Source organism: Pseudopipra pipra, chromosome 3 (genome assembly GCF_036250125.1).
Source record: "Pseudopipra pipra isolate bDixPip1 chromosome 3, bDixPip1.hap1, whole genome shotgun sequence".
In the NCBI taxonomy this organism is placed as follows: domain Eukaryota; kingdom Metazoa; phylum Chordata; class Aves; order Passeriformes; family Pipridae; genus Pseudopipra; species Pseudopipra pipra.
The window spans coordinates 106,563,434-106,851,791 of NC_087551.1; the positions used below are offsets into that span (position 1 = coordinate 106,563,434).

The following is a 288,358-nucleotide window of genomic DNA, read 5'->3' on the forward strand; positions in this document are numbered from 1 at the left end:
GTTGGGTTTTTGTTTGTTTGTTTTGTTTTAGGTTTTTTTTCTTTTGTTTCAGGGATTCCTAACATTAATTGACTGGAGTTGAGTTTGACCACATGAGCTTGATCTTGATGTTTGGTTTGTTCACATCTGAAATTCAAAGTCAAAATTATCAAGGAATGGGAGCTCATGTGGATGAAACCCAAAACAAATGTTTGTAGGAACCTCTGAGAAATGGAAGTACTGTGTTCACATAGTTCTAATTATAACACTGCATTTGTAAGATTCATAAGAGCTGGGACCCGTGGAAGAGAAACATGAAGGAAAACTGATTTAAAGGGAAGGCAAAATACCCTATGGAATTTGGATTGGAATCTTCTAATGTGAAGGAAATCTGCTGCAGAAAAGAGGGAACTACTTAAAAAACAGCTGGAGAGACCACAAGTGAAATTCATCCTGGTTATAATCTAAACACAGAAAAGGGCAACAAAGGCCAGTTTGGTTAAGTAAGGATATAAATTCTTATCCACCGTGTGCAAAAAGCCCCATAAAGTGTATTTAAATATAAATAACACTAGAAACTACATTTAAAAAAAGTAGACTGAAGCTAATTAAAATGAATAATTAAGAGACAAAGGGGTTCTAATGGAAGGTAAACTGTAAAGAATACTTCATTAATCATCAAAGCTTCTTGCATATGCCCATGGGAAGGCAGAAAACCACCATTTTAATTTAAAATGAAAAAGATCCACTCTCCACGTTGAAATGGTGTTGCTCCTGACTTAAAGCTGAGTACAGTTTTCAATATTTTTCATCACCTTTTCTATCTAGGTAGAAAAGGGACAGACTGTCCACTCATTCAGACACCACCAGCAGTCAATGGAGGTGGGCATTAAAGCTAAGTAAGTTGTCCCACCATGAACTATGAAAAAACCCAGGTGTAGCACTAAGTCTGATGAGAAACTTGTTTGAACATGTCTTAGGATGGCTCTTTGTGGTCTCTTTGTAAACACATGTTTCTTCTTCCCAACACCCCCCACAGCAACTGTTATCTCCCATGCAGGAATGTCCTGGGAAAGGTGTCCTGAGGTGTCCCATTGGTCCTTGTTAACCCTTTCCTGTGATTGGGTGTTCCTGTAAGCCCCTTGAGACTTCTAATTGGTTAACCTGTGATTCTCCCTAACCCTATAAATGTGACATCCCCACCAATAAACCCTCTCTTGCCTCCTCTCCACGCCAGTGTGCTGTCTCTGTGCCTGCCATGGGGCCACGTGGGTGGTGGGGGGAGGGGGGAGCACCTCTCCCCTCCAGGCTCGGGGCCTGAAAAACCCTGTCGCTGGAGTCCCCTTTCCCCGTCCTTTCAAGACGTCGGAATGGTTCTTCAGATGGAGAAGGAACCACAACTGGGCTCTCCCACGTCGAGGGTGGGGAAAGGGATCCAGATCTGGTGCCCCGTGTGAGGAAACGAATTTACTGAACTCTTCTATGAAGATAGGTGATTCCTAAGGCGCAGATGCGACATCTGTGTTCCCCGACGCCCCGAAGTCTTCCCCAATCCCCCTCAATCCGCCGTAATTGGTGCCACGTGGTGAAGGCCAAGATTGTTTGAACTCTTCTGTGAAGATTAGAGCAGTCCTAACGCACAGACTGGGGCGAAGTCGTGCTCAACGGTGGACCGGAGTCTAAGCGTCAAGGTATTAGCAGACGGCATCACCACAAGAGAGCAGCCTGTTTTGAATACCTCAACCTTCCTGAGGACATTCAGGTAAGGAGCAGACCCGGCATATTCCCTTATAAGCAGACTTCGGCATACTCCCTAAACCTCTCCCCCTGTAAACCTGTAACTACAAGAAGCGTGCATGCCTCTTTAAGAGAGAAAAAGAAAGCTTAAAACCATCCGCAAGTCATCTAATAAGACTCTTTTGCTAACCTGAAAGATAGTCCTGTTTCTAACAAGGGACTTAGACCACGCCAGCATGGCGAAAAAAGGGTTAAAGCTGCTCGAAACAGCTCCGCAGCAATCCCCCTGCGCGGCTCCCGGCCCCGGGCCGGCCCCGCCGTGCCGCGGCTCTGGGGAAGCCCCGACATCAGCTGGCCCCGCTCCCGCCGCTCCAGCTCCCACCGGCCGAGCCGCCCGGGGCGCACCCCGCCCCGCGACAGACCGGACCGGACACCCGCGGTACCGCCACCCCGCCGAGACTCCGGCGCTGCTGGCGGCCCCCGCCGATCCCGTCGATCCCGCCTGCGCCCTGCTCCTGCCGCACACAGCACCCCCCACGTCCCACCATGTGGCCGAGGCAGCAGCCGCCGCCGCAGCCCCTCTGGACACCAGGACTGCCTCCGAGAAACAGAAGAAAACAACCATTTGGACTCTAATGAAACTAAAATTAACAGCAATAAGTAGTTTGTTTGGTTCAGCAGTAAATTGGAAGTTTGTGTAAGTGAAAAACTTGTTTATGAATACATCAATAAAGACATTTTTAAATTCTGTTTTATAGGGACACCCTCAGACACTAAGAGAATGGGGTAAATTTAAAATCCATATATCAATAAAGACATATTCATCTTTAAGGAATTAAAAGGGGTGGGATGTAGCACTAAGTCTGATGAGAAACTTGTTTGAACATGTCTTAGGATGGCTCTTTGTGGTCTCTTTGTAAACACATGTTTCTTCTTCCCAACACCCCCCACAGCAACTGTTATCTCCCATGCAGGAATGTCCTGGGAAAGGTGTCCTGAGGTGTCCCATTGGTCCTTGTTAACCCTTTCCTGTGATTGGGTGTTCCTGTAAGCCCCTTGAGACTTCTAATTGGTTAACCTGTGATTCTCCCTAACCCTATAAATGTGACATCCCCAACAATAAACACTCTCTTGCCTCCTCTCCACGCCCGGTGTGCTGTCTCTGTGCCTGCCATGGGGCCACGTGGGTGGTGGGGGGAGGGGGGAGCACCTCTCCCCTCCAGGCTCGGGGCCTGAAAAACCCTGTCGCTGGAGTCCCCTTTCCCCGTCCTTTCAAGACGTCGGAATGGTTCTTCAGATGGAGAAGGAACCACAACTGGGCTCTCCCACGTCGAGGGTGGGGAAAGGGATCCAGACCCAGGTGACTAAAGTTAGGTGTGAGGACAAGGCCCTGCATCTTCACAGGCATGATTTAATCTAGTTAAAAATTTTTGAGGAAATAATTAGTGACTTGAAGTCAATGAAACTTACCAGTTTACAGAAGACATAGGCACCACAGCCTCAAAATAGCCAATTGCAATTGCAGAAGTAATAGGAAATTTGTCCCCAGATTAAAAACATACAGTTTCTGCCCATAAATGGCATCCTTCCATGTCAAACTGATGAATTTCATCTGTGAGTCATTTTTCATGGAATGGTAAAGTTACAAGGGGTAAATGGCTTGTTAAACTGCAGACATGCTCAAAGAGCATAGCTGGAGAGTGGCTGAGAGCTGGTGTCTTTGCAGTTGCAATGGTTAGTTCTGGAGCTCTCCCTTGCTATTATTTTCAACTGTTCAGTGTTATGTCTTCCCACAACACCCCTTGCCTCATTTCAAAGAGTAATAATTTTTCTTTTTCGAAGAGTGATAATATTTGCACACAAAAGATCAACCTGCAGTTCTTTCTTATATTTCAGAAGAACATCGATGAGTCATATGAGGTGTAACCTACATGATTTGCGAGGAGGACCTTGTGCTGATCTGCTCAGAGACAACCATCAAGGAGTAAAGAGTTTCACAACACAGACCATTTTTTTATTAAATTCCACTATTTCATTTTAGTGACATAAATAAATGCTTTGTGAAAGGAAAACTGCAAAGGGTTTGACTTGTGCTCCAAAGGAGAGTCCATTCTGCAGGAAAGGACTTTAGGTTTACAGTAAGCAAAAAGTGTTTGTTTAAAAGTAGCAACACTTGAGATTTTTCAAGGAATCATAGAAGAGTTTGGTTTGGAAGAGACTTTAAAGATCATCTAGTACAGCCCCACTGCCATGTGCAGGGAGGGACACCTCCCACTGGACCAGGTTGTTCAAAGCCCCATCCAGCCTGGCCTTGAACACTTCCATGATGGGGCATCTACAACTTCTCTGGGCAACCTGTTCCAGTGCATCACCACCCTTAAAAGGAAACCCACCCCTGGGTGGACCTGTGAAATCCTGGCTTTCAGTGAAATGGCACTTGGCAGGGATGCCTACAGTTGTTGTCTAGCAGAGTTGTCTGCTCAGTGTGGAGAGGAGGCACTTTCCCATCCTCTGTAGGAAATATACCATGAACGATGCTCAAAATGTTCAACTTAACTGGGGAAAATTTTTGTGAGCACTTATTTGTAAGAACTCTGAGTTCTAGCTGGTCTAGCTGAGAAAATCCCTGAAGGCTCAGCAGTGTTTCTGGATTATGCTTTTATGAAATACAGTAATATTAAAGCAATGGCATGACCGAAATAGATTAACACAAAATTCTATTATTTTTCATGAGGGTGTCCATATCAAATAGTAATAAATGTTGCTTAATAAGTACTTGCTATCAAAATCCTCAACGCTCTTAGAAACATCCTCTCTCATGAACTACCAAAACAAAATAATTTTCTTCCACTGAAACAAGAGGCTTGAGAGTTCCTACTGCATTAGGTCTATCCACAAGTCCTCAAAGTCTGTGGGAAACTTCCACTGACATTCAGGTTCCTATCACAAAGCACAGAGAAGGGAAGGGTCCCAACTACACAGACAATGCTTGTGCTAAAAGAACAGAAGAAACACAATTTTCAGTTCGGAAAGCCCAAATTCAGAGCAATCCTGTCACAACTTAGCTGATGATTTTCTTGAAAGTTGAATATCACCTCTGTGAGTAGATCCAATGGGACACAGCACTGGTGTTTTCGGTCCTGCAGCTACATATTCATGTGCACAGTTTGCATTAGAAAATCTTGTAAAAGATCCTTCAGGTGCAATGTGGGTTTTTTTGGTTTTGGTTTTTTTTTTTTACAGAAGACTTTTTTGTATTTGTTTTGAATAGTCATTAATCAGAGCAGTGGAGAGGAAAAAGAAACACCAGAAATGGAATATCACTTAACAAGCCTGCAATTAGCAGACTAACAAGTTTGTTATTTTTGTACTTTTTCCCACTGTATGACCTAATGGAATGCTAGCAAGCACTAAGCACGCCACAGCTCCATTGTGGTCTTTCACAACGTGCACGACTGTACTGGAAGTCCCTGTGAATTTACTGTTGTAGAGCTAAAATGCACTTGATGTCTTGTCCATCTCAATTTATCATGATTCATATGTCAAGAGTTCAATATTGACAAAGACAGCATATGAGAAGTCAGGCTCTTGGACACGTTCCAGCGTTTAGCATAATAGTAGTCTTAAGGAATTTAGTCCTATCTTGATATTTGAAGAACAATGCAAATAATATCAGATTTCAGATGCATAAGAAATGCTTAACACAGAGCCAAACCAGAGAAACATACAGGTGTCTTTTCCTGATCATTTCCAAAACCTCCCTGTCCCTCTATATTTCGAGTTTAAGCTCATTTGAGAAAAGAGGGGGAGGGCAAATGCTTTTTGATTAGCAAAACTAAGAAGTTGTGCAATAATGCAAAGGGAAGGTCAGAGTTCAAATTCGACATGCTGGATTGCTTGTCTCCCTCAATCCTATTCACTAAATCAGCAGCACTGAATTGCTATGATGACAGGAAGAATTTTGAAGGGGAGGAAGGTTGTACTAGTATTGAAAACAAAAAATAAATCTATAATATTATTGTCTTAATCTCTTTCCAAATGCAGAAGAATCTGTACATTAAAAGAATTAATAACTTTTACCTTCACTGAAAACAGATGAATTTGTGCCTTAAGTTTCAACTATGAATACACATTTCTAAGCTTTGTTTAATTCTAACCCACAATCTGTGTTAGATAGGTAACCTTCCCCAGTAATAAAATGCTTCTCAGACAAAATATCCATTAAAATAAAATATTCTTCTTGAATGTTTGTGATCCAAATACCATCATTATGAGAGCTTGCCACAAAATCAACTAAATATCAACTCTTGCTCAGATTACCAAAAGTACTTATACACTTAGCTTGCATTTAAATTTAGAAATGTAGATCCCTCTGGGACCCTGCACTCGTAAAAAAAGTCAGATCTGGAAAATAATTCTTACTGAGAAATCAGATCATTTCATGCAATTAAGGTATACTCCTATCGAGAAAAGAAATACAATCTCACTGAGAAATTAGCAGAGCAACTTAAATACGAAAAGACTGAGACTATGTAGTTCTTTCAATAATTTTAATTTTTGAAAGCATCAGCAATCATCAAGTGCTAAAACTCGGTGGCAATATATCTTATCTGAATCCCTGAAAATGTTAGGTACAGTTTGCAAAAGCCTTTTAATCTTGCAGCTAAACTACACACTCTGGGCTTCTAATGACAACACCCACCGAACAAAAAAGCAGACTCACGACTCAGAAGGAGTTAAGTTAGGAAATGAGGTTTAGCAGAAACAATGACTTTACTCTGGAGCTTCAAAACGACTGATCCATGCAATGCTGGAACTTATCTCCATCTATGGATCTTAGGCTACAGGGAGTTTCTGTGCACCTGGTCCTACACGAGGAAGAGATGGAGACAGGGGCGTGGCCGAGTGACCCTTCATTCCGAACTGCAATAGTTTCCTCCTACTCCAAAAAGTACCTGGCACAAGAGAAACAGCAGTGAAAGTGGTCTCATCCTTCTCTCACAGGTGAGTCAACAGACAGCAAAGAATGTAAGACCTCTGTTGGTGGGGTAGTGTCTGGTCAGGCATTGGTCCATCCTACAGTCAGAGAGTTGACTGGTGTGAATGGGGGCACACCAGGCCAAGGAACAGTGCCAGGGAAAAGTCTCTGGCGTAACAGCTGCATGAGGACTGAAACAATTCCTGAGATTTAAGTATCTAATATCCACCTATTTCTCCAGCCTGGTCGGCCTGAAGGCTTGTTTAAGTGACTTAGCGCCTTTGAGAGAAGCACCTAACTCACTCTGATTCCAGCAGCAATAACTGCCTGGGTATTTCTCCTTCAGGTGTTGAAGACCCTCAGCTCTCGGAAACCAGCTCCAGCACACAGCCAGACACCCTGGCTGAGATTTACCCCATTAATTTTAAACCCTTCAAAGTTATGTGCCTAGTCTAAACTAGCCACTGATCTCCCTTCTGAAGTCCATGTGAAGAGATAAATCTGTCCAGGGAGGAATGCAATCCATTCATCCTAGACAATTCTCTTAATTTATTTTCTAAGAAATGGCTTGGGTACTGCTTCTCAGGAGGGAGGCTCTATCTGTTTCAGATCCTGCAGATCTCAGAATATAACTACTGAAAATACATTCATCTACTCAATGCACAAAGATGGTTTTGAACCACAAGTAAAAGATTTTTTTTCTCACTGTCAGCATCTTCTCAGTGTAGTCCCACATCTGAGCACACCTTGCTTGTAAAATATCAGCAAGTTGAACACATTTTTAATTGATGTTTTTCTCATAGTTCAAGTCTACATATATTTTTAAGCTGTCTATAAGCATCTATCAAGCTTCCACCATCAATGAAAAATAATTCCTTGACAAGAAAAGTTAAGCTCGTATTTTTTTAAAACAATTGTTTGTCTTTCCTTTTTTCCACAGCAGACAAGAGAAGATCCACAGTTAGAGATTCTCATCTCCCCAAGGTTACTAAAAAAAACCAAATGAACACACACAAAAAAAGCAGTCTGAGGAGAAAAACTGAACTGAAATTGAGACACAAGGGATAATCCAAGCAGCATTTTCAATACAAACCTTGACAATCCCATGTTGTCCTACAGAAAAATATTTTCTTATATATGCAGCTGATATGCAATTCAATGTGTCATTTTTTTGGATGTGATAGCAAGAAATTCCAGGACTCGTTCAGCCAAAGGTAACTGTAAGTATAATATGATGTGTGGGCATAAAAACTGAAACCCCTTATTTTGTGAGGCACTTCACAGAAGATTTGAAAAATCCACCTTTCATTAGAGCCAAATTCCAACCTCAGATACACACTCGGGGCTCTCATTAAAGGCGCTGGGAGCCAGAAGTACTTTGTCGAGGGCAGACTTCAACCGTTTCTGTATTTATCCTCACAGAGCAACTCTGCTGAAGCCTTGATTAGCCAAATGGAACAGAGACATGAAAGTAGTTTAGATTAACAGGGTTTGGATAAGTAGGAGAGGTTTTAGTGTTTTGTTATGTGCTTTAATAGATGTGACCTTAGGCCACAAATCAGCAAGGCTCCTGGGCACATGCATAACGTTAACCATATGAGTAGCTGAGTGCAGTCAGCAGAACTATCTGCACTCTTAAACATAGGCCTATGTGTGAGCACTATGTAAAACTACTCCCTATTTTTGAATAAAAGGAGGACAGAGGTAAACAAGGATTGTGTATTGCTCTGGTTTATTTTTTACCCTAAACACAAGCTTAAAGCAAGCACCCTGGAACAGGGTCTGCTTATTTATGGATGCATTCACATTCATTCCAGACATGTGAATGGAGCTAAACTGACCAGCTAACCTGTACACCTTTGGGTACAGGTGTGAAAGATCTCAGACACCAACAATTCAAAATCCCTGCTAATAGAGCTTAGAAAAGGAATCCCAGCAGGTCTGTAAGTCTGTGATGAACAGCACAGAGGAATTAATTCTCCTTCTCCTTAACTTCCAGATCAGAATAATGAATCCACACTGATTTTTTGTCTCAGTTTCCAAGGAAAATGAGACCATTGGAGGACCTGTCTCTGTTCCAACCTCACCTCAGTAACTTTTGCACCAAGATGTAGAGAAGGGAACAACCAGTGAAACCCTTAAAGTTTCACAACAATGTCAAATGCTTTGATAATGAGATAATAAAGGAGCTAGGATAGCTTTGCAAATTAGTTTAAGTTTACAGTCTTTTATACTAAAAATACCATACTTGTCTATCCCATTATAAAACATTAAGGAGCAGTAGTATGTGCTAGTAAAGGCAAATGACAACCTTATAAAATCTAAAACAGGGATAACAGTTGCAAAAAAAAACGAGCCTGCCCCTAAAACTACCTGGTAGGTTTTCCCTACAATGATTAATAATAATAATTTTTTTCCTGCTGAATCACCTGGATTATTCATACTGACTCACTAATACACTTCATAGGTAAATGCAGAAGCTCTGTGTGCTGCTTTGTAGCAGCATGCATAGGGGTTCCCTCCTCCACACACCATGCCATGGGATGCAGCTACAAACCCTCTCCACACATAGCACTTGTAACATCATACATGAACCAGGAGAGTCTGTCACACTGGCACGAGGCTGGGGTTTACAGGATGAATAATGTTGATCCAGATTTTTTCAGCTTCATCTGATCAGTAAAAGGGAACGATTTGAAAGTAAAAAAAAAAAAAATTAGCTCCTTGTGGATATTTCCATTTGCTAACAAAATAGATATGTGCACAAAGCAGCACATCTTAAGTTCAGAGAGATGGATTTTTTTTCTGTTGTATTATACCAGTCATACAAATGCTTTATTAGCAATTGTTTTAATAAAGGCTCTGGAAAAAAAATAAAAAAAAGACTCCAATAGCAATGTATTTTAGAAGAATAAACATCTGTGGCTTATGGGACACATGCATCAACCTTGGTTCAGCTGCATGACAGCAGGATGGTCAATCTGCCTTTTCAATCTTAACTCCCATTGTGGGGAGTTAAGAAAAAGAATTGGGAGGAAAGGCTGTTCATTTTTTAAGGACAATCAATACTGCATGTTTTAACAAATATGGGGAGACTACAGGAAAAAAAAAAAAAAAGGAAATCCTTTTGTTAAATACTCATGAGTTTAGCCCCTGTATCCCTATATAAGGACCTTTCCTTGAAGCAAAGACATGTCAAGGGAATTCGAAGCACTGCAGTGAAAGCAAGTCAGATGGGGGATGTAACAAGTTGGTGTTGGTAACAACAGAACCATAACAGAGAGAAGCAACACATGCCTTGTCTGTGTGTAGACTGAATCCCTCAGGCCTTCAGCAGAAACTCAGTAGGCAAATAAGCAGGAAAGCTGCTTGCCTGAGCTAGGGTGAAAATTGTAAAATATTCAGTGAAAACAAAAGCTCCTGGGGCTTGAATGAAGAGATAATGAGGAAAAAAAGCATTAATGTGATGAAAGCGGTGAGAAAGAGGAGAAGGAGATGGAGGTAAATATAGGTAAGCACCTGTAACAATATATACAGGTAACATAAGCATCCTAAAAAACAGTGCTACTCAAATGGTGAACTATTCTATTCCTTACTGCTTTCATTTTAGAGCATCCTTCTGTCACTAAACTCAAGCACCTGTATGATCTGTCACATGTATCAGCTGTAGGACTGTTGCAGGTCTGCAGCCCTGTGCCATGTGCTGGGGGATAAAACAACTATGTCTGCCCATTTGTGACCTCTCTCCCCTCAGCACTGCTCCTCAGAATCATCACTGATTCTGACTGAGAGTGATAATGAAACAAGCAAGAATCAAGTCTCTGGGCTTCATCCCAGTGTGCTGCAAAATCAGTGCTCTAGGGGAAAGCACGGAGGAGGGAGGCATGAAAACAACTCTAACCCAAGAGCCATTTGTGCAAAAGGCCGGAAAAGCAGCTCTCTGCTATTGCCAAAGAAACTTTTGTGATTATCTAGAAACAAAGGATTTCAATTTCTTCATCTTTTGTATCAGACAGTACTTTGCGATGGAGCATATTAGTTGGGAAAGGCACAGAAACTGATTTTTTTTTCTCCCTGAGATTTTAAATTGGGATCTTGAGCAGCAATATTTGCAATTTTTATGGGGAATCTGATTATTTCATCTGACCTTCTTTTGTTGCTGATAACACTTCACAGAAGAGTCACATGTAAATGTAGGAAATCGACCCCATAGACTGCAAACTGTGTAGCTCCTGAATTAGATCTCAGTACAATCCCACAGAAAATTAGTCAATTATTGGTTCATATGGTTCTGTGACTATTAAAAAGGAAAAGTCTGTTAGCTCAAGCATTTATTTTTTAGTTAGGAAAAAATACAACATATATATACATATATAATGGCTTCAGCACCTCTCCTTATGAAGACAGGCCAAGACAGTTTGGGAAGTTCAGGCTGGGGAAGAGCAGGCTCCAGGGAGACTTTGTAGCATCTTCCAGCACCTAAACGGACTACAAGAGAACTGGAGAGGGACTGTTTACAAGCCTGTTGAGTGACAAGGGAGAATGGCTTTAAAGTGAACAGGGGCAGGTTTAGAGTAGATATTAGGAAGAAATTCTTTACTGTAAGGGTGGTGAGGCACTGGCACAGGTTGCACAGAGAAGTTGTGAATGCCCCATCCCTGGCAGTGTTCAAGGACAGGTTGGATGGGGATTTGAGCAACCTGGTCTAGTGGAAAGTGTCCCTGCCCATGACAGGGGGTTAGAACTAGATGATCTTCAAGGTCCCTTCCAACCCGAATCATTCCATAATTTTATGACTATACATATATATATACAAATATACATGTATAAATAAAAGAGACAGAGAGAAACATAGATAAAATTAAATAGGGTTTAAGAAACTGAAGGGCTAACTGATAGAATAGTATATCAGAAAAAATGTCTGTGTCAATGACTTTTTATGGTGCTTGCACAACATGTAAGATCCCAGACCTTCAGGCTACACCTGTAAGATTTTATACATTGAATGTACCCTGGACTGCATTCTAGCTCAGAAGCCAACTGGCATGGGCTGTTCCAAATCCATCTTCTCCAAATCTTCTGCCCTCCAAATCAAGATGGCTACAACCAGAGTGTCTGCTGGGAATAATCCTGTTTTAAATGCTGACATTCCTGGGCATTGGTCAGGATGATGCTAGTCAGCATGGGCTGAAAGCATGTCACAGATTACTTAGTAACACTATAAACGATAAAGTTACAGTGCTCAGGGAACATTCCTTGCACAGTTTGATTTACTAGTACAGACTTATCCAAGAAGAGCCCAAATTCAGGACCTTATGTAACTTCACTGGATAGAGCAGTTTTTAAGAAATGAAGCATTGTAAGAATCCCGAATTTCACATTGAAAATTGTGCAGTTTCCCTGGGTCTTTTGTGATCTTCAGGAAAAAAACTAGTTACACTTTAATGACAAGTCCTCTGCAAGCATTTCTGAGGCCCTTGGGATAAAACCATGCCAATATTTTACCTAGCACCATGCTTCATGGATATAGCATTGCACATTGCTGACCCATGAGAGTGGAACATATGTAGCTAAACCATAATTCTTAAATTGATCATCTATTGCTAGCATGAAGAGACAGTAGAGTTCCTAAGTTCTCTCTGAAAGAAGTGCCATCAGTTTCATCTTATGGGAGAAGAAACTAAAGAACACACTAAATTTTGTGTGCAGGAATTTGGAGGTCTTGACCCCGTGTCACAAATGATCTGAGGACCCTCAAACCCCAGTTCCAACTGAGTCTACAAAATACCCCTGTTACCTTCAAAAGTGTAATCTGTGTCACCTACCTAGAGCATGTCAAACTTGGAAGCAGAAATCACAAGTCTCATGTCAGAGCCTCAGCTATGGGGCAAGTTTCCTGCTATCTTTTTCTCTCAGAGGGACTTCAAAAGAAAACAGGTATCACAATTGCTTTGCAAATCAATGTTAAAACGCTGTTATTTCTAGGGTTTTTCACAACTGGAGCAATGGGCCAGAACTGGTTTCGGATTCTGCCAACTCCCATGAAAGTAATGGCACTGTAGAAACAGGGTCCTGCACATCAAGTGTGAAAGTCAGACTCGTGTATGCAGCATCTTTTCCAAGTGAACCCCTGTCCTGCCACGTCTCATCCATCTCACACAAGAACACACAAGTACTATTTGTTATCCTCCTTTTCTGCCTAAACAACTGTGTTTTTTCTGGCATGTATCCACAAAGGGAAAATATAACAAAGAAAAGTCAAGGATGGAGTATAGCTCTGAAAGAGATTTAATGACAAACACATTGGCATTTTCTCTTCTATTTTTAAATTTCATTTTACCAGCTTCATTATAGCATTCTGCTAGGTGACATGCTAAACTTTGTTTGGTACAAATAGCCAAAACCTATGATGTGCTCCTGCAGTACTATATTGCTCCAATACCTCTCAGTGATTTCCCCTCCCCACCCTCCTTATTATTTCAAGCTGATCTTCAAAAGAAATGTCCAGACTTTATAAAAGAGTTTGTGCTTTTTGTTAAAAGCTGTTTTTAAAATCCATCTTCTCCCCTTTTCTCCCATGCCAAATGCACTTGGAGGTGTGAGTATACTAGTGTGTCACATTAGTTTACAGGGAAGGTAAAGAAATGAGATATGGCTGAGTTTCTAGGAAAGGTTAGGACATCCTGCCCGGGAGGCTGGTTTTTGTCATGGAAACTAGGATTATAGACTATTCTTCTGCATCTCCTTACATCATTTGAACATAAAAGTGAGATATCTAAATTGGAGCCCATTTTTCATCTATAACCAACAGATGCAGACAGACACGCTCATTGCCTGTATAGGGAGCTGAGGAGTATGAACCCCTAGGCAAGTTGGTCTGGTGCCTAAAGTTAGATGGCCTGAATCCAAGCTGAAGGTCTTCATTTTGTAGATTGTATTATTTTAATATGATTAAAGCATCTAAGGCATAGGATATGTATTTTTTCCCCACAATAGAAAAAGAAAATGGAAAAACAATGGGATATTTTGAGATATAAACAGAGGAACATGGAAGAAAAGCTCATAAACTCCTGATGGAACCATCACAAAAGCCTTGATAACGAGGCAGAAAATATATTTTTTTAAAAAAAAATTAAGGCAGGAGGAAAAAAGCTATAAGAACATTTAGGTGTTTAAAAAGTCCATCTCTGTTAAAAGATAAAGCCTCAACAGTCAGCCATGCTACTCAGTTACAATGAGATACATTACTTGTAATCTTGCATTTGGTTGTAAACAGATATATGCACATTATAATAGATGTGCCAATATACAATGGGATGCTCTTGACTGTCCTTAACAGAGAAAATCATGCCCTCAGCATGACACATCTGGGCTGGATATCTTCCTCAGGCAGATTCTCCAGTTCAGATGGAGATTCCTGCACTTGGTGATGGGATCACCCCGCAGGGGCTTTATGGCCTAATTAATTCTGGTCAGACAAAAGGTTCCTCATGCCTATAATTTAAGTAAATCTGTGAAAATTCACTTTCTCCTCTCCCAAGCCTCTTTTTTCTCCCACTGATATCAAGAGGAAAAAAAGTGTAAGAAGTAATGATGCAATACAGATGAAGCCACAGAGAGATATAAATGATAACACTAAACACAAAAAACTTTCTTTTCTTATCGAATTTCATGAAGCATTACTGAATCTTCCCATCTCTTTCATAAATCACAGTGAATTGATTAACAGGGAGGTTTTGGTCTTGAGGAAAGAGCTCTAATACAGTGCTGTTATTCATAATAAACTACTTGAGGATCAACTAATTAAAAATACACAGTAGCATGGAATGGGAGGTTAGGTAGGGGGTTTGCATCTCTCACACAGAAAATAAAAATTGGACAGGGGATACTTGTGAAGGTACTGGTCAAAGAATTAGTCAAGAAAAGTGAGTTATGACTTATCAAATTAGGTTCAGACAACTGTTCTCATTACCAGATATTGCAGTAGGTAATCTCATCTTTCCCCCACACATACAGACTTTCTTTCCCCATAGTGCCTTACCCCTGTATCATTTCCTCCTCTTGAAAAGTATTATAGGAGGAATATTCCTTTAAATTGCCACTTAAGTGAATGATTCCTTTAGATCCCAGGTAACAGGAACATGGCTTCTCTAAGGGCAAATCATGCCTGACAAATTTGATGGCCTTCTACAATGAAGTTAGAGTCTTGGTGGATAAAGGGAAACTAATGAGAAACTAATGTCATCTACCTCAACTTGCACAAAGAATTTGGCACTGTCTCGCGTGATGTCCTTGTCTCTAAATTGGAGAGACATGGATTTGGCAGATGGACTCCTCTGTTGTTAAGGAATTGGCTGGGTGGTTGCAGTCAACAGCTCAGTGTTTGAGATCACTGATGAGTGTTGTTCATCAGAGGTATTGAGACTGTCACTATTTAACATCTCTGTCAGCATCATGGACAGTGGGATCGAGTGCACCCTCGGCAAGGTTGTTGATGACACCAAGCTGTGTGGTGTGGTCAACACACTGGAGGGAAGGGATCTGGAAGGACCTGGACAGGCTTGAGACGTGGGTCTCTGTGAACCTCATGAAGATCAACCAGGCCAAGTGTAAGGTCTTGTACATGGAAAGCCAATCATATCCTGGGCTGAATCAAAAGCAGCATGGCCAGCAGGATTTTTCCCCTCTACTCCACACTTGTGAGATTCCACACAGAGTACTGCATCCAGCTCTGGTGCCCACAATATAAGAAGGACATGGACCGGTTGGAGTGAGTCCAGAGGAGGCCACAAAGATGATCAGAAGCTGATCCATCTCTCCTGTGAAGACAGGTTGTTTAGCTTGGAGAAGGGAAGGCTCCAGGGTGATTTTATGACACCTTCCAGCACCTAAAGTTGCTGGAGGTGAACTAAAGGTGCTGGAGGTGAACTTTTTACAAGGGCTTGATAGGACAAGGGGGAGATGGTTTTAAACTGAAGGAGGGCAGGTTTAGATTAGATATTAGGAAGAAATTCTTTATTGTGAGAGTGGTGAGGCACTGGAACACGTTACCCAAAAAAGTGTGGATCCCCATCCCTGGGAGTGTTCAAGGATAGGTTGGATGGGGCTTTGAGAAACCTGGTCTAGTGGGTGCCATTCCTGTCTGTGGGGAGGAGTTATAAGTAGATGCTCTTTAAGGTCCCTTCCAGCCCAAACCATTCTTTGAGCCCATGATCCCCTTGGAAAACACTGATCAACATTTAAGCTGTAGCTGAAGCTGGCAGATGTGCTTGCATGAAAGCTTTAGTAATATATACAGGAAGGAGGTGAAGAGTGACCACAGCCTATGGCAACCCTAGTTTGGAACTTATTCTCCCTTGACCCGGAACAAACTTTGGAACACACCGCAAGGCAGCTTCATATTGAGTTACCGCTCACTGGTTGTTGAAGTGCTTTGCTTCAATTCACTTATCAGTGTATTCATTTCTTGGAATTTATATCAGGACCACCTGGGTCATAGGGATAAACAATCCTTTCACTCAGTGGTTCATAGGGATAAACAACCCTTTTACGCAGTGCATAAATCTAACAAAGCAATTTTAGCTTTACATTTATCTTAAGTTTGTTGATCCTTTAGAATCAGTAGTGAGTGTGGAATGAGAAAAAATGATCTCTATTTCTGTTTTTATTCCAGCAAACCTATAGAAGAAAGCAAATGGCTATTCCAAAGGAATTTTCTTCATGTCTATATACATCATTTTAATTTATTAATTCCAATTAAGGGCAATTTAAACCCCGCTCTTCTGACACTGCAATTAGATCTGTGAAAAATAAAATTAGAACAGTGATAAATTTCAATGCAAGTGCTGAATTAAACAGAGCATTTGAGATTAAAAACACCTTTAGTTCTCTGGATATCATTTTCTTCTGAAGGATTTTTTGTATCTGTAATCAGGCTATGTCCTTGAAATTCTCTTCCCAATTAAAGAATCCACAATGGTGAAAAACTGTGCTATGAGAAGAGGTTCTTTTATTAGAACAAGTCATCAGTTCAGTATGGCAGAATTTTCATTTCATAACATCATGTAGCTCTTCAAGGCTTTGGCACTTAATGCAAGGCAGTTGTGCCACTGTATTCCTGGAAATTACAAAGACCAGTGAGAGATATTTGAAGACCAGAGTAGAAGCTGGTTAAAGCCATGAGAAAAGTAGAACAATCAAACCTCTAAGTGAATGGATTATGTCAATTTTTGTACCTCTCTAAAACTGTATCACAACAAAGATTGATTATGAATAAAAAGATATATGAAGGCACGGAACAGAAGCTGAAGGACAGACTGAAATGCATGTGGATGTTTCTGAATCAGGTTATTACAGGAAAAACTCATTTCTTTGATTATCAAATAAATAATTTATTACTAAGGGAAAGCTTGTGAGCTAATCTATTTGGATTTCACACAAACCACAACAAAAAAAAAATAAAGCCACACTGCGGATTACTAGTTATAACAGAGAAAATAGAAATTTCAGTAATTTTTGTGTGGGTACTTGATTATAACTGGGAGGAGTGGAGCTGACAGTCTTAATCTTCCACTGAAGGTCCTCAAGGATAAGTCTTGCAACCTGTTTTATTTTTAATTATCTGTCTGATAGCTACCTGAAAGCTACCTTAGAGTTGCAGGTGACAGATCCGGGGATTTCACCAATATAGACTTTCCTAACAGGTGATTCTGAGGAGTAGCAGAAAAAGGATGAAAGTTAGCAGTAGTAAGTTTTAGTCACACACACATGAGAGTGAAACTCTTGGTTAACTCAGGTTAACTGCCTAAGCTGGTACTCTGAATCAGTCTGCGAGGCTACAACTTCTCTTCATTCACTTAAAAAAACCTTCATAGACTCTAAATTAGTTTCTAGTTCCTAGAAACAACTTAAAGCCATCAGCATGATTACCACTGTTACAAATGTGTAACTAAATCACTTGCCTGAAGCTGTATGCCTATGGGTTGGAAATGATTAAGATGAAAAAGATCTGGATGAATTGTTCTATGGAAATATTAAAGACCTAGGATGGAGAGGGAGAGGTATTTCATGTAAGGATGAGGAAACTTAAACATCATTGTCAAAAGCAGCACCAGGACATTTGCTGTACTGTCTACAGTCCCACTGACCCAAAATCACTTTTAGTTCTTGACAGGTAACTTACGACTGTAAAAGAGAGTAAAGGGGAGTCATTAGGACATTAGGAGGAAAAGGAGAACATTTCTTATGAGAGTAAATCAAAAGACTTAGTTTGTTTAGTCTAGCAAATAAAGTTTGAATGGCTTGCTCCATAAATATATCAAAAGAGTAAACACAGAGAGGAATAAACACTATTTTACCTGAAAGTCAGGATTAGCACAAGAAATAATTAGCAGCAAATAGCATTATATCTGGCAAGTATAAGGTTTGTAACTGGGCTAGGGTTCTACAACAGTCTTCCAGTAGCAAGAAACCTAGCTAAATCCAGGTTGAAGCTTGATCCACTTAAGAAAGGTTGGATAGAATATTAGGGGACAAGGCATCAGAAGCCAGCAGTTCCTTCCAGGCCTATTTCTTTATTTTTCCTCTCACTAAATCAGAAGTGGTTTCTCTAGAATTTTTTAAGCATGATAGCAAAGTAATGGGTAAAGAAGAAACAGCTGATGCTGTTTATTTGTATAATCAAATAAAAGCAATTGACCCATACAGAAGACTACCATGAAAACTTTGTACTTAATAGCAAACTCTTTATAGTAGGATATACTAAAATTCTGGGTTTCAGAATATAATTCCCCATTCGTGTTCTTTCTCTTTTATACCTGAAGTAACTGGCACAGGACATGTTGAGAAACAGGAGATCAGACTAGATAGGGCATGACATTCGCAGCACTTTGCCTATATGGCAAGTCCTGCATTCTTGTCTCCAAAGGTTATACAGCTGAAATGTATTATCTTAGTCTTGGATTCTTTGCTCTTTCTGTTGTGATTTTCTCTGACATAAACCATAGCAAAAGAGCCTACATGATTTCAACACTAGGAGATTGCAAAGTAAACCCTTTTTACATACCATGTCTGGTAACACTTTAAAATAATAGCCCAGTTAATTAATGATGAACTACAGTGAATATTCTTATACAAGTACATATGACATTCCTATTAGTGCCAAATGAGTTCATCATGATTAATGTTATTACAGTACATACCAGTGAAATTCATAAAAGCCATTACGCTGAATGGTTACCCAGCACCAAAAAGCTCTCCCCTCCAGCCAGCAGCCCACACTCAATAAGGAAGATGAACAAAGTTCTATTCTAAGACCCGTGCAGTTGCATTATTATCAGTTTGGTATGAGATACAGGCCTTTAAAGGAGATCTTCAGAGGATCCTTCATTTTTAGAAACTCTTTCACAGTCAGCCATGGGCTTAAAATTCAGGCAACTGTGGTACCCTACCCAATGTAGGGTACCACAGGGCTTGACTTATCACTAATGCAGGTGAAGGCTATGGAGCTGTACATGCTTATCCTGTTTAGACAACAATCTTCCTATTATGATGTAAAAGATTAAACATGCATGATTGAGAACAGAGGTCAGCCTGGGGCATATGTAAAGAGTGCTGAGTCCCACTGCCTTTTTCTTCCATCAGCTGCATGGCAGGGACAGGCAACATACTTTCCTAGGGCACATGAGGACGGTGCTTAATGTCTAGATTTCACAGCTCAAGGTGAGCTTCAGAGCAATTATCTACATCAATAAACTCAACAAGGCCAGTACACAGTCTGGCAGACATCCCTTCACACTGCTAACCATTGGCAGCACCTCCTGGCAGACTTTAGGCCTGTGCCACATAAGATTCTCACTGACATCATGCCAGCATAGTTCAGGGATCAGCATAGCCAAGAACCATTCCTCACAGGCAGTTTGGAGGTAGCCACTCCATTCTGGGGGAAATTCAGCAAGTTTAAGTGTATGCACACAAGCTATATGATACCAGGTGAATTTAGTGCCAGAGAGCGTACCATGATTCATTTCTCCAGCTCTGCAGATATAGCCAGAAAAGCTGTGCCTCCTAGGACCCATATTGACCCTCATTCTCCACAGCTGCAGAGAGTAGTCTTGGCTTTCCCACGCTCCCAGCTCATGGTAGAAATTGAGAGACAACCTCTTCTGGGAGTGGAAATATGACAGTACCAATGCTGCTATGGAGGAGTAGGAGACAACTGAAGGAAGAGCTAAAGCAGCAGGACACTGGAAATGGTTGACCACCAAAAATGCAAATTTGCAATACTAACACCTGAAGGGTATATTCTTCAATCTTATGTAAAAATCTGTCTGTTTAATTGCAAGATCTGAGCTGCAGCTCTCAGGAATTTCACATGCCAGGATGGCTGAGATACACTCTGTTGGGCTTCACAGTCACTGATAGAAGATTGATGTATGCAAGCTTTTGACACTAAAACTGAATCCATCATGTTTAAGTGATACTAAAGATCAATGTTTAACTTTCTTTGAAACCCGAAAGGAAGAACTAATTTTCCATCTCAGCATTTCTGAGAGTCGGGACATTAATTTTTCAACTGTATTGAAGCCATCATTAAAAGTATTCTGTTAAAGGAGTGAAAATGAAGATGGAGGAGTTTGGAAGTAAGGGTATTTACTTTTGAAATAGCTAAAATTTCAGAGAAAACCAATATTAAATCTGGTGTATTTTAACTGGAAATATTGCCAGTGATATTAATTGTCCCCATCATTTATACTGAAATGTAATTAAGATAATTATGGGGGGGAGTTTTCTCACTAAAATAAGCAGAATAAAAGAGGAAACCTATTAAGAGTATCTTTCTGAGTAAAAAGTAGAGCCTCAAAAATTTTAATGGTGGAAGATAAATCAAACCTTTAAAAACTAAATTTTCTACTAAATAATAAGCATTCATGTAAATTGTTGCCTACTATTGCTCATAACTTTCTTACCTTGTTTTGCATTCTGAAACACCTGCCATTCACACCCTAAAGTCACTTGTCCAATCTCATTTCTTCTGTTTCACCATAACTTCTGATCTTGTGCAGAATGCCCTACACTTTCAAATGTTTAAACATCAGTTTAGCTTTAAGCTTGTGAGTAGTTCCAGTGACATCTGTAGATCTAATCATGCTGATCATGAACACATGGTTAAATACATGAGTTCTGGTAAAGCTTCACTTCAGTTTTCTCTCTTTTTGGGCTGACTTAAACCTTCCATTTCTCCATGCCCTGCAAAATTTCCCTGCAGGCCCCGTTACACTATTGAGGGTTAAACTCAAAAGAAATAATTTACTTGTTACATTTCAGATAACCCAGCAGGAACTGTCAAGAAAGACTCTTCAAATTATCAAAATCTCAAACACGGTGTTCTTTGTATCACAGATCTCATACCACCCATTTTAGGAGCTCCTACATCAAGGCTTATCGAAAACACCCAGTGCCCTCTCTAACATCCTGTTAATCTCCAATAGTGTAACACCATAAAATGTGGTGTCTCAGGTCAGGAGAACCAACATAACTTAGTGCTTTATATGTCAAAATCAACCATCGACTTACAACCAGAAATGAATCTACAAACCTTACAACTGGCCATATATATTCCCTGAGAGGCATTTTGGAATACAGATGTGAACACAAAACCTTCATACACTTGATGTTGTTGGAGGAGGTAGACGTGCAAGAAAAAGGGTGACTGCTGGGGAATCTGACCTAAATTCTCATCTTGACTCAGTCAATGTTTCATTCTAGCCCATATGTGGCTCAGTTTTCTCAAGGGCAAAGCATGGATGATACTTTTCCATTTAAGTAAAGTGCTGTCATGGCACAGTTGATTAGGCAAATGTGTTATGCAGCAATGGGAAAGTCACAGAATTCAAAACTAAATTAATAAAAACTAAGCAAACTCATAGGAGGGGCATGCATTGTCAGGGTCAGTTCTGGAGTAGAACATGAATAATTTTGTGTCTGGTGACACAGCCTATTAAGAAACTTGCCCCAGATTTCCCATTTTTAATTCCCTGTTCGGGGGCTCTCAACCACAGTTTAGCAGTTTTGATTGCTCATTCTGTGTAATAGGTATCCATCACAAACTTATTTTGGTTTCCAGCTAATATGGTAGCAATTCTGGAAAATGAAAATAAGGGCAAAAGTATCTGAAATATCTGTTTCTTTTTTCCTTTTTTCATTTAAGAAACTTGAAATCCGGCATAAAAGAGATCTCTGTATATTGGATGTGTGATTTTACCCTCTCAAAGAAACAGAAATGGTCAAAAAATAAGATTCAGAAAACAGTCTGCATTAGTAACATACTTAGCAAAGATCTGACTCACTTTTAATACAACCATCTTGGAAATCTCCATCCTCCATGACTACCTTATCCTGTATACAAGAAGTTGGGTTAACACAACCTCTATTCTCACCAACATTACCACTTTTAGATTTATTTTTTTTTAATGTCCTGCAAAGCATTTTGGCCCTGTATCTGCTATAGGAAGCAACCATGTATTCCAAGCTTTACCTATGCAGTTGCTGCTAGTGCTGTCTTCATTGTTTGAGTGCCCAAATTATTTTCATAACTGGTGATGACTCACAACTGTCAATAAAGACAATAAGATCTATATTTTGAACACATACAGTCATACACATGGCTGAATTTTGCAATTGATCAGATTCAGGGTGATTCAAATTTGGCATTTAAATTTTGTCATATAAATGTTTACCTCAGTGCCTCAAAGCTTTTGTGATAGTTCTGCTTTGTACCTGAAAGGGACAAGGGGACATTGATTAACTCTCATGAATTCTGGACATATAAAGCCCCAGATTTTAAAGTCATGGACAGGACAGAAAATACCACAGGGAAATTAATGATTCTGACTTCATATTTTAAATAGATACTTAGCCATATGATAAGGAATAATTGTTCCCTAAGTCAGTAACATCCATTCTCTCCCCTTAAAGTGGCAAAGGTCCCACTGAGGCAAGACATTGGATCATGCAATTAGTGACAGCATCATAGGCACATGAGATTTTCATTCTCATTGCATGGGCAAGCAATTTCCAAGAGCTTGAGTATTTGACATAACAACACGAATAATATCTTTTTAATATATCTTTGGGCTGCTGATTTGCATTTAAAGACTCTGGAGCATTTGGGAAAACCACGGATTGACACATTGGTCAAGTTTTTCCTTTGATGAGTGAAATTTTATTTTCTAGTACATACATATTTAGCACTATGTTAACATTTATTCTCCATTTTTCCATACTTACACCTTCATGTCAAGCCGCTTTAAAATTTATTTCCAAAGGAAAGCAGCACAAAGTTCAACCAGAGCAAGCTTTTTAAAAAAATTATGGAAAGCAGAAATTAATTCTGACACATCTGATCAGCAATTTGTAGCATCATTCATCTCAAACTCCCCAGACAACTGAAACCAATGATAATAATTTTTAAGTACAATCTTCAACTGGAAATAATTTTCTATCTTACCTAGGTCCTCTGCTCCCTACCCCCAAAATATAAAGCATTTTACACAGTATTGTCTTTAATCTTTTCTTTTGTCTCCCTAGCACATAACACAGATGGGCTGTGATAGGAAAACCTGGCCACAGTCCACTTCTCTCCTAAAGAATGAGAAACAAAAAATGATTGAAACTAACCCAACCTGCTCAATGAGCTAGTTTCAAAAGAAAAGAATACAAAATATTAACCTTTCTATTTCTTGGCTGTTTTTGTTTGCGTGTTATTTTGACTTTTGCTATTCACATTATAATAATTTAGGGCCCTGAAACAGAGCAGAATGGCTTCAGGCTACTCACCGTGGGAGAGAGGCTGCTCTCCCCTTATAGAAATGCGATATACTCCAGTCCAGCCAAGGCATCTTGTAATCACATTCACATTATGGAAATGGAGGGGGTGCAGGTGAAAGCAGTGGAGGAGGAGGAGAGGGTAAGAAGAGGCAAAGCAGGGGAAAGGTAGCTATTTTTTCCCCTTGAGGTTAAATAGGTGGAGGGTGACAAGCTGGACATAGCTGTCTACTGCTGAAGTCTGAAATCAAGTGGGATTCGCAGTGTCTTCTCATTATTTTGTAAAGAATGATATGTGATGAAATTACAATTTAAAACAAGTACAATCAATCACTTGGCAACAATAAGTAAAATTTCATAAAGGGTGAAGTCCCTGATGAATGTAACAAAGAATATTGGTTTTATCTACATTTATATTTATCTTCACTCTATTAAAGGGCTCTTTCTATACTGAGTTACCCCTTTCCTCTTGACAGATAGCACAGTGATTAACATTCCTTGGCAGATCTGAGAGAAGTTCTGGTGTCAATAAAGTCTCGCTAAATTGAGTTGAGTTCAGATGATAAATGTCTCATTCTTTTGTATCCCAGTTCCATTATCAATCAGACAGTTTGGCAAATAACTCTTTTCAGGTTAAAACTCCAACCTCTCCAGCTCCCCTCACCTCAAAACAGAGCATATGGTAATGTGAGTGAATTCACCCAAAAACACCAGGATACCTGGTTACTACACGCAACATACAAGTTTTAATGGGGCTTATGTAGCATAGGCCAGTTGTACAAACAAGAAAGTAAGATTTAAAACATATTCTATTTTGAATACCACAGTTTCCTTAAGGGCAGTTTAATGCAGCATATTTTTCAGATTTCCTGTGTGTTGCATGCCACTGTGATGTAATCTAGCAAGATGCTCCAAACTGTGACAGACATTTTCAAATGCAAAAAATATGTTTCCAAAAAACAAGGTTACTATCACATCAGACTTCAACAGCAAAGGAAAGCTGGGCTGACAGGTTTGAACTACATTTTGTGATATCTCTAACCTCTAAAGGTATATACCTCTGGTAATGTGTACAGTATAACTTAAATGTACTCCAACAGAGTCAAATGAACATTCTGAGATCATATTTTCTATGTTTAAGAACAGTGGTCGCTATCTGAATGAACACCTTCTGAAATGTCATGTATCAGTAGGAATACATTTAAACTTAGCAAGATTTTAGCTAGTGCACTAGTTCAGAGCACTCTCAGGAAAGCCAAGTCTATCATTGTTTAGTACAGGGAAGGTTGAAGAAATAACCAACTTCAGATAGTGGAATGTCTGAAGCAAGAGGACATAATAACCTGCTCTCTTTGTCTTCAAGAGTGAAAAGTAATGGACTTTAACAGCATTGAGGAAGACTCTTACCAGATATTATGGAAAATTTCCTAATGGTAAGGATAATGAAGCACTGGAGTTGATTTTCTAAGGAAGCTGTAGGATCCCTGGGGGATTTTAAAAGCAGGTTAGGCAAGCATCTGGCAGGAATGACGTACGTTTAGTTGACTCTACCCTGAGCCACAGTACAAGATGACCCCTGGAGGTCTGTCATGCACAGTTTTATTTCCTATGAATCTGTATTTTTGAGAGCTGGAACAGAAATACCAGCTTTCAAATAAAATTTCTCTTTAGGCAAAACTGGACTCAGGTCTTTGATTTGGCCATAATATCTTCTTTTCAGTTTTGATTGCCTCATTGTGTGGCATAATTATTTGAAGGGGCAACTTGACTATGATAAATAAAAATGTATGTGGTGAAGAAAACCAGCAGGGTTTAAAGGACTACTTTAACATGACAATTTCAACAGCAGAATGCAAGAGGTGAATGTTTTCAAAGCAGAAGAAAAGTGTGTCTTGCTAAAAGTATGAGTCAAAGATCGCTGAAAATATCTATCAAGGAAAATGATGGAATAATCTCTCTTGAAGACATGGACTCAAAACTGACTATCTTTCCAGAAGCTAAAATTTAGTCTTATAAATTACTGCATTCGATATAGAAATAATAAGTTATATTACTATAGCTGCATTTTACAGAAGATCAGCTTTTTTTATGTAAACGTTTATTTTCATCTTTGTCTCCTAGTACTCTATTCCTGTTTGAAATAATTTGTTTCTATAATCAAGTAATTTCTCTCTTACATAATAGAACAATATTTTTCTGATCTACTTTTTTTTTTTCCCAAAACAGCTATCTTTCCCATCTAAGATATTCAAAATGCTCACCTGTGAAATTCTGACAACTCTAAGATTTTCATAATTCTTTGGACTTTTGGATTCTCAAATGGGAGGAATATACCATTTTGTGTTTTTATAACTGCCTATTATGAGAATTAGCTTATATTTTAGAAAAATGAGCCATTTTAAAGCATAAAAATGGACTTCATGGTTTCAAAAATATTAGTATGCATTATATCAACATTTTCACAATACCTTTCTGAAGATTCTGCCAAAAAAAAAAAAAAATCAGTCAGGTGAAAGAAAAATTAACAGAGCTTTGATTTCACAAGGCAGCTTTTTCCAATAAAAAATCTATTGTTAAATGTTCTCATTCCACTTGAACTTCTTTTTTAATAAAAGCCCCTACTCTTTTACTTTAATCCTGTCACCAAAAGTCTTTTTTTCTCTAGCATTATTATGACTTGGGGGTTTTTGTTATGTTTTTTTTCCAAAATCTCCAACTCATCACCTTTCTTTTCAGAAACAATAGGTTGGTACTAAGAAGAACAGAACAAAGAGAAAAAATATCTTTCTTTCTCTGGCTCAGTTAAACAAAGTCAATTTTTGTTGGACCAAAGGATCTGGATTACCTTGTGTAATCATCAGCAGAAATCACTTCTACAGTATTTGTGTCTTTCACAGATGTTCACAGGGATAGATCCTCACTTACTTCCATAGCATTGAGGGAAAATTTACATGGCTTTGAAGCCAGATGCCACCATTCTGTAGCTCTACTGAAATCATTTCTATTTAATGAAGGTACCCCCTGACAAGTCTTTTAAGATTTTGTCATAATAGACTCCAAGTTTACCTTCTTGAGATCACGTAGTGCTGATCCCTTAGTCAGAATAATACTTGGTACAGATTAAAACAGTCCATAATGCACTCTGTCTGTGCTGTTACTAAAATCAATTTACTTTGTCATTCCAAAAAGTAAACCCCATTTATTTACCTAAACCTTTTGTTCAGATTTTGGTTACATTCATGGGAAATTTTTTTTTCTTATCAATTGAATTCTGTACCAGACTGTCCATTATTTGAAGGGAAGGTGATGCCAGGTAAACCAGCCTACAGCTGTCTGAATCAACTCACTTCTGCTGTTTGTTTGCTGGCACAATATTGCAATTCTTCCCCTGTTCTGGAGGTTCCCCAAGATTTCAGGACTTATTAAAAATGAACATCTGTGAAACAGAGATGTCCTCAGCCAACTCTTTCAGTATTATTAAGTGTAAGTTAGCCAAGACAGATGATATAAAAATGTTTATCCCTAGCAGTTCTCTATTGTTTTCCTTCAGTGTTGATGAGCTAGGAAGGTGATAAAGTATGTCACAGTATATATTTCCAAATGGAGATGAGAAATCCTTATTACTTCTGTATTTTTTACTTCATCACTGTCAGTTTTGTCTGGTTTCTCTAGAATTAAGCCAGCCTCCACCCAAAGGTTTCTTCTGCTCCTAATATCCTTATCCCTATCCTGTAACCAGGGATTTTGTAATAGGTTTTCTTTCTCTTAGCAATGAGGTTTAATTTCTCTTAACAATACCACAATTTCTAGTTTATACAGGTTGTTTTCAACTATCTCTGAACTTTTTCCTACATGTCAGATATTTGAGGGTGATTATAGCCTAGTTTTTCCACTGGACCAGAATTTATTTTAGCAAGTTACATCCTCTGAATGTGGAATCAAGACTTACTAGCCAAACAATAAACTCTTGCTGAGGTACTCCCTTCTTTCATTCAGATTTTTCCATCTCCAATTTTCCTTGGAGGTAAATTTATTCACCACTTCTCCCTAACTTTCACAAATATGCTAGCTGTTGGGACTGTTCTCTTTTAATATATTAAGTTACATGTTACTTGCAATCAGATTGTGATCATCAGACCCATAGCTATTAAAGGCTGCTGCACAGTGTTTAATTCATCTATATCCATCAGAACAAGATCCAACATAAAATTACTCATTGTCAAACTCAGTATGTTTTGTGTTAGAAAACCATCATCTATCATCCATCATTTTTAGAGGCTTTACTACCCTCTGCACGAAGTGGAGCTTCCATCATTGCATCCTGGATGCAAGTCCCTCATGGCAATTATTCTTTCTCTATATTGAAGACAGGTGTTGCTGTGGCTGGATTCAGTGGGCTGTAACTAACTTACATTAGTGCACGGTCCTGGCCTTTGTTAATTAGCATAGATTCATGGCCATTCAAGGCTGCACATTTCAGGTTTCCCTGCAGACTCACAGTGTTCAAAACTTCAACTCACCATTTTCAAGCCTATTACTATTTAGATTTTTTTTCTGTATTTTTGATGTTGTTCTACAGACAGCTTTACTGAGGGAGAAAGGAAGATGGTTCTTTTTTGCTTAATGAAAAACGTATATGGAAATTAGCCTGTAACTATGAAAACATGCATTTTACATGTCCAAATGAGTTACTTTTAATACACTTCTAGTCATAGACTTTGAGTCCTTAAAGGATTATTAAGATTCTCCCTCCAACTTTCTGAATAACACAGGCTGTTAAACCCCACTGCCTGTTCTTCTCTGGATCAAGTTTATTCCTGATTGAAATATTTCAAAGGCACTGATGATCCTGGTATTGATAACGAACACTTTGTACCAACTTGACCTCCATTCACAAAAGAATCAGACAAAACATCACGTTGTGGAAGCTTGGCATCACTTCTTTAAAATTATATCAGCCAAAAGGCTGAATATTCTACTGTGGATTTCCCCCTCTAAGGGTCCCAAGTACCTAGTTTAGATTAAAAATATCTCTCTTCCATACGCAATTCTAAGTGTGAACCATAAATTCTACCTACATTATGCCAAGGATTTCATCCTCTAATACTATGGTGATGGACAACAAAGGAGTTCCTTAGTAAATGGGTAATGCCATCAAATTAAATGCAACTTGTTACAATAATTTATCATTAATTCCCTTTAGTGTTTCTTAACTGGAATTAGCATAATTCACGTGAATATTATTTTAATCATAACATAATTGTACAGCAAGAGCCTTGGATTCCTACATTCAAAAGAATTTATTTTTTTAAATGCCATGGACTTGTACATTGGAATAGTATATATATTTGACAGCCTCTTAATTTAAAAAGGCTGAAGGCTCCACCATTTTACAAGCTGAAAAGCAATTTTCATAATTATAATTACACAGAAGCATGCACATAAAGTTGGCAATCCCCATCTAAGCAACTAGTTCAGACTAAACTTAAATTGTTAATACTCCTTTGCATTGAACCAAGTCAAAGGGAGCTGTGAGACCTGATTTTGCTAATAAAGCTGATTATCTGAGATAACACCCACTAAACTGCCAATTTTTGTTGCAGCTACAAAGCTCACTAAGGGCAAAATTGTACATAAAAAATCTCCAGAAAAAAAGAACACTGCTTAAGAAAATTTTCCATCTTGGAAATGGTTATATCTGCCCTGCAGACAACATACCCAGACCTTTTAAACCCAAGTTAGTGCCACTGATGAGGTAGCCAGAAGTCATCTTGCTTTTGCTGATGACAAGCAATGGGGCCAAACCAACCGCCACGAACTGAAGCAAGGTGGAGGTGTTCATGTCCTGAACACGACTGCCTTGTGTGGCCAAAAACAGGGAAAAGAATGGCACTGAAGACTCCATGCCAGCGCTCCATGTCTGAAAGCACCGGCTACCCTGATGTGATGGGCCCAGATACGCTGGCTTGAGAGTCAGACTGCACTACAGGTTCAACACAAAACATCCAGGTTACACCAGGGAGTCTGGCTGCAGTTATCCTGTCATGTGACTGAGTCCACACTCTAATGCTATCCACACTTGTGCTGAGGGTAGGAGCACGAAATCCCTGCCCACTCATCCCTGCTAGGGTAGGTCAAGACAAAACCTAAACATTTGCAAGGCTCCAAAGCTTTGTAAAGCTGCAAAATAGACTAAGAAGTAGACTAAGAAGTTTAAACTGCTGCTTCTGAATATCAACAAGAGGCAAAAATCTTTGATAATGATAGCTTTCAGGTTTGAGACTCTGCTCTAGCACCAGTTCATGTTATACTCATCAGCTATATGGTAATGGCACAATATGAAAAACCCTAGTGCCCAATGTTCACAAAATATGCAGGTACAAGTCTATCACAACATGTCAAATATGCTGTTCACCCTGAAAAATTACATTTTCATTTCCCTTCTCACCCATGCAAGGAGTATGACTTGGCTCTCTTAGTCCTTAAATTTCCAGTGAACTGGGGAAAAAAAAAGAATTAAAAAAAAAAATCTCAGCTCTCATTTGTACCTTGCAAGCAGAGCAAATCAAGGTCATGGAGCACTGCCAAATGAATTTTTTTCCTTTTTTTTTTCCAGTTAGAATGGTTTCAGCACTAATTCTTGAAGGAAAAAGGCTACCAATGAACCAATCTGATGCCAAAACTCACATTTGAAAGCAAAAGATCCCAAGCAGCAGTACATGTACTGTACCACCACAGATGTCACAGACAGATTCTGTAACAGGACCTAGATGCTTTTCTGACCCATATCCATCATGGACTATATCCACTCCTTTTCTTTGCATTGTCATACTTCGGGAGCAGGCAGCCCATCTTTCAAGCATCTATATTTTATTTAAAAAAAAACAAACAAACAACATTTGTATATGTTGTTTAGTTTTGTGGTTGCAGGGTGGTACAGGTCCTGTTTCTAATATGTAAGCCCTCAGGTGCTTGGCAGTGCCAACAAGCACTGATGAAACTGGGATTTTATGAGAATACTGATGTCAGAATATTTCTTAGACTAATATATAGCAGATAACATATTTTAATGACTTATGTGTTTTTCAATGGAAGGAATTATTGCATAATACCATTTTAAAACTCCTCAGTGCACTCATTAAAGCAGATTGCAAAGGGATTTTTTTGACTTGAAGTAATCAGCTCAATCAAGCATCATCTACATCTCCCGAAACACCAGCCATTATCAATGGCTCAGGAAGACCTTACTGATCCTTAAGACATTCCCCAAAGACTTAGTCATTCTGCAAGTATCTCTCTGCCCTCAGACATGTAGCTCTGCTCAGTGAGGCCAGCACTTCCAGGCTAGCAAGAAGACATGTTGGTTAATAAGCAGCTGTACTGTAAAAAGGCTGAAGTGGAATAAAAAGAAAAACTATGATATGTTCACCTATCACAAGCATGAATAGTGTCATGGGAACACCTGGATGCACCTGGTACTTCTTGACCTATCCAAGACCCCCCTGCATGTCACAGGGCTGTTTTGAATGATGCATGGGTCAAGATCTGCTTGAAGGTCTGTAAAACTCTTGAGAATCTTTCAAAATGAACCATGTACTTGAAGTGCAGCAGCAGCATCCTAATCCTACACATGACCTAGCTGAGTGATTTCTCTTTGTGGTGATTTAACTAAACTGCAAATTGTGTTTTCCTCAGCAGGTTTATGGGAATTGCAGAAATAAGCCTTCCAAAATTGGATAAAACAATTCTGAAATCTGTTTCTAGTAAATTAATGTGTCTCATTGCATGAAAAAGACATTTTAAAAGTTCATGAAGACAGAACTCATTGCAGAATACTGTTGGCTGACCTTCATATGCTTCTTCTACTCTGTGCCCCAAAAGGCATTATATGCATGTAATTTCCAATATGGGAACAATTTGAGTTGTAATTAGGCAAATCTCAGAAGGTTCCGCCACTGATTTGTTCATTCTTTCAATATTATTCTATAGGACACACCAAAAACATTACATTAGGTTAAAGCAGGAGACAATTAAGAAAACTTTAATCCTGTTACAAGGGTATGTAAACATATCATCACTTCATAATGGTGTTATTATACTTTACATATTGGGCAGATGGGTCGTATTGGTGTTCTGGCATTTAGTATTGCACATGCTGTCTCCAAATATAACTTGCCATATTAACAGACACATTTCCCATTGTAAGACCCAAAGAATGATAGTTTTCTGCTAGAAACTATAATAACAAATCTGTCAAAAGAAGCAATGACAAAGTTAAGAGACTGGGACAACTTTTTTTCAATACGCCTTTTGTTATGATGAAAAAAAGTCAACAGATTACTATTATATTGAGGACAGGTATTGACATAGTATAATTTTTATTTTAAAATGATATGATAAGAGGAAATCATGTCTTTCTTTGATACATGATTTTTTTTATTTTCTTTTCAGGTTTGTAATTTATATGTCATTTCTATGTCACTCATAAATACATACTGTAGGTATAAAAAATATGTCTGTGTGCTTACACAGCTGTATATATGTGTATGTGTGTGTAAGGTAAGGAATATAGAGGGTCCATTACTATATGCACTAGTTCAAGACTAGCTGAAAGTCAGATCTTTTGTATACTGCTTAAAATAACTGAACCTAAAGATATTGGAAAGCCTTATAATATTTACTCAGTATCCATTACTGTAGAATGTTTTCTCTATTCTTTAAACTCAAAAAAGACAATTTCTTCTGCAAATGACATGAGGAAATAAGAATAAAAGAAGCAAACTAATTGCACATAAATATATTATGTTCTTTTTTTCATGTGGTCAGCTACTATAATGCCATAAACTAGAGAGAGAAACGTTCACCTTTACTTGAATTCCAAAGTGATTAATCTCTCAAGGTATCTATTTTAACAACAGAATAGTATTAGAAATCAGCTTACTCAAAAAGACATGGAGTAATTTGGTGTCCATGTAAAGTTATGGAGAAACATAAAAGAAAAAAATTTAACTTGCAAATTTTGTGTGAACAAACTGCTCACAAGATGTAACATGAAATTTGCAATGTTAGTACCCCAAATTTATGATCTGCTTGATGGAGCTTTAACACCAGTTTATATTCACTGTTGTGCTTACAGTCTTCATTTTGCAAAAGAGTATAAACATTAATCTGGGTCTGTGAGCAGTAGAGGATGACTAAGTTCAGAATAATAGGGGAAACAATTCTTGATGCCTCTCTTGGCATTGCTTTCCTGCTGCCAGTAATCAGAGGCATAAGGACTTCCTAAGACAGAGATTATTTCTTCACGTTATTATCCTTTGAGTAGCCTTTTTCCATGAATTCATCTAATTGGTTTCCTAAATTCACATAAACTTTCAAGATTATAAGTGCCGCAGTTTAACTATGGGCTGTTTATTTTGAACTTGCCATCCCATAACCTTCACAGAAGTTCCTTCATGTTTTGCTTTATGATAAACAGTGAATAAACATTCCCTGTTCACTATAATCATGTCATATATGATTCCTAACATGTCTTCTACCTTCCTCAATTATCCAGCACACTAAAATCACAAAACTGGATGCTAAGAGGACCTGAATACATTGAAGTCTTAAAACTAACATTCACTAGTGCCTAATTAGATTTTCTTTTAAAGTTAAAAGTATTTACACCTTGTCTCTGGTAGAAATATATTTTTCAAGGTTTTCCTCTAAAAAGCTGTGCCTCTTTTTTTGAGGCTGTGCTGGAGGATCAAACTCTTGATCAAACCAATAGCAAAGACAATTAATAGCACCACAGTGTGGTTATAACTCAAAGTGTGTGAGGCAGACCTCAGTTCATTTATACAGCACGTGTATATATGTGAAGACTGTCAAAACCAGTCCTTTAGAAAGAGAACAGGTAGCATAGATTTAACAGGTTAAACCTCCTCTGTAACAGGCATCCTTCGGGCATAAACCAAGCAGTGATTTAAACAAACTATTCTCCTCCACCTCCACAAAATGAATCATATCACATAGCTGGTATTTGGGCACCACTAGTTAAAATGCGCCTGTTTTTCCAGCAGAATCTGTCAAAGTCAACGTGATGGTAGCATTAGAGACCCGAGCCAGCATGAAATGGTGAGAACAAAAGAACACATCCTCCCTACCAACAGAAACACAATACAAACAAACAAACAAAACCTGTTACTCATTAGGCTGATGCATGATTTCCAGCTTGGAAAAAAAAAATATTTACTTCAGTTTTCACTGCTGCACTCTGACATGGACTGTCATGTACAATTACACTCTGTAGGTGTTTGACTGAGCATTATTTCCTTCTGCAAAAAGAAAATACTTCCTAACTCTACCAGCCTGCCTTTGAACAGGCTTTGCAGCTTCTCAGTTTTTATCTTTTTAATACACAGCTCCAGCTTATATGTATTAAGACAAAGTCTTCTCTTCATTGTTTTATTTGCAAAAGGGCTCAAGCTAAACCCTTGACTGGAGCAGAGGCAGTATGGAAGTGATTAAACTTTTGCTCTCATCCAGGTCTGTGGCAGAAAGTAATGTTGAATTACCAGATTTGAAGAGCAGAAGCAGAGGGAAAACTGTTATTCCCTGAAATGCTTGGGACTGGGGCCTCATGGGTGTCGTGGAAAAGATGTGCTCTGAACTCTGATCAGCAAATTGCTGTTGCTTCCTTTAGGCTCTGTTTCAAGTTAGTTGGTGTGAGCAGAAAATGCAGATGCATGAGATCAGCTCTCCTGGAGAAGACATTTGTTGGGGGTCATCCATGTGCCCCTGCAGCCCAGCCTGTCCCCTTTCTCATTCTGTGGCTCCACGTGCCAGAGAGGCTCACTGGAATGAAGTCTCATAAACGAATCAGCATCAAACCCACTTGGGAGCCCAAGAGCGTGTGGTGTATTATCTCTCAAATCCAAGAAGGTGATTCCTTCACAGCCACAATTTAATGCTGTCAACTCTCTTCTTTTTGCTGCCTCAACACGCATAGTGTTGTTGCCCAGAAACACACATAGGATCCATCACATGAATTTTCACATATAACAAGAGAAGAGAAAATTTAAAGATGTGCCTGAGTCAGATGATTAGGGAATACTGGTAGGAAGAAGGACAAGGTCTGGCAACCCAGATTGGAGCATGCTCAGGGACTGCTGTCCAGGAGAAGGAGATGTAAGAAGGCAAGAGATAGTTTAGAAACACTACCCAAAGTTTCAAACTCTAAGAAACTATTATAATTGTTACCTGGTTTCTGGTCTTGGAGGTTCATTTTGCAGGAAAGAGAAACATGACAGCCACATCATACCATGGCTGTACCTTCAACATTGTCAGAGTAACACCATGGTCAGGTTTTACAACAAAACTAGAATAATACAGCAATGACCTAGTTATTAGAGTATTTTCATCAACACAAATGTTCCTGACTGATAGTCACAGGCAGCTGCAAGTACACTGTTTTCTCAGGCCACAGTAGTGAAGTCATTTTGGGTTGTTTTTTTTTTCCAAATAGCCAAGTATAAAACTGTGTGCTATATACACACAGGACTTGGGCAACAGAGGCATATACTGGAAATGGATCTTAATTCAGATTACACAGAGTGTGAGATTAACAAATGCAGAGGATTTAATGAAGCTCTAACACTAAAATGTTATTCATTTCAAATTCAAAGGATTAACAATTACCTGAACTGTGACAATAAACCTAACAGTAGTCCATAAGCATTTTTGTGTACAATTCAACAATGTCACCCACCAATCTGATATTAGATCAATTCCATTTAAATTAGTGAGGTTACTGCCTGAAGACAGAGCACATACAGGAAAGGTAGCAATTAATAAATACTATACTAACCCTTTTAGACCTGTTCATATGAATATTGGCAAGATATTTTTTGTAAAACTGACCTGAAATACCAAAGATCTTGCAGATCTAGTTTATCAAACATGTAGACTTTTATACATTGACTTTCTGTTGTTTCTACTTTTCTGCAGCTTTCTTAATTTTTTTAAACATACGCAAAATTTTATTGTCTAATATACCAGATCCACCTTTCTTTGAGTTCTTCTGCCTTCCTCTCTAGTTAGCAAAAATGTAACTTCCAAAGAACATATCCTTTTCAAAAATATAATCAGTGTCTGGTTTGGTCTTATTTCATCTGATTTTTGCATCACAGTAGAAGAAACAAGAGCCTCCCCATTGCAGAAGGCTCTCAAGAGCAATGACTACAACCCTACCAATAAACTCAGCAGATCCAGGCCCTGTTCTCTGGCCCTGGGAGCAGAAGCATGCTGTCATAACATGGCTGCATGCATTTATTGAACTCTCCTGGCCTCTAAAATAGGGAGGCTGTATCCAAACCACCTTTTTGATGGTCCCTGGCCCAGGCTAACTCCTGAACCAGGACCAGGAATAGTACAAGAGACTTTCAATAAGCCCAAGCCAAAACCATGCCAAGGACAGCTCTAACATTTTAATGACAGAAACACCAGGGGCCAAGACCTCTGGTACTGCTGATGTGTTAGCATGGACACCACAAAGGGATATGGTTAATTGCCCAAGAGAGATGGGTTACCCTTGACCATGTCCTGCAGCCAACACTAAAACAGGTAGTACCTCAAGAGCAGCACAGGATCTCTGGGAGTGCTGTAGCAAGAACCCTGGGATTCCTCTGCCCCTCTTAATCCCACCTCAAATGTATTATACACTCCTTTAAGGACTGTATGACAGCACCCCAACCTTACTACTGTCCCATTTTATTTCTTGGTCGGGCCTGCTACTGCTCCTCCTTTCCTCCACAGTGTCCCTCAGCCCATGCCATTATCTGCAGTGCTCTCCCAGCATCTCTGAGCCCACAAACAGGCTGGCAGAGACATAATGCTGGAAAAAGATTAACAAGGCTGAGCATATTCACAGTATGTGGGCACGTGTCCCACTGAAGCCAAGAACTACAGGAAAATAACCAAAGAAAGAATTCACTCCAGCAAGATTTAGATCTGCAGCATCCTCTATTAGGGCAACATCATGAGATTATGTTACTAACAGTGCCTGAAATATCTCCTGCTGAAAGATAGATTCATATTAACAGCATGTGCTATTTGTTGGGAGCATTGTGATAAAAACAACTATCACATTGCTAGATGTTTGATGCTTTATAAAGGTTATGTGTCATACCGCAGTCTTATGTCATCAGTGGGAGAGACTGAAATGATACTTCTTGGCTTCAGAGAGGCAAGTCTAGCACTTAAACTGGAAAAGACACAAAATTCCAGCATTTCACAATGCAGTATCTACTTTTTTGTCTTTCTTCTCCTGTGTTCCCCCATCTGCTGGTGAGACCAGGCTTTTATCAGCTCACAAGGCCACTGCTGATGAGGTTGAGGTGGATGAACCCATTGTTGATGTCACTTAGGGGTGTCACAAGTTTTACCAAGTTCCAGACATATCTGCATTGCTTCTTCCACCTAGAGGTCATCACCCCTTGGGCCAACCTGACAACTAGCTTGAACCCTGCAGTTCAATTCACACCCAGACACCTCAGAAGGACAGTACCTCTTTTAGGGGCAACAGGGGGACTAATGAATGTGACTCTCCAGCCCAGCAAGCAGGGCATATGTGTGTAAAAAAGGTGAGTTCTGGGTCCTGCTCACTGTTGTGAGCTCCAGCACAAACTACTGCAAGAGCCCATGGAAGAGTTGGTTACACTACCTGCTTTCTCTCTCTTCAATCTTTTCCTGCTGAATCTAGCAATTTTTTCTACCTCTAGGAACAGTTTCAAAAACAGGCAGGAGTATGACCCTTCCTATCTTTTCCCCTTTTGCCCACAGCCTAGTGGGCAGGATATTTTCAAGGACTGGAGATGTAGGATCCCCTCTGAAGGAGGACGTCATGAAACCCCAATCACCCACAGCCTAAATAATTGCTCTCATTGCTCCTTAATAAGGAGCAATAGGCAGCATAATATTTATTGTGTATTTAGTTGAACTGGTCCCCCAGTGGTCTAGTGCTTAGGATGTGGCCCTCTCACCGTCGCGGCCCGGGTTTGATTCCCAGTCAGGGAACTCCTCCGGGCAGATGGAGCTCGTCAGCCCTGTAAGGCCATCCATCTAAGAGAAGGTCACTCTAAACAAACCTACATCCTGAGGACCTCGCTGCCACTGTCCAAGCTCACTTGGCCCCGGCAGATGAACTTTAGGATTAAAGGGTGGGCTCAGTTCAGTGCACGCTGTGTCTCACCTAAAAAATCCACTGCGCAGGCTCGAAGGGTAATGACCTTTCCCAAATCTTCATTCGCGAAGACTGGCCATACTATACTAGTTGAACGGGTCATGACAACTTTGTGGGATTTGTGGGCAGCTTGTGGCCAGAGTGTTTTGAGCATGCCTATGGTAAAAAGCATGCCCCCTTGGCCAGAGAATCCAGGCTGGACTTGAGCAGAAGGGCCTCTTTGGGCTACTCTGGCATCTGTAGGATAAGAAATGTAGGTGCACATAAGCTTTGCTTTTAAAAGCCAGGATGGGTACAAACCCATAAACTCTAGACATCCATTTCAGAAGTGGCTGTGAAGCTCACATTTTTAAATGCAGCTCTGTACTTTCTGGCAAGACCCAGACTATGTCCCAAGGCCATTGTTAGATGTGTCCAAATTTATCTAACCAGGACAACAGTTCATTTACTTTATGTATAGTAACAAACAGGTGAGAAACTGGGCATTTATCTAATAAAAGCTTTTAGACAAGTCTAATTTTGGCTACTACTATATTTTGCCATGTTAAAGAAAATCTTTCTTTTTTCCACTAAAGCTTATCATGTTCACATTTATTTTGGTAGTAATTAATAATTCTGGTCTCATCACTAAATTATTTTGTTTGCTATTCTAGCAGCTGGCTCACATTATTATTAAGTAGCATTGCTGGTTTTTTTTAACACAGCAAATTACTTCTCCAAGGGTGACCATTTTAGGACTATTTTCTCCATAAGAACGGGATAGATGTAAAGCTTAACTCACTGCAATAACTCCAGCTGGTTTTGGATCAAGAACCAACAGCCCTTACAGCAGTCAGGTCAGGGAGACAATCTACTGAGGAAACAGCTTTCAAATTAAGTGTCTTCCCAAGGACTGAAAAGAAGCACACAGTAATTTTCTTCAGAACTACCAAAAAATCACCATTGAAGGAGAGCAGTAATATGGAGCACTTGTCCAGAACAAACTAGAACTGTCTAATCCCTAGAATCCCTTACATTTTTGGTACTGTTAGCCAGATCAGATGCTTTTGGATCAGATACGTTCTACTGTTCAGACACATCTCAGAACCCAGGTTCTGACCGTTGTTCTTTGCCACGCCACAACTCTGTGCCATATATGATTTCACAGTTCTTTTCCAGTAATTAACATAACACCAAAGGGCAAGGAGAGGTTGGGGCTGAAAATTAATGCTATAGCAAAGGTCCATTAATCACAGCTTTCTGCACGCCAAATTAACTACAGAAGGTAGTGCTGATAACATGACAAAAATTAACTACACAAAGCTGCTAAAAATATGTAAATACAGTCTAAACCTTTGGAACATTTGCCTTAAAAAGATTTTAAAATAACAAAACAAATATTTTGGTTTAGAAAACAACTTGTCAACCTTTTTTCTATCCAGTATTAGAAACAGGAAAATTAGTCCAACAAGATCTTAATGGATTTTATTCTCTGTTTATTGGTTTCTAATCAGGATCTAATCTGTGAAGGAAAAAAATAGGCTTTCATTTCTGATGTAATCCTGCTGCCTACAGATGTGTATTTATTGTTATTAATAAACAACTATTAACTGTTAGATGGTAGGTAGAGGAGAAAACAAAAAAGTCAAAAAACTTTCCCAGTATAATTAATGGCACTACTTTTCAGTTAAAACTCACATTTGACAGCAGCTGGTCTCTTCTGAATAATGGAAAAATTCACTTCAGGGTTTCATGCACAAAAAAAAAATGTGAAACACCTTTGATCGTAGTTCAAGGTTGATGTAATTAGAAAAATCTGGGGTTTTTTGACCATGGGATGATCTACTCAACACCTGGTCTACTGACACCTGACAGCACCTAACTCGGGGGGGAAAGTGCAAGAGTTCTTAGAGCTCTTTGACAGGGCTTTAAACTAGCTTGGATGGGAGAAAAGGACAAAACCAGGCTTGCCAGTGATGAGCAATTGGATTGTGTGCCAAACTTGAGAAAACCATCACTCATGGCATCCCTCAATTTGCCTCAAGAGGTTTTGGCTACAATGCACCACTCCTGAAATGTTTCTACACCAATGCACACAGCATGAGGAACAAACAAGAGGAGCTTCAAACTTTGGCCCAGTGCCAGAGATTTGACATCACTGGCGTAAGTGAAACCTGGTGGGATGACAGCTGTGACTGGAGTGCCCTGTTGGATGGTTACAGACTCTTTTGGAGGGATAGGCAGGGCAGAAGAGGCAGAGTGGTGGCACTGCATGTAATAGAAGGGTTAGAATGTGTGGAGCTCACAGTTGGCAATGGCACAGTTGAGAGTCTCTGGGTAAGAATCAAGCGGTGAACAAGTAATGTGGATTTCATCATGGGAATCTCTGCAGACCTCCCAGCCAGGACGATGACACCAACGAATTTTTCTTTGAAGAACTAAGGGACACTTCCAAGTCAGCTGCACTTGTCCTTATGGACTTAGTCAACCTTCCAGAAATCAACTGTGAACATCACACAACCTGGTACAAGCCAGGCAAGAAGATTCCTAAAAAACATGGATGATGACTTTCTGGAACAGGTCCTAAGGGAGCCAACTTGGAAAATGGCCCTCCTCGATCTGCTGCTTGTCAACAGAGCAGTTCTCGTGAGCAAAGTGGAGATTGGTGGCCTCTTGGCCACAGTGACCGTGAAGTGATCGAGTTTAAAATCTCTGTTGACATAACAAAAAGTGGCAGCAAAACCTCAACTCTGGCCACAAGGAGAGCAGACTTCAGGCTGCTCAGGGAATTAGTAAGTAAAGTTCCATATGAGGAGGCAATTCCCAAATGCTGGAAGTCAAGCAGGCAAGGCAGAAGGCCAGCTTTGCTGAGCAGGGATATTCTCTTGGAAATAAGGCAAAATAGGAAGGTGTATGCTCAGTGGAACCAAGGTCAAGTGACATGGGAAGAATACAGAGATGCTGCTTGTCACTGTAAGAAAAAAATATGCGCAGTCAAAGCTGAACTAAGTTGTAGCTGCCAGAAATGTGGGGGACAATTAAAAGAGGTTTTTCAAATACATTAATGGCAATAGGCAGTGTAGAAATATCATTGGTCTGTTACAGGATGAGGGTGGTCACCTCACAGAGACAGAGACAAGGCAAAGGCTTCTTTAAGGCTTCTTTTGCCTCTGTCTTCAAAATGGATGACAAACCAAGGGGGTTCCCAGTGCCCTGAGCTAGAGGACCATGACTGCAAGAACAATCAACTCCCAGTTGACCCTGAAACTGTGCGGGATCTGCTGCTCCAGCTGGATACCTACAAACCTATGGGGTTTATACCTACAAACCTGATTCATTCCAGAATCCTCAAAAAGCTGGCTGATGTCATTGCACAGCTTCTCTCAATGATTTTTGAGCAGTCTTGGGAATCTGGAGAGGTCCCAGTTGACTGGAAGTTGGTGAACATTGTCCTCATTTTCAAGAAGGGTAAGAAGGAGGACCCTGGAAACTACAGGCCTGTCAGTCTCACTTCAGTGCCTGGTAAAGTTACAGAGAAGATTAATCTGGGAGGTATTGAAGAACACCTGAAAGACAATGCAGTCATTGGTCACAGCCATCATGGCTTCATGAGAAGAAAGTCCTGCTTATCAAACCTGATTTCCCTTTATGACAAGGTAACCCACATAGTTTATCAAAGGAAGCCAGCTGATGTGATCTTTTTGGATTTCAGTAAAGCTTTTGATACTGTCTCTCACAGGATCCTTACAGAACACAGCTGGATAAACACATCATGTGGTGGGTGAGCAATTGGCTCATGGGTCAAGCACAGAGGGTAACAGTGAATGGGGTAACATCCGACAGGTGACCTGTCACTAGTGGGGTTCCACAGGGCTCCATCTTGGCCCCTGTGCTTTTCAACATCTTCATAAATGACTTGGACACAGGACTAGAAGGGATATTAAGCAAGTTTGCAGATGATACAAAACTGGGAGGAGCTGTTGACTTCCTCGAAGGCAGGGAGGCCCTGCAGAGAGACCTCAACAAATTAGAGGACTGGGCAATCACCAACCATATGAAGTTCAACGAGTGAAAGTGCCAGATTCTACATTTGGGGTGGGGCAACCCTGGATGTACATACAGACTGGGGAATGAGATGCTGGAAAGAAGTGCCACAGAAGGGGACCTGGGGGTCCTGGTCAATGGCAAGTTGAATATGGGTCAGCAGTGCCCTGGCAGCCAGGAGGGCCAACCTGTTCTGGGGGGCATCAGGCAAAGCATCACCAGCCAGTCAAGGGAGGAGACTGTCCCAGTCTGCTCTGCACTGGGGCGGCCTCACCTTGAATATTGTGGGCACTTTGGGGCACCACAATATAGGAAAGATATTCAGTTATTAGAGAGCGTCCACAGGAGGGCAACGAAGATGGTGAAAGGCCTTGAGGGGAAGCCATATGAGGAGTGACTGAGGTCACTTGGTCTGTTCATCCTGGAGAAGAGGGGACTGAGGGGAAACCTCATTGCAGTTACAACTTCCTCATGAGGGGAAGAGTGGGGGGAGACGCTGATCTCTTCTCTGTAGTGACCAGTGACAGGATCTGAGACAATGGCCTGAAGTTGTGTCAGGGGAGGTTTAGGTTGGACATTAGAAAGAAGTTCTTCACCCAGAGGGGGGTTGGGTGTTGAAAGAGACTTCCCAGAAAAGCGGTCACAGCATCAAGCCTGACAGAGTTCAAGAAGCATTTGGACAACGCTCTCAGCCACACAGTGTGACTCTTGGGGATGGTCCTGTGCAGAACTAAGGGTTGGACTCGATGATTCTTGTGGTCCCTTCCAATTTGGCATATCCTGTGATTCTGTGATTCAAAACTCACTGAAGTCAACGGAAAGACTCAGACTTCGGATCACCTTGTAGCTTTTCCCAGGAGAAGTCTCTCTTTTCCTGAGGCAGAAGAAAGCAATCACAATTTCTAAAATTAGCTCATAGAGTAGGCATAAAGAGAGTGGTCTTATCTTTGAAAAGAAACCACATGAGGCACAAAGCATCTTTAGTTTGCAATTTCATGTTTACAAGAATTTCATACAGTAGCTAAATAAAAAATATCATTTCACCAAGTGAAAGATATAAGCTGATTCTCCCTGTAAGCCAATTAACAGTTCCATGGACTTTGAGTAGGATTCATCTGCCGTAGTGTACACATCTGAGAATTAAATGTCTAAGCCTGAACTAAACCCTAGGTTCCCCTTAGGGTCAAAGAGAGAAGCAGCAGAAACTATTTATCTTATCCTATGGTAGACACAGCAGTCAGGGCTGCATGCTGGAGATACCTAACTCTCCGGCAGCTGCAGGTGAATATTTCAATTTACAGATACAACTTCAGATCTATGCAGCTGGACTTGATGACTCACTATAATAATGAGCACTGATGCTTAGATCAATAAATGATACAACTATGTATCAGCCAAAGGACAACAGATCTGTGCTTCTCATCTGCACACAGTGAACAAGAAACTGATTTAGCTCAAAACCTAAAAATCAGCCACTTGTATATTCACTATTTTTATAGACTACCGTGAGGAAAACGATGAAGAAAAACTGTGGAGGGGAACAGAGGAAAATAGAAAAAAGGTGAGATTTTCTACAGAATACTTTTACTTTTGGAGGGAATCTCATTAAAACTCCATTTTCTGCTGAAATTAATTTCATTATGCAAGACAACAAACTGGAAACACTCTTGACACTAACTCTTCACAAACATTAACTTAAAGCTAATTTCTTAAATGGAAAAAAAACCATTTTTTATAAAATTTCTTCAAGTTTAAAAAGAGTTCAACACGAAAGTTTCTGAAATCCAAAGCAGATAATGTCTGCATGTGTGTATGTGAGAGGGAGAAAGAGACAGTCCATCTCCCTTATCAAAAATTATGCAAGAGATTCAAATCAGGCCTTGACGTGAGGCAAAACCAGATGCTTCAGCCCACAGAAAGCTTTTCATAAAATGTTTGAGGTTTTGGTTTTTTTCCAATGCAAAAATGAAAATAAATAGTCATATTTTTAAGGGGCTAAACAGAATCCACCAGAAAGGCTTTTTTTAGCCTGAGCTGTTCTGGTTATATTACAGACACTTGTATCCTCACAGCCACAGGGATGCGGAATGGTGGAGACAACTGACCATCACTGGAACCAGTGAAGCGTTTAATGACACTTTTTGCCCAGGGTTATCCAATACAAACAGTGAAAAGAGAAAGAGGAAGGGGAAACTGCCTGGCAGAGCCCACCATCTCATCCCAGTACAAATGCAGACCAGGTCTTCTGCTGTCAGAAACATTGCTCTGGATCTACACTGGAGTAAATTAGAGAAGAATTCAGTGCAATAATATAAAACTGTTTACAGTTTTAATAGGAAAAATGGTTAAAAACAAAAAGGGAACAGTGAAGCATCTTTTTCACATTACCATTGTTTTTAAAACTTTATCAGACTCAAATTTGGCTTTTAAATGTAGGTCAGAATCAGAACCAGGTTTGAAAATTACCAACACGCCCATGTTTTGTGCTTTCTGATAAAAAGAGGGGTAAGTTTATTAAATCAAAGTTCATGGAACTGGAATCTATAAACTGGAATCTATAAATCCAAACTTACATATCCTGGTCAGTGTTCAGTGTTGACTTGCTCTGTGATGATTTAGAATCACCACAAGGCAAAGCACTGTCTGAAAAAAGAAACTTGGGAAAAGACAAAAAAAAAAAAAAAAAAAAAAGGAAAGAACTTCTTAGCACATACAAATACTTCAGGATCAGGAGAAGAAGTGTGTAGAAATGTATCTAACTGAGAGAAAGCTTATTAGTCCTTGGAGAATGCCACACAAGTGCTATATTCCTGTAAAATTTGAAGGTGACTGAATAACTTTATGCTGGACCAAGTACAGGCCCATTAAAATCGCTGGGAGTCTCTCCATTGACTACAATAGGCTTTAGATCAGGTCTCATCTCCTTTTTTAGGCAAGGCAGCAGGAAGGGGTGAAATCCTATCCCCACTGAAGTCAACGGGAGTTTTGCCACAGACTTTATTTGGACCAGGATTCCACTCCTCCTCCATTATCAGAATATAAAGTGTGTTTTCCAAATCTAATCTGCTGGTTGTAAAAGAAGATAGGAACAAAAAAACTGCAACACTATCCAAAAGACAGCATATATTATGAAATTACAATATTACCATGTTTCCAAGTGGTGTGAGATACTCTAAAGAAAAATGGATATGGAACTTGACGAGCACGAGTGTGTACTAGAGGCTAAATTACCCAAGTTATTTGTCAATGCTTCTTTATATTGCAGATTGTGGCATAGAAATTTTGTGGCAAATAAAAAAATCAGGAGTCACATTTCTAAGAAGTCTGCTCTACCTATCTGGTTCTGCTGGCACTTCTGTGGCTTATTATCTTGTTAAGGTACACAAAAGATCTCAGAAACAAAATATTTGTATCTGATTTTCCATTCTAGTTCTGCACTCTCCATGCCCAAATAAAATACTTAAAAAAAAAAAATCTCCCTTTTTATTAAGTTGTTTTAGATGTGGATACATGAAAAACAGTGCACGTTTTTCTGGTCCATCCAGTTTTGCCAGTTGTTAGGTCTTATGCTTTTTGGGGGTAATGGTGAGATTGTGCTTCTCTCAGAGCAGCCCTTGCACTGGCTCATCACAGGGTCATGGAGACACTGGTCTGGGACAAGGAATGCAGGGAGTAATGGCACATCTTTCAGAACTCACCCCCATCAGTGTAGAGCTCTGGTTAAAGCACAGCTCCAGGTCAGACCCAGGCACCATTAAGGACACATAAGGAGGTGCAGCAACGCCTGCCATGGAGGACACCTTCTCCGACCTCCCAAATGTGTTTGAGTCTGACCTGCTCATCCTCTCAGACCCAATCTGGGAAACAAACCAGAAAGAGATAAAGGCAAGTAGAGAAATGAAACATCTGAAACCTCTGGCAGTCCAGAGGCAGGCACATGAAAAAGGAAACAATACAGAGTGCTGTCTTTCACAGCGTACCCTGCAGATCAGAGCCTGGAGACTGGGCCCCAGATGAGAGCAGCAGGATGCAGCCAGCAATGTACTGACTCATGTATCCACTGACAAGTAGCAGTATTAAAACAGGGCGTAAAGATGCCACAACTCTGCATGAGTGATTCGTCAGCCAAGGCAGACACAAGCAAGAGCATCAGCAAAGCCAGCAGTTCCCAACTGGAAAGGCATGATCCTAGAGCAGATGCAGGGCTGTGTTGAGACCAAGGCTCTATCCATAGCAGCAACATAAGTGAGGGCTTTGGCTTCCCCCACCCAAACTGCACCTAAAGGAGGTTGTTAGCACATGCCCAGGACCACGCTGTCAGTTACACAGGAGAAAGTGGGTGGTCTCAGCCCCCCAGAGCTCTCCTGACTCCTTCCCAGGCCACCATCCTGCTTAACTGCTTGGTGTTACCAATGGAATGGTAACACCTGTGGCTGATGGCAAAAGAAGCACAAACACAGACAACAATCCGGCTCCCTGCCGTTCAGTGCAGAGAAACTCTCTGAAGGGAGAGTCAGTGGTGGTAAATCTGGGAAACACTGAGCAAAATCAGAAGTAGGGGAGAATGGAGAGGCCGAAACAAAACATGAGGCAAGAGAGAAGGAATGTGGAGTCCAAGAGTAGTAGCCTGAGGTCCAGCTACAAGGTGTGCTGAAAACAGAGTCACTCTGATTTCAGGATTCAAGAGCAAGCCTGGAGTCACAAGGGTGTAGTGATGACTTCAGCTGGTTTGCTGTGACATCCTGAACCCTTCGGGGCTCAGAGCAAAGCCAAACCGAAGAAATCCACAGGGAAAAAGTATTAAACATTTCAATCTGAGATGACAACTGGAAAATGAAAAAAAGGGGACAAACTATACTGCTTGTTAGAGTTATGTCTTTGTAGAAAAATAGCTGATGGTTTAAATACCAAGGGCCAGGTGACAGTGGTCACAGTTTTGCAAGTGTTTTTAACTTCATCAGGTATTTAGGTCCCCAGACTTAAGCATGATGGCCTGTGGCATCTCAGCTAGGATCGACATGGGCATAGAGCAGACTCTGCTGGCAGGGCAGTGGAGACGGGCAGCACAGGGGCTGCTGAGAAAACTGCCAGCACGTGATCCCTCCCTGGCAGACAGCAGACACAGCGTAGAGCCCTCAGCTTGCTGTGCCACAGACACCACTGGCCTGGGAGCAGGGTGAGCAAGCATGTGGCACCTCATTTCAGCAGCTCCAAAGCTGGGTAAAATGCAGGCACCCAGGTGGCAGCGCTGGGCTCTGCCTCCCACCTTTGCCATGTTTCAGGGCCTGACAAGGGAGATGCAAGAAAATGCACGAGTGTCTGAGGGACACACAGGGCTGCACTAGTCCATCTGAGGACGAACCAGCATGCTCAGCAGTTTGCCAGTATCACTAATTGTGGATTAACAAATATGCAGGCCAGTCTGAAAGCTGCTTTCCCCCCACACTTTTTTCCTGGATGTGATTTTGGCAGCTAGTTCCCTGGTAATCACATCTCTTAGTCACTGTCTGTCACTATTAAGCCAGTGTTCTTTCACACTATAATTGCATCCCATATGTAAAGTTACTCCTAAAAGCTGCCTTTGATAATTGCTTTTTCTTCTTTGCACCAGGCGAACATTAAAGACACAGGCACAAGTGAAACAATAGACTGTCAGGATTCCTTTCTGACGTATTCCCATGGATGCAATCCAGTTGGCCGTTCACAGTATATTTACCTACCCAGTTCAGCTCCAAGGTAAGCACCTACACTCATTGCTAGAGTGGTGACAGGCTTTATTTACTTATGCTGTAACAAACTGAATTGTGCCACAAAACCCACCTTTGTTAATGGCAGTGGTATGCACAGGAGAAAACTGACACTGCAGAGGTGAACTATGGATCACAGGAATCTGCTACAGGGATCATGATACAGCAGCAAAAAGGAGAGGAAAAATATCACTTTAATTGCATGCTAAAAATAGTATTGCTTTGGGTTAAACATAGCAGTATTGACTCCACACATGGTTTGGAAGAACCTTATGCAATGTGTCCAGATCTGGAATTTGCATTTTAAAGCAGACCAAAAGTTGGAAAGGTTCTGGAAAACACATCTTCCAACAAGAAATGTAAAGAGTTCATTCAGTTTAGGCCCTCAAAGAAACAGAGACCAGTTTTAAGGCTTCTGAAGCAGAGAGTCATGACATGAGCCACCCCTTAACTGTATCAGAGAAAGGCCGTGGAAGATCGATTGTCTGAAAGTGCAAAGTAGAGAAATGTAAACTGAAAATAGGACACAAATTCCTTACAGTGAGAGAGTAATTAATGACTGGAATGTACTACCCAGGGAAGTGGTAAATTCATCATCGCCTGGAGCCTTCAAATGCAGATTGGATGTTTAAGTGACATGTTCTAGTAGTTCAACAACTTAGCAGCCACAGTATCATTCACTTGTCTAAATGTAAAATAATTCCAGTTCCTTGCATTGCAAAACTCCTGCCTGGGATTAGGTGGTACTTATCATACAGTAGGTAGATACACTGGGACAAGTGGCCCCTTTCAGCCTCAAAATCTGTGAGCCCCCAATCTCATTAACGTGTGAGCATTCAAACCATTTTGTTTGTCATACTTCTAACCTGGCTATGTTACACATCATGCACCTTTAATATGTTACAGTTATGTTGCAAGTAAAGTTTGCAGATGAATTAAAACTAGAAAAAATGCATATGTGCAGGCAACAAAGTTAGTTTGAAACAACATTTGAGCTTTGGAATGTCTTACCTTCTCAGCACCAGTTACACAGTCTCAGCACTTCAGTAATTAATTGTAGGAAGTTTTTGCTTACTTTATTTTTTAAACCTGTGAATCATTTGTTGGTGAATTCATAAATCTCAATGCTTCAGCTGGTAGAATATAAAGGTTTCTGTGCTTTGTTAATCAGAAAGACCCAAAAGACTTTACAGAGACATCTTAAATTTAGCTTTTCCTGGTTGAATGAGTGCATTGCCATAAATGAGTATTTTCAATCTGTGGAGCTGCAGTCCCTATTGACCACACCAGAAGGAAGTCATTTATAACGGAAGTGTTCCTAGGTAGTATTATAAGGCAAATCAGATAATAATATAAGATAAATGAGATTAATAAGCTCATGACTGAGTTTTGATATGTCAGAAATGCAGGAACCTGAACAGCAGTGGGTCAATGCAATGAGCAAAGTCCAAAGGAAGTTTCTGAGGAGAGAGGGCAGAAGGCTGTGAGCCACCACAAATGTCCAAGGAAAAAGGGGAATGACAAAGTGTCTGTCTGTTAAAAGGAACCAAATCCATGAGGCACTTCTATGTAGTAACTCTTTATGATGGATAAAGGTGAATTGAATTCTGAACAGTAGAAGAGTACTTGATCAGGAACTTGACCAGCAGGTCATGACCAGTTTCTATTTCTTTCATGTAGGCAAACACAGTAAAAGTCAAATAACAAAAATATTCAGGTACTTCCAAACAGTTATATTCTGACATTGGGAAAACATAAAAGACATTTGGTAATAGGAAAAATGTAGACAAAAATTATGAAAGACAGTGGAGAGTTCTTCAAGAATTCATTAGATGACCAGGCAGCATATGATCAACAGAAAAAGACAGCATTGCCTGAAAGCTGCTTCATTTCAGTGATATACTGGATTCTTGGAACTTCAGAAGTTTTATTCCAGAAATAAGACATCAAACAGAAACCAAACCATAGAGATTAGAAGTTGTAAAGAGCAGAAGGTGTGTAAGACGGCCAAAAGATCCTAAAGGAAAAAGTCATGGTTGGCAAAACTAGTTGTCAGAAGAAATCTAAATATATTGAGATCAAAGAAAATGAATGCAGATTTCTCAGTGACAAGGGCAAAATTCTAAATAGAAATACTAAAAACAAGTAAAAATTGAATAGATGTCTGTTTTCGGTTTGACCGTGATGTGTCCTCATCAGCCAAGTATGATTAGACAATTTTTTTATTTGAAAAAGGGGGAAAAAGGGTCCAAAATAAGGAATTAGATAATATCTACTAAGGATGCAGTTTTTAAAGCCATCAGCCTGGATAACTTGAACCTAGGAGTCATAAAGGACTTGCCTAAAGAGATCTCACTTCTTGCTTATTTTTACTAAATCCCAGAATACCAAAGAAATCTGAAAGCACCAGATGAATGATCATCTTGTGCAAACATTTGAGGGAAGCAAGCTACCTACCAGAGTTGCATTACTGAATATCCTGACATCAACCTCAAACAAAAGACTAAAAAAAACCACATATGGAATTTAACTGATAACAAAATAAAGGAGAACAATATAATGAATACCAGACAACATGAAATGCATTATGGAAAAGAGTGTTGTTTAAACAAACTTGAGTTCATTCTTTAAGAAGTTTTTTTTGGATAAATGTAACTGTGTAGATGTAATAAAATTTTATAGGGTGTTTGACTTGGTACCACACAACATTTTGATATAAAAATCAGCAGTGTATAGTACTAAGAAACTGTATACAAAATATATTGAGAATTAGCCAACTGACATAACTTAAAGTATTTGTAAATAATGTCACCAAATAGAGCTGTTTCTGTGAGAGTCACAAAATAATGGCTATAAACCTGAGACTTACACCATTCTATCCTCAAGTATTTGAAAGGAAATATAAAATTAAAGCTGATATTTTTTGTGGATGATGTAAAGACAGCTGGAATGGCAGACAAAAGCGGGTAGAAGGCAATCAGAGTGAACTGCCAGGTAATCTGGGTCTACTAAAAAAAGGACTTTTCATAAAATCATGTCTAAAGAGAAAAAGAATTGGTTGTTCCTATAAATCAGGAATGGTTGTCTGGAAGGCAGCAGTTCTGAGATGGATTTTAAAGCTGGAATGGATTAGGCTAAGGTCCCAGGACCATGCAAAAAATGCTGCTGCAAACCTGTTAAAATGATGTTATCTATGATTAAATTCCTCCTGTATCTTTTGGGAGGACCAAAGACACTACGCTGAAAAAAATTCTGACATTTTTAAGGAACATTGCATTACTCTTTTCTCCCCTCCTCCCACACCCAACAAGCACAGGCAGAGACTGAAAAACTCTACTGCATAAACCATCAACACATTATTAACAATTATTAAAATTCTGGTAATTTGATGATGATATACACAACCTTATGCAAATAAAGCAATGGATTTTACAAGTGACCTTTAATCTGTCAGAAAAAACATGGACAATTATTGTCAATAGCCAAAACAAAACAAATTTTCAGTTAAATATTTGATTAATTTTAGATAAATCTAGAAACAGGAGAAACAACACATGAAGAAGGTGAACCACTTGAAAGTAATGTGTAGGCACTTCATTGTTCTATTTGTGATTCAGTCAAATGTGACTTTTGGGCTCAGAAAGGGGTTAACTGAGCTATACATAGAGGCCAAATTAAATGATCTCATGGTCTCTACTGAGTTTAGACACAATGGAAAAGGACTTTGTGATTGGAATGAGATGTTCTCAGATGGGCAATCCCAAATTGAGGCATTAAAAACACATCACTGGAGAGGTTCTAATAAGCACATGAAAAGCTGCTGAATTTAAACTTTTGTATCTTCAAAATTAATGATCCAAATTTCTTAGATTTTGTCAGTTTATATTACATTCCCTTTGAGGCAGGATCATTTCTCGCCTATCTATAAAATGCCTTATTCTGAAACTACTTGGAATTTTCTTTTCTCACCATGGAAAATTCTGACTTTTCATCAGAAAATGAAAAATGAAAAAAAAATCTATTTTCAGCCAAAATGCTATTTTTCAGGGGAAGCTTTTCCCCAAGAGTAATCATTTCATCACCAAAATAAATTGCTCTGTCAAAAGTAAAACTTTCATCCAAAAATAATTTTTATGAAAAATTTTCAACCCACCATATCTACAGTATTGGCCGTGTTATAAATAAACACACCAAAAACATTCACTGTTATCACTTTTATCCCAGATAAAACAAATGATTCCTTCATTTTACCCTGAAACTGATTAAATTTGAGCTTTGTGGGATGGATTTAAAAAAATTCAGGTCCTCTCTGATTTGTATTCTGGAACACCTTTTTATCTGCTATCTGTCTACGGGGTTGATCAAAATCTGAACTTTAGCTTAATCTATAAAAAAATTAAATGTGATTTGTTTGCTATACAGGGAAAAGTTAAGTAATCTTAGTGTTCAGATTTCATCTGTGATACTTCACCACTATTGATGGAGCAGTGGGTTTCCTTGGGAGCAGGAGGATTTGAAGTTGTATCCTATGCCATGGATGACCACACAACCTGGATTCTAGCCATGGGTTACCCTTGCAGGCACTGACATCAAAAGCATTCACTGTGTGAGGTTGTTAAGAAATACACTTCAGGTTGAAAGTATGGAAAGTCACCTGCAGTATGGAAAGAACTGGACTAAATTCCTCCATGCCAGTTTCAAATTTAGGTTTCTAACTATCTTGCTTCAACTAATTTGTGTCAGGATTCATATGATTTACTCTATGATCAGCCTTCTATTTCAGCTGCTGCTGAAGGAATAATACTTTTATTCTGCGGATTATCAGGTAACAGCACAGTATATTTCCAGATCAGAGTGTTTGTAATCATAATTTTGCTCCTGCTAAACAATACGGGTTGCCTGATGACCTTTTCCTCTACATAACAAGAGCTTTTTGACTGAACAGTGGCAAGAATTTTCCAGGATAGTAGCTCCTTGTCTCAAGTTCGCATATTTTAGTTATGCAAGTAAAAAAAGAAAAGCACATACGTCACGCATAGCACAGTGCAGTGCACACAAGTGTCACCTGTTAGAAGTCACTTGATCATCATCCCTCTAAGCCAGTCTGGATCCCACTGGTTTTCTTCCTACAGGACAAAAGTCAGTGCAGTCTAAGAGTGTTTGTTCCAGGCTCCAAGAAAAACCGGCAAGATAAAAGAATGAGAACCATATGTAGACGTCTCTAAGAGCACATGTAGGAATATAAAGTGCTGTTAGATCTTCTTAGATAAGCCTATTGCAGCTGGCTGGCAGAAAGAAGAAATTAGGTTTTGCCAATCCTCAAAGTAAAAATAATAATTATGCTGGTGGAAACCCACCTCTTATCTAAGGTTAATTATACCAGAGCACAGTTTGTTATTCGGTTACATGTGATGTCTGGCCACTCAAAATAAACCTCTAATTGTCCAGGAGGAAACAGTTCTGGGCCAAGGATTTTCAGGGTCCAGTGTGGAGAGGTGGAGGACTCATCTCCCGAGGTAATTCCATCCTGCAGATGAATGTCAAGGCTCCTGTGATGGATGAGGGCAGGCAAGTTCCAAGGGACTCTGGGGCAACTGTGGTCTCTGAAGAGGTGGCTCTGAGCTCTGTCTTTGTCTCTCTTACCCTCCTTCTGTAGTGTTTTCTACCCTATTTCCACGTCTCTCTTATTTTTGAACTGTCCATTACAAGGGATCCATCAGCCTGTAGGTTACATTGTAGAAATGACTGATGTTCCAGACCAGGTTCTTGTTGGCAGCACTGGTTTTAAGCATTAGCTGCAGTGACAGGTGCAGCACTCCCTGAAGGCAAACCCTGCCTCCCACCCACAAAACAAACTATCCCTGAAAAGGAAAAGAAAAAAGTTTGGGCAGGCAGCAGAGAAATAAGGAGGGAAAAGTACAAGAGGTGAAACCTTGGTCCTTTCACTGGTTTCAGCTCTTTCCTGAACTGAGCCTTTGTCCTTTAGAGGACACAGCTGCTCCCAGACGAGTGCTGAAGGCCTCAGAAAATCTGGTCACGCTGCTCATCCCAAATGATATTCCAGGTGGCAATTTATTCTTCATGAATTATGAGATTCTGAGGACACAGACATCAGTATCCAAGAACTCCAAACAGTGCAGAGAACTGGCTAACTCCACTCCTTCCACATGGGCTATAGGCCCAGCACACTCCCCTGAAATTCAGACTGTCATTGTAAATTTGGGGAAGAAAGCACTCTCAGTCTACAACCACAACAGTTCAACAGATAGGATAGAAAACTCAGTGGTACCACTGATGTCAGCATGAAGGCTTGGAGAGGTACTTTCAAACCAAGCAGCTTTCACCAACAGCCCAGTCTCTCTGAAACTTGGCTTCTATCAGAGATTTGTTTGCCTCAAGAAACAAGGATAAAGTAAAGTAAAAATTTTCTCTGCACTTACTCGCTCTACTGCCAGTTTATGCTCAGTACAAATTGCAGACCTCAAAACTCTGGATAAATCCAAAGAGACAAAGTCAAAGAAAGGGGGAAGAAAAGAAATTATCTGGCAACCAGCCAGTCACCAATGGAACTGGAGGAAACCCTATCATATGAATCATTTGAAAATAAGATCAGTCTGGACGTAGCACTGGAAAATGTACCGTGGGGAACAGGCTTGTACTGGCGGGGGAACGAACAGGATGAGCTAATCCTGTAGGTCTCTTCCATATCTAGTTTCTGAGGGCCCAGTCCTCAAGGGACCTCACAGGTTGGGCTCACACCACATCAAATTGTTTCAAAAAGCATTGATGAGAGCTAAGATAAAGCTAGGATCTCATTATCACAGATTAGTAAACACATTTGCAAAGGTCTACCAGGCAATAAGACCTGGTCTAAAAGGTCAGAGTAGTTTTGAAAACATTTGATGAAGGGTATGTGAGAAAGCATCTCTTCTTTGACTAGACAGAGGCTCAAGGTTCAAAATCTCTATCTCATATTGTGCCTGTTTGGAGCTGGGATTTTAGTACAACATATCGTTAGAGACAAGGCCCAGCTGTGAAGCTTGGAGCTGGAGACAGTCTACTATGGTATCTGTTTACATCCAGAAATTTGGGTTGGGACATTATCTAGTCAGAAAATACTGGCAACCTGCCTCATTCTATTCAAAACAAATGCCCTAGATATTGCCAAGTCCAAACATCAATAAGAAATCTTTTTGAGACAAGATGATGGAGTAGAAAAAGACTCTGAACCTTCTTCCCCATCACCACTTCAATAAACTGAAGTGTCAAGGGATTGTTGTGATCAGTATCAAAACCTTCTCTTCTCTGCTCATTTTCAAGTCCCTCTGTGTAAATTTGACTGGAGAGGTGAGAACAGGCTTTTATCTACAAAGGCCATGAAATGAGTTAGGGGATGTGAGCTTTGTGTCTGGTTTTAGTCATCACTCACTTTCTCTCCCAGCTCCTTAACTTCCCATTGCAATGGTGATAAAGGAAGCAGTAGTGCCTACTTTTTGTAAAATGCTTTTGAATTCTCAGCTAACTGGTGCTTTCTCAACATGGAGTTCTAGCGGTGCTAGAGAGGAGGAAGAAGAGGAACTGTGGAGGGTGGTTCAAGTGGGTAATGGGACAAAATCAGCAAAGGGATATTTTAGGCTGGAAATCAGGAAAAAATTAACAATGAAACCCATTAGACTGTGGAATAGGTTCCCAGAGGGAACTGCTGGCAGCTCCACCATTTGAGTCATTTCAAACAAGACTGGACAAAGCACTAGAAAATACATTGTAGGGAACAGCCCTGGGCTGACCTTCAGGGAGCGGAGGGAAAGAAAGGGGGGAAATGGACTGTGTGACCTAACAGGTCTTTTCCATCCCTAATTTCTATGAATCTGTTACTGGCTAATGAAAAAATGTGATGTAAGGGCAGCCTGCAGTGATTGGCAGACTAAATGAAGGTCAGGAGTAATTTTTTGGATGCCTTGAGCACAGTGCGTGTCCCAAGCCCTGACCACACTCACTCGGCATGTTTAGCCACCTGGCAGCTCTGCTGTAGCCAACCCAAATAGTTCATATAAAATTGAAGCGAAACAGCAAACAACCGTCATTCTCAGAAATGTTCACTTTTCCTGGGATTTCTTTTTCTCTCTTTTTCCTTTTTTTCTTCTTCCCCCAGACAAACCAAAAACAAGTGATTGAGTTGAGGTACTTGCTGAGTGAACTCAGCCTGGTCAAGGCTGACTGGTGTCTGGTGGAACCATTGTTGGAAACAAACAAGCATTTACAAGAGGAAAGTCCACCTTTTGTACTTGGATACCAGCTCAGGCTACTCCTGGGGCAGCAGATAGCTCCACAAACTTGATAGCATGGTAAACATGGGCTAGAAATCCCCCCATACACAGACACACATCCTCCTAGGCTGTCCATGTTCCTTCCTTGGTGTCTTTTTTTTTACAGAGCCCTTGGAAATAAAGCTGTATGTTGCAAGCACCCGGAAAGTCCTGACTAGATCTCATCCCTCTACACTGCCAAAACCACTCTGTCTCCTGTGATTACCAGTGCTCTCCTGTTCCTAGGGCCAAAGTTTGGTGATTCACATGTGCTAGATTTGCGTGTTTTGCTGGTGCACTCGGATTGCCATTCCTGATCTTGCCTTGGCCTCTTCCGGGTTTGTCTGCTGGAAGGAGGCAGGATGAGTGTTGGCCTTAGCTAATGTAAGAGAGCACTCTAACTGGCAAAGGATCTTAGTAAAGCACCAGGGGAAAGATGGGAAGAAAAAACATGGGCGAGAGGAGGTGGGGGAACTGGAATCAGCCAATAGAAGAAAAGGAGGTATGACTAACTGGGGTGAGCGGAGAGGAGAGAGCAGATAATTGCCAATGGAAGGGGGAAAAAAACTATATTGCTTTTTCATAGATGGAATCTTCAGGGAAAAACACATGAAGGGACAGTGTGTCTGGATCTTGTCTACCACCTGGCTTTAACTATTTGCTTGTCAGAGGGAAGCCAAAACAACTGAAGTCTGTATGAAGTCATGACAAGTATATTTAGTCATTGCCTAAAATTAAAAATGCCAGGTTGTATTCAGAGTCACTCACAGGGCCTGTCTTTTATGTTTATGCCTCTGAAGTACAAATCTACAACCACACCAATGGCTTTCAAGTTTTTGTGACTTGGAAATCTTCTTTCACAGCAGAGACATGGATCTTATCTAGGAAATGCATACCTGATATGTGAGCTGTTGGAATCTGCAAAGAGGAGGCTGAAAACCACGGTGTATTATGGTGGGGAAAACCAGGAGCTGTCTCCTCACAACAGTACACTTTCAAGGTGAGGACATTCAAATATTTTAGTCAGATTTGTTACTATTCCCAAGCTTGATCTTCTTTTTGTCAGTCAATGTCAACATCTTTGGCCCAGGCCTGAGAATGCAGCTAACACCTGCTTTCACACCAGACTTGGTAGGACATCCAAACTCAGGGCTCCAGGGAGCTCATTTGGCACCAGTCTTGGCCCTGTTATTAACTTTCCATGTAGTTCTAGACAAGTCACATCAACTTAATATCCCCCTCCACAGAAGCAAGGATACAATTTCTCCTTCTGCTGATATCTCTGCCACCATAGCTACCGCCAGCATCTGTAGTAAGCTTCTCTTCACAAGAAACCCTCCCCTGCACCAAGATTTCCCAAACAAGGTCAGGCTTTCGTTGGAGAAGACCTCTGGTCTTCACACACACCTGCCACTTGCTGCTCTTGAGCACAATTTCCAAACAAGAATCAAGTGTTGTTTCTGTCAGGCCGAGAGCATGATATGAGAATAGACATGAATCTCTGCCTGCCCAAGATTTAGGGAGCAATTCAGTTTTAAATTTATTGAGTATCAAACAGGTAGAAGAGGACACTGAGCTGTTTTCCATGGTGTTCTCTTTTTACCTGAAAACAAGGCTCATAGATATTTTGATAGCAAAAATCCCCTTTTTCCTTTTCAATCAACAAAATATAAGTCTCTTGCTCATCAGTGAGCTATGCTGTAGCAGACTGTTTTGCTTTTGGTAATGAATTGCATACCATCTTTAGATAGAGATCTCTTGGACTCATTTTTGGCAACTCCGAGGAAATATGCTCTCCACCTGTTCTCTGTCCCATCCAAACACCATTCCCACAGCATGTTTCACTGCTGCAGACAGATCCTGCCACCTAGTGCATCCAGATGTGTACTAGCCCCACAGCACACCTGTAGCAGCTGGCTGGACCCCCACTCCTCACCCGGGATGACCTGATTTCTCCATAATGCCCTTTTCTTCAGTCATTGAAGGAAAAACACTGCTACCAGTGGCAGTTTTCTTGAGAGATGGTCCTGGGCAAATATTCTCCCAGGACCTGGATCAGTTCTTTAAAAAGGCATTTTGATTTTCACTTCTATTTAGAAAATGGCATCTCTGTATTTCTTTGTTAGTAATAGGGAGACCTCACCACAGTCTACAGGTTCCTCACGAGGGGAAGCAGACAGGCACTGATCTCTTTTGCTTGCTGACCAGTGACAGGACCCAAGAGAATATCTTGAAGCTCTGTTAGGGGAGGTTTAGGTCAGATTTTAGGAAAAGATTCTTTACCCAGAGAGTGATCAGGAACTGGAACAGGCTCCCCAGAGCAGTGGTCCCAGCCCCAAGCATGACAGAGTTGAAGAAGCATTTGAATAATGCCCTCAAGCACAGGGCATGATTCTTGGGTTGTCCTGAACAGGGACAGGAGTGGGACTCGATGATTCTTTTGTGTCCCTTCCAGCTCAAGATATTCTATAATTCTATGATAACAAACTAGGTGAGCAGACACATGGGCATCCTGTTTTGTTCTCCTATACTTCTCTGGTTATATCCCTTTTCTCTGGCTTGCTCAGTTCAGGATCCAACAAGGAACAATATTGTCTAGTTTATGGTCTCTTTTTACCTCCTTATTCTGTGGGGTTTCCTCTGTGCCATGAAATGAATGGCCTTTCAGAAAACCCTCAATGCACTAACTTTGTTTCCAGTCATAGGTCAAGCAGTGTGGCTAGTAAAAAGGAGAGAGTACACAGCCAAAGATTGAATTAGAGGTTGTCAGGAAAACAAAATGGGATTTAGGTGTCCATATGTGGCCTGATTCCCCTCTATAAGCTACTCCCTCTGTGTGTGTGTTATGCTGTCTTTCTCTGAAAAATCAGGTCTGGGCCAGTTTCAGAGAGGGAATACCAAACTGGACACAAAAGATATGACATTTGTCAAATTCTGTTTATCAAAGAAAAATTCTCCTTTCTTTTTACAAGAACAGCTTATAAATCTTCAGTCCAGGACTGGAAGTCTTAACGCTTCCACACTTTCCTCCTCACAGAGCCAATGATCTCGTTTTCTGACAGGACAACCATCTAGCTTTTTGCACTCTACTCTGAAAAAATATCCACTTCATTCCTCATCTCTCATCTCTGTGAGGAAGGTATTTGTTTTCCTCCACAGTAGCAATATAATATATTGCTTCAATCCTTCGTTAGCTGCCTAATCCAATTCATGTCAGCTTTTCCTCTTTTCTTCTGCCTTGTGTTTCTAACCTTGCACCTGGAAAAGAGCTGTCTTTGCCATCCCTTTTTTCCAAGGGTTGACCAGCTTTGTCAAAATTTGCACTTTTCTTCTGCTTCATTTCTTTTTCTCCCATGCTTCTCGTGGTAAATAGATTCAAACCAGTGAAGTGGTGTACATTTTTCACACCGTTCATTGAAATGATTGACCAAGAGCCTTGGTAGACTCTCCACCACTTGTGTGGTTTTTATATCAGGTCAGATCCAAATCACAGCAGCAGGTGAGCAGAGCTGAGCCCAGAGCAGGGGGAAGAGAGATCCACAAAATGCCTTCTCATGCAGAGCCAGAAAATAGAGGGGGCATCCCTTTGAGCCACAGCACAGCTCAGCTGGATGCCAGGTTAATGCCCTGATCCTGCCACAAGGAGAGGATTGGGAATGGTAGTGGGGCACAGTTGGAATGGGAAGCAGTTTATGGCCTATCCTGACACTCTCGGCAGCAGAAAAGACCATGCCCTGGATCTCCTCTCTAGGCCTTTGCCTTCCTATAGCCCCCTCCCCATCCATTTGTTTTAGTCTCCTGAGGTGCAGTAGGACAAATAGGAACTGCACAAACTGCATGTCTCTCACCTCGAGGGATTGGTTGGGGCTCAGGCTGGGAGGCTCACACTCCTTCAAAGTGTGGAAGCTGTAATTCCAAAGGGGAAGAGGTCAGATGGGATGAGAGGGGAGCAGAGGGATCTTTGCCCCAAATGACAGTCCTCTCAAACTACCCATGTCTTCTGCCCTTCAGTGAGACCTCTCACAAAAGTATCATCACTTTCATTCCCTCTCTGGTATCCATGACTTTTCCATCTCCAACTTTTAAACCACCTGACCATGTGACCTCCTCCTGAATCACACACCTGCCAAAAAATAACCTTAATCACCTCTATATCTTCTCTGCAATTCTCCATGATTTTTCCTAAGCCTGTTTGACACATGTGGTCTCCAAAAGCTTGCTGATCTCACACTTGCCTACTGGAGTCCTACTGACTGATCCCAACATTCTCATCCCCATCTCCTGAAATCCTCTGGCCCCTTCCAGTCCTTCTTGTCTCACAACCCATTCTGCTGCTGCCCTGAAAAGAAGTTTTACCTACACTGCCAAAAAGCCTTCAGCCATCACTGATCACAATGGAAAACTTTCTTCAAGTACTCTCTCTCCCAGCTGCAGGAAATCCTGTGGGGCCTGTTGAGTGACCTCCATAATGAAATAGGTCAGATTAGATAACCACAATAAGCTTTCCTGGCCCTAAAAGCCTCCTGCAAAACAAATTGCATGATCTAGCACATAAGAACAGAGATTAATAAGGACATTCAGGGAGGTCAAACCCTGTGTTCCTAAAGCCTTTGAAACTCCAGATGCCAAGAGCAGTCTAAACCTATAGATCTAAAGAGAGAGGAAAACAAGTGTAAGTACAAAGAAACGATCTATGTAGCCCTGATAATACCAGCATTAAACCCATATAATTTGTTTTGTATTATTAGACAAGTTACACAGACATCCCGTATTCCCCAGTTTGAACTAGCAAAATGCCAATGGACAAGGAAAAAACCCACAAAAGTTTATTTTTGTAGGAATAATGTGATGACACATTTTCAGCAATATATACTATATTGTCAAGCCCTCATTAGACAAGCCAAATATTTTTGTGTAATTTCTGCAATAAAATATGAAAGCAGCAACATTCAGACAGAGAGGCTGGCTTTTGTTAGAGAGGGGCTCCAAGAATAACAGCTTGTGAATTACCAACACCATTGTTTGGAGGAAGAAAGTTGCTTGATATTAACAAATTCATTAGGCCAAAACTGACATGCCTGTTAAAGCAGCCATTAGTCTCAATCTTTATGGACTTGTGTCCCAAACATGCCAAATAACACCGGTCGTGGGTACTGTGTCAAGTGCTCTGACAGAGTAACCTACAGCCACTGGGGCACAGATTTGTTTTCCAGAAGATCTTAACAGTGATTTATGACTCACATTTGTCCCGTGTACTATGGCACTCATACAACTCATTTGTCCTACAAGCTTGCAAGAGTCATTTCACCCATCCACAGTGCTGGTGAAACACAACCGTCTCTACGGAACAAAGCAAGCAAGGGTTGGAGCTGTTACAGTAGCAGCACACAGGTGTCTGAACAGGTGATAGGGAAAACTTTAATCTGCTAAGAGTCTTCAAGCCTCTCCATAATTCATTCCCTGATCTCCCATTCCAAGTTATCACCCGGTGAACAACTGACCTGCAGAGCACGTGAATGTTACGTTTTTCAGATAGGGAACATGCACAGAGACAGGACATGAGCCCAGACCTAAGTGCAGTCCAGGGCCTCAGCACATGGCAAACCTTTTTTCTTTCTCCAGTAGAAACTGCCAAGAGGATTTAGGAAGATGGATAGCGATTTGCCCAGGAGAAAATTGGCAAGGACACCAGTGTGAACGTTCCAACCTCTCTGATAAACTTCATATGATATTACAGCTTTAGGTATGCAGTATCAGTGTCTGACTACACAAGCACAAAGTTTATTTGCTGCTTGATCTGGGGTTTTTTCAATCTGAAGGAGAGTTTTTCCTTCTCTCCATCTCGTATCTTTGAGAGATCTGATCCCAATAACATGAGGCAAAAATTGTTTCCACAGAATTAGCAAGGCAAATTACAGCAAAACATGTGGGAATGTATTTGAAGCACCCACGTTGCTGAACTTTCCTTTTCCTTGTTATCTGCTCCTTTTCCAAAGGAAATGGTTTGATCTTCTACCTCAGCTGAAACTCCCATTTGCACAGCACACTTCAGAAATCTCATTTATGCTGTGTAACACTATCATGTTAAATACTCAGATTTGGATCTGGAAGGTCATAGAATTGAGTGAACATCAAAATATGTCATGATTATGGTGGAAGTGTCCTTTCCATTCCTTAAAAAAACTGTAGGAACATTGACAGGTACAGAGCCATTGAAAGATCAGTTTTTACAGATATGTTTAATGGAAGCAAACCTTTGGAGGCTCACGTTAGTCCAGGTTTAGCCCACTTCACCAAGATATCTTTCTTGAAGCTCAGATAAATCAGTTTTAGACAAGGATCATGCTAGTTTTCACCTTCTTACCAGTCCACACGTTTCATTTATCTCCAAAATAACACTTTATTGTCAAAAGAGGTACTGTGGGTTGTGTAGAGGCGTGCAACTCCCATCACAGTTAACTGACATCCTACAACACCATTTATGGAGCACTGTCATCTGGAAAACGTTTCTTCCCTGCAGTAGTTTGAAGCTTATATAGAAGAAAAATGTCAGCTTTGGAGTGACAGACACTTTTAAGTAAGACAGGAACTCAAGGTTCACTTTAATCCCTAGGTCCCTGGGAAACTCAGCTGCCAAGTATCTGTCCTACCCAATAGAGAAAGCCAGAGAAGCCCTACTCCTCTATGTCACTGTCTTTTACCAGTCAAACAGAGCTAAGCTTTAGCTGGATTAAAGCAAAACTCTGCAAACCACCAGAGACACATTATCAAACAAACTCTTAGACAGCATGGAGACTACCATGGCAGGATCAGATAGGAAAGATGGATCAGCATTTTATGCTTTTGTGTAACCAAAGAGTAGTATGAAGTAGCAGCAAATCATCTGTGTTATTCCTCCACCCTCCTCAGGGAATGTATGTCCCAATCCAATCCGCTTCTGCAAATCTTTCAAACAACCCATGGAAAATCTGCTTCCTTCTTGCTCTGTCGCCAGTGACAAAACCTGACACCAAAGCACCTGCCAGCATCCTGCAGTAACTGCAGTAGACACATAACAGGAACAGAACGCAGGTATCTGTTATGTTAAGCCTGTCCTGTACCAATACTGATCAATAGCCTATGTGATGTGCCTGTCACTGGCATGCAGACCATAGTGCCCACAAAAAATCTGTACTGTATTGACAATTTCTGCTGCCATCGTCGAAAGAATGACATGGGACCAAAGACCAAACCATAGTAGTCACTGTTTAAAATCCAGTCTATTTTGTCAAGAAATCCTCTGTTGCAATTGAGAATGTAAAGAAGAGTAGATAATAAGACAGTCCCTTATTCTATAAAACATTACACTGGCAAGCACAGGAAAATATTGGCATGGAAGGCTGCTCATGCGAGCACTGCTCCTCTATTGCACTTGTTGTCTGTGTTCATTAAAGCTTGCAGCACACAGGATGCTCACTGTAACACACTTGACCAGCATAAACTCCTGCAAAACTACAGTTAGAGTCAAAACAGAAAACAAATGAGCAACTTAGGTGACTTTGCTATTTGAGAGGTCTGAAGATGATGCTCTAAAACTTCTCAAGGCCATACAGGTTGTAGCACTGGGCTGAAACAGCCTCAGAAAAATTCTTTTATTTGAAAATGTGGGTAGAGTTCCTGGTTTGTCTCCCACTTTGCTGAATCCCTTCATGTACTCACTCTTTCTGCTTTCAATCCCACGTGTAGTGGCTGAGTTCTGGCACCCTGTCCAAGTCTCCCCATCCTGGGAATACCGACCCCTTTGGTTCTGGAATCAAAATGACCACATGGCACTTATAACATTTCCAGACAGACATAAATACACAGATTAGTCTTTTCTGCATTTTTCCTCATAAAAACAACAGCAGCTTCGAAGCACATTGGCACAAGCACTGAGATTAAGTATTGCAACCTGCTATTGTTGGCAGGGTTGCTCTGGCTTCTTCTGCTTTCCCCACCTCCTTGTAATCCTCTCTCGTCTTGGAGAGTAGTTAAATGCTATGTCCATTCATGTCACCACGGAGTAGTCTTGGCAGATGTAAGCCCCAAGGCTGGGATGTTTTTACGAGAACCGTTTTCATATTTCACTGTTTGCCTGGCTGATCCTTTATCTGTTCTAGCAGTTATACAACTAAACATACTGAACCTTCTGTCAGATGATTACATATTCCATGTTGAATTGCAGGATATGGAAATACTGCCAAACACAGTCCTGAACTAACTCTGTCAACTTCAGTGCACAGCTAAGACCTTAAACTCCTTCACACTGTTCCTTGAGAATAAATAGAAGCAAATCATCAGTAAAATGTCTTTCAGTTTGTGCATCTATGCTTTTCTAGACCCAAAGGCTCCTCTGAACACTCTTTAGGTGTGAGTAGCAGGCTTGTATACACCCCCTCTCTGCTGTGAGGTACCTATTGAGGATTTAGAATCCCACAATTTAAAGTTGAAAGCATTTGAGTCTAGAAGCAATGGTTGTCAGGCTCAGAATGAGGAAGGAAAGACGGCAGGGGATGGACTCCTTCCCTTCACTCCTCGCTGTCGACCCAGCCCAGCTGGGAGGGAGATGGAGGTGAGGGAAGCAGGAGCAGAGAAAGGCTTATTTCCCTTCTCCACCTGATAGCACCAATTCCGGGTGCACAGCTCCTAGCAGCAGCTGACTGCACACAGTCATTTGCCTTTTCTAGAAAAATTCAGGGGATTTTCAGGTTGCTTTTAAACATCCCTGAGACCAAGGAAAACATGAGCTGGGTTTTTTTCTGAAGAAGTTTTCATTCCTTTTTTAAGCTCATGATTCCCTAGAGAACTTGCTTCAGGAGGAAAATGCTGATCTGACCTATTGCCATATCATTCAGCTATTGCTACTGTATCAAACCATTAATACAGTTTGAGGGTCTGGTGTGCACATGATCAGAAGTTAAGCAGAAGACAGATGATTGCAGCAAGAGTTCAGGAAGGGATTTTCTCCACGGGAGAATCCCAAGAGAGAACTGACACATGGAAAGAAGGAAAAGCAAATATACTGTTCATATTTTTCAAAAATAGCTATCAAAGTGTTCTGTACCTTTAATTTCAAGATTTTTTGAAAGATACTCTGAGTCCTCCTATTAATATTGCCACCTGGACACCTCCCATACATTTTAGCCAGCTTTATCATGCACTTCTCTGATCCTTGTGAGTTTCTCCGAACTCAGCATATTCTGTGATTCTGTGATCACAACTGCCTACATGCAACCAAGCATTCTTTTGTTTAAAATGTGGAGAAGGTTTGCTTATTTGGTTTTTTGTTTGTTTATTTGTGTGTTTTTACAAGAGTGGCAGCCCCATCTCCTACAAGTGTCAAAACAACATAAAAGAGGCCAACGCAAAGGAAAACTCAGACATAAAAAGATGAGAAGTTTTCAGCAGGAAAGTACTCCAAAAGTATCACAGAGAGTGACTGAATAATTGTCTCCAGCATCCCTGAGTGACTCAAACACTGAATTGCTAAAAAAAAAAAAGTCATGTCCTGCTAATATTAGCATTTCAATTCCTTGGTCTCCAAAGATGGGGACCACAGAGTGGTTCCTCCCCTCAAATCATTTTTCCCTGCAGCTGTACTTCTGTCCAGCTCCTCGCTATCCCAGCTTCTCTGGACCCTAACAATTACTGCTCACAGCAGATTTAATGAGGACTGCATGTTGCTGGCTATTTAGTTGGCTGTAGCTATAATTAGACAGCTGACAAAGACTGGCTTGTTGTGTGCTCTTTTTTTCTGTGATTAAATATCATATTTGGTCTATGTGCAAGACAAAAGATGATTTTTCTTCTTTGTCACTCCCCAAACTCCTCAAGGGAGTTGATAAGTGTATTGGCTGCTTTTTGCCACTTACCTCACTACTAGCAATAAGACACTGTCATCATAACTAAGTTGATAAGTGTGTTGAAGTGACAGGCAGAGGAATTCAGTCAGCCTCCTATCTACGCCAGCATTTTTCCATCTTTTCGAAGAAGTGTTACCTTTTGGGGAGGTAGAAGACCTGATAAACAAATATTTTAATTTTTAAATACTATGCTGCTTGTTTCATGAAAACAGTTTGTTCGACTGCATCCCCCAACACACCGTGATGTCCTCACACAGCACAGGGAAGCAGTGCAAGGTGGGAATTCTGTGACTACAGAGACGCACAGAGATGGGGTCAGGCCCATATGAGAAAGTGTGGACATCAGGCTGGCCTGACATAGCACTTTCTCCTAATATTTTTCCCCTGAAATATTTCCTGGTTTTACTCAAATCTTTGCATTTTTCATGCCCAAGACTCAATCTTCACATGAAATTAGAGCCTTTTAAGGAAAGGTCAATGAAAATGTTTTCAAACAGAATGTGCTAGTAGAACATTTGTTAGTTTATTAAAAAAACACGTTATCTTTATTAATCACTCACAGTAAAAACCTAGACTCCGAGTCAAGCCAGAATAGATATTTTGAGTGAGAAGACAGCATTTCCAAGACAGTTACTGTTCTAACCATAGTTCAGGACCATACCAGCAACAACAAAAGTATCTGTAAAAGCACATAAAGCCATTCTTCATATCCAGTTCACTGAGATGAGCTAGCAGAGTATTATCACCAAGACAAATGGGTAAAAAAATTCTTGAAAAATAAAGACTGATTAAAAAAAAAAAAAGAGCAAGAAAAGACTTTTGATCCCTAGTCTGTGCAATCTCCCAGTAAAGGCAATGGAAATTATACTCATGTTAGGACAAGGTTTCTACTCTACCAAAAAAGGCCATAAACACGGAGAAAGGTCAGGTGGACAGAGAAAGATCAGGTGACAGATACTGACACTCCTCACAACCTGAATTTGCTGTGGATCACACCACATCTCTGCAACCAGAACATGTCCAGAAAAAGATGGAAGGACTTTTTATCCCAAGAGAAGCACAAATCTCCCAGAAGCTTCCCACTCAAACAGATAGAATGGAAAGGTAACCTCTCTGTGGATATTAGCCAAAAATGGCACTGTTAACACTAGGCTTTATTTCACGGCATCAGAGGCAATAGAGGAATGGAAGTGAAGCCTACAAGGCTGCAAAAAAAACCTCCATCATACTTAGACTGTGACCAACCTACCTCCAGCTGCTACACATTTTCTATCAGGTTGCTTCTGGCAAGCGAGCAACAGAAAGTAACTCATTCATTTTAGCAGCTACCACCACTTTCTACCTTTCTTCCTCTGTCAAGAATGCCCTGGCTATTGCTTAGATAGCAAAGGAACAGCTTTCCCACTGTCTCTCCTGCTTCCTTCCACTGTCCCATAATTCAGCACAGCACCTTGTAACACTCAGAAATGATACTCAACGGTATAATTCGTAGCACCTTCCCAGTCCCCCCACCAGCTGCCCCCACTTGCCTTTTGGGCAGACCTCCTCACAAGTCAAGCGGGTTGGTAAAAATAGTTCTCCCTGTCTGCCCCACTTCTGATTCATGGTCCACTTAGGTAACGTCTCTTTCAGCTACATGGAATGGCTGGGGCCTCCTGGACCCCAGGGACATTACATCCTCATAAATAAGGAGATTTATTTACTGATATAAATCAAGACACAACGTTTAGAACATGCTACAGGGAAACAGTAAAATGCAAGGAGAAGGAAAAAAGAATAATCAAAAGTCGAGGATTCTGGCCAAATTCTTCTTAAAATAGCTCTTCCAAGACATAGTGAACATTGTATCAAACGCACACGGGATCTTTGCTTCTTCATGACTCATTTCACAAGCTGGAGAGTAACAATTTCCTCCCTAGCCACCAACTAATATGGCTAAGACCAGGTAGATAGAGCTCAACCTGCTGTTATTGATCAAGTCTCTCTTTAGGGGAAATGATGCATTTCATCAAACACTACTGTACATCAAAATGTCAGCATCCAGAAAATCATCCTCTTCCACACACACCCACACCCTGCACACCCACACACATACACACACTCAGCCTGGTGGTCAGATCATCACCTGCTAGTGTTAACATGCACACAAGCAATTACAGAGCAGACATCTGTTCAGGATGTTGCTCATTGGATCAGCATCTTCGCGCTGAGATGTCTGCAAGCCTTTGAAGCATTTAGTTTCTAACTCTGTGCTGTCTATTAGTGAAGGATAGTTTGTCTATAAACATTCCTCATGCTGGCACAGCATTCACTGGCATGAATTATACTGGTTCAGCACCAAGGCAATGATGCTAATGGGGGAAAGTCAGCCTCATGAAGACAGACAAGATGAAGTCCACTTCTTTCAATTATCACTAAGTGGGAAATATGGAGCCCTGCGTGAGAGATTTTCCTATAAACAATGTCTGTACCATGGTCTGTTTGACAAGATAGGAACCATCTCAGAAAAATCAAATAATGATTTGGGAATTAAAACCAAAACACAAGTCAGTTACAGGGTCCCATCTCAGTTATACTGAAGTTTTATAATGTTCCTCAGAATGAATGCCAAAGCAAAGTTTGAGTTTTCACTGTGATTCCTGAACACAGGCTGATGCAACTCCCTCTGAGGGCATTGGTAATATCTTGAGATTGGCCTTGAAGGTAATTAAAAATTAAACTGGACAGTGGTTGCCAAGAGATGGTAAATGCCCTTGCCAAGTCCCTGGTCCTCTGTCCCAGCATGCTGGTAGTACAGGAACACAGCCCTGGCCAGGACACTGTACAGGTCACCGTGCCCGAACTTCTGTGGCTGCACACCGTCATATTCACAAATGCCAATTCTTCCTGTTCCCATCAGCTATTAAAGAAAAAAGAAAAAATACAGTTGAAATACATGGGAGCTGGACATTACTCTGGACTTCACCATGCCTGACCTTGGGTGACATGAATAACCCATAGGGATCCCAACATCTTCACATATCCACCCTAATGGCCCCTTCTCTTGTGGGTTAAGAGCCAGGCAGAGCAGTGTGATTTTCAGGATGGGCTGTGGTCAAAGTCGGACCCCTTGTCTGTGCCACTGCCACTGTGTTGTCATGTGCCTTTGGGGGTGTCTCTTTGGCTGCACAGAAGATGTTGCAAAAAAGAGGAGACAGATTGGGAGGGAAGAAAGGGAGAGAGAGAGAAACAACCGACACACATATCTAATACACACACAACAAATTTTATACCTCCACAGCTGGCTAATGCTGCCCATGTCAGAAGCTGGAGCACACACACTGAGTTGGACACAGCAGTGGCTGCACCTCGCCACAGCACAGCCCCCAATGCCACAGCCACAGCACCTCAGTGCCAGGTGAGACAGCAGCACTCATGACACTCACGAGGGCACCCACATAGCCACTAGGGGTGATAGACTGATCCCCACAAGCTCTTGAAGGCATTGAGACCACAATGGACAGTGCCATCAGCATGTGTGTTTGCTCCATCCTGAGACAGAGGCAAAGTCTGGGGCCAGTGGCAGGGCAGCCCTGCTGCTGCAGGGCACCTGGGTGCTCGCTCACATTTAATGTCAATGCCATATTCTTATCCTGAGCAGGTACTTCAGGCCCCCTTGCACCGGCCATCGTGCTGCGGTGGCTGAGGTTTGCAGCTCGCTGGGCTGCCGTGGAGCCGGGAGCAGGGCGGGAGGAGGAAGGGATGGCCGACACTTCATTCAGTGATTGCAGCCCTCCTCCAAGGCTCAGACTTTGAAACAAGACATTGGCAGGCCTGCTTAGAGAAATGATTTCATCCACATATGAATTAAGCCAAAGAACACAGTACTTGTCCCTTTGGTGTTTATTTTAAAATAATTATTACATGTTCCCTTTTCTTTCAGGAACATTAAACACAATGCTGCACATGATTTTGTTCAAGAGGGCTGCAGATGGCTGCAATGAGGGAAAGTCAGTGGCAAGTACTGACATATGCACTATGGCAAGTACTCAAAAATGAACTTCTCATTCCCTTCAGCCTGAGGAATGTTGAATTCCAATGCCATTTTGAGGGAAATAAAATCAATAATAGCTAACTGATTATTTGTTTGTTGATTTTTCTAGTGCTGGGCCACCAGGCCTGTTGTATTTGTATTTCTTAAATCGAGAGCAGACTTTTGCAACCAAGTGCCAGCGTTTGGTAGCAAGAGAGGCTTTCCTTAAGCAGCTGTCCTCTGAAAAACATGCAGCAGTTTGAAAATGTGGTTGCAAAATGTGAACAATGTGTGCAGGAGTTATTAAGGTTTGCAAGAAGATGTGTTGTTTCATCTCCATTATGGTCATTAACCACAGCTGTGGCTTTGCAAGCAAGGAATTCTGCTCTCATTCTTAGAGCTCAGATTTGGATTTCACAATTAGAGACACAGGTAGTTCCTAGAATTCCTTTCCCAGCTATAACATTAACATATACAGACCCTGGAAAAAGACTTTCCTTTATCTTAATGGACCTAGCATACAGACTGCAGAAGGAATTCAAAATAAGGCTTTAATGTCAGATGTTTCATATGGACCCTATTTCTCACAGTAAAAAGGGAATAAATATATATATATATATATTTAAAAAAATAAAGAAATGAAAAAGACAATGCGCTGTCCAGGAAAACAAAGCAAGCCAGCCAGCTCTACGACCATTTGACTGGGAGACGGCTCCAGAGTCGTTCCAGTACTGGCAGTACAGCTAAGCCAGAGTTCTCCTATAAGCCAGATGACACACTTGGAAAAATATATTCCAGAGCTTGTTATCCATCCCCTGCACCTGCCAAATTTGCCCATATGGGGCCACAGGTGTTGGCTGAACCCAAGGAGGAAATGTATGGAAAAAGGCAGAGAGATGTAGAATATCAAGATCTCAAGCAGTGAGTATCATCAAGCCAGTGCTGAAGTTGCTACAAATGCCAATTTCTGATTAAAGGATTGTGACCTTCAAAAAGTCCAGTCCAGCTAAGAGGGTGCTTTTAGATACATGCATGGGCAGATATTCAAAAGTTCAACATATAGCATGCAAATCCAGCCTGGGATGCTCCTTTTTTGCACATGTATGAACACAACAGTTGTCAAACGTTTGTGGGCACAGTGTGCTGGAAAGCACAGCTTTTAACTTCAGTGGCACAGGGCCCTTTTGGGCAATTTACCATGAAGAAGCAACTCCCTGAGCACTGCTAAGATAAGCATTGCTACTTGAGGTGATGCAAACAGGCCAACGCACTCTACCCCAAATTCCCAAGCTGCTCCTGTCTAGAAATTGTATCTCTGTGTTAGTGTAGAAGGGTGCCCAAGCTAACTACCATTCTGAAAAGCAGGATATATTATCCAGAGAGCACTGCAGTGTTAACATGGCTGTGTGGCTTCTGGAGCCAAGACAAAGGGACTGAGGGCTCTCTGAATCACACAGATGTAACTAGGGAGGAACTTGCTTAGCACCTGCACAGGTCTGATCTGTCTTCCAGGCAAATGAACTAAGGGAGTGTTGTCCTTGACTAAGTGCAACATACCTGGATTTCAGTTCCACGGGCTGGCCTCAGGCTGCTGGCTGCAGATGAGTCAAATCCTGAGCAGTGCACGGATCAGCACAATATTTGTCATTGGGGATCAAGCATGGGAATTTTAGCATCAAAAGTACAAAAGCCCAGCACTTGAACAGGAACAGCATCTCTTACATTGCCAGCTTGAGCCATCCAAAAGTTGCAGACAGGTTCCCATACTCATGAACTTTAAATAAAAATCACACCGAAAGATATGATTTTAATAACACATTTGGGGCTGGTTGCATTTGCTCTCTAGGGACTTTTTTACCACTAGGGTCTACTTCCAAACACTTTCACTACAGGAAGGCTCAGAATATGCTATTTTATGCTAGTTTTTCAAATGAAAGCTGAGGTTCTTATGCATTCATCTTAACTCCAGGAGCTATGTTTTTTAAGGCACACACCAAATGTCAAGGGACTCACAATAAAATCACAGGAATTGGCAAGATTGCTTTCTCTAGCTTTGGGGAATGAGCAGGTTTTTTTTGGAGCCACACATTACAGGGAGACACACTTGCATGTTCTTAACCAGTGAATTATGCACCGAAGTGTAATGGCAACCCGCCCAGCACTGACATACAGCAACAAGAACAGGATGCACAAAATTCCCAGGCCTCTTAAGATAGTGGAGAAGCTTTGTTAGTTTCACTAACAAGGGAACCAATGACATAACCTGCCATAAACATGTTGGGACCATTATATACACAGACATGAGATATATTTAAGCTATTAAAACCCATTTAATAACCAAAAAGACTGCTGCGCAATCTGCACATTACACTCACAAAAAGGAAATAAAAGTAAAATGAACTGGAACATATGTGTCCGGAGAGAAAAGGGGTGAGAGAAGCCTGGAGACCTCTCAGAGAAATCTAGGGCCTGCTTCAGCAGGAAAGCACTCTTACCCTCCATTCTCCTTGCTTTGTAGAGACCATGTTTTTATAGTTTTACTTGTTTTTTTGTTTTAATAGAATTGCCTACACACTCTCAATGGGATAGTTTTTAAGTATGGGGAGGAAGCTGGGAGCAGGACTTCATTTTCCCCATTGACAGGGAAAACAAATGTGTACATGTCTCTGTGTCCAAATGAGCTGGGTACCATCACCTGGGATGGAGACAAAGTCCAAGAAAGTCAGTGTTATGGTCCTTCGTTTTCTTGCATTGAAGCTCAAGCACTGAGACACAATATGGCAGAAAAAAGGGATCTGTTCTCTTCATCTATCTCTGCCTTTTGCCTTAAAGGCATTGTAGATTTATGTGCAACAGGAAGGGTGACTCAAACATATCTAACTAGGACTATGCTCACAATGTATTTAGGGAGGTTTTTATAAATCATATCGCTTATGTTTTGCATCTCTATGGAGGACATGTTTAGCTGCATAATAACTCACTGAGGTTTTGTCAGGATCAATTTACATTTGTCAGATGCTCTGCAGTCTTCAAACAAAAGCTGTAAATAATGGCACTGCACCAGTATTTCGTCTTTTTTAATGTTATGATTTATAGCCACAGAATGGGAAGAAGAGGCAGTGGAGTGATGTATTTCTCTCCCAGTGTGCAAGAACCGATCTTCTCAAGAGAGGAACCAAACTCAACAACACTCAACAACATCTATCCCTAATACCAAAATAGAGATCGAGAAACTCCTCCGAGGTGCCTAAATGTCTGTATCTAATCTATGGGTAATCTACAATGGGAGTAGATGATATAAAAATGTATACAAATTTGTAGCCTTGCACATCAGGGCAGATAGATATTTTAACTACAAAATAATGAACATGAAGTGTCTTGTGAGCTGCCAGGTAGACATTTTGATTGCCCAGATTTCATTAAACTCAAACCAGAGAGAGCCTGAACTCTTCCAAACATTCTTTAACTCTATCAAGTGTGTCGGTGCTCTACAGTCGATGACAATATATTTCACCAGAGTTGCCAAAAAATTGTTTAATTTTAAGAGATGCCTGTATTGCATTACTCTTACAAGTTAAGCCAGCATGGAGGGCACGATTAACTCCATAGAAGAATAAGCCCATTGCCAATGTTTTCTTTGCATCCGTAAAACCAATTTCACACAGCCATTCCTTAACCAGGGAGAAAGACAACAAAAACAACAATAAAACACTTCTTGTGTCCTTCTCTCCTCTAGTCCCCAAGTCAGCAGTGCTTTTCCCAGCTTTGCCAATCAGACTCAAGCGAATTAAGAGTTACAGAGAATGTCTGTCCTGCCAAGAGCTATTTCCAGTGGACTTTGATCAAATGATGCTGTAATCCCTAATGGGAAGCATACCTCATTTATAAGGTATTCTTTGGTGTTATTCCCAAGGAGCAGGCACACGAGCTATTGAGCAGCAAAGCTCTTTCTCTACAGAAAGGGCAGCACTGCCATGTCCAAGGCAGGTGTAAAGGCCTGCCCAGGTCAGTAGGCTTTCAGTGTTAGCCATTGCTACAGTCAAAAAAGGCCAAGGTGCTCAGGGGCAAGTCGTAGTGCTGGAATTCCTTCAGCCACAGACCTTTACCCAACAGCAACAACTAACACACAGCAGTGTTTTCTGATTTGATCTTTTCCAGCTAGGAACACAACAGCAGCGTGTTCTGACATTTGCACTTTGCTGCAACTTTGTTGAACTTAAGAGGCTCGGGTTGTTCAGAACAGTATTTTATTTTTCCCTGAAGTTTTATTCCAAGACCAAGGACAATTAGCTCACATTTTAACAAGGAAGCAATTGAAGCACATGACATTCATAAAAATGATTTATCATGCTATTAAATTAGGATGAAAATCATCAAAGTTCATAACAGCCAAAGAAAAACAAATATAAATTATCTTCATACTCAGTTTGTACCCCGATGCTTATCAGCCTGAAATGCGTGTATTTATTCTCCAGTGCTGCTGTGCAATTTTGTCATTGTATCTCACTGTTTGGAAAACCCATCATGTTCATTCTGTGCTGAATAGCAGCCCTTTTAATTGAAAAGGGCCCTTATCTGCTTAAAATATCCTCCAAAAATAGCTTAAGCTTCCATAATTAAAGGCATTTTGGGCACCCCCAGGCAAACCTGCTGGAGTCAGGTGTCCCACTGGACACAAGGAAAGCTTCTTGCCACCCAAAATCCTCTGCTTCTTGCATCTGTCCAATTGCCTATGCATTTATGAAAAACCGCTCTCTCATAAATAATAAAAATTTTATTATTTTTGTTGTGCTCTTCACTCTTTTCATTATCTTTTTTCACTGTTTTTACATGCAAACCAAAAAGATTAGGATGTTTCTTCTTAAATGGCAGTTTCAAATCAATACACCCCACTCCCATTTTCTTTCCTGGCATATTTAGGAATGGCGTAGATATCTATTTATTATGGGATATAAATGTGTTTATAAGTCCTCAAGAAAAGAAGAAGCAATGAGAATGTGTCCCAGTGGTAGCAGTATAGAACACGAGATCATGAGTCTTTCTACCACTGGCTGCCTCTGTGACACTAGGAAGAAAAGTTGTCTGTGCCTTTGTTTTGTTAGTGAAATAACAACATATTAACTCCTTCATAGGAGTCTAATCTGAAAAACATTTGGGCACTTTCTACAAAGAAGCATTATGTTCTCTTAGTCAAGGTTTCCCAAGAAATCAGGGTTTCCATTTCATACCAATATACAGAAATCCCTTTTAGTAGTTTTCTGCCCTTCACTAACACCTTTCATTAAAATCCTCCCTGCGCCTCCCTGCCAGCCCCACAAATTTTGACCAGAAAGCAGCTTCAAAGTCTGGCAAAAGCTGCAACCCTGCAAATGTCCCGTTTGCATGAAGTTTAGGGATCCTGCCCTGCTATGAGAGGCTGTAAGCCCTTCTTGAGGTTACAAAGTGATGAGGAAATACACCTGACAGAGAATTGCAAATAAAGTCTCATGAGCGGTAAAATCATCAGGAAAAATCTATCCCTGAAGTTAATGGGTAAAAGCCAGCTCAGATAACCTGTGCTCCTACGCAGGACTTAAATTTGAAGCATGTGGGAAAGAAGATTTCTGAAAGTGAGTGCCTTACTCATTAATTGCTGGAAAGATTCCTGGTTTAGATGTCGGAACTCCATGGCTGCAACAGAGTTCCTTATACATTTAATTTAAGGGAATTGTTCATATACTACCTACATGTTAAATTGATTTGCTGAATAGGGACCCATGTTTTAAAGTCATAATACATTTCTGTTACCATGGACACTATTTCTCTTACTATCACTTGATAAACATGTATTTATTAAAATTTGGATTATACAACTTGCAAGTAATTTTTATAGGTTTCTTTAAAAGGCTCATTCATGACTTGGAAAGCATCACGCATTATCACATCAATGCAAAGAAAGCTAATGAGACCTTAAGTACATCTGTTTTCCAGAAAATAAAATTTAAAAAAATGTGTTTCAATTTCCCATTTCCTTAGCAAATCATCCTTACTTTTTTGAAAAAGGAAAGCATTAAATGCTCTGTCTCCATGATGAGTTTTAAATAGATATTTTCAATGAATTATACTGATTGAGCTGCCTGTCAAGATAATGGTATAAATTGCTTCTTCAATCTGCATTTACAAACTGATTTGAACAGCTTCAGTAGAGTCAGACAAAAGTAAAAGGAATCTGATGTAAATCAACAATGAGATTAGTGTTCAGATCTCCTCTCACAGACAGGCTGTGCTGCAGCTGAACAGACTCATGTTACAGTTTCTTTTCTGTTTTGCTTTAGTTTCCCTATTTCAACTCCGTTCAAATTTAAAAAGTATGAGTGGCAGGCTAGAGAACGTATTGTGAGATAGATAATCAAGTATTTCCAGAAACTCCGGTAATGAGTCTCAAAAATTTGCATTCACCCAATGAAGGACTGAATTCTACATGCAGAAAATACGTTCAAATGTTGAAAAACTCACAAAAAAAAAAAAGGAATTTTAAAAAGGGGGGATTTTAGAGTACCTTACATGTAATATGGACTTAAAAGGCAAAAGTATTACTGTTCTAATTAATGAACCTCAATCTCATACAGAAAATGTTATTTTTAGCTTTTCACTTCCCTGCTATAAAAAAAACCTTTTCTTGCCGTGTTTAGCTTAGTTTAAATCACTTAGTCATTATAGTGATCCCCATTTTATTTTGTTTGCAGTTAAGAGGATTTAGGTGTTCTAGTAAATTTTAACAGCATGTTCCAATACTGTTTTACCTTCTCAATTACTTTACAGTCATTTTAAAAAGGAAAAGGAATAATGATAATTGGATATAAATTTGCAGTATTCATGTTCTGAGAAATGATTAGAAGCCTTGAAAAATGTTGACATACCTCACTATTCTGTTTTGCTCTGTTTTAAATATCGTTGTATTTATTAAAGCTGGTTGGAAAATTTAATCATATATAATATTTTCTTTTTCATCAGATGTGAATTCTTTCCAGGTTTTTCAGGACTCTCATTTTTCTACATATTTCAGAAAATCTGTATTAAATGAGGTAGGATTTATTCCAAGTTATCCAGTGCGTATCTTCAAAGAAGTATGTTATGTATATATCTTTAAAAATAACTTATTATGTAAATAGTCATTAATACTGAATAGCTGGGGAAAGATTACTTTAAAAGATGTTGATCTTTTAAAATGATGCATGAGAGAGATTTAACGAATGTAGTGAATGTCCTGAGTTATAGTTCTATAGTTATAGTTCATGCAGTATTTTATATTCATCAGATTTAACTCTTGAGGTTATTTTCTACATTTTTTTGCCATGGATACACGTAATCTGTTGTTTTCCACAGCTAGAAATTAATTTCTGAAGGCAAGATTTTTGTCTCTTTAACTCACTGCTTGATATATGATTCTTCACTGAAAATAATTTGTACGTGTGGTGCAAAACCCTCCACGTGCAGAATGTGGATGCTCAGACTCTGATCTCACAGCTCTGGGCACAGAGGACAGACGGCTGCAGCCACCCGCGGCCCCACTCGAGCCCGTGGCTCTGGTTCAGGACCCACACAAGGAGCTGCAGCAGGAGCAGCACCAGTTCAGCCACCTTGAACAACCAGCTCAAGGTCAGGGGGACAAATAACCTCACGGGTGGTTCTTAGACATAAAGGCCTGAGGGTATCCCCTCCTTACCCCAGCTTTAGGGGTATAACTGAGGCTAGTTTTGGAGCCCAGTCACTGTAAATTCCCAGTATGGTCCTGGAAGAAAGACAGGCTTTGTCTCCACTTCCAGAGCAGAGCTAAGATGGGATACAATGTCTGGAGGAGTTAAGCTCTTTCTATGGACTGTTGTGGGAGTGTGACATGAGCAGATGCTTACTTAGGCACTTCAAGAAATTTCCTACAGCTCGGCAGAATGGATCCAGGAATAAAAGTACTGCAAGAAAAGTGGCACAGCTGGGTCATAGATTTTGCCAAAGATGCTTATTATAAGAGTGTTTATATAATTTAAGCCTGGAATGAAATCCTGCTAGATATACACTCTGGTATTTTTTTTTTTACCCTCTGAACAGATTTCCCATCAACCTCTGTGGTGGTAACCCAAGGTAAAGCCTGGTCAAGCACTGCTTGTAAACACACAGACATTGAAGTGTACAAGTGGTCCTTCTGGAGCCAATGGACTTGGCTTTTTAAAGTAGGATTACTCGGCACGTGTGTAATGAGCAGAACTTCAAAACGGTGATGCCCAAGCAAAGGCCAAAGGCTTTGAAGGGAGCAAGGCGGGAGGCAGTAGCAGTTCAGTTCCTCTAGGAGAGAGGAGAGACAAATGGCTGTAATTGAAACTGTCCTTGCTACCCATGGAGTTGCCTGAAACTGCCCAAATTCAAGAAACAGGGGGGACCGTGGCCCGTCATTATACTGATTTCTCCTTTGCCAAGGGAACTGAGCTGCTACAGCTTCACATGGGCTCACCCCAGCAGAGAAAATATTCTCAAACTGCTCCAAAAATTGCTTTGAAATTTTGGGTTATGCTGATTTTTGTTGGTTTTTTGTTTGGGTTTGTTTTGGTTTGATTTTGTTGGGTTTTTTTGCAAATTGTACAAGAGCAAAGGAAAACAACCTCAAATAACAAAAGGTCAACTCCAGAGATGCAAAGCAGAAAACAACGATTATCAAGGTCTCAAAGTCTGGCGAACACAGTTTTGATGCAGATCTTGGATTCAGTAGGATAGTGAGTGAAAGGAAAAACAACCTTGACTGAGCTAGTGTTAATTCCAGCTTTACGCATGGCTGCTTCCAAACCTTTTTCCTGGGTTGAGCTCTGTCACTGATTCCAAGGGTGGGTTATCCCCAAGCATAGACTAGGCTCCTCCTAGTAAAGCCTAAGGCTCAGGGACAAGTAGGGTGAGGAGCCAAGCACAGAAGTACATTTACACTAGTAAATTTTAGCTTCCTCTGATTGTACTCATCCCATCAAACTCTCCTGTCTGACTGCAGACCTCCTATCTGCCTTTGCTAACTCTCAGGCTGTAGTGCATAAGTTTGTCCAAGACAGAAGTGTGCAAGTTACCTGTACCTGTGCCCTAGATACCAACTGGCTTAAGATACCAATACAGATGTGCCCAGAGATTCTTCACCCAAGCACCCATTCACTATTTGCTGTGTTACCTGAGTGATCGAGCCTGGGATCCATTTCTCATGTACACAGGACCCAAAGCCATTTAGGCATGTCCTCGTTCACAGTAACAAGAGAATAGAGTTCATATTACGTCAATGTGAGTTTCACTTTTGTATCCTTAATATGCTTCAAATACAAAAGGTTTTGTGTCATATAGAAATTTCTTTGTCAATTCACTTTTCTGAGAGCAGGAAGGTATTTTCATCACTCCTTTGCATCATCTTCATTCTGAAACATGACTGTGGCCAAGGGGGAGAAAGGCTATCAAGGGACAGATCCCATCTCAAGGCTACCATTACCTTTTTGCAGCAACTACTGTTTCCTAAACCCACCTTCCTCTAGCCTGAGGAAGGAAACTCAGCCTGACAAGTGTGTTCCTCATCGGGGTGCTTGCTAAGTGACAAAACCAACAATCCTTTGTCATTAGGATTGTGTCGAAAAGTGACTTTCCTTTTATAAACTGGTGCGAGTCTCTCTCAGTCATGTCTGTTTTCTGTGTGTGATCATTGCAGGGGAGGGAGGGGAGTCAAAGTGATTCAGCGCTTGGAGCCTCATCCAAGACTCTGCACAGCTTGGATCACTGTCATGTTGGGAAGCGGGAGGATGACAGGAGACTGTGCTTAGCAGAATGCCTCAGATTGATTGTCCTTGCACTTAATCCACTCTATACTTCCTTTCATGCCAACACTAGCAGCAACCAGCAGCTTTGAGACACTGGATGTTTTGTGTAGCTCTTGTAGCATATTGTTCTGCTTCAATTTTTCCTCTCATCGTTGGACTTTTTTTTTTCTCTTTTGTGATATTTGTGGTGGTTATGAAAGGTGTGCCTGTGAAAACAATACTGACAAAGGGTTCCATTCAGTTTGCCCAAGAATACAGCGAGAATTACACAGAAGGTATCCAGCTATTGTAGAGTCATGGAATAAATTAGGTTGGAAGAGACCTCTGGAAGTCATCTGGTCAAAACTTGTGTTCAGAGCTTCAAAATTAGATAAGGTTGCTTAGGGCTTTGTTCAGTCATGTTTTGAAAATCTTCAGGGATGGAGATTGCACAGCCTCTCTGGGCAATCATGTCAGTGGTTAACCACTGATCATGAAGGTTTTTTCCTTATATTCAGTCAGGATTTTCCTTGCTGCGGATTGTGACTATTGCCTTCTGCCCTTTTGCTACAAACATCTGAGAAGAGTCCAGTTCTATCTTCTCTGCAACACTTCTTTAGGCTGGACACAACAGTGAGCAGGTACCTGCTCTGCCTCTGTTCAACCTGCTGAGCAAACCCAGATCTCTCAGACTCTCCTCCTACTTCATGATGTGCTCCAGCCCCCAACCAGCTTAGTGGCCTTGGTTGAACTCATTTGAGTATCTCCATGTCATTTTTGTACGGGGACAAACTAAACACAGCACTGCAGCATAGGACAAACAGAAAGGAATCACCATTTCCCTGAGGCTGCTGGCTACGCTTTGGCTGGTACAGCCTAGTGCACAGTAGCCTCACTGGCACAGGGGCACCCTGTGGACTTCTGTCCCACTTGGTGTCCACGACTTATGTCCTTCGTTGAAAAGCTTTTTCCTAGCTGTCGGTCCCCACACATAGCAGCAGCACAGGCACATGGGGTTACTCCTTCCCTGATTTAGGACCTCACACTCCTTTTTGTTGAGCTTCCCGAGGTTCTCGTAGGCCCAGTTCCTCAGCTTGTCATGTCCTCTGGATAGCAGGCAAATCTCCAGCACACTCCATGGTCCCCTCACTTGGCATCATCCACTGAGGTGCATGCCATGCTGTCACCCGGGGCAGTGGTGAGGGTGTTGAACACTATCCATCCCAGTACCACAGCTGAGAGACACCAGCCAGACTTCAGCTCATTAAACACTCACCTCCAGGCCCAGCCAGATTTTTAGCCACCTTGTATTCCATGTCTCCTGAGTTTGGCTACAGCTCTGTTACCTCTCTTGCCTGTGGACATTAGTGCTACTCTGTGGTTGAGGAAGCATTGCAAAAATTCAAGCACAGAGATCAGAGGCAGGAGAGCTGGGCTGTTTCCCAGTCTCTGCTGTGTGACCTCCGGTAAGTGGCCCAAGCCACAGAGACCAGATGCTACATGTTGTTTAAATAAGTCAGCCTATCCCAGAAACTGTAGATGCAGCTGCATCTGGGGCAAAACTCTGCTTGTGTGACAGCTGAACTAACATCACTGCCAACAACAGGAGCTCATGCCCAGAATTAATAAATATATTAAAATCAAAATAAAATTTAAAAAAATACCTCCCCTCCAGCAGCTAAATCTTAGCATAGTGTCTTAGTATCAAGCTTAAGTCCTCCTCTCTACAGAATGGTGACAAGATGACCTAATTTTGTATGCTGCAGGAGTGCCAGTGGTCTACTTCAGTGTTGCATGTGAATTAAGAATAAAATAATGTAATCAGCTATAAAACTTTTAGTGCCATAAAAATCTCCATGCAAGTTGATTTCAGATGAGGAGAAAGCTATGGCAGTGACTGGATGATCTCTGTGAATTCTGCAGCACTCAAGTTGTTGCAGTATTTACCTTCACAAAATACAGCAGTGCTGTATTTTCAGTACCAAATAATATTGGATCAGCAGAAATTCCGGTGTCAAGATGCATGAAACTTGAATAATTTTAGACAGCTCCATGGGATGTCACAAGGGCTACACAGGAGCCAAACTCTTTAGGGCAAAGTAGAATCAGAAATCATATGCAGAAAAAGAGGAAAAAACCTCTCAGCCATCCCACTGCCAAAAAATGCCTTTTTCTCCCCACATAAAGGCTCGGGAATATCACTGTCATCATTTCACATTAGGATTCGGGAGGGGCAGGAACATTCATGCATAGCTTGCTATCATGCATCCCCCTTTCCATGTGTTTTCTTCACCCACTGAAGCACAGTTCCAAACAGGGACAGCACATAGTACCTGTGACTAGGCAACACTCCTTTCTCCACCTTATTGGCTTGCTTTCCGGACACCAGGAAATCTGGGCTCAGCCTGAAACTCCATGGAGGTGTGTTGGATGGAGCTGCAAAGCAAGTTGTATGGTACAACATATATACAGTCCTGTATTCATGGGGTTCTGGTAGACAAAAATCTGGACTTGAGCCAACAGTGCATTCACAACCCAGAAAGCCAAACACGTCCTGGGCTGCATCAACAGCAGCATGGGCAGCAGCTCGAGGGAAGGGATTCTGCCCCTTTGCTCTGCCCTAGTGAGAGCCCACCTTCAGTGCTGTGTCCAGCTCTGGGGTCCTCAGCACAGAAAAGATGTGGATGTATTACAGAGTGTCCAAAGGAGACCACACAGATGATCAGAGGTCTGGAGCACCTCCCCTACGAAGAAAGACTGAGCAAGCTGGGCTTGCTCAGCCTGGGGAAGAGAAGGCTCAGGGGAGACCTAATTGCAGCCTTCCAGTACCTAAAGGAGACATAAAAAAGAAAGAAAGCAACTTTTTACACTGGCAGATAGTGATAGTACCAGCGGGAGAAAACCTTTAGATTAGATATTAGGAAGAAATTCTTTACTGTGAGGGTGGTGAGGCACTGGAACAGGTTGCCCAGAGAAGCTGTGGATGCCCCATCCCTGGAATTGTTCAAGGTTGGATGGGGCTTGAAGCAACTTAGTCTAGCAGAAGGTGTCCCTGCCCATGGCAGGAGGGTTGGAACTGGATCTTCAAGGTCCCTTTCAAATCACTCTCTGATTCTGTGATACTCAGTGCTTTGCCCCTGCCTGCAGGTACACCTGCCTCTCGGGCGGGGATGCTTTCTACCCCGAACGGGCAGGGGCGAGGAGCCCCAAGGAGCCCCTTGGATTACTGTGTGGTGCCTGGGAGGTGGAAAAATGCGGGTGGACATTGCCCTGACAGTGGTGCCAGCGGCAGGATCCTGTTCCCTTCCTCGGCCAAAGAAATTTCCTGCGCAAAAATCCCGGCTCAAAGTCCGACAGCGCGGCCAGAGCCAGAGATTGACCCCGGCGGGTCGCGGTGTCCCGATCCCGGTGCGCCATCCCGGAGCGACGCCGAGGGACAATCTCACGGATCCAACCGGCCTCCCGAGCCCATAAGGAGGAGAAGGGAGACACCTAACGGGAACCGGCGCTAAGAGCGGCCCCGCAGGAGGGAGGGGAAGTCCTGCCGCTGGGAATGGTTTGAGAACTGAGAGGGTGGACAACAATCACCTTGAACGCTGCTTTATGAAATACATCCAGCCGAGGTGGCTGTTCTTCCACCCGCACACCAAAAATGCCATCCAGGTGACAGCAGCATGGTGCGGTAGATCAGCCTGGATAAGTTGGGGACAATCGGCATCAAAATTGTTTCCCTCTAGAGAACAAAAGGACACTGCACCTTGCTCTGCTCTTCCTACTGATAGGAAGGGAAGTCTGACAGGTCCTGTGGAACACAAAAGCTCAATTCCTGTAGAGTAGCACCAATTTAATTCACCAATTTCTGACTGTAGAATAGGCACATAAGGTACCAGTGATATGACACAGTGACTCCATTTCTGACTCATCTTCCGAAACAGACCTCCACTTACAGGGAGGCTGAGCCTGGTGATTTATAGATCCTCTAGAGTCACACTGCAAACACTTCCTGCTAATCCTTCACAAGGGTCCCTGGGAGCAAGTGCTGTTCCCATTTTACAGATTTTACATCCCCAAGGGTATGAGAGGGGCTGCAGCTCATCGGACATGGAAAAAGCACTCACCTCCCTGACAGCAAAATGACAAGACAAATTAGCTGGTGAGGTCGAGCAGTAGATCACCTCCACAGCCAAACAGGCAAGCATGGAGAACTCATGAGAGAAGAGAGCAGCCGTGCAAGCAATTGACTGAAATCGGGAAGAAACCTCACAGATCACTGTTAATGACAGCTGCTCAGCAAGGAACAAAGTGCTTCATACTGGTCATGGGCTGGAGCCCATGGTTGTCCACGCTGGCCCTCATCTTAGACAGATGTACAGTGTAAGCTTGCCAGGGATTTCAAGCTTTTGTAGTCCTAACCCACGTTGCGGTAACCCGAGATAGGAAACAAGAGAGACTTCTTGCCAGCATTCCTGGATGCGCTTCAGGGTGAGAGCTGTCTGCTCCTCTCTGGCCAAGCTGTGCCTATAACTGTGCGACTCTAGGGAAGCACAGGAGTGTTTTTATGGTGAAAATGTGACTCAGCAAGTTCTGTGTTCAGCTGGATCTTGGAGGAGGACATTGGTGTCTGACCAGCTGATGAGCGCTGGCCTCTGTGGGAGGCCACCACTGCTGTGGGTACCTGTTGGGAGCAGGATGGGGGATGCCACAGTACATGGCAGAGAGAGAGCAGAGATACTGCAAAAAGAGATGGAGATGAATAACATGGATATTAGGGGTAGTCAAAGAAAAGGGTACAGGAAAGGAAGCAGCACAGAGCTCTTCTAGAGGAGAACAGGAGAGGGGAAAGATACGAGAGTGGGGCATCTTAAGAGGGAGCGGGGAAATTATGCTGATAATAGGTTGTGGCACTGACTGCAATAAGCACATCAACAAAATACCTAATTCTTTAACACAACCAAGGTTTTTTCTTGGCTCATGCCAGTGAAAGGCTCAGCACCCTTGGAACAGGACACCAGAGGTAGCAGCACTGGGAGAAGCAGGTCTGAGCTTGACATGCCTAGGGTCTGGGAAGGGTTTACTTATGTTTAAATCTTACTGAAATAAATGAGATTTAAACAAAGGCTTAACTGCTGCACTCAATAGAGAAGTTTTCCTGAATCAGGCCCTTCATCGAGAAATGTTAATTATATGTATTTTCTCCTGAGGACATCTGCCTGTGAGGGCTATTTCATCGTCTCTGAGATGCTCAAGTACATTAGTGACAAGGCTCCATAGCCACCTGGGCAGGGAGATCATGAGCCTCTCAGATCCCAGTTCTGCTACTGCAGATCATGAGAAATAGTGTATCTGAAATAACCTCTTAAATAACTACTTCAGCAAGAGTGCTGCTTAATGCAGGACTGCTCCTCATGACAAAGATGACAGTCCCATCTTGGGCTGCCAACTCCTTCATACCACAACTTAAAAGACAACTCTGAAGACCACCATCGTGCTGGCATCACTCACAGGCACTACAGAAACATGCAGTGGATGCTCCTCCTCCTCCACCTGCACAGAAAAAAAGTCATGTGCCTTCAGCAGAAAATAAACCCATGCAGTAAAATACCAGAACAAGGTGGGGGGAAATTCTGACAAATTAAATAGATGGATCAGATTCCAGCACACCCCAAAGGTCACTCCATGCAGGGTCTGCCGGAGGGAAGGTGGGAGCAGCATCGCTCCTCCAGGGAGGGTGCCAAGCTACCAGTCTCTTGTTGATTAATCCTGGGGGAGCAAGAGGCAGCAGAGAACACCCTGCCAATTGTAAATGTGGTGATGGGGCATTGGGGGCATATATATGCATCATTAGTCATCCGCAAGAATTTTGTTTTTGTAACCTCTGCATTTTTATCTGTCACTTCGAGCAATAAATATGCACTCCCGCCAGTGATTTGACATTACACTTGCTTTGGATGGTTGCCTTTCCCAAATATTAATAGTAACTCATTGTGGACACAGCATTGGTATTTAGTTAGATCAGACCAGCTTCTTTTAAAAAACAAGTTTTCGCATAAAGAGAACAGATGTTTTTAATTTACACAAAGAACAAAAACAAAGTTCTATTGTTCAGTTACAGTGAACACAAACATTACAGGCACAGAGAAATTAACACCAATTGCATGTTAAAAAAGAATTAAAAGCCCATCAGTGTACAGGTCTGCTTATTTGTTCTTTTTCCACCACATTAACGATTTAGTGGCATGCAAGTGTTGCTTTTTGGAATTCATGTGCATTTGAGTGTGGCGTATGTTAATGATAAAAATGGCAGTAACACGTGGACACTTTCTAAACACACGTTATACAGATAATAATAATTACTATTATAATCATGATATTTTAATAAAAACAAATGCGGAATATAAACTCTCACAGTTCAGAGCAGAAGCCAACTACCAGCTCATGGGGATAGGAAGAAATTGGTTCTTTGAGCTGATTTTTCTGTAATTGTTATATACAGGTATATTTTCCCCTGCACCATCTGCACAGAACAGTACAGCCTCAACCCTCTGAAACATGACATGCATACAAACACAGAGCAGTGGCATCAGTGAAGTTATTTTGTGGGATGTCATGAAGTTAAACCAGAACTGTCCTTATATGCTATTTTTCTCTGGGGATCTCAAAGCCTTTTGAATGCACTTACAAGCTCATGGCACACATGGGTGGGAGCAGAGCTCAGGCACACACCCATGTCAAGGTGACCAAGCTCATCCCAGAACAGCAGTGCTACTCTGCAAGTGGAGGCCACTTGCACCTCTCTGTGTCTCAGACACCCTGAGAAAATGTTTCTCTGAGATAAATTTTAACACTGTTCTCATTTCTCACCTTCTGAACACACAACCTGGTTATCTAATTCTCATTTTACTCCAAGGCATATCTTTTCCCAGGGAGAAGAACCTCTTCTAGCATCTCCTTCTTGAAGATTTCCTAGAGGATCTCTCTAGTTGACAGGCGCATCTTAGCTCATCTTCTTGGGCAGCTATTTCTAGGTTTAGAAACAATGACATACCAATATTTCTATCTCTATTTCAAATCTGCCAGTCCTGCAGCTGCAAGAGGTCAAGGAGGACAGGGATACCTTATATTGGCTTCTCACAGCTCTATATGAGCAAAGATTGTTGCTCAGAGAAGTTGTGAACACCCCATCCCTGGAAGCATTCAAGGTCAGGTTGGATAGGGCCCTGAGCAACCTGATCTAGTGATCTAGTGAATGGCATCCCTGCCCATGCCATGGGGGTTGGAACCAGATGATCTTTAAGGTCCCTTCCGACCCAAACTATTCTGTGATTTTATGATTCTATGAATCTGTTTATGATACAGTAAAACAAGACTTTGACCCATTCGCTCTCCCATTGTTCACTACTTATTTTTTTGTCCAATAATTGGTGCCATTTTACTCTATCCCACACTCAGACTAAGTATCAAACTCTGAAGCTTAATTCAGATCAACACATGCCCCAGTGGAAAAAACAACCAAAAAAACCCAAATTAACAAAAAATACATCCTTGCTTTTTAACCAGTTGGAAAACTGTAATTAAAAATAAAGTTATAATTAAAGTTATAATATTATCTAAATATGTATATAAATATAATATATACATATATATAAATATAATATATATAACTTTATAATATAAAATTATAATTAAAAGACCTGGGATAGAAAAAATAAAAAATCTATCTCTGTAGTAATCTGAGGATTTCAGTGCCACAGAACAACAGACATACAAACACCATGACTCAAAGGGCTGGAGCCTTTTTCCACCTCTGAAACCAAGCCTCACTGGGAGAAGTGCTATATGTGTGCTGCTCCAAGTGGCCGGTTGTAAACTTCCAATCACATTATATAATAGAACCCTCAGTTCCAGACCCATGCAGGAAATAAAGAGAAACCAAAACATTACATTCATACGGTACCTTTCAGCTTGAAAGAACCCAAGCCATGAATCATCTTCTCCACCACAGAATGCCATCACTTCAAGGTCGAAACGCAGCAGCTGTTTATTACCCTAGGAGAACATTAAGATGGGTGCTCTTGTGCAGCCAAAACAGCGGGGAAAACCGAGGAGACAAATATAATAACCTGGAACGCACAAGCTGATCCTCCCTACCTTTATAATCAGTACCAGAGGAACTTTAGGGACCACAAGCAGCTGATGCTTCCAGGCGCCCAATGCTAACAATGCTTTCCACAGCACTTAAGCGATCCTTGGAAGCCAAAAGCGTTTGACCTGGACTTGCTTTGCTTTGCTTGGTTGACAGTGAGGCCAAGAGCTGGCTATTGCACACTGACCACAATTTCTATGTCACATCCAAAGTCATTTCTGCCACATTTAGAAACAAGATTAATGCCAGAAACAGAGTAACCATGATGGTCTGCATTGTTCAAAGATGGAGAAATTCATCTCACTGCTCGTGGCAGCTAATTTCGGTTGTGTACCTGCCCTGGCAGTTGACTGTTAATTAATAAACTGCAGTCATGCTCTCTCAAACATGGCTCCCTCAGACCTTGAATCTCAGTATCTTAGGGAGATGCTACATGGCTCTTGGAAGTGGCTTATCAAAATTGGAACTGTTTGTTATCCAAATATACTAAAGTTTTCACTCAAAATTTAAAATCTCAGTGTTACACCACACTCATCACTGTGGTATCTGAGTACCGCCATTTCCAGCCGAATTCCAGCCCCAGCTGGATTCAATGAAGAGTCACTCTGAGCCCGGGGACACAGAGGTAACACAGGCCAGGATCATGCAGCGAGTCCTGCGTGGGCCCATGAGAAGTTGTTGCAGAAGTTGGACTTCAGTTCCCTCTAAATGAGAAAGGTTCTTGTGGCCAAAGTACATTAATTAGGAGATTGCTAAAGCCTCTGCTGTTACTGCAGAGGTCCTCCGAGACAGAGGGACAGAGGAAGAAATCAGACCAATTGCACTGTGTCCTGGGAGTGGATGTGCCCACTGGCTTTTATTTATTCTGAAGTGGTGTGAAGGGTGCTGTGAAAATAATCTCAATTCTACAGCACAGCTCTGCTCATGCCTGTGAATCAAAGTAAGTTAAGAATCGTTGGGCAATGCCCCAAAATGGAAATGAAAAGGAAATTGAGCCCTGTGTTTCAATTGCTCAAATGTCAGCCTAGATGTCCTGTACCCACTATGGGTCATCAATGCCACACAAGCTGTATTTTCAGCTCACCAAGCCTCTCAGCCTTCCTGCTTCCTGGGTCACTTGCAGTCCCAGAGCCACAACTCTCATCAGGAGCTAAGACATTCTCTTCTCAGGCAATATCTTTGGCCATTTACAGACAGACCTGCACATGGTCTGACAATGATATCAGAGCACTTCTAAAAACAAGATGTTTTCACCAAAACACTCTCTGATAATCAAACAAATCAAAGGGCGACCTAACTGGATCCACAAAAGCCAAACATGCAGCTGCCAAAGAACTGCTGTTATCTCTGGCATGGCTGGGTCATTGGGACATTTCACAGAAACAAAAATGTATTTCCTGTGTAGACCCAATTAAAACACCTCCAGGGAAATGTTTCATGTGCTCTTAAGACCTGAAGCCAAAGCTACCCAACTGGCTTGTAAGGAATGAGAATACTTCCCAGGGGTTGATGGAAAGCATTGAGTACCCTCTGCTGGTCTCATTACAGTTAGGCTCAGCAGCAGCCTCTGACCTTGCAAATACCTGGCAGAAGGGTGCTGTGCCCTCCCAGTGAGAGGGAGGCTGCTTCCCACTGCCAGGAGTGAGCTCAGATAACATTGAAGGGCACTGCAGGATTCAGCCCAGGTGTCCCTCCACGACAGAAGCCACTGGCCCCTCCTGGTCTACACACAGGGTTTGGAGAACACAGCACAGTCTGTAAAAGGTAAGCTGTACCTCTCCTCCCAGGTCTGACCAAGTTCTGTCTCCACAGCTGTGTCCACTTACTTTCTTTCACGTGGAGAAGGACTTTGATGCCCATGCAGAGGTCTCCAAGGACAGATGGAGGCTGTGGGTCACTCGCTATGCAGGTAACAAGACTTTGGTCGCCACCTCCTTAATTTTCCTTTCTTTTTTTTTTCTCTGTTCACTCCATTATTAATTCATGTGCTTATACTGCAGGATCTGGCTGCTTTTCTTGCTGTTCTGGCTGGGACAAGGGAGGCAGATGGTTCCCCCAGGTTGGTGAAATATGATAAGAGGATAGTGGGAAGAGGCAAGGATGAGAACTTGGTTATTTTGCTTGTAACAGGATGTGCCTCTTCTCTGCCCTTCTGTCCCAATGACTCATCTACTCTATATGTGCTCCCACCAGGTTTTGTAGAGAGCAGTTGCCGCTCCAGAATTTTTTGGATGAAACTGAATAAACTCTTTCTCCAGGGAAAGTTCTTCCAGCTGGAAATCTATGGTGAGTCACAAGTGTCTGCCCCAAATACCATGACGGCTGGGGAATCACCCAAGTGATCAAAGAAGTCTGTGATCTGGATGCTGCTGCCATCTATTGATAATTGGTAACTGACCCCAAAGAACCTGCAGCACATCCTTGTCACCTAGACCTGGCCTCTCACATCTCAATTTGGCCAGTATCCCTACAGAGCACTAAAGCTTGTATCTACAGCCACAACCCCCTTTGCCCCTTACAACTAACCTGCTGAGGAAAGGAGAAAGGATGGTCTGAAGAGGAAGGACTGGCATTTGGCTTTCATACTTTCCTCTGCTGAGCTCTTATATGTGACTAGCAAGAAAAACAAAGCGGACATTGCAGATCGGATATGTCCTGGACAGCACAAATGAAAACAGCACTGTAGGACAGGTAATACCCAGAAAACACACTCTCAATGAGTGCTGAGTGCTGCAGCAATTAAAGGACTTTTTTTTTTATTTCCTTTTCATTTAACATCACAATTGCAGTTAAATACCCTAATTCAGTTTGAACAAAAGGTTTCCGTTTTGCTGGGGAAAACAAAAATCTACCGAACCAAAATGAAAACCAGAAAATGTTCACATCAGATTGTAAAAAGTATGTGATTTCACCCCAAACCAGATTAATTTCTGTTGAGATCAGTCCGTTTTTTTCTGGGTTTTGTTTTTGTTTCACTTGATTTGGAGGCAGAACTGAAAAAATCAAGTATGGAAAGTGTGTGGGGGGAAGTGATAGCATTTATGAGAGCAACTGATACTGCTGGAAACAACAGACCAGCCTTCAGGCATAAAATGTTGTTTGTTTCTTCCAGCTCTATCAGTTGGTCTCATAAAAGCTATTCCTTCTTATTCCAAAGTTATTTCCACTTATCTCCTTAGTCTATCCGCGCTGCAAGCATACATGTGCTCAAACAGCAGTTATAGTACTGTTCTACATATAAAGATGACAGACAAATCTAGAAATTGCACTGGCAGCTAGTTAAACCCTATCTGTTTGTACAGATTCTTGTGTCTATCCCAAGGCTAAAATAGTTCCTTAATCAGAGGGCAGATAATTAACAAAATATGATGTTATTAACTCTACCAACATCAAGAGCTCAGTGCAGCCAGCCCTCATTGTGTCTGTTACTTGGCTCCCCATAGGTTTCACAGCATGCACAGATGAGCAGCAAATATGATCAATATGTAAAAATGCCCATCCGAAACAGGTCCATGACTGCATCCTTTGACAGTAGATTATCAAAGCTTGAAGATTTTTAAAAATGGATGGGCTTAATAGTCCATCACTTTTTTATAGGGAGTTAGGGAGGGAAAAATGTAGGTGATATCTCGGAGAAGCTCTCCGTAATAGCACTTCAAGGTGGCAGTGGCAAAAGCTTCTGGATGCAAAGAAACAGGCACTAAAGTGCACATTACATGGATGAGGTTGAGTCACACCAGACTGTGTCACACATTCTTACAAATGCCAGCACAGTTTCACCAGCTCTTTAACAGCACACATCACCGGAGAGCACCCAGAGAAGAGCTGCATGAGAGGGCCTTAGCACCACTCTGCCCCGTGACCTGCCCTGAGCTTTACATCCCACATATAATTCCCTTTTTCTGTAGATCCTTATGCTGGTCCCATTCTGTTGGATGAGAAACTAGCATCTCGCTGTGGCTACGTGCTGTCAGAAGATGTGTGGGGCAACCCCGTCTTCCGCGCGTCAGTGCTTGGCTGTCATGTGGCCAACGAGGTAAGACCCAGACACAGGCTTGAAAACAACTCAGATTGCACATCCACTCCAAAAAGACAAGACAGACAAGACTGAGAAATTATATGGTATTCTAATGGCACATTTTGAGAATAGTGAATTCAAGGAACCAGTTATGGTAGTGTGTAGAAATGAATAGGCAATGGCTCTCCGCTTCGAGGTTTGTTCAGTGTGACTGACATGGGATTTCCTCTGTCCATGGAATGACACTTAGCCTAATGCTGCTGACTAGCTGCCAGTTCTCAAGCATATCTTTGTAGCTGCTGATTTGCCAGAGAGTTTCTTGAAAGCCTCTCTGGAAAGAAGTAGGCATCTGCTTGAGTGTGATTCTGGCAGATTGTTTCCTGGCTTAATTTGTGTGGTAATGTGCCTATTAACACATGCCTAGGAACGTAGATCACACACGCCTATTAGATCTAGATTTGTCTCATGTAACTTTAGCCATCTAAAAGATAATGTCTAGCCTAAACTAGTTGTTTAGGCTTCCACAATAGTCAATGGAGAGAGGCAGGCATCTCAGGAAAGTGATTCACCCCTTCCAAAAATACATGTAAAAGTGTAGCCTGGACTTCTAATTTCTAAATATTCATTGAGATGAAACATACCCAGAAAGAGAATATATCAGAGTAGAAACTTCATTGCTTGTCCATGTTTAGTCTGGTTGGTCCTGGAAGCCCCACAGAAAAAATATGGTAAAACTTTATGGGCAGAGGTTATGCTAACAAGGACAGGGGGTGTGCAGTGTGCTGTGCAATGACCTGGATTTCCAGGCTGGAAATTTCTCTGGAAAGTTTTTGCCTTTTTCTGTAGAAAAATACACATCTATGTCAGATAGAAGCATGGTCCATGGCTTTGTGTGTGGCTCCTGGAGAGTTGAAGAATCAAAGGGAGTTCTTACCAGAGCGAGTCAAGATAGACTCTAAACAGCATTTTTAAGACAGATCTGAACAACCTACATCAAAACAAAAGGTCCAGTACTTTCTCTCCATGGGGAGGCACATGGGTCACAAATGGGAGAAATGTGAACCATATGGTGAGGTAGGTGAGATCTTCTCTTGACCAGCTGCACATTATAGTGTGTCAAGAATAGTGCTGAGATGTGATCTGAGACAAAGGCTGTGAGTGCCGAAGCAATGTCTCCGGCTCAGAAAGCCCCCACAAACAAAACACTTCAGACAGGATGGTATGTTGGAGGAACTGGCACTACAGCTCTAAACCTGTTCTCATCATTATAAAACACCCTCAGAAACAGGACTAGATGGTCCCATGCAGTCAATCCTGGGACCTTACACAGTATCTACTGAATTGCGAGTTTTTCTTCCCAGGCAGATGAGCTGTTTACTCTGACTGTGAACATCAAGGTCTCCTCATTTTCAAGCATGAGGGCAGCTGTGACCTACACCTACCCTATGTACTGCTCCTACCCTTCCTGGGCTTCAAGAGAAATTGTGTGTGAAGAAAACTACATGGAGGTAAAAATTTTCCCACTGAAGTCGAGGCTACATCCAAGCTCCCTGCCAGGCACAACAACCTCCACAAATTCCTGTCAGAGGTTGATTGTACGCTATGTACCAGGCGTAACAGCAACCTGCTGATATTTAGCAGAGTGTGTAACTGTAGATGCTTATTAGTAACACATTTACATGCCATAGGTATTTTGGATGAAGTGAAATTCAGCTAACTCTACAGATGATGTAAGTCAAGCCTCTGCAAACAAATCAACAGCCTGGCAGGACAAGCTCTTTAGCTCATGAGAATACCTTTATGTTATAAAGTGCTGCAGCATCTGTGAGAATGTCATCCTTATGTCTGAAATAATAAAACCTAGAGTCTGCAGAGCTTCACCTCTGCTGCATCACACAACTCACAGAACATCACTGTGAGATAGGACCTGCTTCCCACTGGGTGTTATGATTGGGCTGTCCAGCCTGCTGCCACCACCTATGCACCAGTGTAGAAATAAGGCTATGAACAAACCAAATTTCACTGCTTTTTGTACACAACTGCTATAGGCAGGACAAAGAAAGCATATTTCTCCTGTTAGAACATGAGGCTGTCCAGTCACGTCTGGGTGTTGCAACACACTTAAACCATGGTACAGATGTCTGAGGCAAACACTGACTTCCAACCCAGTGTCCTCTGACTCTGTCCTCTTTCCTCACCTCACTCGGAAGCACATGCTGGCAAGATTTACACCATAACATCTACCTTAGGTACCGGGGATCCTGCATTTTCAGATGTTCAGCCTGCATGGAAAGGGGAACCAATCCTGTTAAAGCCAATAACCTGTTTCTTTATACCTCTGGTGAAGAGACCCAGATGTCCCTGAAAGTCTCCAGATTGGAATCTAGTTTACAGCTTACCAGATATGAAGCAGGACTTTTGGGTTACCTGGTCATACACAAAGTATTTCTTCTGCTATACATGCACCACCATAAAGGCCATGCTTTTAACTTTGATTGTAAGGCCACAGAAACTACTGCCATCAAAAACCTGTACGGAAACACTTTAATTACCTTCAAAGAATGCAAATTGCTAAATCCAGACATAGTTTGGAGAAGAAATCTGAATGCTCTCTCTCTCTCTATTCCCCATGCCTGTAATAATGTTGAAGATCTGTTTGCTCACAAAGAATATCCTCTGTGTCCCCAGGTGTCAGTGAAGACTGATGTCCCTGCAGTTTCAAATGACTACACCGTAGCGTGGATGTCAGCACTGCCAGAGGTATGAAGGGGAGCCTTTCCTAACAGTTCCTAGCCTGCCTCTTCTCTCTAGTCTTATGAGTCATTCTTGGGGCACAGCTCCATCTCTCTCAAAAAAACCCAGGGAGACGACAAAGTTGCCATCAAGTATTGAAAAACCTCTCAAGTATTTTTAGACCTCTAGACTGCAAAAAGACATTTAGGTGGGAGAACAGAGCCATATGCTTGTTCCATTAGTGGAAACTGTGTTCAAGACAAAAAAAAGGTAGGTGGTTCTTCACACAATGGGTAGTGAATCTGTCAAACTCATGGCTAAAAGATGTTGTGGCTGTTAAAAACTTATTTGATCCCAAAGAGAATCTGGAAAAGTTGACTGAAAAGAAATCCAATAAGATGTACAAAATACAAAGAAGCTACAGATAGCTCAGGAGTCCCTGAGATGAAAAGTATTTGAGGATGGAAAGAATTATGGGGAAATTATGACTGGAGCATCTCTCTTATGAGGAAAGGCTGAGGGAGCTGGGCCTGCTTAGCCTAGAGAAGACTAAGAGGATCTTATCAATATCTGTAAGTATCTGAAGAGGATGGAACCAGGCTCTTCTCAGTGATGCCAATCAATAGAACAAGAGGCAATGGGCAGAAACTGATCCACTGGAAGTTCCACCTGAGTACGAGGAAGAACTTCTTTACTGTGTGGGTGACCATGCACTGGAACAGATTGCCCAGAGAGGTTGTGAGTCTCCTTCTCTGGAGATATTCAAAAGCCTCCTGGACACAATCCTGAGTAATGTGCTTTAGGAGACCCTGCTCAAGTAGGGAGGTTGAACTAGATGACCTCCAGTGGTTCCTTCCAACATTAACCATTTTGTGATTCTGTGAAATATATATGCTTGTCCTATTTTTCTGATCTCTTACTTGCTCCTTATACCCATTTTCCTTTTGACTGTATTCCCATACAGCTATTATTTCAGGGGACTCTGTTCTAGGACAGTACAGGCATTATCCTCTTCTTATCTTTGGCACAGTATGGCTACATACTATAAAGGGTAGTCTGTCATTTGGCCTCTGGAGTACTCCAGCAATCAACAGACATGAAGACAATAATTTTCTTAACAGCACAGATACTTTTGTCCACAGTGGATTTGTTCAAGGCCACCAGTCTAAGTTTCTTCCAGTGCTGCTATAAGACTATCTTTAAAGGTGCCTTAAAGAGCTCTAGAATTCCTTATCATTATATATAACAAAGGAATTTCTTGCCTGGGATGAACTAGTAATGTCCAGTATCATTCCAGTTACTCAAGCTTCTAACAGGAAAATAGGTGCTACAATATTATATTTTTTTAAGAGACTTTGGTAGACTTAGATTTGATGCAACTCATCTCTCTCTTGCAGACTCAAAATGTTGCATACCAGCAATGGCAACTGATGTTTGTTTCTCCATCAGGGAGAAAGAGAGTAACAGTAAGCGATGCAGTGAAACTGGGATACAGCTTCAATAACACGCTGTCCCGAGTGTACCTGCGCGCGCCCTACCACAGCAACGAGTCTGACATCAGTGGGGTGAGTTGTTGGTCTCAATCACACACAAAGCTCTGCCCTTTCCACTGCCTCTCTAGAGCATCAGCTCTCTTTTTCTGCCTGCATCCCACCAGGTCAGTGGTGTAAATATGAACATGGTCACTTCCACTTCCATGTACAGGCAGCGGTGGCTGCTTTTGCTGATTGACACGACTGTCTCCTGTCCTGTTGGTAAGAATTTCTTCCTTCTTCACTAAAAACAACCAGCTAAGGAGCTAGTAGAAAACACAGTCTTCCCATTTCACTTTGACCTACTCTTAGAAAAGGGGATTACAAGCTGCCCTCAGAGCAACATGAGCTAAGAGTCTGTGGCTTTAGTCCCGGACAAACATGTTCCCTGCTGTGACAGTACATTACTTGTGTTCCCAGTGCAGGGTCGTGCCTTCTCTCCAGTTTCTCAAATCTTCACGTTAGATGCAGGGAACTGGAGACAAGTAAAAGTGCTATAGAAGGGCCAGGGAGCTTCCCCTGGACTAATCCCACAGCCTTGGCTCTCCTCTTTTGTACCACTTCATGCAGGGCATGCAGCTCTGCATCCTTGGGACTCACCTAGTCCTTTTCTCTGGAGAGGCAGAACTACTCTACCTTTTTGAAGAGAAGTGGTGGCTGTACCTTCTGGCTCTCACAGAAGAGTATTAATGTGAACAAGTGGTGAGAAGCAGGAGGTTTTAAGTTGTCATGACCCTGAAGCCAATATTTCAAGGAGGTCTGAACTGGTTCTCTGTGCCTTTTATTCCTTTTGCCAGCAAGCCCTGGGACCAGAAGGGCAACAGAGCAGGTAGCTGGCAGCATGACTGCTGGCTCTTCTGAAAAAATTAATGATTCACCTGAAACTGGTGATTCAAGCCTGCTTTGAGTGCCAGGGTCTCTGTGACAAAATAGTCATCAGTTGACCAATATCCTACAAGGTGTTGCATCAGTGAAAGCTGTACAGATATCCTGGTGGAAAGGAGTCAGGGAAAGGCAGCTGTTGCACAGGGATGGCTCTGGTAACTCCAATGACCCATTCTCTGGGACTATCTATCTATCTAACTCCACAGATGGCATCAGCTTCACTGATACTACGCTGACATGGACGACACCAAGGGTTATTCCCACATTAGTGGTTCAAGAATCCACCTTTCTGTCTAAAAACATTGTAATGGGAGTTGATGATCAAGTCATAGTAAATCCAGAGGAGAAGAACTACTTACTGGAGCACAACGAGACACACATCAGAATAACTATCCCTATTGGAGCAGAAGGTGGCAAGCTAAAGGTTAGTATGAACACACAAACATGTTTGAGGGCCTGTACCATGGAAGATATTTCTAAATCATGATCATTCTAAATCATTCCAAATACTGATTGATTGCTGCTTAAAACTTGTAGATACAATAAATATTTGAAAACCTAGATGCTCCTTCTCCGTATTTTGAAAGCACTTACTCAGAAATCAGGACTTTGTGATTACAAAACATGATAGAAGCAAATGCCTTTTGTTAATAATCTCTAAGGCATACTAATAAACTAAGAGTGAAAGGATTCCTGGACACTGGAATTCAATTGTCTATGTTGTTAAATTGTGAAACTAGTCCTCATAAACTTCTGGCGTGGCTCAAGGAGTTATTTCCCAGCCAATTTCCATGAAGATAGCATGAGTTAGCATGGGAGAGTTTCTCCACATGTAGCTGGGGTGCAACTATCTGCCTTGAACATAGTTTATTTCTCATCAATCTATAATTTACAGATACAGAGACAATGTCAAAAAATTGTTCAGTCAAACAGGATAGAATGGTTTGCATTGGGAGGCACCTTTAAAGATAATCTCGTCCGGACTGCCCCGCCATGGGCAGAAACATCTTTCACTAGGTCAGGCTGCTCAAAATTCCATCCAACGTGACCCTGAACACCTAGAAAGGAGCTGGCACTATTCCTACAAGTCTCTATCAGTTCCATTTTGTGTGGATGACATTGGTGTGATTTTGAGTTATCCCCTTCAGAAGTTCCCTTTTTTGTGTATCAGTGGATACTTACATCACTGTGTGTATGGTAACACCAGACAGGCTTGGTCTAAGAACTGCTGGAAGCACTGAGAAACTTTCAGAGTGAACTGAGACAGAACGGGACGCGTGACTGGAAATCCAGGGATTGTAAAAAAAAAAACAACAAATGTGTTAACATGTTAATGAGGACATCCCCGCAAACCTGATACTTCCTTTGAGAATCTCAGCAGTATCTGAGCCACACACGGACCAGATAAATGGGCCAAGCTAAAAAACAAACAAGCTCCCCTAGCAAAATTCATCCCAAACTGTACTAGTATATAATGTTCTCTTGCTAGTGTAAGAATTTTAACCATATACAGTCATCCCTTTATTGAGCTATTGAGAACTAAGACTTAATCACACATTTTACTTCCTAGAGTTCCATATCTGGTGGTGTATATGGAGTCATTTACAGTATTGACTTGTTTTTGGAGCACACGTGGACAGATGCAGGTTGGCAAACCACAAAGTACACAGTCATCAAATCCATCACTACACCTTTCATGCCACAAATGCCAACTGTTATCAACAGTAAGTCATTCCTCTTGTTGTCTTTTACTAATTGTTTGCTGTGTTATACATTGCTCCACTTGACCTCTGCCACACCCCTACACACCCCACAATGTTCTCAACTCCCACTTCTCATTTGCTAGCCAAAGTCAACCACAAAGCTTTAGCTTTAACTTATTAGTTGCTGATAAAAACGTAAACGTTTCTTTTGCATTAACATCCAGATTTTTCCAGTGAGCACTGGGACCCTAGAATAAGGATGTTGTGATGTGCAGTTATCACATTGGGAAGAAAGACAGTGTTCATTGATGGCATTTTCTCCTCCAAACTGCCTGCATTTGTTACTTGGGGAGCATACTGAAATAATTGTGCCATCCAGTACTGCAGTCATGGTTTTTAAATTGTATTTTCCAATGCATTAAGGCACTAAATATCTTTGAAGCTGGCTGTATAAGGGATATGGAAAGAAAAAGGAGCCCCTTAGCATACATTATGATAGTTTTTCTGTATTTTACATGGCTGAACTAGATTCTAGATTTCTTCATAGGAAAGCCATTGCACGCTATAGTGCACCTCTAGAAAGTCACTGAAGCCACTTTCTGTAAAGTTGTATGTATTTGTTGTTAATCTCCTGCAGCTTGAAGCAATTCTCATGTACTCAGGGTATTTCAGATCTGACTAGAATACAAACACTCATTAATCAGAGCCATTAAAGAGATGGCTGTTGGCTAAGTTTCCTGGAATTTGAATGAGAAGCCACCCCAACCGTCTTCGTTACTTGATCCACATTAGCAGTAATTTGATGTTCTCTCCCTGCAGATACTGTGCCAGAGGAACGGCTTTTTAATGTTGCATTTGGACATTTTCTTCCCGATGTCTCTCTGGTGGCAATCGCAATAGGAAATGTGCCATTTACCCCGAGGGAAGCACAGTACCACGAGTTCAAGGTTTATGAAACTCTCTTTTCTAATAGAACAAAAGGGTTTATCCTGGAAGTCTCTTTTGATGATCCGTATGTTCTAAAAGAGGTAAGATACAGCAGGTCACTTCAGCAGATGAGTGGAGGAGGAGGGGCAGTCCCTTTGCAGACACAGCCCAGCTTTTATTAACCAACAACTGTTCCTCAGTCATAAAGGTGTCAATGACTCTAAGCTCATCTGAGTTAAAATTAGAGGCTTGTATATCTCCAGTTTGCCCTCCATAAGTCTCTGGGAGACACATAGTATCAAGTGTGATTAGATGAGATGAAATACCACTTTCTTTAGTGCCTGTCAGCATGGCTGATGTCCGAGTGCACGCCCAACAGGAAGAGCCTTGTCAAATCTATATTAATTAGATGCTGTCCCTTGAAACAGGAGTGTCTTGGAAAAATGACTCATTGCAATGCTGCAAACACCAGTTACCAACATCCAGTAACTCCTCTGCACTGTTTGTGCAAAGCCATTTGACCGCTGGCACAAGCCATGCCATGTGCAAGCATGTAAAGGCAGGCTCAGGGTATTCTAAATCTAATTTTGTTAAGCTTCAGACCATTTGTAATCTAAATATTTTTCAAAAAGTATGAACTCACAGAGGGATTTCAACCTCTCATTTCAGTGGGAGGATGCATAACTGCAAGTTCTCTACCACTATTCCAACCAAACCACGCAGAGCTGTGATGCTATTTTCTGTTACAAGGAACTACATTGTGAAAGCACAGGATCAGGACTTTTGCAAATAGTTTTAAGACTGCAGTCAAACCGCAGTTAAATTGCATTAAGGATCAAAGCAAGCCAAAAAATTCAGAAGTATTTCTTTCAGGTTGAACACCAGGTTTTGCTTTGGGAGCACTTTTAGTGAAGTAAAAGAGGATATTGAGAGGGATCTCTCATAGAATCTCCTCACACCTTCTATTTAACCAATTACTTACTCTCCTGGGTTCAGCCCACACTCTGAGTAAAGAAGAAGGATTTGGAACCAGATCTCCCTCTACAAGCTCTTTCACCAGTGGGCTACAGAGGAACCACCACTGTATTCACTTGTGCCTCCATTTTCTGAACAGACACAACATGCTCCACATTTATGTTTGGCTGAAAGAGCTGTTGAATCCAGGCCAGATTTCTGAATAGTTTTAGTCCAGCTGAAGCGATATTTTTGGAGACTGAGATATTTGCAGGGGAGAGGAGGGTGTTGGAATAATTATTTAGTGTTGCTCAGGATATACATGCCTGTCTGTGCTGGAAGCCATTGCTGCTGCAGTCTTACACTTCTCTCTCTTTCAGTATGTCAACAGAAATGAAACAAAATACACCCTCCTGGTTAACTACACTCTTAGTGTGGGGCCAGAGATGACACTCTATTATCATTCAGCAGAGGTGGAGTGTGTGATTGCTGATATTGGTAAGCTTTGCCCTGATATTAACTGGTTTGCATCAACAGCATGGATTAGGCTTTCATTGAACTCAGTGAGAACAGCATTAGAGTGAGGGTGGAAGCTTTGGGGAAAACCCCACCCTTCAAAAGCTCATTGTTGGTAATAGCCAACTTGCTGCTTCACTGATGGCAGCTCTTCTGCATCCTGGCAAGACAGTCTGCCCTCGAGACACTGAGAGCAATAAAACAAGTGTGTAGAATAAGTTGGCTTGCAAACAGTAAACCAGACGCCTCAGAACCTGAACATACATCTACTGGCAAAGCCTTCAGACATTGCTACAAGTTTCAGTTTGTCCTAAAATACAATTTTGCCTCTAAATCCAGGGCAGAACTTAACTGACTCAAATAAGTCGCTGTGATCTCTAAAGAGAGCATTTCTGTAAGGAGAAATCATCCACTAAGAGCTGTACTTAGCAGGTTACTGAAACAGTCAGGATGTCTTATTAGATTTTTGGATGCCATAAAGGTGACAGTCTCCTCACTGACTTATTTTATCTTTTAAATAACTCTTGATTCAACTCAAAGAAGTATGATCAAAAAATGTATTTATGTACATAGCTCAGCTTGCCTTACTGAAACAGGGAGTAATCCCGGAAGCAAGCTGGAAGGTCACTGCTAAAGCATGAGGATTCCCCATCCCACCAAACGTGAGCTGCTACACCCACAACACAGCCAAGGCCCTGCAGACAATGCCAGCATGCACATAACAAGCTGCTGGGTTTTTTACCCTTGATAGAAATCCCTTCCTGGGTCAAACATTATCACTCAAACCTTCCTTCATGGCTAACTCTTCATCCCACCTTCTTCCTGCAGAACTACCAGAAGCAGTTGGCTCCTGTGATGAAGAAAACCTGTATCTAACCCTCCCTACTTTTGGTTTGCACCAGTATTGGGAACTGTACCTTGGTAACACGCTACTGAACCAGCACATTGCACTCACCAATGGGTATCTGGCAGCTATCAATTCTACACACCTGATCTTGCAAATACCTCTGTTTGCTGTGGGAGTTATCTACGAGGTACATGTTTAGCAATGCCTTCTTTAAAGCATGTAGAACTGTTTGCTTACATAGAATCCTCCAGTCACAGTTTGTAGTGCTGTGGCATCACCCATATTGGAAAACCTCCAGAGGGAAGGACTCTAAGCCAGAGCAAGTAGGATAAGAGGCATCGGACATGGACCCTTCTGGTAATGCCATGTATGATGCAATCTGCAGTGCTCACTTGTCTCTAAAAGATATGCACCAAGTCTTCAAAAACAAACTCCTCTGTATTTTTACTGAGATGAGGCAAAATGTCCCATCTGCACTGAGCCAGAAACAATATTTCAACAGAAGTTTTATAAAAGAAGCTCTTTTAAAGGAACATTTTCTAGAAATATTAAGACATGGCAGGGAAAAACTGATGCTGTAATGAACATCTGAACTATTTTACAATAATCAGCCAAAATTATCTCTGTGACAGTGAGTGATAAATTCATACAAGAAAACTTCTGCCCCCATGTTGCATCAGGCTTGAGCCTTGACACTGACTTAACTCCTGTGACTTGTTAGTATTCAAGTGGCACAAACTAAAGAGCAAAACTTTGTACACATGGATGATGTACTGTAACAAGACACCTCTTCTATCTCTTCCTTCACAGGAAGTGTCCTTTCAGAAAATCAAAGCAAGGTTTGATGTTGCCCTAAGGAAAGTGAGAACTATGGAGACCTTACAGATTTTCTCCATTAGCTGCAGTTTTAATTCTTCAGAATTTATAAGTAAGTTATACAACTGATCAGTCAAAAAAAAAGATGTGTGATTCTTTCCTTGAGTTCATAACCAACCCTTTGACTTTCTCAGTATGCCACCCAGATGGTACTGTAATGATATCTGCCCAAATGAAGACAGTTCCTGGCATTGACATGAGTAAAACCAAACTAAGGGACAGCTCTTGCAAGCCTAGAGAGTATAATGAAGCGCATGCCTTCTTCAAGTTCCATGTCACTACCTGTGGCACTTCTGCAAGGGTAAGCCCATGGCCGGAGCAGATACACCTGCTGAAATACTCTGTCTCTCCTGCATTTTCTCTTTTGTTCCCCTGCCCCAGATGCTGAGAAGATTCAATTTTTAATGAGCTTCCCATATGCACAGTTTGAAGGTGATCACATTATTTATGAAAATGAAATCTCTTATGAGAAAGAGACTCTTCCAGGACAGAGCATACCAACAATCACAAGGGATCCAGATTACAGGTAGGAGCTGCTGCTCACTGGCACTGCTCACTTTGGCACAGCTTCTGGAAAGTACACGTGAACACAAAAATTACCCTTTCTCCTATTCTAGACTAACAATCTTGTGCTACTATCAAGCAAAGGAGACCCTAGTGCTGGGGGCCTTCGTTAGTGATCCAGTCACATCACCTCCCTTTGGCTCCGGTACGATGGGACCAAGATCAAATACCGCAGGTGGGCAATTCTCTTCCTCCATTTTTAAACCTCTCTGACTCTTTCAGCCGTGAGTTCCCTTGTTAAAACACGTCCTACTTTCTACTAAAGAACCTCACTAACATTTCCTTTTCTGCAGCACACAGAAGAGTAAGACAAGCTCTGAATGTAGTTTCAAGAGTGTCCAAAGGTAAATGTCCTCCTACAAAAATCAGAAAATTTCCAAAAGTATTTTAGTTTAAATAAAATTAAACAACAAAATCCCATGACATTTTCTCAAGATGAATCTTTCATGGAATTCTATGAGCCCAGCATGGCCATACTCAAGCAATCTGTGGAGCCTGTGTTTCTTGAAGTGGAGCTGAAAGACGAGAGCTCCAACGTTGAGTTATACCTGGAAAACTGCTGGGTAACCAGATCTCTGGACTTCAGTAGCACCCCAAGATGGAACATTACTGTGGATGGGCAAGTAGTTCTAAATGACCAATGCACCCATCAGCAAAGCCCTAATTTCCTCTAGATCTGTTGATCTTTTCCCTCATATAGGTGTGAGATTAATGGCAGTGAGTATGCTGCAGAGTTCTGCCCAGTACCTGTTAGCCCCAGGGTCAGACACCCTTCTCACTTTAAAAGGCTGGCAGTAAGAACCCTGGCAAAGCAACTGGAACAGGTAAGACTAAGTGAAAGGCTCACCTCCCATTCCTGGACCCTATCCTGAGATCATCTGGACAACACAGTCAATCATATGGTTTAGTTTTAGGTAGTCCTGAAAGAGGCAGGAAGTTGGACTTGATGATCCTTATGGGTCCCTTCTAACCTGAGATATTCTATGATTCTATGCTTTAAAAAATAGTTGATTTAAACACTTCACAGAGTTAAGACCTAGTCAGCATTAAACTCAACTAGCCTGACTGCTGCTTTAATTTAGTTCTCAGATCTCCTCTGCAACACAGTTGACTTAAGATTGGACTGGCTGAAGTAAATAAAAGAATTTGTTATGTAAATATGATTTTTATATGGTGTTTCTGTCTTTGTGTAGGATTAGATTCATAGCATTTCAGCTCAAAATGTCTAGAGCAGAAAAGTCAACTTATACGCCCTAATATTCACATAAAGTTCATCTCTGTTGTCTCCCATCTGTCCCAGACAGTCATCCATCTCCTTGGATGCCAGGCCAATGAGAAGGGAAGCAGAGGCACGTGGATTTGGTCTTAATTTTTGAGATTCTGTTCTCCTCTAACAGAACTAATTAGAGCAAAGAAAACCCCAGGACAGTCACCTGAGGGTACTTTGCTCCTATTGCACCCAGCTGAGTGGACTGCACGTCCTGACTACATGTATTGATGCCAGGCACAGCAGTACTCCTGCTTGGGCAGCTTAAGTAACTGCATCATTTTTTGACTCAGCCTTTCATAAGCAGCTCAACTTGCTAGAAATGAACATGATGCAATTCTGGCTATGTGTGCAGCTGCATATAGCACCAGATTGAGTTTCTGTCTAGCTTTGATACACTGCAGCACATGAGGTTTTAACTTCTCCTGTCTCAGCCTCTCAGTTACCAAACTGCCTGAGGGCTTCTTTGACACCAAATTTAAAATTCAAGGCAGGTTCAGCTAGAAGGTGTTGCATGGAAGCTTTCAGAGAAGCCTAAGTCTAACCAGCAGTAATTTCTGCAAAAGGAGAGCAAAAGACAACACAATGCTCTGCAAAGTGGCATTTGATACGGACCAAGTGGCACTTTTTCTTCTTCTCAGGTGTATGTGCACTGTTTGGTGGCAGCATGCTCTCCTACCAACACACCACCTGGCAGCACCTGCAGAGGACAGTGCAGCTCAAACACAGAGAGGAAGGGTAGGTGTGCAGGAGAAAAAAAAACATTGCAATGCACCCCAACCTGATGTTTTTCAGAGTCTTATGAGCTCTGACTTTGGCATCTGAAATGCCTCAGACATGAACTGTGAACACTGATGTTACCTTTAGTTCATACTTTACTACATGGGCTCACAACATGTAGCATGTATTTATTCCTTAAAAACTACACAAATACACTGTGTGTTATTCTCAGCCCTTCCAGGTCACCATTCAGCCAGTCTCCAGGGCTACGTACTTGCTGGACCAGTATGGATTGTTGCTCCAGATCTAAGATGACACATAGAAACTGAATTTGGTAAGAACACCAGGCTCTGTGTACTCACCTAGAGATGTTGCCATGCTTTGTGACACAAGCGATGCATAGCCTGTCCTTCAAGACCTCAGAAATAAAAGATCTGGAACAAGAACTAGGGAATGGGCACATTTTGCAGTCTCCAGGTATAAGCTTGAGCCTGTAAGAAAGGAAAAAAGGAGAGCTACCTGCCAAGCCAAACACAGGTGGTGTGGCTCTGGAGCAGATGCCAGCAGCAGAGCAGGGCATGTTGGAGTTGGGCCACAGCAGGCACTTTTGGAGCCAGGTATTATTTCAACAGGTTTTCAACAGGACTGCCCCTAGTCTGCAAGAAAATGGATCCAAAATTTTAGAATCAAACACCAAGGCACAAGTCACTGCCATATTCCAAATTCTTTTGAACGGCCCAAATCCTCCAAACAGTTAGGGTTTACACTATAGTTTCATCTGCCCGTGGAGATCCAGAGCTGGTCAGCTGTGTGCTCCAGCACCACTCCTCACTTTCTTCTGTGTCCCTTCTACAGCACCTGAAGGCTCTGCTGTGCTGGTTGCTTTCCAAACAGTGCCACTGGACACAGGAGCTACCTCTTCCAGCGACCACCAGAACTATCTTGCCTGGAGTGACCCAATTGTGGGACAGCACTGGCTGACCCAACTGTGGGACAGCCTCTCTAAAGGGGCTACAGAAGACAACTTATCAGAAAATGACCCAAGGCAGCATAATAATATTTCTTGTTTCTTCCAGCTGTTGAAATGTGGACTTGCAGATCAATAAAATTATTCCAGCCCTGATTACAGCTGCTTCTTGTAATATTTCATAAAGTGACTGCCAATCCTCACATCTGAATGTAAAGTGCAAATCTGAAAAGTCAAATAAAAATACATCAGAGCAATGTAAGCACAGAACATCTTCTTGCTAACGTGCAACAGCAACCATCTGGTGTATCAACACTGGTTTTAAAGAGCCAAGCAACCTGCTGCTTCCACATGCAACACAATGCGCTTTTTTCTCATTAATACAGATTTCTGTCTGTATCACTACATTGACCTGAGAATCTTGGAAACCTGTTAGTTCCTCATTTTCCTCCTACCTGTCCCTGTATGGAAAAGGCTAACTCTACAATATAGGAGTAGATAGATGCTTTAATATGAACAAAAAGGACAACCTACCTGGCATTTTATTTTCTGTACACACAGAAAGCCTTTCTTCTTCATCATTATTTTTTAGAGATCAAGTACAAACCTGACCCACGACCACCTCTCATGATGTGCCTGCACTGTAACTGCAGGTGTGGCTGCAACATGTGTAGCTGTTTAACAGCAGTGAAGAGGGGGTAAGTGCACTGATGCCGATACCAGCTGATAGCACACACCTGTGCAGTCTCCAGTGGGTTTGCCCAGCTCCTGTGGCCACTGCCAAGACCCCAAGACCCCTCAGCAGCCGCCTGGGTGCTGCCTTCCTCTGCTGTACGAGCAGTGCACTCTGCTGTCCACAGCCAACACTGCAGAGCCCAGCAAGTTACTGCTCCCAGCATTTGCCAGGAGAGCACATTCCCTATTTTTAATAACAGTAACAAACTCATCGGTTTAGGATAACTTTCTGTTAATCTAAAATGCAGTCCTTTAGAAATTTTTAAACTGGAATGAAGGGAAAATAATAATGACTAAGTGCTAGCCCTTCTTTTCTCCGCACTCTCAGAACGCTGCCTAGTTCCATGCAGACAAGCGACAGGTCTGGTGTGGCATCACTAAAGTTCACTTGCTCTGCAGCCTTGCAGAGTAGATTTGGGTAAACTTGTCTGCAGCATGTGGGATATCCCAGATCTTCCCCTTTTGCCCTGGAAAGCCAGGAAGGGGTCCAGCAGCATTCCATACCCATTCCTCCACCATCTGACAGACGAGGAGATCTTTCTCCTGCAGATATGTTGAAAGAGAGAAGGAGAAGGGGAGATAGACCTGTATTCCCATTTCAACCAGCATTTCGGGTTTCCAACTTTGCACAGACAAGCGAGAGCAATTCCACATTCTTGGTCTCTTCCTCCTGCCTTGGTTGTTGTCAAGGTAGATGATGTTTTTCACACTAAATCGCAGTGTGTTAGAGTTAGAAATTCACTGTTTACCTCAAAGGTAAACAGTGTCTTTCCCAAGCTATGGCTCAGCCATGCTGTTGTACAGGTGTATTGCTCTGCAGCAAGGTTTTTCTGGGATTATTCCCTCTTCTCAGATATTGCACATAGAATTTCAGCACCTAGCTCCTGTCCTAGATTGCAAATATTCCTTGTTGGGAGACAAGAATATCCTTCAGGTCCATTTCACGTGTTCATCATACAACACAAAGATGTGAATGATGAAAAGTCTGATCATCATGAGCTGTAGGAAGCAATGCTTTGGACTGCATCCAATCTCTCCAGGCTCATAGACTAAAGGGATCCTACAGGTAAAATCTAGGAAACAATCTTCAGAAACAGACTAGAGTTCTACTCAAATGATCACAATATGCTGATAGGTGGGACTTCCACCTTGACCAGATCTCTTTTTTTAAAAAAAAAAAAAAAAAGCAGATAGACTTTCCATTATCCATGAGAGCCACTGGCTGAGGTTGAATCTGTTTTATGGTCCAGCCCCTGCCTTTATTAAAAGGATGCAGCAGATCCACAGTGATCTGCTAACATAAAAGAATATTGGATATTATCCTTCTCTTAGCAAGGGTGCCTTTCTGAATCCTTCCCCTTGTGGTAGACAACAGAAAGCACAACCTGCAGAGCTGTTTGATTCATAGGCATTCATCCCCCACAAAATTTGAATAGTGCACCTTTCACTCCAGTCACTTTTTACCAGGTCACCTACTGAACACGGCAGTGCACTATAGTCCTCAGCTGTAACAGTCAAAGAGTTACAGGCTTTTAATGCTGACTTGCCTTGGTTGGTCACTCAGAAGGCATGTGGAAGAGGAATATATTCTGGCCGCTTGGTGACCCAGCCTTTTGCCCTCATCATGCCACAGCTTTCCCTTTGGAAAGGCTCTCCTTGTTCCCTACGCCACATCTCACACTAAACCTATATGAAACACTTCTCATGCTGCTCTGTGCCCTGCTAACCTGCGATTCTGTCAGCTTTTTCCTACCTTTCTGCAAAAGCAAGGGAAAGGCCTTGAACACTGCAAGCTGCGTGACAAGTAGTGTTTCAGTAAGACAAATAAAGTCCTAGGGAAAAGCACAGAGTGAAGATGTTACTCTTTGCCTTGTCCTGTAAGGTAGTGATGTTATGCTGTAATGTATTAAGGAAATAATGTATTTTTTGTAAGTTTAGAGGTAAATCACCAGGTGGGAACAGTTACTCATTGCCAAATTAGCCCGAGCTACAGGGAACAAAACAAACGGAGGGGCTGCCAGTGACGGCTGTGTGAAGGAAAGGATCAAGGGCTTTGGGGAGTAGGTTTATAGGTAGGAAACCTTGGGAAAGTATAGAATTTTTAATGTTTCATGTCTGAAACATTTCTGGCTGGAGTAAAGAGAGTCAGTGTACACTCACAGTAACCATCTGTTTGAGATACTGGTGCAGCCCCACAACTTTGACCGGCAAAGGCTTCACAAGGGCGGTGGAGGGGATGGGACCGACCCTGGCGCTCCACAGGGGTGTGGAATTCTCAGGTGGAGGCAACACCTAAAGCCCTGTGGAGGTATAAACCCACAGCATCTCCACATTGTGAAACATCCAAAGTACACAACCCTACTCCTTTTACAGGCTGAGAGGTTGCACAAATTTCACAATACATTACATAAAAAGAATTTTATTACTCTCCATTAGATTTGTAAATCTTAACCTATTACAGACAGGAAACTTTGCAGGACAAGGGGAGTTACAATATACATCCTCCTCTTCAAGTTTTAGGTTTTTTTGAGTAATGATGGTTAATACCCTTTCAACAGGCCTGAGTGAAAGAACACCACATACTATTTAATAATTTCAGATTGAAAACCCAAATTAGGATTGTGATGTAAAGCCAGAGAACTAAGTGACTCGTGTGCATATGAAAGGGGAAAATGTGAAAACCCTACTGGCCAAAACTACTTTGAAAGAATTCCAAATTATGCTGAAATGCACGATGACAGTTTTGTCCTTTCATAGGAGAGACAAGGAAATACTGTAAGATAGAACTGCTCCCAGCAATAGAATTACTCCCAGCCCAGTGCAATATTTCTGTGCCAATGATTGCACGAAAAGTAATCAAGAAATATTCACAAAACACCACAAGCTGGAATATTATCTCTAGCATCTCTGTTTTCTAAAATACTTATTCACTGTTTTGATTTTTATCTGTATCCTGTCATTTAAAGAGTTTTGTGCAGAACCACATCTGTGATCTCTCCTCTCACAGTAAAACTTCATAGGTCATATTCAACCGTTCTTTTTAATTTTCTTGGCATGGTCAGTCAAGAATATGTTTAGTTCTAGCTCATCCACTTACCATCAACCAAGAGTTGGTATGACTTCTCACTTTTTAATACTGAAGTGGCATGAAGTGTGCCAAGTCAGTAAATTATTTGTGGTTTTTTGGAGACAGAGGTCTAAGATAAGTGGTAGCAATGCATGTGCTTAATATATGCAGAAAAGTCCAGAATTAAGACTTTGTAGGGAGAAAAAAATGGCCACTGCTTACTTTCCAAACTGTAAATGGTCATATCCTGCTATCATGCGTTGTATTTATGTAACTTCAAATTGCTGCAGTCAATTGTTGGGAGCATGAGAGGTAAATGCAGCATTTTCTCATCCCTGTGTTTCAAATTTGCTCACTGTAGCTGTTGCAGTGTCATATCAAGGCTGGAAGTGATCTTGGTGAGGCTGTTGTGAAGGATGTCCACAGGCTCCAGACTGACTCACCCAGAGGGTCCCACGATCTTCAGTGAGCCCTGTGCTTGTGCAGGCTCGGGGTCATCCACAGAGGAACTCGCCACAAGCAGCAGAACTGGCACTGGCATAATTTTATTTAAAAAAAACATCCTAATGCTTACGTGGGCAATCAAGAGAGTATTTCTTTTATTAGAACTTGTATTGCTATGAACATGCAAGAGTGTTTCTTGCTGATGATTTCAGTAATGATCCCTCCTACCACATGAGAAATGAGGTGGCCTGGGTACTGACAGCCAGTTTCATCAGACTGATTTAACACTGCATTTTTCAGGTAATTGATCTCTTCGGTAAGAATGAGAAAGCCACAATTCCTCCTGTGAATATTTTCTAAGAAAAGCTTTTTGCAGACAATCATAAGATAAAAAGTACATGTTCATTTTTATTCTTTCAATTATTAATCTGGCCAAAACTTTTACAATAGGATTACAAAAAAGAGGTGTGCTCTGTTCCTACCTGTTTAGGTAACGTAAAACTAACCCCAGGAGTGAATGAACGAACAAAGGACTGAATTTCTCATACCACATTCCTTGAGCAAGGTACAGATGGTGTTACCTAAAAAGATCTCATTATTTCTGTTAAGTGTTTCTTAAGACATAAACATTCTGAAATGAAAAAGAAATTCAGATACCATAGAGAATCTAAAGGACAACACCTTACAAAGAACAATTGCACTTTAGAATTAAATAAAATGTAACATTTCTATGTGGACAAACACTATCATTACTGTATTGCTCACAAGCTCCAATCGTAAGTATTTAAACGTTTTGTGCAGTTTGATTTTTCCCCCCCATGAAAGACTGTTTAAAACAATCTGTGAATAAATAAAGAAGTTTTAGTAAGAGAACTACAGGCTTCATTTGCTGCTACTGAGTTTCCAAAATCTTTACAAGGTATTTCTGTACATAATCTGTACTTGTGCCTCACAGAGATCCAACATTATACTTATCCTCAACACTAACCAAACACAGTTTATTCTGCAATCATATCCATTTTTAACTTGTTTACCCAAGAATGAGGTTTCTTCAGTAGGTCATAACAGATGTAAACGATCTCGTGTTTCATCCATCAATGACAAAAATCACATGTTTAGTAGAACATTTTCACACCACTAGCTCTATTTTCAATATCCCCGCTTCTGTTTTTCTTCTTTATCAAGAATAGCCTGTTTTAGACTCAATGCAGCATCTTCAAACTGGGGGTTTAACTCTAATACTTTCCTGAAATCTTGCATGGCCTCATCAAAGTCTCCTGTCTCAAAAAAAAAAAAAAAGGAAGAAAGAAAGAAAGAAAATAATTATCTTTCAAACCACAACCGAAGAACACCTCCTAGTACTTTCATTAATAAAAAACAGCAGCTGGACTTATTGGACCCATTACATTTGGATTCTCCAGAGGCCCAAGTGGGAGTCAAAGAGTTTCAGAGCAAGAACCAGTGTGTATTTTTGAACCTAAACCAGACTTGATGCTCAATTCAGCCACATTATTAATTCAGGAGAGGAGCCAAAAGGCCCATGCCAACAGTCAGGCTGTTTTACACCTGGCATACTGGCATACAGCTTCCCAGATGACGCCTGTGGTCTGGCTCCATTCTCCTAGTGTTCACTTAAGTCCCTCACCTTCTGTGTCTGGACTTTGCAACAGCCAAGCTCCAACAAAAGGCACAGGGGTGTCATCTTCTTACAGCATAGTCAAAACTTAGGCAAGAAATTCCCCAGAAGTGTCTGGCAGCCAACTGGAAGTTGAGAAGACTCTGCTCTCTGGAGCTACACCTGCTCAGAAGACGCTTTAGCTCAGGTTTAATGGCACTGCTTGGAACTGGCTTCTTTTACCCCAGTGCAGACTTTTCCAGAACTGAAACTGCACCTTTCCCCCTATTTTTCACTGAATAGCCTAATTTCCAGTGACACAGCAGCACACCTAGAATCACAGAATGTGCTGAGTTGGAAGGGACCCACAAGGATCAGAGAGTCTGACCCCTGGCCCTGCACAGGACCATCCCCAAGAATCACACCATGTGCCTGAGAGTGTTCTCCAAATGCTCCTTGAACTCTGTCAGGCTTGGTTTTGTAACCATTGCCTCGGGGAGCCTGTTCCAGTCCTGAATCACCCTCTGGATGAAGAACCTTCTCCTAATATCTAAACCTCCCCTGACACAACTTCAGGCCATTCCCTCGGGTCCTATCACTGGTCACCACAGAGAATAGAGCAGTTCTGTCCCTCCTGTTCCTCTAACGAGGAAGTTGTAGACTGCGATGAGGTCTCTGCACACACGGGGCGGGCTCGTAGCCGAACGTCCCGTCAGTGCCTGACAAAGCGTGTCCCGCCTGGCTCTGGTGTGACTCCCGCCCTCCGCCCCTGTGCCAGGCAGGTGCCCCCGCCCGGGACACGGCGGTCGCGCCCGGGCCGCCCTGCCCTGCCCTGCCCCGGGTCGTACCCAGCCGGTAGCGCACCAGCCCCCGGTTGTAGTAGGGCACCTCGAAGCCGGGCTGGCACTCGATGGCGGCCGTGTAATCCTGCAGGGCGGCGGCGAACTCCACGCGCAGGTACCGCACCTGCCCGCGGTCGTTGAGGGCCGTGGCGAGGTCGCGGCGGGCGCTGCGGGCACAGAGCGAGCGGAGTTACGGGGGACCCGCCCGCCGCCCACGCCCCACGCCCCGGCCCCGGCCCTACCCCGCGGGGCTGCGGGCGATGAAGCGGCTGTAGAGCTCCTCGGCCGCCGAGAGCCGCCGCGCCGCCAGCTCGGCCCGCGCCGCCGCCAGCAGCTCGGCCGCCTCCTGCGCCATCGCCCCGTGACGTGAACGGAAGGGGAGCCGCGGAGGGCGGGCGGAGGGCGCTGCCCCCGCGGGCACCGCTGCAGGATCGGGCTCAGCCCGGGGAGGGATGAACTGGATGGAACTGGAAGCTCAAATACCAGAGCACACACACCTACACACAAAATACAGTATTTCAGTTTTTTGGATACAAAATGTATCTTGGGCTGCATCGAAGAGCTGTGACCAGCCCGGGGAGGTGATTCTGCCCCTCTGCTCCACTCTTGTGAGACCCCACTTGCAGGGCTGTGTCCAGCTCTGGGGCCCCCAGCACCGGAAGGACACGGATCTGCTGGAGCGGGTCCAGAGAGGCCATGAAGACGCCTGGAGAGCTGGATTACCCCTCCTATGGAGACAGGCTGAGAGAGCTGGGGCTGTTCAGCCTGGAAAACAGAAGGCTCCAGGGAGACCTTATAGCACCTTCCAGTACCTAAAGGGGCTACAAGAGAACCAGAGAGGGACTTTTACAAGGACATAGAGTGACAGGACAAAGGGGAATGGCTTTAATCTAAAGGAGGGTAGGTCTAGATTAGACATAAGGAAGAAATTCTTTATTCTGAGGGTGGCAAAGCACTGAACAGGTTTCTCAGAGAAGCTGTGGCTGCCCAACCCCTGGAAGTGTTCAAGGCTAGGTTGGATGGGACTTTGAGCAGCCTACTCTAGTGGAAGATGTCCCTGCCCATGGCAAAGGGTTTGGAACAACATGATCTTTAAGGTGCCTTCCAACACAAACTGTTCTACAACTCTAGGGTTCTCTGCAAATGGGGTTTATCCTTTCCTGGCCTAAGTTTAGGTGAGAGACATGACTTGCCCTGAAAGACAGTGCAGAAGAGGTGTCACACTCTCCTCTCAGAAATGTGCCAACGCACAGCATGAATGTCACAGCTCATGGCTCTTTTCCAAACAGCCAAATGGTGGCAGGTCCTGGGGAAAGCTCACCCTGTGCAGTGGGGACCTGCAGCACTTCCAGAGCAGAGGCTCAAATCCCACAGTAAGATAGAAGAGTGCAGTTCTAAGTAAGACATTGTTCCTTAGACCTTTGTGTGTAACAAGGGTGACCATTCAGGTCCTGATATCTGTTCAACAGATGTCGGCTGCTCTCTCAAGCCACTTGAAAAAAATTGCCAGATTCCAGTTTGAAGGTTCATGGAGGTTTCCTTGTTGAAAATCACATCAGCCAAGCTCAGGAACCTGGATACAGACAGACAACACTGACTGCTGAGTGTTTTCAAGCCCTTTATTGCTGTGGTGGTTTTAAAAACACTTGGCAAAAGAAACCAGCACAAATATGTCTATACTGATATCATTACTCTAGTAAAACAGCAGTACAAAAAGGTATACAATAATATTATCAGAACTATTGTGGCATTATTTCAACTCAGGAATTACTTCCTTCACAAAACTGTGAATTCTGAGAAAACCCAGTAATCTCCTGTGGAATTATAGAGAAAGAAAAAAATGGAGCCTGCTCAGAGTAAAACATACTAATATGAACCTACATTCAGCTCACATGGTTTTAAAACGACGCTCAATCTACAATTAGAAAATAATGCTTTTACCTTAAATCTTTTTTTAAAAGTGTAACAGAAATGGAGTCTATTAACATGGTTGTTTATTCACATAAATGGAATCAGTAAAGGTTTTTCTTGTGGGTTTTCTGTTTTGTTTTTTTTTAATGTTTCCCTAACAGCAGCACTATCTGCTACAATACAGTACTTGAGTTGCATTTTAAAATATAGTACATCATAAATGAGGATACATGGGCCTTTATCCTCAGCTATACTGTGCTGTGGCACAGAGGACAGGACTTATAATTGCCTGCTTCACTGGCTTTCATACAATGCTTACATACACTGCACATCCAGAATCGATACTCCAGGATAGGGTCTCCTGTTGCAACACATACAGGAAGTTTCTCATCTCCACTATTTAAAAAAAAAAAAGAGAGTAAATAAAGCTGAAAGAATAAAAACATGGTGTGCCAACTGTTAATTAGAAGTTATTAAATCATGTAACACTTCACTGTTCACATAGCCAAATACGTAAATCTTCACACCAGAGAGTGCCCACCCCTAGAACCATACAGTCAACAAATCAGGACCAGCAGATCCAAAAGATGGAGTGAAGGGAAGGCCATATAAAGGTAAGGTCAGATTAGACACCTGCACTACTATTATGCTCCTTCCTCTGACGAGTGAACTTGACAGCTGTTAGTGAGATTCTGTACAGCTGCACAGTAGCATCAAACAAGACATGTTAAAATCCTATTTGCTAAAAGAAAATTGACTCACAGTCAATTTTCATACTCACAAATTCCATGCTGTTAGCAGGAAACATATGTCAAAGGCACTGTTGTGGGTATAGCCATTCCAAGGACTTACCCCTTAAATGTGCCCTTCTTACTCTATTTTTTTCACTTGACATATCCTCACACCATGTAGATTTAGGTAATTCACAAAACACTGGGACTTATTAGTTAATAATGGTTAAACATTCACTTGTGGATATTTGCTTCGCACCACAACGGTGATGCAAACAGTAACATTAAAGTAGTAATGTCATGTGACACAGTATCAGAAGTCCTAAAACTCCTGTGCTCTGTCCACCTGCATTTCAAATTAAGGTGAAGTTACATCTTTATGCCCAGTTCCTGAACGCAGTCAGTGTCTGTTTTCCCAAACAACACAGTGCTGTATTACCCTTTCTACAAAGTGGCTGACACCTGCAGGATTCTTGCCCAATATTTGGTTTAAGCAGCAAAGCATTTAATTAACTTGGTCACACACAAAATCTGCTAAAACCCAAAATACAGACCAACAGCAGGAAAAAAATGATAGTATTATTACAGTATCATATAAAAATAAGCTCACCTCTCAAGAACATCATCCAGATCAGACTTTTTGTTATACTTTGGACTGTATCTCGTGAATATCTCTAGAGCAAGATCTTCATACTGTTGCCTCTGCTCTGGCCTAAGAGTTTCCAAGGATTCTAGTTTAACAAATGCTTTTGAGCAAGTATCAAATGCTCTGTTTGCACATGCACAGAGTGCCAAAAGGGAATAGATTTCAACTGCAGGGATAATGTCTTCATAATCTCTCAAATGAAGAGCTAAAAAAGAAGAAAAAAAGAAATCCAGGGAAACTATTACACGTCTTCTGAGAACTGCAAGCATCTGGTATGAAATATTTGGTACTAGGACACAGTATTAATCCTACAAATTGGACAAAGTGAACCAAAGTCTTTTCACTGACATGACTATGAAGCATTGCTTTTTAAAAATAAATAAAATTAGGGGATTTGACTGGGAAACTTCTTGAAACACTTCATTTTGGTTGGTTGTTTTGTTTTAAAGATGTTACAAGGTTTTGAAATAGATCTTCACTACTTGGATAAAGTATAAAGCACTACTTGCTTCTCTTAACTGCCACAGATTTTTTATGAAGCTCTACCAGGAGGTCCGATGTGAATTCAGGTGTGCCTTAGAATTTAAGGAAAGGAACGAAACAGTCAACAGAATAGCTACAGAAATTGACCAATTTAATCAGAGTAATATTTGGAAAGTTAAGATTTGCATTGTCCTCAGGAAAGTCCTTTCCAGCCATATTGACTGCAGCCATAATCAATTCATTATATGGTTTTGGTTTAAATTCCATGGATCTATTAAGAACAGAAAAAAGTGCCAACTATAAATGAAATTATGTGCTGTGCAATTAGAACAGTTTCTGTAACTTCTTTACAGGGTTAAAAATAAAGTCCTACCTGTTTTAAGCGCTGCATCTACAGACCCTTTATAGAGCTGTTTTTGTGCAAGTATGAAAAAATGGTAAGCCTCAGCTCCTCGCCAAGCATTGTCTGCAAAGCGATTAGTTGAAGAAAGAACATCTTCTTCCAGCAAACCAGCCAAAGCTGAAGCACTCTGAAAACAAAGCAGTATCACAAGTAATTTTTATATGAAACAGATACAGCAGGAAATGGGGATACATGAAAAGAACTTTTCTATACTTGGTGATTACACCACTGTCTGTGTTAACTAGGGGAAATATAAATGGACCTAAAGTGAACATTGTCAGACATTTTATAAAGAGCACAGGCACAACATATGGTGCAGATTTTCAAAGATAAATATTGTATACGTGTGTACAAATATATTTTGTGCACATCTGCAGACTGGTTCATACTTTGGATTAATACTGCATTTCAACACCAGAGCTCTTAAAACTTTGTCTAAACTATTTCATTTGGGCATATGAAGATGAATGTGTGCGCAGAAAAAAAAATGCTTCCATTTGTTTCCCTCATATCTGGAGCCATCTTCCTGCTAAATTAAAGGTAAGATAATCTAATCAGAGATCACTCTTTGGGATCAATCCTTACTCCTAAATGACATGAAAATGACAGTCTTGCAGGGAAAAAAAAAGTCTGGAGTTTCTTAGTATGATTTTCATTGTTACAGTGAAAATATTAGGAAAAACACATTAAACTTGGGAAGAAAAATATCTATTAATATATATGATTTAAATGTTTTAAAATAATACTTAATAGGTTTTCATGGAAGACTTGCTTTAAGGAAAGCTTTGTTCTTAGCAGGAAAAAGGATTATTAGAAAAACATTATAGCCTCCCATGAAGATAGCTTGCTTTATTCTAGGTAGTACACACTAGAATTCAGAAAGGGAAAAAAAAAAAGACACTACCTCTGAACTTTTCTCCTTCACTTTTCCCCTTTGTGCATTTTGCATTTGTTCATGGCACTGTTCCATAAGTAAGGCTGACAAAACATAAAGCTTTTTAACTCGCAAAGGTTTTGTCCTTTTCTTCGACTCTTCATCTGCAATCTTAAAAAACAAAACAAAGGGATTTAATTCTCTTATACAATTGCATGCTTGTTCAAACCTAGGAAATCATGCCAAAAAATGATTCTGCCTTTCTATGTAATAATTTAGACTGCAAATATAACTATAAATGAAAATGTCAAAGTGAAGTATGCACATTATTCTATATTTATTTAGGTAACATGTATATAAAGCCAGATTCTCATGAAGGATATATCAGTGTAACCATGTATAAGTCTATTGACTTAGTATAAAAATAAACTGAAAAATAGCAATTTTTAAACACATACATAGCTTTCAATATGGTCTGGTGATTTTCCCAGGAAAGAAGAATGGCTTTTGAAAGTAACATATATTATATATATACACTGCTATATATATTTGCTGTAAAAATTACATATCATTCTTACAGACTTTAAGTTATGTACAGAAATCTCTGCAACCAACCCAAATCTAAGCAACATCTCTATCTCAAAGCCCACCACAGCCATTTCTAATTGAAGGTACTAATTGAAGAAATACCAAAATTTAACATCTTAAAGTTATTGACATTGCTATTGTTTTAAAAAAGGAGATAAACCTAACTCACATAACACATAAAATAGTGTGGACGTGGCAGCCCAGGCCAGTCTACCATACTTCTTTACTAGGCAATGCAGAGCAACAGGACCTTTTCTGAGGTGCAGTTCATCTCACACTGAAGTGAAAGTCTCGAAATGATGACATCCCAAAAGTATCCTCTCCATTAGCTACAGAGGACACCAAGGGTAACTATTATAGAGATACCTGAACTCTGAGAGTTGAATTCATCTTTGCAGTATCCCGTATAATGGCATCTGCTCCTAGCACAGATATTGTTAAAACTAAAATAACCCCAAGAGAATAAAAGTAGCATGGAAGTAATAAGAGCTAGTGCAAAAAGCCAGCCACTTGACACAAAATTAAAACCTGTGATACCTTGAACATGAGCTTAGCAGCTTCAAAGAAATAATTGGCTTTACGATAGAGTTCTATAGCATCAAGGATTTTATTCTTTTCCAGCAAATGACTTGCATATCTGGCTAACAAGGATCCAATCTCTTTCATATTGTGATTTTTAGCCAGCTCCACAGCTTTATTCCACTAGAAATGAAAGGAGACAATTATTAACCTAATTTTTTCAAATACGTTCTCAGAACAAGCCGGTTATCCATGAATAGACTGATACATTTGTGTGCAATATTTCACTGCCATTTAGAACCAGACTACTATAAAATTAACATAAAAAGCAAGGGAATACAAATGCTAACATCATTGCCAATCATGTGATGCAGCAGGCCTGTGCAACAAATGCTGGACTTCTGTCCAAAACCACATACAAAACAGTTGCTTCTACTTTGGTAAAAGCTTTGCAAAATCACTTCAATGCAGCTCATAACTGGACACATGGATTTCAACACTTCTGATATTACTAAAGCCAGACTCTCAAAAGCAGGCCTAAAAGAGGACTTCAGCCGAGAAGCTTAAAGCACCCAGTAACACTTTACTTATCCTTCTGTACACCTCATTTTGTCTGCGAACTTTCCTGATCTTCAACAGTTTGGCTACTGTGTTTTCCTGAGATTAAAAGTTTGGCAGGACTGAGAGTCTTAGCTGTATCTCACACCTAATAGCTCTTCAGATCCATAAACTAAGAAATTGTTGATATAAAGCCAGCTCTAGCCAGTCCTGCCATTCCCGTACATCAAGTTCCTCATAGCCATCCTCAGTCTTTCTCTTATTTGTGTCGACACAAACCTTTGCATAAGTAAGTCATACCAGGAAACAGCTCTAGATGTAAACACACAGATCAATTTTCAGATCAGCTTTTTCCAGCTACATCCTCACTCAGTCACAAATCTATTTGCATCTATACAAAGAAGGAGGGGGATGTGGAAAACATACTGAACAGACATCTATCCCTCCTCCGGTCTTCCTCCCATTCCATCAGAAGGCAGCACGGCCCAGCTCCAGAGAGGCTACAAATGTCTGTATGCTGAGCATGCTGACCACACACCCTGCACGTGCCTTTGCACTGTCCCTCCAATGGTCTAATCTTAATCTCGGAGAACTGGTTTAACCTTGAAGTATAAATCTTCCAGACACTTAACAAGGACTTGTATTTAACTGGGCACTAGGATAGAAATCTCACAGTTAAACTGGTATTGGTAAAGCAGATGATCTCCTGCTGTTTTACCTGGTTGAGGTGCACACAGGTATCCACTGCATCCTTTGGTTGATTACATTTCAGAAAGGCTGACACAGCTTGTTCACACATCCCCACTCGTACAAACATATGAGCTATATCCTGCAAAAATCATCAGCACCATGTTAAATTCACTTCCACATTTTTAGTACATTGTGTACTTATATTGCTTAATTTAATTCCGAGAGGCTGGGGAAGGGGTTGTTCCCTTCATGGATCCTATGAAGGCATCATGCACTGTTGCAAATATTTAGAACGGTGAATGTGCTACTTTCACACACTCCTTCTAAATTTAAAAAAGCTATTTAAAAATTTTTCTTTCAAATAAAATCATACCAAAAGGATTGTATTCTTACTGTTTAGAGTATTTTATGAAACTTTGCTACTACAGTGAGGTTAAAAAAGAAAGTGCTAGGTCTTGCTTTACTGAAAATGGCATTAAAAGGAGCACGTTTTGCATTTTTCAAGCATTTTCAATTAATCAACCATAGCATAGTTTTAAATTAGCTATTACATAGTAGGTCATATCCTGCTATACCCTGTACATCTATATATCCTATTCACCCTATCCCACCTACTTTTTCTCCTTTGAGAATATCTTCCATTTTCATTGTACATTAGTATTCCCACCAGAGTTACCATCCAAGAAGTTAGAGATAGCAACTAGGAAGGATTTAGGGAAAAAAAAAACCAATAGTGTAAACAAGATGACAAAATGAAATCTAAAGTAACTGTCCCTCCACGAGTGACTTCTCAGTGAAGCACAGCTATTTCAGAGAGAAATGCCACAATCTGGGGAGAGAAACAGTAAATTATGACTTAGCCATGTGGCAATAAAACATGATGAACAATTGGGCCTTTCTGGAGAACTGAGACAATAAGGGAAAGGAAGAATAATGGAGAATGAAAACAACAGTAATACTGGCGATCAGTACCACAGTAACACCATTATGCTTAAGTGAGTAGGTCCTATGCTGCATTCCTTCTCTCTTCCTTAACCCTCCCAAGATGTGAAATTTTAAATAAATAGTTGGGTATAAATAAGACAATGAAAAATAAAGATGCTTTTTTGCTTACAGGGAGCAATTTATGATTCTCTGGAAGTGAGTTAGCCAGATTCTCCAGTCCTTGGTAGTCCTCTAGCATGTAGTAACATTCAGCTAAACGTTCCTGGTTTCGTCCTTGCACATAATACTGTACAGCATTTAACCTAGTAGGATAAAAAAGATGTGGTGGCTTCTAATATATAAACATGAGTGAAGTTTTTAATTCTGTAAGCCTTTTGCATTTTTAAATCTAAAATCACATTATTTTTAACATGCAGCTTTCCTTAGAAAAACTTCTGCAGCTAGAATTTCACTGTTTTTCTAAAAAGTACTACAAGTTTTAATTTTCAGAGGTCATTATATTCAAGTAGTAACAAGACTGATTCTCTGACTAGCATAAGCTTAGGAAGTCAAGGAATCTTGAAACTATAGATCATAGCAGATAATGGATAACCTACAACTAAACCTTCAGAAAAGGGCTTTACTGTTGTGCCTCTGTATTTTAAAACACAAGCACTGAGACCTCCAAGACCATTCTCCAAAGTTAAAGATCTAAAACATCTAAAAGTCAGCTTTCAAAATCTAATCACAAGTTTTCAACTGCTTTGGGACCCAAGTTCTTTGTGATAATACAATTTGGGTAATCGCAATACACAGTGGAGATGTGGAACTCTGAGACACAGAGTTAGAAGGCAACAAGAAAAGTGCATGAAAAAAATTCTTGACAAGTTATTAACTAAGAAGACATTACCTCTGGCTCACTAAGTACCTGACTGCAAAATGTGTTCTGCAGAAATACAATTATAGGTGTGCGCTATCCTTAAAATCTTCCTTGGATGCCCAGTTTGGGCAACAGCTGGAGACAGATCCAGGCCATAAAGAAATCTGGACCTTTTCAAATATTTGTGGGTTGAAGCATTCTAGAAAATTTACTGATGTTTAATAATTCTGTCCTACCTTTAACTACTTTTTTCTTTAATACTTCCTATATCCAGCCTAATACAACTGTAGAGGTATTTCTCTTCCCCTCCCCTCCTTTGAAACAGATAGACTTCTGGCAAAACAGAGATTTTTATCACCTCCATTCTTTAGACAGCTGATAACAGCTCTCTGTTTATCTTATCATGGAACCATCAAGGTCTGAGCTAAATCTCCTAATTCCAAAATTATCCCATGTACTGCATCCTGATGTCTGTCCCTCCTCATAAATTAAGTCTTGTCATCAGTTGAATAATTTTCTTTGTAATTTCCTTCTTACTAGTTCTTCTACAGAACATACCACTTCTGACGGTCTGCAAAGTAGTCTCCAATAGCATTGTGTGCCTGTTCCAGGAGGGCGTCATCCGAGTCCCCTGAGCCAGTTCTCAGCAGCTGCAATACCCGAAACCAATCTCCCAGTTTGATCCGCAGACCAATGGCAAGATCTCTGGTATAAACAGAAAATAGCAAGGAAAAGTCAAAGACAGTAAAATAGGTAACAAAAATCTTGAGAAAAGCATCCAAAAGTATTTTCATGTTCTTAACCTGCATTGCAGGTATCACAGTGATCCCACATATCTTATTTTGATTTTAAACACTATTCTATGAAAGCAAATACTCAGAGAGCTCACAGGTTATTTCAGACGTATGCATCTCCTTATTAGCCATACTCCTATGTGAGGAGTTAAATGAGCAGCTGGTGAGACAATTGGGCTGATGTTACTCCAGGTTCCCTCTTACTCTGTTCTGTATCTTTCGTGCTGACCACCACAAGAGATGGCAGCAGCTGCAAAAGGCTAGAGGCAGGAGGAAGATGAGGAGAAAGGCAAAGGAGCGAGGAATATGAATAATGGAGGCTAAAGCTGAGATGAAATAATGTGGATTTCAGAGACTTCTCTTTCAGATTCAGGGTGACTTTGGCTAAAGGAGAAAGGATTCAGATGTAGTTTTTCCTTTTTATTATTTTTATTATTCATGCATACATATGACTCACTGTGTGTCTGTCTGGCATGTTTTTCCATCAAATAGAATAATTCTGTATTACTTCATATAAAAGTAATTCTGCAGGTGCATAGAAAATAAATGGGAGAGACTTATACATGTCTTGTAAAAATGCCCTCAGCTTACAAAAGAAGGAAGGCAGTAGCAATTCAGTGCAGTCAGCAATATAAGAGCATCCATCTAAAAACGTTAAAATTGTATTTGAAAAATAGATTTATTTCATCCTGATTTATGGTAGATATTTCTCAGGATTTTTCTAGTGGTGAGGAGACATAACGTCAATACAGAATTCCCATATTCTCATAGCTGGAGGATAAGATGCTCTACTGTTGAAGAAACCAGTAAAATAAGTAAGTTTTTGACTTCTGCAATCCTATAATGTCCACATTTCTCTTCAGCCATGTGAAAAGGAATAAGCCACATTTAAAAATCAGTGTTGCAGTGTGACTGAAGTGCTCAGGAGGCAGTCCACCTCCCCAAAGCAGCATACTGCCATCGAATAATTAACTACGGGCAAGAAAGTTTTCCATTACCAGGCTCTAATGGGCATCTCCCTCCAGCTCCTGCCTTCTCCCTCTGCCCCCCTGTCCTGTCCCCCTTACTGGGAAAGAGGAAGGTTTCTCATTCTTACAGCATGAAAGAATAACTAATCTTTTTCTCCATCATTCCCTACTGTTTTTCATGGCTCCATTAATCAAAGCTTAAAAATTTCATGTGTGCACAAGTGATTCACGTTTCTCCATGTTTGACCACCATCTACAGGCTACACTGTACAACTGCTGCTGCTGATTTATTATTATCCTTTTCCAGCAGAGACAGTGCTCTAGCTAATTGCTTAGTGTTAATTTATATTCCCAGCAATACTGTAATTTTGCATTGTTTGTTTTCATTCCTGAGGAAAAATTCCATTGATTGGTCCACAGTTTCATCCAGAGTCCTTTCTGTCTCTCCAGAGATTACAGTTCATTAAAAACTCTGTTGTTTGTATATGTAATTGGGAAGAATGTGTACTTGGCTACTAGCTAAGACCAACAGCACATAAATTAAACATTAGTTAAGACTGTTTGTAGTTTTGAAATCCCAGTTGAAATACTGACAAAATACTTGTGAAAAAAACCCTATGAAACACAGCACTACCTAGAACAGCCGAGGTTTTGCAACCAGTTTGGAATGCGCTGATTTACATATAGAACTGGTTATCTATGGATACAAAAAAATTCTCTCCTTTTGATCCTTTTATGTCTTTGCAGAAACTGGTAAAGACTCTTCAGAGCTAAAACAGCCATTCCTGATTTAGGCATGCTTTTTTTTTCCAGACTTTCTTTCTTTATTTGCTGCTGAGATGATTCCATACAATTACCTTCTGTCCATATCCAGATACATTCTTTCAGCTTCTTCAAATCTGCTAAAATAGGCTGCCACTTCGGCTTGCTTCATGGACTCACTCTGCAGGTTGCCCAGACACTTCACAAATTTAATACCTTGATAATCTTTGCAACGCACGAAAGCTTGTTCAGCCATCTGCAGATCCAGCTTCTGAAGAGCAGCTTCAGCCAGGAGACGCCTGTGTGAAAAACAAACATGACAGATGGAAAAGCAGCTAGAGAGCAAATTGAATGAGGATCCATTTAACTAGTAATTATTTAAAGAAGACATTTAAGTTATTGCAATTGTATTGTTTACTAGCTAATCTTAGTACAGTTGTATGATTGTTCCCAGTACCTTCTGTGACCTGTCCAGTACCTTTCTCAGGGAAAGATGTTCAAGCAATTGCTAATATTCTTTTTTTAAGCTGTTCAAATAGACACTGGCTTGGGAGGAATGGGCAGGATTTGAGTGTTACACTTGTCCTGCACGAAATGGGTTGCTGGTCTCAATGCAGTTCCATTTAGATATTTCTATCTATCCATTTGTCATTGCTTTAAACCTTCATGGCAGCCTCAGTCTAAAAGCCTCCAACTGCATTGGCCACGACAAATAAATTATCCTTCTGATCCATCTGGATGTTCCTTGTCCTGTTAGGATGGCAGTCTGGGAGAGCAGGGAACTTTGGGAAACCTTGTACTGGTTCCACCTCATTGGTTAGTTCTGCAAATAGTGAACTTCTACCTGCAGGTCAACCTACCTCAATCAGGTGCTTGAGTGAGCTCTAGAATTCTCTGCAAAAATCAGGCAAGTTAAATTTAGCCTGGCTGACTGACACTGAGAGAAAGTCAGCACAGCAGTGCACTGACAAAACCAATAATATTGCTGCTGTATTCAGTGACCTAAGCCATGCTTAAGGCAGTACCAACTCTGTATTTTTGAATCCATTTGAGAAGGCTGGTATCACTTCAAATCAAGTGCTCATCACTGACATCAATGAAACCGAGAGAAGAACAGTATGGCAAATTTAATCCATCTACTAAACACATCATCCTGTTTGCTGCATTCTAGAATTAAGGGCACTGTCCTGTTCTGATCTGGAATGTATTTGCTTTATATCCAGTACTTCTAATCCATCTCTTCTTTATAAATATATGACATGTGTTTTCTTGCATAATAACAATGAAGTTCATGGCAATTTTGGAGCAAGATGAACAGAATTCGATGTGTATTTTGTGATTTTACAATATAAAACTTTTATTGAGACACAGATTTTCAAACTAATAGCAAAAAGCATGGATGACTTCAAAGCTCCAAAAATCTTCAGCTAGCTCAAGACATTGAGCCCTTCTCATTTCTGTCCTGTTATGGCCTCTCCAAAATGCTACAAGGTTAGTCAAACTACTCTTACCTTCTATCATTCTGATGTGTTCCCTTTTTTTTTTAAGCGCTGTGTCATCAAGGTTCAATATCAAATACATAAATTTAATTTTTAATTTAACCAACTGTCAGTTAGCTTTCTGCCAGCTTTTTTATTTCCTTTAAATTCACCCCTAAAAGCAGGGAGCACTGCGTTTTGGGGCTCATACAGCACAGAGCCTGTACCCTACACCCACTGCCATGACACACACCACATGCCTGCCATTCCAGGTACTCCAACATTGATAAATTCTTAGTGCATACTGCTTAGCTGGTTTTAATTTGAGGTTTTGTAATTTCATACTAGATCTGTCTGAACAGTAAAACAGTACAAAAGAGCACAAATTTACACAAAGTTGGCTTATAAAAGATTTTACCAAAGTCTGGGATGTGGATTGTCTTCTATGAATTGGGAAGATTCCTCAATGCCAACTTTTTCAATCAACGCTCGACTGTCTCGTAATGACCGGATCTCAAAATTGATGATGTAATCTTTGTTAGGATGTTCAGGATTCTAACATAATGGATAAAGAAACATATTTTTATTCCATGTGACCTTTGTTTTCATCCAACATAGATATCTACTGTTCAAATCAATAAGACAGACACCAACTTTTCTTACAAAATAAAATTAATTATACTTACCTTTAATATTTCATCCAGAAGAACAGATTTAATTTCTAAATCTTCAAAGTTGCAAATATATCCAGATGTTTGTATAGGTTCCTTAAAATTAAATAAGTTACAAAGGAATGAACTTATATTCTTTCTGATTAAATCCTAATCAAATCTATTAAGTATACATATAAATACATTCATCTCCAAACTAGGATTTAATTGCACTTCCAACAAGAAACAAATACTAAAGTCATTAACATTATTGACAATTCTATAAACACAGACATCAGAAAAAATTCTCATGTTTTCTGTACCTAAATTATGAGAGAGATAAACACCTATTATTTAGAGTCAACTGAACCATGTTTTACAAGTATCTCTACTGAAATTGCATTTGTTTCCCAAAGCATACAAAAACATTATGCTCCTGAAAATATCTCATATGTTTTATAAAAATATGACAGCGTTTTTATATTTCCAGGACTGATAGTTCGTTTTACTTATTTGTTCCAAAACAACATTCCTACATGAGAGTTGGGAAGATTTTGAGATTTCCAGAAGAAAGTTCATATAAACACTTGTCTAACTGAATGGTAAGCACAAGAATATTATTATTCAAGAAAGAGCCATTAACTTATGAGCAAACTTGTAAAATGAACAGTTTATGTATGTTAATATTTACCTCTGGATCCAAGTTTCTGAAAACATACATTCTTGTTTTCTCCATCATTGCAAACAAGTCTGGGTTATCTTTGGCCCATTTCATGTCCCAGACATCTTTGCGCTCCAGTTTCAGCTGCTCCCCTATCACCTGCTGTCCTGTGCTGTCTGTTGCCCGCACGTCCAAGTCAAAGAAAGTCAGAACACCTGAAAGGTCTATGATAGCGAGACGACTACAGACAAACAAAGGAATAAAAAAAATAAGACAGCTAAAAAAAACATTATTCAAGGCTGCAAATCTGAAATAGCTCTCAAAACTGGCACAGTATAATGCTATAGATTCCATGAGATGCCGTCGTGTGCCAAAACCAGCACAGATGCATGTGATTTTCATTTATCTGCACAGCAGAGACCAGAGACATGGAAACATCTGTTCATAGAGGATCTGGCCCTGCAAAGGCTCTGAAATACGCCCATTTTTTCATCCAGCATTTTGAAGATCCTTAGTACATCAGATATCAAGTTGAGTAAATTACAGGTTCTGCCCCTCGTCAAACTTTTCTTGACAAAGACTAAAATTAACAACTGAACAGAACTTGTTTTCCTTATTTACTAGGAGGCAATGAAGCAGATTATTAAATTAAAAAGTCAGTTTGGTGATGTAAACTGTTAATTCCTAAAATAGGATTTCTTACATTTCTACAAAGGGTATTCTTTAGGTTTTTTCAAGGCAATAAAAAGTATAATCCAATTAATCTTTCAGGTCATTTAAAATATGGGAAAAATACAATTTCTAAAATGTTACATTTGAAAATTTCCAGTTACATAGTCTTCAGGAAATCATAGAAGTCTGTATTTACTACAAGGCCATTTTAGAAACATTTCTAAATCCCTATTAAAATTTCAAAAGCAATTTAGAAAATTTACTTTAAAAAGCTTATGGATCTGAGCCTTCTTCCCTAGCACAAAGTCATTTAGGAAAGAAACAGCTTGGGTTCAGAACAAAATGAATGTGGTTCTGACTCGATCACATTACCTTTTGACTGAAGCAATCTATTTTTGGGCTATATCTAAAGAGGCAAGAGATCTACACAAGCGTTAGGAATCTTTTTTGAAATTATAAAGTCATTTTGAAGTGATTAAAACTGTCTTGCAAGTTCTCTTTAGTCAGTATATTTTTGCCTTTTCTGCCAAGACTCTTGTGTGCTCTCTTGCCCAAAAATAGCTGTAAAGTAGAAAGCCAGTTGAAAGCCAGTAGCTGTTCAGTAGAAAGCAGGCTTGCTAGAAGTATTGCCACCAGTTACAGCATGTAACAAAATTAATATGGGATGAACAAAGTTTCCAGACATTAGAAGGACAAGGAAATCTAAAGAAGTCTTGGAGATACAAAGTTTCAGGTTATAACATAATTTTGTCAACTAATTTCATGATCACAGGAAGGTTATGCTTGGTTCATCTAATAAAACAAAGATATTTTCATGTATACAGGGTATGAAGCATAGGAGAGCTTTACTAAGTGTCTCAGAGCAGTCTCTGATGACTGTCTATAATTAGTAATAAAGAAACAGTTAAGCAACCATTAATAACAAATAAAATTATTAGTTTATATTAAATTAAAATTAGTACATACTTATTATAGAATTATAGATTTCACAGAACTAGTATTTTCACAAATTTTAGTGCTTTATTTTGAAATTGGATACCTGTGTTAGAAGCAGATCTGTAACCTACCTGGAGTTGCAGTTCAAAGACAGCTGATAGGCACGACAGTTCAGGATATAGGTCTGCACTAGAGCCACACTAGGGAGACTGTATCTCTGAATAGTCCCAGATTCTCTTCCCTAGGGAAAAGCGATCCTGGCTTAGCAAGAGAATTTTTCCATCAGTAAACTCTTTAAAATGGTTTTCTTTATATGCTGTCTTAGTCAAAAGAGCTTTTGGATAAGTGACAGAGCGTAAGTGGAAAGAGGAAGTATCATCACCCTAAAAGTTCTGAATTCTGCTATTTAAACACGATGCTACAATTGACAGATCTGCTTAAATCAGTGATGTTAAAACAAACAGCTCTAGTCCACATACAGCCCACAAAACAGACTCTATGAACTTCCAGAGAAGGTCTACATAACAAAAAAGAAGAACAGTCAAAAGATCTTTGTCCTATGCTAGTAAATCCCCTCCAACAGTGCTACTTTTAAAAGGAAATGCTGTAAAATACACTGGTTATTCACAGGCTTGAGTAACAGGAAACAAATCTAAGTACTCATGTGACTTATCTTTATTTTGCTGAATGACACACCCATTCCCTGTGTCGAGACACTATCAGGCCAACAGTCTGAAAGGAGTTTGACATCTCTGGACTGAAATGGTCACTGCCACTATTTTCTCATGGTGTTTCTGTAGACTGAATAACATATCCAGCTTGGTTTACCTACTGTTTACCTACTGTTCAACTCATGCTGTAAATGAGTCAACATTAAACTTCAGGTAGTCTAAACTTCATTCCTTCTTTTTCTTTTTTCTTCCCCCAAAGCCACCCCTAAGATCCTCAGCATGAAATATCATCTTTGATTTTTTTCACATCTGTATGCCCTATAAACTAAAAAGCAGATTTGGTCAGAAGCATTAGAAAAACCTATCCACTGCAACATGCATTCACCTTCAGCACATCTATCCAGATTTGATCTCAAAGGCATTTCCTCTCATTCCCTTCCATTTAACCAAAGACACTGATTAATTATTGTCTGAATTTCATTTTCTCGTTCCTGTTCTTCAAGTACAAACAGAATCCTATCATTACCAACTAACCATAACACTTTTTTCATTCATGCTTTTTCTCATGACCCATTGATTTTGTAAAATCCAGCAAAGGATATAACAAAGAACAACAACCAACAGCTCAAGTAGAAACATGGGAAAACACCAAAGTCTTTGTTGGAATGTGGATAACATGAGGAAACAGTGTTCTTTTTCTATATTTGTTCTGCTCACTTAGTTACTAATATGGATATAGCAAACTACCATACATTATACCATTAATATGTAAATAGACAAACTTTATAAATCTTTTTGTCTAGAACATAGAGCCTAGAAGAGACATCCCAGAACTCAGATTACAGAATTAAGTCTTAACCTGGACTTTATCAAACCCTATGTATAAGTATCAACTCGGGCAACTAGTCCTAAACTGTAAGTACTTTGTGAATTAGCCCTCCTAAGGAAAGAATCCAGGTTAACAGAAGAAACTGTTAAAGTTATCTCTGGAGAAGTTTAGAAAGACATTTTGTCTGTATAAGTTCTAAATTCGAAAATGCTTTGAAATTATGACTGCTTATGACATTCTGCAGAAGAATCTCATGCTTACAAGCACAAGGAGCAATAAGGAGTTGTTATAATCACGTAACTTACCACAAGTAGTATCTTATCAGATGCTGTTATTGCACAAATTGGATCTCTTGTTCCCTGAAAGTATACAAGCAACATCAGTATGTTTTACTGCAAAGGTAAGAATAAAGAATACCCTGCTAAAAAAAAAAAAAAAAAAAAAAAGGTTTATTTAAATATACAAGAATGTTGCTAAGTATCCACACAAAAAGGGGATATCAAACCTTGTCAGCATACAGTGTATGGATGGGTTTATGACGTTACTAGCCTTTGTTATGGGAATCATGACAATAATATTAACAGCTTCCTTTATTCTCCTGCTCCTCCTCCAGAAAAATAAGAAACACAAAATATAACAGGTGTTTAACAGAAAACACGGGAAGGCAACTATCTCTGACTTGTGAGTTCCCTAATTTCAAGTATATTTGTAGGTATAGCCAGCACTCACACACCACATAAAGTGAAAATGGCCAAAAATACTAGAAAAGATTACAAGGGTTATTGAGTTTCAACAAGCCTGTATTTTGTGGAAGAGGAGCTGCTTCTGACCACGAAGACAGCAGGTATCTACATACTGCACCCCAGAATATACTTTTTTCACATTCCCTACAATTTACTGTATATTTCCAGTAATACTTAATGACACAGTAACAGCACAAACCAGAGGGAAGAAACATACCATGTATGCAAAAAAGGTAAGAATGAAAAAAAAGTTTAAGTACAATCATTTCTACTAATGACAATCTATGAAAATAAATAAAGCTAACTACTGCTCTTTCAAGCTACCAGTGACACCACAATAAACTAGTTAAAAACATCACTCACTTCAATAGCTCTGCTGTAATCAAGGCGTCCATCTCCAGATCCTGAAGAGGTGTCGTCAATATGATAGATCCTGTAGAAAAAACAAGTCCAAACAGAGGATCATTTTTGGTAGCATATAGCTATCTCCAATCCTTGGAGAAGAAACCATTGAATTGGAAAAGAGAACAAAAGCTATGCCTGTTCTTATGTTCCCATAGTATTCCCGTTGATAATCCTGTTTTCTATTGATATAAAGATATGGTGATTGTTTTTACTTTCCCAGCCCCTGATGGTCCATTCCCATGTGATCTGAGAATTTTCATTCTGCAGCAAACCATCAACCACCTTCAAACATGCACTTCCATATTTCACCAGGCTCTTCTCTATACTCATGAAGAGCTTCACCTTCATAGCTACAAAACTTATGTATTACTGTGTTATTCAATACTTCTTCATAACTTCTCTTTTGCCTTAAAAAGTAGCATTGGGATAGATTTTAGAATGCTAAAATCATCATTAAGGCTGAATTACAACTATTTACTTTTTTCAATATTTTACAAAATTTACAATCTTGTCCAAGTCTAGGACATTCAGGTCCTACAACAATGTAAGTTATTACACCATCTACAGATAATTATTCATTATTATAGATATATGGTGACAGGAAATGGTAGATTTATAGGCAGATTTTACAGCATCTCTATGGAAGAACACAAAAAATAACACAAAAGGAAACCATAACAAAGTTGAAAGCTTGTGGAGGTGACAGAAAATTTAATGCTAGAAATGAGCACCTGGGAAGAAAATATTTTGGAGGCAGAATTATGTTGATTTTGGCTTGTTTAGTTTGAGAGGATAAAAGTCCATACAGGATTAGTTGTCAAAGCCACAGTCAGACACAAGTGTATTTAGAGAAGAACCAGCTGGACAGACTATGTTCTGTCTGACACATGAGAAGGAGTTAAAGTTATCAGAGGGAATATAGCTGCCTGGAAACGAAGAGCATGGAGGAGAAAAAGGGGAGGGGTAAAAAGGCATGAAGAGACACAGCTCCCTAAGAGAAGCACGTAGAGAGCAAATGGAGACACTGAACAGGAACTAATCCAAAAATGTCTAAGAGATTTGGATAACAAACACACAGTTGTTATGAAAAAATAGTATTTAATCTTACAAGCCTACGAGTCAACAAATGTGATTAGAAAAATGAGAAGAGTTTATATTTTAGGCATGGGAGAGTCCACCTTTATCAATAACACCAGAGCAAAGGAAGAAAAATTACAAAGCCTGAAGACAAACCTTTCTCTGCCTTCTTTCCTGGTCCGTGCTACCTGATTGATTTCCATTGCTGTGAGCTTCTTGGCCACACGGTACTGCCAGATGTAGAACGCTCCTCTGGAAGCTGCTATCACATGTGTTTTGGTCATCGTGACAAACAATGGCTCTGTTATGAAACCCAAAGGGTTGCAAATTTAGAGTGGCAAGCACTGGAATAGATGCCAAAAAACAACAACCCACACCCCCAAAAAACCTAGCAGCAGTTTTTGTTAACTGCTAAGAAGTTTCACAGGGGCCTTGTGGCCTTTTCCAGAAGAAGAGAGAAAATCCTCATAAGTTCTGATTTTACAATTAACACTTTTCCCCGTATTATTTCAGCAGATTTCCATGTGCTAATGTCGAAAACATCAAATACATATAGACAAACTTTCAGGTTAATGACCAGTTCAGGAACACCTTGAATGTCTTTACAAGATCTATAATATACCTCCATATCTGACATATTTGTAATTATTCAAATATAAATAAAAGAAGTGCTTCTCAAAAGTTGATAGTCTAGAAGAGATTCTTTGATCAGCACCACTTAAAAACAGTTCGTAAATTTTAAATTAGACGAGGCCTAGAAATATTATTTGTATCTTAGTTAATAGCTGGGCCAAATATCAATTCTTTTTCTGAATGGCAGCAAATTAAATATTTAGCAGAGTGTATGCTTAGTCTTACTTTTTTATATCCAAAGATTACACTGTAGGAATGCAGGGTATTTTCTTTACTTCAGCCCTAAGCCCACTTAGAATATGTGCATAAACTGAGTATCTCATTCCTGATGTCCATATTCAGTGACCAAATATACATAAATATATATATGTACACAAAGCATTACAATATTCTTTATAATACAGTGTCTTGACTGTATTAAAGCTCCTTTTTCCTTTTTACAATTCTTTGTTTCATCTTTCTGAAAACCAGTGAATGCACATAAGAAGGCATAGAAGAATGAAGAAACCTAGTAAGTAAATCCCCCAATGCCATCATATTCTACAAGTAAATCATTATGCTACCAAAAAAAGCCAGGCAAATTCAAAAGAATTGTATGGCCCAGCCTGGTGGGGGAACACTGAGTCATACAGATAACATGATGTGAGCACAAAATACAATTCTTTTACCGTGGATCTTTTTTGCTGTATTTTAGCACAGAACAGAACTCTGGAGGGAGCTATAAGCCTGCCATAAAGGAGAGCAGTGCTACAAGAGACAGATGGGGGAAGATTGGTTGAACAGATTTTATTTCTTTGAAACCAAGAGGATTATATAAGCTACCCGATGGCCACAGAATACTTTTCAGTAAAAATGTGAATACTGGGTAAGAAGGCTTAGTGATGATGCTTAACATGTGAGCAGCACAGTTGTTTACATTATATGCAACTCAGTGTATTTCGTGTATTTACAACACATTCAATAATTAGTCACATCCAAACTGAAGGGTACAGTCTCCTGTTTCATCAATAGTATTAATAAATTCTACATATTTGTTCTGTTCTTTTATTAACTTGCAGCCGTAGGTGCTCTAACAATTATGCTTTTATCCTTTAAAAATGAAACATCAAAATCTTCTGACTTGAGTGGGAATAAGGTTTGCTCGAATCACTAAATCTTTCTACTAAGCCTCATATTGGGACTCAGTCAACATTTAAGCACTTGTAGTCCAAGACAATGCTAAACCAGGCCCACACCTGAAAGCCATGGGCATTCCTCACACTCACCAGGTGACTTCCCATTTGAGCTGCATCTTCCACGAAGCCTAAACTTACTCATTTGTGCACAGCTAAAATACCCCAATCCAGGAAAAAGGATGTTCACATAAGGTCTGTTGTGATTGTCAGAGACTGAGATGGTTAATGATTTATGCATTCTAGGATTGCCAAGGGACTTTTGCAGGCTTCTGCAGGACTTTTGCATTATACCTCTGATGGCCCATCAAAGCCCATCCCCCCCTCTGCCAATCTTGAAAGGCAGGAAAAACCCTTTGGCCAGGCCCCTCATGAGAACTCAGCACAGACCCAGGAGATGTTGGAGGCTCGTGGCACAGCCTGTGACACTAACCATGGATATAGTAACTCATAACTTTTTGGAGTGTGGGGGCTTCTCCCCTTCACCCCCAGCAGATCAAGGCCACCACTTCAACTGACAGACATGGAAGTGGCAACTACCAAGTGTCAGCGCTGGACCCCGTGGGCGGTGACTATAGACATCTTTCCACCCTCAGCTTTTCTTTCCCTTACTCTCCCTTACCCTTATCCTGTCTTTCCTTTCTCTCCCTTATGCATTTTCCCCCCAGGGGTTATCCCTATGACAGATAATATAGATGACAACACCCAAAATGCTAACATACCTGTTCAAACAAAATTGTTAAAATAAACCCTACCTATATATGTTTTCAAGCACCGATTATTCAGTGTCATTTCACTCTAATCCACCCCAAGGGAATTATTGATAAGAACCTGGGTTACCCCCTCCCCCTTTTCTGGGGTAGGTCGTAACAGTGATCTAGAAATAAGATGGCAAAGCATCCATGCTTTATCCAGGGGATGCAATCAGTTAGGCATTTTATGAACATGTCTGACTTAAACTGACTATGATTGTCAAAAAACACACATACACCAACCTGACACATTTCCCTGCCACTTCTTTTATAGCAGCTCTAGGAGCAGCTTGACAACAGAGTAAGTTGGATCAGTTCATTCATCTAACTGACCTCAAAATTAAATAAATAAAAGATTAGTTTAAGTTGGATTAAAGAGAAAATCACAAATTCTGGAGCAGGCAGGAATGAGCAGCCAGTATGGAGGGCAGGGCCCTCCCTTCTTTGCAACAGCAGGCTCAACGATGATTGGATTTAAGCCAAATGTGAAATCCCAGAGATACACAGCACACAGACACAATGATCAGGATCAGATCCATTCAAAACCACATCTGGAAGAGCAGTATCTACATGTGGGAACTGATGGTTTTACAAAACTGTCTGTATAACTTAAACAATTGCATAGAAGACACATGATTTTTTCTAGGATTGCTTTAGTATTTTATACTGGTCAGTCATTGAACAAGAAAACACAAAAAAATACAAACAGAAAAATCTGTTGAAAAAGAAACTAAAATCCAAGTCTAGACTGGACACTAGGAAACACTTCTTTACAGAGAACGTAGTCACACATTGGAACAGGCTTCCTAGAGAGGTGGTCAGTGCCCCAAGACTGTCAGTGTTTAAGAGGCATTTGGACAATGCCCTTAACAATATGCTTTTGGTCAGCCCTGGAGTGGTCCTGAACTGGATTGGTCAGTCAGTCCCTTCCAACTGAAAGTATTCTAGTCTGCCTTTTCACCAGAGAGCCTTCATCACTGGGCTACTGTCAGTGTAGAGTCGTGATGGCCGATAAAGATACGAGGAGTCAGTTATGTACAGAAAAGATGTCTTCTGTCTTTATTTTCTCATCTGCTTTTTTATACCCCTTGCTAGCAGCAAGCAGTATCCTTATTTTAGGTAAGCAAGCAACAGCGTTTTCATTGGCTAGGATCTATGGGTGATACATTTGGCAAAGCTCAAGGCCTTATTGCAGTTCCCACATCCTAGGCCTACCAACTTTACAGTCTGCCTTTGTTTTCTCCATTAGGGCTGTGTACTGACTTCCTTATCATCAAGGATATACCCGAAAGTTTGCCCAGTCGATATCTTCATCCTGGGAGCTAACAGACCCGCTATTAACCCCTTCAGGCTACCACTCTGCTCCTAAAATGTTCTCCTTCTTGACTGCATAACAGCATAGATTCAACACAAGAGAAGGATGCCCCCAGCCACTACAAGTTTAGGCTGTTGCTGGGGCAGAGAAGGAAGTAATGGGATTTCTCCTTTCCTAGGAAAGGAAAGATGCTTATTTCAATTCCCTCAGGCTGAGGAAGATCTAGAACCCCTTTCAAGGCAGCTGGTTTAACTACTTAGTTTCCTTTAGTGTAGAGAAGTATATAATGGCCAGTCTTCGCAAGCGAAGATTTGGGAAAGGTCATAAACCCTTCGAGCCTGCGCAGTGGATTTTTTTAGGTGAGACACAGCGTGCGCTGAACTGAGCCCACCCTTTAATCCTGAGGTTCATCTGCCGGGGCCGAGCAAAGCTTGGACAGTGGCAGTGAGGTCCCCAGAACGTAGCTGGATTGCCATACAAGGCTGACGAGCTCCAGCTGCCCGGGGGGCCGGGAATTGAACCCGGGTCGCAGCGGTGCGAGTCCTGCACTCTAACCACTAGACCACCAGAGGCCCCAGTGTAGAGAAGTATTACCATCTTATACAGCAGCACTGGTTTTAGCAGCCAGTATTACCATCTTATACAGCAGCACTGGTTTTAGCAGCCAGTGCTGCTCACTTGAGCATCAGTGCCCTTCACAGAATCTGTGCTCTGACTATTAATCAAATAGAAATGCAAGCACGTAAAGTCTGAAGGAGGCAAGATATTTGGATACTCTTCTGCTCAGCACTTTCACTGCATAGCAGCTTTCCATGCTAAACGTAGACTTCTGAGATAGTCTAGCTCCTCCTGCTGATTTTGTAGACCTTGAAAATATGTATGGAAAACATTTAAACAGGTGCCTTACTTTTCAGTGATCAAATACTGAAAAGTATTAAACATACCATCCCCATCAAAACAACTCCAACATGTGAAACAACTGCCCTGTAAGTTTTCTCTGGACCTTCTTTCTCTTTTCACCTCATTTCTCTTCACTGTTCCTTCATAAAACCTCCTCCCTGAAGGAAAGAAGCTTTACTTCTTACATATCCAGGAATCTCAACTAACCTTCCACAATGTCTGCATTTCATCTACACACACTCCATCTCACTTCAAAACTGTAAGAAAACACCTGCTTTCATGTCTGATCTTATAAAAATAGTAAATGGAAAACAAACTTTATGCATGACTACATTACTTTGCCACATGAAAAAGCTGAGATACTTTCTAGTATAAAAAATGGGATACACAAACACAAAACAGGCAAGTCATCCCACCCAAATCTGATGGAAAGGAAGCAGTCTGACAGACAGACACAATACTAAACTCTTGTTTTCATACAAGTCTGATACAGGCTGTTCCTGAGAAACTGGAATGAACTTAGTCTAATCAAGAAAATCTACCTAATTTTAGAGCTTGATTCAAATGTCTCTAGAAGTGTTGGCTCACAAATAGAAGAAAATGTCAGGCAGCAGCTGGGACAACTGAACTGCATGTGAGACAACTCATGAACAAACACAGTTTACAGAACACAAAGAAATACTCAAAATCAGTTATAATTTACATTAAAGGGTTCAACTTTAAGTAACAGCAATTCAAGTGCTGTTTCACATGTAGCTCAGTCACCCTTTTCAAGGTATCCAGGAGGGAGGCAAGACATCTGGGCACGACTCCAGCTCTCTGCCTTTAATCCACCTGTATGTTGGTCAGGCTGTTGTATGAATTTCACTGGGTACTAAGGCAAACTTGAAAGATAACACTTCCCTGTGTCAGTGCTCCTAAGCACATGTAAGAAGATGATATAATCCAGCCTGAGTGACCTTTTCTTAACAGATACCATCTGTTGTGTTTCCATTAAAAAGATATTATATAACAAGATATTTAACCTTCTGTAGTTTATATTTAGTTATTCATCAAAGGACTTCAACAGAAAGCCTGTAAGCCTGTGAAACAAGCACAGAAGAAACTGTGTTGGTTAATTTTTGTACCAGAGTAGGATGGAATGCAATAATGCTAGACAATGAAGAAAAGACTAATTTATGGGCTAGCAAACATGAGCTATTGTGAAGGACCTCAAACACAAGGCACAGGAAGCACAGGAAGAAAAATGCCTTTGGACAAAATAAAAAGCAATATGAGGAACAGCCTGAAAGTGTAACCATCCATCAATGTCTAAAGAAAGCTGAAGTGACGGCCCTTCATCAGATAAGGACTGATTAATCCTTTTTTGTCACTGTTAGCAGAAGTAAACATTAAAAAGCTAATGACATAATTAAAAATTCAACAGAATGTAGGAAATAAGCACTTCTTCTTTTGAGCCTTTCTTGAACTACTGGCATAGAGCCCAACAACCTAAGATTTGCATCTCCTGGGGGTGAATCAAACATTGCACAATGTCACAATTCATTAGGAGATTAATAGCACTTTGTTGGAACATTATAAAATGTTATAAATTGACAATTCGTACAAGTTGTGCCTTAACACACATTCTCAGATGCATTATTCAAATATCCTGTCAGCTACTTAGCATCCCTAAATGAGCAATCTTTTTTCTCCACTATCAATTCCCTGCCAGGACAAAGCCCAAGAGGCTTTGCCCAAGAGCACAGCACCAAAATCTCGAGGAGGACTAAACCCTTTATGCTCAGGAGAGCACTAGGTGATTGCTGTTGATTGCTGTTCCAACAAGGGGCACTCTGCTAAAAGCCAAAGATGGTGTGTGTTCAAATTGCAGTAATTACAGCCAGTCAAACAGAGTTTAGACTCCTGGCAGAGAAGAGCACCCACTCAAGAACAGGAAGGAGCACACAGATACCAAGTGGCTTGTTGAGGACATCCTACAACATGAGAAAGCATTTTTCATAAGTATTTATGAAAATCAAATAAAATGACAACCTAAGTTGTATTTAAGCCACTCTGAAAGATGGCACTTAGAAGTCTGAAACAAGAACAAGAGTTCAAAACAAAAGTTACCTAAGCAAATTATTTTATGGACAGAATTTATGCAACAATTTATTGCTTTACTAAAAGAAAATTGAAAAACTCTATTGGTAGAAAGGAGAGGGAAAAAAAGAATTTAACAAACAGGTGATACATTTTTTCACAAGTCAATAACACTTGAGTAATAGATATGTAATTTTACTTTTGTACTGCTTATATCTTAAACTATTAATGGTTACTCTGACCTGAAAATTGATTCAATGCTGATTTTTCTCATTCATAAACAGGACAATAATGATTTTGTTAGAAATTATGTACCTACTGGAATCTTACATGAACTTTGGAAAGGTCATCTGTCCTTAAGGTTTTACAAGGTCTTCTCTCTCTATTGACCTCAGCAAGGCCAGACAGCTGCTTAAGTTCAGCATGCTGTCAAAGGAACAATTACACATCCTACTGCCAAGAAGCTCCAACTGTGATTAACAGCATGATATACTGTACAAAAAGACCTTGATTATGTACAGCTGTCAACCCCTCACACAAACTGACCATACATTATAAATATTTCAAATCGTTCTATAAAGTTGTATCTTCAAATGTTACAAGAAAAGGAAAGTAACTATGGTGAAGCCAGCACAATGTGCTCAAAATTGCTGCATTTAAAGGTGTTTGCTTTTCACTTTTACCTTCAATCTCTTCTGTAATTTTGGTGGGCAAGCTTTAAAGTAGTCTTGCAGGACGCATATATTAAAAAAAAAAAAAGGTTGAATCTTTGGCTGTGTTTACTAAACAGCAATGAAAGACTTGCTTGTAATGCTTGAACTACTGAGGCTACAGAAAATTTTCAGGACTCAAAAATGCAAATATTCCCAACCTCTGGTATTTGCCCATCTATGAGGTTGAAGGCTATAATGCCCAGCATTTTCACAAGTGAACTCACACTAGGGAAGAGCATTGCAAATCCATGCACTCAACTGGTCCTCAGACACTGGAGGGAACTGCAGGAGACTGCAGAAAGCTTAGTTATGCTAAAGGAAGAGAAGCTTTTTCCAGATCGTTTAATCTCTTCAGGACAATTCAAATGCAGCTGGAATAACAGCAGCATTTTTCAATTAAATAGCATTTCATCATAACTGTCTTCACTGGAGAAGATTCTTTTACAAGCAGCTGTAGGAGATGGGTCATAGTAGAAGAATCATAAAGAAATGGATACCTTTGTTCATAATATAAATAAAACTATCACAGATAGATTCAGAGAGCTCACATAAACAGAGCACTAGAAAAATGCCAAGCAAAAAGTTTACATGCAGAGGTAGAGGTGTCCATGCAAAGCTAATTTTGACCATCTGAGTGGGATTCATCTCACCTAATTTTAGACATCTCTGACAGATGAGCTGTCTGCCCTGGGCTTCTTTGTACCCAACCAAGAGCAAAAAGACCCCTTTGTGAATGATTCACTGAACTTATTTTAGATGTCAGCTGTAGAAATGGGACAAACTACTCCCTCTAAGTCCCTGAATCCTCCTCCCACCACCCCAATCCCACCTGCCAATTATGTTCTGGAAACTGGTAGGCACATACAGGACAGGGGGGACACAACAGACACCCAACTCACACCACTATCATCCACCATATCATCTTACTTTAGTGCTCAGGTTTGGGGCTTGGGTTTTTACTTTTGGCAGGAGGGAGGTTTTTGGGGACTTTGGGTTTGTTGTTTGGGTTTTTTTCCCTCCATTCATTATAAAACTTTTGGTGTTGAATTTCCTGGACACTTTATTCCTTAAGATTCTGATGTGCCACCCCTGTTGTGAAAGGTGGCAAGAGGACATCAAACTGACACAAACAGAAATTACAAGACTAAAAACTTCCACAACATTTCATACACATTCCATAGGACAAAGTAATCAAACTCATTTATCAGCACAGGATACTTTTCATTTTAATTATGATCTGCAGTATAAGGCATGAATTTCACCATATATATATATATATATAGGACTCACAGTTGATTTCCTGCTGCTATCACTGAAACACTGAACATTAGAAAATGACACTTACAAACTTAGAAACTTAGTTAATATATAATAAAGAATAAAACTGTTTAGAAGCACTGGTTAAGGAGAATAATCATCTTTATGATCTCAACTATTTCTAGTCTTTGGTTGATTTTTTTCCCTACTTATATTTTTCTGTGAATTGTTGTTACTTCCTTGTCTAATAATTCTTCACCTTACTTTCCTTAACATTTCTATCTTACTAAAACTTTTCCCATCTATTTTATCAGACAGAATGGCTGTTCGTTGTTTAATATTAAAACCAAGTATTAGCACTGTGGCTTGGAGCTAACTTCTCTGATGACATTAACTTAGACAAAAGAGTTTCATTTTGCAGAAAAGATGAAACAATGGGTCTAGAAGGTAATTGACACTGAAAAATCTTTGAGGTTTCCTGTCATAATAGCTACACCCCTTTTTAGCACAGGCAAAGAAAAGATTTTGCTTTGGTTTCATTAAAAATTAAATCTAATTTCTGCAGAATCAGAGCATGTAAGTTCCAAAGCTATATGCACATATTAAGTAGATACCTTTACATTAGTAAAATGAGAGGGGAGCAATTCTCCCAGGTTTACAATAAACAATTGTTTTATCCATAACCTGTTCCAGTATGCCTATGCTCCTGTACTGTATCAGACACCTAGAGGCTATTTTTTTTCCCTAAGGATTTTAGTGTGCTCACAAAGTGCCACATGACTGATCACAGCAGAGGGTACAGTGTATCCCACCTTTCCAACACAGTGGGATCACCTTAGATGTCTACTGCCAAATACCCCTTCTACTTACCATCACTTTGTTAAGAGGTTCAAAAACTAAAAATAAGTATATACTTTTCATTTAAATAACTAGACTGTCATTCAAAAGCAAATAAATATTTTTGCTAAACCTTCATAACAAATTATTTAGCCTTTCAACAAAACAGAAGAGTTACTCAACAAATCAAGCTTCGAAACAAAAACTGCAAATGGGGTTCACAGTGTCTATTCTGAATCCAAATTCAGACCTATTTGGATAACAAATCGAAAATAAAGCAAAACCCAGAACAAACAAATGTGGATTCCTTAATCAAAAAGCTCATTAATTTTTCAGTTTGTCCACATTTCCCTCATCTATTTAAAGAGAAAAAAACTCAGTGATCTTTATCCGCAAGCAAAATTCCCAGAAAACAGTGGTTTGCAATTACTTGGCAATGTTCTGTGCCACACCTGCAGCAAACAAGCAGTAGTGAAAGCCTGGAATTCAGCCCTAGGATTCATACTCGTGTTATAATCCACTGGAGTTTTTTTAAATTGAATTTTAATTTATAATCTGAAACTATTTAGATAAAACAATTGTGAGGAAGATAAGGAAGAGATATTAACAACACTGAAACACAAGAATTTGGGAAGCAGCAACATTTTAAATTAAAGTCCAGATCAAATTATTTCACTTGCTCTGATAAACTAGACCCTCTTCAAAGTACCTTTTCCTAAAAAGGAGTTGAATTACACTGTTGTGAAGGAAAATTGGAATCATCAAAAACATCCATCCAAAAAAAAAGGGAAAGTAAGAATTTTTAAGTGTAGCCAATTTTACAAGGAATATGACTAGTTTTATGAGCCACTGTTTTTATTAACAGAGTAATTAAGAGGTTATTTCCAACACAAATTACAGTTCACAACATGGGAACTCCTGATTACATGTTTATTTTACTTAGAGAGATTCCAAGCAGAAGGGAGAAGCCAATATAAAATCATAGTTACAACTACATACAGAACACAAGGTCACAACATTTGAATGGAAGTGGTGTCAACACACAGTGATTATATCATTGAAAAAGAGACTTGCATAGGAAATTAACTAAAAAGACTAGAAAAAATTCCAACAGAATAAGACTATTGCCAGTTGCTTACCAACATCAATATATTTTGGGTCCAAGGGCGTGCCAATAGAATTGCAGAGAACCAGCACATACTGTATGGATACAAAAGCAAGGGTCATTACTAATTTAGAAAAAATATGGTAGTAGTCTGCGCAAGGTTTTCTGTGAAGGTGCATCTCATAACCCACATGTCACACAGCTTAATGCTGATCAGCAACAGAAAACAGAGGGACTATGACTGCAGTAAATATAAAGCAGCATAAGCATGAGAGTAATAAGCTATTTGCCAATTATAAATTAAGAACAAGCACAAAACAAGAAAATGACCAGCTGTTTTAAGCAAAGGAGCAAATCTACCAGACAAAACACAAAAGGAAGGACGTACCACCAGCATGGTCCACAGACAAGACATGGGCAAGAGAGCCACTGTGTCACCTGCTGTGTGTGAGGCACTCACTGCACTGTGATTATGTACGAGCATGATCCACCAGTGACTCAGGGACTTAACTCTCATCAGCTGTCCATGCAAAACATAACCTAAAAACTCCCCCAAGTTAGGAGGACCTTTGTTCTATCCTTCGCAGACCTCCATCTCCTTGAACCTCTGAGAAGGTAACAGTGTGGGTAGAAATGTGCTAAGGCTCTCCTTTGCCCTGCAGTATCACAGGTGCTACAAAACTGGTGAGTTTTGTTTGTTTTGCCCTCCTTGTAATCCCACTGGGGAAGGTGTTGATAGCACAGGAACCTCGGATTGGGCTGTTAAATTCATGAAGGTACAAATAAATAAAAATTGACTAGACACCAATGCTTCATTGTTGTAGCTGATGTATTTCCTTCTCCAGACCTAAATCAAGGATAAAATAGCCTAACAGTGGTTGTACAGGGAAATGTCTTGAATGACAAGTGTGGACATTAAGGAGGAACTTCTGCTGTCAAATCTTTAGACTTAAAATAAAATAAAAATAAATAAAATATACTGGGCTACCAAAACTTGAATTGCCTAAGAGCTGATACCCTGACTCACCAGGAAATGAAAGATAATTAGTTTTTCATAGCTCTTTCACCTCCTGAACAATTCCTGTAATTGTGGTAGCAGACTAGAGCAACTGTGCAGCTTACCCCTTTAAAATAACAGATTGACATCTTATTAATCACATGAGAACAGCTCAATTTAGCTTTTCAGCTACTATATGAACTTCACTCTTTCAAAGAAAAAGATCTGAACAAGGATTTCTTTTCATTAAAAAATTTATTTTTTCTGGTTCTGCCAATAATAAGCACCTCACAAAGATAGTATTTTTACTTCTTTGTTCATGAGTTAAACTTTACACCAGCATACTCAAATTTCTCTTTTCCAGAAAAAATATGTTGAGTATCCACCTCTGCAGGAAACCACACTGGGCTTTTTTATTTCCATCATGTTTATATTATGCCCTCTTTAGTCATCTCTGAGACTCCAGGTCAGTAGATCAGAGCCTGACAAGGGGTGATGCAGTAACAGTATCCAAGACAGAGGCTGTATGACCTACACAGAGCGGTGCCAGGGGCAGGGAGTTTGCACTGTCTGATTTATCCAGCCTTACTATGGATATCAACATTAAGTCCTTCCTAACTTACTGACACTCACGATCCACTTGCAATACCTTTAAAAAGGGCCTGCTGAAATTAGGTTTTTGGCCCCATTAGCTACTGCTGGACTTTCTGCCATTTTGAAATCACAATCCTAATGACCAAAACCTTGTAAAACAAATCTGTTTTTCAGAAAGCAACTCTAATGAACTGCTACCCATAAACTTGTGCACTTTATTTCCTAAAAGCGGGCCCCTCATGGTGTTAATAATTGCACTGGAGCCATTTCAAAACAACTGAAAGATCCTTATTATCTGTAATTTTCAGATGCTAAAATTAAATCTCTTCTTTATGCTCAAGAAAGTTACATTAAGTCCCTTCACTGTTTGTTTCCTATTTTTAAAATACAATCCAGAAAAAACTCATTATATTGCACTCAACTTCACCAAATGTTTTTTGCCATGTATGTCCATATGACAGTACACCATTTATTGCACAATCAAGCAAAGCAGCACTAAAGCATGTTTGTTTTTTTTTACCATTGCACCAAATGACTCTGTCTCATTCTCCTCCTTTGTAAGCAATATACAAGTGATATAGAAAATAATTCAGAAGTAAATGCAGTAAGAAAAATCATTTAACAGTTAGCATGATGCTAAATGAACATTCATTAGCCAAAGGATACATTTATCATATCATTTGTCGCTACGTATAAAATAAATTAATAAACAGAGCAGTTTGTTGTAATATGTAATCTATATCACCTAAGAAATTGCCCTTTTTTCATATTTCTGACTGATGAAATATTCATTACCATTCTGATGCTCTCCTGCTTTTAGCTTGTCTCTGGAGAACTGTTGTAAATATTTCTGAAGAAACATTAATCTGGAAGTCTGCAGTTTTATTAGGTTACTAGTGGCTACAAGGAGTTAAACTGTAGAGGCAGTTAATCAGTTTCTTTGTTGTTTGTTGGGGTTCTTTGTTTTTAAACACCGAGCCCATTGAAGTGCCATTCTGTCAAATGACCACTGACAACTCTAAGACAGAATGAGACTTGTCCATTTCATCTTATTCTGGCTGTAAAGAACTGACATGGAACAGAGCATTTCAATTGAAAATTAAAAGACAGGCTTTACCTGAGGTTGATTTTCATCTGCTTTAGTTGCTAAAACACAGAAGTCTCCATAAGTTGTTATGGAAAGAAGGCTCTTGACATATTTTACATACTTCTCGTTGTTTTTTGTGTCCCAAAAGACTACACAGCATTCTGGGCGATCGGGTCGGGTGTAGGCATAAACAACTGTGTTGGAGCAGTAACCCCACTGCCAGGAAAGACAATTTGGATAAAACCTATCAGAAATTATGAGAGTTCAATAATAAATTGTTCACAGCTAAGACAGAAAGGGTTTATTTCATGTACATCATCAGCATTCAATACTTTTTACCTGTCAGGTGATGAACTGATTTATTAAAAGTATGTGAACACAACTCCAGTAATAAGTCATTGCCATAATACTAAACTGGCAGAAGAAGCCTCCCCATCACACAGAGTAACCTCGGAACTGGAGGATCAACGTCAAAATACGACAAGATCTCACTTCCCTGTGTTTCTTCCTTCTTCAGCAGGTACAGAGAAACACCCACTGTGATGCTGGTTTTTGCCATGAACGTGCTTGCTCTATGACTACTGATTAGGGAACCCAGAGTTCATTTCCCAAGAGAAATATAATAAACACCTCAAACAGTGCAATTCCTGAAGCAGACAAAAATAAGCAATTATATGAGAGCACTGTAATAACTCACATCACCTCTTTCATATTACTAACATGAGAAAAACCCTCTCTTCCTCCCAGAAGAATACAATTATTCATGTAACAAACAGGAGAAAGGGCAAAAAGGCAAAAGAAATGGAATATCATAGAAAGATGCATTTTATTGCATTCAAGTGATTTAAACTATAGAATTTTCTAATGCAGCAGAATCAGAAAATATCTGAGAGAGGAGGTGAAGCTGTCAAATAAAAAAGATATAAAACAAACAACTTAAAGATGATGATGCAATTGTAGAAAAACTAATAGAATTCTCTGCATCAGCATCCACAAGAGAGGGGAGGGGAGGAGAGGGAGAGGAGAAGGCTTGTTGAAGTGCTGACCACAGGGGTTCCCACACTCCACAGGAAATGAAACTGAGACAATAAACTAAAGCATCAGCAGAAGAATTTCTAGAATAGATCTCTAAACTGAATGGCAATAAATTGTCAGAACCCAAAGGTTTTCACTCAAGCAGAGTTGAATTCTATGGGAATTCAAGCATAATGCTGTGGAATAGAGCCAGAGGAACAGGAGTGGGCAGATGCAGAAAGCCTTATGATTCCAGGAATCACAAATCAGTAAATCTATCTTTCGCACAAGGTAGAGATGTAAATAAACAAGTGAATAATGGGATTAGGTGGACATGGATAAATATAAGACACTGGACAGTCATCATGTTTTTAGCCCTGGAAGTTGAATCTCATTCCTTTATTATTATATTTCAGAGAAGCAGCAGGCATGTAAATGAAAATTACCCAACTGATATAACCCACTTGATCTTATCAGTAGGATATCAGTTGGATTTTCAATAAAATCAAGCTCATTTTGGATACAGGAAAAAAAGTTAAAGGACTGGAATAAAAACACTTTTTGACAACCAAGCACAAAATGCACAGGGTCCTTCTCAGAGATGCAAACTGGAACTTACACTACTTTGAATATTCAAAATGTATACAAAAGGAGTAAGTTATGAGGTAACTGTAAATCGTGTTTGTCAAACATAAAACTGATTTCAAGAAGTGGCAAAGGACCCCAGAATGCTGGATGATAACATCTCTACATGGTGGAATGTAGATTTCTACAAGGTAATATACACCAGAAGAAATGTAACTACAGCTATAGACTCTTAAGTTAGTATTACAGCTCAAAAAAAATACTATGTAAACTATGAATAGTTTAAAAAAAGATCAGCTCAATGCATAGTTTTTACTGTCATATTAACTTAGAACCACCTTTCTCTTATTACACTCATTCTTATGTAAAAGAAAAAAAATAGAGGAAACCAGATTATTCAGTGGAGGGGAAATGTGATACTAACACTTCATCTCCAGGTCATTAATTCCAATCCAGCCTAAGTTAATAACAGCTTTGAATCACTCCCACTTACTGACTGCCACCTTTTAGAACACATACTTCCTAAAAGGGAGTTACTGATATAATCAGAACATAGCAGAAGTAATGTGTATTATTTATTGAAGGAAAACATGTATCATTCACCAATAAAAATATATTTAACATTGAAACTGAGTATACTACCAACACATTAAGAGTTTATTTGCTGCAGAAATAAAATAATTTGAACACACCTTTTTCCACTTCAAGTGAAAGAAAGGGGAAAAGAGCTTACACATGCAGTTTCTAAAACTAAGACTTCCAAATATTAATTTGCAAACCGTGCCAGATCCTGAAATACACATGGTTTCATAGATACTGATAAGTTTAAGAGAAAGCAACAGGCCTGTGTTCCAGCTGTTAGACATTTCCCAAAATAAACATTAGGTAGCATTTCCTGCAAGACTAATTTCCAGCTCAAATTTCCAAAGTCTTTTCCAGCAGATTTACAACAAATTATTTGAGACTGCTTCCTAGCAGATTTGTGTTTATAACTCTCTGACCACTGTTTTTTCACAACCAAGTGGAACAATTCATTTCAATATATCAGCAATATGTTCCTCACATTGCATTCTCCCTCTCTGTAATCAAAGTGGTTACACACTGATGATTAAAGAACATACCTTGTGCTGGGGAAAAAAAAAAACCACAATACTGCATACTGGAAAGTAATTGCTACTTTTTGTTAAACTAAATTTAAGTGAAATAGTCTTAACTCTTAAAAAAAACAAAACCAAAAACCAACTAAACAAACGAAAAAAAACCAGATGATAGTCAAGATAAAAACATTATTTACAACTAGCTGTGAATACACACTTCTAAAAAGTATATTGGGAATTGAAATATTAGCAGGATGTCTATCAAGTTATATTCATTTCTACTGTTCAGGTTTCTACACAAGTCTCCTGGTTCAAACTAATAATTCACCACCAGAAAAAATGACAGTAAAAGCACGGCTCAAATAATTCCCATCGTATCACTCAGCCCACTTTGGTTGACCAAACAGCAATGAAAACACTGGAGCCTTACCTACATGACAGCCTCAATTACTACCAAATTTAGAATTGTGCCTAATTCTGTTAATATTAATAATGCATACATTTCCTTATTATGAAAATAAAATAAAAAATTCATTGTAAAAGCAATTAATAAATCAATTCCATCACCAAGACAGACACTCAGACTCCAATAAACCTTCAAGTCAGTAGTGTTAGTCAGGCAGTAATCATAAGTTAAGCACTGATAGACATATATGAGACCAAACTACTCTTTCAACCTGTTCAGAAAGAAAAGAAATAACAGGAAACTTATTAATACAATTAAGTGTCACTTTACTACATACCTTGTAATGTGGACGGATATTTGCAAAATATATGTAATAATCGACAGCCAGTGCAATTTTCAGTCCACCTCCCTCCCAAGACAAGGAGGATATTTGTTTGCCAGGAACTTTCAGTGTATGTAAATGCTTGGTTAAAACAAGGAAAGAAAAAGAATCTGAATTTATCACAGGAAAACCTTTTTTAAAATAGATAAGCAACAGTTGTGATAGTGGATGAAGAAAAACACAGATCTTCTTAACAGTACTCCATAATGACTCTCAAATTGCAACACATATGTAAGCAATGAGGGAGATATTTAACATGCAATACTATAAAGTGTTCTTTTGCTTCAGGATTGGTGTGTGGTTTTTTCCAGAGAGAAAGAAAAATCAGGACTCAGTGATAGTTCAAGCTTACAAAGATAAAGAGTAGATGGAGAACAACAGTATAAACGTTTATTCTTTTGGCTGGTAACTTGAATCACCTTTGTAATTCCAGTCACAACTAAAACAAACATAATAACAGCAGCAATCCTGACATGCCTGAGAAGTTTCATTGATGCTGGAAATGTATTAGTCAGTTGATGCACAACACTCCTAACTACAGCTGGTAGTTTAATCAAATAAAAACATATTGCTAATCTGTGTCAAGAGCATATAATGAATTAGCTGCATAGGTACACAATTTGCAGTGAGGCAATGGATGTTTTCCTCTTCGCTAATCCTTTTCAAAAAGAGTCTAAGAAAGGCAGTTATTATGCTTTCCATCTTTTTTTAAGATCTTTACTTTGTTGAAGAATTTGAAATTGAATGAAGGAAACAATTGGGGAAAAAATAATGTTTCAAAAACAATAACCCTAGTCCCACAGAGAACTTCTTTTTGGTATCTTTTTGTAGATACCAATAATGTAGATGAATGTAATAAAGGATATACTAATCTACTGTTTACTCTAAGATTTTGAATAATCTTAGGCTTTAAATAAATATAACATTTTACTGAGTGGAATACTGATACATGCTCAGATTCCTTTTGAGGGCAAAACTTTGGGCCTATAGAAACTGCTATCAGTACCCATTTTGTGCCTCTGACCAGATGCAAATACCAAGTCAAAATACTCGTCACACATTATTCACAGGAAATACCATCTTCCAAAAAGTTAAGTTCATATCTAAGTATCAGAACTAGAACAAAACAATTCTAAAACCTAAAGAATTTACTTCTAAACACTAAATACAAAATCTGGAACATCAGTTTCAGTTAATCTGAAGGACATTAGCAACTAGAGATGTAACATTATTGTCAAAACTTTGGTTCCATTAAATACTGTCAGCTATGGAAGCCCCTACAAATGATGCTGAATCTTAACCCCTTTCACAGCACAACTCAGAGCTGGCCATTACTTCCTCTGTACAAGGGACAACCTTCCTCACAGTCATGAATAACACCAACTTACTGATTTCCAGATACATTCCTAGGAGGGAAAGGGAAATTACTTAAAATTACCCAGCAAGGCAAAAATAGCACCATAAACAAAAATATATTGGAAAGTTGTCTCTCAACAATCAAATATTTAACATACTATAAAAAAGACAGATGTACAAAAAACACTTACAAAACAATATCCCCAACAGCCATATGAAGAAGATTAGAAACAGTTTACCTTTTCTGAGGTTTCTGAACCATTGCTTTTACTGACACCGGATGGTGTTTTCTCGGTTTTACTGATTCCATAAAAATAGAGGGGATCTTTCACCGCCATGTTTTAAGCCCCTAATCTAGAGATGTCCTGGTCTTGTACACAGTCAGTGTAAAAAGGCAAGCACCTCTGGATTTGATACACAGATGTTGACATCTTGACTGCTGCCTAAGCTCCAAATCACTTACTGTCTATAGTCTGAGCTGTGGTATCTGAGTCAGGTGTTCCACGTTAGACACCGCACATATCCCAGCATTTAGTGTTTTACGAGATGCACTCGGATTTTCATGCTGGCCACTGTCTTGCTGTTCTAAAAGGGCTCTTGGTCCCATGTCATCTTTCCAGATCCACATGGATATCCCAGATAACCTGGAGCATGTCGAACACACTAAACACCTGCATTTTGGCATCCAAATTCCACCAGTAATGACTATATAGACAAGACATACTAAGATTAAAAAACAAAACAAAACAAAACACATTTACATTATTTGAGTATATCAAATATTTTTACCTCACCAAAGGGAGTATAGAACTGCACAATGTTGGCATCTTGAGAAGTTCCTTTCAGGGAGCCTGCTACTGCCAATACACTTCCACAGGGGTTCCACTGAATACACACTACGTTCATACCAGTGTCAATCAAAACAGGATCTAGTTTTTAAAGAATAAACATTATGAATATCAACACAAGCAGACATTTTGGGTCAAGAGGAGCTCAATAACTTGCATCCCACATTTTGTACCTACTGTAGTCATTCTCATTCCTCATTATCTGGCATCTTCCATTGTCATAACAGACAGCAAGGCAAGGACAATCTGGTTCAATGTAGCCTTCGGTGCCGTGATACCAATGTATCCCAGCAATACTGAATGCTCCAGTTAAGTTCACCAAACAACTCAGCTTCATTTTCACCTAGATAAGAATGATTAATTAAAGCCATATACAGCTTGCAAAAAAACAGATGCCTAAGCAAAATTGTTTTCCTGTCCAGAGAAAAATTTTCAAGTTCTCAGAATTTCACGGGTTTAAAAAACTTCCTTATACAATCAAAGCCAGATCAGACATATGAAAACATATTTTTAACTACAAAGAAGTACCTTAACATTGGCATTTTCAGTCTTTGAAAAATAACTGAAAAACAAAGAAAATGAACAACATAAAAAACCCCACCACACACACACATGTGTGTAACACATGGAACCCTGCTGGAGCTTTGAAAAAAAAAATAATAATAATTTCAAACCATTCCTGGCCACGTTGTTTTTTTGTTTAAAAATAAACCATTTCTGAGCGTTTTCTTAATAAAAGTCTGCTGAATAACATATAAAAATAAGTGGAAAAAAATAAGTGTCCAAATTAGAATACCAATTAAAGTAAGTTAATTTTTGCAATAATTAGCTTTGGATGCCTGGTAACACATGTAAGGGCTTTTTCTGAAAGGTAGGAGTATTCCTGGATCAATTCAAAGAGGGATACCAGGTAACCTGTGGGAGAGAGGGGGGAGAGGAAGAGACAGCACAACCATACATATTGTTGATATGGTGGGGGAAGTGACAACAAATTATTTAAAGAATTTCAGTAATTTGTAGCAGTTGGAAACATCATGACTCACATAGTGGGAAGAAAGAAAGATACAGTGGGAGGTTAAAGAAGAGAAAATGGGAAGGGTAACAGATACTTTCTTAGGGAGGCAATGGAAAGGAGAAGAAAATTTGCCATATTAAGCATCTGAAAGTTAAGAACATGGTCCAAATACCTTTTTTTAAAGTCAATGTTTTATTTCTATTTAGGATTTTGTCATAGTCATATTCCAGTAGTCCAAGTAAGTAGACAAATATAAATAAATAAATAAATAAACAAACCTAGGTTGTAGGAATGCAATAATATCCTATAGTTATCTCCTTTCATTCTCCCACTCACTACCAGGTTTTCTCTAAAGCATGTAACATTCCTTATGTAATAAAGATTAATAGGAGCAATAGGAAAATAAAATACTGCTTCTTTCTGAAAGCAAGCTAGTACTTTCAGAAGCAGAAGCTGTAAGAAGTTACTATCCTTTAAGCCAGCATTAGTTCCTCCAATTAGTTCCTCTTACTTTAATGAAAGTAAGAAAAAATGATAGCTAAAATATATTAAATCTGACCTATCATCACAAGCAGCTTCAAAAATAAAAGATTTTCAGATGTCCTAAAGAGCCTCATTTAATTTCTTTAGTGTGACCATTCCTACTTTTACATTTTCAGTAACTATTCTAAGGCAAAAAGGCATTAGTTGATGTGACATTCATTTAGCTATCAAAAAAAGGAATAATTAAAAACTGTAGAACTCTTGAATAAAAGCTCTGTGCACAAGACATTGTCCAGTTCTCAGTACTGAAGTCGACCAACTAAACAAACAAATGAACATGAAATAAATTAAGACGAAGTAAGCTTTGATGCCTGTTGAAGTTAATACCTTAATTACACCAGGATGAACTTACAATAAAATTTCCCTGATTGTCATAAATGTGAACCTCTCCATTTGCCATTCCAAAGAGTAAAACTTTGCTATCAGAGGACCAGGCCACGTGGCACAGGTGGGAACCTTTCAAGTCTTTTCCCCAAATGCGATTGCCTGTAACAGAATATTGTTTGTACTTAATAAATACACCACAAAATCAAAAACAGGATGCAAGTTACCAATGTAAACACTAAAACAGCTAAAGAAAGTCAAAGCAACAATTAGTAAGTAACTATTAATTTACCTAGAGAAACAGGGCCACTGTGTATATAACACTGCAAACAGAAGTTGTGTAACAACGAAACAATTAGTAAAGCTTAAATTTTACCATCCACTGATCCAACAATCACAGCTCCATCTTCATATACAATACAAATCTTTTGTCCGTCAGCATTCCAGCTCATACTTCGAACAACTGATTTATTTCTGTTGTTAATCATCTCTTCATACCAAGCACCTATTAGTAGTGAATGAAAAAGTGAGTTGCACTTGTGATTTGATAATCCTCTAGAGGATTCAAGATACACACTAATCACTGAATTCAAAATTAAGTTACTCTTTATTAAAAAGGTATGCAAATGAGATAGTAATGATATTTCTTAGCCATATGAATTCCTGAAGATGTTGTAAAAAAACACAAGTTAAACATAATACGGCTTATAAAAGTTCCCAAGCAATCAAATTAGGTGCTCAATGAAATAGAAAAACCCAAGAATGGTGTTTTTAAGTAAACATGATGCAGTAAGTTACACGTGACTCTGCAATGCAATATACAACAAAAAGCTACAGAAGCAGTAAGTTTTGGAAAAGAATTGATCTTTGGAAAGAAAGCTCTGCCCTTTCAGTAAAAGTCTAGCAAGACAGCGTCCCCCAGAAGACACAGATATAATTATTGTGAAACCCAGTGTTCAGATGTGAGCAGCTTATTTCTGAAATGAATACTAACAAATGAAGAATTAGAAAGGGAAGCCAAAGCCCAAGAGGGGCCCTACAGGAAGAGCTCTGTGCTTAAGTAATTTCAGAACTGACAAGAATACACTAGGAAACATTATCAGAGAGAACAACCATCTTTGCTAGAAACAGGTAGTAAGTAATTTGCTGAATATTTCCCTAAATTATGAGCTTATTTATGTGACAGCGGCCACCACAGATCAGGTAGAAAGACTAATTGAGTTATACTTATTATTCTTGAAATGCAAAACTAAGATGAGATTTTATTTGTTTTCATTTTTCATTAAACTAAAATCCCCAAGAGAAAAAGAAAACCCTTTATTTTATTTTTTTCCCACATATGTTGGGCAGTGGTTAACTTGACTGTGAGGTTTGCTGGCTTTCAAATGAATTGAAGTGCACCAAAGTAGTTCATGGAACTGTGAAAAAGTCAAGAGTAATTAAAGATGATTACAGCAATACATTGCTTAGTCATATTAGTTTACTGCCTTAAATAAACATTTCTAAAGATTGTTTTTATGGAAGTATTTAATTGATGCTTTAAGCAGGGTTGCTAAGTTCTTGCAGTTCTACCAATATGTTTGCGCTTGATGCACAATATTTTCCTCTAAGGGAATAAAGTAACAGAGATAAGAAATTTAGAGCAGTTTATCAAGCATATGGCTAAGAACTGATACATTCTCTCAAGGGAGGTCTGCAGTATAAATGCCTCTTGTAGACAAGTATTACAATAAAAACTCAGGAATTGTTTTAAAACTATTTTGAGCTTTACAATCTGCAAAATAAAAACTCTGAAAAAGAATTGTAAAAATTTCTAGGGGGTTAAAAAAAAACCCCAAACATTTCTCACAACATGGAATATTATCCCATCTCAAGTTTATCCTGCAGAATACCTTTGTACAGCATCCACACAATGATGAGGCCATTTTGATCACTGGTAGTCAGTTTTTGATACTGTTCATTCCATGTCACAACCTGCACAAAACCTAGAAAGCGATACAAATTTTTAATTGACATTACTTAAGTAAGTTAACAAAAACCACCACATCCCACTCACTCAACCTGAAGCTTTTCAGAGATTTACACTGCTGACTTTGACTTAGTTGTATTCTTTCTGTACCATTGGTTTCCTCTTTCAAAATTCTGCTCAACAGCTCCTTTTGCTTCTGTATTCACCTACTTGAGTAACATCCTCTCCAAATCCTGCTCGAAATGTTGCTTCCAAGCAAAACCCAAATAATGGTGGTTTCTGACCACCTCTGACAGTCTGGGACACTGACAAACCTTCACTGTCATAGGAATTTGTGGTTTTTTTCTTTCTCTTCATAATTTGATCCTCACTAGTGCTGCGCTTTTAAAACAAAATCTCCTTCACAATTACCAAGAGCACTGTACACACAACTCTGTCAGACCCTCAAGTCTCATATGGGATCCTACTCATAAATATTTGACTTGAATCATCTTCAAATCTTATTTCATCAGTTCCATACTGGATATGAAGTTGCATCATGCTTTTTCATGCCATTACTATTAGTCACCCATTTTCTATGTATCCTTTCCATTTTACAGTATTTCATTCATGAACTTTATCACCAGATGCAATCAGAGATATCCTAAATTTCAGGGATTTTTAAGGTAACAGTGATCTATTCAGAATTGAAAACATCCATTCAAAGTATCCTCTAAATCAATTCCTCACAATTTATTTGTTCCAATCCTATTTAACCAGGTCTCTAAAATAACCTGACTCTTGGCAGGTTTCAAATGCAAATCCTCATTAAAAGTCAATTTCTTCAAGTAATGCAAGGATTTTAGCATTCTCTTCATATCCCGTTGTCCATGGGATAAACTTTGTCTGTATACTATACTGCAGTTTAAGCATGTATACATTCTGTAATTCATCAATAAAAGGAAAATGAAGATATATTTAAGACAGAGTTAAGGTTTACTGAACTAATTTTGATTTCTTCAGAAGAAAATGTAAAGTTACCATAACATATAGGCAAATCACACAGACACTATATAAACAAACCAAATGGACTTATCCACATATGAATCACTAGAAAAATGCTTAAGGCTTTTATTGTCATTTCAGATTTTACCCTATCATATGGAATTTAAAACTTTATATATACAGTGTGACAGAAAATTGTTGTTCTTTTTTTTTAACTCACCAATTCCAGCATCAACTGCCTAGCAGTTTATCTTTTCTACCATAAAGCATTCTTTATCTGTCATCTACCAAGGCAGTGTGTGAACAAATGTACAGAAGCAAACGTATCATGATCTTTTATGCAAATACTTAAAAATATATTCCTGTCCCATACAACAGAGTAGCACTTCCATATTAGCCATGCTGAAGTCAGAGACAACAAGTACTATACCATAACACTGCACAATTAAGAAAAACCCCAAAGCAACAACAACAAAAGTCCCTCTTTGTATGTATAGCACATACAACAGCATCGCCCACTTAAACAGAAATCAACATTTCCTTCTCAAGATAATGAGTGGGCACCAAATAATATGGAAAAATCAAAACTGAGGTAATACAAAACACAAGTTAGGCCGTGATGTCCAAGTTCAGACTTAACTGGACAGTTTCCATAAGCAAACTGGAAATCATACCAGGCAGAGCAGAGATTTTTCTGTGCAGGATGCACTGTGCTCCACACATACAAAATCAGCCAGGAGAACTGAGGGAAGGCTGCATTAGTTTGATTCCCAACCCAGTGATTCACTTAAGATCATAAAATATTGACTGCAGGTCTTTCATCAGATAACTTGTTAAAAATTGACAGCCAAGCTGTTACATACCCAAGTTGAATACTGCTAACCTTTATTTCAGGCTTAAAATAAAAAGTTATACCAAAATTACTCTATCAGCTTTACAAAATCTTGTATCTTTTTATTCTAACCAAAGGTAGATTAAATGCCTAAATACACTTACCACTGTGACCTTCAAGAGTTTGATTGACAGAAACATTGCTAGGAGCTGCCAGTCCCTTTATTTTTGCTTCATCTAAAATAAAAAAAATCATATAAAAATAAACCTAACAAACCATACATATTATTGTGTCTCTATGAATACTGCAGGTCTAATCACTATTTACATCAATAAATCACCTAAAAGTATGTAAATGGTAACCTCAGGCTGAATTTCCCACCTGTCAGCTCAGTGTGCTCACTATTGACATCTGTCATCCAAATGGATATATGCTTTATGGTCTAGCACTCTTTCAGGAAAAAAAACACAACAAAATAAACAAAATCCTCCACAACAACAGCTGTGGCTATCACATTTTATTACATTCAGAAAAAGGTTTAAAAAATTTTGAGAATAGATTTTACTTTTCTTGGAACATATTTATTTAAATGAAAATACACAACTTTCTCCCAGAAATTACTAAGGTGGCAGACAGAGAGCATTCAAACAAAAATCATGAAATCATGAAAAAAGTTCCAAAATAAAGGGAAAGCCTACACAAAAAGAACAAGAATTAAATACATGCCCTGAAAAAAGAAGCAGAAGCACTGAAGAAAACATCAGCAGATATAACAGGCAAATTACAAATGCATCATGTAAGACCAGCTGAAGAAAAACTGTTCAAATTAAAGTAATGAAAGAATTTTATGTTAGTGCAAACATGTAACTAGCCAGGTACAGATTTAAAACACATGCCACATCAACAGGTAACCTGTGGAAGAAGTTATACTTTCTAAAGTGTGGTGGGTGTTTTTCTTTAAAAAAAAAAAAGAAAATTAAAAACTCTCATTTACCTGTTTGTGTTTCTAATTTTAGAACTTTCAGCAATCCGTCCTCTCCACCACAGGCTATGAAACCTTGATTCTTATTCCAGGAAATACATTTTAAGCGAACATTACCGGGAATTGCAATCTGAAAAAGAAGTCCTTTGTATCTCTACACAGTTGCGAGAATCACGTTTTATTTCACATGCCCTACTTGAACACCTCAAAGACACCTACGATAGCACGTGAGACAAATTTATTTCTATTAACAGAGCAGTACACGCAAAAAGAGACAGAAGACAGAACTACAAGCACTAGTGGAGCTGTGCAGCTCGACACTCGAGCAGTCGAACACATGCAGTAAATAAGAATATCAGGACACCTTCAAAGGTGTGCTGACAGAGGACAGAGGGGTCACACAGTGCACAGGGCTTCGGTCTCCAGTTGTGTCCAAAGCTTCCCGGGGGAGCAGCTGCGGAGCTGCGGGAGCAGCTGGAACACTGGAGACCGAACCCCAAGCCCCAATCCCAGGCCGATGGAGCTGAGGGGACAGAGCAGGGCAGCGTTCTGGGAAGCGCTGCACCGGGACCAGACGGCCCGCAGCGGGAGAGACCCCGCGGGTCCCTCAGGGCTCCGCGCTCCCGACCCCAGGGAGCTCCCGGGTGAGACGGGGGCCGAGTGGGGAGCTCCCTCTCCCCCAGAGCCGTCCGCGCCCCGCGTGTCCCCCGTGGCCCAGGAGCACCTTCTTGCACAGGTAGATGAACATCGCGGCGGAGCAAAGGGAGCGGGCCCGAGCCGCCCCGCACGGCAGCGCGGCCTCCGCGTCTCCCTGGCAACGGGCGCGGAAATGGCGCCGCTTCCGGAGGGGAGCGGACGGGCGCCATTAGCGGGCTGTGCCCGCCCCGCCGCCGCGAACGGGATGCTCCGGGGCGGGGCCATGAGGGACCGGGCGGTGGAGCTGGGGGCTCTGGCAGGGGTTCCGCGCGAGGCACAGCCACTGGCGGTAGTACTCGGCTTGGTTATGCGTTAATAAAGGTCACTCTGCTTCTACGCGAAGGAAAATCGCAAAGCTTGTGAACCCCAAGTTTTGTGCGCGCGGCGTTTGTAGTGTAACTTTTATCAGCATAGAATCACAAATGGTTGGAAGGGACCTTAAAGTTCCAATCCCCATGCCATGGGCAGGGACACCTTCCACTAGACCAGGTTGCTCAGAGCCCCATCCACCCTGGCCTTGAACACTTCCAGGGATGGGGCATCCACAGCCGCTCTGGGCAACCTGTGCCAGTGCCTCACCCGCCTCACAGTAAAGAGTTTCTTCCTCATATCTAAATGTGTCTAAGAGAATTTGTATCCATCTAAATAATCAATGTCTCTCTTGAGTGTGTAATTATTGGCTTGTGGCACACAGGGTAACGAATCCCATTTTTCTGGACAACAATGTGTCATATTTTTAAAAAAAATCGGGTTTATCACCTTAGTTTACCTGGTACTCACAAAGTGAGACAGATAATTGCTCAGAGGAATTGAATGTAAATACTATCATTTGTAACATAAAACGGAGTTACGAATACTAGTGCATGAAACAAAGCCTGCCCAGCTGACAGCTTGCAAGACACATCTGGCCTCCAGGACAATTTTCCACTATGGTATAAAATTTTACATCTCATCTGACAACTGGCCTTAGTGTAAATGGGACTGATGTCATCCACTCTCAATTGCCAAAAAGTTGTAAAGTCTTGCATTAGATTTACAACTTGTTTATTCTTACCAATTATGGAGGCCAAGGCATACTTCTGGCCCTATAAATCCTTGTATAATACCCATGGCTAAACAGAGGACATGAAAGTAAGGAAAGTGCTGGATATAAACGTCCCCGACTTAGAGAAAAAAATATATGCATACACAGCACTTTGGGGAAACAAGTGTAGCATAGCCAGGTTGTCCCACTAATTGAACAACAGCAAATTAATACCAGTGGGGACACATCATAAAATATCGACCACAGTCCAATCCAGCATCCTTGGACAGTTTATAGTTCGGTTTTTAGCCCTTGCTGAAACTGTTCACTTGTGCTATTAAGTGTTATATTCCAACTTAACATTAATGTATAGACATACCTGAAGTCTCACTCCCATGTGCAGTGAACATAATTGGACTTGTTTGTATCTATTATGTGCAGGGTATGAAACATGCACAGAAGTCATTAATATGTCCTTGGCAAACCAGTTACCAGATATTTTACGTAATTACATTGCAAGGCTCTACAAAATATGTTGGAATTTTTTGATTAAAAAAACTTAATCATAGTTTTGACTCTAAATTTAAATATAGATTCTAAAGCATTTGGGTTATTATAAATGCCAGTGTACAAAAGTAGTAGATTCCTTTCACAATTAATTTTTTTAATTGTTAGCTTGTGTGTTTTCTTCTACAAGCACAATAGACACAAGTAGTCTCAGTAAAGTCCTTGGTATGACAACAGGAATGATTAACTAATAATAACTAATAATTGACTAATAAGTAAATCTTGCAGGATAAAAACCTTAAATTGGAGGATATCTGTTAGCATTCTGAATGTTAAACAACATTTTTAATGCTTGGAATGTTAAACAACATTTTTAATGCTTGGAATTACTGTTACACCTTTTACCTATATTAATGAGTACTTGTAGGTTTTAAAATCAAATGCTTCTTTTTCCAACTATGTGACTTGGGGACAGTATCCCGTTTAATTCTGTGAATTTCTCCCATTTATGCCTCCTTTATCTTTGAGGTTTTGTTTCTTTGTTTTTTTAAACCCTTTATTTCATAACACACATCTTTTAAGTTGTATACAAAAACACTTCCAACATCAATGTGCGTATCATACTGTATTTTATTAAAATAAGTTACAAGATCCCAACTTTTCCATTTAACAGACAAAAGACATAGGCACATTTTTTCCTCTCTGTCCTGCCATTTCACAGTTTTATATAATGTGATATACTGTACCCATTCATTTTTTCTGTATTTACTTTGAAGTAAGAGAATAAAAAATGCAGTTACTGCAGAAAAGCAGTATCTGTTGCACTACTTGCAGTACGAACAGAAGCACAGCAGGTGTAGTGTTATGGCTATGAAGTGACTGTACATGAAGATCCTCAGGGTCACTGTATTTTCAAGACTTTTCTTCATGAAGTCTTCTTGGCACTTGTCAATAATAACAAACCAACTCCTGTTTTGTAAGCTGTGCAATAAAGTAAAGCAAAACACTACAAAAAGGTTTGATTCTGAAAGAATATTTTAAAATCAAGCAGAAGGATAACTCAGACAACCTGCTGTCTGTCTTGATACGCCCGCAGCTTCTCAGACACTTCATCTAGTGGCCAGTTGTTAAGGGCAATAAAATAGATGGCTATAGGGTTTGTTTTATTTTTAATCTTTCTCATTGCTGCATTTTCAACACACATTTCAACACACAATCTGTTTTCTAGATGAGGTCAATACATGCTTGAACCACAGATTTCAAAACATTTTAGAGACCTGTCAAGGTCTGGCATCTTCCCAAATAATCTCAACAACCCTCACTTCTTAGAAGGAATTGGACCAAGTGACATTCCGGGCTGAGAAGAGGCAGATGATTGTCTGTGCTGTGTTTTCCAGGTTGTCTTGAAATGATGCTAGGGATACAAATGGCCTATCAAAGAAAAACTCTGAAAGGAAGCCTCTATTCTTATAATCAGGTAAAATCCTAACTTGAAACCACTGCATTTTTTTGCTTAGCATTAGCTCTTGAGGCAGAAAAATTGATCTCTGAAGGACATGCTACTTCTAAGATGACATTACAGGTTTAATTATCTTACTGTTCACTTTTAACTACTTAGATTCCCAGAAATATATATTATAATCCAAAAAAATCAGTCTTTCCTTCGATTTTCCCAGGCAGATAAACTGAACTCCAAACACAGTGCAAGAAGAGAGATTTGCAATTAGATCTCATAAAAATAACTTTGAATTTATTCAAGCTCTGGGAAAGCCTTTTGTCCTTGGCAGAAGTTTTCATTTGACTTCCAGAAACTTTGGCAAACTGAAAAATTCTTTTATCTGTCTAAATTATGAGTTCATGTCTAAAACTTACTAGTTTGCTCTCCTTCTCTGATTAATCCTAAATGGCCCATACTTCTTTGAAGCCCTGGGGATCAGGATGACTACCACTGACATAACGCTCCTCTAAATCAATCCCTCTTTGAACAAGAGCACCTTTTAGAGAAAAAAAAATGCAGTTTCAAAAATTTCCAGCAAGGAAAATCTGCCACAATCTTTGGTAAGTGATCAACCACTCTCACTTTAAAAATTATGGCTTAGGATGGACCACAGCTTGTTCAACTTTAAATTCCAGTTATTAGCTCCTGCCATGCCATCTGAGGGCCTTTATTCCAGCATTCAGGTTTGTGTGGTACCACAGAGTTCACCACTTTCTTTTCGTATGTTGTTTGGGTATTTTTCTCCCACATGTTTGTGGAGTGTTGAATCTGGGAGCTGACCACACTTCTCGGCACCCTGCATTGCAGCTCTCCCATTTTTCTATATCCCAGGAGCTGGTTATTAATAGGCTTGCACATTTTCACAGAACAGAAGGTGCATGAAAATCACTTGGGACAGTGCCTGCCTCTGCAGATGAGATGCAGAGGAATACCACACCTAAGAGGACTCTTGTCACACTGTGAAGTTGTCTCTAAAGTTTTGGGACATGATAGGAGCGCTCAAAAGTGAGCATTTGTTGTAACAGTAAAAGTCATCTGGAAGAATTATAAATAGATCAGTGCTTGATGTTCAACATGGCATATGTAGTCTAGGGGATGTGGCCATATATATTTGTTATATCTGTGTCATGATACACTCTTCAGTGAAATGTGAAAACATAGTGGTGTTTGCAACAACCAAGATTTTTTTCCATAATTTTTCTAAAATCACATGGAAAATACTTTCTCTTTTGAGGGATATTTCTTCCCTGGTTTATATCAAAACAGCTACCTCTAAAATACCAGTAAAGTGCTGAATGCAGGAGCTCAGGTAAGAAAAAGGATATATTTTGTGGACAGAGCTTCAAGGCGTGAGGTGACCGAGTCCTGGAGGGCAGCTATGGCCTCACACTTACAGGACTCTTCAGTTGTTACGAGACTGCTCGTTATGGCTCCTAAGAGAGAAAACAGCATTTAAAGTATTTATTACAATTCCTGACCATTTAAATCCCAAGAAAATGCTTGATTCTGCAAAGGGAATTGAACTCATGCTATAAGACTACATAAAGCACTGCAACCCAGGGCAGTTGGGAAGGAGGGATGGCAGTGAATAGGGGCTGGTGTGTAGCCAGAGACCTGAGTGTCATAGTCCAGGACAGGAAAGAGAGAGCTTGACTCTAATGAAGAAGGATGCAGAGCAGGGACTTCCTTTCCTGCCTACCTGGATCCTCTGCACTCTTTAAATTAGACCATTATTGAGCAAAATATAAAAAGGGGCGTGGGTGCAGGGACCAACTAACCTACCCCATCAGCTCTAATTGCTAGACTAGGGTGAATCTTCCCTTCACCTGTTATCTCTCCCTCTCATCCAGAATATCCCCATGTGAAAAAGGAGGGCACCCTGGGAAGTAGAATGAATGTGTTCAGGTGATGCAGACTGAGAAGAACCTGCAGTCCAGGTCTCCATCTTGGAAGCAGTACTTCGACCATCAGACTATCCACACTGGAAGGCCACTGGCATCACTGTAAACAGAATCTATTCACTTGGATGTATTTAAGGTCATGACTACCTTGTTGTGCTTCTCCTCAGAGGAATGATTCTATGATGAAATGGTTTGGGTTGGAAAGGACCTTTAAAGGTCATCTAGTCCAACCACCTGCCACGGGCAGGGACACCTTTCACTAGACCAGGTTGCTTAAAACCCCACATAAACCCACCTTGAACACTTGAAAGGATGGGTCATCCACAGCTTCTCTGGGCAACCTGTTCCAGTGCCTCACAACTCTCATAGTAAGGGATTTTTTCCTCATATCTAAATACATTAAAGAGAATCTAAATCTATTTATACAAAATCACAGTTGCTGCCCTGTCAAAGCTGTATTGTAGTGACATTTGGTGTACCCATCACTCCCAAACGCAAGACTTCTGAGAATGCATTAGTCCAAAGTTGAGCCTCCAGGAGTTTTTAAGCCAAGCAAGAAGGCACATAGTGATTTTAGACACAAAGAGTAGGTCAGTGCCAGAAATTCATTGCTTTGCATCAGTTTCTGAGATGTGGGTAGAATTTAGATACATAAGTCTCAGCTTGGGAAGGAACTAGAAGAATTGAATTTATCTCTTGGTAAATAATACCAAAAAATGAAAGCAGGAGCTTGTGTATTAATTTTAAATACTCTGCATCAGAAGTTCAGCTAAATCATCAATGTGTATTACCCCACAAGTACTCTTTGTCTCTAACATTGGCAATATGTATGCATAGGGAGTATCTTTTTTGGTTCAAGAAGTGTGGGCACAAATCCATTCCAATGTCACATAAATATAGATGTAGGGAATGACATCATTCTAATAGGCCCAAGTGAATTTAAAATCGAGTAGAAAGACACAGCAATATCACTGGAGGAGCCAGTTAGTGTGATAGAGAAGTCACCGGTCTCTTAAGAAAGAGAAAACAAGTAATGTCATACTCCACTATAGTTCCATTGAATCTTTCCTAGATCTTGACCTCAGTCTTCCAGACTAACAGGAGAGCAGCCTCAGCTGTCCTCAAGAATTCCCTTTTCTCCATAATTCACAAAAAACCTAGGGTTCAGAGAGATGATAATTTCATTGTGGTATAATAATGTCAGGCATCAGCTGATGGCTGTGAGTTCTTAGCTGCATGAAAGGCAACTTAACCTCACCTACTACATAAAGTAAATAAGTTAAGGCTGCACCACTTGCTGCAGGCTGAGAACAAACATATCAACAGCTACTGCAGCACAGGTACTGTAGTGAGATAACCATCTACATCTGAGACCAGAATAATAAGTATCCAAAGGTAAAGACTTCCTAAAAGAGGGCCTACAGTTATGAAATACACTCTCAACGAGTTATCAAGAGGTATTACCTGTATGTAATAACTGTCTCTTCATGTATTTTTTTTACATTGCTTGCAAAGGCAATGACAACAGATTATTCATTTATTTTTTCTGTAGATATATAAATGCATAACTGATCAATGTCAAACAAAGTGCTGTAACAAGGGAACAATGGTAATATTGTATCTGGATACGCTTCTCTTTTGTTCTGAATTGGTTTGGCTCCTTTTTTTTTTTGGTTATCAATCATGCCATTGATATTGCCATTTTGCAGGAAATGAACAGATTCATTACTAGCAGTGCAGAAATTCATTTGTCTTAGAGCCAGTGTTGAAACTGGTGTCTCCTTGATTCCAGTGGACCTGTATTTGTTCAGCTCTCTTCTTTGGAACATTCCACTGGCTTTATGGTCAATGTACAAAGAAGAGCTGTTCAAGAGACAGCTGGACGAAGGCCAGTTCAAAACATCACACCAACATGGTTGGTTTCCAGCCAACTGCCAGTTAATTTTTTTATGTCTCATTTAAATTCTCCAATGACAGATACAGATCCTCCTTGGATTTTGTCTGTTTCAACAAAATTACTTTTCCAACCAACTTTGGCAATTGTCCAAGCGTACTCTGAATTCTTCTTCAGTCCTTCTGTGAAATTGAGAGTCTTCCAGTATTTGATATTCAAAATATGGGACATTCCTGTTGCCACTGGGATGCCCAAAAAGTCATACAAAACACTCTAAAGTTGTGTTTTTACACTGCATTTGTGTTTAAGTCCAGACCAACAAGAAATCATTATTTTTGCAGATGGTATTTGGCTATATCCACCTATTTTATAACTGTGCTCTCACATAGAGTCTTTGGCTACTTGATGTGATGGCGAGTTATTCCTGCTCTGAACCAAAGGTCAGACTAAGTACCTTTTGAGATCCCTGCCAACCCAACTTAACTTATCTACATCAGGTTCGGCCAATATTTGATGCCATTATTGCCCATCTGAAGAGACAACAGTTCATGCTTGCCCCACTGAGCTTGGAGGAGTGGACAAGAACATAAAGTTTAGCACTGCAATAGTTCTTACACCAGTTCTGTTCCCCTCTGGCTCCCCACCATCCTCCAAATGCTGGTACACAATTGAGACCCACATCCCAGAGACAGATGCCCCAGAACCCCACCTTGCTAATGCCCCCAGTTATTTCCATTTCATAAGGAAATGCAGATTATAACAGATTGCATTTTTAAATACAGTGAGTCCTTAAATGCATGGTGACAGGTAAGAGTCATCTGTAGTTTTAAATACAGTAACTGCTATAACTAAACAAGAAGAACCAAACTAGCTCAAAACACTAGTGGAAAGAGTCATAAAAGAATGAAAAGGGATTATACTTCCAGGGAGCTTGCGAGCTGATGGAACATTTCTCAAACGCTTAAAAAGATTTAACGCATTGAAGAGAGGTGCTTCAGTAAATAAACATATTCAGAAAAAAATACCCCAACATTAAATTATTACTTGAGCATGTTTTCTTATCTGGATTAAAGGTAAAGCCTTCATAGCAATCACAGGTATATGATCCCACAGAACTCACATGGACCTGCTCACAGTCATGGGTTCCTGGTGCATGTACATCAGTTCCTACAGAATGCACTTTGGAGGAACAGTTATCAGAAAACAAGATGACATTTTTTAATGCTTGCCAATGGCAATGCTTTTCCATGCTGGGAGCCTATCCTGTATGAATCTTACCAGGAACTACTGAGATGTGTAACTGATCTTGTCTTGGAGCAGCAAGACAAACTAATTGTCTTACTATGGATAAATACATTAATTAATACAAGGGATACCTCAGTCCTTGGTCCCTCTGACTGCAGCTACCTAACTCTATCAGATGTGAAGTGCCATATGAACTCCAAAGGAATGCTAGGAAAAGTTTCCAGTACACAATAACTTGACAGTAAGGAGACTGGGAAGGAAAGAAACACTTCTGAAATTATTACATTTTTACTGTAACACAAAGTCACTGTGAAGCAAAAGAAAGAAACAGCAAACATGAAATTCAGCCTGGAAGGTTGGATGTCACATCAAACTGTCTTGCATGGTGGTACACAGGTTCCACAGTACTGCAAAGTATGACTAACCCCAACTCTTCAATTATTTCTCAGTTCTGAGTTTGCTGAATATTGCATAAATTAATGAAGGCCTTAGTTCTAAGATACAAAGACTGAATGATAAGTAGTTACTAGCATTGTTGCATAATAAAGTTCTTTGCATCTCTAAATTTTGCTCAAAGTGGAAAAGGCAAAGTGACATAGAACTGCCTTGTAGCACCTGAATGCATGTGAAAGTTTCTCAGACAGATTCAAATATATTAACCTGCTAGTGAGAGCTATTGCAACACATGCATTTGGCTGGGGAGGCTGTGAGGGGAAAGGGAACAGCGATCTGGTCTTACTTGAGCAAGTCTTCTTGTCTGGGTTGAGGGTGTAGCCTTGGTAGCAGTCACAGGAGAAGAACAGATCACCTCTCACACAGACCTGCTCGCAGTCGTGCCTTCCAGGCGCACACACGTCAACAGCTGGGGGAGGCATTTGAGAAGAGAAGAATATTAATCAAAATATCCAAACTTTAGCCTTTAGAGTTGGTGATAGTAATTCCCATTTGCAAACGTGTCTTCATTTACATTCAAACCAGGGTGTTTTTATTGCATGTCACCATGCCATTAACCACAGCAGGGTATACAGATTGTGTTTTTATCTGGCTATCAACATCACAAAATTAATACAATTTTTTGAATACTGGCAACACTTTTTTGCAGTTGTAACAGATTGCAAAAGGAATGGAACTAGCAAGGACACAGTTACAAAACAATTATCCAACAGAATCTCAGAGAACAAATATCTGGATTTTAAGAGACTATTTGGCATTATTTCAGCTCTAATTGAGTTGGAGAAGACACTGTTTTGTGGAGTCAAAAGACCATAAACTGAAAAGTATACGTGGCTGCTAAAAAAAAGAGACATGACACCCACTGCCCGTTACAAAGTGGGCACTTTATGTGTGAGGCTGCTGTTTTCTGCCAAATTTAACACGTCAGCTCTGAAAGGGCAAGCTGAGAAGGAGTTCCTATATTTGGATATCTTTGCAGTAAGGAGGCCCAGTAAGGCACAAGGAAGGATAAAGGAAGGAGAAAGAAAGCAAGAGAGAAAGAGAGGAAGACACAGAGAAAAGGGAGAGAGAGAAAGAGAGAAAGAAAGGGAATGGGAAAGGGAAAGGGAAAGGGAAAGGAAAAGTGGAAAGTACCCTCTCCTGGACCTAGACTATTTTTGCATCATTCTTTGCATGTCTTTGTGATATAATTATCACAAAGACCTGGATGGTTGAGAAATCATTAGTAGCATACTGCAAAATGAGATTCAAAAGGGAAAAAAAGCAAGCATATTAGGAAAATAATTTCAAGTTTGACTATGCAGGAAGAGAATCAGTGCTAAGAAATAAGCTTTGGATTGGACTCCCAAAGGGGATGCCTAAGTGAATCTACATTCCCTCACATGTTTATTGCCTCTCTATAATGCCAGGTGAGAGTTAATCCTAGGCGCCATATTTACAAAATCAGATCTGAAACTAAACAGGAAGAAATACTGAGGCCCTCTGGCTTCACCTCTTTGAGCTGTGAGACCTGTGACTTAATTGGAGAGATTTGCCTAGGAACCTCCTGGAACTGAAAGCTTAAGTTCAGCACTTTGTCACACACAATGTAGTGTGTAGGAAAAGGATTATAGTCAAGTAAGGAAAAAAAGGAATTTCTCTAAATAAATCATCAGTGAGACATCCAATGAAATTAACAGTGAAGTTCAAACCCTAATGACATGAAGAAAATATAGAATACATATTATCGATATATTTACTTGTATATCCTTAAGTATCAGCTACATCTATGCTCCTGTTCTCCACAAGAGACCAGCACTGGGAAAGAACATTTCCCTCCATCCTCTAGAGCTCTAAGACTGGAGTATCTTTTAAGGTCTCAACACATCCACCAGAAAGAGCAATCACACTCATGATGATACAGACTTCAGTCTCTCTTCCAGCACAGTCCTTGCTCTCCTTCATCTCATTTCCTTGTGCTGCTTTGCTGAAGACTTTTCTGACATGGGTAATGCACATCGCGTACTGGATATGGGAATTTGTGCTCCATGGGTGTAAAAATACTATGAAGTCCTCAAGGATATGCTAAATGGTATTTTAATATTACCAAATACAAGCTTCACACAACTGTAGAAGAGCCATGGGTCTGAGATTACTACTGTTCATATGAAGAAACAAAGTAGTCCTGTGTTTTAAGCAGTTGTACATAAACTCTTAGATAATTTATCAGGAAAATAACATAAGTTAACCTGATTTTTAAAAGCTACTTGCTTTTAGTTGAACACAGTATTTCTTTAATCAGATTTTACCTGAGCAAGTCTTCTTGTCTGGATTCAGAGTGTATCCTTCATAGCAGCCACAGCTGTAGGATCCATCGTTACTCAGACAGACTTGTGCACAGTCATGCCTTCCAGGTGCACACATATCCATGGCTGTGGTGAACCATGGTTAAGAAAAGGAACCTATTAATCTCTCCCAGACACTCAAGAGTTTTAAATGCTCAACATTTATAATTACAATTTAATTAGAAATCAACCAGTGTCCTACTACATTATTGTATTATGCTGCAGACAGCTGAATTCAGTAACTAATTATTTAATGGAGAAGGCAGATACCAGGACTGCAAGACTCGACTATACCACATCTCATGCAGTTCTTACTTTCATCAGAAATTCCAACAGTCCTGAACATTCCCAGTAAGGATAAAGCTAAAAAAACAAGATGAGCAATAACCTGCCCTGTGTCAGACTAAGCAGCTAAGCAATGTTTATGAAATACTGTGAAGATCATGAAATGGTAGATAAGTGCCAAATTGCATTTTTTAATGAACAAATATAAAGAAAATTGCAATTTTGTTGCTATTGGAACCAAGGGGAAAGTCTACAGGTGAGTTCTCGTTTGAAGCATTGATGTCTATAAGCAATTTTTCAAGTAGAAATAATGAGGGTAAGTCAAAGAAAACATGTCTATATCTCCATGGGTTTCATATATTCAAGTAGCCTTTAATTCTTACCTGAGCAAGTCTTCTTGTCTGGATTCAAGGTGTATCCTTCATGGCAGTCACAGACATAGGATCCGTTGTTACTCACACAGATCTGATCACAGTCGTGCCTCCCTGGCGCACACATGTCCACAGCTGCAAGATGCATGTTAGAGAAACAGTTCATTGTTAATAAAAAGTAGTTCAGATGGAGTGCACATTCACATTTTTTAATATATTTCGATTTGGAGTCAGCTCAAAAATGGCAGTACTAATTGAAGGAATTAGAACAAGTGGTAGGAGAAAATATCTATACAGTGTCTGCATCTGAAGACTTTGTTTTGACATCTGCCCCTCATGAATGGATCTGTAGGCATAATTAAAAAGGATGGTGATGGAAACAAACTACTTCTCACCATTACTTGCAGCAGATTTTTATTCATTATTCATTACTAGATTTATTATTATTGAAAAAGATACAGATGTTCAGTGTTTCAACAGAAGTACACAAGTAGCTTCTCAAACCCAATTATGGTGTTAAAAAGTGAATTTTTTTTCTAGTTGCTCACATTCACCAAATGAACATACCTGAGCAGGTTCTCTTATCTGGATTCAGAGTGTACCCTTCATAGCAATCACAGAGGTAGGATCTGCCATTCCTCACACAGAACTGCTCGCAGTCATGGATCCCGAGGGCACACACATTCACAGCTACAAAGGGCATTCACAGAAAGGTACTTCAGTCATCCCAAAGGAAAGAAACAGTCATTAATCATTCATGATTACAGAAGTACATCTTGCTCTGTTTGCAGGATTAGTGGTAGTAAATGTCAATGCTGTGTCACTGTCTCAAAAACTTACAGCTCTCCTTTGCATCATTCTGTAGCCAACAGGGAGAGGTCATAAATGTCACTGAAATAACTCACCACCTGAGGTGGCAGAGGAAAAGATGAATTGAAAAGAGTGCAACAGGGAGAGATTTTAAGCATTTAGTAACATTTCACTGGAAATGAGAAATCAGCAATGAAAAGGACCTTCTGGCTTTTTATACCCAGTCCTTTCTATTACAGACAACCAGCTGAAATAATGCTAAAATGTATCAGTCATTGTCTGGTGGCTTACAAACTTCAGCTCACTGGCACAGAACCTGATCTATGAGTTGTTGGCGCACTGGAAAACACTCCCATGTAAACTGAAACGTAACAGAAAGCAAAATGAAATTAATTGAGAGGAAAGGGGAAAGGGAAAGGGAAAGGGAAAGGGAAAGGGAAAGGGAAAGGGAAAGGGAAAGGGAAAGGGAAAGGGAAAGGGAAAGGGAAAGGGAAAGGGAAAGGGAAAGGGAAAGGGAAAGGGAAAGGGAAAGGGAAAGGGGAAAGGGAAAGGGGAAAGGGAAAGGAAGAGGAAGAGGAAGAGGAAGAGGAAAATAGAAGGGAGGAGAGGGGAATGGAGAAGAGGGGAGGGGAGAAACAGAAAGAGGATCAAGACCAAAAGGAACACAAAACTTACTCAGAGGCAGCAGGATAACATACTGTCTTCCCATGAATAAAGAGTGTGTCTGTGTAATGATGGCCCATATGTATCAGCCAGCAAGGAAACCCACCAGTGCAAGATGGGGCGTGTGAGGGCTGCAGCTGCCTTGACCCATCAGATTTTAGAAGTCAAAACCTAAGGATGATATGCAGGAAAGTCTCTACAGTAAGGTAGCTATACAGGCACGTGAAACTCCTAATTGAAGGGGAGTACAGAAATAATGTCTGAATCTCAGAGAACCAACTGAGAAGCTGAAACTGCAAAGTACAAAATGAAATTCAGTTTTCAAGGATCCACTGATTCCCCAGCAAACAGTAAGGCTGCCTCAGCCTGAGAACAGACAAAACAGTGACATGAAAGCAGCATGATGGATATGCAGCTGATATAAGTGTGCTGTGGTGACAAGGCAGACAAAATGACTGTGCAATGCACTGTATGTGTTGACAGTCTTTTCCTTCACAGACTATGTAGCTAATTAACTCCTGACCAGTTTTTCTCAAGTGTATTTAGCTGCTTCTCGAGTGATCTGCTGCCTCTTTGGTCACCTAAAGATGCCCTTGTTTATCTCCACAGATTGTAAAGGAAACATAGATACTCACTTAAATGCTTTTGAGATTACTAAACTGGGGAAGGGAAAGGGAGAGGGAAGGAGTGGGAAAAAACATTGGAGTTAAAAAACGTGAAGGGGAAAAAAACAGGGACAGTAAGTAAAGAAAGGAAGAAACAAAAGAGAAGAAAAATGGGAAGACAAATATGTTTTTACCTGAGATTTTACTTAGACTAGTACTTACAATGTGGGTATGGATTACATTTGGAGTTGTAAAATCAAATTCCAAAGCAACAGTGGTGAGATAAGTAATCAGAAGCAAGAGTGCTTGAACTTTCTCATGTTATGATGTCTGAAAACAAGGCAACATTTTCCTTTGGTAAAAACAAATTTCAAACCAAGACAGCACCTTTTCATTCTGATACACCCTTGGGAATAAGAGAATTAATCTCCATCATTTATGAACAAAATCTGTGGTGTGATATTTTCAAGCAGAAGGGAGAAGCTCAGACTCAAATGGTCAGATTTTTGTGGTAGGAAAGTCAAACGTCCACTGACTTGGACAGCAATTCAACGCTAAGATTTTCCATCTCTGGGATGGTCTTATATTGAATAATGCTCTCAACGCATCAAGAACTTGATCTTAGCAAACTGTTTTTTCCCTGAACATTAGTTTTCCTGTTTTCAGTTCACCCTACAAACAAATTTATTTACCTTGTTAAAAGCAAATTGTCACTGGTGAGTCCAGAATTCTGACCAAAAAGAAGTCTGAAGCTGGAAAAGGACCCAGTTTACCACACTGTCTTACAAGACCCTCTTAGATTCATTTGGTTTGTAGGAACTTTCTTAAAAACTATGTCTTGTACCCTGTCTTTGTTCATGAATCCCACAGATTCTGGCTAATTGCACACAGGCAATTCAGAGTTACACTGCAAGTGTACATGTGTGAGCTCTCTGATTTATCCTCCAGCCCTGCAGGGGCATAATTTCTGTGCTTCAGCACAATAAACAGTAAATTTACTCTTAAGAACAAGAGATTTTTCTTTGGTGCTATGAAAGGACTTGCTTTGGCAAGAACATAGGTGGAAAATTAGTGCTGTGTTCACAGCACACATACATGTCCAGCTAGGTGGGTATTTGTGCCCACTTCCAGCTACCAGAGAGAGGATCTAGTCACAGCTACCAGAGAGAGGATCAGCAGCACAACATGGTGTCAAGCCAAACCTCAAGGCATTTCCTATATGCTAGTTATTGGGCAAATTGTCCTGTCTGCAGATGGTCCTACACATTTATTTCATACCTAGAGAAAGAGGTCTGTTGACTCAAAACACACTCAAAAGGTATGGGGGTAATTTTTAGTAAGGCTCTGAAATAACAGAGTAACACATTACCAACTTTTTGACAATTATTTGTACAAAGTAGATTTGTACAAGATTTGTACAAGTTTCTTAATTCTCAAAAATTTGGTGTGAATTCTGTGAGTAGGGCTGTGTCACAGCTATCTATAGGCAGTTCTAAATACTCCAGATGATATTTTTTTTCTATAAATGACAATAACCATCCCCTCTGGCCTAGCGACATCAGTGGAGTTCTAACCTAAACCAAATGCATCCAGCACTTTTCCAAGATCAGCCCTGAAAGAGTGAAGATAATTCATCCCATCCCACAGTTCCTTGTCTAAATCAAGTTGCAGAGAAACAGAGAGAGTTGTGACCCTGGCACACTGAAAAAGCACAGCAGTGCCTAATGAGTGAAAGCCTGTCCCAAGGTGACCTGCCATTGGGCTTGGACGCTTCATCCTGCACCAGATTTCTCAAGCCAGCTTACTTTCCTACTCTGAACCTATAAGGAGCCCTTCAGCTCCACATTCCTACCCTCCTGGCTTCCCAGCGAGATGGGAAAAGAAATGAGCAGCCTGCAGAGCTCTGGTGTGTGCTCTTGGTAAGTCAGTAAATATACACAGCCAAACCCCGTCCAGATTGCCATGATTTCTCTGGCACTAAATCTGACCACTTGCACAAGGAGGTCCACTCAAGTCAGGTCTGTTACCTACGTGGTAAGGTCGCTATTCAGAATGAAAGGTCATTACTTGGCCTCCACTGAAAAAAAGGGTTTGCTTGTTTACCCAATGGATGGCAAAGGAAATGTTTAGATGTGATACATAACACTTCTGAAAAAGAAGAACTTCTTTCTTAGGGAGCGAAACCACAGTAGAAGCCAAAAGGAGCCAAATTACACTACCCTCCTGGACTGGCCCCCTTACCACAGAAAGTCTCTCTGAATTTCGATGTCAGCTTTTCAATCACACCGTAGGTCTCCACATAGAAGACATGTTCATCTAGTGGCTCACTGGCCATTATCCTCAGGGACTGCATGTCTGCCCGGTCCACCCCAACCGCGTAGATCTCAATGCCAGCTCTCCGGGCACTCGCTGCCACCTCTTGGACCTGGTCTTGTGGCCTTCCATCTGTCACAACAATGACCACCTTGGGGATGTTGAGGGTTGCTGGCCGGGTGCCCATTTCCTCAGTGAAGACTTCATCCATAGCAGTCTGGATAGCAAGGCCAGTCATGGTGCCAGCAGACAAGGGTTCAATGCGAGACACAGCCTCCTTCAGAGAGGCTTTGTCGAAATAGGTCCGGAGGGGGAACTCCACCTTGACAGTGCTCGCGTAATTCATGACCGCCACACGCGTCGTCCTTTCCCCAACATCCAGGGTATCAATCATTTCTGACAGAAAGACTTTCACTTTCTCAAACTCTTCAGGTCGGACACTACGGGAACTGTCTACAATGAAGACAAGGTCCAGGGGCCGGTTCTTGCAGGTGGTGTCTGTCAAGAAGGAAGGGAAACATTCAGTTGTCTCCTACACAGGATAGGAGCTCTCACTCAAGAGGAGTGAGTGCTGCCATGGCAAACTACCCCTACCAGATAATGTTGCTTGATTCTTTAGGAAGAGGCTTAAAATTATAGTGAGCAACATATTAGAAATTTTTAAATATTAATTTTGACAAGTAAATTAAACAATTTGACAAGTTCAATTAAATAATTGAACTTTTCTAAGTATTAACAGATTAACGGATAGGTGCACATTTGAACCCTCAAAATGTCTAACTATCCTTGAAACTAAGGGTTGTGGCTTTCATGTAACAGCCAAAACAGAGATGTAGCAATTATATATAAATGTATTTACTGTTTATTTTTGTAACAATAAAGCCAGAATTCCACTTTTTATAAGATAAAGAAATAAAATGGCAAAAGAACTGGCCAGATCATATAGTGAACAGATCCTAATATCTTTTAGGATAGTAGCAACATAACTTGCTAAATAGGAATTATCTCTTTGTAATTCACAATCCAAAGTACACAAGAAGAAATAAAGGCCAACAGAAAAAAGACACAAATGATGATGCATAAAGGTTTCTTTAGAAGTTGTTACTGTTTTAAGGCTTCTAGAGCATAGAGAAAAATGAAATTACTTATGAAGTAACTTTACATGTAAAAATGGACATTTACACACTTACTTCTAGCTTCCAAAATTCCTCACTGACATATAAATCTAGGAACAGAAAAGCCACAGCTCAGATCAGAGACAGGCATCACTTCTAAGAAGACAAAAACCAATTAAGACAGCAACAGCAGGCACCCCAAACATACCCTCCCTGTCCTGATACCCTGACCTGACACTGACGGTGCCATGTACTTAGTTTATACCATCAAGATTGGATTTGCAGAAGGTTTATGAAAAACACACAACCCAAAAGCAGAGTATTTTCTATAAAAGAGACATTCTGGCTCAAGAGTGCATTAAATAGTAAAATATGAGGTGTTCAGTTTGAATTCGCTCCCTGAGAGCAGTTTTGGGATCACACTTCTCCTGGCTACTGTCAAGTTCACTTTTATCATTCCAGCTGAAATGAAAAAAGAAAAAACAAACCTACTTCACGAGTCTTTTAAAAGTAGAGGTGAAAACAGCACTTTTTTTCAAGGCATTAAAAAACTTTTTTCTGTTGTTCAAGTGAAAACAGAGGGAAAAAAATCAAATTGCACGAATTCCATCAGGAGGCATAGCAGCAGAGTTGATTTTGCCTTTGGACAGAGTAACAGACCAGACACCAGACAAGTCTAGGATCCCATACAGGTATATTCTATATAAATCTACATAACTCAGTTTTGCCTTTGGGAAGCTGAGAAAACATGAAGAAATGGAACGTGCACACATAGCTTAAGACATGAAGAAAGACACACGAGGTTTGTCCTAAAAAAAAAAAAAAAAAAAAAAAAATAGAAAAAGACCAAATGCAGGATTTGTAGGTAGAATTCTCTTTTATAGATTAAGGGAAAAAAAATTTTTTTCAACAGATCCTTCCGCGAGTCTGAAATAACGTTGTTCGGGGAAATGAGCGCAGGTAGGGAAGAGCTATGCGGGTTTTAGGGCCGTTCCCGGAGCGGCAGCGGGGCAGCAGCGGGCGAAGAGCGGAGCAAGTGGGGCCGGGGGGCAGCGGGTCGGGGGGTCCCCCCGGGATGCGGTACCTGCGGAGGGGCCGCCGGGGCGCGGCTGCCGGCGCGGGCGGAGCGCGGAGCCCCGAGGGGCCGCGGGCAGCGCCAACGCCAGGCAGCAGCCGAGGATGCCGAGCGCTCGCCCCATGGTGCCGAGGATGCCGAGCGCTCGCCTCATGGTGCCGCCGCCGGCCCCGCGCCCGCGGCCCCGCTTTTAAAGCTGCCAGGACGGGCAGGGGGGACGGGACACCGAGGTGGCATCGGCCGCACCCGCCGCCTCGTCTCCAGGAAGGGCCGGCGGCTGTCGCTTCCCCGCCCTGGCGGGCGCTCAGCCGGGCGAACATTAAAGCTCAACGTTGTGTTCCTGCGGTTCAAACCTGGGAGCAGAGGGAGCCGAGGCACAAACCCACCCGTTCTTCCTCCACTGGAAGTGTCTGGTCCAGGCTAACTTTGCACTTCAGGCTCCAGGGCAGTATTTGCAAAGAACGTGAGAAAGCTCACGGCTTGATCACCGAGGCACAAGGAGCTGCCTCCCCTGTTGCCAAATCTTAACCATGGGCATTTTGTCTGGTTCCTGGCACTGGAAATCCTGCCAGTTCCTGTGGGAAGCTGCAGTGAGTTTTAACAGAAAGCACGGCTTAGGGCACGAATCCACTATGATCTGTAGCACAAGGCTTTAGAAGACACCTCTGCCAAAGCTGTATCGTGTTGTATTGCAGGACCATCTTCTCTCCCATCACCTCCTCAAGGGGAACAGGAAGCCCCGATTTAGAAGAGGAACCACCAACCCACCAGCTGTGCAGTTTCAGGCAGGCACTGACGCACTTCAGCAAGTTCTGCACAGTAGAAGAGGCCACCACGGCATTCACAAAGGCTGCAAACTACATTAGGGAAGAGGGACCACCACCCTACATGCAGGGGAAGACCACAGGACAGGGCTCCAGGGGAGTACAATGGCTTTCCTCTCCCACAGGGGGCTGTAGTTTTTTCAGCAACAGCACATACAGACACACACATCAGACGAATTTCAGGCAGTGCCTCCTGCTGCCAAACACTGCTCACCCACCCACTGGGGAAGTCTCAATATCCACCCCTTGGCAGGAGCTCTCTGCCCACATCCAAGTTCCTCTGGTGCCCACTCGTGGTCAGACACACTCACTCAGGGCAGATGGATCCAGAGCAGAGCATGTTCTGGGATCAGTATTTGAGTAGCACCCAACAGTTTCAGCTGTTTCTCAGGAGACTTGGTTTCATATGGTCTTTCAGCTTGCCCCTCTCCCCCCTCCCTTTCCAAAGTCCCATTTAAGCAATCTGGCAGCATCTGAAGATCCCCTGGGTTTGGAGTCTCTCTGGGAGTCCAGATCCAATGCAGTTCTTCATAACCTGGAAAACCAAGTACAACTGCTGCCAGCCCTGGATGTACTCCAGGTACCCCCTCAGGGTAACTGGGAGGGCAGGGCACTGCCACAACAGTGGCACAAGATGGTCTTAGACCACTGCAGTTCAAGGTGCTCTCACAGGTGGCACCTAAGGGAAAACTAGGGAAACTATTGCCAATAGCACAGCCATGACAGAGCAATTTTAAACACGTACAGAGGTACACACTAAAAAGACAATAACCAACAACCTGTAGCAACTTGAATCCTTTTTATCCAGAATTTAATCCAAACTAGAAAGCTGTTTTTTTCTTCAGAAATAAAATCACTAAGTTATCTTTTACCTCCTTATCCCTCTTGCCACAAAAGAGGAAGAGTAGAAAGTTGTTTGGTTTTTATTCTTTTTTTAGGACATTTCTGAAGTTATGGTGTATCTCAACAATGCTGGATATTTTCCAGTGTAAATAATGATATAGTCCTACTGGGTGTCTGTCCTGCTCTTAACGCCTGAGCTCTCCAGACATCAGATTTCCCCGAGGGCTAGAAGCCTCCAGTACAATTCCCTTTTCCCTGCTCATATATAAGTACCAATCAGGCAAGTAGAAGATGACAGAGTACTTGAACTGCAAAGGCTTTAGTACAGGCTTATGTGTTAGAGGGAATCCATGTTCTCCAACCACATGAGGACATCTGCTGAAGAACAGATCAACCACTAAACCTGTAACTAAGTATGGGGATTATGTGCAGGATACTGAAGCACTTAAAGAAAAAACCACCACCAAACAGATCAACCAAGGCTATGGTAAACATTTTGTAAAAGATTTATTTAAGTATCATTTATCACAAAGAGGAAAATACATAGAAGATTAGAAGCATGCAACCATCTTCCACATTTCTATTTATTTTTCTTGCATTCACAGCATGTTGTAATAGTACTCCTGTGCCATCTCACTTCTTCCTCAAAAATACTATGTTTCAAGACATAGGATAACCAACAAAAACACAATAAAAGGTAAGATAACATATGAGAAAAGTGCAAAGTAAAAAAAGTCACGTATATACCACATTCAAACCCCTCCCCTTCCAAAAAACTGATAAAGGCAAACTGTCATTTTGCTGTACGATCAGATTGTCTTTATGAACTACTTTACAAAAAAATTAATATAAATTAAGGGCATGATCCTGCAGACACTTATAATTGTAGCTAACTTCAATCAGAGTGGCTCAGTTGGTATTATTAAAAGCCACAAGTTAGTCACATGCATAAGTTCTTGCAGTGTAACACCCTAAGGCAATAAAATGTTTAAGAGCATTAAGGAGAACAAAAATTAAAGCAAACAAAATCACTCTCAGATGTGTTTTGCTTAGTAAGTTTATATCAAACATATTTTAAACAGAACAGTTTGCTCCTAAAAGCCCTGAATATTTCTATTACTTAAGCAGTTTTGCAAGATTAAAAGACAAAACCCCCAGGAAGCTGGTACAGATGTTAATTAACATAAAAATTGCTTCAGGCAGGTATGTAGGGAGGTGGAGGTTCCTTCTCAGGCATCTTCACTGCCATTTCATAGGTTGGCAGAACATACTAAGAAAAAGACATTTTGAAGTGATTAGTGAAGAAGGTTTGAAAATAAGAAAAAAACAGAACAAAAACATACATGCCCCATCAGCAACTTAATCCTCTGTTGCAAGCAGAAGTTTTTAAGAACTTACTGCTGTTTCTAGTAAGCAAATGAGGAAGTGAAAGAAGGTGCAGGAGCAGTTTAGTGCTCTGTTGAGCCTAACCCTGGGTCATTCATTCCACCCCACTACCTCCTGGCTTTGCAAAGCAGCAAGAAAGGTTTGGACTCATGCAATTAAAGCTTCCCTCTACTAAAACAAAAACATTCTAGGACTTCTCTTAATTAACCCTCTTATTTTAGGCACCATCAGAATGCAACTGAGAAATAACCCACCAAAAAATTAGCTGCTTTACCGTTTTTAATCTTTCCAGTCTTTCTTTAGAAAGGTGCACAAGGCTTGAAAGCATACAGGGATATGGTGATTTTTCTACTTCAAAATTAAATAATGCTGATTCCTTTCATCTGAAACAGAGGTTTTACCTGTGGAGGAGCTTCAAAAGCAGGGTACACAGCGATCTCTGGCAAATTTCTGTTGCTGATGTATTTATAGCAGTTCCATACACAGTTAATTAGATATGCCTGAAAGAAGAGAGATTTCTCTTTTTAAAGACCTCATATGCATTGGCTGAGTCAGAAATTAGATGTTTGATTACATTCCTATGACAAAAGGGAGCATAAATCAACTTAGGCAATACATATCTGAGGAATGGTTGCTATTTCACAGATCTGGCCACATACCTATTGCTCCCCATTTAGCTTTGCTGTCACGGTGACTCAGAGAGGATGAGCCACACAGGTTTTAGCAAAAGAATTCACAGATTCATTCAACTCATCTGTCAGCCTCGGCAGTGCTAATCAAATTAATCCCCAACTGGCTCATGCTTCTGTGGATCTCAGTCCAAACCTGCCAGTAGGAGGAGGAGGAGAGGCCAATAGTACAATCCCACTCATCCCCGAGGTAGCACTATTTGTCCAACTAACTGCCAGTGTGAAGGAGAGGACTCAAATACACAGCCGGGCTGGCAGCAAAGTGAAGGCAGAGCAAAGCTGGTTGGACTGTGAGTCAACACTGCCTGCTGTAGAAAGACATGCTACCACAATCTGATGAGGACTTGGGGCTTATACTAATTTGTGTAACATTAATGTTTCCCAATCTGGCAAGTAAGCACTTGGTCATACAAAAAGTATCGAATTTCCCAATCTGTACCAAAATCTTATCTACTGTATTAGGCTTCTGCTCTCCCCAGTCAGACATTCCTATTGGAGAATATATAGATAATTAGTAGAATTATTTTTCATTATTTCATTTTTTCTTAAATGCAATCTGAATGCAATAAAAGAGCATTATCAGGGCAAATGTACATTATCAATTCATTTCTCTAATATGATTTGTCTGCACAAGAGTTTCTGTAATTCAAATTAATGCCTCTGTACTTAGATTCTCAAAAAGAAAATAACTGGTAATATCACCCTTCATTAGGAAGGGAGATGCAGTTCTGAATTAACTACGCATTTCCTCATTCTATCATCTTCCTTTCAAAACATGCATCCTGGTTTGTTAGGCACAGTGAGGGATTTTAAAAGTTTTGTTTAGAAAATTGTATGCTGTAACTCAATATTCTTTCACCACAAGTTTTATAACAAATATTAAAATTATCTTCACATAGGCAAAAAGATGTTATTTGAAGCCTTTATGCATTCTTACTTCCTCCTAAGGAAGGGCAGAGCTGCATAAACATGCCCCACTGCACACACACAAGCTAGCTGAAGACACTAGTACACAAAATATTAGACTTAAGTCATACCATAAATGAACATCCCAACAATTCTGCTTAAAGAAGTTCTTAGCATTAAGAAGCCAGATGGGTTCTGAATTCAGCACTGAGAATTAATGCAGATTGACAGCATCTTAATATTTAGCAACTCTTGAAACAGACATATGCTTAAATTTTACCTTACCTTTAAAATGATAAATAAGGCAAAGAACACCAGAACAATAAACAAGAGACAGCTGGAGTCCAAGGAAAGAAGGTCATCTTTGTAAGGGAAATCCGGCTAGTCAAAAAAAAAAGGGGAAGGGAGAGAAAGGGAGAAGATAAGAATAAACACTGCAGTCAAATATGATAGAAAAACATCCAAACTTCACACCAAATGAAACCAACTCTTGTGTAAACTACTCCCCCAGAAACAAAAAGTTCTGTTTCTCACTAGTTTCTTCTCTATGCTCCTACAAAGCACAGCATTTATCCTGCCTCTATCCTGCAAGAACAGGTCACTATAGCACTGTCCGTGCCCATAGTCACATTATCAGTCTCACGCTAATAAAGATATCCACAAAACTTCCTTTAACACAGCTCCAGCACAGAATTTGTACTTATGGTCCTCTACAACTCTTTAATAACTTAGTATTAATAACTTAGTATTAATTACCTCATGGCAGTCCGACCTGTAACATACATGTGTGCAGAGCAAAAAAGTAAAAAGTTGTCCCCAAACTTCAGAAGAGCCAAAGAGAGCTTCTTCAAACTTCAGACTTCACTTTCCCTGACTACAGTAACAAACACCAATCCAACTTTGTTTTTAAAATTACTTTTTTAAACATCTGCTTGATCAGATCTAAACACCAGCCAGAAAGAGTTTGTGCTCCCTGTTAACTGACAGTGCATTTTATCCACTGAGTCTTCTTGCAGTTAAATTACAGGCAGTGTTAATGAGAACTCCGTTCAGTTTCCTTAGAAAATATTGTTGCAAAATAAGAGCCACATAGAATGTAAAAAGAAGACCTCAATCTCATGATGGATTCTTTCCATCTCATAATGCTGTAGGACGTTTCCTACACTTTTCCTCCCTTTCTTTACCAAATAAGGGCCAATACATTTTAATCTGCAGTAAATTTGCCATAGAGCCCCATTGCTTAAAGGGTTACAAAAACCCTTTCAAGTCCTGTTGTAGCCAACACAGTTTAAACCAACAATTCCCATCACAATTCTTTCTTTATTCTCCCTGGCTTTCCTTTGGCAATGATACCTTTGGCCCTTCCATCTCTGATAAGCTCCCATTCTCATAACCACCCATGGCTGCTGCAGGCTAAATTCCTCTTTCTTATGCACGGGAAGGGAACTGTAGCTCAGTCACTGATCCAATTAAACCAAACCTGAATTTCAAATGTAAAATATCGACTTGAGCTGAACACTTACCAACTGATCCAGGTAATCCTTGATTCTGGGCAAGTAGGTTAGAGAGCTGATGGCAACCAGACAACTGAGCACAAAGTCAAAGAGTTGGTAACAGAAAAATGGGATCAGCCAGCCTACACGATGCTAAGAAGAAATAGAAAAAACCAGCAGCCTGTAAGTTATTTAGTTAAAAATTCAAGTAGCAAGTTTAAAACCAGGACTATAAATATACTTACAGCAATGGCACCATACACCATCATTGCACTGATTGTGAACATGAGGAGGGAGATGGCAAACAAAACGCAGGCATTTTCTGCATTAAAAGAAAAACAATAAGCATCAGTAATTTCCTGGAGTTGTCTCACGGCAGCTGACAGGTACCCCAGCTCTGTCCATTACTATGATCTGTTCTCAACTAGTTCATCTGTGCAAACTAGCAGCAGCAGAATACAGTAGCTCAGATCTCACCTAACAGAAAAAGATCTGGTTCAATAAAACCGAAAAGTATTTGGAAAAATCCCTCTGCCTTAATCAGAAGCCTGACTAAAGCTCAGACACACCAATTACAAACCTGACGTAGTTTGACAGTAATGCACCATAATAATGCTGATTTGCAATATGTGTCAGTGCTGAAAGTATGTAAATAACTTTACAAATGGAAAGAATCTTAAGTGAAGCTAACACAGCATCAACCTTTATACTTGAAAATGGCTTGGTTATGTAATTCGGTCATTGGCAGTGGGAGCAGTGCTGCTCCTTCAGTAACACTAAAGAAAACAGGAAATCACTGTGTGGAAGGTATCCCATTATTTACAAGAAAAGGCAGTTGAACAGAAGCCAATTTGTAGGAAAATCCAGGACACTCGTGGAAAGTGCATGATAAAGATTCTCCGTGTGCATCACAGTTACTGATGACAGAAGCACAGCTGCTTTCCACGAGTTAGATTATACTTTTCTCCTTTTTTAAACACAGAGAAAGAAACCAGCTTGAGAGTCTACAGATGTGGTAAATGAATGTTTTTTAGCAATACTGAAGCCAAACTTTTGTGGTTCTCATGCTTGGAAAAGAGATGATCTGAGAATACTTTCTAGTCTGAAATTGATTTGAAAAGAGACTATAGAAGTACTTATGTATCTAATTCAGTACAAGATAATATCTACATACATAGACAGCATCAAGAAAGAGCCCCTCCTGGTCTGAAATGCACTGTGTTGATCAGACCTAAGTCTCAGCAGTCACCAACAAGTGTGGTTTTCTTCTGAGAATTTATTACTCTCAATATTCACATGCACAATAAAACCTGTAATATTTCTTCATGCACACAAAACCCTCTAGCCCAGAGGACAACATGGGAAATAAGAATCTCTAAGTTAAAAGCATGTGACAGACATTTTACGCTAAAGAGTGAAGAAAGAACCTTCAGCTTCAGATGCATCTTTCATTCATATAAGCTTAAGGCTACCAAGTATAGCAACATTTGTTACAGAACATAAGACATTTTACAGACATCTGCTGTAATTTTACATAATATCTTGGCTTTATGAGGCATTTGGTCCTTTCTCCCACTCTCATTTCATTACTAATAAATGTGAGTTATGGTCACAGGTCAGAACTCACAGATCCTCAACTCAGGTCATGAAGACTTAACACAAAATGCTCAAAACCCACATTTGTGCTGCACTATTTATCCTTTGCTCCACTGGATCTAACCCTCCCTAAATTTTCATATAATACAACAGACTAAGATAAGGTACCTTAGAAGTGCAATACTAAACATATTTCTGCACGTTTAAAAAGAAGAGAAGCAAAATATATGCACAAGTTTACAGATACGATAGTTAAAAAGCTTGGTCATTACAGACAAAAGCTTGACGCCAATTACACTTGCACACATCATACACTCAATAACAGAGTGAAATGTAGGCTTAATTCTTCTCATGATGCTTTCTGTTTCATTTCTTCTGCAGGTCAAACTTAGAGAAATACTTTGGTTTTACTCAAATACTTGGTGTCCCAATTCTTCCACTTTTCTTAGAAAGATGGCATGGTTTTCCTCTTAGTAAAGTCATACAGAATAGCTCTAAGCTCTTTCCTTAAATCTACAAAGATCAAGAAAAATTCTCAAAGTATTTAAAACTGTTTTCTGCTGTTTTACTGAGACAGCAAAGATAGTAAATGTTCATGAAGAAAGCAAGTTAGATATGTTCCACACATACTTCAAGAGTCAAAGCATTATATGGCCAAGAAATCTTCAGAAATCTTATCATCTGAGAGGCTTAGGCATAATATGAAGTAAAAATAATATTCCATGAAGTTCTTTTTATTTGTGTAGAAGAACTCAATCCCAGAATAATTTAGGAAAAGTTCAGAAAACAAGACAATCACATTTAAAAGCTCTATGCATATATTACACACTAGTGTAAGGCAAGTCCACCACAACACTGCTTTATTTTCCAATCAGCCAGTTGAGTTATGGACCTACCAGCCATTCTCTCGGAAGCATAGTAATTCCCGATGACTTCATACTGGATATCAACTGTTGGCACTATATTTGGATGAGTCACTTCTACTGTCAACAAGATGCCCATCAGCAAGTTCACCACCTGAGAGAGATCACAGTTACCTCAAGGTTATTTGCATTGCAACAACTAGGATCATCTTAATGATACACTAATAATCCTTTATTTCAGTTAGAAACACACTCTTTGCTTTGCCTATATGTGGAAGAAAAAAAAGAGAGCACAACTTACAATTAAATTTCAAGCTGATTTAGTTAAACCTCTACCAAAACAACCAGAAGAGCACCAGACACTTGCTAGGTTTAAAGAATCACAACAGAATAACTTTACAAATTAAGGGGATGGATAACATTTGTAGGGATTCAAATGACATAATTAATAATATTATAATAATAATAATTAAAAGAGGCCAGGACACAACAGCAGACACAAGACACATTTGGAAAGTTTCCATTTTCTGTCACAAATTGAGTTAATTTAACCCACAAATAAAGTACTAAGTTTCTGCCATGTTACAGCCTTTATAGAAGCTGGGGAGAACCATCTCCCTCCCCTTCCTAGAGAATTTATTAAAACCTCATCAGTCCTTATCAGAAAGGCTACACGAAGGAGAAAGGCTACTACAGGAGAAGTAAGAAAAACCACACATAAAGATTGAACTCCAAAATGTGTAAGCATTCAGCACAGGCTGTGTGCTCACCAGTCCTTCTCCTCCCTCATACTGCCACTGAAGACTACTTCTGTTACCCAATTTTGGTACATACCAGAAATGTCTTCAGTAAGAGCTCAAAGAACCAAAAGTAGCTTAAGCCTCTGTAAAATTGCCTTCAGAGCATTTATAACCTACTCAAGACTTACAGGGGCATAGTTTCTGTTACTAATATCTGGAGAGACATGCCAAAGGTTGCGTAACAAAAAAAGCCATGATGGTATTTTCAAGCTGCAGACATTTTCCAATCAGTATTCAGTACAGTCACCACCACCAGCAGGATCTTTTACAATTAGCCTCAAAAGAAAAAAACCAAACTGGTTTACAGTTTCTCACAACTTAAGAATATTTGCCAGGGATTTCTTCTTTTACTGGCCTGGTTCCAGGAGGAACAGTGGCAAGTCTATGTACAATTATTGAAGCTTTCAGTAAGGAAAAAAGCTGTTAAACATTTTCCCCCAAGGTTTAGAGATATCGTGGTGATAAGCTTGCTTGCACTTTCTGCTAAAAACAACTTTCATGATATCAAAGCTAGTCACTTTGCAGAAATGCAACTTCATCATACATTACACAAACTTATTAGAATTTCCAGCTACTTTGAGTCACCTGTATACTCCATTTTATGCCTTGGAACATAAAATACAGCAGCTAGTACAGCTGGTAGTGAAGAAATAGGTTCAACCACCACTATCTTTAGCCTCGAAAAAGCATATTTTCCCCCTCGCAGGACACTGCAGGGTAAACTGTCAAGTTGCTCATCTGTCACTTGTCATATTTTATTTTGCTTCACCACTTTATTTTGGTCACATGTACAGAACACTATAATCTCTCACCTGTTTAGTCCTTCTGTATTCTGGCTTTCTGCTCTCAGTGCATTTTCAACCCTTCCATTTCCTCCTCTCTCTGTGAGAGAACTGAGGGTATCAAACTATATGTTGGAAAATACCTTCCTGCTCTAACTTGTTTTAAAAAGCCAGTGTCAAGGGGCAGTTGAAATGTTGATCTCTACTTTACAAAACACAAAAGGACATGTTCAATTATAGCTGAATTATTTACTGTTTACACACAGTCATAAGTTTAACTGCCATGATAGGCTATCTGCCTCAAGAAAAAGAGCAAGCAGGACTTCAGTTACTATAGAAGTCCTGAAGAACTCGAATGCCTTGGAATTTTGAGACCATAATTCCACATCTGTCACTTTTTTTCATCCTACCCACAGTCCAAAGTTAGCATACAGAAGTTTTCAGTAATTTCACTAGTTCCTGAGCACAGTTCAAAGTATTAAAGATTAATTTTCTCAACCTGAAATGATGTGAAAGGAAATCAGAAAATAGTCATTCAAAATACAATCTATTAGAATCAACGAGACAGAATAAAAATAGTAACTTAAAAACAAACAACCCAAACCTCTGCCACTTAACACCCCAGGGTTTCCAGTACTCCATTGTTGCTGTTTACGAATCTGTCACAGCACTGAGCAATTCATCACATTCGACATATGGATTTCAATTAACAGCTACAGAGCCAGAGCCTGTATTTTAACTGCTTCCATCCTTTCACAGAAGCTTCATAACAGCAAGACCACAAGGCTTGTTTCAACTTAACAATCAACGTAACAGGCAGCAAGAGTACGGTCTGGACTGCAAAGCATCACTAGAGCTTGTAAGTATATACCCACTGCAAATCAAATGTATGTTCACAAATGTCTACATGGAGAAGAAGTCGGAAAAAACGTAAAACTTGTGTACGCATCAGTTTAAGATGAGGATTGAAACCACCACCACCTCTGCCTCAAAAAATCCCACCAACCTTGACAAGACAGCACTCAACGAACAGTGCAATGTTCTGAGATAACACCTCAAATCCCAGCAGGCCCCATCCTCATCCTTTTTGCTGGAAAATCAAAAATAATAATAAAAAAATTTGCAAAATGCATGTTCAAAGTCTTACTCAAAAGGTGGTTCAATTAATACGAAAACCCCCTTAATGTAGTTTTGTAATATTTTACATTTTATATTTGGGATGGCTGAGTTTAACACAGTTTGGTGTAGCCTGTATCAAAATTTAAAAATCAAAAAGCTGGTAATCATGTAGAAAGTCCGCATTTATTACACAATGGTAACAGAAATATTAGCTCCCCATTTGATTAGAACTCAAAAGACAGTGGGGCTCTTAAAGAGCATTAACTTTTTAATTAGCGAGTTTCACCTCCACAGGGTACACTTTAATGCCTTATCATGTAAGTGCTTCTCTCAGGAGGCCTGAACATGAAGTCTAGGTTTCCCCAAGCACTCAGACTGACTTGGACAAAAACAAAAACTCCTAGTTATAATTTGCTTATTTCCTTTTATGAGGCAAAAGAGGCAAATTGCCTTGCACTACTATACTTCATTTTCCTTTCACTTTTCCAATATTTTTCCCTAAACTTGCTCCCAAATTAAAAAAAAAAAAACCAACACGGAGTTTCTGATTTGTTTTGGTTTATTATATTGAAATAATAAAAACTGAAAAAGAATTATTTTAAATAGGGTTACTTCAGAGCCTCTAGCACTGTCAGTATTAGATTGGGACCAGTTATATTCCCTCTTTCTGTAAGTCTTGTTTAGTGAATAAACGACTCCAGAGATCCCCCCTCAGCCTCCTGCTGACCAGCAGCAGTTGCATCACTGCCTCCATCGCTGAAGTTTGCTGCCAGAACACACCAGCCCCTCCCTCCAAAACAATGCTATTGCTTTTAGACTGTTTATTGAACTCTGATCCCATTTTTGCCAATGCAGTGTTCGTGCTTCCGGTTTCTGGGAAGCACTGTGCCTAATATGAAAGTTTACAGGAAGAAACAAACTTCAAAGCCACACGTTTGCAATTACGGAGTGAGGAACAGGACGTTTCTTTCTCCTTCCTACACAGAACAGCAGTGGGTGTTGTGGAGCAAACCAAGCTCTATCAGTCCTGGATCTCGAGTACGACTCCACTGGAAGTGTCCTTAACTTATCTCTTTGCAACTGCAGCGTTATTTACTGATCACAAACAGCAGCAGCCCTTAGACTGAGGCGTGCTTAAGACACTGATCACACAGCATCAACAGCAGACATTTTAGAAGATAATATCCTTGTTTTCTCTGGACTTGCAGAAGCACTCAACAAGAACAGTGATACAACTGTTTTAGCGAGATGAAAACTTAATTAGGTGCGAGACTTAAGAGTATGCAAATAAGCAAGGAATATGAAATGCCTAAAGAAATGGTTACATAAGATAACACGCATGTATTAAGTAGACAAACTCTTATCTTAGTAAAACATCTGGAGTAGATTGTTATGAGACTCCATTTTATGTTTGGTATCAAATTCCCTCAGTACTGCACTGCACGGGAACCCAATCTATCCAGTAAAGAGCAAGATTTTCAGTAATACAAACCTATTCTTCAACTAAACATTCTCCCCCAGCAAAAAGCTACCTCCTTAAGAACAAACCCAATAAAATACAAAAAATACAAACAAAAAACCACCAAACCCACAAACCAAAAAACACTACCCTACAAAGAAAGTTATTATTACTTGTCCCACTGTAACTTACAAGCAGAGATTATTAAATTGATTTAGAAATACTTCTCATGAGAATCTGAAAGACTAAGTTAGTGCTATATTTAAATGGTGCATTAATTACATTTCTAAACAACCTGACATACTCTTGACCATTTAATTTTTTTTAAAGTCTGCGAGCAGACAGATAAGTCTAATTTTCACTGTCCAAACTGTACTTTGCCTTCAAAAAGGTATAAATTATAGTTGAATTCCGATTTAGAGCATTAGGCAAGACCACATAAGACTTCATTGAAAGACCTTATTTCAGCTCAAACAGCCAACAGCTGTCCGACTTAAAAGTCCTCACCTCTTCCCAGGTCACAGCTGGGAAGAACTGGATAAAAATTTTCAGTGCACAGTTTAACAAAGCGTTTAATACATTTTATATAAACTTCCTTTTTTTTTATAGAACAACACAGCTCTGAAGCACTTCGTGTGCCCCCCACTACCCTGAACTCAACTCTGTTTTTCCGTCCAGCAGACTGACTCCTTGCACAGATCAAAGCCCCATCCGTCCCTGGAGCAGCAGCCTCGTGGGCGCCCGGCGCACTTTTCACCGTCCCCAGCACGCATTCAGAAAGAACAAAGAGGAGCTGCAGCCAGGCAACAAGGCGAAACATAAGCACAGTAAGAGAGAGGTAGCAGCTGGAAGTACTACCAGGTCTGTGGCCACGGAAACACATCCCTGTCCTCCGCCCCCAGCAAGTTCCTGGGTTTACAGACACTCCCGCGAACAGGAAACGAAGTGGGGAAGGCAGCGAGGTGCTTCTGTTCTGTAACAAGGATCACTGTCTCCCTACTGTTAACGATTTGTGCTTCTCCTTGAGGTACCAGAAGCACATTCTTGAATTCCATCCATCAGCACGGGGCAAAACTTCCGGAGGTTTTGCAGGTTTCCAAAACAAGTCCGATTCTCAATATTACAATGGACGTTTATTTTTCTATTTTAAATGACCTAATAACAGAACCTAATCAGCACCATGACATTTTTTCCCAATTTCTTCTTGAAAATGAAAGAAATATCCTTTTCCTAGAGTTTTGTTACATTTCCAACCCCCTAGCTTGCTTTTTCTTCCAGTCCTCTCTCGGGCCACTTTATTGTTTGACTTTACATTTTTTTGCCAATCAAAGGACCAAAATGCATAAAAATAAAGGATCTCCCCATACTCACTGAAGATAAACCATGAACTCTCCAAACTCAAATCTCCATGCCTGTAAAAGCAGTTTCTGTGCATGGCTCTTTCACATCAACCCGTTAAAATTCAGCATTCTCTATTTTTTTTACAGTCTGGGGAAGGGTAAAGGAAAATACAGGCTTTGGCTACAGCTTCAGAAAACAGAAAAGTTATGATTCAACTTTTGTAAACCATCCTCTCATTTTTACTGCCCGCGAGGGGAAGGGGAAGGAAAGATGAAGAAATCACTTCAATAAAGGGGAACTCAGGATGGTAACTCAGTTTCGTTTAAGGGAACTAAGGGAAGTTAGGGCTCCAGGCCTTTAACTTGCTGGTACTGTTTTCACGCTTCTATTTCACCCTAGTTCAGAACTCTCTCTAATATTTCATCTTCATCATCACCGCTCTCTCTTGGAAAGAAAGAACTCACCAGGCAGAAAGCAAAGAAGTGTTTTGGGAGCCAAATTTGTTTCCATCGCTTCTCAGCCCCTGTGCTGAGAACACTAGAGCATGGAATAATCGGGAACTTCCCCTGTTAGAAAGCTCTTCGACAAGCAAAAGAAATGCTCATTTTGGAGACAATGACCTTCCTCTCCGAGCTTACACACCACAGCTAATCCTCCTAATAACACACCCCAAATTCCAGTCTCCCCCAGCTCTCCTCCCTTACCAAGGACACGCTCAGTGCTGTTTAAAAGTCTCAATCCCTCCAACACAAGAATGGCAATATTAACACAACCCCTCCGAGACCCGATTACAACGCTCTGAACTTTCCCTTCACTTTCTTTTTCCAAGAACAACAAGGGAGGCCGCCGAGGGACAACCGGGCTTTGTAAGGGAAGGAAGAGGGACTCGAGCCCCGTCGGGTGACCCCAGGAAACCCCCTCGTCCAGCTTCCCTTCGGGAAGGGAACAATTCTCGGGGGGGCGGGGGAGCCAGAGCTCCGCAGCCCCTTGGGAAAGGAAACAACTCCCGAGGTGAGGGGAGCGGGAGCCCCTCGAAAACGGGAGCAACTCCCGGGATGAGGGGAGCGGGAGCACCCCAGCCCCTCAAGGCGGCCACACGTGTCCTGAACCCCCCCCCCTCCACCTCCACCTCCTCCACCACCACCACCACCACCTCCACCACCTCCCCCGCGCACGCGCGCTGCGCGCGGCCCCCCCACTACTGCCGCCGCCGCCGCCGCCGCCTCGCCCGCCGGCCGCCCCGGGCACTCACCATGTACCAGGTGCCCAGAATGATGGTCCCGGTGCGCACATGGCAGCAGCCGCAGCAGCGGGTGCTGTAGAAACGGTCCCGGCTACGCTTGAACGTCATGGCGGCTGCACAGACCTCCGTCCGCCCACCCCACCACCCGCCCTCTCCAGGCAACAACTCCCGAGGCCCGGGGCCGTAAAACCCCCACGCGCGCGTCACCGCGCGCGCTAGCCAATCAGGAGCCGAGAGGGGGTCGCGGGGCGGGCCCGCGTTGCCGCGGCAACGGGTGACTGGCGGCACCGCGGACCAATCGCACTGGCCTGCGGAGTGCCGCCCCGCGCTCACCTGCGGGGGCGGGGCTGCGTCCGCCATTTTGGGTCCCGCCCGCCCATCCCACAGCCCCTCGGGCGGTGCCGCTCCCTGCGGCGGATCTGGCAGGAACGCTGTCTGTCATGCTCGCGCGGGGCACGAGGAGCAGCTCTCTGTGCTCCACCCGTGCTGCGCCGGTGTGGGGTGACCGGGCCGAGGAGCTGGGGCTTGGCCGCCGTGCAGGCAGCGAAACCATAGGGGTGAAACTGTTGTCCAGCGACAGCGCGGTTTCCCTCTGTTCTCGGTGCTGGTGAGGGGCACCTCGAGTACTGTGTCCACTTTGGGGCCCCTCACTACAGGAAAGACATTGAGGTGCTGGAGAGGGTCCAGAGAAGGGCAGTGAAGCTGGGGAAGGGTCTGGAGAGTAAGTCCCATGAGGAGCGGCTGAGGGAGCTGGGGGTGTTTAGTCTGGAGAAGAGAAAGCTTGGGGGTGACCTTATTGATCTATGCAACTACCTCAAAGGAGGTTTTAGCCAGGTGGAGGTCGGTCTCTTCTGCCAGGCAACAAGTGATAGAGAGGATGGATGAGAGGACATGGCCTCAGATTGTGTCAGGGGAGGTTTAGACTGGACATCAGGAGCAACTTCCTCACAGAAAGAGTCATTAGATTTTGGAATGGGCTGCCCAGGGAGGTGGTGGAGTCACCATCCCTTGGAGGTGTTTAAGGAAGGATTGGTGCTTAGTGCTGTGGTCTAGTTGACATGGTGATTTTTGGTCATGGCTTGGACTCGATGATCTGAGAGGTCTTTTCCAACCAAATTGATTCTGTGATTATGGGGCAACCTTTAGTTCCAAAATAAAAACCAGGAGTAATGTCTCCTGGTCCTGGTTTGGGCCAGGACAGGCTTAATTTTTTGCAGTAGCCTGGAGGGGGCATGGTCAGGACATGTGATTATGGAGGTTATTCTGTACCTCCTTACAGGTTATTCTGTACCACCTCGTGGCATTGCTGGGGCAGGGAAAAGGGACTCTCCCTTTCAGGAAAAGGGGCTCGTTGCAAGGGAAAGGCAATCTCACTTTCATGAAATGAGAATTTTTTTTTCTTATGAATAGTTTCTTTTCATACACTCTCTGTCCTTACTATTGTTGCTATTCCTGTTAGTTTTCTTGTTGCTGTTTCCAGTAAATTGTTCTTATCTCAACCCATGATCTTTGCATTTTGTACCTCTAATTCTCAGTTCCATCCCACCAAAGCAGGAAGGGGAAGAGAGAGAAAGAGCACAAAATGCAGTTTTTGGAGAGCCTCGGTGGGGGCACTGAATTGGGGAGTACCATTCCTAAACCACAACACCTGAGGAGAGCCTGAAGCTTTGAGGTACTGCTGACATCCCCCAGCTTTCACTGAAATTCAGCCAGTGCTGTAGAAGATTTGCTATTCTTTTGCTATTCTTTTGTGTTAATTCCTTGGATTAAGTAATAAGATTATACTAAGAGCATAGGTCATAACAGGGAAAATAGAAGAGGTGAAATTCAGTCCACAAAGGTGCTTTACTTTGTTGGTTAGTCCAAGGCCCTGTTGATGAGTGGGTAATGGGAATGTTTCATTAGTCCCACTGAAACCTGCAGTTGCTGTGCATGTTAATGCACATGTTAATTAGAAATAACATGTATAAATCCAAGTGCTGCCTTTGTATGTGTACCACACATACAAAGTGGTGTCCCCACCACTTAGACACGCAGTCTCTTGTTCCCACATGGAGAAGGACCTATAAACTTCCCCTGACCCAAGGGTTTCTGCAGACCTGAGCTGTTGATACAGAAACGCACTGTTTATTTTACTCCTTTATGTGAAACTGCAAGTATGTTCTTCTTGGCAGTGTACAATCAGTTTGAGACACTCACAAAACCGTAAATATTTGCCGTGCATATATACACCAAGATGTATGTCAGTATTAATACTGAGCTTTTTTACCCTGAACAATGAGAAGGTAATGATAGTGACTGTGCTTGTCCTTTTGATATATTCCAGATCCTACAATTAACATATTTTAGTGTTTTAGCTGCTTAGCCTATTTTTAAACATGAGCTGTTGCTGAGCTGTTTGAAATTATTTACTTAAAGGCTTTAAAACTGACCTTTTTATTTTAAATCCCCAGTGTTCTGTAATTGGTGTTTTTCTTCCTTAGGGCATATTTCATTTTTGAATAAACATGTTGTAAGCGCTGCTAAGACTGCTGTAATGATCCTATTATAAACTATTGTTTGTTTCTCTAGTACTCCTAATGTTCTCAGCCCTGTGCACAGATGCCTTAATTATCAAGACTCTGATTTAATGTAGCGAAAAGGGACTAATTTTAATCAATATACATGCATCCATGTAAATAAATAGAGAAAGAATGTGCATTTTATTGTAATCAGTCATTTAAAAATCGGTTTCCTCACAGATGGCACATTGGGAAGCCTAAGCCAACTGTTCCTGCTGCATGCATGCCTGAATTGATTACATTGTTCTGTGGAGCTCAGAGACTCTCCCTCCTGTTGGTCTGTCCCTGTGTGAAACAGGAATTCACAGTACTAAAATGAGTCAGAAGTGAAAGCCAGAACCGCTCCCCCGAGCTTGGACATCAATTTGGAAACACCTAGATCCCACTCTCAGTCCAAATGGTTTGTGAGGGCAAGTGTTCCAGCTAAGATCTTGCAGTTGGACACTTTGCCTTTGCTTGGATCACTGGCAGCTCTCATGTCAGGCTCAGATCTTCAGGGCTATTTTCATGAGATGAAAGAAATCTTAATTAAGTGTTCATATCTTTGTCAGCCAGACTCAGAATAAAAATTGATGCGATTCCCTTGAGCTTCACTGCTTGTTATACCCTGCAGACAACAAAGATACTGGGAAGAATAATGTGAATCTCATTTAACATCACAAAGAAGCTTTCCACAGCAGGATAGACTGATGTGAAACTATTGAATGGGCATAGAAAAAACTCTCTACTTTCTCTTCCCTTAAAAAAAAAAAAGAAAAAGAAGAAAAAAAAAAGATTAAAAGAGTATTTTGAGAATGATTGCATTGTTTCCTGTACTTGGGGAAAGGGAGAATAGGTTAATGATTTTAGTCCTACCCTCTGTGAAAGATTCCAGTTCTTCTATACCACAAGCAGCCCAGATGACCTCAGGCAAGACACTTCCTTCTAGCTGATCCTTAATTCTCTCCTTTTTGCTAGTTCAAAGAGGATTTTGAGGCTAAATATATAAAAACTGAAGGGCTCATCTTACAGCCATGACAGCCAGAGCAAAATCTTGGAGACAGAGAGTACTGGTGATAAAACTTTTCCTCAAACAAATAGCAAAAAGACCTTGGCATGCAGGACCAAATTCCCTCAACAGTAAGAGCAGGAAGCAGATCCGCAAGTCCAAAGCAGCTGCAAAAGAATGATTGGGATTCCTTTATTAGCATGATACTTAACTCCTTCCTCTCAGCAGGTAGGGAAGGTATGATATCACAGTGTTCCTCATTAGCCAAACTAGTTAGGGCTTTCAAAACCCATGTCTAGACAGGAGATTTGCACTTCTGTCTTGAGAGGGCCTAGCAATGTTTTACCAAATACAAATTAGTTTTGAATAATCATATCTGAATAAGGAGACAGCAGAATAGCTAGGATCAGGTAAATGAGAGACCAGGCTGCATTCTCCTTCAACTTCTAAGTTCAACACTCACAAGATGTCAAAACCATGGAGCACTAAGGCTGTTTTCTCCTGATTTTTGTAATAGCACAGTCTTTCCCTTTTGTGCCGTTCTTCAGTCTGTCCTTGGCTAGGAGATGTTGGTTTAATGCTGTCACCATTACTTCTCTGCACGCACTGCACTATTGCCAGGATGGAAATATTTTGAAGGATGAGATACGGTTCTGCTTCAGCATTTGCTCTGTTGTGTGAAGGGAAACCTGCAGATCCTGAGCTGATGACCATATGTAACCTCCAGGCAGAGTTCACATCAGTTTATAATGAAAATATTGTCACGATTGGGGTTGGGAGACTGAGGCGCGGTGAGATGAACTGATTTGACCAACACTACAGAGGTTAATCAAAGTTGTAGGAACATCAAGCAAGTCCCTTGTGCACTGGGTTCTTTACTGGGGAATAAAAGGTGCAGTGCAGGACATGTTGGAGCTCCTCCTTCCCCAATGGAAGTCACTTAACTATAAGGGCAGTAACAAGTTACTCCTATATTTTTTTCCTATAACTATATGTGTCTGCTACTCTGCACTCTAAAATTAAAAAAGAAAAAAATGAGGAAAGGTAGCTTCTCAAACTCGGTTATTTTCCACACTGAACAACCATTTTTAAATTAAAAAAGCAAAGATTTTCAACATCACAGAGCAGGTAATATCTTTACATAGATACTGCAGTATGTAACACCATATCCCTTCAGCAGAATTTAGAAAAATCCACAGAACTGTTGCAGAAGGTGTGAAAAATATGCAGGCTAAGATCATGGATTGACTTTTTGCTTCCTTAAAAGATATAAGAATGTACTAAAGTAAAAGCAAAGCATTAGCATATCAGTGAGGGGAAAAATCCCTCAAATAAATTACTCAGGGGGAAACTTTGCTCTTGGTGACTCACACAGTGAAATCCTAGATATCCTGAAGTCAGCATTAACAAATTTTACCAGCCTTTTTCTCCAAGATGGATTCTGCTGGAAGAAAACAATGTAATTTGGAGAGTCAGTGGTTTCTTGTAAAAGAGGTAAGAAAGTAATAAGAATGTGTCACAATGACTTTTGTGGTTATTGAATTTTACTCCTGTTTACTGAATTAATCAACATCACTTTGGGATTCCTAATGTAATGTTCCAAGCTTCTATACTATTTGTTCTAGTTGGTTGCTGTTAACAATATGAATTATCTTTTACCACCAAGAGTCAGTTTAACTCAGTTCCAAACCTTTTAAACTAAAGGTTAGAAAATCAGCTAAAATATGACAACATGATATAAAATTTCTCTAAGCACAAGACTGTGTTTCTGAGTGACTTTCTCTGTGCTCAGGTTTTCTGAATCTCAAACACTGAATAAAAATTCTCATCTTCATTTAGAGAATAAAAATCTGATAAACTAAAAGAGCTGTGGTTCATTTATAGCAGCCTCCACACAGCTGAGGAGCTATGAAAATGTCTAAAAATAACACGATCTAAAATGGTACTTGCAATTTCAGATATCTCAGTGCTTTCACATGAACAAGCAGTGAGCGCTGGAAAGGGGAAATGTCCTGTACTCACCAACAGCCTCCCCCTTCCAGCCCTCAGCCCGGCCCTGCCCTTCCATGAATCTTGGCAGGGTGAATAGGATGAGCCTAAGGACCTGAACGATACCTGTTCAGGGAAGCAGGATGTTCCCTTCTGGTGGTAGTGATTTCTTTACACATTGACTCTTTGACTGGGTTTGCAATTTGAGATGCCAGCAAAGATTTCCAGGAGGAACACAGATGAGTTGAATAAAGCCATTTATCACTTGTCTCTGTAACATGCACTACACAGAACCAAAGGAAAATTGTGCATGCAAAGAGAAATTAAAATTTGATAGAAAATAAAGTTTGCCAAGTTTCTGATATTCTCTTGATGGGATGATAGAGGGGTCAATTTATGTCACAGTGGCCGTTTCCCCAAAAGACACAGGGAGTTTGTTTCTGAGACCAATGCATTACCATGTCCATTCAATACGGGAGGACCTTCCCTTTGCAGATGAGAACATCTGTGAGGCTGAATGTCAGGGATGGCACATAGTGCAAAGTTCAAGTTGCCTTGAAAATACTCCTGGGTCTGATTCAGTATGATCACAGAAGGACAAGGTTTCCTCTATTTGATCTTTGTAGCCCATGACTTCAAAACCCTCTCTCCTCACAATGTCCAGCTATCCTTAGAAAATGTGAGCATAATAAAGAAATTATTTCCTGCCAGACAATTAGCATATGTACCTGCTCCTTGGCTTGTGCAGATATGTCGACTGTGCCACCAATCTGCAGATTGGGTGGAACCTTGATAATTATAGACAATTACAATGGTCAGTTATGGAAAATTATGGAGCAGCAGGCCAAATTCCTCTCTGCGGTTGCCCCACTTAACCCTGGCAGTGTTACACACGTTTGCAGTGTGAAGCAAAGCTTCAGACTCTGCATCTGCATCCTGCTGTCTGCTTGTGAGTAAACACAGCTTTGTAGGTCAGCAGTTCATCACTTACAGCATCAACCACATCTTAATGCCAGAGATACGATGGATTCACCACGTATGGATAAGGCCCTATTATTAGGGATACAGCCAATCTTTCACCTTCAAAAGGCTGCCCACAAGAAAGAGCATTATTACAAAAATAGAGCAGATTGAGTTTAAGCGAAAGTGGAAACTTAAAGCCATGTATTTCATCATTTGCTGCTGGAACAATTAATTGCTTTCTCCTAACCAGATCATAGATGTTTCCCAGCCACACTTCAGCCCACCTCCCACACCATGGCTGCACCAGAGGCTTGGTTTTCAGCTGCTGGGCTATTTGCAGGCACAGGGAGAGCTTTTGGCTGCTCCTAAGGCATGTGCCTCTCAAGCAGCTAATAAATTGCTTAGGGAAAAGGCAGGGGGAGCCAGCTGAACCTGGCCCATGAACTGAAAATTAAACTACACTGGGTTGATGAATGACCAGAGAGGCTACTCTCAATTTACTCTTATAAGGGATAACATTCAGCTATAGCTCAAGCAATGCTTCAGCTTGTTAGAGGGATGTTGAATCTTCTGTCTGAGGATTTACCCTAGACTCCAGCTAGCAAAGATCAGAGACTAGGAGAATGTGCACATCTAGCACATTCATTTAACCCTTCTGGAGCCAGAATCAGCAGAGCAGACTGATAATCTGCACAGCCTCATAGAAGAGAAGGGGAAACATGTTTTAAGAGCACAGAAACCAGGGAGTAACCTGAACATGCGGTGGTGAAGGAGTGTTTCATAAGGAACTCAAAGGTCTGCTTTTCAAAGCCTCTGTGAAGGCAATTTGATAAGCTGCGTGATAGTCTTTTAGCCTCTGAGGACTGGGAAGAGAAAGAATGGAAGTTGACAGCAGTTGGTGAGCGCTTTGTGTTTGGGTTTGTTTTTTTTTAAACTCAGTTCTCTCACTTTAGAACACTTTCTCATCACTGAAAGCACGTGCAGCAGCGGCACTGGGAGGTGTAGTGCAGGAAGGCTTCTGGCACTACCACAGCCATATCAACCAAGCAGAACCCAAAATACCCTTCCTAAGTGCTGACAAAGCAGATGAATCACACAAGCAGGCTATACATTGCCACCCAACTTGCCCTGAAGAGTGCTTTTCAATTATTTAGGAAAGTCTCCAATCAAGAGTATTTAGTAGTAGGAGTGTATTTTCTTTGCCTACATTAGAATAGGGTATTAAATAATGTGCTGCTCTAACAGCACTATTGAACCCTTCTGTATTACTCTGATGGCTTCCCATCTGTGAAGCTGCAGAGCCAGAAGAAAAATGCAGCTCTCCAGATAGCACTGATGTCAGTAAGAGAGGTACTGATGAATTTGACAGAAAAGCTGGATAATATAATCTGCTGCTGCTTGTCATCAGCACCATAGTCAACTTGGCAGTGTTACAGGTCTTCATTCTTTTTTCATCCCAACAACAGAAGAATGTCATGAGGATTTCCTAAACATAAAAGGGTTCAGATGAAGGAAATCTCTTAAAAAACATTTATAGTACCTTGAAAAAGCTTGAAAATGAAATGGTTTTAGCCAAGAACACATGCTCTCACTCACACACATACAAATTAAATAAAACTGCTCAAGAGTGCGGGGCTTTGGATAAAAATTTTTCATTTTTTATTATAAAAACAGTGACATTTGAAGTCCTGAAACATTGAAATAAAACATAGTTACAAAGACATCAAAAAGTTTGCAAGCAGATATAGAGAAAAAAGCAGAAGAATTTTTTTTTTGGATGATAGAGGTTATATTCAATGCTAAGCAGAGACCATGGGCAACATCCTGGCCCCAGTGAGGTCAATGGATGTTTTACATTGGCTGCAGAGATAGCAGAACTTTGCTTATTACCCACATACTCATTAGCACATCTTCTAAACCCTTGAACTTGCTGTACCGGCTCCTCCAGTGAAGCCATGTATTTTTGTGTTATGCATCTGCTCCAAACCAGTTACTTTCCAGATAAAAGCCCTTTGGTCTAGTCAGTGCATTCATACACTGCCAATATTTTCCTACACTGAGACTCAAACACCAAGACAGTGGGCTGCTAATGGTATCAGTCAAGATTAACCCTCCTCTGCCTTTCTGAAACAATCCTGCTGTGCTAAATTTCAGAGCACACAGCTAACTACCCCAAAAAATCACAGCACAAGAGATCTGCCCTTTACTATATAGTAGCTAAACTCTAAACACAAATACATTGCTGCAGTTAATTGCTTCTCTGAAGGGTATGGCTGCTTTGACAGCTATGTAACAGATGAAGGCCATCAAGGTAAAAGTATTGAGCTGCAGGTAAAGCTCAGATGAGTTGGGATCAGGGACGGGGTGGCTGCCATGGCAGAAGCACAGAGCTCTCCTCTGGCTCCATGATGCAAACAGGAGTGCAGCCGTGGCAGTGTAAAGCCACATCCCTGGTTACTCAGTATCCCAGTGAAATGGGTTTCACAGCATCAGCCCAAAGCCTACAAATGTGCACACATTAACATGCATTAGTAACATAACCTTCCCATACCATCTCCAAAGGCAGAGTCAAATGCAGATGGAGATTTGACAAACACTCTCTCATCCTTCGAGGCAGCACTTCTGAGATGGCTCAAGTCTGAAGAAATCCTCCCAGCTACCACCAAAGCTGTAGCTCCTCTAGGGATAAAGGGCTTCTGCTTTTAGTGGTGTCAACTCAGCATTGTTTATAAACCACAGTATTCAATTGTAACACATTCTCTCCTCCATACTGTGAGCTCTCTGACAAGGAGAAATACACACTTGTCAATAAATACTAAACTGACATTTTTAAAAATTTCATTCACAAATTTAGTTTATATTAGAATATTCAAGTAACAAAATGATAAAAACTTCCAAACAACACGTGAAGAAAAATGTTTTTAAAAGTTACCTCAGTCTATTATAAGTATGAATGCAACATGCTTGGACATACAGACTTTAAAATTTAGCCCACCATGAAATCCAAGGAGAAAAGAAGGTTTAGACCAGCCTTCCAAACAAGTTTAAAACCTCCTTTAGAAATGTTCCCTTGTGGAGCACGCTAGTCTGATGTGGGGTAAAAAGTATAAATATGGCAAGGTATGAGGCAAAGTCTGACTATAGCAGCCAACAAGGATTTAAAAATATTTAGGAGGTTTGAGAATGATCCATGTTATTCTCCCCTTGTCTCTGAACAGTGCTTCCTTCTGTACATTACTAGCCTGTCGATGAGTATCTCTGCCAAAATGCAAGAGGAAGCCAGACTAGCTGGTGGATCCTCCATGGGACCAAAGCACAACCACAGTCAGGTACAGCCCACCTATTTCTACAATGGCATATAACACTACAAGTTGACAAATAACATGACAGTGAAAAACTGAAAGGACCTAATGCAACCAAACTCCATTCAACACCTTTTGACCAAGAGCAGCAGTTTGCAATGAACAGCCACTCTGTTTCAAAACCACCTCCTGTGCACAGCCTGCTCACTCTCTCCGTTCTCTCACACACTCACGCTCTCTGGCTCACTGTTCCTCTTCTCCTCTTCCTCTCACTGGGAGTCTCCTGAAGTCTCCCTTCGCTTTGGGCTCAGTGTGGCATCGCAGAAAGCAGAATCCTTGCAGCTCATCAGTATGCCTGCCCCATCGGGTTGTCACTCCGGCAGCTGCACAACTCCCTCAAGTCTCTTTCTTCATTTTCTTCCTCTTCCTCCTCTCCTTTTTTCCAGATACACCTGCCATACACACAACAGGGGCCAGTGCACAAATGTTCCATGTGCAATCACATCCCTGAGAACTGTTGGCTTTTTGCCTAATGAAGGGGATTTAAGGGTTGTTAGATGTGTTTAACAAGGGCCACCTGCTTTTGAGGGTAATCCAAAGTCATGGGGAGGGCTCTGAATGTTTTTAGTGGGCTCTGACTCACTCATACACGTTTCCTTCTGTTTTGTGTTGAAAAAAATAACTGTCACTAAATGCAATCGTAGCTTTGCTCAGTAACTGAGAGGAGCAGGAACAGGTATTTGTCACAGAAAAGCCTCTGTAATACCGAGTAATGCAGAGGCTCTCAAAGAATTAACATATACAGCTAAAGGAGAAGCATTTTGCATATTCACTTAAAAATTCATTTGCGAACACTTCTCAGATTACATATTATTCTGAAAATTCATCAGATGTGCAAAAACAATCACTTACCATTACTGGCTGAATTATTAGCAACATCCAAGGATTTTTTGAAGGAAACAGAGACTGCATCACTGCTATAGTTTGTAGATATCAAGTCCCTTGGGCCTTCTTCCATTCTTGTTTGCAAACCTTGCTGGGGTTTAATTGAAACAATATGCTTCACTAAGCATACGAGTTAAATGAAATATATGCAAATACAGAATATGAGAGAAAATGTCATTATTGGGGGGCATTTAAAGAAACTGTAGGACAAATTAATTTTTACATGTTAGAATATTCCTCATGAGGCATGTCCTCAACCTACCTCCTATTTATTTGTTTTAGAGGGGATTATAGTGTTGAAATTGTCTTTAATTATGATTTTTCCCCTTGCTTCCCCCAGTGAATGGAAGAACAGCAAGAAATATTGAGATGAAAGTACTGTCACTGTGTAGTGACACTGAAGAGTAAGATGAGCCTCGTGTCTGCTAAATGTCCAAAGTCCACAGGAACACTGGATGTAGCACAAGGAGTGTAATGAGCAACTTTGCGGATCTGGCTTCAAAAGTAATTTCATTTTTTTTTTGTCCACCTCTGAAGAATGAGCTTGCACAGCAGCAGACACCAGCATTTGGGGCTGACATACAACATGAACTTCTTCTGGCCCTCCATAAACGCCAGAAGAGCAATGCTGTCCTGAGGAGTCTGAACAGCACTGTTAAGATTATTCATTAAGGTACATACAAAGCTAAACCAACTAATTGGATGTGCAAGAGAGCAAGTAGCCTGGCAGCACTCTGGGAACTGATGGACTGGCTTAATGACTATGTGGATTGTGGTCAGTTAAAACCTTTTTGCTTAAAATGGGAGCATCTGGAGTTCAGGGAGCAAAATTGTCCTGAGGATCATGAGAGACCACAGTGGGTGTGACAGGAAGAGAAATGATAAAAACAAAACAACAACAAAAAAAGCTGTACAAGTCCAGAAAAACATATTCTGTGACAAGTGAATGAAATACAATTAGGACATTTTGTGGGATTCACCCTTGCATTTCTCATTTCACAGGACAGCAAGGACATTACAGCCAAGGGCTGCTCCAAAATCCAGTCAACACTCTGTTCCTTTGCACTTCCCATCCCCAATGAACTGACACCCACCACAGCCTTTTTCGGTTGCACTCTGAGACATTTTTCTCTCAATAAGCTTTTCGCTGGTATAACATTGGCCTCTCTTTATCTTCACTGACTTTCGGGAACCACCTTTGCATTACTGTTTATATCTCTGGATGACCTTCAGCTACAGATAAAACACAGCTCAATTGTACACTAAACTTGGAGTGCATCTGGCTTTAATCATGGAAGAAAAAATGCCTAGGCAGATGCATTCCAAGTTTAGTGCACAACTCTCTGTACTGTAAAATCAAACTGTTTTGCAAATCTATTAGGGAATACCATGTTGCAAAACCCCGGGGTTCACTGTGCTCATACTTCTTTTATGGGAAGGCAGGGAGAAAAGAGAAGAGGAAGCCAGAAGATAGAGAGGAAGAAAAGTACCCCTCTGTTCTTGGAAAACCAAACACTACTCTTGGAATAAAAAATACTCACATGCTTCAGCCCAGATCCACCCCTTGCTTCCTTCACTTCCATTTTCTTCTTCTTCCGCTGTGTTTTGCTTTCAAGTCCAGAAGGGCAGAAGCGAATGCCTGCTTTGCCTTTTGTCAAATCCTGAAAGCATCAGAGATGTTGTAAGAGGAGTCATGGGACAGATAATTCTTGGGTTTTTTTCAGGAAAACCAATTACCTCCAGGAGTGTGTTCTGACAGTGCAGAAGCAGGGCATCTCTCTGGATAAGGTACACACCTGAGATTAACACAGCTCTTTGCAAAAAGCTCAGCACGCTCTTCCCATTGCTGCCAAAGGGAAAATTTCTCTGGGCTTCTAGAAAGCATTTAAACAGCAAGCCTTCTGCTTCTACCTCTCCACCCAAGCTACCACTGTAGCACTATCAGCAAACCCTCTTATCAGCAAACTTAAATAAATATGTCCCAGAAGGCTGGTGTCAGCTGTGGACTCCACACCTCTTTTCAGGCCCAGGTATTTGGAAAAGTCAGCAGTGGTAGAAAGAGTTCATTCATGCAGAGTGACCAGCCAACTCCCCTCAGCCCATCCTGCAAAAGTGTCCCCCAGCTCCAGCTATCTCAGACAGGTCAGGGGAGTGACCACACCAAGCACCTCCTCCCAGTGTGAGAAAGCCCCTGCAACCAGAGGAGCCCAGCTCCAGGGCTGGACTGGAGACCCCAGCCTGGATGAGACTGACCCCAGTGGAGCAGGTCTCCCTTGGCCATCAACATCACTGCCTCACCTTCTCCTTCTCCTTCTCCTCCCCTGTCTGATGTTCCTCATCTCCAGTCCAGTTCCCCCACTCTTCCATGGGAGCTTTCCAGTCAGAGTCCAGGTCAAACACTGAAGGGTCATCTATTAAAGCAAGTGTACAAATGAGTCATGTTCAAATCCACACTACCTCCAGCCTCACACGAGTAGCACAAATGCTGCAAAGAATACCTGTCACCTTTCTGCTTGCCATTGGGTGCGCATATATGCATCTGTCTTAAATGTACCAAGATATTTACAAATGTATTTTAAAAAATTATTAAAACATACACATTGACTACTAATTCACAATTACTGACTGCACTCTTCATGACAGGAAGAAAATTAAAGAAGGATGGAAAAACACATACAGGAACAAAAGCCCTGCCAGCCTGCACTTCAAGAAAACGAGCTTTACAAAACTAATAGCATGGCTGGTCAAATATTTTCTTTTAATTCCATGGAGAAGGATTCAAGCATATCCAGAAACATTGGCAGACACAGCAAGCTCTTCCACTCACTGCAACACACCATCCTCTGTGCAATTATTTGTATGGAAGGGTAATATTAGCAAAGGATTTGTGCATACATTAATGCTCTCATTGGTGTTTTCTTTCCTATAAAAAATAGAACGAAATACATTCTTGACTTCATCTTCCTTTTCCATTTTCTTTTTTTGAATGTAAGCCAGAAAAACACCATTAAGCATTGTTTTCCAAACTTCTCTAACAAGCATCTTTAAACAGGCATGAAGCAGGTAACACCTATTCTGCATCAACACTGACCATGTCATGGGGCTACGCAAAAATCTTACCAAAATCTTTTAGATTTCTGTATCTTTCAGCATCTGGTACCTTTGAAAATCTGGCTGCAAGCCCTCAGCTGCCTCTCCATAAAGGACTGGCAAGTGATCCTTAGGCAAGAAGGCAAAACAGACCAGTCTAATTCCTTTACACAAACTGAATGAGGTGCAAAAAAGCAGATAAATCAGCATAAGACGTTGAAAGGGTTACTTGGCTATTTTTTAATGATTTGAATGCAACAATCCTAAGTCTTATCCTAAAAGGGAGAAAGACTTCAAAAACACAGCGTATAATAATAACTCTTAGCTGATTATGTGTCTTAAAATAAAAATAAAAAAATTTAAAAAAATCCCAAACCTGATGGAAAAACTTCTAGTTGAAGCAGGGCCAAAACCAAAGGCATGCTGGGGATGATAAAAGAAAACTGTTTCCAAAAAGTTGCTCTGACCAGTTTGCTGCCAAATGTTATAAACATGATTATAAACATTGCTCAAGCTTCTCAGTTTAAAATCCATGCCCTCTACATAGAGAGTCTTTCCTTCTTCAAAAGGAATATGAACAAGTAATTTTGAACACATTCCCCAGTAAAATTCCAGTCTAAAATAGAATTCAGCCTCCTGAGCTGCAAGGCAGCAGCTCTGCAAGTGGATGCTCTCGCGGGTGTGCAAACAAAACAGACTGTAACTTAACACATGGGAAGCCACAACTGTTGTTTTCATGTATTTAACTTCTGATTTCTCAAAAGTGCATTAATGTACATACTTTTAAGCATGAAAATAGTTTTAATGGCAATCTGCCTGCAATGGGCTTACATTCGTGCTTCACCCTTGTCATGTGTGGTAATGAAGCTTGGCCAGACAGTGGTGACTCCGCCACATCTCAGAATTACTCTTCCCAAACCTTTGTGTCCCAGGATGTTTAAAGTCAACTCAGAGTAAAATTAAGGGCAATATAAGATTCTTTAAAATTTGCTGGATTTGCTGGATAAATCGGATTAAATGTATTTATCCCAAAGCTCTGGCTTAAAATCTCTCCTCTTGTGTAGCATATTTCCCTTCTACAGTGACATGTCTCACAATGCCTTTAAACTTTGAATACTCTCTAGTGTTTTTAAATCAGCAACTGATTTTCCTTGGGTCAAAAATTCTCTCACAGTCTAAAACTGATCAGTAATTTCTGTGAACAGGAACACTAAAAGGAACATGCCATGCAGCAGCAAGTCCCCCTGCTCCCCATATAGGCTTAGCACTAATGGGGATGGTATCTCTCCTGGTGCAAATATAGACCAATATCTTGATAATTTCTGGTGTTCATTTTTACAAAAGCAAGGCTGTTACATTTTCCAACTAGGTTCTTGCTTGCAACCCACCTCAGTCCCCCAGCAACTCCACCCAGACAAAGCTGTACTCTTCTGCTGGCAGCAAACATTTACAGCATGCATTTCAGGGCCAAGGTGGTTTCCATATACCCCATGCAATGAAGACACTTTTAGATCCTGAAAGGAACTATGTTGAAGGTTTCTTCGGAAATCAGGGACACTGCCAGCACCTCTGCAGACAAAAAGTCCATCCCAGCACCAACCACCTGAATGCTCTTTATCTTTGATCTCTCTCTGTGTAATGCTGAGGAGCAGCCAGTTGCACCCTGGGAGGTGTTGGGGAACAGGCAAACAGGGCCCCACAGTATCAAGGTCTGGTCAAAAAGGAACAGTCAGCAAGTTCTCTGTGCCCGCTGATAGATAGGGTGGAGTACAGTACTGTACAGACTGACCCTTGTTATCTGGCCTGGAAAATGAAACTGGAAAGTACTGCAGCAAAACTCACTCTATGTCGTTGAGATAGGGATTCAAAATTTTCTAATCCAGAGTTGTACATTTGGATTCTGATCTTCCAGCATCCCTCTTGGCATGCTCTCCCTCAATATGGGCAGCAGAAACCTAAGGGAGGTTCATCTGGCAGGGCAGTCCCTCAGTAGGCTGCATATTGTCCATGGCATTGAGTCTTTCTGTGGCTGCTGTAGAAAACCCAGCCCTTTGCAAAGGGCAGTTGACTGTGTAATGAGCACAGTTCTAACCCAAATTCTTACACTTGGAGGCCAAGTGTAATCCACTCAGTTCAAATGGATAGATAATTTCCTGTCTAAAGCTTGCATTTCTGTGTCACAGATCAAAACTATTGCTACCAATAGCTGGGTGTAGGATTCCCTCATTTGGCACCTTTCATAATTCAGTAGGGGCAAAGTATCAAAGAAATCCCAGACTGAAGACTTCTTTTAGTGGAAAGAAGCTACTGATTCTCATGAAACAAAAGAATTAAAATTTATTTTAACTCCAGAACAGAAGGAAGGATGGGAGTCAGGAAACATAGGGTCAAGAGGCATGGGAGCTTTCTTAAGGTTCCGGAGAAAATTTGTGTTGGCAATCAAGAAGGACTCATTGGGAAGATGCCAAGACACAGGTAAAAAGCGACTCTCATGGTCATGAGGCATTGCATTTGCAAAGCAGAATGTGAGTTTTCTGAGACTGCCCTTTGCTGTTGCCAAAGGCCAGGTCCACTGCACTTGGAAGCAGATGCATGGGATAAAATTAGTATTCGCTTTCCTTGGAACCAGACACAAGTGCTCCAAAACAGCCCAGCCAACTGCGCCGTGTGGGTTACATGTTTTGTAACAGCAAAACCAGCCACAGCTTATGATGCATTCTGTGAGACAGCAAAGCATAAGTACATAAATGTCACCAAAGGGGCAGTGGCAGGTGTGTGGTATAGGTGCCCAAAGGTAGGATTGGGAAACATAAGCAAGTAAAGCTTCCAAGGCAGAGGCAGGAGGATCCAGAACAACCCTGCAGAAGAGGCAAGAAAGATGCCTGGCAAAAGCAGAGCACTTTCTGGATTCAAAAATCAAGTGAATTATGCCAAGACCAGAAGAGGTTCAGCCCTCTTTCTTTTCTGTTTGTGGCAGGAATGAAAAGTATGCAAACACTAATGATGAGCAGGGAAAAATGATGATGAAAAACACTTCCCACTTTGGGGCCCCCTTCCCTCATGGAAGAGTCCTGGCCACCTCAACCTGCTGGTGGGACTGCTGGGACTGCAGCCATCAGTGTTGACCATGTGGCTTCAGGTCCAAGACACTGAATGCCCCCAGACAATGAAGGCTTAGATTGCTAAGGACTGATTGTTTGAACACGTAGAGACAATGACTGATGACAGAATGAGGATTTCAGAATTGATGAGGTTGGAAGGGGCCTCTGGGGATTGTCTAGCCCAACCCCACGGCTCACAAAGGGCTCAGCTGTAGCAGGTTGTTCAGGAATGTAGCCATCAGAGTTTTGAATATTTTCAAGGGTGGAGACTCCGTAACCTCTCTGGGCAAACTGTTCTGTTGTCTGACCACCCTCACCATAAAAACAAAGCTGGTAAGTGGAAGTTCACTTCATACTCATTGCCTCTTCTCCACCCTCTGGGCAGACCATAGGCAACCACCTCATCAGGTTTTCATACGCATGGATCGCCTCTGCTGGACCCACTCCAGTATGTCCATGACTGTCTTGTACTTGGGAGCTCAGAAATGGGCACAGCACTCCAGATATGACAATAATTAAGAATTAACCACCAGCAGCGTGTATCAGTAATGAATGTCAACACAGCAGTGTGTTGTTTGGAAACCAGGCTGATCAACAGTCTTTTTTTACTCCCATATAGCAGTGACTATTCAGTTCTCTAACCACTAGCTCCCTCTCTACCTCTATGGATATATGCTTTCAGTTGTGACAATACTTTAGCCTTTTGACAACACTCAAGCCTTTTGTGAGTGATGGTGTTATTATTGCTGGTACTTTACAAAAAGATAACCTGATGTGGAGTGGGGAGCCAACCAAGGCAGCTCTGCTGGCTGGGGCAGGAGCAGGAGTCCAGCATCCAGTTCCTTTGGCTGCACCAGCATAGAACAAAGAGACTCAATACATGTACTACTCTGGATTTGATAAAATGACCCCAACTTGTATTCAGGTTATAAATGGCTTTTTTTTTTTTTTTTTTCAGTTTCCAGGCCTGCAAGAGCTAACAGGTTGTGTTTGACTGTCAAAGAGCTCATTTTGCCTGCAGCACCGACCTTAATGCCAACCATTACCTCATCTAAATTCAGGGAATACATGTTCGTGACACTCCCCTCCCCTGCATCAATATCAAGGCTGATGATTCAAAGGAAAGAAAAAATACCAGGACGAAGAAGCAAGCTGTAAGGCAGGCAGAATAATCCTTCCAAATGCTTCTGTTCAGATGTTTGCAGGAGCAACCTGCTGTATTTGCTCCTATCTGTTCTGCTCTCAGACAGACATGGCACTCAAAAAGCGGAGCTCTGCCTGGCTTTGCAACTGCAGATCAAGCCCAGAGTGTGCCAAGTCTGACATGTGCTAGATGCAGTGCAAGGGAACGCTGCTGATGAGCTGCCCACGCTGCCTCCCTCCATCCCGTGCAGGCGAGCTGGGCTCCAAAGTTGGAAAGGGCCAGGCACCCTCTTGGAGCAACGCAGGGATAAAGAAACACAGCACTAAGGGAAGGGAATGCTTGGGGTTGGGATTTTTGTTTTTATTCTTTTTAAAGCAAACAGTGCTATTTATAAAATCACGGCCAAAATGATGCATCTGCTGCAGAGCCTCAGTTACCACAGGGCAGAGAAGCAAGACAACCACAGTCTTTTCTCCTTAATGCATTCCACCACTCTGGCTTCTCCTACAGCTGAGCAATCCGAGCAGCTAGAGTACGAAGGGGTTTGCTCGCTCGTCAGCCATCATGCCTGCAAGAGCAGGAAAAGGCCTCCCAACAACAGGGGTATATATAGATACTTCCCTCAATCCTGGCCAAAAGGTCAAGAGAAAAAGGTCATCTAATACCCACACTGTTCATGCCAAATTATTCCAGCTACTCAGGACCCACGCTGGTCTTTCAAGCAGATTTTGAAAGTAAAAAACCCTCATTACCAGTCATAAAAATACTGAAATCCTGACTGCCACAGTGCACTGGAGGTGGATTCTGCATCTGTGTTCAGGGTATTACCAAGGAAATTTAAAGTTTAGGCAAAGGTACTCTGAGCTCTAGAAGCACCCTGTCTTTCCATGGCTCTCCCCTAGCCCAGACTGCAGTTGCCTGGAAAAGGGCCACTCAGCTCCACCTTCCCACAACACGATGGGAGGGAGGGAAACGCAATGCTTTGAACTCATTTCACAGATTTAGTAATCTGAGTTGACTGCTAAACATGGGGGTTTTTTGAAATGCAGAGCCTATCCTGATGCATCTGGCTCAGGAAGTCCCTGACCCGCTCTCTGCAGGGTGTGGGGAGGGATCGCCCTGTGCTTGCCCTGTTCCTGTGCTTATCTACCCAGAGCTGATAGCAGTGCAACTGCCAGAGAGAGGACACCGCCACAGAAGCCTGCAGACAGCCTCCCTACGGCTGCTCCTGCTGCCCAGGAGCTCTAATTGCACTTTGCACAGCAGTATGTGTGCACTGGAAAAGATTGTACTTTCTGCGTTCCTTTTTTGTCATCTTCTGAGGAAAAACATAAATAAAATGCATGTTCTCGCTCTTCTCGAGAGTCCCATGTGGGCGCCTCCTGCCTGCCTGAGCTCACAGCAGCTCTGAGCACCTGCCAAAAACTACACCAACACTGGATCTCTCCCTTATCTCTACCAGTGAATGAGCCACATGGGAAGTGGCTCCTGATCTCTGAGGCTTAGGAAACAGACTAAAAAGAGTATCAGCATTAGTACACTTGCCTTTGAACAGAAAAAGAGCAAAGAGACATACCCTGCCCCTGCCACACATCGTCTGTAGGGAGGAAAGTCGAGCTGCTGTGCCAACAGCATCTGGAAGGACTGTCCTCAGATGATTTACTCTTCACGTTATCTGCATATAGCAAAGTGTCCTTTTTAAAAATTAAAACAAAAACAAAACCAAAAAAAACCCCCAAACCTAAAAGATAATCACATAGGTATATTCACATTATTAAAACCAATTAATCATGCCTCTATCTGCTCACTATGTCACAATGCCTAGATGTTATGTAATTTAAGCCACACATTAATCTATGCTGCTCATCGCAGTGGATTTATTAACAAAGGCTGGACGAGGACACTACATGCATAAGTTATTAAAAACAACTCACTCAGGAGTAGCTCCACTAGCAACAGACATAAAATGTTGGGGACCTAAGAAGGAAGCTATAGTTCCTGCAGAACAAAAGCCACATGCAGTGAATCCAGCTCCAACTCCCACCACCTTCAGTGAGAAGGTTTCTGCTCAAGCTAATAGAAATCCATAATTACTAAATTAATTGCTTCATGAAAGAGAGAGATGAGAGAGCTGCTGGGGGAAAAAGAAAAAATTTTTTTGATGATTACTTTCAGCAGCTAAAGTAACCAGTAGGATTCACATACCTCCCTGAATGACTCCCCTTAACCCCTTTCTAAGGCCTGTACATAACAGACCAGTGTTTTCTTCACATCTTTCATAAATCAGGGAGATTTTTTCACATCTCTGATCTTTCTTTTCTTCCTTTCAGCTGAAGAACTCCCTGGTTTTGTTCAGTATCAGCTTGATTTTTTGCTGCATAGATGCAGATGTTAACAAATATTTCTCCCTGTTGATTACTTGTACATTAGGAACTGCTTCAATCCATTAATGCAGTGTTGGAAAACAGATGATTAAATATAGTATATATTATATTGATTGCCATGTCTGGGTTTAGATGCTAATTTCAGCATTCAGGCTAACACCACACGCTGTTTTGTGCACAGATGTATCTATGCTTGCCTTTAGCAAAGATTCAGGACCAGACTTTGCATTCATGATCCAGTTGAACTTTCAGACAAATGTGAGCTTCTGGCAGGCAGGGAATGTATGACCCAGGAGTGCTCCAAGTCAATCAGTGAGAAGAACTGACAGTTACAGAGATGCAAAGTGAAAGCCAGAAAAGAGGATCAACTTAATGCAGAACCAGTAGATGTTCCATCCTTCTCAAAGCCACTCACGGAGAGGGTCAACCTGAAAATCCCTCACTGTGCTGGATAGGAAGGTGCTGAATAGGCAGCATCTGACAGAGCTTTTCCAACCTGGGTGTTCGCTCCCTCCCTCAATCTGAAATTCTCTGAATTTTTTGGTCATCACAGCACAACAGAAACCTTCTGTGTGAGTGAACCCAACAGAAAGAATTTGCTGGGGAAGCAATATTTTTTTTATTTATTCCAAGATGAGATACGAGTTTGGAAAGCACTCAATAAAAGGTTGTGATGTCACTCTCTAAAATACTGGTGTGCTGGATTGCAGATGCAAGCAAGCTCTGCAAGGGAGAGTGACTAACGAAATGTGGCTCCAGGGTAGAAGACCCATATGTGATCAGTGAGAGCCCTTTTAAGCCAAGCTTCTAAGAAAGTGATAGAAGAATTCAGATAAAAGTCCAAAGAGAGACCACTCACCTAAATCCCTGGACAGATCTGATAACGTCCCAAAGGTCACAGGACAGGATTTTACATCTGCAATATCCCATGTTCCTGCATTTGAAACGCAAACAAACAGTAACCCTAAACCTGATGTCATGTTCACAGCTGGTGGCAGCAGTTTCTATCTCGCTCTCCCAATCTCATTACAGGCCTTCTGTGTTCTCTCCATCCCAAGCCTGCATCCACTGCTGTTGCTGAACAAGAATCAAGCAAGGAGAAAACACCTTTATGGTGTCCAGCTCCATCACCATGCACACCTTCTCAACCCTTCAACATGCATGTCACACCAGAACGGCCCTTCTCTGGACTTAAATTCCTCACTCATCTGAACTGATGTCCCCTTTATGCATTAGTGGCAGAAGTTGTCATCAAGTATCAGCTGGAATTTGGCCTTTTGAAAGCGTTAGAGCAAAAATGGTACTAATGTCCTCCCCCTATTGACCCTATACTTTGCAAGAGAAGGACTCCAGCAGAGAAGACAACTCATGTGAGAGCAACCTAAGAGCATTTTCTGAATCACCAGAATACTGGATTACTGCTACTGAAGGTGAGTCATCATATGGCCTTATATACCAATCAGTCCAGCCATCACGCTTTGTTAATCAGAGAATGTAGTCAAAACCAAATGCTTTTTATTTAGGAATACCCTGCCTCATAGTGCTTTGAAACATGTGGATATATACCCTGCAGTCTAACTCTGACCATGTAAGAACAACCTCGGACAGAAAGGCTTTGGTTGCAAGGGGCCAAACACGAAATACCTGTGGGTAGAAAACAACTTGCACCCTGCAGGTAGTCTACAACACAAGAAATTCCTGCCATAAAGACCCCTCTTTTCACACTGCTGGGAAATAAATGACAGCTAGCAGGGTGCAAGGGGGGTGGACAACACTGTGTGTGCAGGATGAATGTCTGATGGAAACAGCAATTTGTGAAGCTTTCCCTTGGCAATGCTTGAATGTCCACACTCACCTACGTTGGAGAAAATATCCTCTTCTGACCGGGAGGGCACTGATTCTTCCCGTGTGGCTCCTGAGGCCTTCAGCGTGGCCCCGCACTCGGCCTTGGCAAAGAGAGCACCTTTTCCACCACCACTGGTGTCCCCTGTGAGTGGCCACACCGCTCCCTTCTCATCCCAGTCAAAGGCTGGTTCAACCGCTGAGCTACCCAGGGATGCTCTGCTGGGGTCTTCTCGGGAATAAGCATTACATAATTATTTTTAATTACAAGGAAGAGTTTTTACTGAAGAAACAATAGAACAAAGCCTGTTCTAAACCCATCAGAGGTAATGGCTATTTCCAACTGAAAGTATTTACAGATACGATTACAGTGAAGCAGAGTGCCTGTGATGGGACTCTGAGGCAGCAAATATGAAGGTCATGTGGGAAAAAAGGCACCACAGAGGCCTTCGATGTCCCTTCCTGAGTGCAAGGGTGGTTCAAGGCCTCTAGAGTCCAGCTGGAGACCCAGAGCAGTGAAGGGAAGGAAAGAGAACAGCTGGACCTCCAAGGAACAAGAAAGCAAACATCTTGGATATTGCTAGTTCAAGGCTGCTAGAGAAATCAGTGCCAGGCATATGGATATTTTAAATAATGACAATTATCTCCAACATATTTTGCTTCAAAGGACTCCTAAAGCACTTTATGACTCCAGCCTTCAGAACAGCAAAGCATTTCCCTGGGTCTCTAGTGGAGAGGGGACCACTGCTGGCAACAACGCCACCTTCACTCACCTTAATGCTGATGCTGCTGCTTCTCTTCTGATAGGGAACAGCAACCCGCACTTAGCAGGGTTAGGATTTCTTCCTAGAATACATCTCACTGCTCTGTAAATGCCCATACTAACATGATCATTTGGTTCAGCATCCTGGACGACCCAGGCTCCAGGATCCCACCAAGGGCTTCTGGTCCTTCAACTACAACTTGATCTACTGAGCTCCCTTTCCTGGGTCAGCAAAGCACTTAATGCCTGCATGACCTTAGGGTTAAACCATGCATGGTTAACCTTCTGCATGTGCAGCTGGTAACACCCATGCCAACAGGTCAGGTTTACATGAAGAAAGAAATATGGAACCATCTACTTTGCTGGAAAGCAAACAGAGACCTCAGCATCTTAATCCCTTAGAGACTCATCCAGGTATTTAACTGTTGATAATCCAAGAGTTAAAAATCCAAGCTCTTGATTTAATAATCAAAAAGCAAAAAGTAGTCCTAAAATGTCTGTATATTTTCATATTAAAATTTGCTGTTCATTTTCCTTCAATTTTAGTAGAGCATCTGAGAGCACTTTAAGACAGTCTTATTGCAGACAGTGCACAAACTCACACACATATATCCAGCTGCAACTCCCAATTCCAAATTCCTATCTTAGCTGTATAAGCTATATTACTGTAATATATTAAATTTACAGGTTATTTTGATTATTTTATCACAGATAATGAAAACACTTTCAAATGCCTTAATTCCATGACCCGTTTCATATAGTGGTTATTACATATAGCATGATTAGTAGAAATGTATGTAGGTATAAGTGCATGGCAGACACCTTGAAATACCCAGAGGAAAATCATGGAGTGAGCAGAAAGTGTTGTTTCATTTTACCTCATTAGGATAAGAGTATATCCCCCTGTCATAGTTCTTTACTCTGGGCAGGCCTGGACTAAAGGACCTGTTTGGAACTGAGCAAATTACATGGGTTTTTATACATCCATTATCAGAAAATTTCTTCTGTCAAGCCAGGCAAAAGTAAGTAACCCACACAACACCAATCCTTTAGTAGATCTTAGATCTAACAGACACCTGCTTTCAGTGTCCTGTGGGTAATGCTATGTGTTTTAATGAGAACCTGGAGTAAAAGGCAAACTCCCAAGTAAGAGCTCCCAAGGCTCTTTTCTAAAGTAAATAGCCTCAGTAAGTGCAAAGACTTTGCTGTCAAATGACGAATAGAGCAAACAGAAAGATGCTGGGAAGTGAGGAGGGGTGACAAGCCTGGCCAGATCAGGTGTGTGAACTGAGCCTGTACATTTACCTTTTTGTTTCAGCCTTTCCTTCCTTAAGTGTCTCTTTTCACGGCTGCTGATCTTGGTCTGCCAAACTCCTACAACAGAGAGCAAAGTTCATTTTCAAGCTAACAAAGAACTTCCTTTATTGGCTTTACTGCTTAGCCCAAGGTGAATAGCTATCTGATTGTTTCTGATGTTGACTGTAAAAGTGGTTGCAGGTCTCCTGCAACATCTCCCCTGTGTGCAGCCTTTGCTGCCTCTGCAGAAATGTGTTACATAAGAAATCCCCATCACAAACCTGTCTGTCATGTGTCCTGACCCACATAACTGCACATATTCTCCTCTCCTGTGTGTCAGCTGATGTGACACCCCTTTCCCTCAGGGGAGATGTCATAGCAGAGCATCAACCACCTTGTATATTTGTCAGCAGGGAGAAATTAATGAAAATCTCAACTGTTAAATAAGGTTTCAATTTACTGGGTTTCTCTAGCCCTGAACATACTCTAAGACTTATTCGGATGTGTGGACAGCCTCTACCACTCAGCTAGTTTCCACATACAATTGTTCACACCAGTGGGGCCACATTCTACCTCTGTCCATGCTCTCCATGACCCAAGAAGTCAGAGGAGGGACCTGCAGCACAAATGGTTAATGAAGAAAAAACAGAGTCCCTAGATTTGACCAAGACAAACACTTTCTTTTTCTGAAGTATCCACAAATAACACATGAAACAGTTCAGCTGGCTCATCCATTCAGAAAAACTACAGATCCATTTGAAGAAAGCCTCTACTGTGTCCCCTTTTCCCCCAGCAGCCTTGCAGGCCCTCTGACACCAGGCCCCAGGAAGGACTCCGGACCAACAGCAAGCAAGGGCTTCTTTTGCTCTCACCACCACACTAATCACATTATAATCTTTTAAGCCCAGAAAAGCTTAGAATTTGTTGTTTTCAATATTACCCTTGGTGGGGGAAGGCACAGAGGGGCTCATGGGATGCAATGTATTTTCCAATGAAATTCTAGCTGCCTGAGCCTTGCTGGCCTCTGCCAGATTTCTCTGCAGATCTGCTTGCAAACAAAGATCTTGGCTCTGCTCACTGGCATGCTGGAAGTTGGCTGTATATTACCCCAGTGCCTTTACCAGCCTCAGTCACGGCACAACAATACACTGCCTGGGAAGGCCACAGCTCCAGCTGCGGATCAGCATAGCAGGGGCCACAGGAGTAGAGGAAGAGCATGAAGACAGGACCTTGCTGCCCCATGGGCCTCTGATCACTTCAGAGATGCTTCTTCACCTGCAGATTTGCCACCCTTGTGAAGATGCTCAGGATCTGAGCAGCGTGGCAGGAAAGCACATGGCCCCTGTCCCCGTAGTAAGAAGCAGGTGATAGAAACAACTCTCAAACTGGCAACTTTCTCCAACAGTGCAGAACACTGGAACAGTTGAGAAGACCTCCCTGTTGACATATTTCATCCTGTGTTACTGTTTGGTAATATATATTAGGTAACAGAATAACCAAATCTTTTTTTACCTTCCTCTTCTTGCAGTTTGTCTTTTTCCACAGAAAGCAGATCTTTTGGCACCTCCTTGTCTGAGCACTGGATTTTCCTCTTCTTCTTGGGCTACAGTATACAGGAGATACACAGCAGAAAGATAAAACAGGTATTTGTTACATTTCATCATGAAGAAAAAGAGAGTCAGGGCAGTAGTTTTGAAAGGGAGACCACCCATGGTACTCAGAGAGAACAAGAGGTTGCTGGAATCCTTAAGTGGGGGCAAAAGTCTTCCTGAGAAGATTTTATTGCAAACTCCAAACCACTAAATGCTGTCACTTTGGGCCTACAAATCTTAATTTATCTGCTAGATTAGAAAGCTCACATTTTTATTCAGGTACCTGCTCTGTAGAAGATTTGCATTCTTCATTTCTAAGTCCTAATTTTCTGCCTATAAAAGAGAAAAGTCTGAAAGTATTTACCCCCTTCAAAAGCAGGAATGCTGAAATCAAGAATTAGGACCCTACCAATGCTTTAAAAAAAAAAAAATCAAGAACACCAAAACCATGGAACAGCCCATTTTTAATGAAGGTATCTGTAGTTTACACTAGTCTGAAAGGGCATGGGAGTAGCTGAGCCCATTTTCAGTTGAAACAGTAGAGCTAACCTTAAGCCTTCAGTTTTGAATGTTGTAGTTTAAACACAGTGGTTCTTGACTTTTCCAAGATGGGAAACCCCTGCCAGAAACAGTTCCCTGGCCAGGCTCAGGGGCTGCTCCTCATTTAGAATCATAGAATCACTGAAAGGCTTAGGAGGGACCTTAAAGATAATCCAGTTTCCACTGCCCTACCATGGCAGGGACACCTTTCACTAGACCAAATTGCTCAAAACCCCATCCAGCCTGGCCTTGAACACATCCACAACTTCTCTGGGCAACTTGGAAGTTGGAACTTGGAAGTGTCTTGGCACTGACCCTTTCCCCCACACCAATACGACTGCTCAATGCCCAAGATAAAACCCTTAAACAGATCCAAGGACACGTATCCTGTCAGAGCTGGAAATGGAATACAGGAGATCCCAGCACACACTTGGGCTTGGATGATGAGACCATCCCATTTATGGTGACAGTTACAATCACTACAGTGTGACTGTGCCAGAAAATTACATGGTCTTATATTCCTAAGTCATCCCTTAAGTGCACCAAAACCAGGAAGAAAAAATTACCTTAAAAAAGGGAACATTCTTAAAACAACTGTCTCTTCAAAGACAACATATAAACTCTAAAACTCTTGCTGGTACCTTGAGGAGCTTTTTCTCTCTGATGTTGACTGATGTGATAACTTGGCCATTTACTGGGACCTAGAAGATGGACAGTAAAAAAATGTATTATGGAATATATACATGCATGTGTTTGTATGTGTAAATATACATGTAAATACAATTACTTCAAAACCTTCCTATAAAACTTATAATACTCTGAAAGACACAGCTAAATAACCTGCTGTACAAATCTGGGCTAGAATTTCTGGCCTTGTTCTAATTGGAGTAATTTATTCCAAATTAATTAAGAGTGTTAGCTAAGCCTTTATGAATGTAAATCCAGAAACTCCACATAGATTTATTCCAAAGCAGACATATTTGTGGTTTATCCTAAGATTTGTCTAGGATCAAAGTTGTTTTTCAAATAGGGTAAGCCTGTCTTAAAACAACAGCATAGACAGGAGAAGTCTTATTTCAATTCTTGTTTACTGGTTGGGGTGGACCTTATCAAATCTATCTGGCCAGCTAAAAGAATGGCTTTCATCCTACCTAGACCCTGTAAAGTAAACAATGAAAGTTTAAGGACTTTTTAAATTATGGTTTGATTAATGTCTCAGCTGTCTCAGAATTCCCTGGCAATGGCCAGCCTCCAGATACAGAGATGGGAGAGTGTAAATCTGCAGCTGACACAGCAAGGGCTGTGCCAAAAAGGGCCACTGTACACTATGCAGAGCCAGCAGCATCCAAGACAAGGCAGAACCTCCTTCCACTTGTGGCTGCTCACCCTTCTCATAAGTCATCTCTGTCCATGAGACAGTGTGGCAGTGATTAGTTACCAGCAAATAAAATCCCCTGGGTGACTGCCCATGCCTGTCCCTGTCAAGCTCAGTGGGGCAGTAGTCCTTCAGACTGTTAGAGCTCATCTCTTTGGTATTTTGGGGATTTCAGAGCTATTTTTCACAAGTCTCAGAAAGGTCTAGCTTGAAGTACAAGTTAAAGACAGCATGAGAGGCACCTGCATGCTGGCAAGTGCTTTGTCCCTGGAGGTGCTTGCTTGGAATTCCAGACCAGTTACAAGCCTGTGGTGGACAAGGACCCAGCAGGCTGGTGTTCATCTGATGTACCACAATTATTAGGAGGGAAAGCTCCAGAATTGTGGAGTTTGCACACAGACAATACTGATTCTAGGTCTTCCAGTAAAATATCACAGTAACAGGGGACAAAACCCCTGCCTGTTATATCAGTAATTAATTCCACCAGCTTCATATTATAAACTTAAGCCAAAGTGGTCCACATCTCTTCCATCTCCCTTAGCTGTCAATTGCAAACAATATTATTGTTACAATTATATTGTTCTGAACATTCACTAGCAAAATAATTACTTCTGTGTTAAAATCCATTACATTTTGTAATAGCTAGCAAGGCCATTTTGGATTTTCCCACGGGCAGTCATCTCTCTTCTAAGACTCTCAGGTTCATTTACTAGAGGCACTCCATAAACCCCACCACAAAAGAAACCATTTTCCATCTCCTGCTCTGTTCAAGGAAAAAATCCCACTCTACCTGCAGCAGGAAGGGAAGTAGCCTCTCACATATGATGTGGGACATAAAATACAAAACCAGGAGTATTTGCTGAAAATCTGAACCATGTGGAAATGGAAAAACCTGAGCTTACACTATTCCTTGTTTCTCAGCATATGCTTCTGTCCACTTTAATGTGTGAAAATACAAATAAGATCATGTCTTAGTGAAGAACAATTCCTATGCAAAATGGAATATGGGGGGAGGTGACTTTCCACTATATGACAGAGGACTTCAGGAAAGCTGAATTTTATGTGATGAATACAAGAAGGGATTACTGGAGGAAGCCACACAACATGTAAGTGCAATATTCCTTTCTAGTCTCATAAAACCCTGATGATTTCCCAGTTCTCATAATGCAATCTAAAGGCTTTGTAAATGGACCTCCCAAACAAAGGCACTTTGAGCAAGACTGCCACCGTGGGCACAGAAACAGCAGTGGCAACTTAGGAGGCAAGGAGGATGCTCTCTTGCCTTCTTTCAGACACACACAGAGGATAAGAGACATCCCACCTCCTGTTAGCCTCTCTTTACATCAAGATGCTTCTGCAAGTATAAGAGACTACAGGCAAAGACAAGGAGATGTCAAGATTAAGGACATGCAACTGCCTTCCTGCCCTAGGCTGCCCTAACGGAGCACAGCCCAAGGCTGTACAGAGCCCTGACGTAGGCAATGAGAACTCCAGAGGGAAAATGTTGAATGCAACAGAGGATTAAGGAAGATGGAAACTATATTGACTCTGACAGACTTGTCTCAGCTGGGGCAGGATCACGTTCCTAGATCTTCTCTCCGTATAAATGACAGCAAGCAAGAAGCTGGAAAAATTGCAGCACTTTGTTTTAGCTCTTTGCCAACCTGACTGTTTTTATACAGGTAAAACCTGTATGCTTTTACCAGACAAGCACAACATTTACTACTTAAATGTTATTTCATCTGCTAGACAAACATCCCCCTCTCTCTCCGTTACTGACTAAGAGGTTAAAAATATACTGTTGACAGTCATTTACTATATTCCAGGGGTCTTCATGGTGACTGACTGGCTGCTCAGCCCTAAGTACCCACCTGGGACTCCTGAACCTTGTTGCATCCTTCCTAATGATCACCTTAGTGCAAAACAATATCACACTTGACCACTGACTGATGCTCTCACCAAACAGCCCACTGCAGTGATGCTCTTCTTTCAAACCTGAAATATTTGTTGCTTCTTCACCGTCCTTCAGTATAGCAGCATATATAATATATATAATAGCAGTGATTCCCTTCCTTTCATCACCAAGAATTTTTACTGAGTTCTACTTCCTTTCAGTGGAAAGGTATTATGTTAGCCTGACCTTTTGTATCAAATCCTGCCTTTATCCAACCCCTTTTCAGGCAGTAAGCTGGCTGTGTGGCTGAGGAACCCCACCCTACCCTATTCTTCCCTTTCAAAGCCCTCAGGGTAAGGGATTAGTCATGCCTCTTTATCATGCCGTTTGGCCATTCTGAAAAGGGAAAAGGAATTTTCATTATTTTATTGCATTTAACCTAATGGAATCATTAAAGAGATATGAATATTGTCAGGGTAAATTTTTTCTCAATGAAAAACGTAGTTTTGTACAGGGAAAACACATCTAAACCCACCACATAAAGTGACTTTATAAAGTCATCAATGCAATTCCAAATACATTAAATATATGCAGAGAAGCAGAATGGGGACTTTTAGTGGAATAAGACTTAGCATATTAATTTCTACTCACATTCTATGGAACAATAGGAAGATTATTTTTAGTTCATGGCCATTTGCTTCGTGACCCAGTGGAACAGGATTTCCCCCACACCCCCTGCCTTTTTTCCCTTTTTATGTAACCTAAGTTTATATTTCTGATGATTGCTCTGAAACTAGCAATTTCTGATTGATTTTTTTGAGCTAGTGTTTAATTTATTTTATGCTGTTAATATAGTTCTACATAAAGCCTCAAAGAAAGGAGGCAAAGTGACAGGTCTTCAAATGTTACAAAATACTGAGTTTAATCATTAGTATATAAACCGTGTATTTGAAGCCATAAAGCTGTACCCCTAGAGACTTACCTTTATGCATTTCAATAATTTTGTGAGACTAGTCAGTTTTGTAAAACCCAACACCTTTGTAAGTGTCTATCAGATCAGGCAGCCTGCTTTCACATCTCAGTGCCACCAACTGGTTACAGGATTAATTAAAAATTGTGTGAATATCAGCTTCACGTTCGCTAACTGCCCTTTGTCCCTCTTGGGGAAGGTGCTTAAAATTGCCTTCCTTAGGAAGGCATGGAAAGGTTTGCCCAGTAGAGGGATACTAGGACAAAATAAACTCAGCCTATGAAACCCAAGGGGAGCTATTATATGCTTCACACACTGGAAATCAGGGAATTCATTTAAGAACATGAATAAAATTCAGAAAATTGTTTTCAGCTACCACTTTCAGAAAACTCAAATTAAGTGAGTTGGACACTGGAAATGAAAGGAAGCAAGACTACCCCATTCTGGCAGGGGGTCTGTGAACACAAAACCATTTCCAGATTTAAGAAATACTTCAATTAAATTGTTTCTTAGTGTTCATTTCCAGTGCAAAAACCATTTTATTTTTTTCACTTTATATTACAACACAAAATAAATGTGGTGGATTTAGGCTAAAAGGCAATACTGGTATGACAAAAGTAACACCAAAATGCACCAAATTAAAAAAATAAGGGAAGGGGGAGGAGAAAAGAACAAAAGGAAAGGAATTTCTAACCAGGGCACTACATAACCTTCCTTAAATACGCTGTGTTATACTGAACAAGGTATCACTACACTCTCAGATTTCTCAGTAGATGTTCAACAAGAACTTTATCACCCTCAGCACCCTCTGGAAGATCTGGTCTTTACTCCCTACTCTCCACGCTATGCGTTGGATATTTGCACCACCGCTTGCACTCCCGTTTGCTCTCTGCAGATGGGTTCTGGTCTCCTGTGCACAGAGTGGGGGCTCAGCCACAGGGTGAGCAAACCCAAGTGCTGCTGTGGCCAGACAGCAGCTGTATTGCTCCATCCGCAGACAATGAGCAACCCGCATGACAAATGTGTTGGGAAATGAAGCAGCACTGGCTCTCATTAATTCTGATCCAGATTTTCATAAATGGAAGCAGACATCCTGGCCAGTCTGGCTTTGCCACATGGTCTTGTGCTGATGATGGACTGCACTCTGGGAGTCTTATTCCCTGTATCAGTGGGAACCAGGTGAATGGGAAAGGACGAGACTGCATTTGTCGGAGGAGAAAGGATGGGGTTTAGGCAGAGGCAAAGGCCACCAGAGAGACAGGAAAGTATCAGCTTCAAAGAAAATTACTCATTCAATCCTAACAACTAGAGAAAGGGTAACACAATGCCAATTTCTGCTAAGGTGACAATGAGAAGCCAAAAATTCCCCATATTTGGTTCATTAGCAAAGGAAACTGAGGGCTCTTCATGAATGGCAGAAGAACATAAAGGAGCTTCTTTGTGGCATGGCTTTTCACAACACTGCACAGATATACCTGCAAAGGGGAGGGAAAAGAGAGCAGGATCTTGGTTTGTGATAAATACTGTAATTACTATTAGTAATAATATTAATAATAAGCTTATTACTACTAGCTATTATTTGTATATGTTAATGGAATGTTTTCCCTGAAAAAATCACGTCAGACAAATGTGTTCTGAGTAGGAAAGAAGAGTCTGTTGGAAGGTAAAATTACATGGGAAACATACACAATGAATAGACAGAATTATATGAGAAATACACACCGGGAACACCTGAAATTTCCCCCTTTGCTTAAGGCCTCTCACTTAGAAAAGAAAGGGGTAGGGGTCCCATCAAATGGATGCTCCAAGAACCACATGGAAAAGGATCAGCGCAGAAAACCTGTTCCTCTGCACATATTCCCAGGGATGAAGTTGCCCATAGGAACCCCTTGAGCACAAACACAGGTTGATGACAAGAAGTGAGGACCAGAACTGCAGCTGTAGCCATTCATATCCATAAGTAATTTCAAGAGAAAACTTAGGGAAGCAGCCCTAGGATGATGCTGCCTACATTACGTATCCTCCTGCTGGCCAGCCTTCCCAGGACACACAAGAAGCCATACACAGCAGCCATAAACACATGGAGCTGACGGGTACCTGCCTCTGTTCAGCTGCTCTTATCATCTGGGGAAAGAAAGAAACCTCTGTGAGTGGATTAAAACCACTGTTGAGAAGAGGAATGAAGAAATCAATTTCTTGGGATCTGCTATTCTGATTAATTAGAGCACCATCCCAACAAGGGATAAAGGCTCCATTTTAAGGAGGCAGTTACCAAACTCCAACACTTTTCAGGATACTTTCAAAATTAATTCTCATCCAAGACAGCTGTATAAAAATAATTGTGCAACTGTGTTGCTTTGGCATGAAGAATACTGTGTAACCTGAAGAGGTAAAAGAAAAGATCTGTCTGCAAAACCTCTGGAGCTGAGGGGATGGACCTTTAGTTCTGGTACAGTTAAGCAAGCTCTGCAACAAGCACCTCTACTTCATAAAGACACTTCTGAAAAGCAGAAAGCTTTTTTTTTTTAATGTATCAGATAATAAATATTTTTAGAAGTTGTCTACATTTTTTAGAAGTCACTACATTTGTAAAAAAAAGTTCTTATTTAGAACTGACCAATTTGGAGAACAACCCAAAAACTTTGAATAAACACAAACCCCAACACTCAACAGCAATCCCATCCAGATCAGTTGGCTTCCAGCAAGTCTTGCTAGAAATTTCCTGAAAGAAATGAGGGAAAAGGCTATCCTGAAAAAGACTAGACGTCCTCCAGCATAATTTCTAGAAGGTTTTGTGTGTATGTGTGTGTGTCAACAGCCAGAATGTAACTTGTTATGCGTGATGCATAATGAGATCACATTCAAAATGTTCTTGTATGATCATGTGAAGACCATGCATCCATTTGAACAAAGTGGTGGATGAGAGACTGGACATGAGCTGGCAACATGTGCTTGGCAGCCCAGAAAGCCAACTGTGTCCTGGCTGCATCCAAAGTAGTGTGGGCAGCAGATTGAGGGATAGGATGCTGCCCCTCTACTCCGCTCTGGTGAGACCCCACCTCAAGTACTGCATCCAGCCCTGGGGTCCCCAGCACAGGAAGGACATTGATCTGCTGGAGCAAGCCCAGAGGAGGCCACCAAGCTGATGAGGGATGGAGCACTTCTGCTATGAGGAAAGGCTGAGGGAATTAGGATTGTTCAGCCTGGAAAGAAGGCTTCAGGGTGACTCTCCTGCTTCCAGCCGGGACAGGGCTAATTTTTTGCAGTACCAGGAGGTGGCATGGCCAGGACAAGAAGATTATTTTACACCACCTCACCGTCATTGCTGGGACAGGGGAAAGGGACTCTCTTCTAGGGAGAATGGGTTCCTTCTGGTCAAGTAAGGGTGGCAGAGGGAGCCATCCAGTATTGTCTATTGTCAGGGTTTTTTCTTTTTCTTTTCTTGTACCCTGTCATTAGTATCCTTGCTGTTACTGTTAGTTTTCTTATCTCATTGCTGTTTCCAGTAAATTGTTCTTATCTCAACCTGTGATCTTTGCCTTTTGCCGGCTCCAATTCTCCTCTCCATCCTGCCACTGCAGGGAAAGAGAGGGGGAGGGGGAAAGCAGGGGAGCACGAGAGACCAACAGGTGGTTTGGTGAGTCTTGGTGGGGACACTGAATTGGGGAGTATGATTCCTTAACCACAACAGTGACCTAACTAAGGCCTCCCAGTACCTGAAGGGAACTTACAGGAAAGATGGGGCAAGAGCATGTAGTGAAAGGACAAGGGGGAATGGGTTCAAATTGAAGGAGGGTTTAGATTAGATATTAGGAAAAAATTATTTACTGTAAGCGTGGTGAGGCACTGGCACAAGTTGCCCAGAGAAGCTGTGGCTTCTCCATCGCTAGAAGTGTTCAAGGCTGGGTTGGATGGGGCTCTGAGCAACCTGGTCTAGAGGAAGGTGTCCCTGCCCATGGCAGGGGTTTGGTCCAAAACAGACCATTCTATGATCCTGTGAGAGTTTGTTCAATAGACTTATCTCACATGGGCTGTGGAAGCCACTTAGTCTGGGTCTAACAGTGCACAGCCTGCTCTGGGACTAGTCATCCCTCCAGGCTCTTACTCTGCCGTACTTGAAGTTAGCAGGTAATGAGATGAAAGGCATGAACGCTGCCTGCCAGCAGCACTGGCACTGGGAGACACCAACACAGTCATGAACTGTTGTATTTTAGTGACTTGGACCCTTGGGAGGGGTTTAGATGGAGGTGGCTGGGCAGACTGGGCTGTGGCTCGGAGCTGTACAGGAGAGGAACCCTGAAGAAAGCTGAAGGCACCTTCAGCTCCTGGGAAGGTGCTGGCTGCCTAATGGGGAGTAGGGGCACACAGAGGGAAGATCAGTCCTACATCAGACAACTGCAGCTGTGTAAGAGCAGATTCTGTGGGAAGGCAGTCTCACAGCCCACCCATGGGGAAGTGACAGAGAATCATTGGCAAACTTGCATCCCAAATTGAAAAAATAATTAACCACCTAGCTGCTTTTAATTAAGATCTTGGCTTATTCACCACTCCAGGATATGCAGATGTTTGGCTGCTGGGATGTATCAACACACCTGAGCACTGGAGGCAATTGTCTCTTGGCTTCATACCTCAGCAGGCAGCAGAGAGGGGCTCCCGTCCTGTAAGACATGCATACCCCAGCTTATGGTATTGGCCATGTCTATGGATGGGAGACTTTCTTATCAATAATACCTCTGATACTGCCTTGGTGGAGATTTTCATATGCAAATTTCAGCATATCAAAGGTGTTTTGCTGTTCTGGCATCCTTGCATCAGCTAAGTGCCAAAGCAGCATGCAGCGTTTTACACTTATGTAAGGAGATAAAGTTTTTGCCTCAAGGATATGATGTTCCAACGACAGAGATAACATGATGGGAAATGACAAGAAGCAGTGGAGAAGGGGGGGTGGGGAAAAGAAAACAAAAGAGACAAATAGAGAAGAGAAAGGGCAGGGTACTGTCGTGGGAGGACAAGCCTCTGTTTTTCATTTCAGCATGTATGATGTTTTCCCTGGGTTATCTCTCTCTAGGATCTTTGAAGTTATTTTTCTTGATCATCCTCTTCTCATCCTTCACCTCCTCAGGACCATGTTTTCTGTACTCTGCATAATAGTCAGTGAGTCGCATACAGAGGATGATGCTACTCTCTGCAAATGCAACTGTTAGAATCTGGCCCCTCAAGAGTAAGAATCGCTCAGTGCAGGAAAAGATGAGATTAATGGCAGAAACTGCAGATGACTGTAAACAAATTCATCCCTTCAGTTTATACCTCCTCTTCTTTCATTTCTGTTACTCAGGCCTGTGAGATGCAGCACCTCTGATTAGAAGATATCTATCTAAATCAATGTCTTCAGCTTGAACTAATAACCCTGTCATCACCACAGCACCTGGCCTGTCTCTGACACCTTTCTGTTCATGAGAGACAAACACGCTTATTTTATAGCACACTTAAAAAAAATTCCCGAAAATTCATTTTGTTTGTCTTTCTCAGAAATGAGACCAGATGGGTGGGTGTCCCCCCTTCTGCCCTGCACTGCCTGCAATAATTGGTGGCTCTGGAAAATTTTCATTTGTTCTGCAGCCAAATCAAGTTATCTAGTATTGATAATTATAAAGCTTTAATAAAATTGTTGCTGAAGTCCCTCTTCACACCTTGACATGGGCAGTTCTGTCTGGATTGCTTTTTGATTTAATTGTTCTTTACTAATTCAGGGATACCTGTGTTGTCAGGCCAATATTCTGCCCTCAGTGATGAAAGAAAAAAATGCTCTAAAATGAAATAGTCTATTAAAATATATTCAACTAAAAGTTACAACTCCCAGAACAAAATAATAAAACCCTGAAAACTAGTGCTATGATGGAAAGCCTGACATATTTCTGTTCGTGAGGAACAAAACCACTTATTTTATAGCACAGTTAAAAAAAAAAAATCCCTGCAAATTCATTTTGTTTGTCTTTATCAGAAATGAGACCTAGAAGGTAATAGTAACAGATTAAAATGTTCAGAAAAGCTTGATGTATTATTTTTAAATACATATGTATGTTTGGTATGTTCCCCTGAGAGCTGCACTTTACATATTACAGTGCCTCAATGAAATTGTTTTCTGTAATTTACAGCAAGATTTTCTGCCACAGACAGCTTACAGCATGTCAGAGTGACACAGTCATGACAATGTCATACGGAAACTTCAGCACTGTGCATCAAATCAAGCTCACAGCCTGTATTCAACAGGGTGGCATGGTCATCAGCTCAGAGCCACTACCACGTATCAGTGCAATAACAACAAGGCTTTGATTTGGAGTATATTATTAGCCCATTGTATTAACACCACAGTGCCAATACTATTCTTGCATACTCCTTTATACGATGGACATTAACTGGAGCTTTTTTAATTCCCTTCAAAAAGGATGAATCCCATCTGTTGTTATGCTCTTAGACAAAGCGGCGAATGAAAGGCCAGCGCCAGAAATCCCCAGCCAGGTGCTCGGGCAACCTGTCATCTGGATGGCACCACGGGTCTCAGCGGGGAAAGCTCAGCCCCTCACCGCTATATCACACAGAGAGTTCGGGAGGGTGCCGATGTAGGCGGGATTGGATGAGATGGGATGAGATGGGAGGGCTGCAGCCCTGTGGGGCCGGGAGCAGAGGGTGCAGACCGGGCTGTCTGCAGGGCTGTTCTCTGCACGGTGAAAAGGTGCTGGGGAGGAAAGAGGGAAGGATGATCGTCCCGTCCCGGGAGAGCGGGCCAGGCGCGACCCCCCCCCCCCCCCCCCACTAACCTTACCTGCGCCGTGCGCCTTTGTTCCTCCGGCTGCCGCGACGGCAGCGCCCCGGCCGCCCGGCCGCCGGCCCCCGCGAGGGCATCCTCCCCCTCCTCCTCCTCCTCCTCCTCTTCCTCCTCCTCTTGCTCCTGCGCCTCCCCGGCGGCGCGGCGGCGGGGGGGTCCCGGCGCGGCCCGGCGGCCCCGCAGTCCCCGCAGGACCAGGACCATCAGCGCGGCCGCGGCGGCCGCCAGGACCAGCGCCGGCCAGAGCAGCGCCAGCAGCCGCCCCGGCAGCTCCCCCGCGCCCAGCGCCAGCCGCGCCGCCGGCCCCAGCATGGCCGCGCCGCGCCCCGCACCGGGATGCTCCGCTCCGCTCCGCTCCCAAAGTTGGTGCCGGAGCCGCGCTCTCCGCCGCCCGGAGCGGCACCAGTGCGGCTGTGGAGCCGCGCGGGCGGGGGGGACCGGCCGGCCGGGGCGGGGGATGCGGGGGGAGCCGGGGGGCGCGGACACGTCGGTGCTTACGGGAGCCTCGTCGCCAAGGGCTCGGCCGGGAGGGAGGGTGCGCGGTGCGGGAGGGCGGGAATGGGACTCCCCGGGCGCGTGTGAGGCTGGTCTGGGGGCAGGAAGGGGTTAATGCATCGAATAGATCTTCCCTATGAAAGTGGTACATGATGAAAGGAGAACGCGATGCGGTTCGAAGCAGCAGAGCTGCGGGCATCGGCAATGGTTTGAGAGCAGATGTTTGGCCGAGGATCGGCGTATGCAGGGATGCTCGCAAGTGATGCTTTTCTGCAAATTTCCCCCAGTCTAGACAGAGGAGTTTTTAGAGATGTACTTGAGTTGTCAGGCACCGTGACAAACAAGTCGTTATCGAGCACCATCGCTGTGATGATGACAAGCACTGCCATGTAACGCAGCGCGTGATGCGCTCTCATCTCGGGCTGATCCTCAGGGAAATAGCAGTTTACCGCCGCCAGCAGAACGCTGAGCAGAGCGCCTGGAGCCACATCTTTGCTGCGCCCGGATAGGAAATTTCTCCACCCACCTGATGAATAAGTGCAGGTGGTGCTCTCAGAAAGTCTTTTTTTCGAAGTCACTGAGCTTCAGTGGCAAGTTGAGTTTTATCTTGGTCGATCTAGGGGGCCAACCTCCAAGCAATAAATAAGCAGTGAATAGCAGTGAACTGGAGTGAGCCCTTCATTCAGAAGTGTGTCTCAGTATGTTTGTGACTCACACCTGTCACAAGCTCAGTGGCATTCACTAGGGGCTATTACTACAAAATAAGATAGTAAATAAAGCTTATTTAACTAGAACAGCATAAAAAGTTATGTTTGTAGTTAACCCAGCACAGAAAAGGGGCTGGTAGGGGAATGGCTTTCATCTGTCAAGGCTTTATTTCACCCAGCAGGGACTGCTCTCTCCTGACCATGGATCCAAGTGCTGGAGCTCAAGCTCAAACACACGCCCATGGAAAAGATAGCAAAGCGGAAGGCTCATTATCCACCCTTCCATTGGATTACCAACTCTTCAGGGATGAAAGATTTATTATTCCCATGTCCTGGGCCTAATTCCAATACATCCTAAACAAGTCTTGGTCTTGAAAGCATCATAAGGTGTTAAAGTGCTCTGGAAATTTCCAGACAAAATACAGGAGAATTGTCAATGAAACGATGTGCTGAATGACTTTATGGGGAGAAGAAGGTTTTGGGAGGGAGGGAGAAATGCTTAATACACAGAAGAGTTCTGTGGGGATACAGTGGTACTTCAAACACTGTTGTTGGGGTGGGAAGCTTCTATTTAAACATAGATCCCACAAGTTATCATTTTCTGTGTCTCCTACTGCCTATCTTCTAAAATTCAGCACTGACTAATCTTGTGGTCTGAAGCCTCAGGAATTTGAGTGGTTTTGTACCTAAGCCCTGATACTGATTTCTTATGAGAATATGTTTATCTTGTATCCATCTGGAACCCTGAGCTGGTAACTGCAAATGTCAGAGACAAGGGGACTTCTCCTGAAGTTAAAAGTGGCAGTTATCTGATTAGTTTAGATACTTGTCTTTTATTTTTTCCCCTGTCTTTATTTCTCTGTTCGTAAAAGGAAGGTAAGTATCTTCAGGTCTGAGCGGTTAAAAAGTGTACAATCTATGCCTCGGATCATAAATAAATCCACTACTTTCAACTCATCTAAATTAAGTTGCTGTTCTTTTTCTGGGGAAACATAAGCTGAAAGACATTTCAGGAGTCAGCATTGCTTAATTGACTATGAGATTACTGCTTTGCAACATTCCTTTCTATTTCTTTTTTTCTTCAATAAAGGCAATTAGTGTGGCTGGCCTCTAATGGCATTTATTTTCAAAGATAATCATCATCATATTAGACTTTTTTTCCTAGTATTATTACAGTCTTATTAAGCAGCATATCCCACCATTGTTCTATGAAAATAGCACAAATTATTGTCATGTAATGTTATATGGCAAGCCTGAAATTTTATTGCAAGCCTGAGAAAATACTTTTCTATTTATGTGTGACATGAACTAATTGCAAATTTCGGATAGGAAGTTGTTCTCCATTCAGACTTAGACAGAAAATCCAATAATCAGGAGCTGGAATCACATATTTGTTGTAGATCAAAATGTGGTGGATGTTCACAAAATAATGCAGCTGCTAATGCCTGTGGAGTCCTGTTCAAACCTGTCTGCTTCTGCATGCACAGTTAGTCTTTCAGGGTGCTGAAATGATGAAAGTAGGCTTTGGGGAGTTTTCTGGAGAAAAATTCAGTCTTATTAATGTTTAAATATTTCATTAAAGCTGTTTGATTTTGACAAAACCATATGGCAACAGAAAAAAAAAACCACAGCAAAACTTGATTTGCACAGTTTTCTAGCTGAAATTAAAGCATAGTTTTTATTTCCATTTTCTATTGAATTGTTAAAAAATGAAATTTTCTAAAACAAGCAAGGAATGAAATGGTTATTTTATTAACATTTCACAGAAATTATAATGTTGTGACCTGATGTATTAGCACTAGACTTAAGGATTCACCCACAGAAGCCAAGAGAAATGCCCTACTCTGACACTGCTCGTGTTTAATCAACAGCAACAGAAGTGATAGAAAAATTAGTGTTTTCAAACAAATCAGAGATAGAGAGGGGAAGCTTTTAAACTGCCCCAGCAAAAACACCTTTTGAGAGGCACTGAGGGGAACACTTGGCAGTATTTAATACACTTCAATCCTTTAACCAGGAATTCAGCAAGCTGTATATAAAAGAAGGCAGGCGGGTTTTGTTCCTAACAGCTGTTCAGAAAGCCTCGAGTAAGGGCAGAGAACGAGCTGTGTGTCTTCCCTTCGGGAAGCCATTGGTGCTGACCAGGTTGTTCAGAACAGACCCTTCTCATGAAGTCACAAGGCTTTGCTTTACTCTCTCTCAGACTATGGGGATTTGGGGCAACTGCATAGAAAACAGTGGGAATTTGCACCGGTTTAAGCAACACAGTGCAGGTCTCCTTTCGATAGCCAGTTGCTTAGCCCAGAGATGGGAGACTTTCCCTGTGAGCCCTGTGCCGACGCGGGCAGGAGGATGTTTGGACGTGGCCAAGATCAAAGCTTAGATCTCTGTTTCAGTCATTTCTGGGCAATGAAACACTGAGCGAGGAGGTGTCCCCCAGCTGGCTCCTGTCGTGGGGCCGTTGCTGGCTGCGACCCTCCTGCTCTGCTGGAAGGAAGCTCGTTTACAGGCTGAGATGGTCTCACAACCCACTCGCTTAAGGTCTTGCAGGGACATTTGCACCGAATCCTGAGGATCGTCTGCGGATGTGCAGGAAGTGTATTGATTACAAATTTGTGTAATTCACAAACTTTTCCCATTTTCCCTCCTGTCTGAAGCCCTGATGTACTAGCATGGACGTGCACAAAGCTGATCAACTACTGAGCTTGCTTAGCCTGTTGATGAGGAAACTGAGGAAGGTGCTTGCTTCATGCCTGGCAGTAGCGTGACAATAACTAGTAATGAGAGAGGAGTGCTCCATCTGTTCAGACTATTCAGCTCTTTTGCACGGCTGCCCACGTGGCCAGGTATTTGCCATTAAATAAGATGATTAATTCCTTGACAAGTTGGTATCTGGCCTAGCAGTCCAGCATTTCCTTTCAGCATCTGTGGCTGCTTTGAGGAATGCAGCTTTATAGAATTTTACTAATTATCTAATAGCTTTTCAACCTCTTGTTTCAGTACAGGGAACTGCTGTTAATTAATTGCAGATCCTCGGCATACCATTCTTAACTGATTCCCCTAGTAAATATGTTTAACACTTGCCTTGGTTTCCTGTACATGATTCATTCAGTTGGTAAGTGATCCATCTTTGTTTGCTGTCAAAGTCTTTGAGTTGGAAGAGGACTTTAATCATGTTACTTGGCTTTCCTGAATAGAGAGAAGAAATGGAGTCAAAAAAGCACGCAATGGTAACGCAGTCAAAGAAAAACCATGGTCTGGGTTTCTTTCACCAACAAAAAAGTTGTGTAAGCTTCAATTTCCCTTTCATTTTCATAAAGAACATACTGGAAACATCTATTCAGCCAAAGACATGAAATTAAAACAAAGAAACAAAAACATCTTGAAAGGAGGAAAGGAGGCACTTTCCCAGCTTATGCATTAATTAAGACCAGTCAAAGAAAACAGCTTCAAAGGAAGGAGGAAGCCAGTGGTAAGCACGGCTGCAACTGCTTTTAATGGGCTATAGCAATGACATGCATGGCAGGCAGAGCCAGAGCAGACATTAATGCAGCACTGTCAGTTCAAAGGGGACAGAGAAAAAGTTGGAGGCGAAACTGAAGTTACTGAATAGTAAAATTGTTTCACTAGCAGATTTGTCAGCAACACTATGGGACAAAGGAACTTGTTTAGCAGAACACAATCATCTCAAGAAGGATAAACACTGCTGGTTTAAAGATAAAATCAAAGGCCTTGAGAGCAAAGCAGAAGACATAAAAGTATGTATAGTTCGCTTTCCTGAAGGGGAAGAGGTTTGCATCCCTGTCAAACCATTCAGAAAGTAGCTGTTAAGCGCCCCAGGTCACTCTTGCACCCTTTAGCACCTACTCTTCTCCTGGGTGGAAGCCTGTGCAGAGCTGCATGAATATACAGCAGCATTTTTAGGTTTTCTGCGCATCTCATCAGCAGTGGTGTTTTGGGAGTCTGGCAGGAAAATTTATTCCCCTCCACCCCACAAAAAAAAAAGCTGAGTACAACCTACAACATACTATCATAAATATTTTATGCAGTTTAAAAAATGGATTTGTTTAGCAGCAGAAGACAGGGCTTTATTATATTCTTTACATGCATATTTGTTCTCAGTGCTGTTCAGTCTGTGTCTTGGATCCAGCTGTCTGGAAAACCAGCTGGTGGTTTGTCGTCTCTTTTGACAAGCAGTTCAAGCTCTTGCTTTAAAAACTTCCTAGGTCCCTTCATCAGCGATCAGCAGCATGTGTGCATTTTTACAGGAACATGATGTCTACAAGGAAGTCTCCTAAAATCAAGATAAGTGTCTCTCCTTGCTTTATTCCAAACTGGCACACAACACAGTGAACATGGAGTAAATGAGTGATGACACACAATTTATTGCTATCAAGAACAGCATTCAGAGAGATGCAGCTGACACACTGGAGGGAAGCGATCATTACCCTCAGGGAGGTTTTAGTGTCAAAAATGTATGAATATGCATCCGCTGGTAAAAGTGTGGCTTACACTGTAGTGTTCTGGCAGTATCATATTCTTGTGCAATCTGGGTATCCAAGGCCACAGTTTTTCTCTAGATGTGCTCACATAACCTCTGCATCTGAAGAGGATCTTCCACTTTGACCTGGAGACATGAAGGCCTGAAAAATGTACCACATCCACCACATCCTCCATGGTTTCTTCTCATGTTTAGTCATCCTCCATGGAAAAAACCTACATCTTGTTGCTAACTTAATGTTATCTAGCGGTTTCCCACCACTGCTTTCTGTGACTTGCTCTGACAGAGATATCCTTGTAGCTGCTGTGTTCCTCCTGAGAAAGAGCTTCAGTGTCACAAGTATGCTACCTCTTAAACTCACTTCTGATAGATATTAAAACCCTATTTCTCACCAAAAGGCATTTCCACCAGGTCCCTTGCTATTTTTCTCGTGCTCCTATTTTGAACATGCCCTTGACATCCTTCTTCTGTGTTGTCATACGGAGAGGTAATATTCAGCCTCTGTAACCTATTCACTTGTTCCTAGACACAGTGTAGGATCATGTTAGCTCTCTCTTTTCCTCACTAACCTATCAGAGGCACCAGTGGAGCTGGTTGCTCATGTTTTTCTTGCTTCCTACCCAGTTTACTAATTTCAACTAAAAATATTTATATATATATATATATGAATACTAGAGGAAATGACATCTACAAACCAACAGAACTTGTTGGTTGCCAGCAGTTGACTGCCCTGTATTTGATTCGTTCCTCTGCAAAGGAGAAATAATGTTTCTACAACACTTAGTCTCTCTTGTCAGCTCAGACTAGTCTCATCACAGTTTTGAGAAGAAGTTTAGTCTTTTTGTGATCAACAGGGAATGTGGAGCACTTTCAGGTAGATTTTTTGGAAGATATTGAAGAGATTTATAGTTGTTGCATAGTCTCGATGGCCTTGGTCAGTGTGACAACATTAGCAGGCAAAACCCTGATGTATCAGTGCTTCTTTCAGACAGTCTGTCCCATCATATCTATGCAACAGGTTTGATCAGTGGGTTAAAATTTGTTTCTGCACTCTTTGCAGTATCACTTTCTTTAAATTCCTGAGAATAAAAGTAGCTTATGGAGGCTGTATTTACATGGTGTTCTGTAGATACATGGCTGTTTGTTCTGCTCACAGAACAACAAATATCTGCATATACTTCTGTATATCTGCAGGTGGTTGCTGAGATCTGGTTTGTGTTCAGTTGTTTTCACATTGGAGGCAGAGAAATTGTGATTCTGATTGTAAAAGACCACAGCAAAGTACCCAGAGCTGGCCTGTCACTGGAGCTCGTGCTCTAGAGGGATGGCCAGGAAAGCTGGGGCAAATCATCTCAGCATGGGGAGTCAGACCTGAGACTTTTGGGGCTGCTGACCCACAGGTGTAACCTGGTCATAGATGATTCATTGCTTTGTCTTCTCTTCCTTAAGGTCTACTTAAATCCATGTCTCCTTATACCTGAAGCAGATAATCCATCTTGGGCACTGATGTTGAGACAAGCCTCAAAATTTCAGACATTGCAGACTACTGTGGTCTCCTGGACCCACAGAAATGAGTGCCCAGATCCTTAGAGTGAACTCTGTATGCTCAGGGAGCTTGCTGGCCTTTGCATAAAACAAAACACGAGCCCCTGGTTCCTTCAAGGGAGGTGACACAGCAAAGGGCTGAGCCTCCTCCATGACCAGCAGTTACCTGGGATATGAGTGCTGACACAAAGGTTTGCTCTACTGAGAGCCCTGTCCTGTGAGCAGCCAGGCTGAAGGACTGGAGTAATCACAAAGAAGCTTCTGGATCTGGCTCTTTAGAGGAAATCTCTATTAATAACTAAGTCATAAGGTTTTTTGAACTGCTGTTTTGTCTAGATCTCAGGCTTGTGTCCATGAGTTGTGCCCCAAGGATCCATCTAGTCAGGATTTGTTGGGATTATTGCTCCTCCGCTCACCCTGCACAAAAGAATACAGCTGCTTGGGATAAACCCAATAATTATTGTCTCCTTCCACAACCCAGGGAGCCAATATTTCACCATAAGGCATGTGACAATTAAATAAATGACAGCAATGGTTTCCCATTTTATAATTGCCATGGCAACTGTATTGTAACTTTGACTGATAACATCTCTTTCTGGGGTTGTCTGTCTTAAAACATGGCATAATTTAGCACTCTGAGCCATCCCACCAACCTGCCAGCCACACAATAGAGCAACACGTTGCAGCAGTGCTACTGCAGACTCCCATGCAGAGGGTTACTTTTACTTGATCCTCCACATTTCTTCACAAGTAATGCAGCATTTCAGAAGGGAGGGCTGCATTTGGTAGGCTTTTTTAGAAGGGAGTATCTTGTAATCTTCTGACAGTCTGTAGAAAGTGTTTGTTTAAGCCAAGTTCAAGTCCTTTCGCTGTTCCCTGCACCCCAGGTTCCATTCATGTAACATTTTTCTAAATTTAGTGTATTGAGCTTAGATTCACTGTAAGAGGCATCTCCAGAGATGAGATGTCCTTTTTCTTAGCCTTCAATAACTGTGCTGCCTGCAGCTTACTCTGGTCTTTAGATACCTTGCAAAACATGCTATTCAAACACGCAAACCAGGAAAATAAAATCTGTTTACCCAGCGTGGATCAGAGGCAGTCCTATTTTTAAGTCTAACTGAGGAATGTGGGAAGCAAAGTGTCTCAGGAGGAGATCCAGGCTGGAAATGGTAGGCAGTCATGGCAAGGCTGTCTGAGTCGTGCTGCTGCTGTGCTGAGTTGTGCTGGCCTCAGGACAGGCAGAAGAGGCAGGACAGGGGCAGGTGGCTCCATGCCCAAGTCCACCTGCCAGGTCTGTCCAGCATTGGCTGAACTCCAAGGCCTCTCTCCAGAAGGAGCTCTTACTGAAGCTCTCATGGTCAAAAAGTCACAGCTACTTCTGCCTCCTTCTTTCAGCCCTCCTGTTTCATTTGCAGTCCTGCTGCTGGTTCAAGGCCTGCTCTGAAACCTCCTTAAGTCGGGAAACTGGGTAAGGTCTTCAGCATCACCTGATGTCTTAACAGCTCTTCTCTGATTAGCCTCAGGCTACAGGCAGCTTTGGAGGAAGGCAGCTCCCATCCAAAAAGGGGGATGGTATGTCCTGTGGGAAAAACTCAAATCCTGTAAGGAAATGTTGGCCATCATTATGTCAAGGGTGTCTGCTGACACTTTATTACGTTTCTATCTGAAAATGAATCACAAGCAAGTTCTAAGATGATTAAATGAGGCAGAGGAGAGACAGCAATGTTAGCCACATTTTCAGTCTGCAAAAAGGGATTTTTTGTTTGTGTTCCTGATATTTTCCATTTTACTTCTCAAGTAGAAAACATAACCTTCGGTTTACGTGCCCCTTGGGGGCCGTGTTCACTTCCTGGCTCTGCTGGGTAACACTGGCCAAGCCATTTCAGCTCAGGAGCTAATGACTTTGCTTTCACATCCTTCATCTGCTTGTCTCCTCAGATCAGCATTCCTCAAACTCCACCAGCCCATGGTCTGCAAAAGGCAGCACCACCCTTTGTTCTCTCTGTGAGCCTTGGTTTTAATTTCTGAATGTCCTGTGCCTGTGAGTAACACTGGAGTAGGTTCCATGGCCTGTGGGTTAGTGTGGCCAGCAGGGTCAGCTAGTGTGGCCGTGGGGTGGGCTAGAATGGCCAGCGGGGTCCCGTTTCAGTGCAGGAGCTGCTGATGGTAGGCTGGACACCTAAAGCCTTGGGGACACATACCTGGAGGAGCACTGGTGTCATGCCCACTGTGAGTATTAATGATGCTTATTGATCTGGGAGTTCTTCATTATGTAGAGAGAAAGACAAGACTTAAAAACTGCCAAAGTCCTGAAGCAGAAAAGGATTCAAGGTGTATGTCTCTTGGTATTTCTAATTAGCTTGTTTAAACAGCTTCTTGCATGGTGTGCTGTCCGATCTGGGTTTGATCCCTAGGCATATACATCCCCCTCATTATGCAGTCTAGATGCCAAAGATGCCAGGTCTTACAGCTCTCAGTAACAAAATCCTATTAACTAACTGCTCACATAATTCTCTCTCTAAAATGTAAGACATTTCCTTTCCTAATAGTGTTGGTAGATAAGCATGTTAGTGATGTGAGGCAGTCAGATGTAATTATAACAGGAATCTGCAATGGGATTAAGAAGTTCCAGGTCAGTTGTGTCTCTCAAAAAATGACATTGTTCCCTTGGAGAACTCATCCATATACCATCCACCTGATTTCCTGAGCTGCCATAGACAGGCATGGAGCACAGTGTGCCTGTTCTGCAATGACTGCCAGGAAGATGCCCTGTGTTGAAATTTGAAAACTGAAAATACCTCAGGGAATATTTCTCTGGCCAGTCCTTCCTGGTAGACTTTTGAGCTCAGAAATGCTCCTGCAGAAGATGTGGGTTGCCCTTCTGAGGAATCTGACTACCCAATGCACTCATTTTCAGTTTCCCACTTTCATGTTATCAGATAGGAGATACTTGTGGTTGAGAGTGTAATCCAGTTTCAGTAACAAAATAATATCTCTATTGTTCAGTCTAGTTTTTAATAGCTCTGTGATCCCACAAGCCTATAAACAATGGGAACTAAAGTATAATATAAGGCTGAGAAGCTGAAATTGCCCATTCCGCAGTTGCCTGTGCACCTTCTCTGCTCATGGAACTGAAGAGCAGAAGGGAGGTTCAATTTTCTGTTAAAATTTAATATTGCAGAATATGATTCTGCATCCTCTGTGTGTCATATCACCTTTGATACTTCTGAGCAAGAGAGACAGAGGAAAGCCCTTTCATGTCCATGCCAAAGCAGAGCCCTTCAAAACAGTGAAATAAATGATCCTGGGAAGGTTGAAGCCTCCAATGGGGATGGTAAACAGTCTCTCTACAATGTGTGTCCCTCACATGGGACAAGTCACAGTCATGTGTGGCCAGGCTGTCAGAGTTGACTACTGCAGAGTGTGCAGACCCAGGGAAATCTGCAATTCCAACAGCAGATGGCACAGTCCTAAAACTAAAATCAGCCTGCAAGGGGAAATAGTGCCTGGGCCACGAATCTGAATGCTCCTGAAAGGGGATCCTGTGGAGTCTGTTGATTTGTCAGACTAAGCAAACTGGTTTTGAAAATAGTGTATTTTCTCTCTAGGGGAATTAATTTATAAAAGAAATTGCATATATGGGACAATGTGGTAGCAGTGGAGTTTAGTTTAAGACTCCTAAGTATAGCTGACAGTTTAAGTGTAATTATAAGGTTTTTTTGCATCCATGCCTCATAAATTACTCTTTTAGTCATCTTTGTATGATGTAGAAACCATTTACAGTTGTCATAGGTACAAAGAAATTTTATTTACTGGAAGGAAAGTGAAACTTCAGATTGATTTAATTGGAGAGTAATGTCTTTGCTTTTATGCAGGCATAATCCTTTTGTGTTTCTTAAACATCATCCAGAATCTTACCAAATTAGGCACAAAAAATGTGTTCTGTTACATTTGGAATTTTATGAACTAAGTGAGATTTGGGTGTATCAACAAAGCCACAAAGCCCCCAGCCCTGCACATATTGACTAGGCCTGGCACTTTATTTCTATTAGCAGTGAGCATTTGGATGGACAAATACACTTAGTTTGGCACTTCTTCTACAAACTTACAGAATAAAACCTAGAGATCTTCCTGCAGTAGGCAGTATGGTAATCCTGGATGTATAACTCAGGAAAACCATTTCATGATGTTTAAGGAATTAAGAAACTAATCCATCCTTTTGATGCACTAAGGAATTGCTACAAGAATTGTCTAGTGGTTAGAGCAGGAAATTGTGAGTCAAGACGTCTGTTCCCCCCTTTGTCAGTGAATCATTTCCTCTTCTTCGAGTCCCACAAAACACCCAGACAGAACCTGTCCCCAGAAATAAACTCTTTACCAGATTTGGTCCCCATGTAGTTCCCAGGCTGCTGCTTGCAGTAGAAGCTCTCATGTGTGTTAGAGTCAGAAAGTCCTAGATGTCAAAATACAAAGATATGTTGTGGTCCTGTACATGAATTTTTCCTCATTGGGCTGCACAGAGCCCAGAGCTCTGTTATCAGCTGCCCTGTGAGACCACATAGAAGCAGCAATCTCAGCACAGTCCTCATCTTACTAGATGTCAAAATGCAGGGAAAAAGACTTTTCCAGTGCTAAGAAGAACATAGTTTGTATTAATAACATCTAGGGACAGGACTATCCACCATTGTTAAGGATCTAGTGACTTTCTTACAGTTAGAAAGAGCCTGCTGTATTCAGAGAGAGATTCAACCCACAAATTTTAAGTTTTTTCCTTGGAATAGGATGAATTGCTTTCTGGAGCTGTCTACTCTTCATAGAAGGAAATTCCAGGCAATTTTACTCCTAACTTACTGTCCCAATTCAGTGCTTAAATAGACATCCTTGACTCCTGCCACAGGTGACAGACCACATTAATAAGATATTCTTCCTAATTAGATATTAGGAAGAAATTCTTTACTGGGAGGGTGGTGAGGCACAGGAACAGGTTGCCCAGAGAACCTGTGGATGCCCCATCCCTGAAAGTGTTGAAGGCCAGGTTGGATGGGACTCTTGAGCAACCTGGTCTAGTGGAAGGTATCCCTGTCCAAGGCAGCTGGTTGGAACTAGGTGGTCTTTAAGGTCCATTCCGCCACAAACCATTCTGTGATTCCATGATTAAGTATCAGCTCACAAAGTTTTACAGAAGTGTATTTGCCTCTGTACTGTATTTCAACAGCTACGGTTGAAGCTGCTCTTTTCTCAGTTGTTACACATTCCCTACCTCCCACCACTGCACACAGAGCACTGCTGCTGCTTTTCTGTTCAGTGGTGTTTGCCCACAAACCAGCATCTTCCCAGAGGCAGCCTGAGGCAGCAGCAGAAAAACAGCGCAATGCTTTTCTGTCCAACACACCCATCAGTCATCCTCTCTCACTGCTAATCAAGCAAACAAAAATATGTGCTCTCAGAGATAACAAGGTTTTGCAGTTGTTTCCCACATGGATTCCAGGCATTCCCATATTTGCAGTAATTCCCAGAAGTTTACATCCCAGTCGACTATGCAGGGAGAGCAGTGGTCTTCAATGTTCAGAGAAACACAAGATCTGAGCCAAATAACTCTGCAGAAATGTCTCAAATATTTGAGATTCCTCCTTCAAAAATATGTGTCTGTCATAAGAGGAGATTAACCTCACCTAGCTGCAGCTTTCCAAAAGTTAGGCTGGTGAGCAGGAACCATCAATAACTGTTGGAGGCAGGGGAGCAATTTCAGAAAATGAAAGCATAAAAGAAATAATGCCTTAAACAAGGGAAATACAGTGGCCTATTCTGTTCTTCCTCTGTTTGTCTTAAAAACAATTATAGCTGTAACTTGCTCAGGGAGAAAATAATTTTCAGCTTCCTTTCTCTGTTAAAATTCAGTTTGCATTTTCCTGATACCTTCAAATTGATATGCTTTTTTCTGCTCATCTGTCATCAGAGGCTATTGGTGGATGCAGGTTCAGGTGTACCTGGATTATAGATGTTTGCACCTGATCTACCTATTGTGAGCTATGCTTGCAAATGCTTCTACTGAATGGTATTTCTCATTCTAAGGTAGAGTAGACCTAATGAATAGCACCCCAGAAATACTTATTTCTCCCTGTTCATAATGGGGAGAGCCTGGAGTCACTAGCTCTGGTGTAGATATCTGCACTGCAAATGTCTAAAATTAGGTAGGATAAATCTCATGCAATGAGCTTGGTACTTTAAGCCCCTGTTCAACAAAGCACTTACTGACAGCCTAAAATGAAGCCTGAGCTTTAATGCTTTGCTGAGCTAAAGCTTCAGTTACTCACTGAATGAGAAGACAATCATGGGGTTCATAGCAGTTAGGCTTGCACAAGGCTTATGTTGGATTTCCACCATGCAGCCCTAAATATCACTCTACTCTCCTACAAAAAACACTTTTCTTCCTTCAGTTTCCTCCTCCAAACACATTTATTTCTAACCCCTCCCAGCACTCCCTCTCCCTAGCTGAGTCACTCACTCAGTGTAACCTAAAACAGGGGCAGGTGAGCCAGGGGCACTGCAGACTGTCGGGACCCGCAGCCCTGCACCACTGCCTCTCACTGCTCCTTAGCCCTTGGGGTTTTTTTGCTTCATTGTTTAGCATCAAATTCTTCACCACCCAGCCGAGAACTTTGCTCAAGAGTTGCAGGGCCAAATAAATACCTGGTGGTGGGATGAGTGAGCTTCGTGTAATTTGGGGCTTGGTTTGTAACCACTGGGTGTAAGTGGCTGGAGCTGGAAGTCCAACCTTGTCAGGTGTGTTGGCACCAGAAAACTCCACTCTCACAGGGTGCAGGTCCAAGAACAGGTATTGGTACCCACGTTGTGATGTTGGCCTGGGTCACTGTGCCATCCGTAGCGGCACCTGGGCTCATCCAGCCCCAAAACACCCTCCACATCCTGTCACCCCCTCCTGGCTACCAGGAAAACTCAGATATGGGAATAAACCTTGAAGTTATGTTAATTCATAGAATCGTAAAATCACTTAGCGTGGAAAAGACCTCCAAGATCATCGAGTCCAACCATTAATCAGCACTGCCAAGGCTCTCACTGTCTCTGAGCACCACATCTACATGTCTTTCTTTTAAATACCTCCATGAGTGGTGGCTCATTTAATTTTATAGCCACCTTGCACCTTTAAGGCAGGGATCTAATCATCACTTAAATGTAGAAATCAGTTATTACAGTCATCTCCTGAGCTTGGCCAAGGCTTTTGGGTGCAAATAATAAATAATGATAGTGATTTATTATTGTTGTGCTAATGCTGTAAAGATGTTAGAGGAGATGTCAAAATTGAATTGACATGCTTTGTTTATATGTGCCATCACTCTGCTACATGAGAAACATAGAAATTAAATTACTAAACTGAGATCAGCCACTAGAATGAATTGCTGCAACCCTGAGGATGTGCAGAGCACAGACTAAGTGCAAATTGATAACTCTAAAAATACAGGGACACCGACGTGAAACTCTTTTTCCCCTGTTACCACAATTTAGGCTGCATATTCCCTGCTGGTTAATAAAATTAACAGAGACAGAATCCCAAGTATTGAGCAATACTGATATTGATAATCACAGACACTTGATTCACACAAGTAGTTAACTACCTAATAAAGCAAATAAGTAAATTAAACCCAAAGGTAGCAACACAAATGTAGCTGAGAATTCAGTTAAGTCCAGTGACTGTCGCTGTTAAGGGCACAGTGACTATGTTAAGGGGCAAGGTAGACTGGGGTCAGCATTACTTGAAATAATCATAATTTTTCTGGGCTAAAGTACATTATGTTTCTTCTCATAACTCTCAAGAACTGAATTCCATTTCCTCATGTCGAGTGGTTATGCCATGTTTACAAATGCAAGTATGACTCATTATCAGATGCATTTTCACTTGTTTTTCTTTTGGTATTTCCTATAAAATGAATGGTTGCAGATGTCCATGCAAAAAAAAAAATTCATATCATTGTGTCTTTCACCCCATTAGCAGTGAACAGCTTTGGAAGACAATGAGGCATACTTAAGTTTCTGTTTTTCCCTCCTGATGACATATTTATAATTTTTAAATGTGAAATGCTTCAAATTAATTATTGTGTCAAGTTTTTATGATCAGATTTTTATACATTTAGCAATAAATATTGTATTTTTGCTTTTTTCCACTTCCTATTTGCAAGAAACGATGTCAGTATTCCCAGTAAACTTCAGGCTGGAAAACAGTGTGTTATAACTTCCTGACATGTTTTTTGATAAACATAAATAATACTTCTGGAATTTTTTAAGGTGTGAGAACCTTTCTAGTGGAAGTAAAAACGCTGTTACATGATTGCTGATAAATGTTTATTTAATCCCTTTGACAAGTTGTCAGGAAAAAATGAATGAGTAAGATTGTTGTTAGCTTTTCTTTTTCATTATATCATGTATGAATTAAAAAACTCTGTAAAATAAGCTGTACAGGTAGGTGTAATTTTCCATTACTCCAAAAGCAGTATCAAGGACAAATTTGCCTGAAGTTCTTATTTCTGACTGTCAAGTGCTCAAAATGTATTGAGTAAATAATTAAAAGGTACTAGCAGTGCAAAAAAATGTATAAATTCAATAAAAGTAATTAAACTCCTTCCTTGCATAACACACAAGGTTTCACAATTCTCCAGCATTTCTCTTTTATATAGGACAACAACTGAGTCAGATACTTCAACACATTTTGTTACAAGCTCACTTGGTGCATGGCCCCTATTTGCTTTCCAACCATGGTCATAAAATGATTTACATCCAATTAAAGCTCTCAGGCTGTGAGTTAGATATTCATTACACACCCCTGCTGACTGTGTACAGCAAAATTGCATAACGTCTTTGTAAATCTTATTTGAATGAATGAGCCGTTGAATTAAAAAGTGAAGTAAAGCTTAGTCCTGCCCTTTCATATGTTGTATTGCACCAAGCACTTTCCAGAATTAGCAGGTGGGAAGAAGAGCCTCTGCTTTCCCCACAACACCCATGGAAGGAACAACTGAGCATTCATACTCTGACTCACTGGTTATTATACAAGCAAGGCACCAGTTAAAGAGTCGGAGTTTAGGTAGTTTATATTTCAGCCCTTATTCCCTTGGCATTTATTTTGGTTTCGTAATATTTATTTGTAAAATCTAAAGATACAACCATATGCATGGCACCACCTTGGCCCTGTAAACATAGGGGAAACCTATTTTTTTTTTGTTGTGAATTTATGGCGTGTGCATTGGCTGTGAAACTGGAGTTCCCACATGCGTTGGTGCACCATGCTGCCGTTGAAAACCAGCATGCCTGATGCTGAGGTAGTGTAAAACGTTTTGTCTTGACGATATTGTAGAGGTAGGAGTGAGCTTTTAATAAATTAACCTTGCCTCTTCATGCTAGTCTAGCTTGTAAGGCCCAGTAAATTGCCTGCAGAGTGCTGTACCACATCGCTGCATTACATAAAATTGCGTCTCTGGCATCTCTCAGTACATTTCCAAGGCAAGTAAAAGTAATGCTCGCTGACCTGCCTTTGGGTGTGAGCTGTGCTGAAAGCACTTGCAGCTGTTGACAATGAACCCTCAAAAACCTGTCCCACTCGAAAACCCATCCCTAGCTTTTCACAAGAACAAACACCACAGATAAGGGCAGCGATTTCAGCTTGCCATCCTCTGACTCTGCAGGAGTGGCAAAATTGCCGTAATCCAGTTGATATTACTCACAATAATGTAACTAATATCCAGCTCAAGAAATTAAACATGCATTTACCTAGAAGTAGCTCACTAAAAGTAGTTCATTAGTGTTTTTTTCTCTTTCTTGGACAGTAAGAGCTTCAGACCTGGAGGATAATTTTTTCCTGCTTCCCTCAGAAATTGGTTGCCGAGAGCCTGTGCCACGGCCTGAGATAATTCCTCTGCCACCTCTTTCTCTGTCTGCAGCCTGGAAGATGCCAGAGGACTGGGAAGTCCATGCGTGCTTGCTGACAGTGTTCCTGTTTGTAAACTGCTCCTATGCCTTGGCCAGGCATTAGGTGGGAAAGCAGTTTTGCAGTGGAGTTCACCCCCGTGGGACACAGGTCACAGCCCAGCAAGAAATCTGACTAGAAAATTGATTACTTGTTTCACCACAGGAGAAAACCACTATTTTTAGAGATGAAAAAGTAATATGAGTGAGGGAGAAGCCCTTCACCTACTCCAGCATAGCCAAATGATAACAATCCTTATTCCAGGTGTGGTGAGAGAACATGGAAGCTTTTAAAACGTAGTTTTACAAACAGCCCTTTTTTTTTCAGGGGGAAAAAAAAAGAAAGCCAAAAAACCCCCCAGTAAGCCCAAACATAAAAAAACCGTCAAAAACAAAGCATCTTTAGAAAGACTTAATCTACTTATAGATCTTGGTCAAGTTTTGCCAAAAATATTGACCCTCAAAATGGAGGCATATTTTTTGAAAATGTTACTTTGGTATTCCTTTCTGGCATTTGCCAAACAAAAATTTTCACTTTTCACTGCAGGAAGATATCTTGAATTTTAAAATTATCCCACATTTACGAAACAAAGCCTTTGAAGGGTTAAGTTTTATCTCTCCGAGAGACATGTTGGTTTGGATCAAAAATATCTCAGATGGTAACAAAAGTACTTCTCGCCTCCAAAAACCCCAAACTTCTGTTTCTTTGTTCAACCCAAGGCAAAATTTCCCCTTTAGCTGTTAGTGCAATCTCTGCCTAAACAGGAAATGTTGTTTTTATACTCAGATCTAGATGCTAGAGGAAAGGTCGAGTCCCTATTCTCATGTCCAGCTATTTGTAGAGAGGATATTTGAACTCTGGTCTAGGCAAAGGTCCCTGACATTGACCTGTTAGTTACCTTTGTGCAATAATTTTCTCCCGTGGTAAACAAAAAATCACTCCCTTTTCCCTCCCTCCAAAGCAGATACACATATTCTAGCAAATAATTTTTGTTCATATTAATCAAAATTTTCAGATAGAGGTTTCTCTAGGAAATGTTAAACCCTCTCTAGTTGCCAGGGGACTTGTGGGCTGATTTATTTTCCTTTCACATTTCACCAACGGGGAAATAAATGATCAAAAGGGGTGATAAATTAGGAAATTGTTCCCCAAAAAGCAGTCTTGATGAGGCAGGCAGGGATTCATGGCACCTAGACCCCATGGGAAGGGGACAGAAGGACAGTCTCTGCCTGTCTGTTCTCAGCAATCAGGACTAGCAGGGAGCAGGATTACTTAAAGCCCCTATCATTTTTAAAAAGCTTGAATTAATAGGTATCCCCATGGGAGCACATTCCAGAGGCAAAACAAGGTGGGAGTTAGGGAGGCAGTAACACATTATATTTCTTATAGGTTTTGAGAAGCAGTGGGAGATGCAGAAGACAACCTGGGTAGAAGTTAAACCATTTATGGCAAAACACTTTCATAATTAAAAGGAGGAATTAATTGCCTTACAGTCAGAAAGGCCTTCACTTGTTTTCCTCCTATGTATGTAAGAAAGAGAAATTAGGAAATGAGACTCTGAGAAAGAAATGGTGAAAATGCTAATTTTATTTTGCTGTGTTGTTACTAACTTTAAGCCATGCAGATCCAGTGCACAGAAGTGAGATCATCACCACTATTCAGAAAGGAGAGAGGTAGGATTTGCCCAGGGTGGTTCTTCTGGTGATAGAGAAGCAGATTTCAGTAAGATTTATTTATGAAGGCATTCCATTGTAAGAGGAGCCCAAACTGCTAGATTGATATTGCAAAATCCCAAAATCACTTCTCCACCTTAGAGAGGGAGGGAGGGAGGAAGTGAGGGAAAGTGGGGAGTTTGTGGTTTGGTTGCTGGGTTTTTTTAAAATATTCTCTTTGATATAATACAAGTGAATTCTTGGGTGCTTTGCCCTTTCCTATAAAGTAAGGATGAATAAAGATCAGCTGTATGTACTACAGAGGACGGATGATGGAAAAACAAAGATAGGTCATCCTTTAATTTGTACCTAAGCACAAAATGGCTGATGCCTGCCCAGCCATGGGGAGGGCTGCTCAAAAATCATACACAAATTTTATTAGGGCCAAGCTATGCATGTGGCAGCAGACTGATTTTTTTCTTAATTTTTTTTTTTTCAATGTGAATCAGTGCTCTTCCACAGGGAAAGTCTCCATTTCATCTCACAACTCTTTGCTGTTGGCTGTGAGAAACTTGGCGCTGTCACTCCATCCTGATGCCCCTGGGGCTGCCAGCATGTCCCCAGCCTGAGACGGCCCCACCCACCACCGGGTACTGAGGGCTGTTTGTTCTTCTCCTCCTCATCCCACATTGTCCTTGGCTCCACTCAGGTATTTCTCTTCTCCGGTGAAACACCACTGGTTGTTTCCTTGCTCCAAGAAATGTGGACATACGTGAGGTGTCTGCAGGGCATGAAGCCCAATGCATTTCTTGCTGCAAGAGGGTGTGGGAAATATCAAGTATTTCACATTTTCCTTGATTACTGTATCTCCATGAATCCCATACTTGGGAGCAAGGCAGCCTGGCCCAAGGACCCTGGGACACCAGTGTTCGCAGGGTCCTGCTGCCAGCTTGGTCTGCCGTGACTTTCACCTCCCAGCATCTCTCACACTCCCTTATCATTCCCAACAGTGCCATGTCTCCTCTCCTGGGCTGAGCCAGCACCACTGCCAATAATCCAGCTGCAACTTCAACTGAGTCAGACCAGCCTGAACTTTGTACCATGTCACTCACACCTCCCACCCACAGCGCTCCAGCTTCACACCTCCACGTGGAGGAAACATGCTGGAAGCTACAATGCCTGTGGCCCATTTTTCAAAAATTTGAGTTCTGTGAAGAACTGATTTAACCCTGTACACACTACTTTGTATACATGGTGGAGGGGAGATGACTCAAAGGGAATTTCTGTAACACATAATAAGAGGGAGAATACATCCTGGGACCTGGTAGGAAGGCTTTGCAGAAATATGAAAATAGCACTTGGCAAACCTGAACCAAATGCAATTCATTCCTGATATGAGGACCTTCAAGGCTAATATCAGTGCTAAAGCATGCTGAGGGTGGAAAGAAGGATTTCCAGGCTCTTTTGGATGTCACTAACACTGGTGCCATTGTGGCTGTCCAAGGAGGTGTCCTGGTTTGCAGCCCCATGGACACAGAGTGTGCCAGTAGTAAAGACTTTTAGAGGGAGAAGGAAAAGAGCTGGGGTATCCTCAGGGAAGATGGAACATTGTGGGTAGGAAACAGCTGCACCATGTCTCAGATCAGCTGTTTCTCTGCCTCATCCTGCTCATTTGACCTGTCTCACATCATGTGCTCTGCTCACCCTTTTTCCTTTGGTTCCCTGTGTTTTCTTCTCTTACCCTCCTTTTGCATCATGTCTCCCCCTGTACCTGAGCACACATCCCTCTTCTTGGGCATCAGAGGGCTGATGGGTACCATCCACATGCTCTGTTGCAGAGGCCAGTGCTTCACCACTTTGTTACCCACACTAGGTAGAGTTATAATCCTCTCACAGACCATGCAGTATTGTATCACTGAAACAATCGTCATTTGCATTAGTCATAACTAGAAACTTCACAGTGTTTTGGCTTTGATGCAGTGTAAACCCATAGTAGGAGACAACTTCTGCACCAGAAGGCTTTTAAACGTGATATGTCCGTATCTTAAAAGATGTGGAGTTCACTGACCCCACTGGTGAGCCTGGAGAAGAGCCAGCCCCAGCTTCTCGAGGTTGCTCCAGGTGGGTGGCCCAGAGGTGGCCTGAGAGAGTGATGACTGCAGGTGGGGGCAGCTACCCTGTCTGGAAGCAAGCAGTGGTACTGCGTGAGCCACAGCACCCCGTGGTACAACCCGTGGCATGGAGGCTACTGGGCACCAGTCTGGGGCAACTGGGGGCATCTGCCCAGCCTAATGACTCCATGGGGACACCAGCAGAAGGGGTGGTGACATTGTCCATGGGATACTCAGAGCCCTGGGCAGTCAGAAGCCTGACCAGTCACCTCACTGAAACACTCTGAGCACAGGTATGCTTCAGGGTGAATGGGACCAGGGAGGAGGGCAGCAGTCGTCCTTTTGGCACCATCACAGCTGCAAGGAGAAAGATGAGTCCAGGCTAATTCCTTAATAACTATGCTGAGGGGCAAGGCAGGGGTGCTCTGTCTTAATTCAGATTTCCCAGTCTAATGCTTCCTTCTGTTTCCTTCTGTCCCTCCCCTCTAATAAAGTTCTGTTCATTTAAAACAATTAAAGCTTGCCTCTGTGACTAGTGAAACACTGACTAATTCAAGGTGTCCAGAGTCATTTAGTGTCCCAAGTTGTTGAATGTGAGGTTGAGCCAGGGTTGCTTCAGTTTTCAAAGAAGTGTAGTTCAAAATTGGATCCAACTTAGCAGCATGTGCTGAAAGTGTTACAAAAGTAAGGAGACGACACAAAAAATGGGATGACAAAGATGAGGTGAGGGATGCTCCCAGGATCTCTCATCACCTTAAGATATTCGATACCTTAAGATATATGACCCAAATATGGGTTCCTTCCAATTTGAGATGTTCTATGATTCTGTGATATAGCAAACTGTCAACAGCAAAGTGGAGATCTCTGGGTCAGGCTCCTCTGCCTGACAACATGTTCATCAGGAGACTGAGCATATAGTGGACATGGACATATCCTGATGAATGTTAGGTCATGTGTTTGGGCCCAGTTTGGCAAGTCTGGATGTGCCCAGTAAAGTCTCTTACTCAGTTATTTGCCAAGCCTCTCTCTTCTTACAACTGCCCCTTTGTTTCTTCTGTTGAAAGTTCTCACCCTGCAGAGCTGAGAAGACTCACTGTCACTGTCACAGAGGGGACAGTAGCAGGGTAGATGTGTCCTGGAAATTTATCACCACCTTTGCTTTCTGTGCTCTATGAAATTACTAAAAACCAATAGCGACCAGTGCTGCATCCATGGATATGATCCATCCATGACCTTCTCTAAAAAGGCAATGTCATCTCACACAGGCAAAACTTCCGTATCTAGAATAGCAGAATGGAGAGGAATACAAAGTATGGAAATCCACACTGATAGCCTTTGATATCTATGATACCTCTCTATACTTTAAATAAAACAAGTAAGAGTAGTATTATGATTTTTTTTATAATCATCTTAATAAAGAGACCGGTATATGATTTTATTTGTCTGTCTTTTTAAATTAATGAAATGTATTATGAATTTAAAAATTAATCCTTTAGAAAGTTGCAGTAGATTTCAACTCTGTATTAAGACTTGCGAACTTCAGTGTCTCCATGCAAACCACACCTAGCACACATCGTACATATGAAACCATCACGGTCAGTGGAAAGCTTGTCAGTACAGCGAGGGAAACCCAGCAGTTCAGGTCATCAGTCCCCAGGGCTATGGGCTCAACTCAGCTGGCCAGACACATGTCTTTGGGTGCACAAGACTTTTATGTGGTGCTGTGAGAAACAACACAGCACAGTTCCTAAGACATTTGCACTGTTGCCCAGAAGCCAGAGAGGGCACCAAGAAGGTCTCAGGTGATAAAAACTGAACTTCTCCTTTGCCTCATGTGTTGACACCTAGATGTAGACACCTCAACTTAGTAATAAATTCAGTAATGACTTTTTTACAGTAACTCACTGTTTTCTGCTAAGTCCTGATGTCTGAGTTGCTTCCGAGAGCTTCATTTGCTCCTTTTGTCTCATATGCTGGCAAGATAAATCCTAAGATGGCACCACTCTGAATAGAAAAATTGTTCAAGGGCTGCTTTCTGCCCCATGGTCTAGAGTTGTGGCATGCCTCATGGTCACACAGGTAAGCAACCTTCTCCCCAAAGCTGAGCAGTCACAGTTTAAATGCCTGTTGTCAGTGGTTCAGCTCCTGAGCTGTGCCTGAGCTGTGACTGCAGGAGTGAGAGCTGTCCTGGGATGAGGATGAGTGATGGCCAACCCGTGGGCCTCTCTACACCTTGCTCGTGCATTTGTATCATCTTTTCAGAGTACTGCTTGTCAGTGTTATATCTACTTTTTATGACAACCTAGTGTTTTAAGGCCAGGAAGAAATGTGAATAAAATTTTATAAAATAAGTGTGTTCTGTATAATGAAGTGAAAATCATAACCACAATGTTACTTCACTTAATCCAGAAGCTTTTCACGGATATCCTGCAAATGACAACTTTACTCAGCTAAGGCAAACTTGCAAAGTCCAAGAGTGCCAGATTTTCTGAGAGCTGACTGGGTTTTGCCCTTTCATCCCACCTTGGCTTCACATTGTAAAAGTGCAGATGCTTAGGAAATTGCCTCCAGGTGTTGAGTGATCTGAGTTTCACAAAAATAATAAACCTTGATCTGAGATAGATGACCTTGTTGTCAGCATAGAATCTTTAGGCTCACACAAGAGAACTGAAAAGGGTCATTTTGCATTCCCTTGTTGCAGCTGTAGTGCTCCTTTGGAGAGTCTCAGAGAGACTCAGAACTGCTCAGTTTTCTTGGGCAAGAGAGTCTTGCTATACACACACAGAACAAGGCTGTTTTTGGAGATATGGGAACTAATGCTAAACACCCCTCATTCAGGTACTGTCTGTCCTGGCACTGTAGTGCTCAGCACGGAGGAAGACATCTCTTTTGGAAGTATCCAGTGACCATAAAGCTACGTGGTGTCTCTGTACAGTGACCTGCAGTGGAGACCTGCCCTTTAGTTCTCTTTGTACTTCTCATGGACCAAAAGCACCTGGCCCTTCTGTCTTCATTTTTTGCACTAGAAGAAGTGATAGTACTATTTTGTTTTCTCTTGGGGGTTCTGTGTGGGTTGATTTATAAATGGGGGTGAAATCTGGAAGTCTTTAGGTAGAGGCTTGCTATAATGCCAGTCCTTTTTCCCATGTCTCCCGGTAGACAAAACTATGCATTAGGGGCATCTGACGTCCACAGTAGTAGCCCAGCAATTACTGCCCAGCTCTCTTTATGCTCCCTATAATATTTACTGTTCTGCCACATTCCACAGTGCTGGAAAAAATGAATTGTAGATGCAATTTCACTGTAGAAATTGTTTAGAGCCTGCTAAAGCTTTAGTCAGAGTACATGGGATTTTTTTTCTTCTATAAAGAGCCTGAGGATTAGCGTCTGTTTAATATTCAGGAGGCAAGAAATGCCTCCAGCACTCAGAAATAGTGAAGAGCATCCTTCTGGGATCCCTGAGATGAGATGCTAAATCTTGTAATGAACTTGGACTCCTTGTTTTCCTATTACAGGCATTGAGGGGTAGCAGTTGTGTCCCTGTACATCATCACCAGCAGCAAAAAAACACATTAACTCAATGCAGCTAATGAGCATCGAGTGAGCACTGGAATAGGAAGCTGTGTTGACATTTAAAAGATCCCAGTTATCAGGCTCCATGTTGCCTAATTGTGAGTGCTGTGTGGGAAGCACTGTTTCAATGTCTCTATCTAGTATGGACATGACTGGCAGGAATACACTACTTCTTTGGAATGTCAGTTACTTCAGGAAACAATTACCCTTTCTGAATATTCAAAATATGTCAAAACATTCTTCATTCTTCCCTTTTAGAGCTCATCAAAACTGTGAGTGTGTCAGCATCATTCCACCTACTCGGAGGCGGCTCTGGAATATTTGATTCACAGACGTTTCTCTCGGTCGGTGTTGAACCTTGAGCTCCTGTAGCCAAATCAAGTCTTTGCAAGTAATGCAGGCAAACATGGATTTTGACAACCAAAGGGTGGCCTGGTCAGCATGTTCCACTACTCTATTCTTTTCCTCTCCAAAATAGGGTGCTCACATCCAAATTTCCTGTAGCCCTGGACTATGCTTGTTCCCAAATCGTGCTGAGTGTGTCTGGGAGAGGGCTAGTTGACCCAGGTCAACAGCACGTGAGGGACTATCCTAAAAATTTAATAGCATAGGTGATTCGTGTTCTGGATTCTGGACCTGAGTCCTGACACTGTAATTTACTAGCAGAGACAGAGCCAGTGGGTAGTAACAACAGGACCAACCAGTCAACTGGTCTGATGGTATATCACCAACCATTATGTCTCACCTTGCTTCCCTTTCATAGGGGTTTGCCTGGGGCATCTCTACTAGGAAGACATCCAATCTTGATCTGAAAACATCAAGAGACAGAGAATCCAGCCCTACTTTTGGTAAGTAGTTCCCAGGATTAATTGCTTTTACTATTAATAATGCATGCCTGGGTTTCTTTGTATGAATTTGTTTGGCTTCAGCTTCCAGCCGTTGATTCCTGCTATGCTCTCTCCACTAGATGAAGGAGATCTTTTGCATATGGCATTATCTTGTTGTGGTGGTACTTGTATGCTTTAATCAAGACATGTCTCCATCTTTTTGATAAGGTAAGCAGAGAGATCCCTTCCAGGCTTTCACTAGAGAGAGACATTTTTCTCTCATCCTCTCTCTGACCTGTCTCCAACTTTTTCAATTTAAAATACAGTCACCAGAACTTTATGCACTATGCCAATATTAGTCTTACCAGAGCAGTGGGGAGAGATAAGATCAGCTCCCCACTCCTACTCACTACTTCCTTGTTCGTACATCCATGAATCACGTTATCCCCTCTTGCTTTACAGTAGGAACTCGCTTAAATTCAGTCTGCGGTTCTTGATTTCCATGGCTGCCTGCTGTCTACACAATAGGCTCATCCCCTGGTCCTATAGCAGTGTCTATACTAAGACATATCTTTAAAATCAGGTCTTCTGCACTGACTGTGTCCTGCGAGTGTCTTGCAAAGTTAAATCCCTGTGGTGCTCAGTTAGCATTTTTGGGTGTGGAATAAAGAGAATAAATGAAAATTGTTCTTTAGAAAATGAATAACAAAATTCCTCTTAATAGGAATGGGAACAGCTCATGGCATTTGTTCGCCAATATGAATCTGTACCTGAATTTTCCAGCTCTACAAAAGGTAAAATCCATGCTGCTCAAATCCTTTTTCATATACAAGAGCTTGTAACTGCTGTAACCAGTGAACACACATTGATGCTTTCCCACTGCTACTAACAGTTTTTTTCATCTTAAAAAAAAATACATCAAGTTTAACCTGTCTTTCAAACAAAGATTTTCTGCTCATTAAAGTCTGAGCACTGCTGCATGGATTTCAGCTCAATAGGCAGAAAGTACCTTGTTCATTCCAAAGGCAAGTGTAGTCTGTGTGGCAAAGCCAGCATTCTGAAGGTTGTTTTAAGTCAAATCAGAGCTATTCTTTGAAGGACTGTGATTGTGCAATCATCAAGGCATTTTTCATGCTGGCAAGAAAAGACATAAAGCAAACTGATCTGATGCATTTTAACAGGTATTTTTTAGATATGTAGATTGAAAAAACAGCCCTGAAACTTTTACGTGAGTGATCCTTACATCTTTGGTCCTACTGATTTTGATAAGGTTTCTGGTCAGGAAAGGATTTCAGGATTTGACTGGTGCTGATACTTTCTGCCACTGGTTTTTTTTCCAGGTAAATATGAGGTCACATTGATGTCATAACACCAAGAAATCAGTCTTGTGGGCTTATTACCAGAGGACAAGCATCTAGCACTCTATAGGGTTTTGTGGCTAGCCAGGGATTACAGTATAAACCCAACATATTAATGCATGAAAGAAGAAAGTACATTTAAGTTCATGTGAAGCTACCAATTCCAACGCACAATGTGCTTTATATTAAAACTCAAGAGCTCACAAATTCTGCCATTAAAACAGTAGTTGGTAATCCTGAGGAATGCTACAATTTGTGTCTGAAGCTACTTTTAGAGCCTACCTGTGATTAGTTTTCATGAATCTGTCATTGTCAGATGTTCACACGAAATTATATGGCTATTATTCCTTAGAGCCGTGGTTCTCCCTGAAGCACTCGGGATACTTCCCCCCTCGGTGAGGGCTGAGCACGAGGTTGGGATGTTTGTGGAGACTTGTATCTCTGCAATATACATTTCACCATGGTTTGTTTGTGCTCCCCCAGGTCCCTGTAGCACACCCAGTGTGTGAATGCCTCTCAGTGATGTATTAAACTAACCAACTACCTGTCACATGCATTTCAGATGCAGCTTTGCAGTCAGAGAGGAAGACTCATCCCTCTTTGATGGCCAGTCCAGCATGTTCCCATGCAGTCACATTCTCTCTGCACTTCCTAAAAGTTTAAAACAAGCAAGTAAAGTCGATTTTGTTCTATATAAATGCAGCAAGAACATGAACATGAAAATCTGTGTGAATAACAGTCTGACCACAAAGTAGTCTATAGGAAAAGGATGGGATTTTTCTGTCAGAGGAGTCATAGCTGTCCCAGTGGCTGGGTGGCAGGAAGGTGTGTTGGCCCGTGGGAAACCTGACCTGGGGAGTTCCCAGGCAGGAGAGTGAAATGAGGCCACGCTGCCTGAGCATCTGTCAGGAGACCAATCACACACCTCACTTCACCAAATGCTATCTCCCAAAGGATTGGTGTCTGCTCAGGGTTGGGAAGCAGTTAGAAATAGTGGTTGGATTCCTCAGTTGCTTAAAAACTGCACTGAGAGAAGAATCAAAATAGCCATATGCAAAATATCACCTTCCAGACTCAGTCATTCCTGGGAAGAGGGCATGTGGTGTTCTGATCATGTAAAAAGGCTGGAAAAACCTGGCCGGCAGAGGTCAGATATGGATTTGAACAGCTGGAGAGGAAAAAAAAATTCAGAGGTATTCATTTGTCTTGATATTCTTTCAATATTTTGGGATGGAGACATGTTTGGTGCTGGTGTGCAGAGCTGGTCTGCCTACCCTTGAGCCATTTTAGTTTCCTGCTGTCTGTGACTATATTTCCACCATTATGGTATTTGCTGCATTTCACTTCCTAAGTACATTTTTAATGTTAAATTTCATATTTGACTCAGTAATGAAAATTAAACTATGAGGAAAGTCATAGTTTATAAAAAAGTGGTATAAATTTCCCTTCTTTACTCTGTTCTTTCAATTTTCTTTTTTTTTTTTGTGATCTGTCTTTCTTTTTTCTTTCTTTCCTTCTTTCTTTTTTTTTATTTATCTGTCTTTCCTTCTCTCTTTCCTTCTCCAGTCTCCTCCCTCTCTCCTTTATTCTGTCTTTGTCTCTCCATTTCTATGCTCTTTTTTCTCAGTCTTATGGGCCTGTTTTTTTGAACCTGGGATGACATAGTTACACCCACAGATTCACCCTCCCTAAAAACATTCACAATCAGACTTGCTGCTGCATGTTTCCCTCCTTTCTTAAGCTGAGCGAATTGCACAGAAAGAAGTGAAACAGCTTAGATTTCCTTTCTAGCATCTTCAGACCGCCACAATAACTGAGAATGAATTATTCTTGACTTACATACTCTGCAGATACAAAGAGCAGCACACATTACACAGAGGTGGGAAGCTGGGGTGGGTTAGTCGCAAGTGATAAACACCCTGTGGTGCTTACAGTGCTTCTCAAAGGTTTACTTGAAAGTAGCCTGGAAGAAAATGAAGACAGTGTGCTAGAATAAATGTCCACTTTTACATATATAAGTGTCAGGTACTGGCAAATGTTGTACCCAAAAGCCAAAATCATTTACGTTTTGTACCCCGATGGCAGAAGTGAAAAGCTTCTGACACACGGAGTGGTTTCCTTTACATTAACTTCCATCAGTTAACTCCCCACCAGTTCTTTGTAGAATTATCTACCAGCAATAGTTTTAAAAGTCACACAGCAAATTTGTAGGGAATCTATTTCCCTCCTTCTTCTCATTTAGCATCTATTATAAGGCTGAGGTGAACTGCTTTTTAGGAGAAAAGTACTCAGGCCAGGAAAGAAAGCACAGCCCTGGCTGAAGGGCTGTCCTTGACAGACATTTGTGGGTTTCATCATGAGCATCCTAACAGGAAAGATATTTGTTCAATTTAAGTTTCCCCTTTCCCCTTTAAACCATGTTTTGTTTGTGTTATATAATTTCCTGATATAACTTCCTGACCTCAAGAATTAGAAGAATTAAGGGAAATTATTCTGGAAGAGTTGACCTCCTGTGAGGGGTTTTTTCCTGCTGCCAATCACACTTTCGGAGGCAGAGTACCCAGATTTTTGTCTTTCAGAAAGTGAGGTTCAACACAACTAGGAATATTGTACCTTACATTTTAGAGCTGTAGCAAGGTCAGGATGAGAGGGGGAAAAAAGGACGTCACAAGTTTTTGGCAGATGGGTAAGCAGCTCCCATTGCAAGGACCTCACAGAGGAAAGTAAGTAATTCCCACTTTTAAATGTCTTGTTACTTCTCTGAAAAAGTTATACATGTATGTGTCAGAGTACTACCTCAGACTTCACCCTACATTGGGAGTGAGGGATCTGGGGAGAGCTCACAGTCCAGAGAGACAAGAGGGATAAGGGCTGAGGAAGAAGCAAAGTCCTCAGCAAAGCAATGTGCGGTCAGCCAGGACAACCCTGTTCTTCTGTACTTCCAGGCTGGATTTCTGTAAGCCATGCCTGAAGAACATGTGAGGTCCCATGGACCTAGTTAGTAATAAATAACTCCTGGTTCCATGTAAAGGTCTGAAAATGGCATTTCTAATAAGTGCTGGAATTTCTGAGTTTACTGATCCAGAATTAAAAGCAGGTTGAATATTTCAACAGGACTTATGATGGCACCTTATGCATCGCTAATAAAGGCTGTAAACGTGTGAAGAACAGGTAATATAATTTGCAGAAAGAAACATCCCAGTAAATGCCTAATTATACCATTTAAACTGTGCTTACTGAAGCCCTGGGCTATACTCCACTGCTTGAATTTTTGTAAATCCTTGACATTACAGCTGCTTAAATCCATGCCAGGAGCAACATTGGATCTGCCAAGTGGAGAGAGAGGCTTCATTGTCCAGAATTAAAGATGGGTGAAGCCTGAGATAGCTTTTCACTTTCAGCTGCTCTGCTTCAGTGTTGGAGAGCCTGTGTGAGAGATCCAAAGGCCAGTTGTAGGATCATACACTTTACATGTGTAATATGTATGATAGGTATCACTAACACAACATCTGGGTCATGCAAATACACTCTGTTTGTGATTTTCTTTGTGCTTTGAGAGTTCTGAAGCCAATCCTGCACCATGAACAAATCAGTGAAGCCCTGTCAGCCCAGCCCCGTGTCTGAGTTTTAACTAAGTTAACTGCAAACGTTTCCAATACAATGCTAGATGTGTTATCTGCATTATCATGTACATCTCTTTTATAGTGCACTTCTCAGCATAGTTCTTTAACACAACTAGAAGAACACGGTTAGATAAATACTCCTAAGGTATTGTCAAGTTGGGAATATTTTCCTGAAAATAATCACATGGGAATGACTATTCCGCTTTCTTTTGGGAGACAAAAAAATTGGTTGCTGAGAAAGCAATCAAGTAACGTGTCAACAGGAGAGTTAGAAATGGCCATAAACAAAAGAATCTCTGCTGGGATCTCCACATAAACTCTTTCACATTCTCTGCATTATAAGAGAGATTAGGAAAAAGTAAAATTCAGAGCATGTGGTTTCCCTAATTCCCATTAAATGATGATTTCTCAGTCATAATACTTGTTTCTTCTCAATTTATCAAAACTGAGCTGGAAACTAAATACTGCTTCTTCCATGAGACTTGCAATGGTGGGCCCTTGCTTTGGTGGGCGTAAAACAAAGAAGTTCAATGTGCTTGGACACTAAAGATACCTTGGCATATTTTTGCCAGGTGAGAGACAGTATTTTGGGGATGTAAAGTAATTCCAACTGTCTTCCTAGAATTCCTTGGAGATGGAGAGTAATGATAAATCTCTCCACTTCCTTGCATGGTTTAGGGTTGCTGCATGGTGTTTGAACAGCTGCACTTGTCCCATCCCTGAAGGTGGCTGCAAGTCAGTGGAGGAGGAAGCAATCCAAGTATATATCATTCTAAAGTGGCAGACAGGATGAGTTATTGGGGTTTTTTCCACTGATAAATCCCTTGTCTCTGTTAGTGATACTGAACATGCTATGCTGTCATGACTGGGGAGTTTCAGCAACTTATTGTAGAGCTCAGTATGTCTGTCGTGTAACAGAAGGTTTTATCTCCGTGTCCTGGCTCAAATTTCCTAATATACAAATCTCTCTAAACTCCCTTTAAATCCTCCAAAAGACACATCTCATGGAACAAACTCCACTGACCTGTGGTTTGGTTAACTTACTAGTTACAGCCATCCTGCAATTTCCTTATCAGAGAATCATGTAAAGTTATTCAGTAAATACATGATATGTATTTCACAGAGTAAAAACTGTATATTTGTAATTTCCACGATATTTAGTAACCTTAAAGGTGTAATGGTCAAAGCCGTTATTTATTGCCAAATTCCCCAACTGATCCAAGAAAGCATGATTTCTTACAAAAGAGGGAAGTGTCTCCAGTCTACTGGTGTGTTGCTACAAAACTGAAGTCTGAGTAATTCCCACACAGTAAGCTCACCTCCATGCTGGATACTCTAGCAGAGGAGCCTCTAAAGCACACTGCTTATTCACTCCAGGGAACCTTACTGAATGCCAGTGAACATTTCTGCAGAGCTGCATTTGGTTTGATCTGTGACTGGCACTTGACAGTGAATTTAAGCAAGTTTTGTTGAGCCTGTGATGGCGCCACTGATCTGGTCTATATCCCCATGGACACCTCCCAGGCTGCTCTGCTCAGTCTCAGCTCATTCCTCACCAGCTTTCAGCTTTGCTGAGTGTCACTCAGACTCCTCCTGGGACATGTCATGCACAGATTCCAGGTGGAATCAGCTTCACTTAAATTTCAACATGTGAAAGTTGGTTTTAAGTTCTCTCTGCCTTCTGTGGCATCAAAGGAGCACCCTGAGGGGGTATTTTTCCCATTCAAAGGGAAATGTCAAAGTTAGGTAAGAAGAAAACTTTCCTCCAGATTCCTATTTTATCTCTAGTGACTTTAAAGCATGACCAGAAAGCAGCTGAGCCCTAAGTGATGAAATTTACATATCTGAAGTGGTATGAGATCCATCATCTCTGTTTCTTAGTCCTTCATGGAACACAGGCCCACGAGACCACTGCTGCTGTTCCTTAGGACACCCACGGCTCCTAGACAGGACATCTCGATCATTTAAACACAGACATATATTCGGAAGGGGGTGAGTTTGTGGAGCCAGGGTAAACACCTACAGAAGTAGGTGGCAAGTTAGTACTTACACACAGAGATAGGCAGGTTTTGCATGGGTTTTGTGGCTTTCCATCTCGAAGACTAAAAAAAATGAGGTTGGATGGTTTAGGAATCAATAAACTTTATGAATCCTGTGTTATTTCCACCATCTCATCTTCTGGAGGCCAGCAGACACAACAGTCCCTGATGAGAACAGATCCTGTTGTTCTCTCTCTGCTTCTCCTTGATCCTCCTTGACCAAGGAGATCTCCTTAATCTCCTTGCCAAGAGGCAACCGCAGCCCCTTCCCTCCCATTTCCCCCACAGAAGTTCATACTGAAAGAACTATTTTGCACTAGGCAGTGAACACTTTTTCTCTCATTTCCCCTTTTTTAACTGCAGAGGATCAGTAATTCCTTGTGGCAGGTCCATCACATTTTCCCTCCTCCTGGAAATCTAGATCAAAATTGAGGCTAATAAATGGTAAAGCCTCCCCTTCCCTTACATTTATAAAGAGACATTTGTGATGTAAAGAGTTTGTAGACTCCAAGATCATTTCCACCAGCTGAAGGAACAGAGGGAGCTGCACAGACTTCTGAGGGAAAGGGGAGTTAGAAGGATAGATATCATAGAGGGATATATACCACATCGCAGTGTCTGCTGTCTTCTGAGGGCAGTATAGACTGTTGAATACTGGGTTTAATACAGTCATCTGAAAACCTGCAGAAAAGTAATTTTTTTTCTGTAAAAAACCCTTTGATTAGATATAAATTGATTTTTTTACACATACAGTGAACGTTTCTTCAGTTTGAAGAAACAGTGAATGTACAGGTTACACAGGAAGATGTGCAGAAGGTTTACACTAAAAATTTATCTGAGGGTCAGCAAAAAAATGTTTTAACATTAAAAAATAATTAAAATCAGATAACAGCACAACTTTGCAGCCTGGTTTACAGCACATTTCGCATATTTTCAAAGTCCATGTGAATCCAATAATTCTCCAAAGACTTTAAAGCTGTCTATGGTGTACCCTATTAAGGGCTGACAGTGTAAATATTACAGATATTTTGTTCTTGGCACACTAGTTTGAATATAGGATCTTAAACGAATGCAAATTCTAAATCAAACCCCTTAATTCAATCACATCTGCATTTCAAAAATGTTTAAAAATCTGAATTTGGATTCAGATCTGAAGTATACCACCATAGCACCAGAGTGGATTTGCCTCAAGTCCCAGCATAAATACCACATAGACTTTATAATATACTGTGATTTAAACCAACAACTGGAAAGCAAAGCAATGGGTATTTCTCAAAAGACTAGTGCAGATCAAACTGGTGCATTTTATATGTAAAGATAAATAATTTTGGCATATTTTGCAATATTTTATTTATTTAGGAAGTAAAAGGCTATTTTGCATCATAGAAGAAACCCAAAAAGACAAAAGTTACCAGAGCTGACCAAAGCTGAAAAACAGGAAAGCCACTGGGGAGAAGAAAAAAGGATTTCTAGTTATTTTACATAACAGATGGCAACATTACAGAGAACAGCTGATGCTGGTAGCCCAAGGGAATTTTCCTGTGTCAGAAGAAAAATAAAATTTAGGGTACACAGAACCCCCCATTAAATGAGTATCATAAAAAGTGTCATACTTAATGTACAACCTTTGGTATCTGCATATCTCGCCTGGGCAATTCATCCACTTTATGGCTTACTCTCAGTGACCTTTTTTCCCATGAATGGTGGATGAAATATTCTCAGCAGCGGCATCCCTGTCCCACTCTGCACCTTCCAAACTGGCTTGTCCCACTGTCCCACACACACCCCCATCACGGTAGACTTAGGGTTTACGACATGGACAAACCAAACCACCAAGGCAAGCAGCTTGGTTTGCCTCCCCAGAAGGTCCTATGGAGTTAAATACCATAAAAGCTAACTAAGATATCCAAATCTGAATATCTTACCTGAACAAGGTGTACCATGTACAAAGGAAAAGAAGTTGCAATGACGAAACCCTGGAAAAGGACAGCAAGGAAGACAAAAAGCAGCATGTGAATAATCTCATGCAACAGCATGGACTAGCGCTGGCTGGGGGTTGATGGGCTCAAGTAGTTTTAGGTTACATGCATATGAATGTCTGTCTCTCCCTGTGTGCAAGGGATTTGTGGGCTGCCATCCAGGGCACAAAGGAGAAATAGCTGCTGATCCAGTGCAATTTGACCTAGCACTGGACATACCTCTGCTATAACTGTGACTGTAATAAGTAGCAATCATTTCTCCTGGGTACACCATTGCATCAAAAGAGAAAGGTGATTATTATTAATTAGATTCATTAGTCATTAAAAGCTCCATGGAGGAATTTTCCATGCACGAAACTAACTCCACTCATATTGAATAATGTTTTCTTTTTTTCCCCATGGATTCAACCAAAGGTAAATCAAGGCCTCAGATCTTTGGAAACACTCAACCAAAAAAGGAATTTTGTCTTGTTGAGAATAGTTTTTTAAGACTTTGAACAAAGGTGAAGTTTTACCAACCTCAGAATCATAGAATATCCTGAATTAGAAAGGACACACAAGGACCATCAAAGCCCAACTTCCTTACAAGGAAGTACATGAGATAAGAAGTACATAAAAATCTTGATGTCAGAACTCCTACAGGAGAAGTATTTCTTCCATCCAAGTCCTAAGAAGTGGTCTGATGAATGGTGTACTCAGTGCCATTTTATTCCCAAGACAAGTTCATCCCAGATCTTACCCATTACTGAGCTAAGGCAGAGCACAGGTCAGTGTTATAGGTGGCTGCTTCCAGGTAGAAATGTTCTGTTGTGATGTGATGCCTGGCTTCAGTTCTTTCCCTTTACAATTACAAGGTGACACTGGCTCAAAGCTGACTCAGAGGATCTTATCCTAACCCAGATTTCCCATGTTGTTTTAGGCTGTTTCACAGAATCCCTGGGGATGGAAGGGACCTCTGGAGACCATTTGTTTCAATATCCCTGCTTAGAGCAGGGTCAGGATTTCCTCACTGAAGCTGCATGTGCAATATTTATTTGCTTCAGCTGTTCACTGATGTCTACAAAAGATCCCTGAGATCCTTGAAAGGAAAGTGCTTCATAAGTAGAACCCATGTGACAACTATCTGGATATTTATCTATGTAACTTCGGTACCTGCAGGCTCAAGAGTGTGCTTATGTGTGTGTATATACATATACATATATATATATGAATACATATATATAAATATATATATATATATATATATAGGCATCCTGAGGATGTTGGCATGAATCAACACTCTTGTCCTGTCACAACTTCTATTCTGATTGCTGGTTTTTCTTATTTCTGCTGTAACAGTAGGGTTCTAGGTTATGGAGTTAAGCTCTCTTTTTCACTCCTGTCTGGATTCTCAGCAGTTCTCACCCTATATTACCTTTGGGTCTCTCAAGGTCTCTAAGGAAAGGAGCACCTTCTCCTCCTCTTCCCTACTCCACCAACATCCCCTTACTTACATTTAGTGGTGGATGATGCCATGAGTCCCTGACGTAGCCTGAGTGAATTAGGTGTAGCCTGAGTACACCAGTGGTTTGGGCAAACAAACACAGACAGATGACAGATCTTAATGAAAATGAGCTTAAGTAATAGCACAGTGCCTGTCATCTCACACCAGGGAGTGGCTGAGCAGATGAAATACCCTTTGCTCAGGTACCTGGGAGTTGTGGGGCTCTAGCACCGTGTTAGGCTGCCTGAACAACTAAATTGCTCAATAATCTGCAGGAACTGTCCTCTAGAAAAGAGATAACTACAGACTTTGTAAGCTTGGACACAGGTTTTGGGGATGTAGCCTAGTACCCGGAGACAATGAGGTCCAGATTTTTGATGCATGCCATTTGGTTTGACCAAAACCTGAAACAGGTACAGAAGTTTGGCCGTAGGGTGCATTGATACAAGGCACAGTGATGTTTGGGTCACATTTTTATTTTGCTCCCACTTCTAAAAAGATACTGGGAATCTGACTTCTGTATAGGAGTGGATCAGATGCCAATCACTTCAAGAGCAAACATGTTTGGAAATGACCCCCACAGCCAGATCTGCTGATCTGTACACCCTGCTCTGCCAAAATAAACCCTAGTGAAGAGCATAGACCTTTGGAGAATACAGAAATAAGTTGGGATGTACTATTCTTTTTTATTTACTTTTTATCACGAAAAAAAAAAAAAGATTGAAATATACCCTTACATATCTGATCAGAGTAAAGCAGGTCAGCTGAGCAAGTTCAGTCAAGCAAACACCATTTGATGTGGATCCCAAAGAAAATCTCCTCCACAGTATATCTAAGAGCTGCAGAAATAAATGTTGTACATGCTGCCATCTGGCCACAATGTATTTGAATGGGATGGGAGATGAATGAATATTATTTTCCTGTGTTACTGCAGAAGGTTTAAACAGAATTTCAGTTCTCATGTTGTGTATTCCAGCTGCCATCATAGCTCTGGTGCAACACCTGTAGCTCTATCAGTCACAAGAAATCACAAGCAATCCCTGAAATTAGGACCACTGTAAATAAAACCAGCACTAGAAAGCATTCAAAACATAATAATCCCGCCTACTCTACACTGATATTAGTGAGCCCACTTGAGATATCAGTCTGTGCAATCTGGTGGAGAATCTGGTATCCGTGATACTGCTGGACATATGGGTGAAAAAGAGAACAAGAATCCAAGGAAGAGGGCAAACAAGTGAGGAAAACCTTCCAACTGGGAAAGTTTTTAAGGGTGATGGCTTCCAAATCCCGTCAGCAGATCACTGACAGTTAACAGAGCTATCACAAGTGGTTTTGATTTCATTTCTAGTGAAAGACTTGATGAGAAGGTCGTTGTGAAATAGCCATAGCTGACTCTGCTAAGTCAATCCAGTACAGCTGGAGCCTGTTTTAGGGGTAATGAGCTAAGAAATGGAAAGAAGATAAAAACCATGTCTGATTCTGAAGGAACAACAGCTCATTCTCTTCTTCTGCTGTATCATCTTCTTCCTGACTTCTCAGTTTCCTTTCCCTTTGCTCAGTCTTAATGAATGGTGTTGAATTATTTCCACTGTGTCACAACTGTCACAGGTGTTGTTTTGCAGTTTGCTTCACATTTCTGTAATTACACCCACTATTAACATGCATTTTAATGTCTGCTCAGATAAATTTCTTTCAACCTTCTGTATAGATTGGATACTAAAATCCTTGCTTTATTTTACATGTTTAGACATATCATAATATAACATAGTTCTTTAAATATATTTTATCTGCTTCCTGATGAATCACCCTAAAACATTTTAATTTCCTAGTAAGAGATCTGTTCCATCAGATTAAGCAAATAGCACTGAAAGCACTGAAAATTTGGGGGAGTGAATTTGTCCTGTGTAGGAAGTGGAGAGGGTGAGCCAATTGCCCTTCACAATTTCTTATTCTAATTTGAAATCTGAATTCCTATTTCACATCTCATTTCCAGTGCTCACCATCTGGGGACCATTCTCAGAAACAGAAGATGCACTGGGAGAAAAATGGAGAAGATAAAAACTTCTTGATTTCAAAATTTTATAAACAGATTAAAAACAACAACAACAAAGATGAGGAAAAAATAGGTATTGTTCCCCCTATGACCATAATTTCTCTGCTCTGATACTGTCATAATAGATCCTGGGCATCGACTGTTACTAGTGATGCCAAAATCCCTCAGGAATGGACAACTCCATCTGGCAGTTTTTCTGTTGTCATTTGGGTTTATCTACTTGGACATCTCATGTCGGCCCTCCCTGTGGACAGTGACTTAATGCCAAAATCCACAAACTTATAGTTTAAGTGTCTATTTCAACCTACACTTCAGTTACTTGAGACATCCTGTGGGGTTTAAGCCAGGATGAGTAACTTGAATGTCTCCTCATCCTGCCCCTGCTTTGGCTCAGTGTCTATGAAAACATCCCTCCTCTCAGAAAACATGGCCCTGGGGCATGTACAGCCTGAGGGCAGCAGCTCTGGCATGCTGGCAGGACAACTGGAGCTCCTCCATGCTGAGTCACACTCCCCCTCCTCCAAGCAACATTTGGTTATTCCCACCCAGGAGGATAAGGCAGGCAGTTACATCTCGGACACGCGGCTTCAACTTTGTATTTGGATGCAAACACATCCAGTCATATTGCTACCAGGCAGGTAACTTGTACCATGTTTTAGCTTTCCCCAGAGATCCTGGATTACCAAAGTCACTCTTGTCAAGCATCTCCTTTCCTCTCTCCTCTGTTCCTCCTTGTTTCTCCCTTGCTGCTCCACTATTCCTGTGTAGGTCTGCTTTTGAGCAGCTGCACTGTTACTGACTTTGTCATGATAGCACCCAAACCCCCAGCCACAGACAAGGTCTCTGCAGTCACAAACTGCTTCACTTGGTTTTCATTTCCAGGACTCATCTGGGTACTGGGGGGCTGAGTGATCTGTGGGGTTTTGGAAGGAAACACAGTCATAAACCCCAGGACAACACCAGCCTTTTCTGTGTTTTATACAAGCTTTACAAAAGCTGCATCAGATGAAATTATTTATAGTCCTGGGCACTGCTTACTTCTGGTTTGGACCCAGTCCTTCCCGTTTGCCTCTCTGCCACGACATTTTGTGGTGTGAGCGCAGTTTAAGAGCCAGACCTTTCTGATCCCAGCTGTGCTACCAACCCCTTGTGTGGCCCTGGATGAAGCCATGGACCTCTCCTGTGTCAGCCTCCCCATCTACTAAAGGGAATGTAGAGTCCCTGCTCACCTCCATCCTCTGGAGGTGAAAAAAATCAATTAATTTACATTTGTGAGACATTTTTGATGCACAGAATGCTTCGTAAGTGCTAAGTGTGACTGGAATGGTTAGGACCATTTATGGACCTTGTGCATGTGGTTGATACTTGAAAGTCTTTGGGAAAGACAGAAAGGTGACAAACATGTAGCAAAAAGCAACCTCTTCTTGAAAAAAACCCAACAAACATTCACTTTCCTGAGTGAAGGAGAACTTCCCCAGGGCAGCAACTAAGCTGGAAATGCCATTTTGGGGTCTTTCAGCCACAAAGCTGCCTGACCCTCACACTCTGGGCACAAATATGGGAGCTCACACAGGTACAAATCACTCCTGTGTTTTGAGGCCTGAGGAGAACTGAAGAGGCTCTGGGGCTGCCCAAAGAGCTGCCTTAGTATACCTTGAGTGGGGATGGACTTCCCTCTCACCCACAGTGGAGCAGCAGACCCAGATTTCATGCAGGCTATAATTTTGCCTGCTGCTGCCACTAGATCCTAATAACCAAACTGAGAAGGGAATTTTTACACCATCTGAGGCATTCCTGATCCCCCTCCACATCTAGTGAAAACTTAATAGCGTGAGAAAATGCCTTCCTGCAGCATATTGTAAACCACATGCAGAACAGGAGCAGATGGAGGGGACCTGTTCTCCACCCAACGGAGGGGCTCTGCTGGGATTCTCCCTGCCAAGGCATGGAAGCAGCAAGAAATGGCACCTTTGCAGAGTGTGGTATTTAGTCAACGAGGGTGAAGCCAGCAGATATTGCAGAGGCCGTGGGGTAATAACTCTTGGTGCTCAGAGGAATGTAAGTAAAGGGAGAGGAAGATCTGCTTTTCCGAAGCCTTTCCCCTGTACAGATGGAAGCTGTTAAGATTCCTGCAGGAGCCAGGAGCGGCAAAGTTAACACATCTGGAAGTTTCCTGATGCCTGAAGTCAGGCTGTGGTGAACAATGCTCACTGGGCTGAGCAGGCTCTGCTTGGCTGCTTTTATTGCACTTGGACTCATTTCAAGCTCTGCTCCGTGATTAATTGCACTTTTAAAAATAAAGTTCAAAACCCTTCCCAGGAAGTTTGGGAAAGACAGAGCGCTTTGGTGGCACCAGAAGCTCAGCACTCAGTACAGTTTTCATTATGGCAGCCCCAGATACAGCTTGGATCAGCAACAACTTCATTGACACAGGATCTTGCAACCTCATTTCATCATGGAGAGGGTTTCTCTCCTCCTAAGCCTCTCCAAAATCTGCCAGACACAGTAGGGTTGCAGCAGGTGTTGGCCAGGCTCTCCCCCCATCTTCTTGGTGCAGTTAAATCTGGGGCCAGGCTAGGACTGTAGCTGTCCTCTACCCCATGGAAATCATGGAAAGGAAGAGCCTTGCCCCTTCCCTATGTGCTCCTACCCCTCTGTCCCAAGGTTCTCACTCTAACTCACAATTAAAAAAAAAAAAGCGAATCTTTCAGGGAGGGCAGGGTAAGGGCATAGTTAGAAAAACACTTTCTTGGGAAGCAAAAGACATTTCAGAGGACTGAAGTTACATTGTAAGAGGTCCTTATTGCCCTATAATGATGGTGGAGAGACCAGATGCAAGACTGAGAAAAAAAGAACAGTGAGTACTTTTCATTTCATACTAGGATGGAAGAAGGCTTGATCTCTTTGCTAAAAAAAACAGGTGTATGTTTGTAGTATAGAAGTGATCATCTGCTCCAGATGCTGTTGCTAACGGTGGAGGTGCACAAATTACACTGCGTGAGATGAACTGGTGTGAATTGAATAGAGACCTGGAAGCCAGGGTCATGGTAACTCATTAATACACAAGGAAAGAGTCTGTGAAGGGCTGTTGCACATATCCTACAGCCCCTCCAGGGCGTCTGCATGAGATAGTGTGAACTAAAATTCACACATCCACAAAAAGGTGGTCACAGGCTCAAGGGATGCCCAAGGCCATTTAGCACTCTGTTGGCACCCAAAGCTTCTGCAGGAGCCAGTGAGATACCTGTCAGCTCTTTGCAAGCATCCTTCACCACAGAGGTTGTTTTTTGTACAAAAGTCAGAGGTTGTGTTTTGTACAAAAGTCAGCAAGTTAAACAACAGAAGATGTGCTGAACCACTGGAAAATTTCTCAGGCAGGCAGCAAGAAGGGGAGCAGGGAGCTGCAGGCACCACAGGGCTTGCTTTGACAGTCTCTGCAGGTAAGACAGCCCTCCACACACAGGCTTCCAGGTTGGAACACAAAACCCATAGGGCCCTGCCACCACGAGGCATCAACACACACCACACTGAGGGGAACAGAGCTTGCAGATGCATGTGAACCAGACAGGAGATGGGTCATCCTGTGGACTTGTGGTGGGCCCTCAGTATTCCTGGGCTTCTGGCATTTACACCCCATACCTGGTATGTCTGAAGAAAACACTCAGAGTGGTAAGACGGGTGCGCTGTTGGTTTATTTTACAGCACATCTGGAGTGCTGCTCCCTTTCTCCTCCACCCCCTTTGCTTCCTCTATTAAACCGTCTTTGCATCTTGTCTCATGTTAGGACCTGATTTGGAAAATGATTTAACTGCTTGCTTAATTTTAATACACTGCGAGTCATTGTGTTGCAATCACAGCTCACTGCATGTAAAACTCATCCCATGTGCAGGCACTGGCAGAAGCGTTGCCTGCTCTGGAATGCTGGGACAGAGGCTGAACCTCCCCTGCAGGAGCTGGGCAAAGGAGTCTCTTCCAGGCTACTTCCTCCAATGCTCTTTGGCCATACACAACACCCAGCAAGTGATTTGGCTGAGGGAGCTCTAGGCTGTTGTTTGCAATGCCACTGTAGGATTTCACCTGTTTGTTTGCACCTCTAGTCTCTTTTGTAATCTCATTTTGGCTCCTCCACGAGCTCTTTGCTGCGTTGTTATAGGGCACAAAGCACCCCGGGGCTGGGCGTGGGGTCGATGTCCCAGCGGGTACCTGCATGTCAGTGCAGCTGACTGAAATACCATTGAGAGCACATGCCTGGTCCCAGGATTGAATGGCACAGCGTCTATGGCAGGCTGTGAAATCACCACTTGCAAACAATACTTTCCTCATTACAGAGTAGGGGTTTTTTTACCAATTTATCCATCACACAGATGCCCTCTGAGGTGAGGTCTAGAGTGTATGGGCCCTCAGACAGGCAACACTCCTTCAGAAATGCTCTCTTGCTGCAAAGAGTCCAGATGAAGGGACTCATGGAGGGACTTTTAGAAGCACAGAATCACAGCACCATTTGGGTTGGGAGGGACTTAAAGATCATTCAGTTCCAACTCCCCTGCCACTATAGCAGCTTGCTCAAACCCCCATCCAACCCGGCTTTGAACACTACCCTGTTCAGAATCACAAAAATGTCTGGCTCCATTACTCTGAAAATCCCTGGGGTGGATTTCTTATGTTTGTCCAGCATCAGGGATGCACTGTTGAGGGACACCCACTGGCAGGTACCTGCTGCATGTAGGTGCAGCACCATGCACTGCTGAGCCTTGGATGCTACCACAGTGCTGTAAATCATGACAAAAATAACACCAGGGGCTTCTCTGAACCCGAGGTTCTCAGCTATTAGCTTATTTCTCTCTTTGGTTCATCTGCTATGTACTCTTTCCTTTACCCACAGCCCTGAAGGCATGAGTCTCTGTGGATTGAGGCTATATTGCATGATGTTTTACATATATATCAAATAATAAATTAATAAGAAAGGGATTTTCCTGAGCCAAATCAAGCTTCTTACCAGAGGCATATATCAGAAATCACTGTACACATGTAAAATTGCAGGTGGAGCAAGCCCGCACATGGAAATACCGCTCTTTGCAAGCAAGAAATTACCATGCTGGTTTGTTTTTCTGTTTCACTTTTCCTCCTAGGAATTTCTTTCTGCTTCCATGGTTTATCTTCTGACCAGATTTCATAGTGCATGGAGTAGAGGAATGTGCATGGGAACCGCTTGGCTGGCTGGGCTCCTGGCTCCACTGCACAGCCTCCGCTCCCGCCCAGGCGTGAAGCCCTTCCCACCACTCACCAAAGTCACTGTCACACATTTCACCCATGAGTCACTAATTTGCCTGATCATGCTGTGGCTTGCAAGCGATTAGTGCTTGTTCACATAGCTTGTTTTTTTTTTCCTTTCCCCTGCTCCTTCTGATTCAGCTGATTTAGATGGCCGATGCCTTCCCTGCTTGCTCACGCTGCTGTTAGTCATAGCCCTGCTGTTGGTTCACCAGCCTTCCAGGGGTGGGGAAAGGACAAGAAGGATGGAGGCGAGTGTTTGGTAATTGGGGATGGGCAGGTGATTTCATGGCACCTCAAAAGAAAGCTTAAGCCTTGCTGGTACCATCTGCCTAAGCATTTCACACAGGAGGTGCTAAAAAGGAATCCTGGAGCTTTAGGAATAAGTGTGAGTTGAAAGGGAGCACCAACAGACCAGGCAAACAGGCTCTGCTGCCTGTGTTGGCAGCAGCTACTGAGTAGGTGCTTATGCTGGCCTTTGAGAAACAAAGCTCTGGTGCTTAGGCTGACTGGAGAGAGCTGATGCCTCTGGTTGTATTGTGGCCACCAGATCTATGGGGCTGGCATGGCTCTGGGTATCTGTGGCATGGTAATATGGCATTCCAGGTCTTTGTTCTGTGGGCTGGCTGCTGCAGGGGAGAGAACACAGGCAGTGGGGCTTGTTGGGTCTCTCACTGGGGCTTGTATGGGGCTTGTATGGACAGAATCAGTTATCGAATGGCTGCATAGGGTAAGGTGGCATCTCCATCCCCAGAAGGGACCAAATCACCCAGCAGGGAGTTCCAGAAGAGAGCAAACTGTCAGCACTGCCCTTTGCAATGGTTTGCACCTCTGGGACTCAGCATGCCATGGGGGATTTTCTCTGTGTTTAACCAAATTCAGAGCATTTGGGAACCCTGTGTCAGCAGCAGGGACTGCCTGCGTGCATGCAAGGCCATGCTGGTGGGGCACCACACGTACCACTGTTGACCCAAAAAGCCCCCACTGACATCTGCTAAAGTTTTTCTTGTTTTCAGGAAGACCTGCTGCCTTCTTACCGACAGCAGTGAGAACTCTTCCACCGCAGCACACAGAAACAAGATACCTTGCTTTTTTTTTCTTGATGTTTATATGGGGTTGCAGCCAGATGGGCACTGGAGACTGCTTTCTGAGATCAGAATTTGGGACAGTGATAATCTAATCTGACCTCCTGTGTAACGCAGGTCAGGGAGTTTAACATAATTATTCCTGCAAGGGAAAGAATCGGTCTTCCTGGCTGTGCTGTGAACCCTGCTCAGCCCTGCAATTTGTGGTTGAATTAGGTATGTCCAGTCCTGGGTCTGAAGGAACAATGAGTTTTCATCCCTTTGTTGGATAAAGGTCTGGTTTGTTCCGTTAGATTTTCTTCCCAGCCACATTCAAGAGATGTTCAACAGTTGAATGAGATTAGAGAAATGAGACCCCACATGATAGAGGTATAATTTGGATGTGCACAAATATATTAAACCACTAATTGTTTAACCCTGAAAATTCTGGAGTAAAAAGGATGATGATTGTAATTGTGGTGATCTCCTGCAGATGACTGTGAGTTATTTGTGCCCACAGTCATGATTCAGAGGCTGCAGGAGCTGGGTGCAGATAATACATAAAGAAGTTTATGACTTCCTCCTCCACTTCTCTCCTCTGACCCTGCTTCTCTCCTGCCTCCACTTCTGATATTATTTTGGTTATATGAAGACTTCTGAGGGGATTCTGGCTATGTTTCATGGGATATCCACTTGTGAAAACTGAGTCATGTTCTCCTATGAGAAGAGTTTTATCAGAGTGTCTCATCTCTTGCATAATGTGAGAAAGAAAGACAAATAGGTTGGAGAAAGAAGGCTGAATTGAAAGCCTCAGAGATCTCAATCTGACCCCACCACTTGTTAAATGACCAAAGGGAGATCACTCTTAGCCAGAGTCTTTCCAGCAGGAAGCTGCTCCAGAGGCTGCTCCTTGCCTGTCTCTCAGGATAAATGAGTTCGTATGGAAATACATCACTTGGAATATGCAGCCATACGTGCATGTTTTGTATATATCTGTGCACATACTTACTTGAATAATATATACAAACAGATCCCTGCAAATACCTGAGCTACTTCAGTTTGAACTAAGAGCTGTCAGTGCTCACAGCTTCCAGAGGAGCTGACATACATGTTTACACACACACACACACATACACACATGAATCAGCTTTCCCTATTTGCCCTGCCAAAGACAGGGATCCCTGTGCCTTTAAGCAGCAGGAAATAGGCATTTCCATCATGTCGGGGCTGGATAGACCAGAGAGAATTGCAGGTATAAAACAAAGCTAACCTGGTTGGGAAGGAGGAAGAATTTCTAATCAAGCAAATACACACACAAGGCCCAATACTGCCCTTAGCACAGCTGTGCTCCCTTTCTGTGCCACTGGCAGAATTTAGTCCATAGAGTGAGCTGGTTTATTTTCTTCTTGTCTTTTCTAGTTGCAGATTCAGTCACTTACCTGTGTAAAATTCCTCTCCTTCTCATAAAACCATGGCTGCATTTTACCTAGTGGCTTAGCAGTGCACAGTCTGTGGCATTCTGCATCTGCGTAACCATCTGAGAAAACAAACCTTTTGCCAGTTAAAGTTAGTAAAGCAGAGTTTTTCCCTCCACCAAGGCCAGCAAACTGAAAAAGGCAGAAGCCCTCCAGAGTGGTTTCAAACATACAGGTCAAAGAGCTGGAGAAAGAGCCTATACACTAGTCAGATGAGGAATGAATGGCAAATGCTTTTACATTCATCATCTTGTTCCTTCTTCCAATTCTTCATCTCATTTCCTTTTCCATGGGTAAATTGGTTAAGTGGGTCTCAGGTTGCCTGTGTTTAATGGAGTACAAGGAAATCCTGTTGTGTATCACTTATGGCACAGTTTGGTGGTGCAGGTTTTGCGACATTCAGGGAAGGAAGCATCTTGTTATTGGCATCTGAAACATCCTACATAAAACTAGGTTATGCTTTCCCCCTGCAGTCACTGCTTGTGGCTCACTGAACAAGAAGCTCTCCTTAAAAAGATAAGCTCAGCCTGGACTAGTGATCTGCTGGAATGGGTGGAAATCAAAACAAGGCTGTTGGTTTTGGTTTTTTTTCCTCTTGGCACCTAATGAATTTTCCCCATATAGAATAAATTGGAGCCAAGATTTTTTTCCAGAGCTCCAAGATCGTTACTTTGCCTGTTCATACATTTTCTTTTTCTAATAGGGTTTTATTTTTCAAACCAATTTTTCATCAAGCCAATGAGTGAGGAGCTTGTGGAGACCTGCTCATATGCTGAACCTGGAGAAAGGAGGGGAAAACCCAAACCAGTATTGCTGCCTCGCTAATGGTGCAGAGGCTCAGATAACAATTATGGCTGCTGGATATTTGGGCTCTACATTAACTCACCTTTCCTGGCTGCCTTTACAGCTCATGTTTAAACAACAAACACTTTCTCTTTCCCAAGGCTTTTCCTTAATTGGATTTTTGTTGTACTTTTTTTTCTTCTCATCTGTGGCTTAAGAAACTGTAAAAAAATAGCTTGGAGGAACCAAAAAAACCAGCACTCTAATTTCAGGCAGGAATTACACAGCTTTCCTAAAAAGCCATTTTGCCTCTTTTTTATGGGATGGGGAGAGAAGAAAGACAGAAGGCTTTTTGTTCTGCACAAGTTTGTGATGACCCTGAAATGCAAGTTTAATCAGGAACTGGGGCCAATTTCTTTGCTGAAACCAACACCCTAGGACAGAGGTCAATAATGCTATCCCAGCTTTATATATGTGTGTGTAATAAAGCATTTATGATGAAGGGAATGGCTTTGGGAAGGTGTGGATTTTTATACACTATTTCCCTGTACTCTTCTTCCTGCAGTCTTGCTGGTCCCACAGGGTAGCAGAGCTGGGACTGGCATGGAGGCTACTGGACTCCTGTTCCTGTTCCCAGTGGCTGAGCCATCCTTGTCCACAATAACTCTAGTACTGTGGGTTAAACTGAGGACTTCACACCAGGCTGTGTAGTGCTTTATCTCATGAACAGTCATGTCACCTGCAATTGTGGGCACTGCGAGCTCTGAAGGAGAGAGTGAACACGCCAGTGACTAAAGGCAGCATCTCTCCTCTTGTCAATCCATACTGTTTCATTACCCAGTCTAGAGGAGAAAAAAAAATGGGGGGGTCATTACCTGGCATGTTTCCTTAGCAGCAAACCAGGTGTAGAACTTCCTACCCCACCTACCTCGCCACCCTCTGGCTCTTGTTTGTTCATCTTTGCTGTCTCCTCCAGGGTGAGAGCCTGACATCAAGGCTGTGCTTACCCACAGCGTCAGCAAAAACAGCCCCACTAGAAATAAAAACATCCTCTTCTGCACCAGCACAGCTGAAGGGGTGGTGAGCTGCAGCAGAAGGTGAAAGCAAACTGAGTAGGATGCCCACCAAGGGCCCTTCTTCAAGAGAACTACTAACAGGCACTGTGCATACTCTTGCCCTTCCAAGATTTTCATGGTCCTGTGTCCCTTTGGCTCACAAATGCACAAGTACATTGATCCTCATAGCACAAATCCCTCTGAAAATTCAAGAGCAATGCTTTTTCTGCCATCAAATAGTTTTGCCAGTTTTCAAAATGCACTGGGCACAGATTGTCATCTTTTTTAAAGAAGCATTCACTCACAGGCCTCGAGTCAGAAACGCTGCAGATTTCCTGATAAAGGGGTGGTGAGATTTTTCTCAAGCCGCATCAGTCACTGCAATGGCAGCTGGATCCAGGCCTAAACTGCTGGTTTGGGGGATGCAGCAATACCCCTGTGAATAAATAACAACAGTGACTCTGTAGGCATCCTGAAGTCACTGAGTGCTAGACAGCTTTCCTCTTCTCTTCAGAAAATTACAGCATCACGTTGTATCAGAGCTTCAACTGCTGTCATGAGCCAGGGATAGGATAGGACTCCTACCAGAGACCTGGAGACATATAGATTTCCACTCTGCTTTTCCGGACTTTGTTAACTTTTAAAAGAAGCAATCAGCTTTCACAAGAACAGGGCTTTGCACTATTGCAGCATTCTTCATTTCCACATCACTTTACAAGCACTAAGTGGTGTATCCTCACAACACACCTCTAGATGTTTTATCTTAATTTTATAGTTGTATTTAATCAAGCAAACAGGAAACTAGTTTCTTGTCCAATCTTCATTTTCTGGCCTTCAGGCTAGACCCACAGGCACAGTCGTGTCCGCTGTCTGGCTTGGGGTTGGTCTCTAATCAACCTGGGATGGCATTGTTACAGAAAAACAGCCCAGAGAATAATCTGAGGGCAAGCTGCCAACGCCAGCATCAGGCTCAGAGTGACTGCATGTTATAGTTTTACCTCCAAATGTAAATATTTAAGCTCTTGGGCATTTGCAACCTTCTCCTCTCATCCTGTCCTACACAGTGAATGGCATTTTGCAACCGCAGCTCATCCTTTCTGACCAAAGGGCTTATTTAAAAGGCATCTATTCCCTCCAGTTTATACCCACACAGGCCAACAGAAAATGACCTGGTGGTAAAATGTGGTTGCATAAATCTCTCCCAAAGCATATTTTCATTATCCATTAACTGTTCATAGTCAACAGTGAAGAACAGGTAACAGATATCAGGAAAGCATCGGCAGGACAGGTGAACCAGCACCCTGGCCCTGGAGGAGACCAAAACATCCCATGCACTGCAGTGAGCCTGGTGCTCCTATCTCTTCAGCTAGGGCAGATTTTACACTCCTAAATAATTTTTAGTGAGTACACTGTGTCCTCTTACTTTCCCATCCTACATTAGTGTATTCCCATGTTCATAAGGAAAGCTTTTTAAATTTTAGTTCTTTTTATTTTAGTGAATAAAATATACATAAAATGTATACAGGTTGCCCAGAGAAGTTGTGGAGGCCCCATCTCTGAAAGGGTACAAGGTTGGGTTAGATGGAGCTTTGGGTAACCTGGTCTAATGGAAGATGTGCCCGCCTGCGGTGGTGGTGTTGGAACTGGACAATCTTTAAGGTTCCTTCCAACCTAAACCATTTTAGGATTCTATGATAGCCATCAGATCAATGTCTGAAGCTTCTAAATAACCTTATTTTTTATTGTTTTTTACATTATGCTGCACCTTGATTTTCATTGCAGTTAGAAATCGAAATGAGTCACAAAGGCTACAGCTTTGAGTCCCATCCCTATTGCTCATATCTCCTGGTCAGGATACACCACAGCAATCCATACCAAGCTCATTTTCATACTGCGTTTCCCAGAGGCTCTGTGTAAATAAAAAGGCTGCAAAAGCCCTCTGACTGTTCCCAATATTTTCATGAGGGCAAACCCCAGGAAGCTGGAGTGCTTGGTCCCTGTGTCTCACGTGTTGACAGTCTTTTAACATGCGATTTTGAAAAAGGCCAACGACTTACTTCAAAGGAAAATCCCACCATGGATGGTAGTTCCTGATTGTCAGAGAATCTTTAATCTGAGTATCGTGGTGCATCTGCTGTGAGGTTAAATCCATGAATACTGTTCAGATTCCTATTTAACACTCAGAAGCCAAACATCACATCTGAAAACATGACACTGCTGTTGTCCTTGCTCCTGTACCAGCCTACATAATTAACCCACCCACATTTGTTTGTAAAACATGTAAGACAAATAAAGGCTGAAATTCCCAACAGCAGAATCAATGAATCTATAGACATAAGCGGAAAACTTCTCCACATCAATGGATTTCTTGCTTGTCTGGATCACTTGCATGTCTGTATTTCCTGCTACTGTTAAGAATTATGGCTGTAATCCTACAGAAATTGTTCTTTAGTTTTTAAAGTGCAGCTAAGCATCAGACGGGCAAGATGGCGCAAGCCACACGGACTGAGCTCGTCTGTGATCTCACCCCATTACACAAGAGTTTGAGGAGCCCCAGTGGTGTAACATTGCACAGAACAAGCTCTGAGGAGTTTAGGGGTTATAGACAGTCCAGAGGAATTATTTTATGTCATGGGAGAAAGAAATGGGAATGAACAGGAGTTCAAAGTCCTGATTACTGTAAGGCCAGCAAAACACATTCCTATAGCCTGCAAGTATATAACGACATCATAGTTGGCTCATTTCCTTTTCTCTTGCCTGTAGCAGTCACAGCCTCATCTCTACTTTATTTGGTTTACATCAATATGTCAATAAAATGTTACTGTGGGGCCTGATCCTCACCCAGTAGGTGTGAGGTAGCTCTGTGTGAATGCAAGCCAGGGCTCAGGCTGGCAGCTCTGTCCTGGGCAAGGAAACACTATTTCCATTACATTATCTTTTTTGTTTATTGGCTTTTCTCTTTCCCCCTAAAGGTATTTATATTTAAACCATAAAATATGATCAGATTCAAACTTGTTCTGTACTAGATCTTCTCCAAAGAGTTTGTATTTTAAGTTTCTTTTCAATTTTCCCGTAACATTGATACATTTGTAGGGATGCATAGTGATAGGCAGGCTGGGGTGAATCCACCAAATTCAGTTTGGATTTATATTATCACTGACCTCCTGCCAGGGGGTGAGGCAATGGCAGGCTGAAGGCTGAGGGAGGAACTGAGGACCTGGGGGAGATGGGGTCACACCGAACAAGCAAGAGAGAAAACAGAGCTCCACAAATGGGGTTCCCACCCTAAAGCCAGGAAGGAAACGGAACTGTTAACCTACCCCTACTGTCTATCCCCTGCAGGGATTGCTACCCAAGGCACACAGGAGATATTTTGCTCTCCGAGCTTTTGTCAGTCCTTGTGTTTCAGAGCTCCTCTGCTTTTTCAGGGCTGACCTGAAAATCAGGCTGGATTTATTTCTCCCTTCTGCGGAGGATGGGGCAGAGTTGGTTGCCCTGGCTAATGTCTACACCTACTTCTGCTGCGTTTGCGTATCATGTGCTTCCTCCCTGAAAGGTTTTGGTCAGAATGAGCTAACTTGCTGCTGTTCCATGGTTTAAACTCTAAGATTGCTATTACCAGAACCCCCTGAGGAGCATCTACTCAAGCACATACACAAGCTGACCTTAGAGCACATGTCCTTAGAAACTGGGAAAAAAGCCCTGAAGAGTTTTAAGAAATCACATTATTTTTGCAGTTCAGATTTTAGAAAAAAAAATACTAGTACCAGATTTACTGGCATCCCCAAATCATTGGTAGGAGCCCACACATATCTTTCCTGCTAAACCAGCTGCGCTGGCACTTTAAGCAGTAGCCACTTCAGAATCCAATAAGGCACAATCAGAGATTACTTCTATCTACTGCATAATATCTGCATTTTTTATGTAATTTTTCTGGATTTTTGTGATGCTTCATATGTTTACTGGGCTTTGCCCTCAGCTGTGGTGAACACAGTCTTTAAAAGAAACCTCACACTCATCTGTGTGCTCGGTGCTTTGCAGAGCTTTCTTGATTACCAAAACACATCCTTATGTCCCTTCTGTTCCTCCCTGGGAGCCCTCATGCAGCAGCCTTCTGTGGTTGTTTCAGTTATCTGGATACTTTTCTCCTTGAATCAGATGACTTCTCCCTTCCTAGACAGATTACACAAAGTGTTCCTTAACCAGACACCATGAGTCTTTCCGCCCACAGAAATTGCCACACAGCTCCTTGCTGAGCCTCTCTTTCCATAAATAATACATGCCCAGATTTCTTAAATTCTTGGTCATCTTCCTTGATTCATCTACATGTCAGTGACCTTTGTTATGACAAACAAGTACATCTGCAGCTGGAATCCCATTTATTAACTTCTTTTTTCTTATTATATAAATAGAAATATATACTGTAGTCCTTTGTGGGTGGAGCAGTGAAATTATCATGATGGTTTCTGTGCCCCGTTAGCAGCTTTGACCTGATTTAGCATAGGCTGGCTCACATCACCTCTTACTCAACGTTTTCCATGGATGGGATGCAGACAAGCCACGTATGCGGAGCTCATGGGTTTGTGTCACATGAGGAAACAAGGACAGAGGAAATTCATGCCAGCTAACCGAGGTGCTCTAGCTATACTCCTAATTATACAGTCTCTTCCTCTATCCACTTGGTTTAATCTAATTCCTTGCTTTCTGTGAGAGTGACATGTTTGTTTTTCCCATGTCACTCCCCACAACTCTGGTACAAGAACAGCTTCACCGTAAATGTTGTGACCAGAGCAAAGGCACCATATATGGGATGGATCATCTTCACAGCACAGATCATCTTTACGGGTGTGGTAACAGAAGTGAGATTCCCACGCTCAACCCAATGAAATCCAGTGGAAACAATGAGATCAGAAGCAGAAGCACACGAGATTCATTCCAGTTTAACCAGTAAAGCACCAGTTACCAAGTTTACAGTGTTCAATTTTCTCCACAGAACAGTTTTCTCCAGTAGAGGATCTTCTTTAAGTCTATATTGACTTTGTCTCCAAAATGTCTCTCTCCCTGTGGAAAGGCAGCCTGTTTCATGCTGTTTGTTATGGCTGATATAAACACATCCTTAAGAAGGAATGGATGCTTTTCACACCTTTTTTATCCTTACAGGATCTGAGGACCGAGACCTCCTCCCTGTGCTATGATGTGTTACATCTGCCAAGCAGTACTGCTGTATTGATAAGCAGCAGTGCTACTTTCCCAAATTTATGTCTTCCAGAGTTCTGCCGTTGTCTCATCCCCTGACCTACTCTGTTCCCACATGCATGAGCATCCTCCTTCCCCCACTCCCTCTGTGTGGGTAGCTCATGGCCCTGCCACACTCCTGTGTTCCTCTTGTGAGGAGACTCCCCCCTCTTTATAGCCACCCTATAAGTACTGGAACACTGTGATCAGATTCCCCCTGAGCCTTCTCTTCTCCAAGGAGAAGGGACCTAACTCCTTCAGTCTTTTTGTCAAACCCCTGTGTTCAGAGCGTCTCCTGCTAGACATATCATGTTTGTACAGGATCTCCTTGCACAGCCAGTGTTTACTGCCTGTGACCCTGCCATTCTCCCATGTTTATGTTCCATGGCCCATATTTACATACTATGGAATCTGAGACCCTTCTGCCTGTCCCTGCTTTTGCCTTCCAACATCTGTCGCTCAGTGCACCTCTGCTCTTGGGTTCAAAGTGTAAAATGAAATGCAGTCATAGGCAGAAGATTAAAAAAACACAAGTGAAACAAGACACCTATATCATTACATACTTCTGCTGATGTCCTTGATAGGAATTGATCTTTCCAGCCCCCTTGATATGCAGCCAGTGGACCCTTTGTACTGTGTGGGATGCAGAGATCAAAACAAGCACATTTAATGAGCTCATTTCTAACAATATTTTGAAGTTGTCTTTTTCTAGTCTAACTTCTAAATTCTCTCTGGCTATACTTTGCATTTCTCTCATTAGAAACATGCTCTTCCAGTCAGGCTGCTGACATTGCAGAGAAAGTTGCTACCCTCAATTGGAAGCTGAAACATAATTTGAGATGCTTAAACTCACATTCACACATACACAGAGTTAAGATTCTCAAATATCTCTTGAACTTTTTAACCCAAGCAGCTCACTAAAATTCAGAATTTTGTAAAAGAAATCCAGTTACAGGGAGAAAGCTGAAGATGGGTTCAAACATTGTTATACCGGCTGCTTTGCTGCAAGAAAGTACAAAGCCCTACTTCCCTGAAGACAGGAGAGGCAAGTTACTATTCATGCACAACTGGCTTTCTTTGAACCACAGCTCCCAAACTATGCAAGCTCTTCCCAGGTTTTCTCTCCTGCACTCTCTGCACCACAAAAACATGTGGCTTTGATTTTGCAGGCAGTTTGCCTGCCTTTCCTGCAGCTTCAGAGCTGGGTGTCTCTGCCCCTCAGCCTCGGGCTCGCCCATTGCTCTGTGGACACATCCGCACTCCAAATGATTCCTGGAAAAATGTCTTCACTGGGATCTATCAAATTCCTGTGTTATCAGTGCCTTTCTCTGTGCTTACATTGGGCTTTTGAGACTCCTGGTTTCCTAAAAGGTCATCTCACAGCTAAATTAAACAAAGGCTGGGGAAGATGTGCTGGCCAGGAGCTTTTGCACAACCTCCATTACAGCTTTCTGGTTTTGCAGCCAAGCTGTGCAGTGCCATCCCCTTCCTGTGCTGGGGATTTGCTGGAAAGGCTGCAGCCAAGTGTCCTCCGGCATCCTGGCATCCTGTGGTTGGTGCCAACCCTCCCAGAGCTGCCAGAGCAGGCTCTCCTATACCTGCTTTCCCTGCCACTCCACCTGAAGTCACAGTTTCTATTTCAATGCTCTCAGCCTGGCTATCTTGGGGCTGGACAGACACCACTCACACAAGAGGCAGATCTGACACAAACTTCCCATAATGGGGCTGGGCCAGGATGGGACCAAACAGTTTCTGCTGCCACTGCGGTGGCTGGGAGGGATGCCCACAGCCCCAAGCACTCCAGGAGCACAAAATGTCAGATTTCAATAAGCCACGAGCTCTGACTGTAATGAGGATGTTGGCCTGCATTTTAAAAACCTTGAATTCATCAACATTTGGAGTGTTGTGTTGTCAGACTCAATTATTACTCTCACATATTGTCCTGCTGTTTGACCCAATTCACAAATTGTTTCTTTCCATCCCACAATGGTTTGCAGCTAAAAATAAGTCTGATTTCATGAGTGTATGAGGGGTGCATTCTCAGAGGTGTCATACACACCACAGGTCATGCATATCCCACACCATCCAACAACAGTCCAGTGAAAGGTCCTGTCCCATTATACACAGCAGCAATACTCTCCGAACTGCAGGAGGGAATCAGGACTTACTGGAACTATGTGCTTACCCTCCTTGCAGCCCTGCAGCTCACGTGTGGCTGCCAAGGTGTTCAGTGCCCACTGCATGCACACACCACAGGTTTGGATTTCCAAGACCACAGCACGTATCCTGTTAGAAATGGGCTTTTTTTTCACCTGGTTACAGCATGTACAGTGTGCAGCCACGGCTTTTTTTTTCAGATTCAATTTTGTAAAACAAATGCATACACTGTAATCAAACTCCTTTCACTCCTGTTTCTGATAATTTGAGGAGTTTGAGTCTGTATTTCTCATTGAAAGTGTTTTGCTCAGATAATTCCCATGACACTTTTCTTGACTCCTCCAGTTTGCCAGAGTACTTTAAAAAGAACACCAGAACTGCAGAACTTTTTCAAGGATCATCTTTAGGCAATTAGAGAGGCAAAATATCTTCTCTGCTGCTGCTAAACAAGCTTCTGGTACAAAAACTGCTTTATCCTCTTCCGTTACTGTGGGAGATCACATTGTGTCACTTGCAGGATAGGCCCCCTCAATCCTTCCAGTGTTACTGCTTTTCAGAGGCATCCTCACTCTGCAGACAGTCAGCTCTCTTTGATATGAAATCTGTCATTTTCCATCTCTCTAATTGAAGACATAGGTAGTTTGAATCGGCTCAGTTTAGCTCTCTCTCCAGATGATTCTGGATGACAGCCTTATCTTCATCATTATTTATCACTCTGTCAAGCTTTGTGTCACCTATAGCGAGTAATCTCGCAGTGTGTTTTATATATGCTCCCAGAACAGTGCACAAACTCTTGAGCAGCACTGGGGATACACTGATCCCTGCAGTTCATCATTAGATGATTCCCCATTGACAGTCACTGTTTGATACCTATCAATTAGCATGTTCACAGTCCAATTAATGTGTGCTTTACTGGCAGTGTATGCTGGTCTTCTTAATTGCAATGCTACAGGATTACCAAGCTCTGAAAAGCCCTGTTTACCATCCTCACTCATCTCTGCAGATAATTAAATCAAACTAGTCTGAAAAAGACAGTGAACCATGTGTCAGCCATGAACTATGTTCTTATTGGTGCTTTCTTTGTGAAATGAATCTTGCTAATGGAACTATTCCCGTTACCTTGTCTGAGAGTGGCAGGATAACTGGCCTGTAGTTATTCAAATAATCTTGATTTCCATGTGTGACTGCCTTCACATATGGGCCCATTTTCAGCCCTCTTGAACTTTTCAGCTTTTCCAAAATTTATAATCAGTGTGCTAAGTCTCCCTCCTCTAACTCCTTTATGGTGCTAGAGTTTAGGTTATCTGGAACCTCTAATTCTCCAAAATGTTCATCATTGTGCTGTTAATGGACTAGGAAGACATAAAAACCCACTGTTCACTTTCTTGCTAATACAGAAGTACATACTGAATGTTTTCACTTTCTTCTGTGAATCTCCCAAAAGGAGGTTTCTGATTGCAATTTTACAAGGAAGTTATGCAGTCTGGTCCCTGTGCCAAGTTCCCTGTTCATGTAGGGTGTTTTTGTCTGGCTCAGCTCTATCTGGGTTTAAGGATGTTGGCAAATAGGACTGGCATAGACTTGCTGTGATATAATCTTGTGGCCTTATGATATAATCCCTTTCACAAACTGTTTAAGCTTAGAAGTGACTGTATTGTTTGTTTCTCTGGGAAAGGCTCAGAGAATATCAGTCTTCAGGAAGAAACTTACTTCCAATTTCCAGCCTAACCTTATTCATGGCTAGCTTAGAAATAACTTGCTGCACCAACATTTTCCTTTTCCTTAAGCATCTTTTTCATGCCTCGCATGTACTCCTGTGTTGTATAACAGCCATATTACACAAAACAATCTTTGATGAGATCGGTTAAGGAGTCGAGGCGTTTTGGTTTCTCCATGTCTAATAGGCTCCCTGTTCTTCCAGCCATTCAAGCTACTCTCCTCTGAACTTGTTCCAGTTTAAATCCTTCTTTCCTGACCTTAGGATGACCAAATGAGGACTTATCAAGGCTTTGCATAACAGTACTGATATTTCCCTTTTTTTTTCTTTCCTGGCAGTGCTTTTCTCAGTGTGTTCCACTTCTCTCTCTTAAATGCCCTATTACACGTATTCTTGCTTCTTCTTATGAGATGGAGACACTAAGGAAATGGCAAGAAAAGTAAAAATACAAATACTTATAAGATAAATCATAGCCTGTGATTTCCAAATTCCCACAGTATCTTAGGGGTGTAGTCTGACTTTCACAGGTGTTTCAGTTCTAGTGCAGTTTTCTGTAGTGCTTAGGTGTGTAATGTACATGTGGCCCTTAAATTCGAATTCTGGTAAATCCCTACCTGCACCTTTAGGTCCTTAAAACATCTGACCATAAGCACATGGAGTACCTCTTAAAAAGGACTTTAGCTTGTAGTTTTAAACAATTCCCTCAGAGGTCGTACAGTGGGCATGGTGTGCAGCTCTAAGAGCACTGTAAATGGGATGCATCGGTAGTGACTAATCCTGACTTTATGGAAAGTCTTCAAAGTATTTGGCTAATAAAAGGAACAGTAGAATTTTCCTTGAATAGTCTTATACCAGGAAAAAGCTAACAGGAGTTTCCCCTTAAAGATTGAAGGATAGCTCACTGACAGACCTTGATACAGAGAAGGAACATGTGTAGGATCCCTGGTTGTCTCACTTGCATCAGCTCTGGGAGTTGAGTGACCAATATTTTTATGGTATTGACTTTCCTCTGTTTATGTCCTGCTTATCGCCTTACACCTTGCAGAATATTGTCCTTTCTCTCAACTGTCAAAGATCCAGGTTTCCCCACACAGGAAGGGAATACCCAAGAAGGCCAGCAGGGAGGAGAGGAGGCAGAGGATGGTCACTACATGAGGAAGACCCACGTGTGCCTCGATTCATCTGCCAGGGGAGCCAACTGAGGACCCTGAGATACATGTCTGTAAAATCATGAAAAGGGCCAGTTGAGAAGAACTGCCTGCTTTTACTGTCACTACAAGATGAAAACAAACATAAGAGATGCAAATTCAAAACTCACAGAATTAAACGCTTCTTCACACTGTGCCTGAGCCCCTAAGCTATGGGCATGTGTAGGCTGACAGAGCACATGAGGCAAGTGTCATGGTGTGTTTGCATTTTCCATATGTTTTCCCTAGGTGTCCGTTTTTCGTTCCTGTTGGCAACATGACTATAGACTGGCTGAGCCTTGGGTTGGAG

The 288,358-nt window shown here is 41.3% G+C and overlaps 6 protein-coding genes and 2 long non-coding RNA genes across 17 annotated transcripts in view; 3 read left to right on the forward strand and 5 right to left on the reverse strand.

Moving 5' to 3' along the window:
• Window positions 1–3,788, forward strand: part of LOC135410641 (uncharacterized) — a 10,028-nt gene extending 6,240 nt beyond the window's left edge. The window contains exons 3-5 of the long non-coding RNA XR_010428811.1: window positions 53–216; window positions 812–861; window positions 3,613–3,788. This is a non-coding gene — a long non-coding RNA (uncharacterized LOC135410641). The remainder of the gene's footprint in view (window positions 1–52; window positions 217–811; window positions 862–3,612) is intronic.
• Window positions 3,789–89,032: 85,244 nt separating this feature from the next.
• Window positions 89,033–106,310, forward strand: LOC135412141 (uncharacterized). 5 transcript variants are annotated; one of them, XM_064650597.1, is made up of 24 exons: window positions 89,033–89,124; window positions 89,458–89,554; window positions 89,646–89,704; window positions 89,839–89,931; window positions 91,554–91,681; window positions 93,025–93,171; window positions 94,352–94,423; window positions 95,794–95,961; window positions 96,054–96,150; window positions 97,020–97,237; window positions 98,384–98,537; window positions 99,336–99,544; window positions 100,778–100,895; window positions 101,742–101,947; window positions 102,571–102,688; window positions 102,771–102,937; window positions 103,062–103,162; window positions 103,254–103,375; window positions 103,494–103,544; window positions 103,636–103,819; window positions 103,901–104,024; window positions 105,109–105,205; window positions 105,420–105,521; window positions 106,043–106,310. In XM_064650597.1, the coding sequence occupies exons 2-23, from the start codon at window positions 89,526–89,528 to the stop codon at window positions 105,500–105,502; spliced, it is 2,745 nt and encodes a 914-aa protein (XP_064506667.1). In that variant the 5' UTR covers window positions 89,033–89,124; window positions 89,458–89,525; the 3' UTR covers window positions 105,503–105,521; window positions 106,043–106,310. The 5 variants fall into 5 exon arrangements, with proteins under 5 accessions (XP_064506667.1, XP_064506669.1, XP_064506670.1 ...); XM_064650596.1 differs by lacking the exon at window positions 89,033–89,124 and adding an exon at window positions 89,168–89,379; XM_064650598.1 differs by lacking the exon at window positions 89,033–89,124 and having other exon boundaries at window positions 89,166–89,554; window positions 99,336–99,463.
• A 2,982-nt stretch (window positions 106,311–109,292) lies between these two features.
• On the reverse strand, window positions 109,293–113,255 carry TTC32 (tetratricopeptide repeat domain 32). The gene is made up of 3 exons (XM_064650601.1): window positions 113,100–113,255; window positions 112,864–113,024; window positions 109,293–111,677 (listed from the first exon to the last, which is right to left on the reverse strand). The coding sequence occupies exons 1-3, from the start codon at window positions 113,210–113,212 to the stop codon at window positions 111,550–111,552; spliced, it is 402 nt and encodes a 133-aa protein (XP_064506671.1). The 5' UTR covers window positions 113,213–113,255; the 3' UTR covers window positions 109,293–111,549.
• Window positions 113,256–114,462: 1,207 nt separating this feature from the next.
• On the reverse strand, window positions 114,463–159,353 carry WDR35 (WD repeat domain 35). 3 transcript variants are annotated; one of them, XM_064650594.1, is made up of 28 exons: window positions 159,216–159,352; window positions 158,504–158,621; window positions 157,674–157,745; window positions 155,617–155,709; window positions 154,101–154,229; window positions 153,753–153,886; window positions 152,020–152,185; window positions 151,784–151,923; window positions 149,594–149,719; window positions 146,185–146,370; window positions 145,588–145,620; window positions 143,511–143,571; window positions 132,867–133,011; window positions 131,592–131,661; window positions 130,791–130,844; window positions 129,117–129,226; window positions 127,408–127,618; window positions 126,753–126,833; window positions 126,485–126,621; window positions 124,684–124,887; window positions 122,623–122,769; window positions 121,375–121,507; window positions 120,289–120,399; window positions 119,031–119,195; window positions 117,936–118,076; window positions 117,002–117,158; window positions 116,110–116,350; window positions 114,463–115,164 (listed from the first exon to the last, which is right to left on the reverse strand). In XM_064650594.1, exons 1-28 carry the CDS (start codon window positions 159,237–159,239, stop codon window positions 115,017–115,019), a joined length of 3,537 nt encoding a protein of 1,178 aa, XP_064506664.1. In that variant the 5' UTR covers window positions 159,240–159,352; the 3' UTR covers window positions 114,463–115,016. The 3 variants fall into 3 exon arrangements, with proteins under 3 accessions (XP_064506664.1, XP_064506663.1, XP_064506665.1); XM_064650593.1 differs by lacking the exon at window positions 145,588–145,620 and having other exon boundaries at window positions 159,216–159,353; XM_064650595.1 differs by lacking the exons at window positions 153,753–153,886; window positions 155,617–155,709; window positions 157,674–157,745; window positions 158,504–158,621; window positions 159,216–159,352 and having other exon boundaries at window positions 154,101–154,172.
• A 1,977-nt stretch (window positions 159,354–161,330) lies between these two features.
• MATN3 (matrilin 3) lies at window positions 161,331–179,321 on the reverse strand. The gene is made up of 8 exons (XM_064650602.1): window positions 177,280–179,321; window positions 175,009–175,578; window positions 171,257–171,379; window positions 170,702–170,824; window positions 169,998–170,120; window positions 167,996–168,118; window positions 163,542–163,649; window positions 161,331–161,834 (listed from the first exon to the last, which is right to left on the reverse strand). The coding sequence occupies exons 1-8, from the start codon at window positions 177,422–177,424 to the stop codon at window positions 161,779–161,781; spliced, it is 1,371 nt and encodes a 456-aa protein (XP_064506672.1). The 5' UTR covers window positions 177,425–179,321; the 3' UTR covers window positions 161,331–161,778.
• Window positions 179,322–179,427: 106 nt separating this feature from the next.
• Window positions 179,428–192,999, reverse strand: LAPTM4A (lysosomal protein transmembrane 4 alpha). Its single transcript, XM_064650607.1, has 7 exons — window positions 192,624–192,999; window positions 185,904–186,024; window positions 183,657–183,733; window positions 183,442–183,564; window positions 182,204–182,299; window positions 180,725–180,823; window positions 179,428–180,207 (listed from the first exon to the last, which is right to left on the reverse strand). Exons 1-7 carry the CDS (start codon window positions 192,972–192,974, stop codon window positions 180,133–180,135), a joined length of 942 nt encoding a protein of 313 aa, XP_064506677.1. The 5' UTR covers window positions 192,975–192,999; the 3' UTR covers window positions 179,428–180,132.
• LOC135412148 (uncharacterized) lies at window positions 192,946–195,970 on the forward strand. Its single transcript, XR_010429513.1, has 3 exons — window positions 192,946–193,198; window positions 194,150–194,286; window positions 195,356–195,970. It is a non-coding gene; the product is annotated as an uncharacterized LOC135412148 (long non-coding RNA).
• Window positions 195,971–200,759: 4,789 nt separating this feature from the next.
• On the reverse strand, window positions 200,760–230,575 carry LOC135412145 (protein LYRIC-like). Of its 4 annotated transcripts, XM_064650603.1 has the most exons (11): window positions 230,177–230,572; window positions 219,756–219,815; window positions 218,495–218,585; window positions 216,992–217,060; window positions 214,937–215,152; window positions 213,941–214,015; window positions 212,274–212,372; window positions 205,661–205,773; window positions 204,904–205,023; window positions 203,330–203,453; window positions 200,760–202,869 (listed from the first exon to the last, which is right to left on the reverse strand). In XM_064650603.1, the coding sequence occupies exons 1-11, from the start codon at window positions 230,489–230,491 to the stop codon at window positions 202,814–202,816; spliced, it is 1,338 nt and encodes a 445-aa protein (XP_064506673.1). In that variant the 5' UTR covers window positions 230,492–230,572; the 3' UTR covers window positions 200,760–202,813. The 4 variants fall into 4 exon arrangements, with proteins under 4 accessions (XP_064506673.1, XP_064506675.1, XP_064506674.1 ...); XM_064650605.1 differs by lacking the exon at window positions 212,274–212,372 and having other exon boundaries at window positions 230,177–230,575; XM_064650604.1 differs by lacking the exon at window positions 213,941–214,015 and having other exon boundaries at window positions 230,177–230,574.
• Window positions 230,576–288,358: the final 57,783 nt, after the last annotated feature.

Coding starts and splice junctions, on each gene's coding strand:
- LOC135412145 (XM_064650603.1), bottom strand. CDS start 230,491: ATGCTGGGGCCGGCGGCGCGGCTGGCGCTGGGCGCGGGGGAGCTGCCG. Junction 215,153..216,991: donor GGAAAGGCTGAAACAAAAAG/GTAAATGTACAG, acceptor ATTCCCGAGAAG/ACCCCAGCAGAGCATCCCTG. Junction 214,016..214,936: donor GGATATTTTCTCCAACGTAG/GTGAGTGTGGAC, acceptor TTTCAAATGCAG/GAACATGGGATATTGCAGAT.
- WDR35 (XM_064650594.1), bottom strand. CDS start 159,239: ATGTTCATCTACCTGTGCAAGAAG. Junction 121,508..122,622: donor TTTGCAGACCGTCAGAAGTG/GTATGTTCTGTA, acceptor TTATCCTACTAG/GTTAAATGCTGTACAGTATT. Junction 115,165..116,109: donor CTGGATGATGTTCTTGAGAG/GTGAGCTTATTT, acceptor TTTTTTAAATAG/TGGAGATGAGAAACTTCCTG.
- TTC32 (XM_064650601.1), bottom strand. CDS start 113,212: ATGGCGCAGGAGGCGGCCGAGCTGCTGGCGGCGGCGCGGGCCGAGCTG. Junction 113,025..113,099: donor ATCGCCCGCAGCCCCGCGGG/GTAGGGCCGGGG, acceptor CTGTGCCCGCAG/CGCCCGCCGCGACCTCGCCA. Junction 111,678..112,863: donor GCTGGTGCGCTACCGGCTGG/GTACGACCCGGG, acceptor TTTTTGAGACAG/GAGACTTTGATGAGGCCATG.
- LAPTM4A (XM_064650607.1), bottom strand. CDS start 192,974: ATGGCGGACGCAGCCCCGCCCCCGCAGGTGAGCGCGGGGCGGCACTCC. Junction 183,734..185,903: donor TGCTTCCGAGAGAATGGCTG/GTAGGTCCATAA, acceptor CTTTTAATGCAG/AAAATGCCTGCGTTTTGTTT. Junction 183,565..183,656: donor TGGTGTATGGTGCCATTGCT/GTAAGTATATTT, acceptor ATTTCTTCTTAG/CATCGTGTAGGCTGGCTGAT.
- MATN3 (XM_064650602.1), bottom strand. CDS start 177,424: ATGAGGCGAGCGCTCGGCATCCTCGGCACCATGGGGCGAGCGCTCGGC. Junction 170,121..170,701: donor AGACAAGAAGACTTGCTCAG/GTAAGAATTAAA, acceptor GGTTCACCACAG/CCATGGATATGTGTGCACCT. Junction 168,119..169,997: donor AGACAAGAAGACTTGCTCAG/GTAAAATCTGAT, acceptor TGCCTCCCCCAG/CTGTTGACGTGTGTGCGCCT.
- LOC135412141 (XM_064650597.1), top strand. CDS start 89,526: ATGGAGGCTGTGGGTCACTCGCTATGCAG. Junction 100,896..101,741: donor GTGTGTGATTGCTGATATTG/GTAAGCTTTGCC, acceptor TTCTTCCTGCAG/AACTACCAGAAGCAGTTGGC. Junction 103,820..103,900: donor TGGAACATTACTGTGGATGG/GCAAGTAGTTCT, acceptor TCCCTCATATAG/GTGTGAGATTAATGGCAGTG.